At 46.6% G+C, this 288,358-nt stretch overlaps 1 protein-coding gene across 2 annotated transcripts; it reads right to left on the bottom strand.

Moving 5' to 3' along the window:
* Window positions 1-69,729: 69,729 nt before the first annotated feature.
* On the bottom strand, window positions 69,730-257,370 carry LOC147725896 (uncharacterized). 2 transcript variants are annotated; one of them, XM_086962814.1, is made up of 4 exons: window positions 257,145-257,370; window positions 201,209-201,435; window positions 129,488-129,676; window positions 69,730-70,642 (listed from the first exon to the last, which is right to left on the bottom strand). In XM_086962814.1, exons 1-4 carry the CDS (start codon window positions 257,336-257,338, stop codon window positions 70,185-70,187), a joined length of 1,068 nt encoding a protein of 355 aa, XP_086818940.1. In that variant the 5' UTR covers window positions 257,339-257,370; the 3' UTR covers window positions 69,730-70,184. The 2 variants fall into 2 exon arrangements, with proteins under 2 accessions (XP_086818940.1, XP_086818941.1); XM_086962815.1 differs by having other exon boundaries at window positions 69,730-70,639.
* Between the last annotated feature and the right edge of the window lie 30,988 nt (window positions 257,371-288,358).

Raw genomic sequence — 288,358 nt, 5'->3', positions numbered from 1 at the left:
AGTATCCTGTTTTGAGCCACATAATGGCAGCCTATGGGGCTTGTCTGTCCACTTCTTCCTCTCTATCATTCCAGAGGGTTTTGCTGTTAAAGGCAAGGTTTTCTCTGTGGAAAACCCTGGACAGGCTGTGCTGTTTGTGGTTTTTGGTGGAATTTCTAGTTGAAGTATTGGACAGTGTAGCCTGTGGATACAGGCTGCATTATCTGTCTTTAAATTCTCTCTTACGTGTCTGTGCAGGTCTGCATGTTTTGACAACTTAAGAGATTATTTTTGATTGCTCCGGGGGACGCGCACATGGGCGGGACTATTCACTAGATTATGACTATACACAGAGATCCCCTACTACAGAACAGAATAAGCCAAGATTGCTTTCCAGTCAAAGGAGTTACACCTCCAACAAAAATGATACTAGTCATAAAAGTATGAATCAGTATGGTGAGAAACGGAGTCATACACTGTTATGTTTTAGATGCGGAAGTAATTCGCACTTAGCCAATTACAAGAATTGTCCTGGTATGGATAAAGTTTGTAGTAAATGTAATAGAAAAGGGCATTTTACTAAATTTTGTAAATCACCACCGAAGAAAGGTAATTACATGCATTATTCAAGTGATGATGATTGTAGTACGGGTAATGACGAGAATGACATCAACACAGTTATTAATGTATGTTGTGTTGATGGCGTTAACAAATTCCCATCTTGTATCGTCAAAGTAGATGGTATCGAGTTAGACTTCTTTGTTGATTCCTGTGCTTGGTATACTATCATTTCCCGCAAGATCGTTGAGGACAATTTGCCTGGGAGGTGCTTAATGTCACCGAATGCATCTCCTGGTGGTTATACGGGCCATAAAATTGATTTAGTGGGATATTTCTCAGCTGAGTTGGAGTTTGGCAAAAACCATGCACCAAGCAAGGTTTATGTGACAAAAAGTGGGAAGTCACTACTTGGATGGCCACAACAATTTGATTTAGGAGTTAAGCTCGACCCTAGGGCAAATCCGCCCATATTTGCTGTTGAACCATCTACGCAAAATAGTGATGTTTTAGTTGAGAAACTAAGAGGAGAATTTCCTGAAGTATTTAGTGGGAAATTGGGCAAGTATCTTGGGTTTGAGCACACTATCAAGCTACACGAGAATGCTGTTCCCATACGACATAGAGTAAGAAATGTCCCAATTTCTTTTCGTGGTAAATTAAAGGATTTGTTGAAAAATGTATGTAATGATGGCATAATAGAACCTATTAAATCCTCACCGTGGGTTTCTCCGATTGTGATTTTGGTCAAACCCTCTGGTGAGCTCAGATTGTGTGTCGATTTACGCAGTGTGAATCGTTCTATTTGGGTGGATGCCCATCCTTTACCTAATTTACATGAGATGGTTTCTACTTTAGCGGACGCGAAAGTTTTTTCGTGTATTGACTTGACTAGTGCATACCACCAAGTGGTATTGTCAGAAGAATCTAAAAATATGACTGCTTTCATTACCCCTGAGGGTCTCTACAGGTATTGCCGCATGCCTTTTGGTCTTGCGAGTGCAGCCTCTTAATGAAGGATACCTTAGATGGTTTGGATGGTGCCATCGCTTTCCAAGATGACATTTTGGTATATGGGAAATGTGATGAGGATCATGATCGCAATTATACTGTGTTATTGCTGCGTTAGCCAAAAAGGGTCTCACTCTCAGGTTAGATAAATGTAACATCAAGAAGAAGGAAGTTGAGTACCTAGGTCATACTATCAGTGGGGATGGTATTAGACCTAAAGGGAAGCATATTAAAAGCATTGTGAATGCACCCTCTCCATCTTCTAAGGAACAATTAGTGGCGTTTTTGGGCTTAACTGAGTTTTATGCTAAATTTATTCCTAACTACTCAGTCAAGGTTGATCCTTTCAGATGCTTACTTAAGAAGAATGCTGTTTTTAAATGGTCTGGAGAAATGTCTGTTGCATTTAATGCATTAAAGGAGTTTATTGTCAATGCTCCGTGCCTAAAACCTTTCATCCCTGGAAAGAAATGTATTGTGATGGTGGATGCAAGCAATTTAGGACTGGGTGGAGTTCTTTTACAGAGGAATGATCATAATGAATGGATAGTGGCTTATGCATCTAGAGCATTGAGGGAAGCTGAAAAGAATTACTCTGCGATTGAGAGGGAATTACTAGCTTGTGTGTGGGGGGCTGAGCATTTTAGAAGTTTCCTTTGGGGAACTGAGTTCGTAATTAAAACGGACCATAAGCCTCTTGTGTTTCTGATGTCCCCGGGTGGAGGTAGGTCTATGTCGGCGCGGTTGGCAAGACTTTCTTCAAGATTACAATCTTTTCGATTCAGTATTGAGTATGTCCAGGGTAAGGCCAATATCCACGCTGATTGCATGTCCAGGTTGCCCATTGTTGATGGTGTGTTTCAAGAAGATGATTGTGAGGTAGCGTTTACTGCTAGGGATGTGAACCTGATTGGTAGTGATAAGCATGTCTTGAGGGAAGAAATATGGATTTCTGAAATGGAGAAAGATGTTGTGATTAGTGAAGTAAAGAAGTATATTGTTCAGGGTTGTCCTGAGACAAGGAAATTGTCTGGGGAGTTAATGAGCTTCGCTAAAGTTAATGGTGAGTGAGCTATTGAAAATGGCATTGTTCTAAGGGAAGATAAAATAATTCCTCCTTTTAATCTGAGGCGCACCATCGTGGAGATTGGCCACGAGGGACATTTGGGTATTTCTTTAACGCGAAGGCGTATTAAGGAAATGATTTGGTGGCCAGGGAGTGATTCTTCTATTGAACAATTTGTTCGACTTTGTAGTAGTTGTGCAAACAGTGACAAGTCTGCTTTTCCTTTGCGTGCTGAATCTATTCCTGTGGGATTTCCAGATGGGCCATGGAGGAAGTTGGGCATTGATATTGTTGGGCCTTTTCATGTGTTGCCTAAGGAAGAAAGTTTTGGTATTGTTTTGATCGATTACTTTTCTAAATGGCCTGAAATAAAAATGTTAAAAGAAGTTACATCTCAGAGAATTATTGAGTTTTTAGATAGCATTTTTTGCAGAGAGGGCATTCCACAAGTAATCGTCACGGACAATGGTCCGCAATTCATTAGTAAGGACATAGAGTTTTTTTTTTAATAAGTGTGGAATAACTCACAAGAGGATTGCTGTTTTCCATCCTGAAGCTAATGGACAGGTGGAACGCTTTAATCGGGTGGTGAAAGAGGCCATTCAGCTTTCTGTTAAGAGTGGTCTGAATTGGAAGAATGCTTTAGGTTCCATGCTTCTGTCTTACAGGACTTCTCCTAATTCGGTTACTTTAGTCAGCTCGTTTGAACTTTTGAGGGGGAGGAAGCCTAGTACTACTTTGGTTCCATGGTGGTTAAATGGGAAAGTTTCAAGTAGTAAATGGAACAATATTGATTATGATTTGGTAAAGGATAGAGTGTGGAAGTTGAAGAAATTGATGTACATAAACAGCATTTATTTCCCTTCTTCTCCCACTCCTCTCCCTGTGAGCACCGTGAATACCGTAAATTATTGACCGTATCACTCTGCCAGTAAGAGCCCGTACCCATATGCATATGTACAGCCATTCTTGGCACCATGGCCTTCTACCCATTGGAATCCCCGGCTTCCCTCCTGCGCGTATCTCATGCATAGACCATGAAACCCTCTCCCTCTGCGCGGCCCTGCTGCGAAAGGCAACTCTCCTGCTTGACCCGCACAAAACCCCCCCATTCCCTCTTGAAGAGGCATCCTTCGCCTTAGCTGACATAGCCCTCCCCAGCTGCACCTGACTGCCCCCGCTCTCTCATGTACGGGTCATAAGATCTCTCTCTCTCTCTATGTGACTCTGTCCCTGTGTCCACCCTGGCTACCCCTCCCTTCTCCTCACATGGGCAAGCCGTAAACCTTCTTCTTCTGCAAGACCCTGTCCTTGGGGACCACGGCCGCGCCTGACCAACACCTCCTTCCCTTCCATGAATGCCCCTCTGTTGACAAGCCTTCCCTCCGCGCTCGATTGTCCATGCGACATGAATACCACTCCTTTGATGACCCCTTCCCCCGGGTCCGGCTGACCACACATGTCCGAGGCCATCGCCTGAGTCAGGAGATACCATTTACTGCCCTTATTGTATGAAGTCACTCCTCTTCAAAGGACCCACTATTGATCCTGGCCACCCCACCCCCTGGCTATAATCAGGCGCGCACATCCTAAACTGTTGACGGAACACTCAGCTGCGCGATTGCCCTCCCCTCTTATCAGCAGGTCAAGGGTCCCTGTTGAGAACACATGTGGGGTAGGATTGACACGAGGATTATAGGGATGTCTTTTCCTTTGCGTCACACTGTCCTGATTGTACTATCAAGTGTTTTGTAAGGTATAAAAGAAGGAGTCTCAGCTCACTTGTTAGAGCACCTCCTGAAAGACACCGTGTTTCGTGTCGGAAATGACTGGCTCTCCTCATGAGAAATAAACTCTGTTCTTGATTCCTGCTTCCAGCGCCCGTCTCTTTATTTGGTAACTATTCAGCATGGGAACTAAGAGGCGGTTTGCGCCAGCGGCCTGGGCATCGATAGAATTATGGGCTCCTGTTTCACAATTGGCGTCCCAACGCGGGGTCCATCAGTGACATAAGGTCCGGTAAGAGAGATCCAGACGAAGAAGTGAACATCTAAAATGATCGGAGTATACCTGCCTTGAGAGGGCCCTAGCCCGGCTGCCGATCGAAAGAACTTCACCAATTCTGAACGGACCTCTCTTGAGTGACCTATTGTCCTGACTGGAATCCCACAGGAATGCTACATGGAGTAAGAGAACGATCGGGCGCTGGAGGAGGAACACGAAGAACTGTCCGTATGGTCCGGTCCGGGTAAGATTAAGTAGGGTGTTTTTACGCCTGATTGGTAGGGTGGTTCTATCCACCTGATTGATTGATTGATTGTATTGAAATCGGTATTTGTATACTGATATTGTTGGTATTGGTTCATTTAGCTTTGAATGCTACTTGACATATTGGTTCTCTTCTTGAGAACGAGACATTCTCTGTTTGCAAACGGCGGTGAATAGGAACGTTCGTCCCTCTTTGCAGATAGAGAAGGGTAGGTAATGCAGACTTTTGTCCCCGTTGTAATCCGTCATGCCTACCTTTCTCCCCACTGATTGTTTGAGATCGATTAATAATCGATTGTTGCTCTTTGAGATCTTCCCTGTCTACAAACTGAGACGAGTAGAAATATTCTGTCTTCCTTTCTGGATAGCGAAGGGCAGGTAATGCAGACGTTTGTCCCCGTTGTAATCCGCCATGCCTGTTTTTCTCCCCACTGATTGGTTGGTTGCCTGGACATTGTTGTTCCAGGAATTGTTTCGTTTGAGGTATTTTCTGCCTGCAAACAACGTGGAATAGAAATATTCTATCTAGTCTTTGCAAGTAGTAAAGGGTAGGTTATGCCCCTTTGTGAATTCGTCAGTCCTACCCACTCCCCACTGTTTGGTTATTTGGGGGGTAGCTCGCATGGTCCGCCCAGGAGACTACCCTTATGGAGGACATATGCTCCCCGCTCATGGGCCATTTAGTGGAAGTAGACCATCTGGTCCGTCCAGGAGGCTACCCTAGTAAGTGGAAGTACATCGCTCGGTCTGTCCAGGATGATACCCTAATGAAGGAATATATGTTCCCCTTTTGATCGATAATCTCGTTCCACCCCGGACCATTTATTGGAGGGAACTCGTCTGGTCCGTCCAGAAGTACCCCTAGTGAAAAGGACACATAAAAATATGAAGTGATCACCGTTCCCTACTAACAGAAAACTTTAGCTCGAAACACGCTAAGGAAGAGAAAGAAAAATAAAAAGAAATCAGGCTAAGTCAGTAACCCCCTGATGAGCTTTTGACTTCACTAAAAATAAGAAACATTAGAAATAGTTCGTAATAAGAAATATAAAATGGCGAAAAGTTTGACAGCAAAAAATAGCCACGAGGTAGCTAGGCCCTACTGCCTATTCCTGCTCCCAACATGTCTGCCTCATTGCCCGCCACGCCCAAATAACGGTCACATGAAATAGAAACAATTCAATAGGTACCTACCCCCATTCCGGAAGCTCCCGAAGTGCAACAGGTCCGCGGTTACGCCCATCCAGAAGGCGAGGCCTCGAGGCACGAGGGGCTCGCCTGGCCGCGGTCAGTAGGAGATGATGTTGGGCAGGCGGTCCAAAGAATGACAGGGACCTCTCCATCCCTCCTCTTCTGCCGCCCTGCAGGCCACGGGGAGAGAGGGGGCTGTCTTGCCTCGGCCACCGACCACCCCTCTCTCTCACCCGATCCGGCTTTCGTTGAAGGGCGAAGCCAAAGCGAGGATGGCGGCATTTCTTTGTGCTATAATGGCCGCAACTACACCCAACGCCTGACAGTTGCAGGTAGTCCCGCCACATGCCATCGCCTGGATAGTTACAGGTAGTCCCGCCACATGCCGACGTCTGGACAAGCGCAAGTAGCCCCGCCACATGTCCACTCCTGGAGAGTTGGAGGTAGTCCCGCCACCTGTCAAAAAGGAAGGGGGGGGCTGTCTTGCCTCAGCCGCCGACCACCCCCCCCCCATCTTCAATAGCCAGCACGGCCAATATCGAAGCGACGGAGCCGAGGAACGGCGCGGGGTCGCTGGAAGGGGGAGGTGACGCGAACGAGCCTCCCCCACCTCCCTCCAGGTGGAGGCTTCCAGCGACACCCCAATGCTCTTACTTAAAGAGGGTCAACATCGAAAAGCGGTCTTTTGCCCAGGACGGGCACGCACCCCATGCCTTCTCTCCTCAACCTTGAAGATTCTATGAGAGCCGGGGGGCACCCCGATCCCTCCACATGGGCGCCCCCGCCCCCCTCACTGGGAGCCGCGACATCGGTGCAACTCCTGCCGGCGCCAGCCTCGGATTGGAAATGGCTAAAATGCAGCCACGGCACAGACTTGTTCAGTTCCGGTGGAACACCAGAATGACCCGGTAGGAAAATTGTTGCCGCCCTCCCCACTCTTTGACTAATGGTCCATATTGTTAGACTGTTAACCACATAGCACAAACTTTTTGAACTGCCAACGGAAGGTTCTGGTCCAACCATACGAGACTGGAGACATTCTGACTATGCTGGAACCAGCCTGACCTCGCCCAAAATGGCGCCGACACGAAATGAGATTTTTTGAGTAAAGTTTGTTGCATCCTGACCGCCCAGCTTTTTGTCCCGAGATACGTATGCAGTTTCTTGGATAATGAAAGTAGATATGAAGGATATTGAGTATGTGCTTGGACAATGAACTGACTTAGGGTGGGTACTGATTATGATTTGGAAAATGAATTGGTGTAATTTAGGTAATGAATGAACATTGGATAATGAATTTATGAATTTATTAAAGATGAATTACTGACATGCATCATGCTTGCTCTGTAGGGAAGTTTAATACGATTTTATTGCACTGCTGCACTTTATGCAATGAACTGCCACCAACTTCGTTCTTCTTATGTACAGTTTCAATCTGCTTCGTAGCCGGCCCACTGAGTTGTAGGCCTGTATTTGTACCTCAACACTTTTTATTAAAAGTATTTTGAAAGGGAAAGTATGGTTGTAGCAGTTGCATTAATGAGTTTTGGATGTTTTACTACAATGAGCGAAGAATAAGTATGATGAAAGCTGAAGGTTAAAAAGGATCAGATATTTAGCAGCTACATTATGTGTCACAGGCAGCCGGAAAAGTGTTTTAGACGCCCTTAAAACGACACCACAGAAATGCCACCTGACCGTCACCCTTGCACCCGACAAAGACGGTTGCGACCAGGTAACTCATGTAGATACGCAGATCGTCAATGATTATCTATCTGACCACTGGTCCCTTTGGGCTTAAACGCCGAGATGGTAAAGAAATGCAGTACGTGGAGATAGGTCGAGTAAGTGGTAGGTAAAAACATTTTCGGACTACTGCATGCTGATGTGTTTTGAATGCTGCCCCCCCCCACCCCTTCTTTCTCCTCCCTTCTGCAGGTCACGTCAGAATGTCGGCTGAAGTGTGGGAGAGCGATGGTCGGACCACCGACGAAAAGGGAAAGAGGGAATATGTGTGTAGTCGTTATAACGATAAGTTTTTAAAAGACGTAGACTTAAACATGACTGTTCCTCCTTAGAACATAGCGACTGGGAGGATGGACTGACATAGAAACTTGACGGGTACTGTATGACGAAAATTGACTAGAAATAACACGTTAGATAATGTAACTAGACGTTTGACTAGGTAGGGAAAGGACAAAGAAAAGTGTGTGGGTAAGGGTTACCACGGCACCACCCGTCTGGGAAGTTAGAAATGATGCTGATGTTCAAAATGTACTGCCCCCCTTCTCACACTCTCATAGATCTAGCCAAGCTGTCTGACTGTTCTCCCGATCAATACTTGCCGTTGCCTCAGCCTGGAGAACTTCCCACCAAAGGAAGGAACTGAAAAATGGTTTAAGATCCAACCATGGGTAAATAGCGCGACCAGGTTAATTTCAGATCAACTGACCGAGGTGTAAGTATTGGCAATTGAGAACGCTCGCAGAAATAACAAGCGAGAGGGAAAAGGAGGGAAAGGTAAAAAGAACTAAGCACGAAGATAAATAGGATAGTAAAGACATGAAGGATATAAAAAAAAAAAAAAAAGAAAAAATAGATTTTGTTGGCCAACTGTTGTTTTGTGTTTTGTCGTGAATGTCTTATATATATGTAATACATGTACTGTCTTCCTCTGTCTGAGTTCGAGTGTATGTGCTGTAGGGGTTTATGTTCTCCCTTTGTTTGCGTCTCTCCGTTACCTGACCCCCTGCTGTTCTGTGTTGTGAACGCACTAAATGACCTATTTTTGTACACATCTCTCTGTCTTTCTCTATCTCTATCCCACCTTTTTCCTCTCTATATCTCTCTCCCTTTCTCTCTCTCTCTCTCTCTCTCTCTCTCTCTCTCTCTCTCTCTCTCTCTCTACATGTCATACGTGTACCAAATGGCTCGTTTAGATTGCGGACGACTCTCACTCTCTGAGAGTCTCCCTATTTCCTCTTCCTTTTTATGGTAAAACCGTGCCTCACTGGCACCAGCCTGATTGGATACTTATTGAACGCGAAGGTGTTCAGCGAAATTGACCGAAACTAAAATGATTGTATCTCGCCATATTACTACCTCTCCTTTCTGCAAAAATGAATGAACTCGAATTGGCTGAGAAGGAAAGGACAGGTAAGACGACTAAGGTCCCCCAATTTGGCCTTTTATAGGGGAACTGTATGTCAATGGCACCTTATTTTTCTGTTCATCAGAGACGAACACCAACATCTAGATTGACCCCCAATGCCCAGATTGCCCCACCCCCTTTTGCACCCAAGCGCGAGCGCCCGAAGCATCCCCGCCCCATTTGATAGACCCCAGCTGCTGTCCCGGATATAAACATGATGACCATGAGTAACTGTCGTCCCTCGAGAAACCCCTGTTTTACCTGACTCTCGATGATAGCGCCCCCGCCCTGTTTGAAAAGGTTAGCCAGCCTTGAAGGGAAATGTTCCGAAATGTTGAATATGATGAAATGCACAGTTGATGGGAATCTTGTTTGTCCTCACTTGAGTTATAAATAGGACGATGAGTAAACTCGGCATGAACTCAGTAGGAATGCCGACATATGCACTGCTTGGTAATAGACCTCTGACTGTGACCGATGAGCGTATCTCCCAAATGCGTAGGATTAAGGGAGGAACTCACATGCATAAATGTCTTCGTCTGCCAGTTCTCTAAAAGCTTGTTTTGTACCAATTCAAAGATTCACGACCACCGAAGGAGAAGGGTCGGATGTGACGTACAGCCTGGCTGCAGATCTTGAGACACGTGTGACCTCGACCAAAGGTGGAGCTGCAGAGCAACAAGATGCGGGACGAGACAGCAATTTCAAACGTGGAAAATGAAACTTGACGGGCTGCCCTGAAGCCCTCCGTCTGCTAACCCACGTGTGCCTGGAGTCTCCGCCCCCCTTCTTTGGGCCCGATTGATGGGCCTGCCTGCTTGTTATCCTTTGCTCCCTTGGTCTCTTTTGTGTGTCCCAGGAACTCTGACCCAACTCCTCCTCTCTCCTATCGACTGTTTGAACAACACACACCCTCTTTTCCATGTGACTTCACGCCAAAAGGAAGAACGGCATTCAGGTGGGAATAGGGTGTTGCCACGGAAAATATAGGTGCCGAGCATAAGGCGCCACCAAACGGATTGTTTAGGGAACAGGACTGTGGTCTAACAGCAGAGGACTGACCGCACCCTGCAACGCGTAAGGATAGAACCGAGCTGGACCTATAGCTCCACCGCCGGTGCTCAACAGCGCCAACGAAAGTACACGGACTAGAGCCTACCAGTGATGGCTCACTGATAAAAAGACACTGTGACGAAGAGATCTTGTGTATTGAACTGAGTTCCGCTCTCAACTGCTTGGTCAAAACTGTTCATTGGTCACATTTTTAAGTCAGAAACACTTATGCTATGAAGTGTGCTTAATTGTTAGGAACTCAACGAAATGCAATTTCCTATGTGCTGCATTCTGCCCATCACCTCAACTGTCTATGATTGTACGCCAAATGCTAGTATCAACGAATGCTAATTCTTCAACGATGCCTGTCTATCTGTAACCCCATCAATTGCAAAAATGAACGCTGTAATGTAAAAAGGGGCGACTGTGGAAGTTTAAGAAATTGATGTACATAAACAGCATTCATTTCCCTTCTTCTCCCACTCCTCTCCCTGTGAGCACCGTGAATACCGTAAATTATTGACCGTATCACTCTGCCAGTAAGAGCCCGTACCCATATGCATATGTACAGCCATTCTTGGCACCATGGCCTTCTACCCATTGGAATCCCCGGCTTCCCTCCTGCGCGTATCTCATGCATAGACCATGAAACCCTCTCCCTCTGCGCGACCCTGCTGCGAAAGGCAACTCTCCTGCTTGACCCGCACAAAACCCCCCCATTCCCTCTTGAAGAGGCATCCTTCGCCTTAGCTGACATAGCCCTCCCCAGCTGCACCTGACTGCCCCCGCTCTCTCATGTACGGGTCATAAGATCTCTCTCTCTCTCTATGTGACTCTGTCCCTGTGTCCACCCTGGCTACCCCTCCCTTCTCCTCACATGGGCAAGCCGTAAACCTTCTTCTTCTGCAAGACCCTGTCCTTGGGGACCACGGCCGCGCCTGACCAACACCTCCTTCCCTTCCATGAATGCCCCTCTGTTGACAAGCCTTCCCTCCGCGCTCGATTGTCCATGCGACATGAATACCACTCCTTTGATGACCCCTTCCCCCGGGTCCGGCTGACCACACATGTCCGAGGCCATCGCCTGAGTCAGGAGATACCATTTACTGCCCTTATTGTATGAAGTCACTCCTCTTCAAAGGACCCACTATTGATCCTGGCCACCCCACCCCCTGGCTATAATCAGGCGCGCACATCCTAAACTGTTGACGGAACACTCAGCTGCGTGATTGCCCTCCCCTCTTATCAGCAGGTCAAGGGTCCCTGTTGAGAACACATGTGGGGTAGGATTGACACGAGGATTATAGGGATGTCTTTTCCTTTGCGTCACACTGTCCTGATTGTACTATCAAGTGTTTTGTAAGGTATAAAAGAAGGAGTCTCAGCTCACTTGTTAGAGCACCTCCTGAAAGACACTGTGTTTCGTGTCCGAAATGACTGGCTCTCCTCATGAGAAATAAACTCTGTTCTTGATTCCTGCTTCCAGCGCCCGTCTCTTTATTTGGTAACTATTCAGCATGGGAACTAAGAGGCGGTTTGCGCCAGCGGCCTGGGCATCGATAGAATTATGGGCTCCTGTTTCACATAGAGTTGAGAGGTACAAAGGCAAAATGAAAGTGAACATGGATAAGAAAAGAGGTCATCTGAGCAAGCAAAAGGTGGTCATTGGTGATTTTGTTCAAGTCAAATGGAACATCAATGTATCGAAAGGATCTCAATGTTGGTCAGATCCTAAGGAGGTTATTGAGGTCTATAAGAATGCAGTCAGAATAGAAGGTGAATAGAAGGTGGAAGTGTGTGGAATTTCAATAGGATTTCATTGTATAATGGATTTGATTGTTCTGTCAAAACTGCAAAAGAGTCTGAATTGGGGGAAAATGTACGATCTGGTGCTTCTCCTAAGTCTATTCCAAGTTGTTCTACAGAAAGTATGGGAAACCAAAGGGAGAAAAGGGAACATCATGTGCCGGGTGAGTTCAAAGATTTTGTTATGACTATAAAGAAGTAAAAAAAAAAAAAAAAAGAAAGGGGGAAGATGTGTTGCATATATATTGTTATTCATCTATCTTCCACGTGCACACTGTGCTCGTGGAAGATAGTGTTCTCTTTAGGAATTGTTTTGCATGTGGGAGTTGGATCACGGGGAGAATGCGTGTCATAAACTGTTTGCCTCTGACTTGAGAAGTTGAATTAAACCTTCTCTCCTACAAACACATTTCTTGTTATTGTGTTTATTTACGGATCTTGACTTCCCTACAGTGTAACTTTTGGTGTGGAACTACTGTGAGCTCCAGTAGTGTTGTAAACCATGGTTGTCGGGCCCAAGTTGGAGCAACCAGGATCATTGTGAGAGACTGTGTCAACTTGCGGACCAGTAGCGGGAGAGGCAGAAAAGCATAGGCAAATCTGCCTGACGAGTTCATCCATATCGCATTGCCCTTGAACAGTGGGTGTGGATACCTGGAGGCGAAGCTTGGCATTTTCTATTTAAGTGTGTGGCAAACAGACCAATATCTGGATGGCCCCACATTTGAAAAAAGGGATGAAGAACTTTAGGATGAAGTTTCCACTCGAGAATCTGTTGTAGCTGAGGACTGAGCAGATCCGCTAGCTGATTGTGTCCCCCGGGTAAATGCTCTGCTAAGAGGTATATCTTTGAGGAATAGCCCCATCTCCATATGCTTTGTGCTAGCTGTGAAAGCTGTAGGGAGTGCCTCCCCGTTTTTGTATGTAGTACATTGCTGTCATGATGTCAGTCCATACGAGGACAGCTTTGCCTACGAGGTGTACCTTAAATGACTATGGTCAGTAACTCATGATGATTGATGTAAAGGAGTTTCTGTTGAGGGGTCCATATACCCTAAATGGTATGGTTTAAGAGATGAGCTCCCCAGCCCTCTGGAAAGATTTTGTGTGTTCCACCATTGCAGAGAGCGATGTGTGCGGCTGTCCACAGACACCAGATCTGTAAGTTGACCCTGAGCCTGGTTCCACTGATGTGCCAAACATTCCTGTAATGGACAAATTTGGAGTCTTGCGTAAGAGACAATTAAGATGCAAGAGGCCATCATCCCTATGAGCTGCACAAAAACTCAAGCGGGTAGTGATTTTTGTGGTTGAAATTTTGTTATGAGAGCTAGAATACTGGCTATCCTGGCAGGATTGGGGACTGCTAGTGCCTTGGAAGTATTTATTGTTGCACCTAGATAATGTTGGGTGTGGGATGGTTGAAGATGTGACTTGGTAAGGTTCTTGTAAACCCTAAGTCGTGCAGCAGCTAGATTGTCTAGGGTGTTTGTTGTTGACAATCTATGTGTGACTTGGCTTTTATGAGCCAGTCGTCCAGGTAAGGAAACACATTAATGTGTTGTCTTCTTAAGTGGGCTGCTACCACTGCGAGGCATTTTGTGAAAACTCTGGGTGCTGTTGTCAATCTGAATGGAAGGACTTTGAACTGGTAGTGTTGACCGTCCACTACAAACCATAGGTATTTCCTGTGAGCAGGGTGAATAGGAATGTGAAAGTAGGCGCCCTTGAGAGCTAGAATAGCAAGGAAATCGCGTTGTTGGAGCAGTGGAAGAACCTGCTGCAGTGGTCGGATTGTATGTACAGGTTTAAGGGTCTGAGGTCTAATATTGGCCTGAGAGTAACGTCCTTCTTTGGAATGAGAAAGTAAAGGGAATAAACCCCTGTACCTTGATGCTGTGGAGGAACCTGTTCTATTGCATGTTTTTGCAAGAGAGAGAGAACCTCCTGCTTTAGAAGCATAAAATGTTCTGTGGACATTGGCCGTTGTCTGGGTGGTATGTGAGGAGGGGTAGATGTGAGTTTCAGGCAGTAACCATACTGGATAATTTGTCTCACCCACCTGTCTGTGGTGATGTTGTTCCAGACAGGTAGGAACTGTGATAGTCTTCCTCCGACCGGAGTGGAACGGTCTGGTGGAATCGGAGGGAAGTCATTGTTTGGTAGTAGGGGAGGTTCGGTTATTGTTACCTCGCGCCCTCCCCTTGTTATTATCTCCTCCGTACCCACCCCTAAAATATTCCTTGTTTGGGGGATGTTTGTGCAGGATTTTTATAGGAGGAAGTTGTAGCCTCTGTGGTAATGTTTTTTGATCCGCCCCTATAGAATGAGCGACGAATGGACCCCGTGCAGTCTGAAATTGTAATGCTCCCCTAGATTTAGTGTCAGTGTCTTTTTTTCATTTTTTCTAGAGCCAAGTCTACAGCTGGTCCGAAGAGGTGTTCTTGATCAAATGATTGATTTAAAATAATTGTTTGCACTTCCTGCTTGAAACCGGAAATGTGTAACCATGCATGCGGAGTAAGACACTAGTGTTAACAGATCTAGATGCAGTGTCTGCTGCATCAAGGGCACATTTGATGGAGGCATTTGCAATTAACTTGCCCTCCTGGACCTTGGCTTTGTATTGGTCAGGTAAGTATTGTATAAGATTTTCAAGCTCATCGTAGTGAGCCCTGTCATATCTGGTAAGTAGAGCTTGTGCATTGGATATCCTCCAGTGATTAGCTGCTTGGGAAGCAACATGTTTACCTGATGCATCCAGCAGTTTAGACTCTTTATCTGGGGGTGGTGCATCACCAGAGGATTGGAAATTAGTCAGTTTTCTTGCATTGGAGACCATCAAGGAGTCTAATGGGAGTTGTGCCGTGATGTACATGGGATCTTTAGGGGCAGGTCTATATTTTTTCTCAATGCGTGGAATGAGAATCCTGGCCCTGACAGGGTCTTTAAATATGTTGGGTGCATGTTTAATTACACCTTTAAGCATGGGCAATATGTGTATGATTTTTACGGGACTGCGCAAAAGTGCCCATTTAGTAATTTTCCTCCATTGGGTCTGAATGTAGTGGCACCCCATGGTATTGAGCAGCCCTATTAATACGTTGGCTAAATCCTATATAGTCGTCTGGGGGTAATGGCTAAGATGGGTATGCATCTGGATCAGGAATGTCTGGAGGATCTGCAGGATTGTCATAGTCATCCCATGTATCCTGTGGAGGGGTAGTGTTATCATCATTAGGTTCATCTACAGGATCAATACGGTGTTCCTCCCCATCCCCTAAATCATCATCATCATCATCCTGTGGTAATAAGGGTGAGCGTGGAGATAATCTAGGAGATTGTGTAGGAGAGTTTATAGGAGAGAAAGGTTTAGCAGGAAGAATAGGAGAAGAGGGTCTTATGTGTGAAGTTGCAAAGTCTCTCTTCTTAGCAGGGACCTCAGGTGTATGTGAGGTATCAGATTTCCTCTTCTTTGCTGGAATACTGATAATATGGCCTGTTTTAGGGTCCACCTGTAATGTATTTTGCTTTGGGTCAACAGGATCTGGTCGAAACAGTTCATCCTGGTCGTCAGTTTTCAGTGCCGATTTTTTTGGTTCCGAGCGTGGCTTTAGTTTGGTCTCTGGAGCCTTAGGAGGAGTTTTGTGCTCCGTCGGCTTCGAAATTGGTGTAGTCTCAGAACTTTTCTTTGGAGCCGAAGATTTTCTGTCTCTCTCTGGTTCCGAGGCCTTATGGTGCCGAAGGGCTTGGTACCGAGGCCTTTTTTGGAATGAGGTGCATCCCTGATTTCAGCACGGAAGGTGGTTTAAGGATAGTGCTATGCGGCTTGCTCGGTCCAGAGCTGCCAGAAGGCTTTTCTTTTTTCTTCGGAGCCGGGCCCGGAGGCGGGGCTTCTGAAGTTTTCTTCTGGTCTCGACTAGGGCCTGCAGGTGAAGTATTGAGTAGAGCCTTCTGCTTTTCTGGTGGGGAGGAGCAGGGGCTTTTGTACTCAGTCGTTAACCAGGAGTGATGTCATCGGACCTTGAGTCATCCTCTTCGGAGACTATCTCGAGCTCCTTCGAATACTCTGCCTCTAGAACATCGGGCCTTCATCGAAAATGTCTTCTGGCACCGGTGCAGCTTGTTGAGCCATGATGTGTCGTTGAGCCGGGCGATCACGGATGTTCTTCTTCGATCGAAAAGAGGCACATGTTTGGCAATCCTTTTCCTCGTGTTCTGGCGATAGGCAAAGGTTGCAGACCTGGTGATGGTCACTGTGTGTGGTAATTAAGCTCCACACTGGGGGCATTTTTTGAATGGAGTTCTTTCCAGCTGCTGTAGGCCTGAATGGCGTCAATAAGCCCACCGGCCTGCGTCGATAACTGGAGTCGAGAAATTTAAGTTAGCACGTCGAAGGCACGCGAACGAGACCATACCGTTGAATATGATAGGTTGCGAATCGAAAAAGTTGAGAAAACACGGTGCCGAGCCGGTGCGCAGCATGTCCCATCCGAACCTGATGGCAGAAAAAAACAATCTGGAGATGGAGTCAATGCCCATGCTCACTATTAACCAAAGGAAGATTCACCTATCTTTTGACTACAAAAACTTCTACAATAACAAAGTGCAAACATCAGAGCCCAACACCAGATGGTGATCTATGCTAAAATATACAATCTACAGGTCATATGCCTCAAAATTGCTGTTCCACTTCTCACCACTACCATCTACCAAATGGCTGTGCTCAGGAAGAACTAATCAGCAACTATTTGCTAACAAGGTCTTCTTAAAATTCCTTAACACAGCCCTAACTCTGTGCTCCCTCAGATCAGTGCCAGATCTCCAGCCCCAAAATTGCAGTCTACACAGTTCCACAGTCTGGGAAAGCTGGATCACCCTCCATCTTTTGTCATGCTAAACCAGGAGCTGTCCAAAATGGATCTCACTTCTTCTATTACTTCAACTCATACCACGCACAATTGTACAACTAATGTTGTTTTTCTTCGACGGAGTTTTATATAGCGTGAACTTAACTCAGTATCGGGTATCAGAGCGCCTTACATAGCACCAGCTGCTTTACATGAGGACACATTCATGTTTTGTAGTGTAGTTCCTATTTTCCCTATAGGCCCTGCGCATTGGAATAACAAACAGCAGTGTAGACGTAGGACTGAGGTCTTCTAGGTCTCTACTGACTATGTTAGACTTAATTTAGGTTTGCGCCAGCTAGCTCAGAGGTCACTGGAAACTTTTTTGACTGAATAGGAAGTGATCAGCTTCCCTGGCTCAGACAAGAAGGGATTCAGCTTCCGACAACCGCATAAACATGACAACTTTGCTCCCTCAGAATAAGAGTCAATCTCTAGAGTCGTGTGAAACAATAGACAGCTATTTCACTCCGTCAGTTGTGCATATTTAATTTCACCAGGGTGCAGAGAATAGAGAGACGGGCATTTTCAATAAAAGGTATTATTTATTGAGCAGTCTTTCTTCTCATGCAAGAGAAATGAATTGCCACAATTGCAATACAAATTGTGAAGTAAAGTACGTACAGTAAAAGGAATTTTATGAAATAATGCTGTAAAAGCATTGATATGGTTTCTTAGCCATAAGACACTTTAAAATGGATAAAACATATATACATATATACATAGGCTAACGAGCTCAACTGGTGCTTCTAAAATACGCCTACCCCGGTGTACCTGACCTAAGCCTAATACGTGGTAAGGAGTAAGTAAGTAGCAGTTTAAGTTAAGTAGGTTTGTTGCCCAGGATCTGTTCAAGAATTCTCTCTAAGGGTTGAGGTAATATGAATTTTTATGGTCAATTGTGTCCCCTAACGTAGACCCCAACGGCTCCATGTACATGCTTCAAGTACATGTAATTTCCCTCCATGACCAGCTATGAAGACGCAAATACATTTGCGTCCAACGTTAACATGTCCTCTTTCAGATCCACCATGAATGGGTCGAAAATTCAGTTCCTAAGTATGCCGTGCCACCGTCTTTACATGGGGCACTTTCGCGTTTTCCTGGCTCTGGCGAGCTAGGCCCTGATTTCTGCCATTGAGCCCTTTCTGCCTTCTGCCTCTGAAAACTGCAGCCTGGATCTGCATCCATGACCCTTGCCTTACTCCCTGTGCGGCGAGCGGTGCCCGGCTCTGCCTGCTTGCCTGCCAAGACAATTCAGCCTTCAAGTTATCTGCTCCGCTCCTCGAAAATACATTCCTGTCTAGTGATATAGGTAAACATCTCCCCAGCTGCAGAGCAAAGGGCCCGGCTTTTCTGTCTCCGTGCAAGTAATTCATTGCCCCCGTTACCATGGTAGGCCCATGGCCCCTCGCATTACACGCAGACAAGTAGACACATATGCACGCACTAGCAGTCAGTATAGAATAGCCTCTGCCTGAAAGACCTTTCCTTCTAGATAATACAGTTCTTCAACACAAGATATCAGATATGATTTGGGTTTAGGTTGTTCTGACACGCCAGACTTCTGTCTCCCCTTTTGGTGCTAAATGTCAAGTCCCCTTCACCCTCCAGTTCCACGTCAATCACACGTCATGTTGCCTGCGCGCGCATCCAGCCACATATTTCTGCTGACACTGCAAGATTCCTCTATGGATCCACCCACCTGTGACACTCTTATGTGACGTTTCTAGTACACACCTCCGTGTACGCCCTCGTGCACGCCTTCTGTTACGCACATGTGTTCTTATCTTGTTTTTTCCAGCTGTTACGCCTTCTGTATCCATCACCATTTTATGCATTTACTATATATATTGTGCACTGTTAATAAAGTATTGTCTATCCCTTCCTGAACCCTCGTGGTGATGGAACATGATACCATGGTTCGAACCATTCCATTACATGGAATAAAACCCTTATAAACTCAGATGCCACGGACTCTGCCTCTCATTTGATTGAGCTATTTTATTGAACTTATACCGCATAGAAATTCCGCATACGGTAAAATATTTATTTACCACATAATTTGGCGCCCGAACAGTGACCCCTCCCCCACCTTACACGCCGGCGATGCGTCGCAGGACTTGCCGCCTGCCACAGCCGTGACGGACAACTACGCGTATCCGCAGGATTTCCTGTATCTCCCTCAGGCCTACGGAGGTGACGGAGACTGCGATCGACATCCAGACGAGGCGGTGAGGAGTGCGGAGGATCCCGACCAGAGCCCAGCCGAGAGAGCAAGGTCCGAGGTGTCTAGAGGTTCACCAGTTCCGAAGTATCTGCGTCACGTATCGAGTCGAGTCCAGTCCGGTCCAGTCGAGTTTTCCGAGGCCTTCTGTTCTGTGCTTCCCGGTGAGTACCGTTGCTGGGGACGCATCTAGACGGGTGCATTAATTTGTGTCCGGTCAAGACGGGTTTGGGTACGCAGACCCGGTCTGCACTGTTTTAGCAGTGTATCTGTACTGTTTAGCAGTATATCCAGTATCCAGTTATCTAGTATTTGTCCGTTCCGAAATGTTTTCATGGGTTTTAAATGTCGTGGTATGAGTGATTGTTTGATCTTCATTCCTGTGTTTATTGTATTAGTTGTGTCCAGATCCGAGTAAGTATCAAGTATCAAGTATCGAGTTACAGGATGCCTCTATTCTCTAAACTAAGACAGATAGGAACTAGAAAAGGGATACTCGAGGAAGCTGTTCCCATCCCACCCAGGGACACTCCCGGTCATTTTATGTACCACAAGCACAGCTTAGACGCCGTATTATATCTCGACTTGTGGGTGGATTACACTAAGGACTTAGCAGAGAATCAGAGATGGCCCGCTACAGGGACATGGGATGCCGAGTGCATCATGAGAGTAGAGGAAGCGTTATGGAAAAAGAAAGCCAGACAGTCACAGAAAGATGCCATTGAACTATGGCGTAAAGAATCACATAGGCGAACCGAGAAAGCACTCAGAAAAGCAGAGAAAAGTAGAGAGGATTCTGAAAAAGCCAAAGAAAAAGAACTACTAGAAGAAGGAGAACGAGTCAAAATGGAACAATATGACAGACAGAGTAATGCTATTATGACAGGATTGTATACAGTCCTGGCCGAGGGCCTGCCCAAAGCGACCCCGGAAACACCGAAAAATCTGCCTCCTCCATTGGTTCCGACTAAATTACGTCATAAGACCGCAGCAGACATTTTCCTTTCTTCCTATTTAGACGATGTAGCTCCCGCATATACCAATGTGCCCGCTCATGTCCCACCTGCTGACGGTAACCTACCTCATGATCATCAGCCCCCAGGTCCGCAACAACCGACCCTCCCTGCATCGCTTCCTGCACCCGTACCTGTTGGTCCCCCTATTAATCCGCTTAATCCTTTTGGGTCTGGCACGGTCCAGGTTCCAACCCAGTTACAGCAAGTACCGACCCTACAGCCAGATTATGTCCAAGCCTCCGCCTCAGGAGGTGCTACAGGAGGTTACCATACCCCGCCACCTACACAGCTTTTGACAATAAGAGACTTAGCTGCACAGCATACCCCGAAAGGGGGCCCTTTAGAAAAGCTTAAAGAATATCTTACAGACTGTAGATATGATCCCGTTCCAGGCAAGCAAGGGCCCATGATGTTAGCCTCAATACGTTTAAGACGTGCTGCAAATTTTTTAGTTTTATTGCCAGGAATGCCAGATTATCTAGACCGGATATATTGTTTTGTTCAGACTGGGGAGGGTCCTGAATGTATTCACGAGGCCATGGCATATCAGAAAGTAGACACTCAAAGTATGATATTAAGATTCCTCGTAAACTGTTCTACAAGAGAACGAGATCGGCCTCGTGTAAATAAAGAAGAAATGGAGGTACTAACTACATGGAGTCAGAATATAGCAGACGGAAAACATGATAGACAGAAATGTATAGAGGCCATGTACAGAAAGGTCCGTAGAGAAATAGTAGCAATGCATGAAAGAGAGAAGGATGCAAGGGAAGCAGAAACGGACATGAATAAATCCTCAGAGGAGGATGAGCCAGAACATACAGAAACAGTGGCATGTGTGAGTAAGGGTAGACCCTTTAATAAAACGTTACGCCCAGAATGCAAGAGAATATTTCACTCTGCTATGTCAAACCCGAGGACTCCTGAACATCTATTCCAGGCTACCGATAAAGTACTTCAAGAACGAATGGGGTACCATGTACTCAATTCCATGGATGAACAAGAATTAGCCAGGTCAGCAGTACAATGGGCTGACAATTTCGATAGATATAATGATGACTCAGTAGCGCAAACCTTTTTGAATCTTTCCCCAGACGAACAGCGACTAGCTGGTATGTACATGATACAACACCTCCTTACGTTGTATAAGAGCCAACATTCTGATCCAGGTCCCCTACCTGATGTACTAGTAGAATTATTAATGAATAAATGGAGAGGCCTAGGTACCGATTTAATTAAAGTAATTTTAGAACATCGACATAAATATAGTGCTTTCCTGAATCCACAGTTTGTTTCAGCTCCACCCCCAGTAAGGAAAATGTTTTACATAGACAGACAGAATCCTTTACGAGAAGTACATCCAGTCAGGAATGCTGATGATACCCTTACACGTGTGTATGTATACACACCTATAACTAAAAAGGAATTGTTAGAGATGAAGAAAATAGTGCCGAGTCATGATAAAGACCCTGCAGGTTTTCACCGTGAAATAAAAGACATGTTACTCATGGGAGATTATACCTATCCCGACATTATGAAAATATTGAAAGTATTATTGCCTGCCGGTATTTACGAAAAACTCAAAGAAAAAGAATGGGAGGTGGGAGACCAAAAGATCGATTGGGCTGCATTAGAAACTGAAGAGACAGGTCGAACCCCAGGGCTGGGTCTTGGGGATAAGACTAAAGCATTACCAGGATTGTTAGTACAGGTTTTACCACGTTTGTTAGCAACTAAAAAGGAGGACTGGGATGCAATCTCAGCCTGCAAACAGAAACCCGACGAAGACACTAGTGATTTTTATTCCCGATTTGAGAAATGTTTTATTATTAATAGTGGCCTGAAAGCAAGTAGCGAGTCATATCCACACCTTTTTGTATCCAAATTAGTCGAGAATTCATTGCCCCAGGTTAAGAACCGTGTACTGAAAGTCGAGAGCACATGGCAAGCTAATTCGCCTTCACAAATGTTACAAATGTTACAGTATCACCAGAATAGGATCAGGGAAGAACATGACCATGAACAAAGACGTATGAAAGAGACGAAAATGAAAATGCTCGTTGCTCAGTCAGTTCCAGCTGACGGTCAGAAAAAGGGTATGACACCGTCCAATAATTCGGCAGCTCCTGTTAAAGGGATATGCAACTATTGTAAACAGCCTGGTCACTATGTAAACGATTGTACAGTTTTAAAAGAAAACATAGCCACAGGTAAAACTAAAGAGAGACCGCGTCCACCTAGACAGGACCAGGCCCCACAACACGCTCCACAGAATGTTCAGCCTATGCAAACTTCACAACAGACTGTAGCGGTACCACAGCCACAACCCATTGCCGCAACACAACATGCAACCCAACAGATGTACCAATATGCACAATCTGACTATCCCGATTATCAGCGATACACATGAAACAGCCTAGAGAGGGAAGTTGGCTTGCCTCTTATTGAGGTTCCTGTAGATCAAGAGGGTCCTTATGTACATAGTCAGGTATTAGGGAAAGATAGAAAGTTTTTGATTGAAACAGGGGCAAGCAGGACAACAATCAGTCACGACGAGGTTCCAGGGCACCCCTCTCAGGCTCACAGAATGTTTCCCTTGGATTTTCAGGAAAGCCTATTGTTAATGAAGTATCGAAATCAGTCCCCCTTGCAGTTGGTCCGTTGTCCCGCACTACAGATTTGTTTCTAACGAAATCATGTCCAGAAAACTTGTTAGGTATCAAGACACTGAAAGCTCTAGGAGCTGTAATTTGTTGTTCTCCTGAAGGAGTAAGACTGTTTTTGCGTGACTTTAAGGGTCACTATGTGTTGAGAGATATTGATTCCAGATTACAGAATGTTCCTGCCCGTTTATGGGCAAAAGGCCCCACTGATGTAGGTTGTATGCACATCACTCCATATCGTGTCACACTGAAGCCAGGAGTAGTACTACCACGCATGCGACAATACAAGTTACCACCAGATGCTGTAGTGGCTTTACTGAAAATCATTGACGAGCTCATTGCACAAGGAGTGGTTGTAGAAACCGACTCCAATCTATGTAATTCCCCTATCATTCCAATTCTTAAACGTACTGATCCGAATGCACCTCCAGTTTATCGATTAGTTATCGATTTACGAGAATTGAATAAATGTATTGTACCACAATATCCCGTGGTCCCAGATATTTCATCCCTATTGACAGCTATTGATTCCGAAGCGACGTTCTTCACTGTAATTGACCTCAAGAACGCCTTCTTTAGTGTCCCTATAGCCCCGGAAAGCCAATATCTTTTCGGTTTCTGTTTAAATGGCCGAAGTTTCAAATTTGCACGTGCACCTCAAGGATTCACAGAAAGCCCCAGTATCTACAGCCAAGCATTGAAAAGACAACTTGACAGTATCCACATGCCTGACAACACTGCCTTACTCCAGTACGTCGATGATCTATTGATCACCGCCCGAAGTGAACTAGAATGTGAACAAGCGTCACTGACAGTTTTGCATTTCCTGGCGGACAAGGGACACAAGGTGTCTCCTTCGAAGCTGCAATTCTGTGTTCAGCAAGTGGTATACCTTGGGCACTTGCTGACCAAGTGGGGGAAGACAGCTAACGCCTGACCGAATTCAGTTAATTGCACATCTTCCGCAACCCAAGACACAGAAAGAAGTACGAGCCTTTATTGGCCTCACTTCCTATTGCAGACAATGGATTCCACAATATGCATTCCTAGCTAAACCACTCATACAGTTGACAACACAGGAGGCAGCGTCTTCGGCTGTCCTCCCTTGGACTCAGGAACATACACAAGCTTTTGACGAATTAAAGAAAGCCTTATGTCAAGCACCAGTTTTAGCGACACCATGTTACAGTAAACCCTTTACACTTTTTGTCACAGAACGCGAAGGTACTGCATTGTCAGTACTCACCCAGGATCAAGCAGGTTCACACAAACCGTGTGCTTATTTTTCTAGTACATTAGATCCAGTAGCCCAGGCTCTGCCTGCGTGCTTGAAATCTGTAGCAGCAACAGCTCTAGCGATCAGACAGAGTGATTCCATAGTGCTAGGACATCAATTGACAGTACAAGTTCCACATTCCGTGGAAGTCCTTTTGAACAGAACCCAGACTCAGCACTTGACTATAGCTTGACTGACAGGTTATGAATTGACATTCTTTCAGCCACACATAGAAATTAGACGTTGCAATACATTGAATCCTGCTACGCTTTTGCCATTAAGTGAGACAGACCCTTTGGCACATGATTGTGTTGAAGTCATTACCATTACGACGAAACCCAGACAAGATTTGACAGACATCGCATTACCAGATCCAGACCTGACACTTTATGTGGATGGTTCATGTATGAGAACAAGTACAGGAGAGTTAGTGGCCGCATATGCAGTCACGACAGAAACTGAAGTCATAGAAACACATCGCATTGACACCCTGTCAGCCCAAGCAGCAGAGCTCATCGCTCTGACCCAAGCTTGTATTCGAGCAAGGAACAAGAAAGTTAACATATACACAGACTCCCGTTATGCCTTTGGAGTCGTACACGACTTCGGTGTCCTCTGGCAAGAGAGAGGTTTCTTGACCTCTCATGGAGCCAAGATCCAGCACGGTCCCCTCATCCAAGCTCTGTTAGAAGCAATACATTTGCCTACGGCCATATCCATCATGAAGTGCAGAGCACATACGAAAGTTACAGATACCATTTCCCAGGGTAATGACCTGGCAGACCGAACAGCCAAGCATACAGCTCAGACTCATACTCACACAATTGATATGACAAAGACAATAGTCCCGACACCGACGCATTGCATGACAGTTAGGGATCCCGCCCTAAATGTAATTGACATACAGACACATGCTACACCAGATGAAATAAAGAAATGGATTGAACTAGGAGGGATCCAGACAGAACAGGGATGGATGACGAAAGGAAAAGCCACATGGTTTCTCCCCGACTCTATGGTTCAAGTTATCATTAACACAGCACATAGTCCTGCACATTTAGGAGAAAAAGCCATGTTAGACAGTATTCAAAACCTTTGGTTCAATAAGCATTTACGAGCAGCAGCAAAACAGAAAGTGCGTACTTGCATGATCTGTTGTCAGTTCAACCCAGGTAAAGGCATTCCCGTAGAGCAAGGTGGATTTCATCCTCCCGATCACCCTTTTGAAGTCCTCCAGATGGATTATATCCAGATGGAACGCTGTCGAGGATTCAAATATGTCCTCGTAGTTGTATGCGCACTCTCCCGATGGACAGAAGCATATCCAGTCCCAGATTACACTGCTCCGACCACTGCCAAGCAGCTGGTACGTGAATTCTTCCCCCGGTATGGTTTGCCCCGTATCGTGTACTCAGATAATGGTCAGCCATTCTCGTCCGAGCTCATGAAGCAGGTATCACTCCTGCTAGGTTATCAGTGGAAGTTCAACTGTGTCCGACATCCCGAGGCAGCAGGTCTCGTGGAACGACACAATCAGACCCTGAAAATACGTCTTGCCAAGATATGTAGAGAGAAAGGTGTAGACTGGATAGTAGCTTTACCAGTTGCACTCTTTTACATGAGAATGATAGCACATTCTAGGACAGGGCTATCCCTGTACGAGGTGGCAGGCCACCGAATATGTGGGGGACGCCTCTGCCTCGTAAGATCACAGATGTTGACTGTAATATGCTGACAGATTACCTTGCTTCCTTGATGTCTGCACTACAATCATGTCGTTCACAGGTAGCTGCAGCCTTTCCCGACAACACCGAGGTGAAGCCACACGAGATCATCCCTGGAGATCTGGTCTTTGTTCGGAATTTCGACAGGAGGAGTCCGCTGGAGCCCCGCTGGCAGGAGCCGAAGCTTGTTTTATTAACCACAAGGACAGCAGTGAAGGTGGAGGGCCGCAAAGGCTGGCTCCACTCGAGTCATATTAAGAAATACCATGGACTGCCGCCAAAAACAGACTTCCAGCCCTGCCCCGTTCCAGAGACTGATACTAAACTCCCACTGGTAGAGAAAACTCCTCAGCAGGAGTATAAACTGAAATTAAGGTCTAGCAAGTCAGACAGTTTAATTGTTTAAGTCCTCCCCTAGGTGAAGCGGTTAGACAGGTTCCTGACATGTACAAGTTAGACCCCAATAGAGAGAGAGATAGACAGAAACAGATCAAGAAACATGAATATTGTAAATCTCTCCGTAGTCACTGCATTGTGACATTATTGATTATGTTTTGTCTGAGTCTTATAATTATTGCTACAAGTATATTATTACACATGTACTTTCCTATCTCCGTACGTGCACATACTTCCTCAAATGACACTGTCGAGCATACTTTCAGTGAATTGCCCCCTCACGAGTTATCATACCGACTTGCGCTGCGCAACAATACTTTCATCAGTATGTTACATCATTCCCATCAGACCAGCAACGCTACAAATTGTTGGATATGTGGCCGACTCCTTCCCTATCAGAAGTATAAGGGAGTTCTGCCCCTCTTTCCGTATCCATTCACACACAATGGTTCCTGTGGTGCATGGTTTAGTTTAATAAATTCATTAGATTCTGATTCCATAGTTTACCAGGGCAATTGGGTATGGGGAAATCTGAACATAGTCATGCATAAAGTATGTTTCCCTGACAAGGAGGGTCTTCCACAACGGACAGGGACTGATTTAGAGAACGAAGTGTATGGATTAGGTAATTTTACACTCAACCTCATGATTCTGAATGTCCAGTCCGATACAAAACCAGACTTACCCGCTATGTCAGTATTACCAGTCAAAGGTGAATTATGTGTCAGAAAGAATGGTTCAGTACACCTAGGTCATAGTGAATGTACCACTGTGATTGAATTCAGTGATAAAGGCAAGTCTACATTCAAAGCTTCCCGCCATTCCTATTTCATTTGTGGTCATACAGCTTATATACGCTTACCTCTAGATTGGGATAGTACTTGTTACATTGCCTTCCTTCTGCCACCTGTTTTCCTAGCCCCACCTGATTATCATAAGGACTCCCATCTAGTACCCAATAGATCCAAGAGAGATCTCCCGATTGTCGACTACACTGAAACGGCATGGGAGCAGTATACAGATTTCAATAAAGGTTTCTTTCCTTATTTAGGTACTGTCTCGAATAGTAAACTGATATGTAAATTAACCAGAACCCTTGAAGCAGTAGTGAATGAAACTACTTCCGCCCTAGGCAACCTAACAGAGGAACAGTCTGCTATGAGACTTGTTGTTCTTCAGAATCGTCTTGTTCTTGACGTCATCCTGGCCGATAGGGGCGGAGCTTGCAGAGTCATCGGATCGAGCTGCTGTGTTTTCATTCCAGAAAATGCACCATCAGTATATAGAGCCATAACCCGTCTCCACAAGATTGCAAGTCAGATACACCAGAATCCAGGCACCTGGACTTGGTCCGGTTGGCTCTGGAGTGTATTATCAGCCTGTGGATGGAAAGTCCTATCCTTCCTCGGAATAGCCCTTCTCATAGTATTCAGTTGTTGCCTATGTTTACAGTGTGGACCGGCGATTTGCGGCCTGTGTGCCACATCATACATTCCCCATCCAAGTTCACGTTCTAAATCCCGCCAGAAAAAGGAAGAGCAAATGGTGTTATATGAACAAATAGATAGACTAATGAAGATTGATATATCATGAAGGGTCCGTAGGGGACAAGGAGGGAATGAGGTAATATGAATTTTTATGGTCAATTGTGTCCCCTAACGTAGACCCCAACGGCTCCATGTACATGCTTCAAGTACATGTAATTTCCCTCCATGACCAGCTATGAAGACGCAAATACATTTGCGTCCAACGTTAACATGTCCTCTTTCAGATCCACCATGAATGGGTCGAAAATTCAGTTCCTAAGTATGCCGTGCCACCGTCTTTACATGGGGCACTTTCGCGTTTTCCTGGCTCTGGCGAGCTAGGCCCTGATTTCTGCCATTGAGCCCTTTCTGCCTTCTGCCTCTGAAAACTGCAGCCTGGATCTGCATCCATGACCCTTGCCTTACTCCCTGTGCGGCGAGCGGTGCCCGGCTCGGCCTTCTTGCCTGCCAAGACAATTCAGCCTTCAAGTTATCTGCTCCGCTCCTCGAAAATACATTCCTGTCTAGTGATATAGGTAAACATCTCCCCAGCTGCAGAGCAAAGGGCCCGGCTTTTCTGTCTCCGTGCAAGTAATTCATTGCCCCCGTTACCATGGTAGGCCCATGGCCCCTCGCATTACACGTAGACACGTAGACACATATGCACGCACTAGCAGTCAGTATAGAATAGCCTCTGCCTGAAAGACCTTTCCTTCTAGATAATACAGTTCTTCAACACAAGATATCAGATATGATTTGGGTTTAGGTTGTTCTGACACGCCAGACTTCTGTCTCCCCTTTTGGTGCTAAATGTCAAGTCCCCTTCACCCTCCAGTTCCACGTCAATCACACGTCATGTTGCCTGCGCGCGCATCCAGCCACATATTTCTGCTGACACTGCAAGATTCCTCTATGGATCCACCCACCTGTGACACTCTTATGTGACGTTTCTAGTACACACCTCCGTGTACGCCCTCGTGCACGCCTTCTGCTACGCACATGTGTTCTTATCTCGTTTTTTCCAGCTGTTACGCCTTCTGTATCCATCACCATTTTATGCATTTACTATATATATTGTGCACTGTTAATAAAGTATTGTCTATCCCTTCCTGAACCCTCGTGGTGATGGAACATGATACCATGGTTCGAACCATTCCATTACATGGAATAAAACCCTTATAAACTCAGATGCCACGGACTCTGCCTCTCATTTGATTGAGCTATTTTATTGAACTTATACCGCATAGAAATTCCGCATACGGTAAAATATTTATTTACCACAGGGTTTAGTCCGCACTGTACCTTGGGAATAGAATGTAGGAGGTCTGGTATCTCCCTCTCAGGACCCGATATCCCAGTCACCCGCAAGGGTAGGCTGGAAACGCCGGAGCTGGATTTTCTCGGCAGGAGAAAAGACAGCGTCTTTCTCAGCGCGTCAAAAGAGGAGGGGCAGCGTCCGTGGGCTTCTCGCTTCTGCTGGGCTCTCGGAAAGTAGATTAGCTGCTCTGCTCCAGAATCACCACCGTGTGTTTGCTTAAGGCAACGTTGGTATATTTATACCTGAAAGGTGCCGAGTTTGATGTAAGGTTTGGACATAAGACGTCAATAAAGATGTCACTAAGAACTGGCCGTTCTTACAGTGCTCGCAGGAGTTCTATTACAAATCAAAACAAAGCAAGCGGGGCTTTCCCAGGTTGCTGGAGGTTTGGTGTGTCGAAAGAACTCGGTGTGCTCTCTAGGAATCCAAGGAAGTAGCTTTTGCCGAGCCTTGGACTGCAAGGGCGATTTACTGAAATATGGATCCGATTATTATGCCATTATAGGGATATTATTGATTATAGCCGTATAGGGGCATAAAGTCACAATATTGAATTGGGTTCCTAGATAAAACACTTCACCCACTCCGCGGTTTTATGTGCATCAATTACTAAAAACTAAGCAATAAAGATGCATGTGTATTTCAACCCACCCCAAAATACATTTTGCATTCGAAATGTTGTATGCGAAATACACGTAACGTTATAGGTACTGTACGTTTTTAAGCTGTGTAATCATTCAAAAAAATTGCATATATCTTTAGCTGAACGATTTGCGAAAATTACACATGAAATGTCTCTTAATTACAGAAAAGAAGGTCGAGACTATTTCATCACTTATAAATGAAATTGCTTGTGAGTGTGCTAGAGGCTGCGGTAACATATTGTCTCTAGATTTGCTAAAAATAGAAGCTCTGTTCTTTATGAATAGTTCTACTTCAAGCAGAGTACAAGGGCCCAAAAAAAAGTAAATCTTTTGGAATTTGGAAAAAATTATTTCGTTTTCAGGGGAAAAAATAGTTCCAAATGTTTTCAGTAGCTTTTGTTTTTCAAAGCTGAAGGCCGAATTCAGAGTTCATGGGAACGCTGTGTGCCGGTTTGCTTAAAAGTTATTCTTTTGGTTCAGGGGGGAACATGACTTCAGATAGATGCGCACAACAACAGTCTACAGCTTCAGGTGAAAGTTCGACCAAGGATGATAATGCTGTAACCGGGCAGTCGTGAGAATGATTGCTGTCATCGATTTCAGTATCAGCAATGCTCACAGAAGGTCGTACCTGGGTGATGTTGCTCTCATTTTTTGCTTCACTGCCACCACCTAATCGTAGTGCAGAAGTCTCAACGAATGCCGTCATCAGGATTGGTAACCGCTGGGGACAACACGATGCATGAGCCGTTACAGGACTTAGCAAAGTATCGATATCCATTGGTACTGCTGATTGTAGTGTAAGACAGGTGTCTAACACGCATTCTTCTCCGCATAGCATACATCGAAGCACAGGTAAGATGCAGTTCTGCCATATAGGTCTGAATGAAAGAAACCAGGTCATATTCAGATCTCTTAGCCGGGCTAATCTAAGGACTTTAGTTATGCGATCCCGGTAGCGTATTGCTAGGATCGTTTCGTCCATCGTTGCCAGAGTCATGTCTGCGTTTTGGCTTTCCATATTGGAGCAGAAGAGTCAAAAATAAGATTCCTGCTACGAGTCCCAAAAGTAGTGGTAGGCCACCAAAAACCAAATGGACAAAATTGGGAAAGATGCCCAGGACTGCTTCAAAGGGGGTTAACAGTCCCGAAAAAATTGTCTTAAATACATTTGAGATACCACTGGCATCTGACATATTTAGGATTTGGCTTAGCATTTCTACGAAATGCACGGGGCAATTAGTTGATAAAAGTGTATGTATCTCTGCCGTTGTCCTTGCAACTTGAAGATCATACGTTTCTTTTGATGACGTGATGGGCACTGTTGTCTTTAAAAGCACAGACTTCATTCTGCTTAAAGTATCAATTCGTATAGAAGAGATATTCAACGGAGGCCAAATCGTCGTCTCCGAGTCTCCAGGGCCGTTTGGATTCAATGCTTGCATGCAGCAAGTGACCATGGAACTAACACTTACGAGATAGGCTTTCCCTGGCACCATGCCACAACAGCTGTGGTCCGTTATTAGAACGTAACTCCCGTTAAAAAGTTGTCTAAAGAATGGCTCTATCTGTGTTGCAGGTGTGCCGTGCTGGTGGCATGAAAGGTTATTTGAAGTCCCCTCACAGGCCCCATGTAAATTAATACCTTGGCACAGAAGTATACCGCTTAGTGATTGTTTACAATTATTACCACTAAGAAATACATTCTGGTTTTTGTCACTATATCATGTGTGTGTATAAGGTAATTTCCATGATGACTTAATGTACCCTTTACCCAACCTTTAATACTGGCCTGCTGGTATATACTCTTGGCATTTCTTAAATTGGAAAGTTATCGGAATTGTGATAATCCCATGTATTATCCATTCAATGACAGGTCTTTCTGACATTGTCAATGGTAATCTCTCAAGTTTTTCAATGCTCAGAATCGTATAGTCTGCTCCTTTCTGTGCCAAACTGATTTGTTTATCAGTAAGGTTAAAGATAGAGAACAATGACGTTGTGTTGATTAAACGCCAAGGCACATAGCCTGAACGCAGGTTTTGCAACGTCCAGCCTAGCTGTACAATAGAACGTAATTGGGACTGACCATGTTGTAACATTAGCAAGTCCTGATCTATTATATCTATAGCAGATGATACAATACTGTCGCACAAGTTACTACTTGTGTAACGATATATCTGTAAGAGACATTAGTTAGTGATAGATTCCTTACCTTAGAATATCCCCAGGCATCAGACTGGATCCGGAAATTTTTGCGTAGCAATACCCCTGCGCGTCGGTAGGCGTCGTCTGCGGCTCCACGTCCGTCGTCGGCGTCGTTAGCGCCGGAATGACGTCGTCGGAGTACTTAGACGCCGCCCATGCGCGCTGACGTCAGTTCTGATACACAGCTTTTCCGCGCCAGATACGCAGAGCCATGATAGAACCAACACTCGTGCCATGAACTTAGGGCCCTGAAAGGGGATGACCTTAACCCTAGATATCGGTTTGCAGAACGGGGAGGATGGGTGGGTCGGTAATGAATCTATCACTAACTAATGTCTCTTACAGATATATTGTTAGACAAGTAGTAACTTGTGCATCTGAAAGAGACACGTTAGTGATAGATTCCTTACCTTAGAATAGATACCCCAGCAATACCAACCCCGGTGGTGGGTCTGCGAACCAATATCACACCAGAAAGTCCTGGAGGACGGAACGGCCAAAGAAGCTATCCCTCCGGACTTGACTGTCGAGGCAGTAATGTCTTGCGAACGTGTGCAGCGAGGCCCACGTCGCTGCCTGGCAAATGTCCTGTAAGGGGACTCCTCGACCCAGGGCAGTTGTTGTTGCGGTGGCACGAGTGGAATGAGCCCGCAATCCAGCAGGGGGCTCCTTTTTCGCCATGGAGTAACAAGCCTGAATACACAAGATGATCCACCGCGAAATGGTCCTCTTGTGTACTGCCTTTCCCTTCTTCGCGCCCACGTAACCAACGAAGAGTTGGTCATCCACCCGGAATTGGCGTGTGCGATCTAGGTAATAGGAGAGCGCACGTTTTGGATCCAGCCGGTGGAGCCTCTCTTCCTCTTTCGAGGGATGCGGAGGCGGAAAGAAGGTGGGCAAGGTAATGGACTGCCCGATGTGGAAGGCCGTGACAACCTTGGGCAGAAAGGAAGGTCGTGTACGCAACACCACCTTGTCTGGATGAACAGATAGGAAAGGTAGAGTAGAAGAAAGAGCCTGGAGCTCACTCACCCTCCTGGCCGAGGTGATGGCGACCAGGAAAGCAGTCTTCAATGTGAGAAGACGGAGAGGACAGTTATGGAGCGGCTCAAAGGGAGCACACATCAGATAAGTGAGAACAAGATTCAAGTCCCACTGGGGCATCACAAAGGGAACACGAGGGAACATGTGTGTGATGCCCTTCAGAAATCCATTTACAATGGGGGACTTGAATGAAGAAGGCTGATCAGGTAGCCTTAAGAAGGCGGAAAGAGCAGAAAGGTACCCTTTAAGAGTGCCCAGAGCAGAGCCCTGCTGGGCAAGGGAAAGAAGGAAGAGCAGCACTTCAGAAAGGGGTGCAGAGAGAGGATCCACAGCCTTTGCTGTGCACCATGCCACAAATCTGTTCCACCTGCAGGCGTATACCGACTTTGTGGAGGGACGCCTGGCTGCCAGAATGATATCACAGACTTCAGGAGGCAAGTCAAATGGCCTCAACTGTCGCCGCTCAATCTCCAAGCTTGTAGGTGGAAACTGGACAGGTTCGGGTGCAGCACCGTCCCCTGCTGCTGCGACAGAAGGTCCTCCCGAAGAGGCAGACGAATCGGGGGATCGACTGACATGCTGAGTAGCACGGGATACCAGTATCTTCGTGCCCAGTCCGGAGCCACAAGGATAACCTGGGCCCGGTCGCGCCTGATCTTCTTCAGCTCTCTGGGCAGAAGTGGTATAGGCGGAAAGGCGTACAATAGACCGCAACTCCACTCGCGACGAAAAGCGTCTCCGAGCGAGTGCCGCCTTGGAAATTTTAATGCGCAGAACTGATGACATTGCGCGTTCTCTTCTGTGGCGAATAGATCTAACCAAGGCTCTCCCCATTGCTGAAGGAGACCTTGTGCCACGTCCGAGTTCAGACGCCATTCGTGATCCATCATGCACCGACGGCTGAGTTCGTCGGCCCTGGCATTCATAGAGCCTGCCAGGTGTTGAACCACCAGGGTCACGCCCTGATGTTCCAGCCATTGCCATAGGCGCAGAGCCTCCTGGCATAGGGTCCACAACCCCACTCCGCCTTGTTTGTTGCAGTACCACATGGCGGTGGTGTTGTCGGTGAACACTTGCACTACACTCCCCCGAACAGAGGGGAGGAATGCTTTCAGTGCTAGACGAATCACCCGCAGCTCCAACATGTTGATATGGAGCCGGGACTCCGCCGGAGACCAGAGGCCTCTGATCTCCGCCTCTCCCATATGGCCTCCCCAGCCCTGGAGGGACGCGTCCATCACAACCATGTGCTCCGCGTGGGGTAGGGAGAGGGATCTGCCACTGACCCAGTCGCGGTCCGTGAGCCACCACTGCAGTTGTTTCGCAGTGCCCTCCGAGATCAAGACATGATCGGACAGGTTGCCCTGATGCTGGGCCCACTGAAACTTCAGGTCCCACTGCAGAGCCTGCCACCGCCACCTGGCGTGATGCACCAGAAGGATGCAGGAGGCCATCAGCCCCAGAAGCCGCAGCGTCAACCTGACCGAGACTCGGGATAACGGCTGGAAGATGGGAATCAGACCCTGTATATCCCGAACCCGCTGTTGGGGCGGGTAAACCCGAAACTGCGCGAGAACCGCTCCGATGAAGAGGAGCTTCTAAGAGGGACACAGGTGTGACTTCGGCACATTGATGGAGAACCCCAGCTAGTGCAGGAGGTCGGCCGTAGTCTGGAGGTGGTTGACGACTACCTGGGGCGAGCCCGCCTTCAACAACCTGTCGTCGAGGTAGGGGAAGACTGACACCCCTTGCCTGCGCAGATGAGCTGCGACCACCGCCATCATCTTCGTGAACACCCGTGGGGCGCTGGTAAGGCCGAAGGGGAGCACGGTAAACTGAACGTGCTCTTGGCCTACCGTGAACCGCAGGTAATGCCGGTGGGCCGGCAGGACGGGGATGTGGAAATAAGCGTCCTGCAGGTCCAACGCTACCATCCAGTCTTCCGGGTCCAGGGCAGCCAGGACCTGAGCCAAAGTCAGCATCTTGAACTTCTCCTTCCGGAGGAAGCCGTTGACGTTCCAGGTCCAAGATAGGGCGTAGGCCCCCTTTGCCCTTCTTGGGTACCAGGAAGTAGTGGAAGTAACATCCACACCCTACTTCTGGCCCAGGAACGCGCTCGATGGCCCCCTTGGCCAAGAGGGCCGTGACTTCCTCTTGCAGAAGTTGCAAGTGATCCCCCGACACGCGGTGGCATTGCGGTGGCATGGATGGAGGGGATGCCTCGAAGGGGAGGGAGTAGCCCCTTCGGACGATCTGCAGCACCCACCTGTCCGAAGTGACTGAGCGCCAGTGGGAGAGGTGATGGCGAGCCCTGCCTCCCACAGGCGTCACATGGGCCTGAAAACTCGGACTAGGAAGGTTTTGAGGCAGGTGCTGCTGAGGGAGGTGTGGACTAGCCTCGCCGTGGTCCCCGAACGCCGCCACGGCGGTTTCCACGTCTGCCACCGCGCTGTTGAACATTCTGCGGCACGTGGCTGGCAGTACGTGGGGGGGCGCCCCTTCCGTGGCCATGAAAGGAGCAAAAGGCACCCGATTGCTGGCGTGGAGCCGTGAGGCCCAAGGACTTGGCGGTAGCCCTGGAGTCCTTAAAACGTTCCAGCGCATGGTCTGCCTTGTCGCCGAAGAGGCGACGGCCATCAAACGGCATGTCCAGGAGTGTGGCCTGGACATCGGCCGAGAAGTTGGCGGACCTCAACCAGGCGTGGCGTCGAACCGCCACTGTCGTTGCCATCGCCCTGCCCAGTGAGTCCGTTGTATCCAGCCCACACCGGATAGAAAAACGTGCTGCATCTCGGCCTTCCGCAAGGGCTTGGCCGAGTTTAGCCTGGACCTCCTCCGGGCATTGTGGCAGCACCTCCGCAACCGTGTCCCACAGAGTGTGGGTGTAGCGGCCCAAGAGACTGGCGGTATTCACAGACCGCAGCCCTAAGCTAACAGACGAGAAAACCTTCTTCCCGAACTGTTCGTATCTCTTGGATTCCCTGTCGGGCAGGGCCGACGGGAATGCGGTCTGGGAGTTGAGGCCTGGATGACCAGACTCTCGGGGGTGGGGTGGGTGGACAAAAAGCATGGGTCACCCGGGGCCGGGCGGTAGCGTCTGGCCACGTTCCTATCCACAGGCGGACCTGTGGCGGGCTTGGACCAAGTGCCCACAAGAACGTCACACAAGGCCTCATTGAACGGCAGCAGAGGCTCACTGGAGCTTGACTGCGGTTTGAGGACCTCTGTGAGGAGGTTAGTCCTCACGTCCGCGACGGGGAGCTTAAGGTTTAAGGCCTTAGCTGAGAAACAAGAAAGGTGTGTGGAGGGTCGGGGGGACTGTTTAATGACCTGTCTGCTCACTCCCCTATACCTAGATTCAAAACACAAAAGAGCAGATCAAGTCTGGGAGAAGTGTGTGTCTGCAATAGTAACCGCGCGGTACTAAGGGTGCCTACGTGAAACAATGGGTGTCATACATAGAAACTGTTAGTGACTGGAGGCTGAAAGAATTCCCATCAGACCACCCATTTGGTGGAGTTTGCGTCACGTGGGAACTCATGATCATGCCATCCCAAAACCGACCAATTAGTGCCGGTGCTGGAATAGATATTCAAAATAGTATCATTATGTTTATCCTAAAGTGATGTGAATTAAGAGAGTGCAGTGCTCGAAAAGATACATGATAATTAAAATTGGCTATCCAGACTTCCAAGGACATGAAAACTGGAGGTCCGAGTGTCAAAAGTTAAAAACACGCTAGGTAGTGAAAACTACTCAATGGCGCTAGGCAATGTGGTCGACATGTTTCAGCCTTAAGGGCACCTGACCCGGCTTTCTTCAGGACCTTTGATAACAATTATAGCTACTGCAATTACAAATGATATGTCATAGTGAGAGAAATGCACTGACAAACATGTACTTGAGAAGTTACATCAGAAACTTGAAATACTTAAATGTCCACTGGAAGGGAAGTAATAAATCTTCTTCCTATCAAAAGAGAACCAGAAAGACAATATGTCATATAACCCAAAATACCACATAAACACCATAGCACACACACAGAGAGACAATCCAGACACACCTGCATGAATAATTTACATTCTGCATGGAGAGAAGCATACTAGCTTAGTCACATTGAGGCATTTCCTCACGGTGATACTCACCCAGCTTTGTGTGGGTGATGGCCTCACCTCGCCCGGCAACCGCTCGGGAGTATGAGGCCCCGCTCTGTAGTGTAGAAAAAAGCACAGTAAGCACACAACTTTACTCTGCCTAGCCAATTACTCTACACTTATAATACAACAGACGTGTGGTAGTAAACCCTCTGCCTGGATCAACACCGAAAATCATCCAAAGTTACAAGGAAAGTGTGGGAATCGTCCATGGTTGTTGTTAATCATGTTGTGAAACAAAGTCCAGATAATTAAGTACCTCTGGGTAACTCTATTTAGAGTGATATATTAACAACACTGACCTTTTATGCAAACAGGTCGCCTGATTAAATGGTAGCTGCATTAACGTGCACCCTTAGGTACCTGAGACTGTCCCAAATGCTAACAAATAACAGAGAGCAAGGACACCACCCCAACGAGGAGTAGTGGGGGCGAGGGGCCATATTGGCTCTCCTATCTATGGCTGACTAAGTAGCCAAACCTATTAAGCAAAGCGGCAATATACTGGAGTCAGGCCCTGACCGTCTTACCTATCCGTCGGTGCCTCAGAAATGATGGCGAGCGGAAGTGGAGGTAATCTTGAGCCAAGTAACTCCTCCTTAAATAGACTACCCCAGTGAGGAAACGAGTACTCTAGACTGTGCCGCCAAGGCAGGAAAACGCCGAGTTTCGCGGAAAAGACCGCTAGCTAGTAGCGCATGCGCAGAGAGGTGACAGAAACTACTCTCTCGCGCATGCGCAGACAGCAGGTCGCGCAAACCCTCGAGCCACAGCTGAAAAAAGGGGGGGGCTTGCCGTGTAGTATTGCGTATGGAATATCGACTAACCAGTCGACTTCTTTAATAGATCTACAGAGATAATTTAGTGGCTTCCTAAGATTTAAACGTCGCTAAGGCCAGGTATAGTACCGTAGGAGAGATTTTTCGCTGACATGAGTTCACATTGAATCGAGTATCAAAGCCTAATAACAAATCACCAATATTGGTGATTTGTTATTAGGCTTTGATACTCGATTCAATGTGAACTCATGTCAGCGAAAAATCTCTCCTACGGTACTATACCTGGCCTTAGCGACGTTTAAATCTTAGGAAGCCACTAAATTATCTCTGTAGATCTATTAAAGAAGATTTGCGCGACCTGCTGTCAGCGAAAAATCTCTCCTACGGTACTATACCTGGCCTTAGCGACGTTTAAATCTTAGGAAGCCACTAAATTATCTCTGTAGATCTATTAAAGAAGGGTTTGCGCGACCTGCTGTCTGCGCATGCGCGAGAGAGTAGTTTCTGTCACCTCTCTGCGCATGCGCTACTAGCTAGCGGTCTTTTCCGCGAAACTCGGCGTTTTCCTGCCTTGGCGGCACAGTCTAGAGTACTCGTTTCCTCACTGGGGTAGTCTATTTAAGGAGGAGTTACTTGGCTCAAGATTACCTCCACTTCCGCTCGCCATCATTTCTGAGGCACCGACGGATAGGTAAGACGGTCAGGGCCTGACTCCAGTATATTGCCACTTTGCTTAATAGGTTTGGCTACTTAGTCAGCCATAGATAGGAGAGCCAATATGGCCCCTCGCCCCCACTACTCCTCGTTGGGGTGGTGTCCTTGCTCTCTGTTATTTGTTAGCATTTGGGACAGTCTCAGGTACCTAAGGGTGCACGTTAATGCAGCTACCATTTAATCAGGCGACCTGTTTGCATAAAAGGTCAGTGTTGTTAATATATCACTCTAAATAGAGTTACCCAGAGGTACTTAATTATCTGGACTTTGTTTCACAACATGATTAACAACAACCATGGACGATTCCCACACTTTCCTTGTAACTTTGGATGATTTTCGGTGTTGATCCAGGCAGAGGGTTTACTACCACACGTCTGTTGTATTATAAGTGTAGAGTAATTGGCTAGGCAGAGTAAAGTTGTGTGCTTACTGTGCTTTTTTCTACACTACAGAGCGGGGCCTCATACTCCCGAGCGGTTGCCGGGCGAGGTGAGGCCATCACCCACACAAAGCTGGGTGAGTATCACCGTGAGGAAATGCCTCAATGTGACTAAGCTAGTATGCTTCTCTCCATGCAGAATGTAAATTATTCATGCAGGTGTGTCTGGATTGTCTCTCTGTGTGTGTGCTATGGTGTTTATGTGGTATTTTGGGTTATATGACATATTGTCTTTCTGGTTCTCTTTTGATAGGAAGAAGATTTATTACTTCCCTTCCAGTGGACATTTAAGTATTTCAAGTTTCTGATGTAACTTCTCAAGTACATGTTTGTCAGTGCATTTCTCTCACTATGACATATCATTTGTAATTGCAGTAGCTATAATTGTTATCAAAGGTCCTGAAGAAAGCCGGGTCAGGTGCCCTTAAGGCTGAAACATGTCGACCACATTGCCTAGCGCCATTGAGTAGTTTTCACTACCTAGCGTGTTTTTAACTTTTGACACTCGGACCTCCAGTTTTCATGTCCTTGGAAGTCTGGATAGCCAATTTTAATTATCATGTATCTTTTCGAGCACTGCACTCTCTTAATTCACATCACTTTAGGATAAACATAATGATACTATTTTGAATATCTATTCCAGCACCGGCACTAATTGGTCGGTTTTGGGATGGCATGATCATGAGTTCCCACGTGACGCAAACTCCACCAAATGGGTGGTCTGATGGGAATTCTTTCAGCCTCCAGTCACTAACAGTTTCTATGTATGACACCCATTGTTTCACGTAGGCACCCTTAGTACCGCGCGGTTACTATTGCAGACACACACTTCTCCCAGACTTGATCTGCTCTTTTGTGTTTTGAATCTAGGCCTTAGCTGCCTTTGTCAACACTACACTATATGTAGAGCCCGCCTCCAAAGCCACAGTCGGAGGTGAGCTAAATCCAGTGTCTGGCGAAGTGTCAAGACCACTGGCCTCCCCAAGCTCATATGTCCAGTCCTGTTGAGACTGGCAATCTAGTGCCAGAGGGTCCTCGGACCCCTCCCAATCTTCCTCGTCACCTGTGTCCTGTAAACCAGGATTAGTAGACAGGGCCTCCTCGCGGAGATAAAAATCTCCAAAGGCCGACGGAATCGGCGCCCAGCGGCGCCCTTTCGGCACCTGAGTCGGACCGCAGGAAACATTGGGGGCGGCAACCACAGTGGGCGCCGGGGGCGACACCTGTGGGGACGGCGCCGGTGAGATCGTACGGTCGACCGGCGACGCCCCGGATCCGGAGCCGGATCCGGTGAGGTCCTGCGGAGCCGAGACCGAAGTCGCCGGCGGCGTCGGGGCCGAAGCACCCGACCCGTTAGGACCTCCAGACGGAACCGTTGGGCTCGAAGGCGCCACGGGAACCAACTGAGGAGGGAGGGCTCTCATGGCCATGAGGTACCTCTCAACCTCCTCCGGCGTCGCGCCGTGCCGTGCCCAGGGACCCGAAGGTGTGGGGCAGGCGGCGACGCTAGCGACCCCCGCGCAGCCGCGTGGGCGGTGTTGCCCGAGCCCCCGGCCGCATCGTGCGAGCGTCGGGGTGGGTCGGAGGATCGATGACGTCGCTCCGACCTCTCATGCCTCTAACCTGAGGACTTGGAACCTGACGACCGGTGTCCACTCCCGGAGCTTCGATGACTCCGACCTCGCGACCTGTCCCTCGACCTCCTGTGGGACCGGGACCTGGAGCGGCGCTGGCCGACTGCCTCAGCTCGAGTCGCTTGCGGGACCGCTCCCACCTAGCCTTCGACGTCAGGGCCCGGCAGTCGGAGCAGGTTCGATCGTCATGGTCGAGGCCTAAGCACTTCAGGCACCGGCGATGGAGGTCCGTGACCGACATCAGTCGATCGCACTTCGAGCAGGGCTTGAACCCGGGCATCCCTACTGGCACCGATAGAGTCGAAGACTCGACAAAAAAGAGTGATCAAAAAGATCAAAAAGTTCAGTCAAAAATTGACTGGGGGTAGAGCTTCTCCGGATCTGCGTTAGCTGGCGCGGAAAAAAAAAAAACTGACCTCAGCACGCATGGGCGGCGTCTAAGTACTGGCACGACGTCATTCCAGCGCTAACGACGCCGACGACGGAAGCGGAGCCGCAGACAACGCCTACCGACGTGCAGGGGTATTGCTACGCAAAAATTTCCGGATCCAGTCTGACACCTGGGGATATTCTAAGGTAAGGAATCTATCACTAACGTGTCTCTTTCAGATCAGTGAATATATTCGGGAGGACAGAATCATTAACCCGTTGTCCACAACAGAAAGTGATTTTTCCAAATTAATACGATCAATTTCTCATATTTTCTCTGCTGTCTCAATTTGAGTCACTTTCCATGTCTCGTTGTAAGCAGCGCATATACCGGCCGCTATGAAACGTTTTTGACGCTGTTTGCTTGGTCCCTTTATGAAATCGCGCAAGTCAGCACCATCTTTAAGTAAAGACAAGTGTTGCTTAATTTCTGCCAGTGTGGATGTTTGTAGCCCTTCAAGGCATAGTTTCCCTACACTGTATGTTGTTACTATCCCTGGATGTTGTCTCTGGGAGTATATAGGGTCTGGTCTGGTCATTTTTAACCCCTGTGTGTTGTTCAGGAATCTATCTTGACATTTATTTGTGTCTGTTGGCCAGATTAACCACTTTTTCCAATCAGGATGTGTTCTATTTTGATGGAAAATTTTGGATACGTCTATCTCAATATCTGTGGTTGTGTTATCAGGTATTGGCTTTGGAATAGACGGTTTGTTTAAGTCTTTGATTTTGGCTAGGCCAAAACAGGTAGTTTGTTGAATGGTGTCATTCAAGAACATTATTTGTTCTGGGATCATGCAGGCTCGAAATAGTGCTTCTAGGCCTTGTACCTGCCATTCTTTTGTACCCCAGATGGTTTTTGTTTCAATGTTGTTTTCCAGAAATCAAAACCAAATGCAATCATTTTTTCATAAAATGTTTCAGAATAAATCAGTTTGGTATTTGTCAGCAGGTTTTTTGTCCCTGTTTTATCTAACAGTTTATAATAGAATGTTTCTGCATCACTTGTGTTAAACCCTGAGAAGTATTGGAATTTCTCATAGAATGTTTTTGAACTGCTTTTAGGTGGAGTTGCACAATGTTCCCATTGATTATATTTAAAAACATTTCTAGGTTGAGCAGATTTATGCAAATAGTGGTCTGCATAGTGGGTATAGCAATACATCTGTTCATAATTCATTGAACCTTTCATGTTCTGTAAATTTTGCTGATAATACTACATCTGACATCATATTATTTATGCTTTCAAAATCCCAATCATCAGAGAATGTACTTGGTTTTACAAAGTCACCTAATGAAACCTTAAACTGATGAGGAAGAGTTCGACCGGTCCATATATTTCGTAATCTGTTTTGTCCCAAACTACCCTGCCGGGTATTGGAATTGCTGTGACATTAACTGATGACAGTTCTCTTTTCTCGATGTGAGATGACTTGTGTGGCTTCAGAACTAAGTGGATGTTCTGACTTGCTGTGCCCATTGTACTGTAATACATTTTCCTAAAATTAGGCAGAGTAGGAGTACCCTTGATACAATCCAATATTCAATCAACAGTGCATTTAGATATGCTTCTTGTAGTTGATGAAAGAGTACTATTGCTTTGTCTTTAAAAGTCTTTTTCGCTGGCGTTACTTCAGGGTCGCTTTGATTTTCAGAAAAGTTATCGAAATTGATGAAGTAGCCAGATGCAGTTCTGTCAATTGTTGGGATTGTTTTTTCAATTTGCCTTTCATTAGCACATTCTGATGCTACATCACTGTAGACTGGTGTTTCTTGACGAACTGTTTCAATTTGGGTTTCAAGAGGCACAAGTTCCATGGCATTTCTGCATAGTCCTTTTTTATTCACTGCAGGTTTATCAAATGTGATTAGTCTCTCAGTTTGAACCTCTTGGATTGTAGCAAATTTTGGTATTCTGCTATTTCTTGGGAGTCCACTGGGCCTACTACTTATTATTGGCCACATGATTGTGGTTTTACCAGGTCAATTGATACAACTCGGTTCTCCTTTTTCCAGCAAGGGGCGGTAGTACAACTGATCTTGTTCCGTTGATTGCTTAGACAGGTACTGCTTTTCTGTAAGAAGGCCCAAATTCCTTCTTCACCGCTATTTTCTCTCTGACCAGATCCCCAATCTTTGGAATCCAGACAGGTCTTGCTGGGACAGGTGGTGTCTCTTCAGTGGTTGTTGGCTGCGGTTTTAACTTTATGTTGCTCAGGGCTTTTCTTGTTTCATTTAAGTCCTGTAAAACAGCCAAACGATCTTTGATGTCAAAGCATTTTTTCTTATCTTCTACCACTGAAGCATGACTATCTAAGTCCAGAATCTACATTCTAGTTCCGAACAATAGTTCGTATGGGCTGAAACCTTTTAGAGAATTTCTTGGCAGATTATTAAGACTATGTTGGACACTTGTTAAATGGTGGACCCACCCATCACCCAAACCTAATACCTTTGCCGTTATAGATTGCTTTATGTCTCGGTTTTTTCTTTCCACAACCCCGTTTCCCTCAGGATGGAAGGGACAAGAGTACCGCAACCCAATGCCCATGCTGGTCATGGCCTCCCTATAAGCTCGAGAGCTAAAAGCAGGACCCTGGTCAGAATGAAGCATGGCAATTGCGTATGTGCCGATAAAGACTCGCAAACCTTTGTGGCGTCAGCAGAGCGCTGGGGCCACATTCTTAAGTGAATTTAGTCTTAAAAGGAATTAATAGCGCAGAAGCCGCCCGTGGGTGAACGGCCTCGGCCGGTCATAGCCAAAATACTGAACTTCCACGACAGGGACACGATACTGTGGGAAGCGAGGGCCAAGGAGACTCTGCTGTTCGACAATCACAAGATTATGATCTTCCCGGACTATACCAAACAGGTACAGCAGCAACGTCATTCCTTCCTGGCGGCGAAGGCCAAACTGCGTGGACTAAAGATTCAATATTCATTGCGGTATCCGGCCCGCCTTCGAGTAGTTTTTCAGTCCAGAACCCATTTCTTCGATACCCCGGAGGCTGTGTTCAGGTGGACTGATGAGACGGTCAGACTCCGGCCGAACGCCCAACCGGGCCTGGGCTCTGGACCGTCGAATGGATCGTCACAGGAGAGGGGTGACTCTGCGGCCAGGGGTAAACGACACAGGAAATCTCGGTCACGGAAACGCTCCCTTTCCCGCAGTGGCCTACCGGATGAGACGCAGCTTGACACCGTTCAATCGGGGAAAGAGAATTGAGCCCTATAGGAGTCCAGTTCTCCTCATTTAGCGCTTGTCCATTGATGGATTCCACAGAGGGCCCCAAGTGACTGCTTCATCGGCCGAGCAGCGAGCATCTAGTGTTGGGCGACCTGGACCTTGGTTCGGATCATGGGGAACAGCGCTGGTGGTGTCTGGCTGCCTCACTTTACTTGAGCTCAGAAAGTTGTGGTACAATGGGGTTCGGGGTACTGACTTGTAGGGCTGCCTAGTCCCCCCACGGAAGGGGGTGGCCCCGAGGGAGGGTTCTTTTGGTTGGTGGGTGTAGTTGGGATCCATTGGCATGGTTGCCGTTGGGCGCTCTGTTTTGGGCCCGAAGCTCCCCATGCCGCGACAGGTACTTCAGTGTTCCATGAGGTATAGGGGAGGGGGGTGGGGAACGGGTGTTGGGGAGTTGGGGAGGCAGCGTTGGAAGGGAGTGAAGAGGGGTGGGGGTGCTTTGAGGGGGGTGCACGTGATCTCTGCTGCATTAACGTATATAGTGTGGAGTGCCTGGGCTGGGTGCTGGGGTCCTCGAAGATTTTTCCATCGGGACTATGGCTGATATGTCAAGACAGGAACTCGCTGGGGACTCTATGCGTATCTTAAGCTGGAATGTCAGGGGGATGCTGGAAATTAAGCGTGGGGCAGTCCTTGGATGGGGTAAAAGGGACTCAGCTGATGTGATGCTATTACAAGAGACGCACATGATGGGGACAAAGGTGCTTAGCCTGCAGAGATTTGGTTACCAACAAGTATTTCATGCTGGGTTCTCCAGGGGTTCGAGGGGAGTGGCTGTTCTGATCCATCGGAGGTTGTCCTACACCCACGAGCGTCAATGGATGGACCCGCAAGGTCGCTATGTGTTTGTTAAGGGCATGATTGGTACAGAACCGGTGGTGTTTGGTAGTGTGTATGCCCCCCCCCCCCTTACAATGGTCCTTGGCGGAGAGACTATTTGAACTGTGGGCCGAGATCCCGGACTCTTTGGCCGTGATTGGTGATGACTGGAACGATGTTGTGGATGTGTGCCTTGACCGCAGGAGCTACAGAAGACTGTAGCAGCTTCCTCCCCTACACGGCTGAAAGCGATGGTGGACGGATTGGGCTGGGTAGATGCCTGGAGACACTTGCATGCCATGACGCGTGAATTTACGTATGTGTCTGCTGTGCATGGTTCCTTCTCACGACTGGACTGCGTGTTCGTGCTGGGAGCTTTCCTTGATAGGGTAAGACAGGCCACAATTCAACCTAGGGGGCTATCCAACCACTCCCCTGTTGTGGTGCGGATTGACCTGCGCAAGAAACGTCAGCCATTCCGGTGGCGGATGTCCTCGTGGCATCTCCAACAGGTGGACTATACACAGCATATGCGCAGCGCGGTTGCCCACTACTGGCAGGAGAATCTGGTCGAAGGAGCGGATGGGGTGACGGTCTGGGAGGCCATGAAGCTCACTTTGAGGGGCGTAGACATAGCATGGTGTACTGCTGCCCGTCGTCGCCGTCGTGAGGCCATCGTCGCGGCTGCGGCACGGGTGGAGGTGTTGGAACGACAGTGTCAGGGGGGAGGAGAAGAAGGGACGATACGACTGCTCCTGCAGGCACAGCAATCCTTAATGGACGAGGCTAGACAGGCGTGGCTAGCCACACGGAGCAGGATATACCAGTGGGGCGATAAGTCCTGCACCATGCTACATAGGCTATGTCAACACACTTTACAGCCAATCACACTGCCGGGCCTCACTGACGGTGAAGGATTGCCATAACGGACCCGGCGACTCTGGCGGCGAGCTTCGCCCACTACTATGTGGAGCAATATGCTCACCGAGACAGTCTCCCGCCGGACGCGATAGACAAGTTCATTGCTGACCTGCCCCCCGTGCAGTCTCAGACGATGCCGAGAAATCCCTGGATTTCCCCTTGACGGCGGAGGAGCTAGGGGATGCGCTAGGGCAACTCAACACGGGTAAGGCGCCCGGGCCGAGTGGATTCCCCTGTGAATTTTATAAGAAATTCCACCTACAGCTGGGACCGCACTACAGGCGGGCGTTGGAGGCGGCGCGGGAACAAGGTAGCTTGCCGGCGGACTGGCGCCATGCTGAAATTGTAGTTTTTCAGAAGCCGGGTAGGCCTCCTGACCGCCATGAGTCTCATCGCCCCATATCACTGCTCAACTTTGAAGCCAAGCTACTGGCCAAAGCGTTGGCAAACCGCCTTCTCCCATATGTCGCGGACTTGGTTCATCCAGACCAGGCGGGCTTCATGCCGCATAGGGCGACACGACACAACATCAGACGTGCACAGGCGGCGGTAGACACTATGGGGGCTACTGGGGAACGAGTGGCGTTACTGCTAGCAGACATCGACAGGGCATTCGACTCGGTCAGCTGGACGTACCCGTTCGCCCTTTTGCCACACCTCAAGTTGGGCCCAGTGTTTATCTCCTATGTCAAGCTGTTGTACACGGACATCACCGCATCGGTACGTGTGTCTGTGGCGATTTCTGAGAAATTCTCGATTGCCAGGGGAACCCGACAGGGATGCCCCCTATCCCTCTACCTCTTTGCGCTGGCCATGGAACCATTGGTCGCTTGGGTGCGCATCGACGCACAACTTCGTGGCTTTGTGTGAGGGGCAGGACTCTCGGATAGAATCGCACTGTATGCGGACAATGTCCTTTTCTTTTTGACTGATCTTTACCGATCTGGCCCCCGAATACTGGAAATAATGCGCATATTTGGAGAGGTGTCAGGACTCTTTCTCAACCCGCGCAAGTCGACCCTATGGGTGCTGGGCGGGGAGACTGGTGTATACCCCTGGGTTTCGGCCTTGCGGGTGGCGGTCGGGGGTCTGAAATACCTAGGAGTCTTCCTGTCTGAGTCCGCCGCTATCGCATGGGAGCGCAACGTGCTGCCTGTGTGGGATAGAGTCCAATCGGACATCAAAACATGGTCTCGCATGCCTCTCAATATCTACGGTAGGTCTGCTATCTTCAAAATGGTCGCCCTCCCGCGCCTCTTGTATCAACTGCAGAACCATCCACATAAGATCGAACCACAGTGGTTCCGTCGGGTGAACTCGGTGCTGGGCCGCTTTCTGTGGGCGGGGGGTGCCTCCAGGGTGGCGCTGCGGACTTGCTTCTTATCCACGTATTGTGGAGGTCTGGCTACATCAGACCTCCTGTCCTACTACCAGGCCTCCCACCTATTGGTTCTGAACGAGTGGTGGTACGGCAATAGCAATGACCCTGCATATGCACTAGAACGCATGTTGATGGGAGACGCCACGTTACATACGCTGTTGTACTCGGCTGGGCAACGGAGGAGACTACCGCAGGTCACACAGGTGGTTTTCATGATCCGGAGACAAGTACTGCGCCGTATGGGCTGGTGGGGTAGACTGACGGCGGAAACCCCACTATGGAACAATGGACAGCTCCCCGCACTGACTTCGCTGACGGGGTTTGGTGGCTGGGACTCTATCGGAATTTCATCGCTCGGTCATGTTCTTACCGGGGTTACACTCAAGTCCTTCCAAGACCTTAGCACTGAATTTAGTATGCCCAAGACCAAATTCATTAAATACCTACAATTCCGTCATGCGCTTGCACCTAGTCTGGTTGGTTTGGATCAACTTACCGAATTTAGCCCAGTGGAAGCAAGCTCTTCATGGGAGATCTGGGGGATAAGAAGGTCTCCAAAATATACCAAACACTGGTCACCCATTGCTCCTCTACCCTACTGCCGCTGAAAGACTCCTGGGAAACAGACATTGGTCCATTGGACGAGGATGACTGGAGGGAGGCCCTGGAATCCCCTGTGGGGCTGCCATAGCCGTACGACTCCGGTTCATACAATTCAAATACCTACACAGGGCCTATTACACCAGAGAGAGACTGTGGAAGGCTGGCCTCATTGCGACTCTGGAGTGTCTGCGCTGTGGGACAGAGAGGCACACTATTATATACAGTGTGGTTCTGTGTGGGTCTGACCCGATTCTGGAATGGCGTATGGAATTGTCTGTCGGAGGTGCTGGGGTGGGACCTTTCCCGTACGCCCAGGCTGGGTCTTCTGCATATCCTGGAGAATGTGGGTGGGAACATCTACAAGCGTCACCTCCTGTTGTTGGGTCTGGTAGTGGCCAAACGAGATCTGGCGAGGGCATGGAAGAGCGAACGTGCCCCTCCACTGAGCACCTGGAAAGCGGGCCTGGATTATCTCATGGGGTTAGAATTACCAGTGTTTGAAGCCAGGGGATGCCCTCGGAAACATTACAAGATCTGGAAGCGGTGGGTGGACTATAGAGGGTTAACCTTGGCGCCCCCAATTGACTTGGATGATGGACTACCTGCAGATGGGGACCTCTGGGCCTAAGGGGGCGCTCGATAATTGCTGTATTATATTAATGTGTTGCGGTTGAAGGTGATCACGTGCATTGGGTTAGGGTGGGATAAGGGGTGGGTAGTCGGGGCGTTGGGTGGTTGGAGGGGTGAGGGGGTGCGGGAGGGGGGCGATTTGAGCGATTAGGCTATGTATACATTTTGCTATATATGTTTGCCATTTGACAGTGTCCTCCTGATTGTGGAGAACTGTTCCCATGCTATGCCTAATCAGTCAATAAACGCAGTTGTGAAAAAAAAGGAATTAATAGGACGCTGGATTTTATGTATAGATAGCCTTATGCTAACTACAGAAATGGCCATGGCAATACTCCGGTTGGCTTGTTACTGCGGTCTCTGTTGCAGTCTGGACAGCTCTTCGCAAATTTATAATGTTGCAGGCTCATCCCCGGCCACCAGTATTCTGATTGCAATTCTGTCAGAGATTCCTTCATCTGTTTGTGCCTTGGGCCATCACCCATGTGTGCGTCTGCTATTAATAAGACTCTCCGGTTCGTGTTTGGAATCACTCTATCCCCCACTCCAGGGATTCGAGCAAAAGGAACAGAGTTTGCGTCTATTATGTATGTATAATTGAGTGGATAGTTCACGGGTAGTGCTGCACAGTTGCCTTTTGAAGATGTTTTTACCGCCAGCATGGTTTCCCCGTCTATGTATTTTTCTGAACGCTTTTTTGTGGCTACGGAAGCCCGTTGAGGTGCTTCCGCTGTGGCTGTATTAGCCAATGAATTCCCTGCAACGTAAATGCCATCACGTTGATGACTCAGAGTGTGTATCACTTGAGTCTTTTGTAGTTCTTTAAGTAAAAGAACTACCTGTTTCCAAAGCATTTTATTCTTGATTGTGGCACCTGTGTCGTCTTTGTAATCATTTTGAACCCAGTTCTGCAAATCATTATTGTAAGATTTGACACAGAAATGCGAATCGCGCACTATTAGTGTCGGGAATTCACGTTCGGCATTTTCAAGCGCCATCTTTAAAGATCTGATTTCAGCTCGCTGAGCCGAACAGTTTCTCAGTGATTCAGTTTTTGTTATTTTTGGTCTGAATTTACCGCAGAGCCAGCGACCTTTAACAATCGCACAGGCTGCATTGTAGGATTTATCATCTACATTGTAATGCTGTACAAATCTGTCTGTATAGATTATACAAGAGTACTGTTGGAGAGGCAGAATTTCGATTGGCAGAGGATATTCTTTTTCATATTTCAAATCATTCCGTTTTTTCATGTTCGGGACAGAATAGTATGTCACTTTTTCAGTATCAAGAGAATTTTCCCACTGTATCCATTTTGGATCTAGTGCCACTGTTTTTAGATTTACTGGGCTAAATAGCGCCTCGAAGGCTGATTCTGCTGTGAAAACAGTTATTATTCTGCCTTGGGTTAGGGCTCGTTCTCTTGCTACAGCAGTTTGAACTGCCTTTACAGTATTTTCTGTGAGACTGAATGTTTATTCTGCTTTTGTGTACAAATGTGATTTGGAAGCTATTGGTACCGTTTCTCCCTCATTAGAGGTCAGGTACGTGGATCCGCATCTTCCTGGGATGACTCGGATTACAAGGTTGCGTGTATTGTCACGTGTTTCTAATTTTGTTTTAGCTAACGTCTGTTTGCAGTGATCTCAAAATTTCTGTGTGTTTTTGAGTCCAGTTGATTGGTTTAAAATCAGGTTTTATTAATTCGTAGAGAGGTTTAACTCTCTCTGCATAATTTAGAATGTAAGTTCTACAGAAATTCAGGAAGCCTAGAATCGATTGTAAGTTTTTCAGCGTTTTTGGTGCTTGGAGTACAGAGCACTTCTCTAAGAAGTTGTCTGCTAGGCTTTTACCTTCACTTGATAATTCGTATCCTAAAAATAGGACAGTTAGATGGGCAATTCGTGACTTTTTAAAGTTGAATTTGTGACCCTCTGCTGCGAACCCAAGTATTATGGTGTTCACTCTTTTCAAGTGAGTATCCAAGTCATCGTCTGTGAGATAGATGTCATTGACATAAGATAATGCCTCATCATCATACATTTGTAGTAACTCTGTTACTCTGGCTGAGAATAATCCTGGGCTGTTCTTGAATCCCTGTGGGAGTCTACAGAAATGTTTCTATGACCCCATTATTGAGAAAGCGGTCAAGTATCTGCTTTCCGGTGCAATATTTTGACAAAAGAACCCATTAGAGAGGTCTAATGTTGTTTTGTATTCTTTGCAAACTATATTATTCATTAGTGCCGCACTGTGCAAATTTTGTACCGCAAATGTTTTGCAACATGAGTTAAGGTGTATGTAGTCCAAGACTAGACGATACGAATCGTCTGGTTTGGAGACAGGAAACAAAGGATTGTTCATTTGAGAGGTGCATGTTTCAATCACCCCTTGGTATTCAAGTTGATCTAAAATCTCCCTGACTTGCTTTTTTAGCTTCTTGCTTAATTGGGTACTGTCTTTGTGCAGTAGGTTGACATTTTAACTGGATTTTGTGAGGAGGAGAGTCCTCATCCCATCCTACATGATTCTTATACAATGCAGGTGCTTGAGATACTGCCCACTTTCTTGCATATATATATTTTCTGTAAATTGGAATATGATTTGAGAAGGCAGGCATAATCATTTCTTCGCCATGAGGGCACTCCCTGACAAACTCTGGGGGCCAATCTTTCTCAGCTAACAGGATGTCATAGCCTTTTGAGAGGTTATCCCAAAACAGACCCCTTATTTTCCTAGTCTTATCTCCCTCTATACGCAATGTTATTTCGTATATTTTATGAGGTTCGTTAACTCTGGTATCTGCAGTTTCCACTTGAATGTATTCATTCGTGTCCACTGTCTCCAGATGATTCATCAGGATCTTGCGAGCTATGCTGATTTCTGCTGCGCTGTCTAGCATTGTCTGTGCCCACTCTGCGTTTTTCAGCTGTGTCCTCAGTATCCTCAGCATGTTTTATTATTTTAATACTGGCTACCTTCTTTTTTGGAAATTGTAATTTTTTACTTTGAGCAGGTTCCTTGTCTTTGGACTTGGCGTGCTCTTCCCTGTGTTCTGACCGTCCTCTTCTTTCCGATTTCTGCGAAAAAGATTGATAGGGATGTGTATCAATATCTTGATATCTCTCAGGCTTTTTCAAATTATCCCTATTTCTAAGGTTGCATCTTTTTTCAGAGAGCTCCCTTTGGGGAGACTGGTGTTCTCGATTCGGAGTTCTTTCTCTCCGCCGAGGAGACCTTCCTCTGGACTGGAAACCTTTTTCTTTGGGAGTGGATTGTTTATTTCCTTCCCGGCTCTTTTTAGGAGTGTTTAGATTATTTTTAATAAATATCTTTTCAGGATTTTCAAGTAGTGGGGGTTTTACCGGTTTCCCACCCAAACTATCTCTACCTAGTTCTTCAGAGCATTTTTCTATGATTCTGGCAAGCTCAATTGGTTGATCTGTTATATCTGTTTCTTTCAATTTTTGGCAGATCGCCACAGATGCTGCTTCTCCTTTTATGTTGGCTAATAATATAGGCGAGACCTGCTTGAAGTCTTTCAGTAATTTCATACCAAGAGTTAAAGCAGGTTCTGGACTGTATTCATTCTGAATTTGTTTTAGCACATCTGGTATTACCGCCAGAGACGGAACACCATGTGTTTTTGTGTAAATGGAAGCAAAGACTGTGCCCCAAGTGTCACAGTCCTCCACATGTGGTGCGACCCCCATTGGAAGGCAGATAGTCAGAATCCTGTGTTTCTCAATAGGGGTAGTATTCGGGAATACTGCCTCTATTTGAGTTATTTTCTGTGCTAGCCAGAATGGAATTTGTTCCTGCTTTGCGGGTGTTTTTCCCAGACATGATTGTATGTTGTGTGGTGTAATTTTATTTGTGTTCCCCTGATGAGGGGTAAGCTGTGGAATATTAACAGCTGGTTGGACTGTTGTAGTCCGCATTACATATTGGACTGTCTGTGGATTTTAATTAGTAATTTTAGCTGTGCTAAAAGTTCTTCTCTTGACATTTTTTCGATGTCAGGATGTGGTGTGTAGCTGGCTAGAACCGGCCACGTTGCTCCTGGTCTACCTAGTGGACCGAGCCTGGTGATGTGATCATTATGTTTTAGGGCGCCTTTAAACCAGAGCAGGTGCTCTTTGTAATTTAGTGGTATTTCAATATCCTCGAAAGGTGTATATTCTTCCGGTGGTTCCTCTATTCTGTAATAGTGGAATTTGTGTGCTGTAGCGTTTGCCGCTGGAAAGTTTATCCATGAATAGAATACCTCTGTCTGCCGATATTCGTGTGCCTCTATCACGAAAATGACTGTACCACCTTGTGATGTCAGTCCGTGTTCTATAAGTTTTAAAGTTATAGTTATTCTTATGTTGACCGGAATGAGGCTAGCATTCGGTTCATTAAACCCTGTAAAATCGAAACCCCGTTGATTCGCATCTACTGCGGTTTCACCGGTTTCGTTGTTATCGCCATTTTCTGACATTGTTTTAATAAAAGTTTGCAGAGCAGGTTTCCAAGGAAACAAAAGATTAGGTGCACAATATTTTGGAAACTGTTGACTAAACCAGAAACTCTACATAGGAATCTCTTCCTCTACCTCTACCTCTTCCTACTAAGTTCCGGCGGATTTTAACCTGTCACCCACTCCAGACGTCTATTGGAGTATTTACGGGAGAAAGGGTCTGTGTGAAAAAGCACGACTGAGTTACTCTAACGTCTTGCGTTAGTTTTATCGCCTTACCAAACGTTGGCCGCCATGTAGTGTAGCTCCTATTTTCCCTATAGACCCTGCGCATTGGAATAACAAACAACAGTGTAGACGTAGGACTGAGGTCTTCTAGGTCTCTACTGACTATGTTAGACTTAATTTAGGTTTGCGCCAGCTAGCTCAGAGGTCACTGGAAACTTTCTTGACTGAATAGGAAGTGATAAGCTTCCCTGGCTCAGACAAGAAGGGATTCAGCTTCCGACAACCGTATAAACATGACAACTTTGCTCCCTCAGAATAAGAGTCAATCTCTAGAGCCGTGTGAAACAATAGACAGCTATTTCACTCAGTCAGTTGTGCATATTTAATTTCACCAGGGTGCAGATGAATTGCCACAATTGCAATACTTATTGTGAAGTAAAGTACGTACAGTAAAAGGAGTAATATGAAATAATACTGTAAAAGCATTGATATGGTTTCTTAGCCATAAGACACTTTAAAATGGATAAAACATATATACATAGGCTAACGTGCTCAACTGGTGCTTCTAAAATACGCCTACCCCGGTGTACCTGACCTAAGCCTAATACATGGGAAGGAGTAAGTAAGTAGCAGTTTAAGTTAAGTAGGTTTGTTGCCAAGGATCTGTTCAAGAATTCTCTCTAAGGGTTTAGTCAGCACTGTACCTTGGGAATAGAATGTAGAAGGTCTGGTATCTCCCTCTCAGGACCCGATATCCAAGTCACCCGCAAGGGTAGGCTGGAAACGCCGGAGCTGGATTTTCTCGGCAGGAGAAAAGACAGCGTCTTTCTCAGCGCGTCAAAAGAGGAGGGGCAGCGTCCGTGGGCTTCACGCTTCTGCTGGGCTCTCGGAAAGTAGATTAGCTGCTCTGCTCCAGAATCACCACCGTGTGTTTGCTTAAGGCAACGTTGGTATATTTATACCTGAAAGGTGCCGAGTTTGACGTAAGGTTTGGACATAAGACGTCAATAAAGATGTCACTAAGAACTGGCCGTTCTTACAGTGCTCGCAGGAGTTCTATTACAAATCAAAACAAAGCAAGCGGGGCTTTCCCAGGTTGCTGGAGGTTTGGTGTGTCAAAAGAACTCGATGTGCTCTCTAGGAATCCAAGGAAGTAGCTTTTGCCGAGCCTTGGACTGCAAGGGCGATTTACTGAAATATGGATCTGAATATTATGCCATTATAGGGATATTATTGATTATAGCCGTATAGGGGCATAAAGTCACAATATTGAATTGGGTTCCAAGATAAAACACCTCAGTTTGTTAGGCACGGGGAGATTAAGTGATTGCCCAGAATTACAAGAATGTCCTGCGTCATTGCAGAGACTCGAACCCGGATCCCCAGATTCGAGGACGACCGCCCTAGCCGCTAGGCCAACTCCTATGTACATACATGGAACGCAAGTGCGAGGTTTGGAGGTAAACATATAAAAGTGGCAAGTAGACCATTCTCTCCCACCACCATACAAGATTCACCCAAGGCTTGGTCAGTGGTGGTCCTCCTATTATGAAGGCAAACTTTGTGAACCCCTCTAGGTTACAGAAACTGGACTTCACATTGCCATGACAGACCTAGGGCTCTATACACGCTAGATTAATGCGATGCCAGAGCCAAAATAAAATGTCAGGATACCAGTTTCACATACAGCTAGGCACTCAGGGCAGGAGTACACATCCACTTACCATGCAGGGGATATTGCAGCTATCAGAAAGGCACCTCCAGTGCTGGGCCCAATTAAGGCAAGGGTTATACTGAAGGGCTTGTACATGCCAATGGCAAGAGGCACCAACATGATGCACAATACCAAGATCCCAAGCAGTCTCCGTACCAGAAAGGCCAGAACATGTGTTTGCATTCAAAATATCAGGATCAAGAAGGCATATTAGTAGTTTCCCATTAATAATCAGTCATACTCATGACCGTATGTTTGTAGCTCCACTTTTATTTTCAAAGCGTTAAATCGATATCCAATTCTCTTGAGGAACAGTAAACAAGAAACAATTCATAATTATTGATTCTTTATTCAAAGTAGAACCATCACCATTAGTGAATGTCGTGGAAAAAAGTTCAGTGCCAAGTCTACAACAGCACATTAAAGTATTGGGATATGCTGTCCTCCTAAGTCTTGCTTACGACCTGAGTTAGAAGTCAGGCACGTATAGTGCTCAAGAAGCTGCAGCGCGTATTCGTTTACCCAACTGTAAAATTCAGTTCTATGTCTACGAAAGCACATTAGACATTACGCGCCAGTATAGGTCGGGCATCCAAAGATAGTGTAGCGAGTCCGATAACCGTATATAATCGGTTATAGTCAATCCGGTCAAACCACTATATAGTTCAGCATTAGTCCCCAAAAAATATGTCCTACCGGTATGCACTATTATAGGATCAGGATAATAGTCTGAATCTCTGGAGATCAGGGGAGGCTCAAAGGCCTCTGAAATCACTTTTTCTAAGATGGTTCAAAGAAAGACTATCGTAGCAAATGACGATGGTGAGATTTTGGATCATTAAATGAGAAAGAGCCACATGGTGAACAATCATGAAACAGTTGCCTACAGGTAGCAATAGACTAGCTTCTGAAGATGGGCTTATTTCAGCTAGTCATCAAGGTACAGGAATATGAAGATACTCGAAAACAGACATGATGGCACACATTTTAGAAAAGACCTTGAGCATGAGGTTAGATGAGAGGGCAGCAGTCTGAACCCCCAACCACAAATCAAAGGAACCGATTGTGAGACTGCAGAATCGGCATGAGGAAGCAATCACCTTAAAAATCAAGGACACCACAAAGTCTTGGTTATCCAAGGCCAACAGAACCTGGGTCAGGCAGCCTTTTGAACTTCTTTTTGTAGAACAAGTTTAATAGTCTTAGGTCTAAGATCGCCTCCAGTTCCTTTAGAGGCGCTTGGGACCAGGAATTATCAGGAGTAACACCCCATGGCCATTGCCAGGCAGTATGGGGGGGTTTGGCAACCGCCAAAGATGGCGAACAGCTTTCCTTGAGGCTCCTGCCGGGCACACAGAATCATCACTGATACTATACATTACAGCCCATAAGAATGCACCCCAACACCCCGATCTGACCAGGGCGCCTCTGCAGTACCCATTGCCGAGACCTCTTGATGCCTTGCCGACGTGGTGTCTGATAGAGCAGACTGGGCCTACTGATCAGGCTGGTTGCGGCCTTCACGCTGCCAGCAGTGTGGCTGACACAAGTTCTCCTTTGCCCACCACCGGGGTCTGCCTGCTGCTGGTGAGGATCTCTTCCAGTGGCCATGACTATCCTTGGTGGTCTCTGTGCCTCTCGGGGCACAAGTGACGGAAGTGCAGGAATCTACGACAAGTTCGCCAGCTGTAGGCAAGTCGGCATCACTGCCAGCCGCGACAACTGCGAATGAAAGCCCCGTCTGCAATGTAATCTAGTGGTGTCAGGGGGAGGAGACGAAGATCACCCCTCCCTGGGCCGTCTGTGTGATGGCAGGGCTTCCCTTTGAAGCACAGGACAGGGATTCCCTTTGAAGCACAGGACATTAAAACTGACGTAAATGGGCCCTATGGATTTATCCGTGGATCACTAGATGGGGAAATGCTGGTTCTTGGCATTGTAAAAGCACTAAACTCAGACCAAGACTTTTTGCTCCAGCTGCTGTCCTCCATTTTAGCGGAGTGGTCTCATCTCCCTTGGCTGATAAGAACGGCCTTTAATGTAGTATTAGATGTTCGGCCGGATTGCGCTCAACCCCTCTCTGCCACACACAGGAGCCACCAAACATGCTAAAGTCTTGGGGAGTTGGGTGTCAATTCAATTCAATTCAATTCAGTTAATTTATATAGCGCGCTACATACCCAGAGGGTCTCAAGGCGCTTGGGGAAGGGTGGGGAATTACTTGTCGAATATCCAGGTTTTAAGTTGCTTTCTGAATGCTAGGTGGTTCTGAGTGAGGCGAAGGTGAATAGGAAGTGAGTTCCAGGTTTTTGCCGCCAGGTAGGAGAAGGATCTTCCTCCCATGGTGGTTTTGTTGATGCGAGGTACAGCAGCAAGGGCTTGGTGGGAGGATCGTAGCTGGCGTGAGGGGGTGTAGAAGGAAAGTTGTGCGTTGAGGCATTCGGGTCCAAGTTCGTAAAGTGCTTTGTGTGCGTGGGTTAGGAGGCGGAATGTTATCCTCTTATTGACGGGGAGCCAGTGGAGGTTTTTCAGGTGACCAGAAATGTGGTCTTTATGCGGAATGTCAAGTATGAGTCTGGCTGATGCGTTCTGGATGCGTTGGAGTTTTTTCTGAAGTTTTGCTGTGGTACCGGCATATAGGGTGTTTCCGTAGTCCAGGCGGCTTGTCACCAGTGCGTGGGTGACCGTTTTTCTAGTTTCGGTGGGGATCCAGCGAAATGTTTTTTTGAGCATACGAAGAATGTTGAAGCAGGATGATGAAACGGTGTTGACTTGTCTGGCCATCGAGAGTGAGGAGTCCAGAATGACGCCCAGGTTCCGTGCGTGGTCCGTCGGGATGGGTGCTTTTTCAAGGGACTCTGGCCACCACGAGTCGTCCCAGGCGGAGGGGGAGGTGCCTAAGATGAGGACTTCTGTTTTGTCGGAATTCAGTTTCAGACGGCTCTGCTTCATCCACTCGGCTACTTCCCTCATTCCTTTATGTAGGTTGGTTTTGGCGGTGTTAGGGTCTTTGGTGAGTGCGAGGATCAGTTGAGTGTCATCAGCGTAGGAGATGATGTTGAGGTTATGTTGGCGGGCGATGACCGCGAGGGGGCTCATGTATACGTTGAAGAGGGTAGGACTGAGTGAGGATCCCTGTGGCACGCCGCAAATGACTTCAGTGGCCTCAGATTTGAATGGTGGGAGGCGGACTCTCTGGGTTCTTCCGGAAAGGAACGAGGTGATCCATTCCAGTGCTTTTCCTTGGATTCCGATGTTTCTGAGGTGCTGTAGCAGGGTGTTATGACAGACTGTGTCGAAGGCTGCGGAGAGGTCGAGGAGGATGAGGGCGACTGTGTCTCCATTGTCCAGTAGAGTTCGTATGTCGTCTGTTGCTGCGATGAGTGCGGTCTCAGTGCTGTGTTTGGCTCGGAAGCCGGACTGAGAGGAGTCGAGGGATTTGTTGCTTTCGAGGAAGGCGTCGAGCTGGTTGTTGACAGCTTTCTCGAAGACCTTGGCCGGGAATGGAAGGAGCGAGATGGGGCGGTAGTTTTTGAGTTCGGGGGGGTCAGCTGTGTTTTTTTTTAGAAGGGCGCTGAGTTCGGCGTGTTTCCAGCTGTTCGGGAAGGTGGCGGAGTTGAGGGAGCAGTTGATGACATCTCGGAGGTGTGGTGCTATGATGGAGTCTGCTTTGTTGAAGATGTGGTGAGGGCATGGGTCTGTGGGGGATCCTGAGTGGATGGAGTTCATCAGGCGGATGGTGTCCTCAGTGGAGATTGTGTTCCAGTCATTAAGGATGCTCAGAGGGGGGTGACGGTACGGCAGAAGGTTGGGTGGGTTGGCCTCCGGGTTGGTTGTCAAAGCTGTTGTGGATGTCTGCGATTTTGTTGTGGAAGAACGAAGCTAGGGAGTCGCAAAGGGCTTGAGAGGGGGTGATGTCGTTGGAGTTGGCAGTGGGGTTGGTAAACTCTTTGACTATGTTGAATAGTTCTTTGCTGTTATGGGCGTTGTTGTCAAGTCGGTCTTTAAAAGTGGCTTTCTTGGCAGTCCGGATCAGTTGGTGGTGTATGCGGGTGGCGTTTTTGAAGGCGTCCTTGGTGCTGGTGTTTGAGTCTTTTTTCCAGGCCTTCTCAAGGGAGCGACAGAGTTTCTTGGATTTCTTAAGATCCTCGTTGAACCAGGGGGCGTTTTTGCTGCCTATTTTGATTTGACGTTTTTTCAAGGGAGCAAGGTTGTCGACGCTGTTGGTTAGCCACTGAGTGAGGTTAATGGCTGCTTGGTTAGGGTTCGAAGAATGGGCAGGGAGGTTTTGGAGAAGCGATGAGAAGATCTGGTCGATGGTGATTTTGTTCCAGTTTCTTCGCAGAGTAGGTTGAGGATGGTTGTGGGTTGTGGTCTTTTTGTAGATAAAGTGAACGCAGCTGTGGTCCGTCCAATGGAGAGCTGTGGTGTGACTGAAGGAGATATGTTTGCTGGAGGTGAAGATAGGGTCGAGTGTGTGGCCTGCGTGGTGGATGGGGGAGTTGACAAGTTGTTTGAGGCCGAGGTTGGCGAGATTGTCCAAAAGGGCGGCGGTGTTGCGGTCGTTGCTTTTTTCCAGGTGGAAATTGAGGTCTCCCAAAAGAATGTAGTCCTCGGAAGGGAGGGCGTGTGGGGTGATAAAGTCAGTGATGTCTTCACTGAATTGTGCACGGGGTCCTGGTGGCCTGTAGAGAAGGGTGCCTCTGAGTGTGGTCTTGGGGTCGGTGTGGATCTGGAAGTGAAGGTGCTCGGCGCTAGCGAGGTTGGCGTCAGAGCTGGTTGAGATGCGGATGGAGTTCTTATGGACGATGGCGATGCCTCCTCCTGTTTGTTTGGCGCGGTCTTTCCGGATGATCTTGTAGCCTTCCGGGATGGCAATGGTGATGTCTGGGGCTGAGGAGGCGTTCATCCATGTTTCTGTTAGGAAGGCGATGTCCGGAGAGATGGTGTCTAGTAGGTTCCAGAGGTCAATGGCATGTCTGTGGACTGAGCGGGTGTTGAGCAGGATGCATTTAAGGTGGTTGTTGTCATGTTTCTGTTTGGTGTTAGTGGATGGGGAGTTGGTCTTGGAGCTGTCATACTTGCAGGAGTTGCATGTGAAGGGTCCATGGGTGTGGCCAGGAGCGGCTTGGGCGCAGTTGGGGAGTCGGCCGGGGTTAAGGGCTAGGAGGGTGGAGGCGGCATAGGTAATGCGGGTGGGGTGGGTAGTACGGGGGCCAGGGGGTCTGGCGCTGGGCGCGGGCTTGGCGCGGACGGGCGTAGACGGGCTTACCTTTGGCGCACCTTCGGCGCGGATTGGGCGCGATCGCTGCGCGTGAACGCTGCGCGTAGGTCCTACTGACATAAGTTGAGAAGTGGAGGGGGGCGGAGCGTGGGAGGGGGAGCTGGGAGGCGGTAGCGAAGGGGGAGGGACGGGCTGCAGGCACAACAAAATGGTGGGCTCAACAACAACAACAGGACGCTATGCGAGGGCAATGGGAAGTAACAATCAGCAGCGCTGTGCACACAGGTCGGGTGCAAATCTAATCAAACAAATGCGAGGTCTCAAACAGCAGCGCTATGAACACAGGTCAATATTTAATATAATGAAGCCCTGAAAGCAATGGGAATCGAGAGTAAGCAGCGCAATGCACACAGGACCAATGAACAGCAATAAACTACGCAGTGCGGAGCGCTACGCTGGAAACTGGGCGCTGAATCAAAAATGATAAATGGCAGTGGATAGGCAGCGCTACGATACCACAATAGCGCTTGTAGGTCGGGAGGTTGGCAGGAGCAGCCGCTTCACGTGGAGTCCTTTCTCAATATTTGGAGGGAACATAACCAAGGCATGCATGAGTACTCCTTCCCCCTCACACAGCCTCCATACTCGGTTAGACCATATCTTATGCACATAACTCATGGCTGGGAACTTTACGGGGGCAACCTATCAGGGAAAGAACTTCTTGGATCATAATCCATTGCAGATTGTACGGACCTGGGGTAGGGCCCGACCCCTATTCCGACATGGCAAATTAAACACACACTCCTTGACAGCTATAGATGCGTATTTTTCATATAACTAAAGAACAGCCTCCATGCCGCTCATTGGGTGGGAGGCGTTCAGGTTAGTGATACATGGAGTGTCCATAGCTACTACAAAAGGCGTTAGACATAGTGTGCTCCAGAAATTACAAGGTACAGAAAAACTCTGTTAGGGCACATAGAACACAAGGCAGCATGTGACCCAACACAGCCAGGAAACCTCCAGGACCTATAGAATAGCACATGCGGCGCTGCTAGAGAGGTTGAGACTCCTTTGATCATAAATACAGAAGATACACTCTAAAGCTGAAAGAGCAAGAACACTATTGGATCACATGATCGAACCGCCACGGTCTCCCACCCAAGCCTGAAAATTATATCACCTTCTGGGATACACTGAACCACTCAAGTAGACATCAATGCAGCTTTCCGCTCTTACTACACAAAGCTATGAGACCCAACCAGCCCCTCCAGTCTCGGACAGAGACGTTTTCCTGAATAACCTGAGAATTCCCCAGATCACACCGGTTGAGCATGAGGTGGTAGAAGCTCCCCCGACTCCAGGTGAGAATTCCATAATTCCATAAAGGAGATGTCACGTAATAAAAATGCTGAGAATAGGCACCCTGCCCATCAGATTCTACTCTACTTTTGCCACCCGACTGATCCCGAAGCTTGAAAAATTATACAACACATTCCTAGAAATGTGAACATTACCTCCGACCACTACACAAGCCCTGATCCCCTCACTGGTTAAACCTGGCCAGTCCCCTATGGATATGTCATCGAACAGACCACTCTCTCTCCTGACTACTGAATATCAAATTCTTAGCAAATTATTGGTCACCAGACTACTCCATCTGCTTTCGGATTTGGTCCTTATAGACCAATGCAGCTGTGTACGACATTGTAGAGCATCACTTAACATTCAACGCCTATATCATGTAATAGAAATAGCTCATGATCTCCTCCCAGAAGCAGTCTGTCCGTCCTTGGATCTACAGCAGGTCTTTGATTATTTCGACTGGGATCATATGTTTATGGTTCTGCAGATCTTCAATATACCCCTGCCTTTATTAAGTGGGTGAAATAACTATATGCTATACGCTCGGCAAGAACTAAAATGGGTGAGCATATTTCCATTGAGTAGGATAGGTAGATGAACACAGCCCATTTACACTGCTGTGGTTTGTGTTGGCCAAGGAGGCTCTAGCACAAAATCTTTGCCAGGCGGTGAAGGATTGGTGCATTCGGCAGAGCCCCAAGCACATTCAATATCCTTATACACAGACAAAATGCTAGTCTATCTCTGAAACCTAAGTATGGATCTTGCACCAGCTACTGTTCTCCTGCAGTAATTCAAAGCCATGTCTGGCCTCTAGGTCAATCATGCGAAGTCCTAAACCTTTTCTTTTCAAGATACCGTCTCACAAGACACGATAAATATGGGAGAGCAGACCATGCCGGTTGTCAGTCACTCTTTCCGCTACTTAAGCATCCAGGTCTATAGGTCCCCTGCAGACCTATTAGACGGGAGCCTCTTTAAGGCTGTATCAGTGCTCAAAGCACAGGTGAATCTCTGGCTTACCCTATCCCTCTCTGTAAGAGGGCGACTACCCCTTTCAAAAATGTGAATGCTACCCAAATTGCTTTATTATTTTGTTAATCTTCTGGTAATTGTTCCATAGGAAGTTTTGAAAATCCTACTTGACCTTATCTATGGCCCTGGAAAGAGACGTGTTAGCCTCCAAAACTTACAACTAAAGCCAGACAGTGGTCGACTGGGAGCCCCTGATTTTCAGTCCTATTGATTTGCTGCCAAACTAAAGTGGCTCTCTCTTTGGCTTGTGCGAATAAACCTGCAGGGCAAAGATCATACTCACTCTATGGTGCGAGCTGGCCGACTGCATAATCTACTGCTACGAGGGGTCATGCGTCCCCTTGCTCTTCCCCTACTCCTAAGCAATGTCCTACTGTATTGGGCGGCTGTGCTCTGCACAACACCACACCTTATGTGCCGAACGTACCTTTGTGTGGTTTGTCTACTCCACTTGGCAGGCTCACAACGGTGAGAATGAGTCCATCGGTGGGGGTTACCACAGTTAGCGAGCTCTTTGAAGAGGGCATGCCTCTATCCCATCAGTACTGTTCACAACTCAATGGGCTGCCTGGGGCTCTTCATTACGCACACTGATATTATACGCTACATTCATAGAGACTGGACACCGACAGGTTTAGAGCAAATCACACGTTTGGTCAAAGAGTAGACGACATAGGAAGTTGCAAGCATTTAGTCAAATGGCTCTACATGGCCCTGCGCTCTCACTTACAAATTTTACTTACACCATTGATGGGCATGTGGAAAACGGACTTTGCCCGTATACTCCATAACAAAGAATGTAAATTCTTGATGGAATATCCAAGTTTTATACCCCAAAACATGAGGTTCGAGTTCATTCAGTTATCATTTCTCAACAGGGCAAACACAACACCTTCGAAATTCAACAGGAGATTCCCTTCCCTTCCCTTCCATCTGACCACGCTGTCGTAGTCACAGATCTTCTGCACGTTGTGGTCCCGTTTCATGCAGCTCCCTTATTGGAAGGAAATTAGGGAGTCCCTAGTGTCCATAACAGCGCATCCAAACTGCGACATAGTAGAACATTGCATGTTGTGGGTCTACCCTAGACCCAACCATTAAAAATAAAACACAATTGGTGGACTTAGCACTTCTGCTGGACAAACAGCAGATAACACGCTGCTGAAGTCCTTCACCGCGTCCCTGTTGAGTGGTTGGCGTGAGTTCTGGAGATGGGGGGGTCTCAGCTGAGAGCTCCTCAAAGGTCTCCTACTACTTGTCCACCCCACCTCCCCCCCTTTCCTGCATAGTCCAAACAATGTCAGCAAGCAGAGCTCTTTTCTCCGACAGTTTGGCAATGAGACCTTCTCTATTCTTTATTACCGGTAATTGTGACATGCGGAAAGATATGGCAGACATCTGTCATTCTTTTTCTTTTTTTAGGTGGGAGGAATGGGGAGGGGAGGGTTTTGTTCTTAGACCTGTATTACCTCATGTTGCATTGTGATTGTCATCTTGTACATCCGAAGATACTAGATACTCACTTGGTTGAATAACCGATACATTACGTATATGTCAACTATACTTAAGATGTGGATATTGCCTGGTACTATATTATCTGGAACTATATGGAAGTCCTTTACATGTCTTGTTCCTTTTTTTTTCCGACAACTCAATACAATAAGTTTACAAAAAAAAAAGCTGTCAACAGTGGGCAGCTAGGTTAATCTGGAGAGGAGCAGTCAATAAAGGGAGGATGTAACCAAACTTAATCTGAAGGAATCATCTGTCTTAAGTAACTGCACACCAGCTTGAGAGGTAATGTTGAATTCTACCTTCTGCCGGTCACATGTGGTAAAAAGATATAAAGTGGTTTGGTGGCAGGTGAGGACGACTCATGGACCTCTTTGTGGCCTCACTCCACTACCAATGTGAGTGTCACAGGATGCACACCTTTGTAGTAAACCAATCTGTTTTCACAAAATCCTCAAAGGCAACAATGTATGCGTGCAGACTGGCATTGTGCCCTGCCCCAACAGCATGAATGAAATGCTTCAATACATAAGGAGCAACATTATGCTCCATCCAACTGTCGTACAGCCAATTCAAGAAGTATTAAAAAAAACTAAATGTTCATTTAAATACAAAAGGTGTGCATCCTGTCACTCACATTGACATTGAATTAATTTTGCCCCTTCCGACGGTCTGCACCCAGGACGACCAAGAGGACAAAAAGTTGAAAGCAATAAAAATAATATTATATAAAGGGCTGTTCGGCACAATCATGTTCACAAGAGGAAGCTAGTAAGCGTTTTGGGTACCGCTATAAAGTCTATGTAGAAGAAGTCAAGGCTTGTGAACATCGCCTATATTTGGTGTACAACTAACATTCTGTTTTGAATTGATACAGAACATGCACATTTTTGGGGTCTATTTATGGAGGGTGTATGTTTTAAGAAGGCAACTCAATGTTTAATGGACTTGTATTTTTTCAAGAATGGGTGCCTAATTTAGTAATTAGTAAGGTGTAGAGTTCCAATACTCACAGGGGGTTGTAAATAGGTGGGGCTTGTGGGAAACACGAAGCAATAGTTTGGTGTTTGTGCACTCGCATGGTGGTGTAAGAGGGAGGAGATCAGCCGGGTGAACTGCTGGAAATAACACTGAACAGACGCAGGTACAGATAAAAATGATGGGCTAATAAAAATGATGGGGGTGTTATTTGGCATACCTTGGGTGCTAGGAAGTTACACAGGGGGCGATTGTGGTCTAATTAGTTTGCAAAGGTTTTCTATTTTCAATATGGATTAAGATAATGGTTGGTTTGATTAGTTATGGGTATTTTTGTATTATTTTTCACACCTCATCCTTTATGGACTACCGTTTGCAAAATGGGTCTAGAGACTTAAAAATTGTTTTTATTTCTGAATGTCACAAAATTAATAGTGGTTTTAATTTAAATCTATAGCTACCCCTGACTAAGAGTTATCCTGCCCGAAATGCATTGGGTTCAAGTGAATACAGCTGTCCAGGACGAATTGTGTAAGCCCAAGTGCCACAGAAAAAGGCCCAGATAGGCTTATTTGTAGCATTGGAAAACATCGGGAAACATGCAGCGTTTTATGTGAACGGAGAAAGCAATGAAAATTGATGAAAGGAAATAAAATATGGATTTAAACAGATTAAATTGGTTGATCAAACTGAAAATTGAGTTTTTTTAAATACTTCTTTTGAATTGGCTGTGCGACAGGTGAATGGAGCGTAATATCGCTCCTCATCTATAGACTCACTCCACAACATCTGGCATTGGAGCCATGTAAGGACTGGGCTGGCTGTTGGACAGACTGGGAGAGTTGGCTCTGGTGGTAGGCAAGGACCCTCTAATAGCCAGAGAACACTTGACATTGCTTGAGGAGGCCAGGTTATGGTTGAATAAATTAAGTCAACACCTGAGAAGGGCACAACAGTTGGTGGCCCGAAAAAATCAGTAGCTCCCAAAGGCACACCAGAGGGATTCCGAACCATTTTGAAGCGCTGTAGCATGACCTCTGTGAGTGTGCAATTTGCCATGGAGTAAATTATGGCGAAGGGAACTTGGAGTGCAACAGCTGCAGGATCAAAATGGCTCTAAAACAAATATCAAAGCTGGAGTAGGCTCCTTCAAGCATTGACTATGTGGACTCCTCTTTGGATCAGAAGTGGCACACAGGCAAGGAGTAGAATCTGTATTTTATACCTCCGAACGTAGGTATCCTTTAACTTAGCCCTGGACTTGACAGAGAAAGGCAAACGGGAAAGGAACTGGGGAATGAATTACAACACTAACGTGGATGGGACCTGCCCTGTCTTCTTCTGTTCAGCGAGGTAGAGTTTAGCTTCCCACTTCCTGATGGCCACCAGGTGCATAGGGAAATATTAATGGGAGGACTTGGAAGTCATGTCTGGTATATAGGCACCAGAGGCAGACTTTGTGCAGACCCGTTACCACAATTCGCCTGTGGAAAGCACTACATGGTATACACCTTTCCGCTTTAGAGGGTAGACATTCCTACACACTGTCATAGTGAGGGTTTGGAAAATCTCACATAAGAACACAGCCTACAGCTGTCCTTTGTATTGCTCAGTACTTGCACACATTGAGCCTCTTAACTCTTAAAGAGCCTCATAATGAGTGTATGTTCATCAGCAATGGTCCAATCTGGTTACACTTCCTTACATGTGTTACCCGCTACCCCACCCAAGCTACTAGCGTACATGGTGCACAAAGAGTATCAACATTTAGAAGGAGTTGAGTATCGAGTATGAGATACCCTTTGTCTGATCGAAGGCATCGAGCAGCATGGTATTACATCTCTTTAGCTCAACTGCTGGCTGCATTACTTCCTACTTGTATTTCAGAGGTTCTGGACAATCTCGCCAACCTCGGACTCAAACAACTTGTCACTACCCCCACCCACATTGCAGGTCACACACTCGACCCTATCTTCACCTCCAGCAAACATGTCTCCTTCAGTCACACCACAGCTCTCCATTGGACGGACCACAGCTGCGTTCACTTTATCTACAATAAGACCACAACCCACAACCATCCTCAACCTACTCTGCGAAGAAACTGGAACAAAATCACCATCGACCAGATCTCCTCATCGCTTCTTCAAAAACCCCCTGCCCACTCCTCAAACCCCGATCAAGCAGCCATTAACCTCACCCAATGGCTAACCAACAGCGCCGACATCCTAGCACCGGTGAAAAAACGTCAAATCAAACTAGGCAGCAAAAACGCCTCCTGGTTCAACGATGATCTTAAGAAATCTAAGAAACTCTGTCGCTCCCTCGAGAAGGCCTGGAAAATAGACCCAAACACCAGCACCAGGGACGCCTTCAAAAACGCCACCCGCATACACCACCAACTAATCCGGTCTGCCAAGAAAGCCGCATTCAAAGACCGACTAGATAACAACGCCCACAACAGCAAGGAATTATTCAACATCGTCAAAGAATTTACCAACCCCTCAGCCAACTCCAACGACATCACCCCCTCTCAAACCCTTTGCGACTCCCTAGCTTCATTCTTCCACAACAAAATCGCAGACATCCACAACAGCTTCGACAACCAACCCGGAGACCAACCCACCCAACCTTCTGCAGGACCTTCACCCCCCTTGAACATCCTTAATGACTGGAACTCAATCTCCACTGAGGACACCATCCGCCTGATTAACTCCATCCACTCAGGATCCCCCACAGACCCATGCCCTCACCACATCTTCAACAAAGCAGACTCCATCATAGCACCACACCTCCGAGACGTCATCAACTGCTCCCTCAACTCCGCCACCTTCCCGGAAAGCTGGAAACACGCAGAACTCAGCGCCCTTCTGAAAAAACCCACAGCTGACCCCACCGAACTCAAAAACTACCGCCCCATCTCGCTCCTTCCATTCCCGGCCAAAGTAATCGAGAAAGCTGTCAACAACCAGCTCGCCGCCTTCCTCGAAACCAACAAATCTTTCGACTCCTCACAGTCCGGCTTCCGAGCCAAACACAGCACTGAGACCACCCTCATCGCAGCAACAGACGACATTCGAACTCTACTGGACAATGGAGACACAGTCGCCCTCATCCTCCTGGACCTCTCCGCAGCCTTCGACACAGTCTGTCATAGCTCCCTATTACAACGCCTCAGAAACATCGGAATCCAAGGAAAAGCACTGGAATGGATCACCTTGTTCCTCACCGGAAGAACCCAGAGAGTCCGCCTCCCACCATTCAAGTCAGAGGCCACTGGCGTGCCACAAGGATCTTCACTCAGCCCCACCCTCTTCAACGTATACATGAGCCCCCTCGCGGCCATCGCACGCCAACACAACCTCAACATCATCTCCTACGCTGATGACACTCAACTGATCCTATCACTCACCAAAGACCCTAACACTGCCAAAACCAACCTACATGAAGGAATGAAAGAAGTAGCCGAGTGGATGAAGCACAGCAGTCTGAAACTGAACTCAGACAAAACAGAAGTCCTTATCTTAGGTACCTCCGCCTCCGCCTGGGATGACTCTTGGTGGCCAGAGGCCCTTGGAAAAGCACCCATCCCGACGGACCACGCACGGAACCTGGGCGTCATCCTGGACTCCTCACTCTCTATGAACAGACAAGTCAACGCCGTTTCATCATCTTGCTTCAACATTCTTCGCATGCTAAAAAAAAACATTTCGCTGGATCCCCACCGAAACTAGAAAACGGTCACCCACGCACTGATCACGAGCCGCCTGGACTACGGAAACACCCTATACGCCGGTACCACCGCAAAACTCCAGAAAAAACTCCAACGCATCCAGAACGCTTCAGCCAGACTTATACTAGACAGATCTCTGGCCACCTGAAAAACCTCCACTGGCTCCCCGTCAATAAGAGGATTACATTCCGCCTCCTAACCCATGCACACAAAGCACTTTACGAACTTGGACCCGAATGCCTCAACACACGACTTTCCTTCTACACCCCCTCCCGCCAGCTACGATCCTCCAACCAAGCCCTTGCTACTGTACCTCGCATCAACAAAACCACCATGGGAGGAAGATCCTTCTCCTACCTGGCAGCTAAAACCTGGAACTCACTTCCCACTCACCTTCGCCTCACTCAGAACCACCTAGCATTCAGAAAGCAACTTAAAACTTGGATATTCGACAAGTAATTCCCCACCCTTCTTCAAGCGCCTTGAGACCCTCTGGGTATGTAGCGCGCTATATAAATCATTTGACTTGACTTGACTTTTCCATCCCAACTCCACTTTACTATCCTCCAACTTCTCTCCACACTTCTACTTCCTAGATAACCACTGCACACGCCATTTGTGTCCAGATTAGTCTCTCACCATAAATATTACTCAATTCTGATTTACCTAACTTTCCTTTATTCATATTTTCCACTTTTTTTGCAACAGTAATATAGCCTTACTGAGCATTTAAGAACAAAGCACTTTATATATTAAATAAACTTTTGGAACATATATACGCTGGTTTAATTAAATTGTTATTTTATTAAACTTGTATTAAACTACCAAAAACATTTCAATGAAAAAGGAGAGAATGTAACATTTTATTCTCAAATTATTTTCTTTTGCAAATATTACCAGAGGTCTTTAATTTTTAAAAAAACAAAAAAACACTAGTGCTATTATGGTTCAAGACTGTACCTTAGATAAAAAAAAGATAAATACAAAAATAAGTAACTAACTGCCTTAAGAGACATCTGCTCCAATACTCAACTATAAAGTTCAAGGCACTTCAAGACCTCCACCTATTTTAATAGGTTCATAGTTTGAAGGTTATCATACTTCTATGCATAACTAGTATATATGAACTGAATACTCGGATACTTTATAAATTACATGTAGAAACGAGCTGAAGGGCGTCTTTCTCGGTCGCTCCTTCTTGGAACCACGAAGCTGTGGCTACTGGCACGGCGTGATTTACAACTTGGGCTTTTACCCTGCCCTTCTCCTGCCTCAACTGAGCTATTAGATAAGGAAGTGGAGGCAGGGCTGGGCCCTGGCTCCTGCTGATGGGTGCCTAGAGAAGTCTGAGAGAAAGAGTGATCAGAGACTGACTCTGCAAGGCGTTGCTCCTGCTTTGATGAATCTTTTCCAACAAACTTCATGATGAGGTCACTTAAATGATTCATCTGTAGAGAGGACTGCTCCACCACAGTGGCTATGCGCTCCACCACCTTCACCATACTGTCCATGCTGGCCACAAGATTTTCCATCATCTCTGCATGTTCCTGGTGCAGAAGGAGCTGCTCATTTGACTGCTGCAGGTCCTGGGCAGGGCTTGGGTCAGCTGCTGAAAGGAGAAATAGGTGTGAGAAAGAGGAAGGTCAAGCTAAAAAAAAGCTTGACATACCACCAATTCAACCAGCAAGGCCACCAATTGCAAATAAGCATCACCAATTATTAGTAGCTTCATGGCTTAAGTTAATAATGACTATGTCCGTCAAACCTTCAGATATTAGAGTAACAGAAATATTGTACTTCAGCTAAAGTCCGTGGTTACCTCAGCTACTTTGATCTTACCAGAAGGACTCTATTACATCCTTGAGCAAGACGTTCAAGCAACTTGAAGCCTTCACCTTAACTCCAATATATTGCACAGCTTAGGAATTATTCCTGGTCTCATGTTATAACCAAAAATCTAAGATAATCAAGCAATCACTTCCCAGTACGGTACCAATAAACTGATTGAGACTAGAGTACATATACTCACACTATGAAAAATAAACACTTGTAAATAAATTGCAAAAAAGTCCAAATCTGTAGTTCTTATAGCTGCAGGGGAATTTCTCGCTCCTTCTGCGAGTTTCAACCGAAGGGGATAGGGACCGTTGGAGAATACTTTGCAAGGTTATCCTCAGTGCCAAGCAAAAGCCCAGACTTTCTGCATTCTCAGATCAGAATGGAACTCTGGTCCATCATTTTGCCAGTATGCTCGCATTCTGCTCTCAGTCTATATGGAGGGCATGCCCAGCCTTAATCCTCTATCTGGGAGAAATGTAAAACCACTTATCTCTCTTGATGAACTACTCAACTCCTCCCTTTGCACAAGTTGCTATTCCAGGGTATTCTAGAATGCAGGCCCCGTTGTTCCTTTTGTCACAGTTCAAACAAACAAATCTCACCAACTCATAGAGGCCATGAAGTCCACTTAGGCCTAGATATATCATTTCATCAGCATTTGCTGATGCAGGAAGGATTTCCAGTTGTTCAATACACCTTGGGCCTAGAGAAGTTCTAGAAATACAGATTTACTCTTATTCGTACAAGCTGCCAAAACAGCAATAAACTTGACCCAGAGGAACCATAAAGAGTAAATGCAAGGGTTCAATAGAAGTCTACCCAACTAAAAAGTAAACTTCTTGTAGCCTTGATAGTGGGTAGTACAATAGTACATCAAGAGGTCTCTATACAGAGTGGTGACTAACTAGGATCTTTGATGGCCTAGGCACGAAGGTCTCCGAACAGCATACCAGGAAATTTTCTGTGTTCCGTTTTGCTAGAGCACAAATACTTGTTATTCTCATCTGCTTTAAAAGGTAATTATGGACTCAGCATTGAAAAGCTTGGAGCAGAGAGTGGGGTTTAGACAACAAACTCATGAACGGAACTCCGGTTAATTGGGACTTACCTACTGCCTTAGCAAATTAAACATGTACACAGCATGGACTGACCAAATATACTTTGGAGGCACTGGGGCAGTAAGGCCCACCGCTACAAATAAGCTGCAGAGGTTTGTCACAAGCAATGCAGCCCTAGCTAACGAGTGAACTCAACAGCCCTCTCTCAGAAGATCCCTAGGTGAAGCATTCCAGACCAGTTTAGCAGAGACAAAAAGGAATAAGAGTTGCACCTAGCCATGCAGAAGGGTAAGTCACAGCGAGGAAGAAGACAGTGATATGGAGTACCAAACATTTCACCTGGGTGCCATGCGAGCCCATAAATAATTGTTTCAAGGTAGCCATATTGAAAAACATTATTTGGGACAGCATCTCATGTGTTGGTTCTGCATCCCTACCTATAAAAGGGTATATACTAATGGACAGTATTTCACCATTTAGAATATATTGAAAGTCGGGGATATTTGAGGAAGTAAAAAATGTGTCGCACATCAAAAGTGAATGAGTACAAAAGTGAAAATTCAACAGCAAGAGAAAGGGAGTAAGTGCAACAGGAGAACAATATAAGCTCAGCAGATGATTACTCCACAGTGAGCTACTAGTATTTGGAATAAAGAAAGAGAAATATGCTAGGAACCCTAATAGAAAAGTCAGTGGTCTCTGTAACTGCACTATCTTTGAAGTGGGTCTAGCAGCAAAGATCAAGTATAAGGTGGTCAGATATGCTAAAACAATCAACTGTAGGATTATACACCAAAACTCTTAGAGGAGATGAAGGGATAGTCCTTACCTCAAAGGGCGAAGACAAAATAGGGCGGTATAAACCTTTAATTGCTCAAGTTTTTTTTGCATTTTGCTTAATGTTTGTGCACTATGCTCCTAGGAGTACCTAGATGATTGTGAAAACTGCCATTTGTATTTTTTTACGTGAACATGTTTTTATTTGGGCTCGTTTGGTAGACTTTAATAAGTCATATTTTCTAATACTAAAAGCATACTACCAGTACAGTATGCCAGTTACTGGAATCTAAACATTACTGTTAAGCCTCCAATTTGCATAGCAGAAGAAGGTCTTTCACTTGTTACCTGTAAAGTAGTAAGCAAACCATAACAGTACTGGAAAGGCAAACCTTAAATTCAAACATTTTTAAGTGTACAAGGAGGGTCTTTCACTTGTTACCTGTAAAGTAGTAAGCAAATCATAACAGTACTGGGAAGGCAAACAACATTAAATTCAAACATTTTTAAGTGTACAAGGAGCTTACCAACTCTGCTTCAGCATTATCCACTGGTCACCTCCATTATGTAGCTAGGCTTACGTAGAAGTCTTCTATACAAGCATTAACCCCTTCTGTGCTCACGACAGCCCCCGGCCGTCAGGGTGGGCGTGTGCGCACGACGGCCTGGGCCATCTGAATCCCGCCCACGCGTTAATTCTCCTGCTCAGCAGGATAATTAACACCCGGCATGGAAGGGGTTAAGTAAATAACTGGCCAGATACTCCTACGTGAAGAGACTAACAAAAGGCATACATACCTATGAGGCAGGTGGTTATTAGCAGGGTATTTCCAAAGATTTTCTTTACCCTGAAATCCTGTGATGAACAACCAGCAGATCAAGCATAAAAGGGATGGTTATATCTGCTGTGGTAGGTGTAGGAAGGTGGATACCGGACTATGGTTGCCCCCAACTTTTTTCCTGGTGTTTTGCTGGTTTTCCGACTTAGTTGACCTGGGGCCCTGCCAATCAGGACCCCAGGCCTACTGCTCTCTCTCTAAAATGGATTCCATGTACCTTAGGTACATTTCCAATTGGTACTGGGCCACCTTATTAGACCCTGTAACTCAGGGCATAGGTGTACCCAGGGCCTACCAGGGGCTGAAGCATGTATTATGCCACCCCTGGATGGCCATCTAAATCTGACACAACTGGCTGCACGACAGCTGGGGCAAGGTGGTGTAATCACCCTTTGCTTTAGACATAGTATACCTATATCTAAGCCTAAAAATGGACACACAGATTCCTATCAGTCACTCCTATGGCAGGCCTTGACAATCCTGAAGGCAGAGTGCTTGGAATCGTGTGAGATGGTGCTCTGGCATGAGCTGAGCCCGTTTGCAGCTTGCGGAACCAAGTCCTAATAGCTGTTCCATGATAACGCATACCATATACTCTTAAGTGCATTATAATCCTCGCGGTTAAATGCTATCTCTGGTATCGCTTTATCAAAACATGTCGAGTAAGGTGTCATACGAATTGGAATACTAACCCCTCGCCAATTCTGGCAACGGGGTTAGCATTCCACCCTTCTAGAGGGACACGACATGTATGTAACTGTGAACCCCGGTTAAAGTTAACTGAAGCCTCAGCATCACAAAATGGATGCTGCCACCACAGACACGAGTCTGACCCCTGCAGCTGGGAGTCCTTCCAGCGAGGGGAGCTTGGACAAAGGGTTTCCTGTCAGGGGCGGTGCTAGCACCATCCCAGACAGGGTTTTGTGTATCCTGGGTAGGCAGGGCTTTACAGGAAGGTGACTGCAAGTGGCACCCCGGTGCTCACTACGCATCCGCCGGCTAGAACCAGTTCCAGGGGCACACCAGCCCCTGGCCTGGGGAAAGTCCGGCATGGGAGAGGGGTGTAACCACCCCCCTCCCTGGTCCCACCGCTAGGGCAGGACCTAGTCGCGTACCCACCCCTTTCTTTAGGATAAAGGCAGGAGCGGGGACCCTTCCAAATTAGATCATCTTTGAATCAAGAAACCCCGACCCTGAGCAGCTCCAGCACCGAAGTCCAGCCCCCCAGTATCTCCACGATCTGCGTGGGGCCCTCCTGCTTTTTGCTGCTCATCGCGTTGTCTGGCTACTAGCCCGCTGGCTTGTGGCCTTCCTGACGACGATCAACGACGACAACACTGCTGGTCTGGTTGCTCCAGACTGGCCCTTGCTCCCTTCCAAAAGAGGAGCACCCCGGACCCTCCTGGTCCACTCCAGACGCCATTTTAGGTCCACCGCGTGGGCTTGAATTTGCCAAGACTTGTTGCCCCAATCCTGGGTCCAGCGACGTCGACAGCATCAACCATCGTGGGACAGCTCGCACCTCCATCCTGGTCGCCGACAACGCCTCCTGGTCCATGAGACTGCAGAGCCCAGCGTCGCCCACTCACCTGGTCGAGGTGACTACCATCCGGTGCCCTCCTGGTGCCATCTGATCACTGGCTAGTGGTCAAGAACTTGGTCCCCTCTGCTTTCAGGCGTCATCCATCTTCGATCCAGGCTTGGATCACTTCGAACAATCTTCACTGGTCGCCTGCCAGCAACTCTTTCTTCAGGCTCCTGGTTCGTCAACGAGGATTCCCGACGTCTTTTCAGACCTATGCAGCCGCAGCCCCTGGGCTAGGTAACTTCGGCATTTCGGTGCCCCAGCATAGCCTCACTATCCAAGGGTCCAGATCCATTGTCGTTTTTGACCTACCTTATCGGGTTCGCCCGAGAACACTAACTTTTGCTTTTACTAGCTCCCATAGACTTTGTCCCGCATCCCGCGTGAGAGTGCACACTCTGCACCCGAGTCCCCTAGGCCTCCTACTAGTAATCTGAAGGTTCAGTAACATAGTCCTAGCGATTCCAAAGCCTATTAGTCCAGTACTTACCTGCTAGTAATTTCGCATTCCACTTCCATAGTATATGGTTTTCCGTGCCCCTCGGGCATTTGTGTAAATTGTGCAGCTTAAAGTATTTTCGTAAGAGTTTTGTTGTGTGCTTAGTACCCTGTCCTCATAAAGAGTACAGGGCTGTTGTGATCTAAATAAATACACTGTTTATTTTCATAACACTTGTGTGGTGTCCTTTCACTTGGTGTTCAAGGGGTATATGTGATGGTATAACAGCTGGCTTAACACGCCCTCTAGAGTTTAGCCCGAAGACTGCTCGTATCCATGCTACTAGGATAGCTGGTCTATAAGGTTGACTTACAACCAATCACCATAAGGGTTGTTTGGACTGATACATAGTGATCACTAGAATAGTGAACACTGAATATCAGGCCAACTTCTCACATTGGTGGCAGCGGTGGGATTTGAGCTTGCTGTTGTTTTACCACACGTATCCTAAGAATATCTTTGTGAAAGATCACATAAGTTAAGGTACATATAACTTAGCTTAGAATACTCTGAGTTCTACTGAACCAGCTGTTGTAGTTTAACAAGGCTTAGCACACCCTGACTACAACTCTTAGCAAGGGATCAGTAGGCAAACAAATAGTGTAGGTAGGGGCATCACTTACACCACACTAAAAACATGTCTAACCACGGAGAGTCTTCAGAGACCCCTCTTGTGGTTGTGGACCCTCCACAGGTCCCTTCCAGATATGCTGCTCTTAGCTTCCAGGAGATGAGACAAGTGTGTACCTCCAGGAAACTAAAACAGGGTTCAAACCCTACCATTCCTTTTCTGATTGGTCTCTTAGAGACTTATGATGCTAGGAGGGCTGCTAACACAGATCCTTCTCCTCCAGATGGGAATATGCCCCCCTTACAGGGTCCCTTTGATAACCATGACCACCCCCTCCAGGAGGCAGAGGATGCTGAGGAGGAGGATGAAGATGAGTTATCAGGGGAGGAGGCAGACAAGGGACAGGTAGAAGTCAGGAGACTCACCAGGTCCAACTTAAGTAGGCATGAGAATGGATTTGGGGACCCCCAGGGCCACTCTCAGGCAGACTTAACATTGGGAGTGGACGAGTTAGGTCTCTGTCCAGAGGCTCTAACAGATCCATTCGAACCAATGGCTCTCAGACCTCTTCTCATAGAGGGATGTCATCCCCTAAGAGAAGGGAGCATGAAGCTAAGATGAGGGAAGCCAATCTGAGGATTGAAAGGGAAGAACTTGCCCTGGCCAAAGAGAGGCTTGCCTTTGCTAGAGAGCAGAAATTGTGTGGGGCAGACCCCACTGGTGGCAGCATTCTCCCAAGAGAAAAAGACAGGAGTTTAGACACTAGACACCTGAGTAAGATAGTGCCCCCCTTTAAACAAGGGGATGACATCCACAAATGGATGACTGCTTTGGAAAGGGCTTGCACTGTACAGTGTGTCCCCCAGAGTCAGTGGGCAGCTATCTTGTGGCTCTCCTTTGAAGGCAAAGGTAGAGATAAGCTCCTCACTACTAGAGCTGAGGATGCTAACAATTACCAAGTCCTGAAGAATACACTGGTTGATGGGTTTGGTTTAACCACTGAACAGTACAGGTTGATGTTCAGAGATACCCAGAAAACTCAGTCTCAGGATTGGACTGACTTTGTTGATTGTGCCACTAAGGCTTTTGAAGGCTGGCTACTGGGAAGTAAGGTTACTGATTTTAAAGGATTGTACAATCTAATTATGAGAGAGCAAATCTTAAGTAATTGTCAGAACCAGTTATTACACCAACACCTGGTAGACTCTGATCTGACCTCTCCACAAGAATTGGGTAAGAGGGCAGACAAATGGGTCAGAACCAGGGTCAGGCCTAGGAACCAGGGTGGTGACCAAAAGAAGGAATCAACCAAGCCTCAAGAGAAGGGTGGGAATAAATCTTCTGATCAAACCACGGGGCCCCAAAATTCCTCTGAAAAGGGTGGGTCCCAAACTTCTCCCAAAACCCAAAAGAAACCTTATTGTCATACCTGCAAACAGGTAGGCCATTACAAAACTGACAGCAGTTGTCCCAAGGCCAACAACAATAAGGAGAACATACCACCAGGTAATACTCCCAGACCTCCTGTTACCACTAGTGGTAATCCCCCAGGTGGTGGGAGTGCCCCCAAGAATGTGGTGGGCATTACTTTGGGAAACCAGGTGGACTATGGCCTAGCCAGGTCCCCTAACAACACTCTTGTCTGTGAGACTGGCATGGGGTTTGCCAACTTCACTACTGGTTCCCACATTTTGGGAAAGTATAGACAAGAGCCCTTTATCAATGGTCAGAAGGTTGAGGCATACAGAGACACAGGGGCCAGCATCACCATGGTGATTGACCATCTGGTCCCCTCTGCTCAACTGACCCCTGGTTTTACTTATCAGGTGACAGACATTCATGGAGTGAAGAGAAGGCATCCCATGGCAGTAGTCGAGCTCAGTTGGGGTAACGTCACAGGGCCCATGAGAGTGGCAGTGACAGATAACCTACCTGTAGATTGCTTACTGGGGAATGACCTGGAACTCTCAGCATGGGCTGAGGTGGAGCAAGAAACTCACTCCAGGATGATAGGCCTACCCAGAAAGGTTAGTGGGGCAGTAATAGCTACAGCCCCGGTCCCAGCACCATTCCTCCCTGAAAAGGTTGGAAGGGCAGTGGTAGCCACTGCCCAGGCTCAGACAGACTTTCCTGAACAGGATAGGAGGGCTGTGACAGTCACAGCCCAAACACAAACTGAGTGCCCTCCTGAAAAGGTTGGCAAGGTTGAAATGGTCTCAGCCTCTACTCAGACAGATAGTGGGGTTGTGAAGCCTGAAACAATGGATCACTCCACCCAAACTGAGAGCATTGAGGAGGAAGAAAAGTCTTCCCCCTCCCAGACACTAGGTGAGAGCCAGCCTCCTCAGGGAACTGACTCTACCCCTGTTGAAGGAACTGCCCCAGAGGTAGTCAGGCCTAGCCTGCAGAGCCCCTGATGACAGTGGACCCTTCCCAGGTGGGACCCAGTCTGGAGCAGGTAACCTGCACCTCTCTACCCTGCCTCAGTCAGCCCAGGGCTGTAGAGGTCAGGAAGGCCGGTGGTGGACCCCAAAGGGCCCCCTGTCAAAAAATCCCCAATCAGCATATTAGGATCACTGATGCTAGTAGTCCTAGCCAAGTGAAAGTAAAACAAACTCCTGAGGGATCCCCCTTAAACTTAGTTAGGGAACTCCCACAGCTGGACACTGTTGGGCACAGCCAGACCTGGGGCCTAAAAACCCCAAACCTGACCTGTCCCTCCAGTAAGCCAAACAGAGGGACTCAGCCTCCAGCTTTAGGTAGCCAGAGGTTGACCCGGAGAGCTCATAGTGTGGAAATTTGAGAAATTGATGTACATAAACAGCGTTCATTATTCCATTTTTCCCACTCCTCTCCCTGTGAGCACCATGAATACTGTAAATTATTGACCGCATCACTCTGCCAGTAAGAGCCCGTACCCATATGTACATGACAGTCATTCTAGGCACCCTGGCCCTTTTTCCTGCTCATTAGAATTATCGGCTTCCCTTCTGCGCGTATCTGAACCCCCGACCCCTCCCTCTCTCACTTGCATAGACTATGAAACCCTCTCCCTCTGCGCGACCCTGCCCTGAAAGGCAACCCTTCTGCTTGACCCACGCAAACCCCCCATTCCCTCCCGCAGAGGCATCCTTCGCCTTAGCTGACATAGCCCTCCCCAGCTGCACCTGATAGCCCCCGCTCCCTCACGCATGAGTCATGAGACCTCTCTCTCTGTGCGACTGTCCCAGTGCACACCCTGGCTCCCCCTCCCTTCTCCCTCACACGGGCAAGTCATAAACCTTCTTCTTCTGTAAGACCCTGTCCTTGGGAGTCACGGCCGCGCCTGACCAGCACCTCCTTTCCTTTCATGAATAACCCCTCTGTTAGTAAACCCTCCCTCCGCGATTGACTGTCCACACATGTCCGAGGCCATCGCCTAAGCCGGAAGATACTGTTTATTGCCCCTTATGGTATGGAGTCACTCCTCTTCAAAGAACCCACTATTGATCCTGGCTTCCTCACCCCTTGGGATACGATCAGGCGCATATCTCCTAAATAATCAGCAGAACACTCAGCTGCGTCATTTGCCCCCTCCCTTATCTACAGTTCAAGGGTCTCTATTGATAACATATGTGGGGTAGGATTGACACGAGGATTATAGGGATGTCTGTTCTTTGTGTCACAATGTCCTGATTGTAATGCCAAGTGTTTTGTAAGGTATAAAAGTAGATGTCTCAGCTCACTTGTTAGAGCACCTCCCGACAGACACTGTGTTTCGTGTCCGAAATGACAGGCTCTCCTCATGAGTAATAAATTCTGTTCTCTTGATTCCTGCTTCCAGCGCCCGTCTCTTTATTTGGTAACTATTCAGAATGGGAACTAAGAGGCGGCCTGCGCCAGCAGCCCGGGCATCGATAGAAATGCGGGCTCACATTTTACAATTGGCGTCCCAACGCGGGGCCCATCAGTGACATAAGGTCCAGTAAGAGAGATCCAGACGAAGAAGTGAACATCTAAATGATCGGAGTATACCTGCCTTGAGAGGGCCCTCGTCCGGCTGCCGATCGAAAGAACTTCACCGATTCTGAACGGACCTCTCTCGAGTGACCTATTGTCCTGACTGGAATCCCACAGGAATGCTGCATGGAGAAAGAGAACAATCGGGCGCTGGAGGAGGAAGACGAAGAACTATCCGTATGGTCCGGTCCGGGTAAGATTAAGTAGGGCGTTTTTCGCCTGATTGGTAGGATGGTTTCATCCATCTGATTGTTTGATTGATTGTATTGGAATCGGTATTTGAATACTGATATTGTTGTTATTGGTTCATTTAGCTTTGGATGCTACTTGAAATATTGGTTCTCTTCTTGAGAACGAGACATTCTCTGTTTGCAAACGGCGGCGAATAGGAACGTTCGTCCCTCTTTGCAGATAGAGAAGGGTAGGTAATGCAGACTTTTGTCCCCGTTGTAATCCGTCATGCCTACTTTTCTCCCCACTGATTGTTTGAAATCGATTAATAATCGATTGTTGCTCTTTGAGATCTTCCCTGTCCACAAACAGAGACGAATAGGAATATTCTGTTTCCCTTTGCAGATAGCGAAGGGCAGGTAATGCAGACATTTGTCCCCGTTGTAATCCGTCATGCCTGTTTTTCTCCCCACTGATTGATTGGTTGCCTGGACATTGTTGTTCCAGGAATTGTTTCGTTTGAGGTATTTTCTACCTGCAAACAACGTGGAATAGAAATATTCTATCTAGTCTTTGCAAGTAGTAAAGGGTAGGTTATGCCCCTTTGTGAATTTGTCAGTCCTACCCACTCCCCACTGATTGTTTATTTGGGGGGTAGCTCGCATGGTCCGTCCAGGAGGCTACCCTTATGGAGGACATATGCTCCCCACTCACGGACCATTTAGTGGAAGTAGATCATCTGGTCCGTCCAGGAGACTACCCTAGTAAGTGGAAGTACATCCTTTGGTCTGTCCAGGATGATACCCTAATGAAGGAATATATGTTCTCCTTTTGATTGATAATCTAGTTCCACCCGGACCATTTATTGGAGGTAACTCACCTGGTCCGTCCAGGAGTACCCCTAGTGAAAGGACATATAAAAATGAAGTGATCACCGTACCCTACTAACAGAAAACTTTAGCTCGAAACACGCTAAGGAAAAGAAGGAAAAATAAAAAGAAATCGGGCTAAGTCAGTAACCCCCTGATGAGCTTTCGACTTCACTAAAAATAAGAAACATTAGAAACAGTTCGTAATAAGAAATATAAAATGGCGAAAAGTTTGACAGCAAAAATAGCCACGAGGTAGCTAGGCTCCACTGCCTATTCCTGCTCCCAACATGTCTGCCTCATTGCCCACCACGCCCAAAATAACGATCACATGAAATAGAAACAACTCAATAGGTACCTACCCCCATTCCGGAAGCTCCCGAAGTGCAACAGGTCCGCGGTTACGCCCATCCGGAAGGCGAGGCCTCGATGCATGCAGGGCTCGCCTGGCCGCAGTCGGAAGGGGAGGATGTGGGGCGGACGGCCCAAAAATCGTAATGACCTCTCCTTTTCCCCTCTTCTGCGGCCCTGCAGGCCACGGGGGGGGGCTGTCTTGCCTCGGCCACCGACCACCCCCCCCCACTCTCTCTCTCACCTGATCCGGCTTTCGTCGAAGGCCGAAGCCAAAGCGAGGATGGCGGCATTTCTTTGAGCTATAATGGCTGCAACTACACTCAACGCCTGACAGTTGCAGATAGTCCCGCCACATGCCAACGCCCGAGAGTTGCAGATAGTCCCGCCACATGCCAACGCCTGAGAGTTGCAGGTAGTCCCGCCACATGTCAAAAGGGGGGGGGGATGTCTTGCCTTAGCCACCGACCCCCCCCCCCATCTTCATTGCCTGGCACGGCCGTACCGAAGCGCCGCCGGAGAACGGCGCGGGGTCACTGGAAGGGGGAGGTGACGCGAACGAGCCTCCCCCACCTCCCTCCAGGTGGAGGCTTCCAGCGACACCCCAATGCTCTTGCCTAAAGAGGGTCAACATCGAAAAGCGGTCTTTTGCCCAGGACGGGCACACGCCCCATGCCTTCTCTCCTCAACTTTGAAGATTCTATGAGAGCCGGGGGGCACCCCGATCCCTCCGCATGGGCGCCCCCGTCCCCCTCACTGGGAACCGCGACATCGGCGCACTCCTGCCAGCGCCAGCCTCAGTTTGGAAATGGCTAAAATACAGCCAAGGCACAGACTTGTTCAGTTCCGGAGGAACACCAGAATGACCCGGTAGGAAAAATTGTTACCGCCCTCCCCACTCTTTGACTGATGGTCCATATTGCTAAACTGTTAACCCATTGCGAAAAACTTTTGAAACCACCAACGGAAGGTTCTGGTCCTACTACGAGTCAGTGGAGGCAATCTGACTATGCAGGGACTTGCCTGACCTCGCCCAAAATGGCGCCGACACAAAATGAGACTTTTTTAAATAAACCTTGTTGCACCCTGACTGCGCAGCTTTGATGCCCCGAGATATGTATGCAGTTTTTGGACAATGAAAGTAGATAAGAAGGATATTGAGTATGTGCTTGGAAAAGAAAGCGATATAAGATGGATATTGATTATGTGCTGGAACAATGAGCTGATTTAGAGTGGGTACTAATTATGTGTTGGAAGCAATGAATTGGTATGAAATAGGAACTGATTGAGCATTTGGACAATGAATTGGTAAATATTAGATCTTGAGTAATCGTTGGACAGCGAGATAAAGTTATTGAAAAATTGAATTATTGGCATGCATCATACTTGCAGTATAGGAAAGTTCGATATGATTTTATTTCACTGCTGCACTTTACGAAACGAATGACCACCAACTTTATTCTCCGTAGCCGGCCCACTGGTTTGTAGGCCCGCATTTTGTGCGCCAACCTTTTTCATTAAAATCTTTTTGAACACGCAAATATTATCGTAGCGTTTATATTTATGAATGTTGTTGAAATGTATGACTACTGTCATCGGCATAAGCAAAATACATGCAGTATGATTAAGGTTGAAGGTTAAAAAGGCCTGGTATTTAGCAGCTACACTATGTATCGCAGGCAGCCGGAAAGGTGTTTTTTGGCGCCCTTGAGCGATACCACAGAAATACCACCTGACCGCCACCCTTGCACACGACCTATAAGGCCACGATCGTGTGATGCATGCAGATCCGCAGACCATCGATGATTATCTATCTGACACTGCTGGTCCCTCTGGGCCTAAATGCCGAGATGGTAGAGAATGCACCACAGGGAGATAGGTCGAGTATGTGGTAGGTAAAAACATTTTCGGATTTATGCGCGCTGATGTGTTTTGAATGCTGCCCCCACCCCCCTTCTTCTCCTCCCTTCTGCAGGTCCCGTCGGCTGAAGTATGGAAAAGCGACGATCGAGCGACCGACAAAAGGAGAAAAAGGGGATCTGAGCATAGTACTTATGCTAACAAGCTTTGACAGACGTAGACGTAGATATGACTGTTCCTCCGTTAGAACGTAACGACTGGGAGGATGGACTGACATAGAAACCTGACGGGTACTGTATGACGGAAATTGACTCGACATTAGCACGCTAGATAACGCGATTATGACGTTTAATTAGATAGGGAAGGGACTAGGAAAAGTCCTGAGGTAAGGGTACCCAGGCACCACCCGTCTGGGGAGTTAGAAATATTGTTGATGTTCGAAATGTACCACCCCCTTCTCACCCTCTTATAGATATAACCAAGCTGCCTGACTGTTCTCCTGATCAATACCCTCTGTTGCCTCAGCCTGGAGAACATCCAACCAAAGGAAGAAAATCAAAAGTGGTTTAAGATCCACCTATGGGCAATAGCCTGACCAGGTTAAATTCTGACCGGCGGACCGAAGTGTAAGTATTGGCAATTGGGAGCGCTCGCAAAAATAGCCAACGAGGAGAGAAGGAGGAAAGGTAAAAAGAACTCAGCCCATGGATAAATAGGATATTAAAAATGCGCAACATGCGCAAGGAGATTATTGTTTGGCCAACAACTGTTTTATGTTTTGTCGTGAACGCTTTTGTATGTAACACATGTACTGTCTTCCCTTGTCTGAGTTTGTGTATATGTAATGTACAAATTTATGTCTTCCCTCTGTCTGTGTTCGCGTGTTACCTGACCCCTGTTGTTCTGTTTTGTGAGCGCACTAAATGACCTATTACCGTACAAGTCTTTCTCTCTCTCTCTCCCCTCGATCTCTCTCTCTCTCTCTCTCTCTCTCTCTCTACATATCATATGTGTACTGAATAGCTTGTTTAGATTGCGGACGACTCTCGCTCTCTACGAGAGTCTCCCTATTTTCTCTTCCCTTTTATGGAAAAATGGTGCCTTGCTGACACCAGTCTGATTGGATACTTATTGAATACGAAGGTGTTCAGCGAAATTGTCCGAAACTAAAATGATTGTATCTCGCCATATTACTACCTCTCCTTTCTGCAAAATGAATGAACTCGAATTGGCTGAGAAGGAAAGGACAGGTAAGACGACTAAAAAGTCCCCCAATTTGGCCTTTTATAGGGGAACTATATGTCAATGGCACCTTATTTTTCTGTTCATCAGAGACGAACGCCAATTTCTAGATTGACCCCCAATGCCCAGATTGCCCCACCCCCTTTTGCACCCAAGCGCGAGCGCCCGAAGCATCCCCGCCCCATTTGATAGACCCCAGCTGCTGTCCCGGATATAAATATGATGACCATGAGTGACTGTCGTCCCTCGAGAAAAATCTGTTTTGCCCCGACTTTCGATGATAGCGCCCCTGCCCTGTTTGAAAAGGTTAGCCAGCCTTGAAGTGAAATGTTCCGAAATATTGAATGTGATGAAATGCACAGTTGATGGGAATCTTATTTTATCCCCATTTGAGTTATAAATGGGATGATGAATAAACTTGGCATGAACTCAGTAGGAATGCTGACATATGCACTGCTTGGTAATGAACCTCTGACTGTGACCGATGAGCGCATCTCCCAAGTGCGTAGGATTGAGGGAGGAATTCACGTGCATAAATGTCTTCCCCTGACCAGTTCTCTAAAGCTTGTTTTGTACCTATTTCAAAGATATACGATCACCGGAGGAGAAGGGTCGGACGTGACACACAGCCTGGCCGCAGATCATGGGACACATGTGACATCGACCAAAGGTGGAGCCCCAGCACGACAGGAATATGGGACGAGACAGCACTCTCCAATGTGGTAAAACGAAAGGATGAAGGGCTGTCCTGAAGCCTTTTGCCCGCCTACCCACACGTGCCTGAAGCTTCCGTCCCCCTCTTCAAGCCCGGTTGATGGGCTTGCTTGCTTGTTATCATTTGCTCCCTTGGTCCCTTTGGTGTGTCCCAGGAAAATCTGCCCCCACTCCGCCCTCTCACTCCCATCGACTATCGAAACCACACACCCTCTTTTCCACATGACTTCTTGTCGAAAGGAAGGACAGCATCCAGGTGGAAATGGGGTACGCCGCAGGAATATGGGTGCCGAGCATAAGGCGCCACTAAAAGGATTGGTTAGGGAACAGGACTGTGGTCTAACAGCAGAGGACTGACCGCACCCTGCAACGCGTAAGGATGGACCCGAGCTGGACCTATAGCTCCACCGCCGGTGCTCAACAGCGCCAACGAAAGGACACGGACTAGAGCCTACTAGTGATGGCTCACTGCTAAAAAGACTAGAGCCTACCAGTGATGGCTCACTGCTAAAAAGACACTGTGACGAAGAGATCTTGTGTATTGAACTGAATTCCGCCCTCAACTACTTGGTCAAGATGTTCAGTGGTCACATTTTTTAAGTCAGAAACATTTATGCTATGTAGTGCTTTTGAAATGATAGGAACTCGACAAATGCAATTTCCTATGTGCTGCATTCTGCCCATCACATCAACTGTCCATGGTTATATGCCAAATGTTAGTATTGACAAATGCTAATTCTTCAACTACGCCTGTTTACTTGTACCCCTATCAAGTACAAAAATGAACGCTGTAATGTAAAAAGGGGCGACTGTGGAAATTTGAGAAATTGATGTACATAAACAGCGTTCATTATTCCATTTTTCCCACTCCTCTCCCTGTGAGCACCATGAATACTGTAAATTATTGACCGCATCACTCTGCCAGTAAGAGCCCGTACCCATATGTACATGACAGTCATTCTAGGCACCCTGGCCCTTTTTCCTGCTCATTAGAATTATCGGCTTCCCTTCTGCGCGTATCTGAACCCCCCCCCCCTCCCTCTCTCACTTGCATAGACTATGAAACCCTCTCCCTCTGCGCGACCCTGCCCTGAAAGGCAACCCTTCTGCTTGACCCACGCAAACCCCCCATTCCCTCCCGCAGAGGCATCCTTCGCCTTAGCTGACATAGCCCTCCCCAGCTGCACCTGATAGCCCCCGCTCCCTCACGCATGAGTCATGAGACCTCTCTCTCGGTGCGACTCTGTCCCAGTGCACACCCTGGCTCCCCCTCCCTTCTCCCTCAAACGGGCAAGTCATAAACCTTCTTCTTCTGTAAGACCCTGTCCTTGGGAGTCACGGCCGCGCCTGACCAGCACCTCCTTTCCTTTCATGAATAACCCCTCTGTTAGTAAACACTCAGCTGCGTCATTTGCCCCCTCCCTTATCTACAGTTCAAGGGTCTCTATTGATAACATATGTGGGGTAGGATTGACACGAGGATTATAGGGATGTCTGTTCTTTGTGTCACAATGTCCTGATTGTAATGCCAAGTGTTTTGTAAGGTATAAAAGTAGATGTCTCAGCTCACTTGTTAGAGCACCTCCCGACAGACACTGTGTTTCGTGTCCGAAATGACAGGCTCTCCTCATGAGTAATAAATTCTGTTCTCTTGATTCCTGCTTCCAGCGCCAGTCTTTTTATTTGGTAACTATTCAGAATGGGAACTAAGAGGCGGCCTGCGCCAGCAGCCCGGGCCTCGATAGAAATGCGGGCTCACATTTTACAATAGCAACTCAGTACTGGAAAGAAAGGCACATATGGTGGATAGTGATTGGAGGAAGTTGAGCCCAACAGTAGTGGAGTCTCACTTCAGTACTCCATTCCCACACCAGCCTTTTACTTTGCCAAAGCACACCACAGGTAGTGATTCCCTATGGTGGAGACCCTCAGATACCCTTAGGGTGAGGGGTTGCTTGGTGGACCATGATACAGGGGGTAACCATGCCAGTGCATGTACCACCTCATATGGCCACTCAGGCAATATAGGCATACCTGGTCAAGGATAGCCTTATCTCCTTTCTTTTGGGGAAGGAGAGGGTTGTGTAGGAAGGTGGATACCCGACTATGGTTGCCCACAACTTTTTTCCTGGTGTTTTGCTGGTTTTCCGACTTAGTTGACCTGGGGCCCTGCCAATCAGGACCCCAGGCCTACTGCTCTCTCTCTAAAATGGATTCCATGTACCTTAGGTACATTTCCAATTGGTACTGGGCCACCTTATCAGACCCTGTAACTCAGGGCATAGGTGTACCCAGGGCCTACCAGGGGCTGAAGCATGTATTATGCCACCCCTGGATGGCCATCTAAATCTGACACAACTGGCTGCACGACAGCTGGGGCAAGGTGGTGTAATCACCCTTTGCTTTAGATATAGTATACCTATATCTAAGCCTAAAAATGGACACACAGATTCCTATCAGTCACTCCTATGGCAGGCCTTGACAATCCTGAAGGCAGAGTGCTTGGAATCATGTGAGATGGTGCTCTGGCATGAGCCGAGCCCGTTTGCAGCTTGCGGAACCAAGTCCTAATAGCTGTTCCATGATAACGCATACCATATACTCTTAAGTGCATTATAATCCTCGCGGTTAAATGCTATCTCTGGTATGGCTTTATCAAAACATGTCGAGTAAGGTGTCATACAAATTGGAATACTAACCCCTCGCCAATTCTGGCGACGGGGTTAGCATTCCACCCTTCTAGAGGGACACGACATGTATGTAACTGTGAACCCCGGTTAAAGTTAACTGAAGCCTCAGCATCACAAAATGGATGCTGCCACCACAGACACGAGTCTGACCCCCTGCAGCTGGGAGTCCTTCCAGCGAGGGGAGCTTGGACAAAGGGTTTCCTGTCAGGGGCGGTGCTAGCACCATCCCAGACAGGGTTTGGTGTATCCTGGGTAGGCAGGGCTTTACAGGAAGGTGACTGCAAGTGGCACCCCGGTGCTCACTACGCATCTGCCGGCTTGAACCAGTTCCAGGGGCACACCAGCCCCTGGCCTGGGGAAAGTCCGGCATGGGAGAGGGGTGTAACCACCCCCCTCCCTGGTCCCACCCCTAGGGCAGGACCTAGTCGCGTACAGACCCCTTTCTTTAGGATAAAGGCAGGAGCGGGGACCCTTCCAAATTAGATCATCTTTGAATCAAGAAACTACTTTCTACGAAAGGAACTCTCGACTTCTTCTCAAGATTTCTCCCTTGTGGCTAAGGAGTAGTCACCCTGCATCCGCAGGCACCATCCAAGAACTCTGCGGTTTGCTGCACGTCCTTCCTCTGGAATCCGACTGACCAGCTCGACGAGACCCGGCTTCCCTGGCACCTCTGACCTCTACCTACCTCTACAGCTAAGCTGAGAACCGTAGGTGCGACGAGACCTCGAGCGACCGGCCATCATCAGAACTGCACGACTTCTATCCAGCACGACCGGCGCGGGATCCTCTGGTGAGTGCTTTGGGGTCCGAGAAGCCCCGACCCTGAGCAGCTCCAGCACCGAAGTCCAGCCCCCCAGCATCTCCACGATCTGCGTGGGGCCCTCCTGCTTTTTGCTGCTCACCGCGTTGTCTGGCTACTAGCCCGCTGGCTTGTGGCCTTCCCGACGACGATCAACGACGACAACACTGCTGGTCTGGTTGCTCCAGACTGGCCCTTGCTCCCTTCCAAGAGAGGAGCACCCCGGACCCTCCTGGTCCACTCCAGACGCCATTTTAGGTCCACCGCGTGGGCTTGAATTTGCCAAGACTTGTTGCCCCAATCCTGGGTCCAGCGACGTAGACAGCATCAACCATCGTGGGACAGCTCGCACCTCCATCCTGGTCGCCGACAACGCCTCCTGGTCCATGAGACTGCAGAGCCCAGCGTCGCCCACTCACCTTGTCGAGGTGACTACCATCCGGTGCCCTCCTGGTGCCATCTGATCACTGGCTAGTGGTCAAGAACTTGGTCCCCTCTGCTTTCAGGTGTCATCCATCTTCGATCCAGGCTTGGATCACTTCGAATAATCTTGACTGGTCGCCTGCCAGCAACTCTTTCTTCAGGCTCCTGGTTCGTCAACGAGGATTCCAGACGTCTTTTCAGACCTATGCAGCCGCAGCCCCTGGGCTAGGTAACTTCGGCATTTCGGTGCCCCAGCATAGCCTCACTATCCAAGGGTCCAGATCCATTGTCGTTTTCGACCTACCTTATCGGGTTCGCCCGAGAACACTAACTTTTGCTTTTACTAGCTCCCATAGACTTTGTCCCGCATCCCGCGTGAGAGTGCACACTCTGCATCCGAGTCCCCTAGGCCTCCTACTAGTAATCTGAAGGTTCAGTAACGTAGTCCTAGCGATTCCAAAGCCTATTAGTCCAGTACTTACCTGCTAGTAATTTCGCATTCCACTTCCATAGTATATGGTTTTCCGTGCCCCTCGGGCTTTTGTGTAAATTGTGCAGCTTAAAGTATTTTCGTAAGAGTTTTGTTGTGTGCTTAGTACCCTGTCCTCATAAAGAGTACAGGGCTGTTGTGATCTAAATAAATACACTGTTTATTTTCATAACACTTGTGTGGTGTCCTTTCACTTGGTGTTCAAGGGGTATATGTGATGGTATAACAGCTGGCTTAACACGCCCTCTAGAGTTTAGCCCGAAGACTGCTCGTATCCATGCTACTAGGATAGCTGGTCTATAAGGTTGACTTACAACCAATCACCATAAGGGTTGTTTGGACTGATACATAGTGATCACTAGAATAGTGAACACTGAATATCAGGCCAACTTCTCACAGTAGGATCAACTGCTTAGGATGACCACTGGAATAAAGTTGCATACTAAAAGTGCACTGGTGTAGTGATGATATGTGATAGTGCTACATATATTGGAATAAAGGTGCATGCCAAAAATGCACTGGTGTAGTCATATGTGATAGTGCTATATATATTGGAACAAAGGTGCATGCCGAAAGTGCACTGGTGTAGTCATACGTGATAGTGCTATATATATTGGAATAAAGGTGCATGCCAAACGTGCACTGGTGTAGGCATACGGGATAGTGTTCTATACATTGGAATAAAGGTGCAACTAAGAGGCAAGATTTGGCCCTCCCCTTCGGGATTGGATCCTTGATACTGGGGATGAACCACTGTGCCTCTCTTTCATCCTTCTCTTCTCATCTTTCCTACTCTACATCTTTCTTTTTGACAGGGTGACACCTTGCACCCTCCACGTGGAACTGGACAAGTACGAGCTCCTGGTCCCCCCCTCTTTTTTTGGCTTAAGAAATTTGTGGATCCGTGTAGATTCCAGAACTTACTCACACAGAAATGTGAGAAAAAATGTGTTTTTTTCAGAAAAAATGTGAGGTTTGAAGGGGATTCAGGGTAGGAAAACGTTGGGGGACCCACGCAAGCCATACCTTCCTGGACTCCCCTGGGTCTCTAGTTTTCTGAAATGTGTGGCTTTGGTAGGTTTTTCTAGATGGCTGCCGACTCGGGACCAAAAACTCAGATGCCCCCTATGTATCTGAAAATGACCTGGTTTTGCAAGGGGTCAGTTATGCCCCAGACGTGGTTCCCTTGCTCACTGTGCCACTGGATTCAAGCTAGCCTGGCTGAAGAAGGGTGACATACCCTGAAACCGGTCCCAGGATGCTTGTTTCTGGTTCAGGGAGGACCTGGCCTGGCGTGTTCGGTCTGGACTGTTCCCATGGGGCACAGGGTTAAGACTGATTTGTATATGACTGGGTCCAAACTGGGGTGGCGTAGTGGGCAAAAGAACAATGGATTTAACCCAGTTCTTTTGACTGGGGGAGAATTTTTGCATTGTCAGCATTCCGTCCATCATTTGTTTGCTGTAGGATTTAAAATCAATGCAAGTGGCACCTCAGTGGAAATACAATTGATGAAACACCTGCATATGTGTACGTAAGAGTTAAGATAGATGCAAGAGCCACATGTGCATCCCAAAGAGGCGAAAACAAGAAAAGTGAGGGCACTGAATCATGCCTTTACAATGTTAGAAAGAGCCATTCAGGGGCATAATCGCAAACCATTGGTAACAGTAATGAAAATTAAACTTACCTACTCTCTCATACTAATCAGAAATAAAGACATGCGAAGAGGCTAGCTTCCTTGTTAAAATCATGATAAGATCCAACAAACAAGCATTCCACCTACACAGATCGGCACTGCCTGCTCAAGTCAGGATGGAGTTCTCACTGACAAAGCAGACACTCGCCAAGCCTGCACTGTTTATTGAATGCTGCCACAAGCTGCGGTCATCCACTGAGGGTATACTGGTTAATCTAGAATAGCTAGAAATCAATCTCCAAAGAGAGATAGAGAAGTGTGGCTCAGGGGTTAGAGGCGGCAGACCCGGAAGCTGAGATCGGTCCTGGACCAGGGTTCAATTCCCCGCCTCGGCGGGTTTTGGGCTCAAAATTCCACGGACTCGATAATTCTCGTTCCGGTGCCTACTCGACTCATGGGTTCACACTCTGCGACTCTGGGCAATAGCTTGCTTAATCTCCACTACGGCCCCTCGCGGCGGGATGCCTGGCTTTCACCTTGTGGATACCCTGCTGGGGTTATCTCACAGCGGAATACCAGGACGGGTTCCCAAGGCAAGCGCCTTGATGCCTTCGGGTGATACGTGCGCTATATAAATCGCAATACAATACAAAAAAATACCTCAAAGAAATCCTCGAGTTACTCGAGTAGGGAGACCTGTGGGACCTTAGTACATCTAGTCAAGCCTTTAGAAGAGCAGTAAATACATCTATTAAATTGCAAAGCTGGATGAATAATAAAGATAAGATGCCCAAGCGATTGCATGAGTGGTTGGTATTGAAATCTTATGAAGCCTAAAGAGCCGCCCCTCTTGGTGGCCACCTACCTCTTGGATATCAAACAGGCTATTGACACGAAGATCTAGTAATATCCCAACACTAGACTTTCTTCCAAAGTGGAGGGAAGATGGCCAAGTAGGAGACCAAAAATGCCAACTATGTCATCAGGCAGACGAAAATGTAATCTGTATCTGCCCAGCTCTGGCTCTACAGCGACGAGGCTGGTTGAAAAATTACCGCATTCATGATCAAGTCCTGCAGACCAGCCTTAATCGAGTCATTAGATCTTAGGAACACAATGCTGAACATTAGAGAGGTACAGTTACTGGACATTTTTAAGTCACTCGCTGAGTTAGATCTGCGGTCTTTTGTTGGGGCTCATGATGAAGGCCCCTGATAAGAACTGAAATACATTCATGCCGTGGCGGGCAGCTAAGCAACATGAATCCTTTCCATTGCTTATTACGCTAGGGGGTTACCAGTCTGATACACCACTAGATGACCCAATGGTTAAATATTAGCACTTTGCACATGTTCACATAACTTTGCACACTGTATAGGCCAGAGCCAGTTTTGTGTTTCTAACATTAGCGCACTCTGCACTTTTGCATAATTTCTTTCACCATGGAGGCCTCATCAAACTCTGCATTAACGGTAGTGTATAAATTAGAAAGAAGACTTGCACGATTGCACTTTATGATCTACTTTGCACATGCTGGTAATTAGCCAAACTGTTCCCTTCACATAATTCTGTAGAAGCCTTCGCTGCTAGCACCCTCTGGCCACTGACTAAAGGAAACAAGCATTGTTATAGCCAATAGGTCTCGCCTTTAGGACCTTATAGGTACTTAATTATGCAGCACAATATCCTTGGTGTAACATCAAGTGTTGCATGGCTAAACACTTACAATGTTCCAAAGGCGAGACCTATTGGCTATGCCAATGCTTGTTTGAGTTTTGAGCTATCATGTTTTAACATTATGTTTTTTGCATGATTTACATGCCAAAAATTTGCAAGGCTCGGCTCATGCATGAGCTGTTCGAGCCGAGCCAGACACTTGGCTTGGCTGTTGCCCAGCTCTGTGCGTGAATGTGTTGGCTCGCCCACCTCTACATGTCAGTTAGTTATGTTCTCGGTTTAAATGGCCTATGTTGTTATTAAGTATGAAGCAAGATTACTTTATTAACCATATGCATGAGGTTTTTGTAATGCACAGATCTTGAACTGAATTATTTCAATGTGCTCTTAAACTGGTTTCAAGAAATTAACTAAACTAATGTGATGTAAAATAGCTCACAAAATTTGGTCAAGGGGGGAAGCCAGGATTTGAACCCAGGTTTCCCGTTTGTAAATTGTGAAGTTCAACTATTGTAGGATTATAGCCTTCTCTCTTTGTATAACACCAGAGCTTAATGCTTTGTGTTAAATTACTTCATGAATTAGAATTAGCATTTGGAGTTCACTCCATATATATATCACGCTTTAAATAAAACTAGCAATATACACGTATATATTTGCATAGTCCTAGTATTTAAGGGTGCTCTTTTTTTAAATGTTTCCACAGAAACTGAAGATTAAACACAGTGACCCGAACATGTCTGAGGCCATGCTGTACGTTCCCTGTGATGCTGAAATCAAAGTAGTAAACACTGTTGGGCTTCAAGAGCTTTTATTTTGGTAATTATTTGATTGGTTCATCCACTCCTAAAAGTGTTCTATTCAATAGGTCCAGTGAGCCACCAGTGACATGATCATTTTAAGCTAATCTGCTGTCTCCCTTTACACTAAACAAACATTGGCAAAGTCAATAGTTTTCACCTATATGAAAGCTATTGGCTTTGCCAATGTCTTTTAGCCATGATGTACAGCAGTATGGCTGTGCAGCATGGCTAAAAGTAAAGGTTGAAAAAAGCACTATGACTATGACAGAGCGGACTGCATCATAGCGCTCTTTTTTTCTTATGATGGGTGTGAGCAACAGGGGCAACGGGAGGGTGAGAGGCAACAAGGTAGTATAAAAAGTGCTATGATGCAACCAGTGCTGACTGCTTCTAAGCAACTTGTATTTTCTTACGGCGGGGGAAGTTTGGAGGGAAGAAGCAACTGCACTGGGGAGGTGGGAGGAAAGAATTAACACGGACAAACAGTGGAAGGAAGGAGCCTAATCAAAGTAAAAACAAGCATTTGCAATGCAATAGGTCTCGCAGTTGTTAGAGTTTGTGCCATTGGCATTGTAAATGGCACAGACTTTTATTTATGTGTTGGATTTTAAAACGTAAATAAAAGGCATTGCCATTTACAATGCCAATAGCTCAAACTCTCACGATTGCGAGACCTATTGCATTGCAAATGCTTGTTTGTTTCTAGCCATTCACTTAATGTTCACTTTGTTTTTCATCAGCACTTAATTTCTGGCTGCTTACCTTTCTCAATATAGCAAATGCATTAAGTTCTTGCACTCGTTGTTCTGTCATTAAGTGACCCCGCTTTATTTTTGTAAATTGCTCAAGACCAGACACTGGGTAAGTAAGTCCACCATACTGGAGTCCATGGTAAACTACAAACCTATAGAGTTCAGCTTTGGTCACCATGGTGTGAACAAGCATTGGCAAAGCTAATAGGTCTTGCCTATCGGCGAGTTATTGGCATTGGCAATCAGGTGAGGGTGGTGAACTGGAGGGTGGGTGGTTGTGGTGAGCAGGACTTAAAAAAAAAAAGCACATTGAAGCGACCAGCTGGCTGAGTCAGAGCGCTTTTTTTCCCTTTTATCTGATGGGGTAGAAGGAGAAGAAACGGAGACTGGGGTAGGTGGGGGATGGAGAGCAAACATGGACCAGGGGCGGGTGGGAGGCGAAGAAACAACATGGGTGGGGGAAGGTGGGATTGTACGGAAACAAAGAAGAGTAAACAGGGACCAACCGTGTGGAAAAGAAATAAGCAACACAGATGTGTGTAGGATAAGAATAAGGAACACGGGCAGGGTGTGTGGAGAAGGGTAAAATGCAACAAGGACAGCAGTACTGATGGGCATTCCGCTGCTGGCGCTGTGATTGAGGCAGTTGAAGAAGAAATGCATTTTTTGAAGGTACCTCAATTACAGTGACATCAGGTAAAAGACTCTAATTTATATGAAACAATCAGTGCTTGGTCTGTGCTCCAGTGAAAGAAAAGGAAGTGACGCCTGGAATGTCTGCCCAATTAGAGGTAGGAAATGTGCCTGGGGCCCACAAATGGTAAGCGTGGGCGGGCTCCAAGCCCATTACTCAACAGAAAAGTCTCACAAGCTAAAGTCCATGTGCTATTGTATGCTCACGCAGGCAATATCTACAGAAGCACTGATACTCTTGAGAAAAGACAAAGAATACTGACAGGACTAATTACCAGATTGCATGGCATAGTATTTAAACAAAGGCTGAATATTAATTATGCTTACCTTCAAATCAAGAATCTCAGTAGAAACGGGATATCCCTAAATGCATTCAACTTCATTGGTGGTCTACTTTTGAACTGTAGAGATGTCATTGGTTAGATCCTGTCTGTCCCGAACTATAGATCCCGGCTGCATGAAGATGAACTTTTCTGTCTCTTAACATCCACTTTCTGAACCTGCATTTCTCCTGTTTCCATACCAAGGGCTCAAAAGATATTCCTTTTGCATCTTCAGACAAAACAGATTCTGCTTGTGATGGAACAGTGCATACCTTAGTAAATGCATAGTATTTGATTTTCGATTTATCAACCTACTCTTGAGGGTATGGAAAGGTGTGCTGAAAAGCTTCTCGGAACCAATTATGTTTTACACAGTTTCTCTGGCTGAATACAATATCAGTTTGCCTAGTCGCATCCTAAATTGTGTAATTCTTTACAAATACATGTCTTACTTGGAATTTTAGCTAAGATGTGAAGGACCGCAGTTAGCACTGTTATGTTATGTTATGTTATGTTATTAAATCATTTATTGAGCGCATTAACACTGATTAGTTTCTTGGCGCTAAAATTGACAGTAACACAATCGAAGGTAGGAAAGGTGGATTAAAAAGCTTGTCTAAAAAGCCAGGTCTTCAGTGCTTTCCGGAAATGTAAGAGATCTTGGCAGGACCGGATTTCCAGGGGAAAGGTGTTCCATAGGCAGGGGGCCAATATTGCAAATCTACGTCCACCAGAACGTTTCAGTTTAAAGGGAGGGGTCTGGAGAAGGCCAAGGTGAAGTGAACGAAGGTTGCGGGAAGGAACGTATCTGGTGATTAATTGATTAATGAATTTAGGGCTTTTGCCGTGTAGTGACTTAAAGATCATACAACTTGCTTTGAAGGAACAACGTTGATTGACCGGAAGCCAGTGCAGCTTGATGAGAAGAGGAGTCGCCGCCTGCCACCTTGGTTGCTTCAGGATCAACCTAGCAGCATAGTTCTGCACCATCTGGAGACGCTTGAGTAAATAGTTTGGGAGACCCAGGTAGATGGCATTCGCGTAATCCAGATGCGACAGAACAGTGGCGATCACAACCTGGGTAATAGCTTCTAGCGTTAGTAGTCGCCTGACCTTCCTGATTTTTTTTAGCTGGTAAAAGCATTTGGAGACCACTTGTCCCACTTGTGCTTTTAGTGAAAGGTCACTGTCCACAATGACTCCAAGCGTTTTAGCCGATGGTGATGGTTGCGGAGCTTGACCCAGATCTGAAGGCCAATAGTGAGGACCCCAGTACTTAGCACTGTCCCCAGTCAGTACCAGTTCGGTTTTACCTGGATTTAGTTAGCACTGGGATAGCTAGCATCTTTTCTGAGTCAGATGATGGTCTTCATCATTGTAAGATCGTAGCATTACGAAACAAAAAAAAGCTCATGCTTTGTAAACCCTCGCATACAACGTCATAAAAATGCTCTAAATGTTGTCCTTAAAGGAGGCTTAGAACCTTTTTGATGGAAACCAAAATCTTATTTCACCTGTTGCCAGCTTTTTGATTAAGTGGAAACGACTCTGTGCGTGAGATAGCACTGACAAAGGTAGTCAAAAAAGGTGCTTGAAAATCTCAGTGGCCACACAGGCAAATTAATGTTATAGAACATATGTGTCCATCAGTGGTCAAGGAGGGCAGGGGCTATGGCAGGTATTCAGGATGCCCACATTATATGCAGAATTAATTCCAGTTACACTCGTTTATATAGCTTTGTTCTATATTTTATGCTATTTAATAAGGGTACACACGCCCAAGCTTCATGGTGAGAGATAAAAAAAAAACAAGAAACACAGCTTAAAAGAGAAAAGCTTTTTAAAAGTTTCCTAAAGAGAAACAAACATGGGCTCACTGGGGAGCTGTTCAATCAGTAGGCGCGGCCACCGAGAAAGTCCTGTTGCGGACGCCAATATTTGGATTGCCTTGCCGCCTGCCTGTCTCAAAACGGGCCGCCGCGCTGCCCGCGGCGACCCGGAAGCTCTTGGCCGGCCGGCCAATCCGCTCGCGGCCGATCGGAAGTCCCGCCTCCTGAGGTCCGGGAGAATGCGGCCTGCCGGCGCATGGAGCGCCCTGCCGGTCATGGGTAGCCCGGGTCCCCAGGAGGTGGCCCGGGGAGAAGGAGGAGTGTCGCACCTGTTGCGGGGCTCCTCTGACCTGAGGAAGCCCCGATCCAGAAGAGGAGATGCGCCGTGAGGAGCAGAGCGCGAGAGGAGCCCCGCCGGCAGAGAGCAGCCAGTGAGTGGGGCCCAGGGCTGATGTGAAGTTAGAGTCCCCCGTAGGGGACTCCGTGCCTGCCTGTGTGTATGCCTGGGGGGGAGGAGGGGGAGTGTGTGCGCGTGTGCATGTGTGCGCGAGGGAATGTGTGTGCGCATGCGTGACTGTGTGTGATTGAGAGAGAATGCGAGGCAGGGGATGTGCACGGCGACGTGCTCGCTCTCGAGGAGGAATCTGAGACAGCGAAGCACGTGGGCGATCGCTGTCTCACATTCCCCCAGACACGCCAGCAAAAGATGTCTTCGCAGACAAAGCATGCTTCGCATGCTTTTTAGGTCTGCTCGACCTAAAAACGTAGAGCAGTGAGGGAACGCAGTAGGAAGAGCAACAAAGAGTGAGGGGAAAGCAGGACAAAGGGGCCAGAGCAAGAAAACAAACATTGAGTGTAAATGAAAAAGAAAATGTGTTTCCTGATGACAGCCCTGGAAGGACAGAATAAGCTATTTTTTGTTGTTGCAGTTTTTATATAGAGCGAATTCGATATGAACTGTACATGAGCAGCAGTTACATTCCACAGGGACACATTCATTTTTGGTAGGCACGGGGAGAGTAAGCGAATTGCCCAGAATCACACAATGTTGAGCCCACGCGAGACTCGAACCTGGATCCCCAGTTTCACAGTCGGTAGCTGTGGCCGTAGAGACACATCCTCTCCCGTGGTCAATGGGAGATTAGACGTGCAATATATCAGTTTGTTAACTAATGCGCGTTGTTAAAAATAAAAAGATAAAAATGGGGTCCTGGTTGAAAGGCCATTTTAAACATACAGTGCCCTGCATTTTCCAATTCGATTAGGATTACTAAATTTGGAGACTAACTGTAATGGTTCGATAAAATTCTTGGAAAGGCATTTCATAATACAGTTTGTTATATGAAAATAAATGGAAGGTAGACAAAAAAAAGTGCAACGTCAAACGGCAATAGAGTAGAAGATGCGGCACAGAGAAGATGAGTTGGAGAGGCAGGGGAAGGTCGAGAAATAAAGGAAATGTAATCAGGTCTTCAAGCATGCATTCGTTTATTAATTAATAAAACCAATGTAGGGCTTAGAATGAGTTGTAAAAACGTACGTTGGGGTCCTACCTCTGAAATGTCAAAGAAACATTCTTTAACCCCGAACGGCAGTCATTTATTGTACAGTGATAGCTCATGACATTTAGGTTTTACTCTGACACAATCTATAATGCGATACATTATATCATATAAGATCTTGTGGTTTTCAATTCTCCCTCCCAACTCGGGAGTCAGGGGCTTTCAATGCATTAACCTATTACCTTGTTGTGATAGTCTCTGACATTCAGTGACATTTTTTAATGAGATACAAAATGTCATTTGCTTCGTTTGTGTACAGCCTGCAAAGCATCTGATGGTAAAGTAAGCAATTTTATGTACTTTTGACATTGAAGAAGTGCATTAGTGACGGGGAAAATGCATAATGCAAATATTTTTCATAAACGGAATCTTCACAGAAGTATGCACTTCTGAAATTCAGTTCGAAGGGAAACCGAGCTCTGACTTCACCAAAGAATGATGCAACTTCAGGTACTTAGAATTCAGGCACGGGTCTTTTGCACTTAAAACGGCATTTACAAAGGATCTGTAATAATCATTTCTTGCAAAGTATTCTTTCGGCGCCATATTTCTACAGATGGAAAGATGTACTAACAAGGGTGATTAAATCAGAGCTGGATTCACCTGCTGCTCGAAATGCCTGAGACACGCAGCTGCGGAGGGAGCGTCCTACGCTGGCTGGAGCTTTCAGCGGGATGGCTCTGCTGCGGCGGGCTCTCTCCTCATTTCAGGTAACAAGCATTGGCGGCCGCACAAGCATTTGCGGCCGCGAAATGAAATAAATACAAGCAGAAACAAGCGAAGGATAACGACGTGAGCATGCACCTCAGCTGTACGTGAGCATGCACCTCAGTTGTACGGGAGCAAGTCACGCTGTGCGCGTTTCCATGTGCCGTGAGCATGCACATCGGACGTCTAGGGAGCTCGTCATCACCTTCTGCGTCGCCTGCTGTTGCCGAGCCTGAGCCGCTAACCCTGCACACCTGAGGAGGAAAGACCGGCCTCGAGAGCAGTGGGGGACTCCTGAGTCAGCCCGGTGAGTAGGGGGGGGGACGTGTAAATACTGTGTTTTTGGTGCATCAGGCTAGCGAGACAGGAGATGGGCACTTCGTGTGTGTGGATGCGCGTGTGTGACTGTGTGTGTGTGCGCGTGAGCCCGTGAGTAGGTGGGGGGGTGAGGGTGTGTGTATGCAGTGTGTGTGTCTGCGTGTGTGTATGCAGTGTGTGTGTGTATGCAGTGTGTGTGTGTCTGCGTGTGTGTATGCAGTGTGTGTGTGTCTGCGTGTGTGTGTGCCTGTGTGTGTGTATGCAGAGTGTGTGTGTGTGCGCGCAACTGAGAACTGAGAGAGGCATGGCTGACTGAGATCGGAGATGTGCACGGCTCCGGGGGCTGGGCGTGTGCGTCCACGCTGGGATATCGGCGCTCGTCCACCTGTGTAGGTCGCTTCACAGGCAACTCGGCAACAATAGGTCTACGAGACCTAAAAATCATTATTTGGTACATGCGCCAAACAAAAGAACAGTAAGTGAAATTGGCAAACACTGGCCAATTAGAAGGCAGCAAATAGGAGTGACAATGAAGTCAACTAATAGTAAGCAATGGGCGGTGTTCCAAGGCCCTTACAGTGAACACTACCTCTAGCAGCAACATTGCATAAGCTGTCGGCAGATGAAACCTAAAGGTACCATTTTCATGCAGCCTGAATCACTTGAAAGGAATTTTGGAAGAGTGAAATAAAATATAAATATATAACGAGAATAAGGTACAGTGTTTAGAGTCCACAAGCCCCAGAGGTATAACAGAGGTTAAAGCCAGGTGTGACCTTACTCTCTAAAGAGGTAGCTTGGTCGAGCAGTAAAGCAGTACCAGAGGACAGTGTAAAGCATTTGTTGTACACAGTCAGCAAAAGGTTTCACACACTCAAAGACTGAACTCCAGGCCAATTGTTTTTATATCAAAAGATATAGTTGTTTTATTTCTAGAACCAACAGGTATCAAAATATACTGTTCTCAATATGAGAGGTCTCAGATGAGTACTTTGCAGAAAGGCAATAAGCCTTGTAAATACAATAGGTACAGGGGTTGTAGTAGGTAACACAATTCTACACACAATTTAGCATTGAGCTCAATGATTTCCTTATATAAACACAGTTGATTACTTTGTAGATTACTTTGGAAATTCGAGGACTGGCTCCTAGGTTCAGTCCTGGGGTCTAAGCTGAAAACAGTTTAGCAAAAACGTTTTAGGTATTGTGGTGATTTTTCAGGAATAAAAAGCTATTTTAAAAGTTCACAGTTCGAAATTTTTCAACAGAAATCTGGCAATGTTATCCAATGGGAGAAAATTCAGGTTGCAGGTAACGTACGATCTTGTTACTTTTGTAATCCAGTACTGGGCTCCTGGGGCCAGCACTGGGGTCTCAACTTAAAACATATAAGTAATTAAGTTTCAGTATTTCGTATGATTTTTAAAGAATATTTCTAGTTTTCAAAAGTAGACACTTGGAAGAAATTTCATAGAAAAGCAGACAATGGATTCCTATGGAGAAAATACAAGTTAAGCGGTTCAGTACTGGGCAACAGGGTACAGTATTGGCTCCTCTCCTGATCACAGGTGATTATTTCGGAATTTGGATGATTTTAAATGAATATTTTAAGTTTTCAAAAGTAGACACTTAGAAGATTTTTCGAGTCAAACCAGTCAATGTTATTCAAAGGCAGGTAAGTGAGTTTCTGGTTTCCTGGTGGGTACTCGACTGGTGAAGTTGTGGTTCTGGGCATAGACTCAGGGGTCCCCCCAGTGTCAGGTAGGTACAGTAGGTTCACCCTCAGCGTCGCAGGGGCGGCCGGGTGCAGAGGTAATTAGGCCCAATGTTATCCAATGGGGGACAGGGAGCCTCTGGTTGATGACTACTGGCTAGCAGGCCACGCGGCTGTGGGAGCTGGGCTCCTGGTCACTTTCTTAGGACAAAGGGGGAGCAGGATAGGACAAAGGTGGCACAAACAGCGGTACTCAGGCGGCTGGGTGCAGGGAGCTTTTGAGCCGTGGGGCGCTCAATGTTATCCAATGGAAAAGGTCAAAAGGGAACAAATCAATCAATCAATGCATTTATAGAGCGCGCTTCTCACCCGTGAGGGTCTCAAAGTGCTGAGGGGGGTGGGGAGGGGGGGGGGTGATGCCACTGCTCGAATAGCCAGGTCTTGAGGTGTTTCCTGAAGGTGAGGTGGTCCTGGGTCAGTCGTAGGTGTGCAGGGAGGGAGTTCCATATTTTGGCTGTCAGGTAGGAGAATTGATCTTCCTCCGGTGGTGGTTCTGCGAATCCTTGGGACGGTGGCGAGGGCGAGGCTGGCGGAGCGGAGCTGGCGGTGGGAGTGTAGAACGAGAGGCGGTTGTTGAGGTAGTCGGGGCCCATGTAGTGGAGCGCTTTGTGTGTGTGGGTGAGGAGCCTGAACGTGATCCTCTTGCTGACGGGGAGCCAGTGCAGGTTTCTCAGGTGGGCGGATATGTGGCTGTCGCAAGGGATGCCGAGGATGAGTCGTGCGGAGGCGTTCTGTATGCGTCGTAGTTGTTTCTGGAGTTTGGCGGTGGTTCCTGCGTATAGGGCGTTTCCGTAGTCCAGTCGGCTGGTGACGAGGGCCTGGGTGACGGTCTTTCTGGTTTCGGTGGGAATCCACTTGAAGATTTTTCGGAGCATGCGCAGGGTGTTAAAGCAAGAGGACGAGACTGTGTTGACTTGGTCATTGAGAGGGAGGAGTCCAGGATGAATCCCAGGTTGCGAGCGTGGTCCGAGGGTGTCGGCGCGGAGCCCAGCGCCGTGGGCCACCAGGAGTTTTCCCAGGCGGGTGGGGATTGTCAGAGGATGAGGACTTCCATCTTGTCTGTGTTCAGCTTCAGGCGGCTGAGCTTCATCCATTCTGCGACGTCTTTCATTCTTTCCTGGAGGTTGTTTTAGGCGGTGGCTGGGTCTTTGGTGAGAGAGTGTGTCAGCTGGGTGTCCTCGGCGTAGGAGATGATGTTGATGTTGTGTGCGATGGCGGCGAGGGGGGTCATGTAGATATTGAAGAGGGTTGGGCTGAGCGAGGAGCCTTGGGGGACGCCGTAGATGATCTCGGTGGCCGCTGAGCGGAAGGGAGGGAGGCGGACTCTCTGGTTTCTGCCGGAGAGGAACGAGGTGATCCAGGCCAGGGCCTTTACTTGGATCCCAGTGTTGAAGACGTGGGTTATGAGGGTGCGGTGGCATACGGTATCAAAGGCTGCCGAGAGTTCCAGGAGAATGAGAGCGGTTGTTTCTCCGTTGTCCATCATGGTCCTGATGTCGTCGGTGGCTGCGTTGAGGGCTGTCTCTGTGCTGTGGTTGGCTCGAAATCCAAACTGGGACGGGTCGAGCGAGCTGTTTGCCTCGAGGAATGCAGTCAGCTGTTTATTGACGGTCTTCTCGATGACTTTCGCCGGGAGCGGAAGTTTTTTTTGGGTCTGCCGTGGGTTTCTTCAGAAGGGGGTTGATTTCTGTGGGTGCAGGCTCGGGCGGAGACTCTCCAGGGGCGACCAGCACGTCGAGAGGTAAGTTGGGATCTTGGAGCACAGGTAGGCACTCCAAATGGAGGCACAGGGGGCTGTAGGGCGCCGGGTGCAGGGGTGTCTTTGGGTGTCGGAAAAGCTTACCCTCAAGCTGGTCGCGGTTGGGGGGGCCCCTGGTTCTGAGTCTGCAGGCGTCGTCTGGTTCGTCGAGGAGGGTCTTTGGGCACTGGACTTCGGGTCCCAGTCGCTGGGGGGACGTCCTCGTGGTCTTGGATCACTGGGGCACGGGCCTGGCGCAGAGTGGGCTGGTCCGGAGCTTCCTGGCTGGCACCAGGGGTGTTGTTGCAGCAGAGCCTCTGCTTATGGGAGTCACAGGCTTTAAGAGGGTTAAGGCAGGCAGGTCCTCTGGGTGTCCCAAGACTGCTGTCCACAGGAGCCGCCAAGCTTTAGGCAGGAGCAGGTTCCAGGATCGACAGGCCGGTAGGGCTGGGGCCAAGTCAGTTGTTGTCGTCCTGTTATTAGCAGCTGCACGGCGGGTCCTCTTCCTCTTAATCTTCTTCTTTTCTTTTCAGGATCTGCTGAAGGAAGGTTCAGGGAGCCCCTAAATACTGAATTTAGGGGCGTTACAGGTAGGGCGAGGGCAGGGACCAATAGGTCCCTGTCCTGGGGTGGGTACACCCCCTAACCTGCTCCTCTCCAATGGGAGGGGGGGGGGGCAGGAGCCTAGATGTGATTGGGCAGGGCTCCCCATCTTCAAGATGGCCGGAGCCCGGTGTCGTGCTTCACCTCGTCTCCCCCACCTGAGGGGTGAGTTGGCACAGGCTGGCACCCCCCCCTTCCTGACGTAGTTTTTCCCGCCAGTCTTCCCGCCAGAGTGGGGGGTCAGAACTGGTGGGGTCCAGTTGCTGGGTACAGCAAGTGGTCTGGGGAAGCTCACAGAGGCGGCATGCCTTTGAAGCTTTCCCCCTGCCCATCCTGCAGTAGGAGACCTAGCACCTCGCACCGGATGTGCATTGTTGCAGGCCCAGGAGAGCGGGGGCTCTCCACCCAGGGGTCCAGCAACATGTCTGCTGTGTGGCATCCTCTACAGCCACTCAGCCCAGACGTGGATTGTAGTTTAGGTTTTCAGGGGGCATCTCTAAGATTTCCTCTGGTGCATTTTCCATTACATCCCACACTGGCATCAGTGCAGGTTTAATGTGCTGAGAAGTTTGGTACCAAACTTGTCAGTCTTCAGTGTAGCCATTATGGTGCTATGGAGTTCGTAACTACAACCTCCCAGCACCATATACTCTTAATGGCATCACTGCACTTACAGTGCCCAGGAATGGCCCTGGGTACTGTAGGGGCACAGGGCTCATGCACCTGTTCCCATACCCCTGGCATAGGGCACCTAGCTAGAGGGGTGACTGAAGTATGCCAGGGCAGTGGTTCTGTGGGCATGGCACACAGGGATGTGTGCCATGTTGACTCTTTGTTTAGTTTTGTACTTGGACACTCAGCCTGCAAAGGCAGTATGTGGGTGTCAGGGTACAGGGCACCAGAGGGTGGCACAATAAGTGCTGCAGTCCTCAGGGGCCTTCTCTGGTCACCATGCCCTGGGTACTTAGGGTACCATTTACTAGGGGCTGATAGGGGCCAGAGATACCAATTGGGTTTTAGTTTAAACACAGTTTTTAGGGAAGGAACACAGGCCCTGAGTACCTGGTTGGCAGGAACCCAGGGCACAATCAGTCAAAGTACATAAGCAGTTCAGAAAAAAGTGGGGGCATACCAGGGCAAGAAAGATGGCACTTTCTTACATATATATGTCATTTGAGATGTCATCAGTGATGTCACTGACCATGTCATGAATGATGTAATATGTGACATCATCAGCAGTGGATTGCGGGCGCGCGAGATATAGTTAGTACAACTAACTATATCGGAGGAATTTCAATGGTTTTCAATGGTTTTGTACGAGTGAAATGTCCAGCTAACTATAACACCTCTAAAACCTACAGTTTTTTCAGTGAATTTCTAAGGTTTTTTCAAATGCTAATTCCTAACTATATCAGGCCTGAAACCTATGGTTTTATCAGTGAATTTCAGAGGTTTTTTAAATGCTAATTCCTAACTATATCAGACTTGAAACCTATGGTTTATTCAGTGAATTTCAAAGGTTTTTTAAATGCTAATTCCTAACTATATCAGGCCCGAAACCTTTGGTTTTTTCAGTGAATTTCGAAGGTTTTGTAAATGACAATTTTTAGATGTATTAAGTGTTAAAAAAAATTATACTGATTTACTAAATTTTTTTAAGTATTTATTTTTAGATATTTTATTTTTTAAATTACATTGTAATTAAATTATGCATTACAAAATATACTTCCTCAATGAGGTAATATGAATTTTTATAGTCAATTGTGTCCCCTAACTTAGACCCCAACGGCTCCATGTACGTGCTTCAAGTACATGTATGTTCCCTCCACAGCCAGCTATGAAGACGCAAATATATTTGCGTCCAACGTTAACATGTCCTCTTTCAGATCCACCATGAATGGGTCGAATATTCAGTTCCTAAGTATGCCGTGCCACCGTCTTTACATGGTGCACTTTTCACGTTTTTCTGGCTCTGGCGAGTTAGGCCCTGATTCCTGCCATCGAGCCCTTTCTGCCTTCTGTCTCTGAAAGCTGCAGCCTGGATCCGCATTCATGATCCTTACCCTACTCCCTGTGCGGCGAGCGGTGCCTGGCTCGGCCTGCTTGCCTGCCAAGACTGTATTCAGCCTTCAAGTTATCTGCTCCGCTCCTCGAAAATACATTCCTGTCTAGAGATTTAGGTAAACACTTCCCCAGCTGCAGAGCAAAGGGCCCGGCCTTTCTGTCTCCGTGCAAGTAATTCATTGCTCCTGTTACCATGGTAGGCCCATGGCCCCCTCGCATTAACACGTAGACACGTAGTCACATATGCACGCATTAGCAGTCAGTATAGAATAGCCTCTGCCCGAGAGACCTTTCCTTCTAGATAATACAGTTCCTCAAACACAAGATATCAGATATGATTTGGGTTTAGGTTGTTCTGACACGCCAGACTTCTGTCTCCACGTATGGTGCTAAATGTCAAGTCCCCTTCACCCTCCAGTTCCACGTCAATCACACGTCATGCTGCCGCGCGCGCATCCCTGCCATATATTTCTGCTGACACTGCAGGATTCTTCTATGGATCCACCCACCTGTTACACTTTTCTGTGACGTGTCTAGCACACTCCTCCGTGTACGCCCTCGTGCACGCCTTCTGTTACGCACATGTGTTCTTATCTCTCTTCTCTCAGCTGTTACGCCTTCTGTACCCATCACCATTGAAATGCATTTACTATATATATGGTATTCTGTTAATAAAGCATTGTCTATCCCTTCCTGAACCTTCGTGGTGATGGAACATGATACCTGGTTCAAACCAATTCCTTTTTAAGGAATAAAACCCTTACAAACTCAGATGCCACGGACTCTGCCTCTCATTTATTGATTGAGTTATTCTTATTGAACTTTACCGCATAGAAATTCAGCATAGGTAATTTTTATTTACCACATAATTGGCGCCCGAACAGGGACCCCTCCCCCACCTTACGCGCCGGCGGTGCGTTGCAGGCCTGGTCCCCTGCCACAGCCGTGACGGACAACTACGCGTACCCGCAGGATTTCCTGTATCTCCCTCAGGCCAACGGAGGTGACTGAGGCTGCGATCGACACCCAGACGAGGCGGTGAGGAGTGCGGAGGATCCCGACCAGAGCCCAGCCGAGAGAGCAAGGTCCGAGGTGTTCAGAGGCCCACCAGTTCCGAAGTTCCGAAGTACCTAAGTCCAGTATCGAGGTCGAGTCGAGTCCAGTCCGGTCCAGTCCAGTGTCGAGTTTCCGAGGCCTTCCGTTCCGTGCTTCCCGGTGAGTACCGTTGCTGGGGACGCATCTAGACGGGTGCATTAATTTGTGTCCGGTCAAGACGGGTTTGGGTACACAGACCCGGTCTGCACTGTTTAGCAGTGTATCTGTACTGTTTAGCAGTATATCAAGTTATTGCTCGTTTTCCGAAATGTTTTAATGTAATTTTTATGTCGTGGTATGAGTGATTGTTTGATTTTCATTACTGTGTTTATTGTATTCGTTGCGTCCGAATCCGAAGTAAGTATCCAGTATCAAGTATCACGGCTCAAAATGCCGCGGTTTTCTAAATTGAAACAGATAGGAACTAGAAAAGGGATACTCGAGGAAGCTGTTCCCATCCCACCCAGGGACACTCCAGGATATTTTATGTACCACAAACACGGCTTAGACGCTGTATTATATCTCGACTTGTGGGTGGATTACACCAAGGATTTAGCAGAGAATCAGAGATGGCCCGCTACAGGGACATGGGATGCCGAGTGCATCATGAGAGTAGAAGAAGCATTATGGAAAAAGAAAGCCAGACAGTCACAGAAAGATGCCATTGAACTATGGCGTAAAGAATCACACAGACGGACAGAGAAAGCACTCAGAAAAGCAGAGAAAAGTAGAGAGGAATCTGAAAAAGCCAAAGAAAAAGAACTACTAGAAGAGGGGGAACGAGTTAGAATGGAACAATACGATAGACGGAGTAACGCAATTATGACAGGATTGTATCCAGTCCTGGCCGAGGGCCTGCCCAAGGCGACCCCGGAAACACCGAAAAATCTGCCCCCTCCATTGGTTCCGACTAAATTACGTCACACGACCGCAGCAGACATTTTTATTTCATCCTACTTGGATGGTGTAGCTCCCACATATGCTAGTATGCCTGCCCGTGTGCCACCAGCTGACGGTAACCCGCTCCCTGATCTTCAGCCCCCAGGTCCGCAACAGCAAACCCCTCCCGGTCTGCTTCCTCCACCCTTACCTGCACCCCCTATTAATACGCATATTCCGCATAATCCTTTTGGGCCTGGTGCGGTTCAGGCCCCAACTCAGTTACAGCAGGTACCAACCTTACAGCCAGGTTATGGTCAAGCCTCCGCTTCAGGAGGTGCTACCGGAGGTTACCAAACACCCCCACCGTTACACCGAGTGACAATGAGAGATTTAGCCAAGGCCCGGACACCTAAGGGTGCACCAGCAGAACAGCTTAGAAGAGAACTTACAGATTGTAGATATGACCCAGTGCCCGGTACAACCGGACCCATGTTGCTAGCGTCCCTACGTTTGCGACGAGTTACAGATTATCTAATATTACTACCAGGTATGCCAGAACATCTAGATAAATTGTATTATTTTATTAGAACAGGAGAAGGAATGGAGTGTGTTGCCGAAGCCATGTCACGTCAGAAAGTAGAGAACAAAGGTTTAATAATGCGATTTATGGTTAATTGTTTGATAAGAGAACAAGATCAGGCAGGTTTTCCGCTAAATGAAATGGATAGACTGCATAGATGGAGCCAGAATATCGCGGATGGTAAACATGAGAAGGAGAATAGTGTACATATTATGGTTAGAAAGATCCGTAAGGAGATAATAGATATACATGCCCGGCGAGCCCCTGAAGAACATCTTGAATCAGACGGTCCGACTTCCTCACAGGAGGAGGATGATACAGAGAATATAGCAGAAACTTCGTATCAGTCAGGCAAACAGATGATAGCATATGTAGGAAAGGGTAGACCCTTCAATAAACCGATACGTCCAGAAAGCAAGAGACTCTTTCACTCTGCTATGTCAAAACCGAAGACTCCTGAACATCTATTTCAGGCTACCGATAAAGTACTTCAAAAGCGAATGGGGTACCATGTACTCAATTCCATCGATGAACAAGAATTAGCCAGGTCAGCAGTACAATGGGCTGACAATTCCGATAAATATAATGATGACGCATTAGCACAAACATTTTTGAATCTTTCCCCAGACGAACAGCGACTAGCTGGTATGTACATGATACAGCATCTCCTCATTCTGTATAAAGGTCAACATTCTGATCCAGGTCCCTTGTCTGATGTACTAATAGAGTTACTCATGAATAAATGGAGAGGCCTGGGTACCGATTTAATTAAAGTAATTTTAGAACATCGACACAGATATAGTGCCTTCCTGAATCCACAGTTTGTTTCAGCACCACCCCCAGAAAGAAAAATGTTTTACATAGACAGACAGAATCCTTTACGAGAAGTACATCCAGTCAGGAATGATGATAACACCCTTACACGTGTGTATGTATACACGCCCATAACTAAAATGGAATTGTTAGAAATGAAGAAAATAGTGCCCAGCCATGATAAAGACCCTGCAGGTTTCCACCGTGAAATCAAAGACATGTTACTCATGGGAGATTATACCTATCCCGACATTATGAAAATATTGAAAGTGTTATTGCCCGCCGGTATTTACGAGAAACTCAAAGAAAAAGAATGGGAGGTGGGAGACACAAAGATAGATTGGGCTGCATTAGAAACCGAAGAAACAACTCGAACCCCAGGGTTGGGTCTTGGGGACAAAACTAAAGCATTACCAGGATTGTTAGTACAGGTCTTGCCACGATTATTAGCAACTAAAAAGGAGGACTGGGATGCTATCTCAGCCTGCAAACAGAAAACCGATGAAGACACTAGTGATTTTTATTCCCGATTTGAGAAATGTTTTATTATTAATAGTGGCCTGAAAGCAAGTAGCGAATCGTACCCACACCTTTTTGTATCCAAATTAGTCGAGAACTCCCTGCCCCAAGTTAAGAATCGTGTACTGAAAGTCGAGAGCACATGGCAAGCAAACACGCCTTCCCAAATGTTACAAATGTTACAGTACCACCAGAACAGAATTAGAGAAGAACATGATCACGAACAAAGACGTATGAAAGACACGAAAATGAAAATGCTAGTTGCTCAGTCAGTTCCAGCTGACGGTCAGAAAAAGGGCATGACACAGTTCAATAATTCAGCAGCTCCTGTTAAAGGGACATGCAACTATTGTAAACAGCCAGGTCACTATGTAAACGATTGTGCAGTTTTGAAACATAATATAGCTACAGGCAAAACTAAAGAAAGACCACGTCAACCTAGACAAGACCAGGCCCAACAACACGTTCCACAGAATGTACAGCCTATGCATGCCCCACAACAGACAGTACAGACCGTAGCGGTACCACAGCCCCAACCGATTGCCGCAACGCAACATGCAACGCAGCAGATGTACCAGTATGCACAAACTGATTATCCTGATTATCAGCGATATACATGAAACAGCCTAGAGAGGGAGGTTGACTTGCCTCTTATTGAGGTTCCTGTAGATCAAGAGGGTCCTTACGTACATAGTCAAGTATTAGGAAAAGATAGAAAGTTTTTGATTGACACAGGGGCAAGCAGAACAACAAACAGTCACAACGAGGTTCCAGGGGCACCCCTCTCAGGCTCACAGAATGTTTCCCTTGGATTTTCAGGAAAACCTATTGTAAATGAAGTATCGAAACCAGTACCGCTTTTAGTTGGTCCATTGTCTCGCACTACTGATTTATTGCTCACGAAATCATGTCCAGAAAACTTGTTAGGTATCAAAACACTGAAGGCTCTAGGAGCTGTGATTTGCTGTTCTCCGGAAGGAGTAAGATTGTTTTTGCGTGACTTTAAGGGCCACTATGTGTTGAGAGATATTGATCCCAGATTACAGAATGTTCCTGCACATTTATGGGCACAAGGCCCCACTGATGTAGGTTGTATGCACATCACTCCATATCGTGTCACACTCAAGCCAGGAGTAGTACTACCACGAATCCGACAATACAAGTTACCCCCAGATGCTGTAGTGGCTTTACTGAAAATCATTGACGAGCTCATTGCACAAGGAGTGGTTGTTGAAACCGACTCGAATCTATGCAATTCCCCTATCATTCAGATTCTTAAACGTACTGATCCGAATGCACCTCCAGTTTATCGATTAGTGATCGATTTACGAGAATTGAACAAATGCATTATACCACAATATCCAGTGGTCCCAGATATTTCGTCCCTATTGACAGCTATTGATTCAGAGGCAACGTTCTTTACTGTAATTGATCTGAAGAACGCCTTCTTTAGTGTCCCTATTGATCCGGAAAGCCAATATCTTTTCGGATTCTGTTTAAATGGCCGAAGCTTCAAATTTGCACGCGCACCTCAAGGATTCACAGAAAGCCCCAGCATCTATAGCCAAGCATTGAAAAGACAACTTGACAGTATTCATATGCCTGCTAACACTGCCCTACTGCAGTATGTCGATGATCTATTGATCACCGCCCGAAGTGAACCAGAATGTGAACAAGCATCACTGACGGTTTTGCATTTCCTGGCTGACAAGGGACACAAGGTGTCTCCTTCAAAGCTACAATTCTGTGTTCAGCAAGTGGTTTACCTTGGGCACTTGCTGTCCAAAGGGGGGAGACAGCTAACGCCTGACCGTATCCAGTTAATTGTAAACATTTCACAGCCCAAGACACAAAAGGAGGTACGAGCCTTTATAGGCCTCACTTCTTACTGTAGACAATGGATTCCTCAGTATGCATTTCTAGCCAAGCCACTCATACAGTTGACAACTCAGGAGGCAGCGACATCGACTGTCCTCCCTTGGACTCAGGAACACACACAAGCTTTTGATGACTTAAAGAAAGCCTTATGTCAAGCACCTGTTTTAACGACACCATGTTACAGTAAGCCTTTTACGCTTTTTGTCACAGAACGCGAAGGTACTGCATTGTCAGTACTCACTCAAGATCAAGCAGGTTCACACAAACCGTGTGCTTATTTTTCTAGTACATTAGATCCAGTAGCCCAGGCTCTGCCTGCGTGCTTAAAATCAGTCGCAGCAACAGCTCTAGCAATCAGACAAAGTGATTCCATAGTGTTAGGTCACCAATTGACAGTACAAGTTCCACATTCCGTGGAAGTTCTTTTAAACCGAACACAGACCCAGCACTTGACTATAGCAAGATTGACAGGTTACGAATTGACATTGTTTCAGCCACACATAGAAATCAGACGTTGCAATACACTGAACCCTGCTACACTTCTGCCATTAAGTGAGACAGACCCTTTGGCACATGATTGTATTGAAGTCATTACTATCACGACGAAACCAAGACAAGACTTGACAGATACTGCATTACCAGATCCAGACCTGACACTTTATGTGGATGGTTCATGTATGAGAACAAGTACAGGAGAGTTAGTGGCCGCATATGCAGTCACAACAGAAACTGAAGTCATAGAAACGAATTGTATTGACACCCTGTCAGCCCAAGCAGCAGAGCTCATCGCTCTGACTCAAGCCTGTATTCGAGCAAAGAACAAAAGAGTTAACATATACACAGATTCACGTTATGCTTTCGGAGTCGTACACGACTTCGGTGTACTCTGGCGAGAGAGAGGGTTTTTGACCTCTCACGGAGCCAAAATCCAGCACGGTCCCCTCATTCAAGCTCTGTTAGACGCAATACATTTGCCTACAGCCATATCCATCATGAAGTGCAAGGCACATACAAGAGTCACAGATACCATTTCCCAGGGGAACGACCTGGCAGACCGAACAGCCAAGCATACAGCTCAGACTCAGACCCACACAACTGACATGACAAAGACAGTAGTTCCAACACCAACACATTGCATGACAGTTAAGGATCCTGCCCTAGATGTAATTGACATACAGACACATGCTACACCAGACGAAATCAAGAAATGGATTGAACTAGGAGGGATCCAGACAGGACAAGGATGGATGACGAAGGGGAAAGCCACATGGTTTCTCCCTGACTCTATGGTTCAAGTTATCATTAACACAGTACATAGTCCTGCACATTTAGGAGAAAAAGCCATGCTAGACAGTATTCAAAACCTTTGGTTCAATAAACATTTACGAGCAGCAGCCAAACAGAAAGTGCGTACTTGCATGATCTGTTGTCAGTTCAACCCAGGTAAAGGCATTCCCGTAGAGCAAGGTGGATTTCATCCTCCCGATCACCCTTTCGAAGTCCTCCAGATGGATTATATCCAGATGGAATGTTGTCGAGGATTCAAATATGTCCTCGTAGTTGTATGTGCACTTTCCCGTTGGACAGAAGCATATCCAGTCCCAGATTACACTGCTCCGACCACTGCCAAACAGCTGGTACGTGAATTCTTCCCTAGGTATGGTTTGCCTCGTATCGTATACTCAGATAATGGTCAGCCATTCTCGTCCGAGCTTATGAAGCAGGTATCACTCCTGCTAGGTTATCAATGGAAGTTCCACTGTGTCCGACATCCCGAGGCAGCAGGTCTCGTAGGGAGACATAATCAGACCCTGAAAATACGTCTCGCCAAGATCTGTAGAGAGAAAGGCGTTGACTGGATAGTAGCCTTACCAGTTGCACTCTTTTACATGAGAATGATCGCACACTCTCGAACAGGGCTATCCCCGTATGAGGTGGTCTTTGGCAGGCCGCCGAATATGTGGGGGACGCCTCTGCCTCGTAAAATTACTGATGTTGACTGTACTATGCTGACAGATTACCTTGCTTCCTTGATGTCTGCACTACAATCATGTCGTTCACAGGTCGCTGCAGCTTTTCCCGACAACACCGAGGTGAAGCCACACGAGATTGTTCCGGGGGACCTGGTGCTCGTGAGGAACTTTGACAGGAGGAGTCCGCTGGAACCCCGTTGGCAGGCGCCGAAGCTCGTGTTATTAACCACAAGGACAGCGATCAAAGTGGAGGGCCGCAAGGGCTGGCTCCACTCGAGTCATGTTAAGAAACACTATGGACTGCCTCCGAAACTAGACTCCCAGCCCTGCCCCCTTTTCAAGACTGACACTAAACTCCCCCTGGTAGAGAAAACTCCTTCCCAGGAATTCCGCATGAAGTTAAGGTCTAGCAAGTCAGACAGTTTAATTGTTTAAGTCCTCCCCTAGGTGAATCGGTTAGACAAGTTTCTGACATGTACCCGTTAGACCCCAATAGAGAGAGAGATAGACAGAAACAGCTCAAGAAACATGAATATTGTAAATCTCTCCGTAGTCACTGTATTGTGACATTATTGATTATGTTTTTTCTGAGTCTTATGATTATTGCTGCAAGTATACTGCTTCACATGTACTTTCCTATTTTCAAACGTGCACATTTTTCTTCAAATGTCACTGCCGAACATACTTTCAGTGAACTACCCCTGCACGAGTTATCTTACCGACTTGCGCTGCGCAACAATACATTCATCAGTATGTTACATCATTCCCATCAGACCAGCAATGCTACCAATTGTTGGATATGTGGCCGACTCCCTCCCTATCAGAAGTACAAGGGAGTTCTGCCCCTCTTTCCGTACCCGTTCACACACAATGGTTCCTGTGGTGCATGGTTTAGTTTAATGAACTCTTTAGATTCTGATTCCGTAGTTTACCAGGGTAATTGGGTATGGGGAAATCTGAACACAGTTCTGCATAAAGTATGCTTCCCTGACAAGGAGGGTCTTCCTCAAAGGACAGGGACAGATCTAGAAAACGAAGTATATGGATTAGGTAACTTTACACTCAACCTCATGATTCTGAATGTCCAGTCCGAAGCCGGACCAGTCTTGCCCGCAATGTCAGTATTACCAGTCAGAGGTGAATTATGTGTCAGAAAGAATGGTTCAGTACACCTAGGTCATAGTAGATGTACTACTGTGATCAAATTCAGTGATAAAGGCAAGTCTACATTTAAAGCTTCCCGTCATTCTTATTTCATTTGTGGACATACAGCATATATACGTTTACCTCTAGATTGGGATGGTACTTGTTACATTGCATTCCTACTGCCACCTGTTTTCCTAGCCCCTCCTGATTATCATAGGGACTCCCATCTAGTACACAGTAGATTCAAGAGAGATCTCCCGATTGTCGACTATACTGAAACGGCATGGGAACAGTATACAGACTTCAATAAAGGTTTCTTTCCCTATTTAGGTACTGTCTTTAATAGTAAATGGATTCGTAAATTAACCAGAACCCTCGAAGCAGTAGTGAATGAAACTACTTCCGCCCTAGGCAACTTAACAGAGGAACAGTCTGCTATGCGGATTGTTGTCCTTCAAAATCGTCTTGTCCTTGACGTCATCCTGGCCGATAGGGGCGGAGCTTGTAGAGTCATCGGATTGAGTTGCTGTGTTTTCATTCCAGAAAACGCACCATCAGTATATAGAGCCATAACCCGTCTGCATAAAATTGCAAGTCAGATACATCAGGATCCAGGCACCTGGACTTGGTCCGGTTGGTTCTGGAGCGTGCTATCAGCCTGGGGATGGAAAGTCCTATCCTTCCTCGGAATAGCTCTTCTCATAGTGTTCAGTTGTTGCCTATGTTTACAATGTGGGCCAGCGATTTGCGGCTTGTGCGCCACATCATGTATTCCCCATTCAAGTCCACGCTCAAAATCCCGTCAGAAAAAGGAAGAGCAAATGATGTTATATGAACAAATTGATAGACTGATGAAGATCGATATATCATGAAGGGTCCGTAGGGGACAAGGAGGGAATGAGGTAATATGAATTTTTATAGTCAATTGTGTCCCCTAACTTAGACCCCAACGGCTCCATGTACGTGCTTCAAGTACATGTATGTTCCCTCCACAGCCAGCTATGAAGACGCAAATATATTTGCGTCCAACGTTAACATGTCCTCTTTCAGATCCACCATGAATGGGTCGAATATTCAGTTCCTAAGTATGCCGTGCCACCGTCTTTACATGGTGCACTTTTCACGTTTTTCTGGCTCTGGCGAGTTAGGCCCTGATTCCTGCCATCGAGCCCTTTCAGCCTTCTGTCTCTGAAAGCTGCAGCCTGGATCCGCATCCATGATCCTTACCCTACTCCCTGTGCGGCGAGCGGTGCCTGGCTCGGCCTGCTTGCCTGCCAAGACTGTATTCAGCCTTCAAGTTATCTGCTCCGCTCCTCGAAAATACATTCCTGTCTAGAGATTTAGGTAAACACTTCCCCAGCTGCAGAGCAAAGGGCCCGGCCTTTCTGTCTCCGTGCAAGTAATTCATTGCTCCTGTTACCATGGTAGGCCCATGGCCCCCTCGCATTAACACGTAGACACGTAGTCACATATGCACGCATTAGCAGTCAGTATAGAATAGCCTCTGCCCGAGAGACCTTTCCTTCTAGATAATACAGTTCCTCAAACACAAGATATCAGATATGATTTGGGTTTAGGTTGTTCTGACACGCCAGACTTCTGTCTCCACGTATGGTGCTAAATGTCAAGTCCCCTTCACCCTCCAGTTCCACGTCAATCACACGTCATGCTGCCGCGCGCGCATCCCTGCCATATATTTCTGCTGACACTGCAGGATTCTTCTATGGATCCACCCACCTGTTACACTTTTCTGTGACGTGTCTAGCACACTCCTCCGTGTACGCCCTCGTGCACGCCTTCTGTTACGCACATGTGTTCTTATCTCTCTTCTCTCAGCTGTTACGCCTTCTGTACCCATCACCATTGAAATGCATTTACTATATATATGGTATTCTGTTAATAAAGCATTGTCTATCCCTTCCTGAACCTTCGTGGTGATGGAACATGATACCTGGTTCGAACCAATTCCTTTTTAAGGAATAAAACCCTTACAAACTCAGATGCCACGGACTCTGCCTCTCATTTATTGATTGAGTTATTCTTATTGAACTTTACCGCATAGAAATTCAGCATAGGTAATTTTTATTTACCACATCAGAATGAATTACTTTAGTTTAAATGCTTTGCAAATAGGCAATAGACTTAAGTACAGTAGTTACAGTTGTTGCAATGGGCAACACAATGCAACATTGACCTCAATGTGTTTTTCTAGCTAAATGCAATTAGTTACTTTATGGATTACTTTTCTAACCACAGGACTGGATCCTAGATTCAGTCCTTGGACATCTCCTGTAAACGGTTGAGTAAAAGTGTCTTAGTTACAGTAGTGATTTTTAAGGAATATTATTGTATTTTAAAAGTTGACACTTAGAAATTCTTTCACATAGAATCACCAATGTTATCCTATGGGAGGAAATTCACTTCGCAGGTAAGTGGTGTTATCATTACTTTTTCTTACTCAGTGTTGGATCCTGGTTCCATCACTGGTGCATCTCCTGTAAACAGTTGAAAAAATGTGTTTAAGTCATACAGGCGATGTTTTTGGAATATTTTTAGTGTGTGAAAATAGACACAAACTTTTCGGGTGAAAACCAGACAATGCATTCCTATGGAAGGAAATTCAAGTTACTGTAAGTATGGTTAGAATTACATTTCAGGATCAGTAGTGGGCTCAAAGATGCAGCACTGAGGTCTCTCCTGATAACAGGTGAGTAAATCAGAATTCATAGTTCCGCTGATTTTAGAGGAATATTGTGCTCAATAGTGAAGGAAGGGGGCGGGGCCTGAGGTGACATGTGTGCAAATGCGCCCTAATTCGTCTTCAATCCTGAGGTCCCCAGTGAGCCAACTAGCCCACCACGAACCTCCAGTATGCGCCAGGGAGCTGTATTGCAGAGAGGTGTAATGAGGCCACGCCCCTTTTTACAACACTCTGCAAAGCAGCTCAGTGGCGCTTACTGGAGGAACCTGATGAGCTAGTTGGCCCCCAGGGACCCCCCCAGTATTCAAGGGAAATGACATCCCTCTCTGAAAATGTGCCAGGGGGCGCGTTTGCAGAGTGGTGCAGGGAGGGGGCAGGGCTTGAGGTGACTGATTGCACCACTCTGCAAAACGCTCCCCCTGGCACGTTTGCAGAGGGGGAACTAATTCCTCTTGAATACTGGGGGTCCCTGGAGGCCAACTAGCTCATCAGTAACCTCCAGTATGCACCAGGGGGCTGCCTTGGAGAGAGGTGTAAAAAGGGGTGTGGACTCTTTACACATCTCTGCAAGGCAGCCCCCTAGCGCATACTGGAGGTTCCTGGTGGGCTACTTGACCCCAAGGGACCCCCAATATTCAAGGGAATTATTTCCGCCTCTGCAAATGCGCCAGGGGGCGCGTTTGCAGAGTGGTGCCTTAATTTTTTTGCGGGGGAACGGCAGTGTACGCGTATCCCAAATTTAATTTTGGCCTTGTGGGTCCATGTGGGACCCCCTGAGCAGGCCTAGGGGGTCGGGGTGTTTCTACCCTACCCCCCTTTTCTTCGTTTTCACCTTTGTTTCCCTGTTTTCTTGTTACTCGGTTCCACCGAGGCACAAGATGGCTGCCAACACTTCCTGGTTCGGAGTGTTGACAGACAGTTGACAGCCAATCAGCATGCAGCTCGTGCTCGTAATTGTACGCATACGGTAATTCGTCTCTAGATATCACTATGATTTTACTTTTGATTTTCTCAGGAACTACTGAACAGATTTACACCATTTAACAAAAAGCACAATCTGCGAACCAAACTCTACCTTTTTGCCAAATTTGGTGTAATTCAGTTCAGCCGTTCGGGCTGTAGCCCTGGCTAAAGGTCCCTATGGAAAATTGCATGGGGAAAACAGGTTTTGGGACACCCCTTTTTTCTCGGCCCACACTTGACGAATCACCCCCAAACTTTCAGGGAAAGAGCAGAGCAGGCCATTTTCGTGGAGAATTTAGCTAAGATTCGTCCACCGGCGCCAAAGTTATTTCAAATAGAATGTTGTTGATTTCCTATGGAAACTAGATCCTGACTATATCTACCTACTGGCGACCGCCAGTAGGCTATATGTATATATATATATATATATATATATATATATATATATATATATATATATATATATATATATATATATATATATATATATATATATATATATATGTGTATCTATATCTATATCTATATCTATATATATATATATATATATATAGATATATATATATAGATATAGATATATATACACATATATACACACACATATATATATATATATATATATCACACACACACACATACATATATACACACACATATATACATACACATATATACATACATGCATATACACATACACATATATATACTTTTTTTTCCTCTGCAGAGGAGCATGTTGCCGCATTAAACAGCAATGAGCTCAATCTGAGGTTCACTAGTACCATCAGTGATACCTCAGTGAACTATCTGGACCTAGAGGTCTATGTGGTAGGTAATACACTCCACACGAAACTCTACAGAAAGCCCAAGGCAGGCAATGCCGTGCTACACGCGGCAAGCCACCATCCCAAAAGTCAGATTCGAAATATTCCATTTGGAGAATTACTCTGCCTGAAACGCAACTGTTCAGGTAATGAAGAATTTGTGAAGGCTAGGGAGGATGCCACAATGAGATTTAGAGAAAGGGGCTATTCCAAAACAGTACTAGGGAATGCAGTAAGTAGAGTAGACCTGATCGACAGAAAAGACCTACTGTTAGACAAGACCAAAACAGAATCAGAAAGTATAACACGGATGATTACCAATTTCAGTATAAGATCAGGAGAATTGGTACAGGTATTCAATAAAAATTGGCATATTCTGCAGACAGACGCCATTTTGAAAAGAATCATACCTGCACATCCATCCATAACCTATAGGCGCTGTCAATCTCTAAATGACCACATGATACACAGTCACTTCGAGGTCCCACCCAAAAACAACGATGAAGCCCATCAAAGGCTTCTTCCCGTGCCGGCGCTGAAAAGGCCTGTAACACAGCAAAAAAATAACTAAATATAATGGAAAACCCAATGATCCTCGCCCGACGAGAGAAATTGTTAAATTTCTCAATTGCAACTCTGACTTCACGATATACTGCTTGGAATGTCCCTGTTCCAAGAGGTATATCGGAAGTACAATTCACCCCGCAAAAAAACGCGTATTAGAGCATATGCGTGCGATAACAAACCGGGACATAACCAACCCAGTGGCACGCCACTTTGAAACACATCACAACAGTAACATGGACCTACTCACCTTTTTCTGCCTGGATCAAGTGGACAGAAAGGAGAGAGGAGGTGATCGGGTTAAGGCTCTAAGTGTGTGGAGTCCAAATACATTATAGACTTGCAAAGTAAATGGCCAACAGGGCTGAACAATGACGAAGAACTATGGGTACATCTATAAATAAATCGAGGCAGAACGCGAAAGAAGCAGGAGAGGAAAATAGGGAGGAACTATCAATTGAAGTGTGGGACCACACAGAAAAACAATAGAACAGAGTGACAACTATCTCCCTCTAGTCTCTACAACAACATGATCAAAATTATTCAAACAAATCTATTTGCCAATTGCTCTCTCTTTAGTCTAGGGTCTAAATAAAAACGCACAATGGCCCATTCAGGGCTGGAGAACAGTCGAGCAAGCCAATACAGGGCGTGATAAAATAACACATAGGGGAATAATTGAATAATCTGCATATACTCCTAGATGCGGCAGTTACCTATTGATAGGCATAAACAATAATTTCCATATCAATTGGTATGTGGAACATGTTTCAAATCAATTGAACAGCTTTAATAAGACAATATTAGTTTTAAAAGAATGTGAAATACTGCCGGTAAAGAATGAAATGCCATTTCTTTTGTATATTCCCCGTTTTGGTTTGTATAAATCATATATATAATGAAATGTAAAAAGAAACAGTTTTTAACCTTGCACTTGCACTTTTGAAACCATTGTTTTTAAGTCAAAAGGTTCGATGTCCCGCTTTGTAACACATTGAAAGATGGCCACCGCTTTGGGACGTAGAGGTCAAGTCCGCTCTCACTGTCTATTAGAGAGATGTGGGAATGGCGGGGAATATAATAGTTTCCTTTAGTTACACACACTAACACTGATTAAGCCGTGAGGCGAAAGGCGTCTGTTGGAGGGGCAGGGGGTCTGCCAATAAATCACGTTTTTTGAAAATTGGATTTCAATAGTGCTTTCCATTTTCGTCATGCGAGAAGAAGCTGAATTGTTGTGTTAACCCCTCCCCTGCTGGTGACGGAACCACTCCGTCATCAGCCGCGGTCGCGCTATGCTGATGACGGAGCGGTTCCGTCACGGCCCGCTCGGCAAGGATTCCGCGCCTGCGCTAAGCGTTCTATTGAGCAGGCGGGGCCGTGACGGAACCGCTCCGTCATGAGCACAGCGCAACCAACGCTGGTGACTGAGCGGCTCAGTCACCAGCATGCGCCCGCCGCCCTCCCCCTTAGCACTGCGGCGGAATAGCCGCCGCAGTGAAGGGGTCAATATATATATATATATATATATATATATATATATATATATATATATACACATATATATATATACACACACATATATACACATATCTATCTATCTATATCTATCTATCTATCAATCTACATCTATCAATCTACATCTATCAATCTACATCTATCAATCTACATCTATCAATATATATATATATATATATATATATATATATATATATATATATATATATATATATATATATATATATATATATATATATATATATATATATATATATATATATATATCTATCTTTAAGTGGGCCGGGTCTCACCGGTGCTGAGCACCGGCAGTTTTTTGAAGGAGCCCTCGAAACGGGTCTCTATCGGGCTCTGTTTAGTGCCCTGGCACAGGCGTACTGCAGTGACAGCAGGCACCTCGATGTGCGCTGCTCACTTCTCACTAGAGGAGAAGTTAAGACAAGACATCATACCAGGTGAGCCTTGTAGGGGAAGGGAAATCCTTTAAAGAGAGTCATTTTCTCTCTAGATTTCCCTTCTCTTCCTGAAACTCAGGAGCAGCAACATTGTTGCGATGTCGTCAGGGCTTAAAGTGGAAGCTTTTTTAATATTATATACAAGCCAAAGTTGCTGCTTATCTATCTCATACCACTAACAACCACTAACAACCAGTGACAAAGCCAATAGTCCTGACTTGATGTAGGTATGATGTTACCTGTTGTATCATATATCTGGATGCAATGATAGAAACAGCAAAATATAAGTCGGGCGGCACACTATGCTATGCACAGATTCTTTAGTTTGTGTTTTTAAGCCACACCCTTATTTACATTGGCCACACCCCTGTGGGAGACCCTCCAGTTTTTTCATCCCACTTAAAGCTCTCTCTCTCTATATATATATGATTTAGATGTTTCATTTCTATCATGAATTCTTGTCATTTTTCTTAAGTGAATATGTTCTATTATGCCTCACCGTCTATGAGCACTATGCTCTAATTGTTTTGCAACTTTCTAATATTTTGTGAACTTTGTTTATGGACTTACCATCACATGAATTTAATTGCCAGTCAATGTCGTTATTTTACCCTTGCAACCTGTTTCTTTAGGTGTTTGGGCTTTTATTTATAATTTAATCCACCGCCTACTCCTGATGCGTCATGTGACCAAGCCCCGTCCGCGGGGCGAAACGCGTCATGGAGGGCACTTGCTCTGCACTATTCACTGCCTATTAAATGCACTGCTTCAACTAAAACATCGTTGGTTTCTGGCTCATCTATTGTGATCTGATTGAGGAGATTGCTCGAGGTCTGCGCTCGCCTGAACTGCGTCCAAAGCAGTTGTGAGTTTGCTGTTTCATTCATTCACCGGGAGTGGATTGCTTCCGGCTTCGTGGACCCGCCCTTGTTGAGAGGCACGGCGTTTGCAATCCGACTACGCCTTCGGCGTTTGGGACTTATACTGTGTTCAGTATTTCTTGCTGTGCCCCCCGCTACTCAGGAGATTTCGGTATTTATCGGCGCATTTCTGGTGACCGGTCCCGGCGAGGAGCTTCGCAACCTGGGAGGTCGGCTGACTTTCCACGGACTTGGAGGCGGAAGCCGGTAGGGCACCGGTGGTGCGTTCATTTGCCTGTCTTTAAGACTGAATTTTAGCGGGTTGGGGCTTATCCTCCTTTCATTTAAGCCAGCTAGCAGTGAAGCGGTAATTTATTTCAACCGCGGAAAATACTTGGCAGATAACATGTTTTCCACCGAGGCGCTTAGGAGTAGGGAGTCAGCGGCAGAGGCTCTTTATGGTAATTTGCCGACCACTTCTACAGAAACTGCCCAAGAGACTCGTATTGCAAGCACCAACAGCAATACTAAAGAACTTTTGAAAACGCTGGAAAAACTGCTTCGAAGTGAATTATCGAAGTGCTGGGAAAAGAAGTCATTGGAAAAGTATGTTGAGGCTAACCGGGTCCCTCGCGGTTTGAGAATAATGATTGTTCCCACCTATGAAAATCCGGACCCCAAAATGCTTCAGGAGTGGGCAGAAAATAACCTGGAATCATCCAAAAAGATGTTGGAAATTTTAATAAAATATGCCCACACTGACAGAGAAGCGCTACTGAAAGAAATTGACAGAATTAACAACTTGTTGGAAGCTTCTGGTGAAACCGATTTGATAACAACCACCAGGAAGGAAATCGATCTACGTCTGGCAAAATTAGAACAAACCATTCAAGAGCGCAAGATTCACAAGTTTGCTAGAGACAAACAAGACTATGCCACAGGACGCATTTTTACCTTTTCTCGTAAGTACGATTCTTATAAGAGAAAGGCAATGTCTCTTCAGCAAAAATCAAGTGCTGCTACGAGTTCTAATGCGCAAACCACTGCTGCTGCTGGTGTAAATGAGGACAATTTATCAGTGGCCTCCTTCACTGGCTCTGAAGACAGTACATTATCTGATGACACTGGGTCGACTGTTCCAACATCTTTTACAGTAGTTGATGAACTGAATTTTGTGAGCGAGGACCGGAGGTATTCCCTGCGCTCACGGTCCAACCCTCCCCAAGCAGGCAAACCAGCAGCCAAAAACGTCGGCGCAGGAAACGAGCCGCCAAAAACAGGTGGAGGGAGGGGCAGAACGCGCAGGAATTGGAACAAATAATTGAAACACAAGACAATACTGTGATTAATCTGACTGACTTTGTACTGTCCAAAGCGGAAGAGCAACTTCTATCTTTAGGTCTGTCTTATTGCCCAACGAACAACTTTTCCTATGTGCAGGCAAGAATTGATGTATTCAAATTTATAAGGAAAATTAAGCTACAAAAATATTTCCTTTTACATCCTGGGAAGCCTGATGAAGACAGACAACAAATCAATACATCAACAAATGAGGCTCTTTCAGTCAGGAATTTGCAGGGGCTGCAAACCCTCATCTCTTTGGCCCATGAAGATAGCTCACAAAATGAGCCTACAGTCAGTCAGGTTGTCACAGTAAACCGCTCATCATCTACGGAATTCCGGGGAAAGTCTACGTTCATGCCATTAATGCCAAAGGACGCCGTTTATGTCTTCAGCGATAGGGTCATCACTGAGCTGAAAATGTTAAACAAGACAATACTGGGAAAGAAAAAACAGTGTGACTATAACAACTCCCAATACACTAAACTGGTGAAAAAGATCCAAGGCAACAATCAGATAGTTGTGAAAAGTGCGGATAAAGGGGGGAACACAGTTCTCTGGGCAAAGGACGATTATGTGACAGAGGCAACTCGTCAACTGAATGATCCCCTTTGTTATTCCAAATCAACAAAGTTTGTTATGCAGAACAGCCATGCAAAAACAATAAAGGACATTAATACCTGGTCCAGAAATGGTTTACTGACTAAAGAAGAATCGAAATTCTTGAATGTTTTGCACCCTATCACACCTTTATTTTATTTGTTGCCTAAAATCCACAAATGCACTACCCCAGTCCCAGGTCGCCCTATTATTTCAGCACAGGGGAGCATGAACGAGAATATTTCAAAATATGTTGACTTTTTTTTACAGCCCCACATGAGTTCTCTCCCTTCCTTTCTGAAAGACACTACTGATTTTTTGGGGAAGTTAAGTTGTATCACCTGGGGTCCTGAGTTATGTTTCCTGGTGATGGACATAGAAGCACTTTATACTAGTATTAATCATCACCAGGGTTTGGAAGCTGTTCAGTATTTTTTGGATTCCCGTGAGGCAACTATGAGGGATCACAACCAAATGTTACTAGATATGATCCGCATTTGCCTCTTCAACAACTATTTCCAGTTTGGCAAGGAGGTCTACCATCAGGAGCGCGGGGTGGCAATGGGTTCATGCTTCTCCCCCAGTTATTCATGCCTGCATGTTGGCTGGTGGGAGGAGCATGTGCTTGGCGTCACCCACGCTCATTGGCTTCCCCATTTATTGGCCTACTGGCGATTTATAGACGATATTTTTATCGTCTGGAAAGGATCACAAACCCTGGCAGCTGATTTTGTTAAAGAAATCAATGTGAATGCTAGAAATCTTAAATTCACTGCTACAATCACTGATACATCAGCTGAATTTTTGGATGTATTGGTCTACATCGAGAATAACAAAATCCAATCCAAACTGTTCAGGAAGAGCACTGCGGGCAATTCCATCTTGCATGCCCGTAGTGCTCACCCCCGGCATACTATTAACAGTATACCCCTTGGTGAATTTATCAGGATTAAACGCATTTGTAGTGATCCAGTTGTCACCGAACAATGTCTAGCAGAATCTAGAGATAGATTCCTTCGTAGGGGCTACAAAAGAGCAGTATTAGATAAAGCCCTCAATACAGTGTCAACACGTACACGTGAAACACTGCTGACCCCCAAGACAACAATTGATAATGATGTTACCAAGTCTACAACAGCTAGATTCATTACTACTTTTTGTGCCCAAAGTTCTAAGCTTAGCCAGATTATCAGATCTGAATGGCCAATTGTTTTAACTGATGTGATTCTTGCTCCTTTTTTGCCCAAATCTCCTGCAATAACCTTCAGGAGGGCTCCCTCAATGAAAGATTCCCTTGACCGTGCACAACCAGAAAACCAATTGAAAACCACTTGGCTCCACAAACCTGGATTTTTTAGATGCACCTCGTGCCGTGCCTGCACGTTTGCAGTTAATGGCACCGAGTACACATCTGCATTTAGCAATCGGCCTATACCAATCAGGGAACATCTTACATGCCGCAGTGACTTTGTTGTATATAAATTGACCTGCACATGTTCATTGTCGTATATAGGAAGTACAAAGTTGAAAGCATACCAACGCATCTTGCAACACATCCGGGCAATAGTAAATTCGCACATGAATTACCCGGTTGCTCGCCACTTCAAATCTGTCCATGACAAGAAACTAAAAGACCTCACATATACCTTGTTATGTTCAGTGGCTAATCCGGGCAGGGGGGGTGATCGAGAGAGACTTCTCCGTCAAAGAGAGGCTTATTTCATCATCTTGCTCGATACCAGATCCCCTAACGGACTGAATGCTTTTGATGAATTGCACCACTATTTATAATTGCAGTAGTTCTTCCTTTATGTATATACAAAAGTGTATATTTGCTGTTACCTCTGTAGAGTGGGAGTTTTTTCAGTTTTTTCAGATATTCATAAGATGAAATAACAGCTGGGCTCAATATACCCATGAAATCTGAAGTGTTGTTGGCAACTTCCATAAGTCAAAGTCTTTGCCGCCGTTTGATTCTCCATGTATATAACATCTAAAAAATCTTTTTTGGTCTAAATTAGTTGACTTGTATATATTGGCAATTTGTGATGTCCTATTGATTATGGTGAGGGACATTATTTATTTACATATTTTTTAAGAAACATTGCACATATTGCACTTGCACATTGATTTAGATGTTTCATTTCTATCATGAATTCTTGTCATTTTTCTTAAGTGAATATGTTCTATTATGCCTCACCGTCTATGAGCACTATGCTCTAATTGTTTTGCAACTTTCTAATATTTTGTGAACTTTGTTTATGGACTTACCATCACATGAATTTAATTGCCAGTCAATGTCGTTATTTTACCCTTGCAACCTGTTTCTTTAGGTGTTTGGGCTTTTATTTATAATTTAATCCACCGCCTACTCCTGACGCGTCATGTGACCAAGCCCCGTCCGCGGGGCAAAACGCGTCATGGAGGGCACTTGCTCTGCACTATTCACTGCCTATTAAATGCACTGCTTCAACTAAAACATCGTTGGTTTCTGGCTCATCTATTGTGATCTGATTGAGGAGATTGCTCGAGGTCTGCGCTCGCCTGAACTGCGTCCAAAGCAGTTGTGAGTTTGCTGTTTTATATATATATATATATATATATATATATATATATATATATATATATATATATAATATAATATAATATATACACACATATATATATATATACATATATATATATATATAAATATACACACGTTTGTGGGGGGTGCGAAAGGAGGGTGCGGTTTACAGCAATTAAGAGGAAATAGCTCAGCTACTCTAACATCACAAATTGAGGTTTCTCTCAAAAAATCTTTGATTGTCTCTTATGTGTATTTTACACAAAACACGTTCTAGTTCTTTTCTAGGCTGGAAGAGGCACTTTGAGCGACATGGAGCTGCATGACGATTGACGCCAAATGCATGGCCTTGCGAAAGGCGCCGCTTGCTCTCAGATTCCATGCAAATTGTTGTGATTCAAAAGTCAAAAGGGTAATCAGACAAATCACGAGTATGTCAGCGACATCTGCAGTCTCTTTTGGGCCTGTTCTGTATTCAAGGCACTCTGCAACGTCCTGGATATTTATTTAACAGCAGCGTGTTTCACATACACAACAGGTCAACGCCCATTATGGAACCATTCAGAACAAAAGGCTCGAGTATACCAGTACTGCAGCCCAATTGGTCAAAGAAACATACATCGTTATGAGGAAGGAGGAGATTGCACTATTATCTCCCGCATCCATTGTGTTGCTGTGAACAGTAAGCTTTAAAGGCAGCAGAGAACAGAAAAAGGAGCAGAGTCTATCTGGCACGAGTGGGGGCAAACCTAGTGAAAAACGCGGTCACTGCAGAGGTGAGGCTATCCGGGTAATTGTGAGAATGCATGGTGGCTATCGAAACAAAATGACAAGAACCCAAGGTTTTTGTTGTGGGAGCTAGTACGCGTCCTGCAGGCTTAAATCGAAGGTGCATCTTGTCGGCTAATGGCTATCAGATGTAAGGAATCCGCCAATTTGAGAAGGAGTAAGGTGCCGTTAGTCTTCTATTCAACGGTGACGGATTTATCTACACCTAAGATGGCAACCACCACTTGTGAGTTGTATAATGCCGTCTCCAGAAAAATGAGCCACGCGCGGCAGCAGGGGAGGGGGCCGGTGAAATTCCCTTGCGGGAGCGCACAACCATATGGCGCCACGCGCTCCAGTAAGGAAATTGCCAGACGTGCACGCGTTGCCATTGCAAGCAATGCAACGCCTGCACGTCTTTGCAGGGAAAGCAGTGCCAATGGCTACAGGTCTCTCTACTACGCAACGCATGCGCGCTGCGTAGGCAAGACCTAAAAACATCATGATGACTTGCTACTATACATTGTCTTGCACACGCTGACAAAGCTAGAACTACCCAAACTAAAATTATGCATACTGACTGTGTAGGACAGATTGCGTAATTCTAGTTTTTATATATTCATATGCGTAGATAGATAGTTTTAATGTTTATGGTTTTTTTAGAATAATAAATTAATATTTACTTCTACTACTAGAGTACTATTATTTTATTGCAGTGCAAACAGTTTTTAAATTCTTTAGCTTCCGGTTTAAAAAAAGCTAAACATATCAGCATCCCTGCAATGATAAAATGGCATTTCTCCAAGAAACAAATACATAGCACTCTTGCATAAACTCCAGCTGATGCCAACATTTTAAACACTCACATACTATGGTACTAGGAACGCCCCTCGATACCCAGTAATGCACAGATACTAAACTCCCAGTCTGACATTTTTGTGTCTGGACTGTATCTCTTCAGTGCCAACATGACATTGCTACACCATACAATAGTATATGAAATAATATTGCATTCATACAGAAGATCCAGATCAACTCAATAACTACCTTTTTAAGCAACATAAGAAGCAAAGAGTAGACCACATAAGGGTGGAGTAAAATACGACAGCTCAGTTCCAACACACTTGGTACAAACAGATTCTGCTATACCTGCAGGTTGTGCCTGGTTCTGCCTTGATTCCAGATGTTCCTGAATCTGGTTGGCAGCATTGCCTCCCTCTGGTCCGGGAAGGTTGATTCCTTCCATCTCTTCCACCAAACTGCGCTCAATTTCTTCTGGTAAAAGGTCATAGTCGCCCAGTGAAAGGTCCTCCTCTCCAGAGTTTGAAGGTTCAGCATCTGGAATAACAAAGTGTGAACATAGTAGCTCAGTCTCAGTGACTGGCATATGTCAAAGACCACTGACCGTACTAATTCAAAATGCCACTCACAGCAACATGTGAAAAAATGTAATCCTACTGTTGCAACACCCTTTTTTTCCAACAATAGCTGCATTCAAACTTCAATATCTGTTCCCAATTAAAGCAATGCAAACTTGATAGAAATAAGTTACCAGTTGTTGCCTTCAACGTATTAAAAAAAAAAACACAAACAGGCACAAAGGTGAATAAAGTAGTTTTCACCTACTATCTGCAGTATTACCAACAATTGAGATAGCAATGGTTCTTAGTCTCTGACTTATAAGGATAAGTTACTTACCTGCAATCTTAGTTCTCTTCCAGGGGTATACTCATCAAAGTCATAAGCACTGAATAGTCCCACACACGTGCGGGAACCCCGGAGCACATCAATTATACATATATATATATATATATATATATGTTTTCCAACAAAGATGCCCCAGAACTTGAAGACGCCACTCCACGGGGGATGGTTTACAAAACCTTTTTATTCCGAAAAGCTTGTGCAGCCCGTATATTGCAGTCCCTGATGCGTTTCGGTGTAACAAACACCTTAATCATAGGGGGAGGGGGAGCTTGACAAGATCAGGTTGGTACTTCAACCTTTTATTTCCAAAGTGCGTAGTCACTTCCAGGTAAGTGGCATGCTGGGTGTTGAAGTTCATTAAAACCTTCTAGTAGGGTCCGTCTTCCTGCCAAATGTTTATCATCCCCAAATTCTTAAATGTTTTACACAGCCCTCCAGTGGGCTCCTGGGCTGCATTCACTGTTCCATTTCGGTATCCCACGTACTTGCAGGCAATGAGGTTTCACTGGCTTGAGGACCCGTTTTTTTCAGGCGGTACAGCGAAACGCGTCAGGGACTGCAATATATGGGCTGCACGAGCTGTTCGGAATAAAAAGGTTTTGTAAACCATCCCCCGTGGAGTGGCGTCTTCAAGTTCTGGGGCATCTTTGTTGGAATATATATTTGTATGTCTAGCCAAAAGCATGTACGTAGTACCTTCAAACAGATATGTATACGTATGCATATATAAACATGCAGCCTAAAACCATTCAACAGGCTATGATGCTAAAATTCTATTGGATATTTCATTTAAAATAAAAATAAGTTTATATAGCATTTCTGTAAAATAAAACGTACTCCTCTAGTGTTTCAACATAGCCTTTTATTTTCAGAGAAAAAGGCAAGTAATAACAAGCAATTAGCCCATAGGCTGCATAGATAAAACCCCAACAGTGATAAGACTTTCAGACCTCCAAGACCTTCCTGCTCCCATCATGCCCCACAGGTGACAGTCAGGTCTTTTTTACGGTGTAACATGTGTAGGAATCAAGGAGAAGGAAAATGCTACTTCAATTAAAGGTATTCGTCCGGGGAGGTGGGTGGGTTGCTTATTACTAAAAGGAGTATATCCCTGGAAGAGAACTAGGATTACAAGTAACTTATCCTTCTTTTCCAGGGGATACTCCTCAATAGTCATAAGCACTGAATAGAATAGCAAGCCCATTCCCACAATCCTGCGGATGACCATCAGTACAGTTACAGAGATTCTAGGGATACTTTATCCAAACAGGTTCCTTAAAGATGCTTGCCCAAACCGAGCATCTGCCAGAGTGTCAGAGTCTAAACAATTGTGGCGAGCAAATGGGTGTACCGATCGCCATGTGGTAGCTTTACAGATTTCTGCAATTGGAATATGTTTAAGGAGGGCCGTAGTAGATGCCTTTTCGCTGGTGGAATGAGACTTTGGTTTACAAGGGAGTTGTCTATTAGCCAGCTGATGAGACAAGGTAATGCATGAAACTATCCATCTAGAGATGGACTGTTTGGAGGATGAAAAGCCAGTACACATGGATCCATAGTTCACAAATAGTCTGATTTTCATAGATATTTGGTTCTGTCTAGATAGAATTTGAGATCCCCTTTGATGTCTAGAGAAAGTAGAGCTCTTTCAGGAGGACTTGAAGGATTTGGAAAAGGTAGGAAGAGTTATAGATTGGTTAATATGAAAATCCGACACCACTTTAGGTAAAAAAACTAGGAGGAGTTCTAAGAACCACCCTGTTTGCATGAAATATGAGATAAGGTTCTTTACAACACAGAGCTTGAATCTCACTCACTCTGTGAGCAGAGGTTATTGCCACTAAGAAAGCGGTCTTCCATGACATATATTGCAGGGATGCTTTATGAATGGGTTTGAATGGGGGAAACACCAACTCAGAAAGAACCACAATATGCTCCCATCCAGGAGAAGGAGATATAATCAGTGGATAGACTTTTTCAACCCTTCAAGGAAGTGCTTAACCACGTGCATCTGGAAGAAGAGTCCTGTGTGGGAGATTTTCTGTATGCTGTAACAACAGCTAAATGCACCTTTACAGAAGAAAACTGAAGGCCTGGTTTGGTTAAATACAGTTGGTAAGGTAGAATCACCTGCTCCTACCCTAGAATGGGATCATAGCCATTACTGGAGCAACATATGTCGAAACGATTCCATTTGAAAGCGTACGACTTTCTCGTGGATGGTCTCCTAGCCTCTTTTAGGATGAGTCCTGTGTGGGAGATTTTCTGTATGCTGTAACAACAGCTAAATGCACCTTTACAGAAGAAAACTGAAGGCCTGGTTTGGTTAAATACAGTTGGTAAGGTAGAATCACCTGCTCCTACCCTAGAATGGGATCATAGCCATTACTGGAGCAACATATGTCGAAACGATTCCATTTGAAAGCGTACGACTTTCTCGTGGATGGTCTCCTAGCCTCTTTTAGGATGTTCATACAGTCTGAAAATAAGCCTAGATGTCCATACTGGAGGACTTCAGGAGCCATGCCGTCAATCTCAGAGATGGAAGGTTGGGATGAAACACTTTCCCTCAGAGTTTGAATAGTAGGTCTGGACATCACGGTAACCTCCTGTGTGGGGTCTCGAACAGATGAAGAAGGTCCGGGTACCACCACTCGAGAGGCCACTCTGATGCAATCTGGATCACCATGGTCTTGGCAATGTAGAATTAGTTGATCAACAGAGGAATGAGCGGAACTGGTGGAAAAGAGTAATGTAATGTCTTTGACCATTCAATAAAAGGCGCAATCCCTCTGGAGCAAGGTTGATGAAACCTGGATGCAAAGAGGTAGCAATTTCCGTTTGTTACGTCCACAAACAGGTAGATGTCTGGAAATCCCCATAGTTGGAAGATGTCTTCCACAACTTCGTTGTTTAGCATCCAATCATGAGCTTCGACAAAGTTTATGCATGAATGTTGAGAGTGCCTGGTAGGTGAATCGCAGAAATGGTTCAATGTTTGTTCAGATAATACATGGTTGCGGTGTTGTTTGTATGAATCAACAAGGAATTTGTCTGGATGGAAGGGAAGGGAAGAATACCTTGAGTGCAAGATGTAAGGCTCTCAGCTCCAACATATTGATATAATATCCCTTTTCTGCCTCTGACGACAATCACTGTACTTGGAGAAGACCCAAGTGAGCTCCCCAACCATTTAAGAAAGCATCTGTGACTATCATGTGGCTGGGAAGGTCCTGATGGAAGGGCACCCCTTCCAGCAGGTGAGTACGTTTCATCCACCGTTTGAGTGAATCCTTGGCTTTCTGAGGTAGAGCCATTGTGTCTTCCCAGAGGTTCGAGGTCTGTGACCACTGATGCTCCAAAGCCAGCTGGAGAAGGCGCATTTGCCTGATTTGCAGCCTGGCATTGGGGACAATGACTGACTGAAATATTTTTAAAGCGCTCGATTGCCGAGGCGTCTTGGCGCTATAGCAAAGAAGAACAGGATAGAGCAAGTTAGGGCATGGAAAAGAGCCAGGTTTTTAGTGCCCTCCTAAAGCTGAGTTTAGACTGGTCAGATCGCAGCGCAGAAGGCAGCAAGTTCCATAATTTGGAGGCTTGATAGGAGAAGGATTTCCCGCCCCACCGGGCTCTCCGAATTCTGGGCTGGCACACCAGGTCTTGGCTAGCTGATCTTAATGTGCGCTGTGGAGTGTAACAAGGGAAGAGTTTGGAGAGTTCAACTGGTCCTTTCCCGTTCTGGGATTTATGGACCAGGCAGAGGACCTTGAATTGAAATCTACGCCTACCTTGGAGCCAGTGAAGTTCGCGTTTAGCAGAGGAGTCAGAACAGCTGTTATTGTCTCTGGAATCATATGCAGTACATGTGGAGGGCATGGGTCCAAAGGAGACCCTGATTTCACCTGAGTAAGTAAGTTGCTGACCTGTGTCTCCTCTAAGAGTGGAAAGTGAGAGTAATTGGTGGCAGCCGGGGTTATGTGCTCACAGTGAGCAGCAGATATGCCTGCTGCTAAGGTGTGAAGATCGTCATAGACTGCCTGCACCTTTTGCTGAAAAAAAGTAGCTATACTCTCAACAAAGTTTTGGTCAGGTACACAGATTATATCACGGGGACTCTTTGCCAGGTAGGTGATTGTTTTAAATAGTTCCCTGGGGGTGTTAGAGGCTTCTTGGATTTTTTTTAGTACAAAAGGCTGATTTTGCAAGGGCTATCATTGTCTTATATTCATGTAAGACTTTGGTTTATTCTAACCTGTTGTGCTGACTATAGTCCGTGTGCCAGATTCGCTCATAGCGCCGGCATTTGAGTTTTATTAGTTTTACGTCTGCGGTGTACCATTGGGCAGTGGCTGACCGTCTTCTGGGTTTTTTAGATTCCACTGGGGCCAGCTCATCCACTGCATGGCTAATCCAGTTGTGGAACCGAGTCGCCCCAGTTTCACTATTATAGGTTTCGAGTAGTGGAAGATCCCTAGAAAGCGTATTGGCTAATTGATGGGGGTCAAGCTTCTTCCAGGGGTGTGTTTTTTCAGAAAGCGAAATACCTTTTCGACAGCCGATAGGGAGATTTATTTGCAGATTAAAAAAGATGGCTGCATGGTTGGACCAGGGGAGAGGCAGGACCGATATTACTCTTATGTGATCATTATTTGTATAAATCCCATCAAGTGTGTGTCCTGCTACGTGTGTGGATTTCAACACTAATTGGTTTAACCCGAAGCTAAGAAAATTATCAATTAATGTAGTTGCTTCGGAGTCATTATTTTCTTCAAGGTGAAAATTGAAGTCACCCAGTATTGTGTAGGTGATTGAATCTGAGGTAGATTCCAAGTATGTGTGAAGTGCTTTAGTGAAAGAGGCTCTGGGACCAGGGGGCCTGTACACAAGCAGGCCAGAGAACACCAGTTGGTTACTGTCTTTAACAATAAAGCTCATGGCCTCAGCCTCCAGATCCAGTTGAGGGAGAGTAAATACTTTAAAATGAGATTTGTAGATTATCGCAATTCCACCTCCTATTGAGCCTGATCTGTTAACATATGCTACATAGTAACCTTCGGGAACTGCTATATTCCAGTCCGGGCCAGAGGTTTCAGATGCCCAAGTCTCTGTGAGGAACACTAAATCAGCGGCATGGTCTGCGATACGTGCTTTGATCTCATATTTGTGCTTAACCATAGATCTAACATTTATAAGAATGTTTTTTAGGGTTCTTTCCCTACTATCAGGGTTGCTTGACGTACGCGTGTGGTTATTATTGGTCAATGAGTAATTATTTGGGGTGCTGCGCTCGCTCGTATCCACGCGTGAGTCCTGCAGCTTGTGTGGAAAGGTCAAAGGGCTTCTGTGAGTCCGATACCCACAGGAAGCGCAGCTTGGGGTCGTAGAGGTGTCACTATTGTGTAACATAGTAGGATGTTCACAAGTTTTTAGGTCTAATCGAAGTAATTCCTCTCTAGAATATTTTTTTGTGGGAAAATGGGCATAGGTTTGGGAGCGGGCCCGGCGCGGACGGGCGCAGACAAACTTGCTTTCGGCGCGGCGCCGGCGCGCCTGCTGCGCTCGTCCGCTGCGCGTCCGGGAGAGCATAGAGCTATGAAGGCTCGTATCCCGAAGTCGCGAGTGCTAGAGCGCGTCCCTGCAGTCCCACCACTCCTATGATGGCGGCTATGTGGCTAATAGACTTTGGACAGCCCGATTCTCCCTCCGCTTCAAACGGGACTTCCCGCGGCGGAACAGGGATAGGGTGTCAGGTTAGTGGTATTGCAATTATCAATCAATTGTGCAGATAAATCTCTTATTTTCAAGCATGCTAGGCAAACACAATTTTTATATCAATTGTTCTAAAAGTACAGAGTAAAAACGAAGCTTTTAAGCAAAACGTAGTAATCACAATGAAGATGCAGGACGCCATTGAGCCCAGAAGAGAGGACATTTGTCTGGCCGTGAGGAGGTGTGTGCGTAGGAGTGTGGCACTTGTTGGTTATCGAGGATAAACTCCCCTCCGAAGGACACATGCTTGTGTTTACGGTATCCAGTGTCACATGGTCCATTGTCGTCTTCTCTAAGTAAGCATGAGTATGCTGCAGATTGTCCACTGCTTTGCGAACATTACATGACTTTTTTTTGCAAATGCCTTTTTGCAGTTTCACATTAGAATCGATCGCTGTGTTCACTCTCTGCAGGTTCCTGGGATTTAGTCTGAACATTGTGAGCAAAGTCGATAAACAATGCCCCTTCTGGTCAGGCCCTAGCAACTAGACAAAACATACCAATGCAGCTGTTTGAAATAAATTTACTTTGGTCTTATTGGGACACACAAATAGGTGGGACACACAAATAGGTAGGACCCACTTGGAGAAGGACCTTTCTAGGGAGAAGAGCAAGACCACACCTATTATATAGATCTACCATCTGTAGACTGAGGTATGGGGTCTGAAGATAACACCCAGAGATCTTCTAATATATCGTCATTCTGCTTCTATACAAGGGGAGGGAGGATAGGCTACACTGGTTTTTTATAATGACAGTTCCTTTCATAAGTTATGGATTACTTGCTATGCTGACTGTATATTTTATGCATTTTCCTGCTTTTTGTGGCAAGTATACTGCATTATAGAGCACGTTAGTTAAAATAAATATTTTAAACTTGTTCGTGTTTCAGTCGGATCTTAATGTGGACAGTACCAGAGTGCAAGCGAAAGGGTGTCTCTTGCGACTGTGATTCTATGTCAGGACCGGAGGCTTCAGATTATGCTTATCTCTCTTCGCTTTTATTACAATCCAAAAGCCAAGCAGCCAGAAAGGTAGTCAACACATCATCAAACAATCAAAAAACTACAACTCCCTACAACCAGGGAGGAATGTAAGTCCATAGTCCTTCCACCATTTCCAGTGTTCTCGGTACATAGTCCCATGTTGGTCTCTCCATCTCCTCTTTCTTTGCAGCTTCACAGCCAGTTAAGTAGTTTTTCTGTTCTCCTCCTGAATCTATGCCATTGATGTTAAATTGATGTTGAATTATTTATTTTCTGGATTGTGCTTGTGGATCGCTACGCATTTCGCAGTTTTTACTTCCTTGTTTGCAGGTTCCCTTTTCTGCAGCAGGAGCGTTTTTCTCCGCTCCTTAGGCAGCCGGACCCCTGCTGGTGTGGTGCATTTGAAGCCCGCTAGAGGGACTCGGCCCGCTCGTTGCTCTCGCGGCGCCGCCCCTCACAGAGGAGTCGCGCGACGAGAGTGAGGCGTTGATAGCCTTTTCAACTATTACTACTCCCCGGTGGGGGTCCGTATTCTGGGTAGTAACCCGTTTAGGTTGACTCGCTCGAACAAGCGTTTTAGTGCACAGCTTCCCGCTTCAGGTGACTGAGGGCGAACGCGCTTCTCATTCCTCACGCATTCTGAATAATATGCACTGGGAGGCAGGAAGCCCAGTCAGTTTTCTTGCGGGCTGAAGCACGTTTGGGGGTTAGTGCAGCTCCTATTGTGACCGTTGGGGTTACCCATACATATGCAGCCTTTCAGCTTGCCTCTTATTTGTTGGGCTTCCCCCCACATTGAATCTCGGTGCTCAGCACCTATTTTCATACATAAGTGATTCCTGGTCTGTATCCCCACACAGTTACTTATCCCGAAAGCTAACTTGGGTGTTTTGATTGAGGTTGTTTTCCCATTAGCTATGGAAGGTCACACCGAGTATTATAAGGAGGTGATCCAGGGATATATTCCCTGGGATGATTTTTTTGAGGTGGTTGACACCTCAATATACCGAGTTGTTAATGAGGTGGTTGGCCCTATGGAGCAAAGCCTCTCTGAGAGAATTGTTCAGGAGTGTGCGAAATTAACGGCAGCGCGTGCAGAGCCCTCTCGGATTCCAAACAGCAGCCTGGGGAGAATCCTCCACCAACATAGAAGCACCGACCCGAAGGGGTGGATGTAGACGTTTTGCGCGCCATAAGTCCGCTTTTTTGGCTTCAGTGGCGCCTTCTGCTCCCCCCACCTCCACCGGCGGAGACCCCGCAGGAACCCCTTCAGCCCCTGTCCCCTGCGACAGACAATGATGACACGCAGGGGGATACCGACAACGAGGCAGGGTCTTCAGGGCCTTGGCTTCCGTCGGCGGCCCCTTCAACCTCCACCTCTACTGTTCAGGAAGATTCCGACATGCTTAATCCAGACGAAATTATGCACCCTCACTCAGCGGCTTGGGTCCACGGCGATAAGGTGGCCAGGTTTGTGGCGGTCAGGTTCCGGAAGCCCCTTGAAAAGGAGGCTCGATGGTGTCTTCGAGCTGAGTGCCTTAGGCCCTCTTTGGAGGATAAAATGGCTTTCACCCCGGAGCTGGATCCCAAGATGGCCACTTTTATGGCAAAATACATGAAGGATCCCAGGAAAGGCATTGACAGGTCCTGGCAATCCTGTCAAGATAAACTTCTTGACGCCATCGGCCCAATAACAAAAATACTGGACATGGAGGAAGAGGCAATAGTCTTGGGGTCCCCCATTTCCCTTGATGTTCTTTCTAATTGGGCCCAGCGTGCTATTATTTTAATGGGCAACGCTAATTGTGCTCTGTCCATGGAGCGCCGCCGCTCACTTTTGATTAAATGAGATCCTAAGCTAGGTGATTTGGCCTCCTCGGAGGCTGAAGCAGTGGCCTAAGGGGGCCTCTTTGGCGACCCCTTTGTTAAGGAATTAGGGAAGTTTGTCGCAACTTTCACTTCGCTGGACAAGACCCAGTCCAGTATCAAGAAGGTCTTTAATCAGCGGGTTTTCCTTGGGGCCGGGCGAGGCAGGAGCCGCTCGCCCAGTCGCGGATTCCAACAAAACTCCGCAAGGGGACAACGCTCGGGTCGCGGACAGTATAACACCACCGCAAACTATAACAACTTCTATCCGACGCAAGGACAACGCTTCAGAGGACGCGGGGGCTTCAGAGCCTATGCTGGCGGTAATTTCAACGGTAACTGTGCTTCCAGCATCACAGGTTCGCATTGGGGGTCGACTGGCGGCCTTTCAGGGCGCTTGGGCGGACATTACTTCAGACGTATGGGTTCTCCAGACCAATCAAGGTTTTCACAGAGTTTCACGGGGACCCTCGGCAGGAGGCTCCTCCTCTGCAGATTTCTTTCAGCGCCCTCGATGCTCAGCTGATCGATGAAGAGGTCTCCGAGCTGCTCTGCAAGGGAGCCATTTGCCGATCAACGCTACATCCCCACGGTTTCCTCAGCAACATTTTTTTGGTGGACATGGCCGACGGAGGTCGGCGTCCAGTTATCAACCTCAGAGACTTCAACGGCTGGTTAGTTTATCGCCATTTCAAGATGGAAGGAATCCATCTGCTCCGAGACGTCCTCCTGCCGTCCCACTGGATGGTGCGAATGGACATGAAGGATGCCCATCTGGTGGTTCCCATCCATCCGCCACATTGACGGTTTCTGCAGTTCTGCTGGAAGGGTCTGGTGTTCGAGTTCACTGCACTTCCATTCGGTCTTTCTTCACCACCATGGTGCTGCTTCACCAAGGTGCTCCATCCAGCGGCGGAGTTCCTCCGTGCTCAGGGCATTCGCAAGATCGTTTACTTGGACAATCTGCTCCTCATGGCACAGAGCCCTCGGACCCTTGCCACCCAGCTCCAGCAGACGGTATCTCTTTTGCAGGGGCTTGGGTTCATGATCAACGAAGCCAAATCGTATCTTCAACGTTCCCAAAAGGTAACCTTTCTTGGCTTCGTGATAGACTCCGTTCAAGCAACTCTGCGTCTCCCGTCTCGGAAAACAGCGAAGATTCGTCACGAGTTGTGCCAAACGATTTCCAAACCTCACATTTCTTTACAACATCTAGCCCAGGTGGTGAGCCTTCTTTCCTCGTCGATTCAGGCGATCTTTCCAGGGCCTCTACACTATCGGGCGCTCCAACGCCTCCAGGCGTGTCATCTGAGGTAGGGGAAATCTTATGATCATATAGTTCCCCTCTCGGCGGAAGCCAGGGAAGAGATAACGTGGTGGCTGTCCCACATGGAAGCTTGGAACCGGCGAGCGATTTTCGGCTCGGTTCCGGAACTTATCATAGAGTCTGACGCCAGCAGGTCAGGCTCGCGTGCGCTGTGTGGGGACTTTCCCACCGGAGGAGTGACGTCTGGAGACAAGCAGAACCTTTACATCAATTGTCTAGAACTTTTAGCGAGCTCATTTGCAGTCCGATGTTGGACTTAAGACAGAATGCAGTCATGTGTTCTTCTGAAAATGTATACTAATCAAGAGAGAAAGGATCACTTGTCCTGTACAACCTTATGTCTGCAGGAGTTACGGCCGGACATCCCAAAGTAAAAGACCCTCATGCACGTGATGGGTATGATGGTATTCAAGCGGTATATCTTGGTTCTCCGCTGTACATGTCACGTGTGTGCATAATCATTAGGTCGTTGAGTTATGCAGCCTCCACCAGGAGGTTCTTACCCTAGGTTGCAACAGTAGTGAGCCAGTGATAGGGGATCTTAAAAAGGCCCGGAAAACCAGATGGAAATATTTATTAGGTCTGGGTTCGGGTCTGGATAACTCTGTAAAAGTGCATCTTGTGATTTTTTATGAGTCGTAGGTGCACTTAGAGTAGTGTGATCTTTTGGTATTTTGCAGTTCTTTTAGATTCCCTATACCCTGACTTTATCCTTGTTCTTCCAGGAAATGATGGGTCAAAACAGGACCAGTGATGAGTTGGCGTGACTCGCGCGAAGGAGGAGAGAACATGGGACTATGTAAAGAGAATACTGGAAATGGTGGAAGGACTATGGACTTACATTCCTCCCTGGTTGTAGGGTGTTGTAGTTTTTTGATTGTTTGATAATGTGTTGAATATCTTTCTGGCTGCTTGGCTTTTGGATTGTAATAAAAGCGAAGAGAGATATGCATAATCCTCGCCTCTGTGTCCTTAATAGAATTGGAACTTACTCTCACTCTGCTTGGCAAATTCTGATTCCGGAGAGATTCAGAAGTGTTGTGTTCTGGGGAGTCTAATCACTTGTTTCTCATTGAGTGAGTAGGAGAGCAAGTGAGACATTAGAGTTAGTCGGTCCTGGGCTCATGGGTACTAAGGTGGTTGGATGACTCCGTCCCTATGCACCAAGGTGCAAACATCCTACACATAGTTCTAGGTTTGTGCAGAATCCCTGCAACATGGCGCCACCAACGTTTGATCTGGTACTTATTCATGGGACCCCTGAGTAGCGCTGGTGCTTGTCAACAATATCCCCTCACCAGTTCCCGGAGACATCTGTGCTGGAGGGGAGGGGTGGAGGGGGGCTTTGCCATAACAGGTCGCTATTCCAGCACATAGACAGGCGGCGGTTATGGCATACTTGACTAAGCACGAGGGCTATCTTTATTTTCATAGTTGTAGCGGATCCAACATACCGCTTCGAGGCATTTTATTCTTGGGTTACATTTCCCGTGGTTGATTCTAATGAAAAAAAAGTAATTCTTACACTACAGCTGCTGCTCCTCCAGCAGCTTATCATCCTTATGCATTAATTGAAGTTCAATAGATGCCCTGGGAGCATACTATTCGGTTTAATGGCGCCCTTTCTCACCCTGTCTCTTTTGTTCGAATGGGCCCCTTGTGTATTGATGGGGCTACTTGGCCTGTTTTGGCTGTTTTACACCACATCCCAATTACCTCAAAGTTACTATCGTTGAGCTATGTCTGTAATATACACAATTGGTTCATCTTCGTAGACTTGTCATACAATTTATGTCTCGTGCACCACAGGCAGCTCTGGGTGGAACTGCTCCTCAGGCACCAGGTCAGGATGGAGGGCTTGTGTTTAGCCCTGTCATAATTAATAATTAACTCTGTGATGGGAAGACGTCTCCAGAATCGTGAGGACTTACCATTTTGGATAGCACAGAATTATCGAGCAGCCTAAGGCTGTTTTTCCACATACATTTCCTGTTGAAAAACACAGGATCCTTACAATGAGCTTGCAGAGTAGTCCGATAACTTCTTTAGCAGACTGCACCACCTGGGGGAGAGTGTTTGTTTCAGTGTATACACTGTGCTTTGACACCCCCTCCATGAGCGTTCTGCAGTGCATTCTGAAAAAGGAACAGGATAAACACGAGCTGGCCCAAGTTAGTGGGCTTGCTCCCTATGGTCTCCGGTAGGATTCTGGGCAACATAAAAGGTGAAGCAGTTTGCTTGCAAGTGTGCCAATGCCTGGTGGGGGACGTAGATCAGCAGAGACAGTTGCCGATTATTATTGCGGATGTATATACAACCTTTAGGTCGCAATAGTTTAGGAATGCGATCATTTACACAGGAACAAGGTAAACTCGCTCCTGAAAAGGAGGGTTGTCCAGTCTTTCCTAAAAAGACTTGGAATAAAAATGTGCGTCAGCAAAAACAGAAGACTTGTACTCGTGCAGGTTCGCCTCCACCTGACGCTTTAAACGTAGATCTAATTTACATGACCGCTCTAAAATTGAGACACCTGAGAGGTTTCATGTCCCTGATCCTCGTTCTCATTCCATTTAAGAATTGGAACCTGGAAAGCAATGATTACAAAAGTCCCACACAAATTGTAATTCCACTAACGTGGTATACCTAATCAACTGTCCATGCAGGCTTAGGTATGTGGGCATGACGACAAGGAAAATTAAACAGCGGATATGCGAACACCGCAGTAACATCCGGTGTCGCTAACACAGTACACAGCCACGTTATGGCCTATACTCAATAGAATGCCCAAAAGCTTTCCACGTAGGGATGTTTCATTTTATCCAATGACTTCTGTTTCCTCGAATTCTTCCCAGCAACTGGAGGGGGAGATGAAGTCTTCAATTGATATAGTGCCAGTTTTGCCTTCCGCATCTACAACTTTGGAAAACGAGTATGCTTCTCTCCCTGTTGAAGTTACACTTGATATTCCGAAAAGTATAATACATTCAATGATGAACAAACACCATTATTCACCTCAGTTCCAGTGGTTATTTATATGGACCGTGAAAACTTTTCTTCTGATACATCTTCGTTGTCTTCTGCGACAGTGCCTCCTACAAGGATTTGTGTTTTCATCTCCTGGTTAATAAGAACTTACCTCGTCCCACCATGGACCTACATTTGGATTGTGTTTTTGATGGTGTTCCTCTTCATGTGAATTGGATTTGTGACTGTTTTTTCCCTATAGATTAATGGCCATTACTTACCTGAACACTCTGCTGTACACTTGGTTGACTGAGTTCTGGCCCCTCATACTTCATCTCTTAAAATGAAAAGAGATCACGCCCTAGTTAATATTTCAAAAAACACAGTTGATGGACAGAATGTAGAACAATGTCATACATTCACCCCAGTACAAGGATCTGGGCCTAAATCCATCGTTTTTTTGCACTCCACACCACCCTGGGTTAGACACTGGCTATATGCAAATCAGCTCTGACCCTGTGCCCCATGGGAACAGTCCAGTCCGAACTACCAAGCCATGTCTTTCCCAGACCGGAATCAAGCATCCAAGGACCGGTTTCTGGCTATCAGCCTTCATTCAGCCTGGATAGCTTGACTCCAGTGGTGTGGAGAGCCTGGGACTCACGTCTGAGTATACCCAGCACACTCGGGGTGAAAATTGCAAAAAACACAGTTGATGGACAGAATGTAGAACAATGTCATACATTCACCCCAGTACAAGGATCTGGGCCTAAATCCATCGGTTTTTTTGCACTCCACACCACCCTGGGTTAGACACTGGCTATATGCAAATCAGCTCTGACCCTGTGCCCCATGGGAACAGTCCAGTCCGAACTACCAAGCCATGTCTTTCCCAGACCGGAATGTGTTTTTTGCAATTTTCACCCGAGTGTGCTGGGTATACTCAGACGTGAGTCCCAGGCTCTCCACACCACTGGAGTCAAGCTATCCAGGCTGATGAAGGCTGATAGCCAGAAACCGGTCCTTGGATGCTTGATTCCGGTCTGGGAAAGACATGGCTTGGTAGTTCGGACTGGACATGAGGCACAGGGTCATAGCTGATTTGCATATAGTCAGTGTCTAACCCAGGGTGGTGTGGAGTGCAAAAAACGATGGATTTAGGCCCAGATCCTTGTACTGGGGTGAATGTATGACATTGTTCTACATTCTGTCCATCAACTGTGTTTTTTGCAATTTTCACCCCTAGTTAATATTTCAGCATTCCCAATTGTTGATGTTATCTTTTGGGATAAGGTACATTTCGATGTCTATGGTCCTACAGAGACCTTGCGAATTCCATTTGTATTCAGAGTTTCTTTAGGTGATGTTTTACCTGGCATACACTCCGATGACTCGATGTCAACGCTGTTTACTCACTGTTTTCGGATTTAAAATATTATACTGCTTTTGATACTGAAGACATGTATTAAAATTCTGCAAATTATGCAGATTAATTTTGCTACCAACATTATGGTCATCATTTCTTTTTACACAAGACCAATACTCAGAGACCACATTTTATTGATGCACAATGGGCGCATTGCCTGACACCATTACAGGGGAGATCAGTAACACGGAAAAGAAAGTTAGCATATTTTTCTGTTTACAATCTATCAGACTCAGTATCCTATTTTCACAAATTAAATACACCTACCAGCAACAAATACATGCTTACCCACACTAAAGAAGTTTATCCCTCCTTCATAACTGATTTATCCCTAAAAGGTTATGATTGTTGGAAGGATAAGGTTGATTTAAAGTCTCTTTGGGGTCCGAGAGGTTGGCAGGTGAAGCGTACTCAGTTCTTGCATCATGCATGTTTAATACCGTCTCAGCCACTATTTTTAAATCAGACGGTTCAGCAGACTACCTGTTTTGGTTTGGCCACTGCTAAAAATGTAAATACTCCCTCCATTCCGTCTTTGGCTGACTAGGATACATGGCATACACAAACCAACTTCACGATTGAGCACTTAACTTATGTTTCGAAACTTTACTCTAAATTCATCTAGTATTGACTATTTGGGCTTGTTGCTGTAGCCAACAAACACACATGCCTGTCATTAACGCTTTTTGAATGCCACAAAAGGGTTTACTCAAAGTAGACCAGATCCTCGTTTCCCCCAATCTCATACTGTTACCACGTATTCTGTGGGTAAATTGAGTCAACGATGGTTGGAACATTCCACACAGTTGACTGCGAAAAAACATCTTTCCATTTTTGCAGGTGACATTGATCTTGCTGATTTTCCTTTAGGTTCAACATCACCTCACACTAAACGTTTTGTTTATGCAGAATATAACGAGTTTTGAAAGCTGTTGCAAAAGGAAGCATCAGTACGCCTACATCAAATAGATAAAGATAATTTAAAAAAAGTTCCCTGTCGTGGTTGATAACAGTATAAACACTGTCTTCTCGTACTGACACTCTGGATACTATTGTATTAAATGTATCATTTGTAATTGACATTGTTCAAAATGAAAAGTCTGTTTTGTATCATGGTCAAAATCAGCTGCGTTCTCTTATGCATTCTGGTTGGACCTTGCAAACACTTAAAAATGAGAAGCTACCATGGGATTACCCGAATGCTTACGCCCTATTTTTACCATTTGACAGATAAACAAAAACGTATGTCAATGAAGGACACAACATATGTTACACATTGAGAAAGTAGAACAGTTACCATATACTGTGGCAAAAACAGATTCAGCTGTATAGTCAATACATATTTAATGGGTCATTGCCCATCTCACTGTTCCAGTTTACAGCTTGTATGAAACACTATCCTGTAGGTAGATATGAACCCCTTGGGAGTAGGTATATTCATTAATTGTGGTCCTTGCCATTCGAGTTCTAGTGTCAACGACCAGATAAGGAAGTTTTCCTTAAAGAGAGGGATTATGATTCTACAGTAGGACATAACCTGGTCTGTAAACAAGAAAAACTTCACTCTGCCTGCAAAGGTTCGGCCCATGATTTCGTTTGTTTTTCAAAAGGGATCCCGGTCCCAGCTATTATTCCCACACAGACTCTGCTTTCTAACAGCAGTTATCTTATCTTAAATAACCAAAACTGCTGTGGCCTACGGGCAGGCATCCCGTATATAGTAACAGTTTCACAACGTGTTGCAGCAATGTTCTCTTTCCACCCTCACACAGGATTGAAGATAGTTCACAGTGGCCATCCATTCCAACTTTGAGAACAGATTTTAATAAGCTAAGCAGAGTAAAAGTGCTATTGTTTCAACAATAAGTGGCTCTCACATCGGCTTGTGGTGCCTTCGAGTTGCAGATGGCGAGAACAAGTGAGATTCAGTCTATGCTAAGTAGAAATCTTCTTCTACATTTTGGAGGATTAATTCACCAAATATTTAATGCGTCTGATACAGCGGGCCTGGCCCATTTTTTTTTTGAAGTTGTGAGATCTGGCCTTAAAATCTCCTTTCAGACTATTTTTGCAGTAATCCCAGCTTTGCTCCATTTTATTTTTTCAGGCACCTCGGAGGGTTTCTCCATCTTGTTTTCCTTGGAGATCTGTGTGGAGATCTCCCAGCTGTTGTTGTGTGGGGAGTAGGGGGGAAACCAGAAGAAACTCTGGAAGGAGTGTATGTTTCTGAGAAGTTGAATCCTGGACTTCTTCGTGGTACTCTAATGTTTGACTCTCTGCAACCACTGTGGAGACAGATTAAAGTGTTTTTTTCTGGAGCCAGAGAGCCTCCTGGTGTGATGCCTGGAGAAGTTGTTTCTCTTGACATCGACCATCTGGATTTCGACGTTGATCTCCATCTACCCTGTGCCTCTGTTGATGGTGAGGGGAGCCTCGGCGCACTGATGGTCGTTGCCGTCGTAGGATTCTTCCTAGGCAAAATAGCCATTCACTGCTTCTTCAATGCTAATGAGAGGTGTGGAGAAGAAGGCCTCTACGTTGGCCTCTCGAGGCCGAATGGCAACCTGAAGGCGGCGACACAGACGGTTACGCTTTGGATTGACTAGGTCTCATTGGCAGGGTTTTCGAGGTCTACATTCGCTCACCTGACGGCGACGCTCTTGACACCGACTATCTATGCTCCGATGGCAGTAGAGTTCTGGATGCCGACCACTGCAGGATAGTAGCAGAGTGGTGATGAGGCAACTTTCCAGACGTCGGACCAAGTCCGCTTTCGGCACCAACTTGTATTTGCATGTTTTACGTCCTCCAAGTCTGCTACAGCGAGGGGTCTCGACGTCTACTTGCCTTTCGTAGGCAGACGCGCTGATTGCCTCGTCAGCAACTTTCCCTTCAATGTCGATACATGCAGTCTATGTTTCACTGACATTGATCGTGATGCCGAAGGTTAAATCAGGTACTTGCCTCAATGGAAATCCCTTTCTTGTCGATGGGGAGTTAGAGTGTTGTCTCTTCTCTGCTCTACCCCTGTGTTCTTGTTTGTCACGAGATGAGAGCTCTTTGAAAGCATGGCTGCCTCCAAGGCCACTTATTGATCCCTTTCCCCTCTCCTGCAAGGCATGCAGCTTGATCTTCTCTCGGTCTCAAAGTGTCCTCCTGGAAAAATATTGGCAGTAGTAACATTTGTTAGGATTGTGTGAAGATGGTAAACACACAATACAGACAGAATGCAGGTCTGATTTTGCCATTTTCTTCCCACAGGACAGGAAAAGATTTCTAAATTTGTCAGAAAACGGTTAGAAACAGTATCTGGCAGTCAAAGACGTCGAATGAAGAAGAGAAATACTTCAAAGAAAAACAATCTTTGGTAGGAAAGGCTAAAATTGGACTAGCTCAACTCTCCAGGATCCTCACAGGAGCTAGAATAAAGAACTGACCTAACTGTCACCTGTGGGACATGATGGGGGCAGGGAGGTCTTAAAGGTACGGCGCCAGTTTATTACTGTATTGGTTTTATCTATGCATGGTGCATATGGCTGCTTTTACAGTATACAAAAAATTTCCCATACAGATCTCTTTCTTCGAGATGCCCATGGTGAAGCACTTCCTTGAAGGGTTGAAAAAAGTCTATCCACTGATTAGATCTCCTTCTACTCCATGTGAGCTTAATGTGGTTCTTTCTAAATTGATGGGTCCCCCGTTCAGAACCCATTGATAAAGCGTCTGTGCAAAATTTGTCATGGAAGACCACTTTCTTAGAGGCAATTACCTCTGCTTGGAGAGCGAGATTCAAGCTCTGTGATGTAAAGAACCTTATATCATTTCTCATGCAAACAGGATGATTCTTAGAACTCATTCTAGCTTTGAACACAAGGTGGTCTCAGACTTTCATACTAACCAATCTATCACTCTTCCTACTTTTTTTCCCAAACCCTTCAAGCCCTCCTGAAAGGGGTCAACGTTCTCTAGACCTCAAAAGGGTGCTCAAATTCTATCAAGACAGAACAAAATATATAAGAAAATCAGACCATTTGTTTGTGAACTATGGTTCCATGGGTACTGGCTTTTCATCTTCCAAACAGCCCATCTCTAGATGGATAGTTTCATGCGTTACATTGTCTTATCAGCTGGCTAATAGATAACTTCCTGGGAAATCAAAGGTTCATTTCACCAGGGAAAAGGCCTCTACTACGGCCCTCCTTGAACATATTCCAATTGCAGAGATCTGTAAAGCTGCCACAGGGCAATCAGTCCTCACATTTGCTCGCCATGACTGTTTAGACTCGGACACTCCGGCAGATGCTTAGTTAGGACAAGCATCTTTATGGAACCTGTTTGGATAAAGTATCCCTAGAGTGTCTGTAACTGTACTGATGTTCATCCGCAGGATTGCGGGGATGGGCTTGATATTCTATTCAATGCTATGACTATTGAGGAGTATCCCCTGGAAAAGAAGGATACGTTACTTACTTGTAATCCTAGTTCCCTTCCGGGGATATACTCATCTAAGTCATAAGCAACCCACCGCCTCCCCGGACGAATAACGTTTGTTATAGTAGCATGTTCCTTCTTCTGGATTCCTAAACATGATGTTAAACTTTAAAAAAGATCTGACCTAACTGAAAACTGTGGGCCATGAGGGGAGCAAGGAGGTCTTGGAGATCTTAAAGGCACGGCACCAGTTTATTACTGTTGTGGTTTTATCTATACAGCCGATGGCAAATTGCCTGCTATTGCTTGCCTTTTTCTTTGAAAATAAAAGGCTATGTTGGAGCATGCTCTATTTTACATAAATGTTATTTAAACTTATTTTTATCTTAAATGCAAAAAAACCTAGGCAATTTTGACATCTTGACCTTTTGTATGGTTTTAGGCTGCATATTTATGTATGTATATGTATAAACGTGTATATATATGTATGTTTGAAGGTACTACAAACATGTTTTTGGAGATATAGATAGATATATATATATATATTACCTACTGGCGGTCGCCAGTAGGTATATATAGTTAGGATTTTTTCTCTATGGGATTTTTGAAAATTCTATGTCTAATAACTTTGGCGTTTGTGGACGGAATTGGCTGAAATTTTCAGGAAAATGGAACATTTTGTTTCTGAGCAGCCCCTGACAATTTGGGGGGGTTTCATCAAGGGGGGGCCGAGAAAAAAGGGGGGTCCCAAAACGCGTTTTTCCCATGTTAATTTCCATAGGGCGGTTGGCCTCACTTTTAGCTCGAACGGCTGAATGGATTTGCATGAAACTTGGCAAAATTGTAGGGACTGTTAGCCCGATGTGCCTTTGCTATGTCTCAATATATGTGCTCCAGTGGATTTTGAGTAATTTAGGTTCAAAAAAAGATATATATCTGGGCGGAGCCTAACCACACATCTGATCTGATTGGCTGTCAGCACTTCATCCAAGAAGTGTTGGCAGCCATCTTGGGACCAATATACATGATAGCACCTCATTAAAAAGCATTGTAGTTAATAGAGGGTTTTAGGACTTTAGTTACATTATAAATCATTTGTTGATGGTACCATACTCGTTTTAGGAATTGTGGTGGGTTCTAAGGTGATTTTACCATATGAAAAAACCTTCTGCTGTGATATCATGAATATTGTTTGAAAGAAAACTAATATCTCATGATTTTCCCACAGTGGTTTGGAAGGGGATCTATAAGCTAAACTGAAAGCATATTTTCTGTTAATTCACATTATCTTTCTCAGTCATGTGAAAATGAAGTCTGGCATTCTCAGTAAAACATGTACATCCAACAAGGACAGAGACTGTCAGTTGATTCCTTTGTGTTCTACTGCAGCCTCCTAGAGTGTTCTAAAGAACAACTAGAGCGCTAACAGTCCTACCTATTACAAAGGTATAGCACACCTGGAGCCATCGTGATGGGAATAAAGTGGTAACTCTTAAAACATTTAATTTAAAAAGGAACAAAATGAGGGGGTATATTTTGCCATATGAATTATGATTAGTGCTGCAGAAAGAAAAATTAGGGCACATTTTGAGTGACTTCTCAAACCCTCTTCAATTTCATTAAAAAATTCTGACATACAGTCTCCCAAGATGGCCACCAGAGACAAAAGAGCCTAAATGTAGCCCAAATATCACCCAGATGTACCCCAAGTATAGCCCAATGACAGAATGTCCCAGAGTGTTCTAAAGAACAACTAGAGCGCTAACAGTCTTACTTATGACAAAAGTATGGCACACCAGAAGCCATCTTGATTGGAATGAAGTGGTAAGTCTGAAAACACTCAATTTAAAAAGGAACAACATGAGGGGGTTAATTTTGCCATAGAAAGTATGATTAGTGCTTCAGAAAGAAAAATTAGGGATCATTTTGAGTGACTTCTCAAATCCTCTTCTATTTCATTAAAAAAATTCTGACATGCAGACTGAAACATGCACTTTGAATACCAGCAGCAGACGTCCCTGGTGAGCAGTAGCTTTACTACAGTGATCTAATGTGAGACTAGAGTGCTAACATTCAGAAATTATGGCAAATGTGTGACACATCTGAATGCCTTCTTGATGGAACCAAAGTAAACAAGCATTGACAATGCAATAGATCTCGCCCTCGTTTAAGTTAAAGCCATTCTGTTTGTAATGAGGTGGCTTTTTAGCTTTGCTTTTATTAGTGTTTTTTCAACTTTCATGTAAATAACATGCATCTGTATGCATATAAGTATATGTATGCATGCATTTATGTTTGTATTTATATAGATATACAGATGATATATGTTTATATATGTATGTATATATATATATATTCACTGAAAAAACCATAGGCTATAGACCATATATAGTTAGGAATTAGCATTTACAAAACCTTGAACATTCACTGAAAAAACCATAGGTTATAGACCATATATAGTTAGGAATTAGCATTTACAAAACCTTGAAAATTCACTGAAAAAACCATAGGTTATAGACCATATATAGTTAGGAATTCGCATTTACAAAACCTTATTTTACTCACACAAAACCATTGAAATTCCATATATAGTTAGTTGCACTAACTATATATCGCGCACCCGCAATCCACTGCTGATGATGTCACATATTACATCATTCATGACATGGTCAGTGACATCACTGATGACATCACTGATGACATCTCAAATGACATCACTGATGACATCACTGATGACAACATCCAGTGACTGTATGTTTCTGTAAAGTTAAAATATGTCTTACATATTGAAGAATGAGTGGATGTATAAGTGTCTGGATGAAGGATTTAGTAAGTGCATGACTGACTGTATGAGTGAGTGATTAAATGTGTCTCACTGAGTGCATGGGTTAGTGACTAAACTGTCTTAATTTGTGCATCATTATGTCTGTTGTTCTGTAAACTGTTACATGTGTTGATAAGTAGCTATATGAGTAACTATATGGGTTATTGATTGGTTGCCCAAGTATTTGTATGGGAGACTGAGTGTGTGTGTGGGTGGCTGGGAGGTGTATGACTCTGTGCATAGATGTGTGAGCAGTTGATTCACTAGATGTATGGTTTCAAAAGTGCATGTGGGAACAGCTGTATGGGCGGTTGACTGTGTGCATGAGTGTATTGGTGAGTGAATGGATATCTCAGTGCTACATGTCAAAGTAAGTACATATGTAAAACACAGTACATGTGAGAGTTGACATATATAAATAACTGTGCATAAGAGCCAGTGAATGTGTGAGTGGCTGTATGGATCATTGTGAACTTGTATCAGGGATTGTATAAGAGAGTAAATATGTGTTAGTATATGTTTGAATAAGTAAAGTTTGTATAACTGTATAGTTGAGGAAATGGAGGTGTGATTGATTCTTTGCATGACTGACTAGGTGTGTGAGTAACTCCATGGATGAGTGACAGTCTGTGAGTGTCTGTTTACCCTGATTGTATCTAAGGTTATATTAGAGTCTGAAGAGGTTCATCGTATTATCACATGAATGATATCATCATTGATGTGATCAGTAATGTCAAATGAGATGTAATTTGAGATGTCATCAGTGATGTCATCAGTGATGTCACTGACCATGTCATGAATGATGTAATATGTGACATCATCAGCAGTGGATTGCGGGTGCGCGATATATAGTTAGTGCAACTAACTATATATGGAATTTCAATGGTTTTGTGTGAGTAAAATAAGGTTTTGTAAATGCGAATTCCTAACTATATATGGTCTATAACCTATGGTTTTTTCAGTGAATATATATATATATATATATATATATATATATATATATATATATATATATATATACACACACACACTTCAGTAAAGAACGGACCCAACCAGCTTCAGTACGCAGCCAGAAGGTCCGGAAACACCACAGCACAAACAGGGTCCAACACTCGATTTCAGGTAAGATGTTTTTTTATTTTTTCAACACCATCGTGCAGAAAAGGAGGACGGTCAACGCATTTCGGCGATTGCCTTCGACTGGACCATAGAGTCCAGCAGTCCAAACAGTCCATTTAAAGTGAAAAGTGCTTAAAGTCCCTTTTTCATTTCCTTTAAAAACAGACTAGACTGTTAACCCTGCTAATTATTGTTTTTCAGTGGCCATTTTGAACATTCATTTCTATTCACAGTTTTATAAACAGAGAAACATATTGGTAAAGTACCCTATGACAAAAAAGGCAAGTAAGATCTCATTTGAGCAACGTCACTCTCACCTTAACTTCATGATTAAAATACAAGTTTTCAAGAATTACATAAATAGGGGAAATGTGGGTATAAAATGTAATGTATTCACAATATCTCACACAATTTCAATAATTCATAGCAGAACCAGGGAGAGTGAGGGGGAAGGATAGACGAAGTAAAGGAAAATGTGATGATTATCTATTGGGTCGGTCAATCAGCGATAGTACTTATAAGGTGCCAAGTGCATTGTGCAAATCATCATATGTAAACATTTTATGTGCAAATAACATTTCTGTGCAAAAACGCATTTTTATCCTTGACCTATCCCATGTCCTTTCTCAACAAGGTCTATCCTTTCTATCTGCATAATAGAAGAAACGAGGAATTACAAGTTAGCCCACTCTCTGTGTTTTGATCAAGCTAAAGTAGACTTACACAAACCAGCATAGTGAGCAACATATTATCCAGATTTTTTTCTTCTTTTTTTTCTTTTCCAGAAAAGATTTTTTCGGAAATCAAGAAAATGATAAATCGACCTCGTTCAATCATTCAATATGCTTTACCCTAACATTATTTTTTAAAATATATCCACCTGTATAGTACTAATAAAATCATTTTCATTATTTGCTTATTGAATTTTTTGGATCGTTGTGTAAGACTTTTTATCATGAACCATAAGTTTTTTTCTCTCTCCTCCCATTCGATCAACAGTCTCTACATGTGTTATCCAAAAATGTTATTCTTCTACAAATGCACTTATAGTTCTGCGTCCAAGTTATGTCCAAAAGGATTCTCTGTACCCAGCGTCAGGATGAACCTTGATTCAGCTCTTCTTAAGTCTAGGGTTCTATCTCCTCCTCTTACATTTTGCTTTACCAATTTTGCACCAAAAAATTTGAGTTCTTGGTTATTGCTGGAATGTTTTTCTTGAAAGTGTTTGGCCATTGGATAAGCGAGATCCTGATTCTTGATCGCCCCTGAGGTGTTGAAATATGCGTAGTTTCAATTAATTTATTGTGCTTCCTACGTATAGTTTTTGGCATGGACATTGCAGGACATAAACTACAAATTTGGATTCACACGTTATGTGATCAGTGATTTTTTCTATGTTGACGTTTTGTAATTCATATGAGAGAGTGTTTTTGCCGTGCTCACAGGCTTTGCATTTTGAGCATTTCCAGAAGCCAGGTGTTAGCCAGGATTTTTTGCCTTTCTCATTATGTGGATTGATGGTGGATAGATGACTTTGTGTGAGGATATCACCCAGAGAAGCTGTCTTTTTGTAAGTTATTTGTGGAGTCGGTGGAAGTGTCTTTTTCAATGAATCATCTAACATCAGGATTTTCCAATTTTTCTTTATGATTTTCTTAAGACTTCGGTTTTCTGCGTTAAAATCCATGATGATACGAGTTGTGTCTTCATTTTCCACCTTCTCCATTGTTTCCAGTAATGCGGATCGTGGTCTTTCCTTAATTTTTGTTTTCGCCTTTTCAACAATCTCCATAGGGTATCCTCTTGCCAAAAATCTGAAGCCGGTATCTTCAATAGTTTGTTCTAGGTCTTCATCTTCTGAGCAGCTTCTTTTTACGTGGAGCATCTCTCCATACGGGATGCTCCACTTTAAATGATCCGGGTGTCCGCTGCTAGCATGAAGAACACTATTGGTGGCAGTGGGTTTCCTATGTATTTTTGTACAGAACCGTTGATTTTTGATAAAGACTTCCACGTCTAGGTAGAACACTCTGATTTTGCTACAAGATGATGTAAATGTTAGGTTCAAATCGTTGTGGTCTAGATCATCTAAGAATTCTGACAGATGATTTTGGTCTCCTTCCCACAAAACGAAAAAGTCATCAATATACCTTATCCAAGTTTGTATATTGGACTTGTACTTGCCTCGTAGTATATTTTCCTCCCATGCCGCCATAAAAAGGTTTGCGTATGTTGGGGCTACAGATGTACCCATGGCAGTGCCCTGCCTTTGAAGGTAAATTTCCCCATTGAAGAGAAAAACATTGTGAGTTAAGCAATAGTTTAACATGTCCATGAGCATTTCCGAGTGTTCGAGGAAGCTTAATGACCGTAAATACAAGAATTTCCTCACAGTTGACAGTCCATTTTGATGTTGGATGGACACGCACAATGAATTCACGTCTATTGTTACCATGGTAAGATTCTCATTCCAAGTTAGATTTTTCAATTTGTTGAGGAAGGCTGTTGTGTCCTTTAAGTAAGACGGAAGAGATTTCACATACTCCATCAAGAGAACGTCTATAAAATGTGAGGTTTTCTCAAGTAGCGAACCCATAGAGCTGACTATGGGTCTGCCTGGTGGATTGATGAGAGACTTATGTACTTTCGGTAGAAAGTATATCGTTGCTGTTACGGGATTCTCCACCTTCAAGTACATCAATTCCTCAAAATTTATGAGTCCTCTATCTTTCCAATTTAGAAGTAGCAAATGATATTCTTTGGTCCAGCCTTCTGTTGGGTTAATCTCTAGCTTAGTGTAATGTTCTTGGTTGTTTAGTTGGCGGTAGGCCTCTGATATATTGTTCTCGATTTTGCATAACAATATTTCCGCCTTTGTCTGCGGCCTTTATGATGACCGTTTGATTGTCTCTCAGTTCTTTCAAGGCCTTTTGTTCTCCTTTCGTTAGATTCCATGATGGTTTTTCATATCTTTTTTCTTTTTGGTAAGCTGGTTCATTTCCACTACGACGATTTCATGGAATAGATCTATTTTATTGCCAGAGGGTAGTTGTGGGCAGAATTTTGATTGTAATTTAAGCCCACTCTCTCCACCCTTGTTGGTCATAATGCCTTCCCTTCTGCAGATATCGAGATCAGTTTCATTAGTTGTAGACTCTGAGGCATTATTTCCTATGGCGTCAGTATGTAGATTTGACATTATCCTCAAGGCAGGTAATTCCTTCAGTGTCAACAGAGATGTTTCAGTTGGTAACACACGTGAGTTGGTTGTATTTGGCGGTCTCTCTTCATAATGTTTCTTTAGTTTAGCTTTGCGACAGAATTTGTATAGGTTGATACGAAAATTGGGGATGTCCATTTTAGTGTTGGGGCAAAAAGAAAGTCCTTTATTTAGGAGACTAATATGGTCTTTATTCAAGATCATGCTTGACAAATTTATAACCAAGTCTTTATTTTGTGCCATCTTTTTTATTTTTGTTTTTTCTTTTCTTCTCCTCTTTTGGGCCTTGTTCCTTCTTTTGCCACGTCTGGGTGTGGGGTATTTGATCCCCCCCCCCCTCTTCCCCATGTAGTCCCTCGTGCTCTTCCTCGTTGTCGCGTCTCCATTTGGGCTATCCTCATTTCCGCAGGAAAATCCAACTTCGCCAAGTCTGATTCTTCATCTGTTGAACTCGGGTCAGAGCTATCATAGACCCCCTGATTGTCATGACGGATGCATCTGTCCATAGCTGCTCTATTTCTTAATGAGTCATATTTCCTGGCGAAGGTGTATATCCTTAAAGGATTTTTTGCCGGGTGCATAATCTATGCGATCTCGGTTGAATTTATTTGTTTTTTTTATACATCCGCTTCGTGTTTGAGAATCTTTTTCTGCATGGTCTCCAATAATTCTTTTTTCTCCTCATTCTCGGGATGTTTATCCAGCTCTTTTTCAAGTTCTTGAATTTTCTCCAAGACTCCCTCTAGCTTCCGTTCAGCATGTATTATTAATGTCTTCATAAGTTTTAATGAGCATTCATTAGTATCCATCTGCCATTGTTTGATCAAATCCATGTCTAGGTCATTTAGGGTAGGCATAATTAAGATTCTCAAACCTCTTGGAACTCTTTTAAATTCAATATATTTTTCAAGGGTTGTTTTTTCCCCACCACTTACTGACCTCCACGATTTTAGCCTGTTGTAATTCTTTGATGATGCTCTGTATTGATCTCTTTTGATTATCTGAAGATATTGCTGCGCTGGTTGAGCTTTGGGGAGCTGGGGCCACCATGTTGTCATCCAATAATTGATTTGCTCTCTGCGTGCGATTTGTCATTCTTTCGGCCATTTTTATGTGTTTTTCTCTTTTTTTTCTTCCCTTCGTTTTTGTTGTGATATTAGGGTTAGTAAAGTATTCTTAAATGTCTGCACTGCGTGTTGTTTTATCCGTTTATATTTTTGTTTTATATTCCTCTTTCTCGGATTGCCTCTGTTCCCTTGGTTTGCTCGTCTTATAATTGTGAGCAAACCGGTTCCACGTATGCCACTAGTTGTATGCTCAGGGATTGTCTCGCAGGCGCCGCAAAAGTGCTCCGGGTTCCACTCTCCAAATCAACAAGCGGTTACAGACACAGGCGGCTTTCAGGGGCCAACGGGTTAGTACAGGCGAAACAACCCCTCCCCACTACACAAGCAGTGCAGTAGGCGGTCCCACCACGCCTCCCTCCGCAGCCCCGTACTCACCGCCCGGTTATCGCCGCTCGTAAATGCAATCACTGCCGATGTATTCTCGGGTCTCCGGGTCTCGCAACTCTTCTTTTCTAGTTAAAGTTAGCCGGGACCGTGTAACTTTGTTAGTGGCAGAGGCAGCAGCTCCAATTTTCCCTCTTTCGATCCGGGGCTAAAACGAGGGCGTGTCGCTGTATCACCTCAATGCGGAGTGCTCGTGGAGCGCAGGTCAACCGCTGCACCAATATTCTTCAGCAAAGAACGGACCCAAACAACTTCAATACGCAGCCAGAAGGTCCGGAAACACCACAGCACAAACAGGGTCCAACACTCGATTTCAGGTAAGATGTTTTTTTATTTTTTCAACACCATCGTGCAGACAAGGAGGACGGTCAACGCGTTTCGGCAATTGCCTTTGACTGGACCATAGAGTCCCGCAGTCCAAACAGTCCATTTAAAGTGAAAAGTGCTTAAAGTCCCTTTTTCATTTCCTTTAAAAACAGACTAGACTGTTAACCCTGCTAATCGATTGTTTTTCAGTGGCCATTTTGAACATTCATTTCTATTCACAGTTTTATAAACAGAGAAATATATACATGTGTGTGTGTATATATATATATATATCAGAGAAAACTCCAAATACCACTTCCAGGTCAACCAACGTCGGACCGGCGAGGGAACATAGGAGACGGACCACAGAGTGCGCTGCACAGGATCTTTTATTTGCAGAGAAGCCGGTAAGCCAGAGGGCACTACGCGTTTCGGGCTGGAAAAGCCCTTGTTCACATGCAAATGAACCAGTTTCAACTTTTTAATTTTATACTGCTGTGCACACCCAATTGACCCGCCCTGTCACATGATATACCACTGCATAGACATAGAAAACATTTTACTCCCACATCTTGAGGAGAGAGGTACTGCCAAGTCTACAGTTTTCCCTTGTTTTCAAACAAACCACATTTCACTGTTATATATTATATTTATTTGCATACAAATTAATATAGATAAAATGGGATGTCATGTTTTAAAACCAAGATTGTAGGCAGATTTGATGAATACGGTATCACAAAATTAATCACAGGATGAATCCTTATATACATAACCGTTAAAAATGTCTATATACAGTAGTGTAGTGACTGGGGAATTGTAGGATTGCTGAAGGTGCCAATATTTACATTTTAGACTGGTTCCAAGTCTGCGAATGGTGTAGAGTGATAAAGTGCATAGGGAGGAGAGGTAGGTGAGAATAAAGTGCTAAATCCACATGTTGTTAAGTACCTTTTGTCATCATTGCATAAATGCATAAAGTCAGAGATTGGAACATGAACCTATGTAAATCTCATACAAAAGTTTAAAACCATGGATACTTAATAAAATCACCATGTGTAGAATTCATAGTTGCTAAAAATACCCAGTGTAAAATACAGTGATAAAAAGTGTACAAAAATATTTTTTCATTTTTTTGATAAAACACGTGTATCTAAATTATTATATAACAATATTTACAACATTAGAGGAAGGTAAGGAGTTACATTTATCAATGGTAGGTTGACCAACAAGGAACTTGACTGGTCAACTATACAGTTAGTGAATTCGGCACCGTCATAAGTTACTTGGACTTAGAGGATTTGACCCACTAGATAACAGGGAACCTGACTATCTAGTGGAAAAGAAACCAAGGTACTATTTGTTAACGAGCATCTCATAGAAAGTGACGAAGATCCTCAGTAATGTTAAGCCCGTTAGGCCATTTGCTGTCGAATTCGAGGATCATTCGTGATTCCAATTGCCTAAGTTTGAGCTCACGGTTGCCTCCACGTCTTAGCTTGGGAATCGAGGCTATCACATAGTAAGATAGACAATTAATATCTTTACTGTGAGTGCTCAAAAAGTGACGTGCTACTGGGTATGCTGGATCTGAGTGCAAAATTGCTCGTATATGCTGTAGAATTCTGACATGTACGGGTTGTATGGTGCTGCCTACATAATTGAGGCCGCACGTACATGTCAGGACGTATACCGCATATTCTGTTTTACAGGTATGCTGGCCTTTAATTGGGGTCTCTGTATCACTGAAGGGAGTTGTGTAGTGAGTCTTATTTATTCCGAATTTACATGCTCTACAAGTAGAGCATTTCCGGAATCCCTCCTTGACTAGCCAGTTCTGTTTGCACTTGAGTTCAGGGCTACTTTGGTCAAGCACTGCGCCCATACTAAGAGCACGTCGAAAAGTGACCATGGGTTTGTTAGGAAGCATATTTCCTAGTACGTTGTCCGTTAGTACAATAGGCCAGTTATGGTTAATGATCTGTCTTATTTTATTTTGTTGGCTACTGTAATTGGTGATGAACCTGGGACATTCCTGTTTGGTGGTATCTATTGTCTCATCAGGTAAATTGGTAGTTACAGAAGGTGTGCTTAACAGACTTGCCCGGGTTCTGTCTTGTGATTTTGCTAATGCTTGATTAAACATTTTTTCTGTATAACCTCGGGCTTTCATGCGAATGCGTAAGTCATTAACACTGCTCTCAAAATCATTGATACTACTGCAGATTCTTTTCAGCCTAAGTATTTCCCCATAGGGAATACTTTGGATCGTGTGCCTTGGATGTAAACTAGAGGCATGAAGAGTAGTGTTGCCTGCAGTAGCTTTGCGATGGAGAGTAGTTTGCACTCTATCATGTTCATCAATGTATACAGTAACATCCAAAAATTCTGCTTGTTTGTTGCTTATTTTGGATGTAAACTTGAGGTTGTATGGGTTATCATTGATGGCATTTATAAACGCACATGCTTCTGTTTCATCACCTTGCCACACTAAGAAGATATCATCAATGTAGCGAAGGTAACGGACAATTTTTTCACGTACCCACACCTGATGCGTGACACTGAGGACCCGCTCCTCCCACCAGCCAACGTGCAAGCACGCATAGCTAGGGGAGAAGCAGGCCCCCATAGCCACGCCTCTCAGTTGCTTCCAAATCTCTTTGCCAAATAAAAAATAGTTGTTATACAAACACCACTCTATTAAGCCCAGAATCACTTTGTTGTGTTCATAGAAATCTATTGGCCGTTGGCCTAGAAAGTGAGAAACTGCATTTATACCATCTGTATGTGCAATGCTGGTATATAATTGTTCAACATCCAAAGTTATTAGGAGCATATCATTCTGCCATTCTAAATCCTCTATTTTGGCAAGAAAGTCTCCAGTGTCACGTACAAAACTAGGTAGTCCGCTTACCCACTTTTGCAGAAAGAAATCCACGTATTGACCAACTCTTTCACCACAGCTGTTAATTGCCGAGATTATTGGCCTCCCGGGTATCGGTGATTGTCCTTTGTGCACTTTCGGGATCAAGTACATAGTAGGTAGAGTTGGATGTTCATTGAGCATGAATGAATACTCTTCCTCTGAAATAAGGCCCTCTCTTCGATGTTTCTGTAGGAGTTTGTTCAAATTCTCATTAGCCTTAATGTATTCTTTGTTTGTAGATTTTTTATAACAAACTGGATCCGATAACTGTCTTTGAGCCTCTTGAATATATGCTGCCTTTGGCCAAATAACAAGGTTGCCACCTTTATCTGCCGTTTTAACAACAATGTCCGGATTGTCTTTCAATTTTTTCATTAGTGCAGAGTATTGCGCTTGTTTGGCATCAAATTTCTTTCTTTTTTTGTGGATGTTGGTGGTTTTGGTGCAGTTCCTTCATTTCAGTAATGACACAATCTTGAAAAACATCAACTGCATCACGGGTCATAATAGGTACGAAGTCCGATTTACGCTTAAAAGGAGTAATGCCAGCTCCTGATTTAGCGATATTGATTCTTTCTAATCGGATTTGCGTACTCTCCATTTCACTTTCTCCAGTTACTTCCACATTATCATCATTCATTAAGTCATGAATTGCGAGAAGCGCCGGGGCATCCGACACTGCAAAAGGTTGATTTGTGTCAGTAGTATTTGAATTGGCAGAGCTGTTAGTGCCAATCGGAGTTTTAAGTCGTTGTAGAGCAAAAAATTTCTGAAGTTTTAATTTTCGGATGTAACAGTAAACATATATATATATACACACGAAGACTCCAAACACCACTTCCGAGTCAGACCAAAGGTCAAATCGGCGCAGGAACAGAGGAGACGGACCAACGGATGCGCTTCACAGGTTCTTTTATTGCATTATAGTCGGTAGCAAGAGGGCACTACGCGTTTCGGGCTTCACAAGCCCTTGTTCACATGCAAGTGAGCCAGTTAGACTTTTTTGATTTTATAATGCAGTGCACACATAATTGACCCGCCCAGTCACATGATATCAGAGTCTCATAGAAATGAAAGACATACTTTTCCTATATATCGGAGTGTGTTGTTGCATACGGATTTTTTACATTATTGCAAGCAATGTATATATTAAAAAACATTCTTTGAGGCAACATACCATAAAATATAACATGAAGCAATAGTAATACTATATGATTCCACAATCATAGTTGATAGGAATTTCATATATATATATATATATATATATATATATATATATATATATATATATATATATATATATATATACACACACACATGTATATATATATATATGTATGTTTGAAGGTACAACGTACATGTTTTTGGCTAGATACATGTTTTTGGCCTTGAGACCCTCTGGGTATGTAGTGCGCTATATAAATTCTTTGACTTGACTTGACTAGATATACATGTATTTATTTTGAATATGCTCCGGGGTACCCGCCGGTGGGTGGACTATTCAGTGCTTAAGACTAATGATGAGTATCGCCTAGAAGAGAAGCCAAGTACACAGAAAAATAGGATATATTATGCACATAATGCATCGGGTGCCAGCTTCTGTATGCTTACAGTAAGCACTTACAAGAAAGACAATCTTCCTACTCCACATTACGTAATATTTACTCAAAACGCCCAGTAGATTAACCTGGAGCATAACACCCCATCCTATAGTAGGGAAACAAAGTAGTGCCCACACTAATCGAAGTAGGTCTCACCAGAACACCCCAACACAACCCACACACAGAGAAACATTGCTCCCTTCTGGATCAACTAGAACTCAAAGGGATACATTAAACGCATCGTAAATCACCTGCATTAATAGGATATCAGTATTTCTTGCCAATTTCACAGTGTGTCTTTGGGCATATGCTGCACTTTATATCTAAAGTAATTTTAGTGGGGCATCAGCACAACTACTGATCATTGTAGGATTGTATCACTTGTGGTTTACTCAAACGCAACAAATGTAACCTTAAGTATGTGCTCACAAATGGGACTGCACAGCCTTTACTCAGGGCAGGGGATTTCCTCTTTGACAGCACAACTATGGTAACAGTAGAAGGAACCCTACTATGTTGTCGCATAAGTAGTCCATCAATCACAAAGAATTCGTTGCTGAATCCTACATCAAATAAAACATTGAATAAAACGGTCTATAGCTCTCGCATGGTAATTCCTTTCATTGTTACCCCATTTTGTTAAATCTCACACCTTGGTGTATATTCCACTTGTTGATGTTGGCCTCCATAGCTTACTCTTTACAACATCACCACCATTTGACAATGTCCATGTCTATATATGTCCATATACATTATCTTCCTATATTCATTTCAGACAAATGTGCTTCGTCAGGGAGAGTTAATTCTCAATTTCAACAATTCAATGACCGGAAATGAAAATTAGAACAAGCATTGAAAATGCAACAGGTCTCGCCTTTGGTTAAGTTAAAGCCATTTGCTTTGCTAATGGTATTGTATAGCAAAGCAAAAGGCTTTAAGTTAATAAAAGGCGAGACCTATTGCATTTTAATGCTTGTTTTATATAGAGTAAACTTGACCCGAAGCCAGGTATCAGACCGCTTTACCTGAGCACCAGTTGCATTACAGACTGGAACGTTCATTTTTTTTATTTTTTACTTGTCCTGTCAATTTAAAGTTGCTATTGTGAATGATAAATTAGCTGTTGAAAATACAAGCTTTAGCTCACATCTTAAATCCTGTGAGGTTGATCTCTGTTTGGGGCAGAACACTGATGCCCACCTACAGTGCGCTAATTCAAGGCAATTAGACTCCATGTCTATTAGATCCTGAAACAAGACTGTGTTAGCAATATACAGCCATGAACCAAGATTAATGAGCAAGCTGGCGTAATGGCGGTCATTCCTCAGGTTCAGTTAGGTTAAGTTAATTGTGTTGGCCATTTTGTCCTCCCAAGTTGTGCAGTTTTGTTTTAGCTAACTGGCTCCGACAGGTACCCATGCCGCTTTTCATCACTTCTTTTTGCAACTGGTGGCTCTGGTATTCGATCACTTTTTGAATGGGGATGACATTCATTTTAAGGTTTGATCAGCCCGCACTCCGAGCTCACAACGTCATGGGGAAAGAAAAACACAAAAGGGGGAAAGAAGGAAAGAACAAACAGGCAAAGAAAACAACAATTGGCAAAGCCAATAGGTCTTTGGCAGGATGGCAAGATGCTTAAACTATTTTCATTTTTTATGGCAAGGATATGGCACATGGGGGGGGGGGGTTCCAGTTACCAAAAGTTGGGTTATATATGCTTATAATGAAAATTTTAGATGTAAAGAGCATTCACTGATGCAGCTATTTTACTGGGGATTTTTTAAATAACATTTCAGTTGTGACTTACATCTTATTTATGTACGAGACGAGAATAAATCACCACCTAACCAAGCTCTCAAATCGCAGGCAGTTACTAGGTCAAAATGTCACTTAAAACACCAACTTTACCATAAGGGCAGCAACTTATATAGTCAATGTTTAAAGATGATACAAATAAAATAAAATCCACATTTAGAACCAGCTCTGTCACTCAAAAGAAAGCAACTATTTTTAGGTGGATGTGAACGATGTGTGGAAGCAAAATGTGAATGACAATTAAACAGACCAATAGATGAAGCACTGACTAAAAGTCCATCTGTATGCATTTTATTATTATTATTTTTTTTAAAACAATAGTCTGGCAAAAAGCTAAACCTGTCTCAAAGGTCAGACAAACAGCAGAGATGCAAAAGAATCTGAAAGAGTTGGAAAAGGAGGCAGGGACTATCTGGTGGAGCGGAGAATAAAAGAGCTAGGAGTTGAAATCTGGACAACACTGTCTTGGTACTCAGCACCCACAACATTCAATAGGGAGGGCGATGGGTTTCTGAACAAAACTCTGGGCCTGGCACTCGTTCATTAACAAACTAAGCACTGGTTGCTTCTATTGAGTGTGTCAACAAATCTAATGGCATTGTAGCGGTAAATGGTCCTCCGAGGCCCCGAACGAGGACGAAAGGAAACACTCTTGACTGAAACACTAATTGCCCTATTAGGCTAGTTTAAAACACAATCTTTTTTTACACCCAACACCATGAAAGGACATGGCAGTGAAATTAGTGATGCCATCGTCCAGCAGGCTTGGTGATTAGCGACTCTTCTCAGGAGCTCTGAAAACCTGGCAATGGAGTATCAACTGCTGCTGGAACGAAGGCATAATCATTCTCTCCAACAGTGCATCTCTGAGACAAACTCAGATCTGAGCGGACAGAAGGACATTTTCAATTCTTATCCACAATACTATGTGATAATAGAATGGCTATTGCACCCGTCTAAATTCTGCTACCCACTCAGGTATATAAAATATACAAAACATGGTAAATAATGTGACTGTAATGCACCCAACAGAACACTCTGTGCTTCGTTACTAATGTTTCTCATAATTTGCGTCCTTTTCAAAAGGTACTGTCTCAATTTATAAATCCAATGCAAATAAATTAAATGAGAAATCCAAATTTCAATCCCTGGTCTGTTTTCGGGTATTGAAAAAATAAATAAATGTATATTTAATTCCCTTTTTTAACTTAGCTATAAAATGATTAATACTTATCTGTTAATTGAGGTTGGTTATTTTTACTCAAGTGTGTTGGAGAGGTTCTTTGTATTACAAGCATTTGCAATGCAATAGGTCTCGCATTTACGCTAGTTTGAGATATTGACATTGTAAATGAAAATACCTTTTTTTTGTTTTCGTTTTTTAACACATACATAAAAGGCATTGTCATTTATAATACCAATAGCTCAAACTTGTGTAAATGGGACACCTATTGAGTTGCAAATGTTTGTAAATTTTGGATCAATTTCACAGGGGAACAAAAAATAAAGGAAAGGGGGAAAGAGAGGGCGAGAACTATTCAGTGAGGAAGAGCTTGTCATAAAGAGAGGGAATACGCGGAAGAATGAGAGAGGGGCAGCTGCCAGCAGCAGAGCAGAAGTGGACACTGCCCTTGTCTCCTTCTCTGCCCACCACGCCCGTCCTGAACTGCCAAAAACGCCGAGCCTTCTCTGCAAAGATCGAGTCTGGCGGGAGGCTCAAACATTCTGTGATTCTGAGAAAATCACTCAATTTCCCTGTTCCTAAAAATGAATGTCTGTTTGTAATGCAACTGGTGCTCCCGTAAAGCGCTTTGATACCTTTGAGTCAAGTACACGCTATATAAAACTGCAAAAAAGTGTAGTCCGACCTTATTTTCTATTTCTGGTTAGCTCCTGGCACCTGGCTTCCACAAGGCTCGCGGCGCTCCGCCCACACACACTTGGGATTGCGCGCCCTGTCTGTGATTTGTCCTTGCCTGCCCGGGGGGGGCTCTGTGGACACAAGGTTGTCTTAAGTGCCTCACGCTGTGAGAAACGGTTTGCTGCTTGGTTCGTGCACCGCTGAAAGCAGAGGAGCAGCGATCATGGTGAGGGGCACGATGTCTATGCAAATGGAGAGTGAGGGACATGGCCCCCGTGTGCCTGGCTGGAAGGTTTTGCTCCTATTCCCGGCTGTAATAGCACGCTCCCGTGTGTCTGGTTGGCCAGGTCAGGGTGTGGGGAGCATGGTGCATAAGTGGGTCCATGGGTGTAGGGACTGGGGGACTTTTTAAACAAGCATGCCGACAGGCGCCCCATGCCGCTAAATGATAGGAAGTCTCCCGGAGAGGACCACTTAATGTAATTCACGCGCAGCACGTCTTCCGGAGAGGAGCACTCAAATCTAATTAACGCGCACAAGCTGTTCATGGGAAGCGCGTTCACAGACTAGAATCTGCGCGTGCCCCGGTCTGTCTCCCTTGGGAGGCAGCACCTGACAATAAGTCTCGCTGGCGAGACCGAATAATAAAGATATGATCAAACTCTTATCTGGAAGAACAGTTTGCACAGTTAGCGTGGAGAATAAATCACACTGCCGACTACTTGCCTATTCCTGAAGGTAAGATGAAATTTCCTGACGGTGGTCATAGATAGTGCAAACAGAATGTCATTTTCAGTTTCCTGTTGACTGGAACGTTAAAAATCGATAAGGCCAGTTTGGCGGTATCACTTCGTCCAAAACGAGAGGCTGAATGCATCACTTGTCAAATTTGATTGCGCGTTCAATTTATGAGACAAATTGCTGTACTTCAACGTTACATATTGGGCACAACAATGTCAAAACCCCAGGAAATAGAGCAAAGCATCAACGCAACCGCAAGTCAAAATGGGGCCTGCACGTGACACAGAGAGGACACCACTGAAGCTTTCCCTGAATTCCCTACCTCACTTCACTGTGCTTATCCTGCAAACGGTTTGCTTCTCAGTGTATCTTCCCCCCGATGTACCCCTTGTGCCATCTGTTGCCGCTCTATTAAAACAATACTTTTCACAGCTCTGTGAAAGCCGCCTTGAGGCGCTCTCGTGAACCCGCCCGGCTCCTGTCGGGTCCCGATTATTTTTACGCTGTGCTCGGCTGGCGTTCACTTGACGCCGAACCACCCGCAGCGATCTGCGCGAAGTTAAAACATTTCTATAGTCAGCGAAACTATTTATTAAAGTGTAACAGCTTCCACAGCTGTAGCTCGCATTAGCCATCAGGGCTGGGTGGGCGGGCGTCTCGCAGCATGTCGATGCCTTCCTTCTGGAAGCTTCTGGGCAAAGGCGGCAGCGCTGGTGAACTATCCACAGGGGTCCCCAGAGACGGCGAAACAATCCACAGGACGACGTATCTAACAGTGAGCAATGCGAACTAGAAAATGCTGCAATATTCTTTTTATGAAGTGCTCTGTGTAAAGGTCATGTCATGTAGCGTCTATGCAAACTACTCCAACTTAGGGTTGCACGCATTTTTCAAAGTAATACATAGCAGTTATCTGTTCACTTTTTTTTAGGGTTGTCACCTGGCCAGTCATGTTTGTCAACACCTATTATGGCAACTTGAAAATCAGCAAAATCCTGTATTCCCTCTCCACCCACTGAAATGTCAGCTTGCATTACCATACTGAGCCAGAATGACTGCTTAAAACAAGTCGGCCTGGAGCACGCCCTGGAAGAGACGCGGGAGGGCAGGAGCGTGACGCCGTGAGCGTGCACGTTGGCGTTTCCTGCTTCTCGCTCGTTCATAGACCGGAGTCTGCTCGAGCACCAGTCTATCACTTGGGGAGGCAACAGGACGACACTAAGGCTCGCTAGGCGAGCCCTAAAAATGGATAGTCAGAAACTGAAAGAGAAAAGGGAATATTGATATGGCTCTCAATCCCAAAAAAAAACCTCACGTCATCACAAAGGTTTTTATCCTTTACTGAACATGCAATGATTATAGTGAATAAGGTATGAAATATATTATAGTACAATGAGAACTTAATTGAGAATGTTAAAAATGCACAGTTGTTTTCAAGATTTTATTCATAAGAGAACCATTGTAAACAAGTCTGCATTTTGTTAGGGAACACGTTCTCAAGCTTTCGGCAACTATGCGTAGCATCTCACTGCCATAAAAAGAAACATTCCATCACAAAGTAACATCTTGGCCTATTCTAATTTGGAGACTGAAACGTAACTCCCATGTTGATTGAGTCTCTAACGGCTCCCCACAGCCAATCACAAAGCATTGTTATGCACCCACGCTTACCTGAACTAATCACAACAGTGCATGCAGCGTTGTGATTGGTCTGAGCGCATTGGTTCAGCGCTCAACCAGGGAATAGGAACTTGGGCATGTTCTGCATGCAGGCTGTAATGCAGCCTGCATGGAGAACATGCAAAGTGAGAATGACTGTTTGGCCAGCCCAAGAGGGCTGCTCATTCATGCACACTTTACAGAGTACACAACCACTTCTACTTCCTGACGTCAGGGGAGCCAAGCGACTCCCCGTCCTAGCCTGACAATACGAAAGAAAAACAATAACTTCATTTATTATCATTTTATTTTTTCGTTTATACTGCTCCATGAGCAGTGGGATGATGCTCCTCCGCTTTAGTGGAGGAGCCGACGCTGTGACTACTGTTCATGTTGCGTTTACATATAGCTTATTTTAGTACACTTATTCCTCACCTCTCCACAGTGTAGCAGCTCAGAGGGTAAACCTAGCTACCTTTCTTTAGTCACTTCTATTATACTGGCATACAGGAATATGGAATAACTGTTACGGTGGTATAGTTAACTGGTCTGGTGGTATAGTGAAAAGTGCCTTAATCTGTTCAGAAAAAAAGACTCCCGCCCATAGATAATATCCTGCTATCTTATACTGACCAATTCTGTTACTAACCAAAGACCGATATCTGAACAATGCAGCAAGCTCCAGCCAGTGCATCAAGTCCTCTCCCACACTAAGAGCTACCACTGAAAAGCGCCCTCCTATTCACCCCATCCCACTTCTAAAGAAGCAATTTTCTAATATTTACAACCACTAATAAGTGTCCTGGTTGAAATGGGTTGCCGCGTGTTCAACTATGCTGACGACACTCAGCTGTTGTTGAGCATAGATGACACTGCACGGGCCCAGTCACAGGCACAGGAGGTACTCAGATACACAGTCAACTGGATGTCCAGGAACCTCCTGAAGATTAACCCCGAAAAAACCGAGGTGTTAATAGTCTCATCCACCTGTTCCCCCTGGAGAGACCTGTATTGGCCCCAGGAATTAGGTCCCACTCCTAAGCCAGCCGACTCGGTCAAAAGTCTCGGCATTAAGATGGATAGTACCCTCTCAATGGTCAGCCAGATCTCTACGGTAGTGGGAACCTGTAATGATCTCATAAGACAACTGCGCAAATTAGTTCCGCTCCTTTCCCAGTCCATGCTTCGCACTGTAGTTTCTGCCACCATACTGTCGAGGCTGGACTACGGAAATGCGCTCTACCTGGGCTTACCAAAAGTCTTAATCAACAGACTACAGGTTGGCTTGAACGACGAGGCAAGACTCATCTTCAAACTCCCAAGAAGATCACATGCCTCCCCGCTGCTGCAGAGCCTTCACTGTTTGCCAGTGACGCAAAGGTCTGTTTTTAAAAGTCTCTACATAGCCCATAAGTCCATCTATGGGCAAGCCCCTGCCTATATTAAAGAAAGGTTGGAGATCTATCGGCCTGAAAGAAGCCTAAGGTCCTCCGAGCCTCAACTGATCGTGTGCCCCCGGTTCAGATTAGCTACAAAAGGAGAGAGATCTTTCTCAGTCTTGCTGCCTAAGATCTGGAATGAATTGCCTGAGGCTCTTCGCAAAGACGGAAACCTGCTTCGCTTTAGGAAAGCCCTAAAGACCATCTTATTCAGAGCAGCGTTGAGCCCAGTATAGTTTCTACTCGTTCTCCTGTTGCTGACTAGGTTGTTGTGTTTTGCGGTCAAAAGCGCCCTGAGACCTGCCGGTGATTTGGCGCTATATAAACTGACACTAACCATAACAATAACAATAACAATTCTGAAAGGCCCAGGTGTATTCACACTTAGGGCCCCAATGACGATCTGGGGCAGTCTGACCACTGACATCCCTTCAGTCTAGCCACCTCATTACGATGCTGGTGATTGGACCCAAAGCGGTCAGAGGAAAGGTCCCCGCTAGGATCTGAGATCCCGAGGGAGCGGGGTCAGAGTTGCATCCGACAATGACGGCAGTGAACAGGCAGGCACCGCCGTCGAAATTACAATATCCTTTTCAGAACGGTTTTTCATGGCGGAAACAGCTAAGAAAAGGTTGTCAGAAAGGGATATTGGGCCCCAATCAGGGCCCATCTGTCGTCAGCCACCGAAAAGTGGCCCTGGCGGCACATGTAGTGCCCCCACTCACCTCCATGCATGGCATGGTGCACGGCATACGGTGCATGGATGTGAAAGAGGTGCATGCACGGCATCGGCATGTGCTGCAGTTCTTTCCCAGGGTGCAGCATGCCCCTGCCGTGTTTCCAATGCAAGTCCAGGATCACATCCCAATACGGCAGTCAGACGCCCGCGTGCTTGTTGATGGTCCCCTGAATGCTGCAATAGCGGGCGGCGGTCCGACAACCCGGCATCACATTGATGCCCTTAGTTACTTTGTACTAACACATGGAGAGTGAGGGCGGGTCTGGCAACATGGCTGTGAAGACGTGAGCTCCCAAGCTCCCACAATCCTGACTAATCCTGCCAAAAAAACAGTAATCCGAGTGACATAACACAAGGACAGCCCAACAGCAAAAATAGGGACCCAGACTACTTCGGCGTGTAAAACTGTGGGACCGTAAATGAAATTAGGCCTGCAGCTTGCTCTGGAAGCGACACAGGACTAGCAGCCTGTGACCCCAAAGGCTCTCGTACACCAACGGCCGCCGCGTGAGCAGTCACCCAGGAACTCACCTGACTGAGGTGCGCGGAAGAGATGCAGCGTGGAGCACCTGCCACTAATTCGATCCCAGAGAGCAGTGTAGGGAATCAACTCGTCTAAGGCAGGGCGGGTCGGTGGCAGGGAACCAATGCATAGAGGCCGGAGACGGAGTCAGGGCCCGACCATGATCCCAAGCAGGCAGGGAAGAGGATAACCTGGGAGCTCTCTACCCCCGAGTGTGATCAACGGCGGTCTGGTCGGCGGGCAGGGGAGAGGCGGTTGCAGCCAGCAGGAGCCGGTGAGGAGGGGCAGCCATCCCACGGTCTCCTGCGAGACAAGCCAACCAACCCAGGACCACAGAGGAGCAGCGTATCGAGTGCGGCCAGGTGAGTGCCTTCCGTGCAAGCAGGGTTGATATAGTCAGGGAAATAAGAGGAGTTCCCTGCTTTCTCAAACCATCAAAGCTCATCAGAGGTGCTTCCTTAGGCAGCAGGGAGGACGAGGCTGGGAACATTGGAAGACAACTGCCCCCACCCCAAGCAGGGAAGCAAAAAATTAGGAGGAAACTGAGAATAAAACAAAGCAAAAAAAAGAAGAACCCCCCACACTTAAGGCAATAAACAAAGGACTGGAGGACACCCAGAGGGAGACATAAAATAACAAAGGGGAAAAAAAAAAAAAAAGAACAGAAAGAAGTCGGAGCACAGATCCCTGGCAGTGAACCACGGCAAGACGGACCAAAGCACACAGTAGACGGATCAGGGAACGCAGTAAGTACTGCAGCAGGTTATAACCCGCAAACACTTATGTGCACTAGAGAAATACGCCTGAAAAGGGGCAACAAAAAAAGCCGAGCTGATTACATTGTGGTAACACCAAAAAGAGGCAGCACCTAGGCTTGCAATAGCTGGAGGTCTCCCTGCACACTTGCAGTGGTCCCATAATGGGCAAGGACAGAGCAGCTCGTCCCAGGTGGCCAACACTATCACTCAATACACGATCTCCAGGCAGACCTCGCACAGCCTCACTAGGCAGACAGGCCTGATAGAAGGGGTGAAAATAGAGGGGCCATCCAGTACGGATCTCCTTGCAGCCATACATGGGTCCCGCTCAGCACTAGAACGTCAGAAAGTCTCTATTGACGTGAACCTACTGAGGGCTGACCTACGTAAAGTCTCAGACAAGGTCATGACTGTGGAATCGAACATCAAGGCACTTCACGGAGGGGTCATCACACTGAAATGACAGGTAGTCACAATGTCCAGCACAATGGTGGAGCTTAACAGGAGGATGGAGGATGCAGAAGGCCATGCTCAAGGCAGCAATATCAGAGTTGCCCGGAAAGTTTAGAGGGAAGGTCCACCGAACAGTTCCTCGAAGACTGGATCCGAAAGGCCCTGCAACTGAGAGGACTCTGGGATGTTTATTATTGAAAGAGCACACAGAGCCCTGGTCTCCCTGCCACAACCACCCCCCACCATCCCGAGTGCGATTTATATAAAGATCCTTAACTATAGGGACAGGGACTGTATCCTGAGAGTGGCATGAGAACAGGAAACACCAGGGTTCGAGAACTGCAGGACCAGCATCTATCTGGACTACACAAAACTAGCCGAGGAATACCGCAAGTCTTTCCTGGCTTTTAAGCAAAAACTCCAGGGTTTGGGACTCGGATGCATGCTATTGTACCTTGCTAAACTAAAGGTACTGTATAGGGATAAAGCCTCCTTTTTTAAAAAAACCCGGATGAGGTGTGGGAGTGGCTCGAGATAAGACACCCTGGAAGAACTCAGAATTGGGGCCTTCCCAGCCGTGGAGCGTTGGGTGGACACTCTTGGAGACCTCCTGTGACAAAAGCTGTTAGTTCCAGACCTGTGAACGAATCCCTTGGAACACCAGAAAGAAGTCATATTGCAGAGGACAGAACGATGCAACTGTCTAGATTGGCATCTCCTGGGGCAAACGGAGAGGCGGCCTGATTTGACGAAAGTTCACAAGCAAAGGGAAAAAACACGCAAGTGGGAACTCCTGGGGACCCGGGAGGATGAGAGAGAGCACAGTTTGAGGAATATTTTTTATTTTTATTGTTGCCGGTCCAGGTATGACCAGCAGGGAAGTTGTGGTGTAATCTTCGCAGAGCAGTGGGTGTGCTTCCGTACGCTGATGATGTCCGTGGGAGGGAGAGGAACAGTGAGTTCTCAGTTAGTTGGTTATATTTATATGGTTGAGGGGTTTTTCTTGAAGGGAAATACCCGTCTATCTGCCGGGGATTGTGCGAGGACCAAACAACAATCTATACCACATAATGGCGGTCTCTATCAAATACAAACTAACCACTTGGAATGTACCTGGACTAGGCACACCCAAAAAGAGATACAGGGTCTTGTCATTCCTCAAAAGATACAACACCAGTATAGCCTGCTCCATGAAATGCATCTGACAGATGCTAAACAGCAAAACTAGCGAAGAAATGGAGACGACATGTAATAACACGCTGCTTACTCATCCTTCTCTAGGGGGGTGTCGATCTGGGTGGCCCTGGGGGTTCCATTAGAGATGAAATATATGGAAGCCGACGTGGAGGGCAGGTACATACTTATTCAAGGCACACTTTATGGGCGGGAGTTAGTGATCCTGAACTCCTATGGCCCAAATATAGAGGAGGCAAATTTTTATATGGCATTGAGAGACGTAGTGTCCCCTACAGTGGGAATAGACACCTTTTGGATGGGGGACTTTAATTGCGTAAGTGATGGAAGACTGGATCGCCGCCGCCCGTTAGTGCACTAAGCCAAGAATGATAGCAAGCTTGTCAGAAGTGATGTAACAAATGGGGCTTAGAGATATCTGGCGTGCTGCACACTCCAGGAAACAAGAGAACATGTGCTACTCATCCACACATGGAACCTACAGCAGGCTAGACAGGGTCCTGGCACCTTGCCATACGGCTCTGAAGGTGCAGGGGGTTACACACCTGCCAAGATACTTGTCTGACCATGCACCAGTGCGATTTTAAGCGGGGAGGGGGAATAGAAGCCTCTATTCATGGTGGGTCCACTCGGAAATATTGCAGGATCCAGTGGGGAAAGAAGAGCTTGCCAAAACACTGGGGGACTACATTGAATAAAACTGGAATACGGTAGGAATCCACGCACAGAATGGGAAGCGCTTAAAACTGTCCTCAGGGGCCACTGCGCGAGACTCGCATGCGTAGTGCGACACATACTGAAGGAGCCACTCAGAGAAGAAGCGTGACCTAGCAGCCCAACTGGGAGGGACGGGGGACGAGTAGAGACAGGAAACTGAAACCGAATTACTAAAACAGGTTACGGAAGCATGTGACAGATTAGAAAAATACATACTAACAGGACACTGTGAACTAATAAATCGACTGGGGGATAAATCGGGACAGCTACTAGCCAGGATTCTAAAACGAGAGACACCAAGCACAGAGGTGCTCAGAGGTGCTCCATCTTGTGAATCCCAGAGAAGGTGAAGCATGTACCCAGTCGGATATAGTGGAAGTGTTTAGGGGTCATCTCGAACAGGCATACGCAACACCGTAAAATCCTACCCCAGAACAACTAGACTAGTATTTCAGAGATCTCTTGATCTCGCAAATGGGGGCAGAGGTGAGGCAAACCCTAGATGAACCTCTGCTAGTGGAGGGAATACTGATGGCCATTAATTCGCTCCCATCTGGAAAGGCGACAAGTAGCGATGGGTTCAGTAAGGAATTTTATCATACATTCTCGGCAGTAGTGACATCTTGCCTCCAGGAGGTTTAGGCCCACCCCTCCACATTTAGTGAGGGTATTATAGCAATGATTCCAAAGCCAGGTGCAGAACCATCAGATCCGGCCTCCTACCGCCCAATCACAATGATAAACTTAGACATGAAAATTTTGTGCAGGACGCTGGCTCAAAGGATAGGTCCAGAGATGGGTGGACTTGTCAACCCAGACCAATGTGAGTTCATACCTGGTAGAAACATCACGATGAACATCAGGAGGCTCATGCATGTCATTCATCAAGTGGAGGACAGTGATCAATATCTCGCCTTGGTATCTATAGACATAGCTAAGGCATTTGACACAATAAATTGGGGTTATTTCTACGCAGTTCTGGCAAGAATGGGGTTTGGACCCCAATTTCGGACATGGGTAAAGTTACCTTATACTGAACCTTCCGCCAAGATCAGGCTGGGTAGATTAATCTCTACACCCTTTGGGGTGCATAGAGGCACCAAACAGGGGTGCCCATTGTCGCCTCTGCTGTTTGCACTGGCATTGGAACCGCTGGTCATCAGAGTTAGGAAGGAAATTAGTTGCTACGGGATACAAACGGGGGGAAAAGAGCGTCTGATTTCTCTATATGTTGACAATACTTTATTTTTCCCAGCTGCGCTACTACGATGGTAAACATGCCAGTTTAGATACCTGGGTATCACAGTCGCGCACACCACTCAGACACGGAAGCAACGCAATATCGACAAAGGTATTGACCGGGTCGGTCACCTTCTGGAACGCACTCCCTTTGTCCTTATGGGGTGGGTAGCGGTGGTCAAAATGGTGTTTCTTCCCCGTTGCCTTTACGCCCTTCAGCATTCACTGAACACGCTCCCACGGTCAGTGTTTAAAATGCTTCATTCCTTGCTAATAAAGTAGGGGTAGGCGGATGGCAGAAACAAAGTAAGAAGAGAGGTGCTGTAATTGCCACAGGAAGAGAGGGTTGGCGCTTACCAACATGGAACTCTATTACATAGCAACCCAGCTCTAACATGCAAGCAACATGGATCATGCGCCTCCACACCGTAGAACACGGCCAGAACACCGACCAGGAATTACATTACATCCTAGGCAGATAGACTATTCTTCTACACACCGCAGCATCCGCGCTACACTGGGTGCATTCCGTTGGGATCCCCTTTTCAAACTATTGTTGACATAATGGGTCCCCCTCCTGGTTTACCATTTTTGATCTAATGTACTCGTCCCTTTTTCCATGCCCTCATCTGCATTTCCGCCATCTACCACTTTATAACATCTGTTTGACTAAAATTCTGATGTTTTTTTATTTTTTATTAATTACTGTACCACAATTATGTATTTATTTGACACCCAATTTTGAAGCTTTATGCACTTTGATCATTTGATTGTGGAAAAAAAGCTTCTGTAAAAACATATCATGTTTGCCATTTGTTCCATCAAATGTAATATGTTCTAAGCAATGCATCACTGCCACCTAATTATTGTGCGACCATTAGCCGTTGAAGAAGAACACTGTTCGTCCTTGCATTAAGTTGTCTCTCCCAGATTAACTGTACGCTACATGCTCTTCTTAGCACAACGAGTGTATTGCACGGCATAGAGATGCCACTTTCAAATATTGGTCCTATATATTGTTTCATAACTGAATGGCAGGATTTGCGAAACACTAGCAAACCACTCTTTCTGCTTCTTTCCTATCGCACACCTTATCTTGTTTAACCGTCTGTTCTTTCGTTACTACACTTCCGGTGCACACCCTTCGCTTATGGTAGTTAGCGGTCCAGTCTTCGCCCGGCTTTGGTGTCTTAAACCCACTTCTGGCCACAACTCGCTCTCCGATTCACTCCTTCGGCGAGACGAGCAACGGCTGGATACTGCACGTTCAGGTACTGTTTATCAACGACATACATGGTGCGGAGGCCATTTTTTTTTTATAGATTCTGGCATAGTTCTTCACAGATTCCATACACCTATCCCTGTTTTACTCCACAGGCTCTGCACTTTTACAGACGTACCCGCCCGTTTGATCCTATTTACCACCTGACGGCCACACCACGGCTGTCTCAACACCTGCACACCGGGTTGGATTTATCACCGGTCCTGCTGTGAGTTTCCATTCGCATACGGTACTTAATGGTTCCCACAGGTGCTACTGCGTTTTTTTAAACGATGTGCACTATCTTAAGACGAGAACCCTCTTTTCTCACCCCCTCCTTCTCTCTCTCTCTCTTCTTTTTCACCCTTAGATACCGCTTCAACGCAATTTAAGGTAATGCTTCCCTAATGTAGACACAGTCTGTTGTCACCATTACCCAAGCATGTGTCTGCTACCCCGTACTTAGTAGCCACACTTTACTCTACTCTCTAGCCACCTTTCTTTCTTCTCTTCACTTTTACAGTCATTCCTGTACCACTGGAGACATTTATATCAGCATCAGTGGCACTCTATATTTACCTGTTTTGGTGATGCATGCCACATTATGTTGATTTCCCGTTAACGATACTCGGCAACAACAGACAGCCAATTTACAGCAAGCCAACAACATTCAATTTATTAGTTGCTGATTCGGACCTTTGCATAATACCTTAGCATCTTTTTATTTACATTTTCCCAAAAAGTTTTCCACTGTTTCGCACAAATACACTTATTCACGGGAATAATTTGCTTTTCTGAGACCATTTTGTGACCACTCGCCGCATAGTGTGTTGTTTTTATGTATATTTTCGACTCGTTGGTTCCTCTTATTCCTTGAGAGGCACTACCAGATGTATAGTCTCCAAGTGAATCACGCTTTCGATCTCTGTCGAACTGTCAAAACTACAATATTCCTTGAGAACTACTACACTTGTATGCTTTCCAAGCGAATTGTGCCCCTTTTTCTGTTATGTCCTTCCTTTTGACCCTCCCAATTAAGAAGGCCAGGTTCCTTTGGGCCTGGTTTCTGTATGATTTTATCATTATATATTTTTTCTCCCTCCACTATTTCATTTGTTGGTCTCTAATAGGGTTCCCACGCTAAGATTGGTGCTGCAATAGTCACCCCACTTAAGTCACTTCATGTATTACCATTTGAACAAGGATGCGGAATTCCTATAGCCCGACGCCCAGGACATATTTTTTGGGGTCAAGGGCAACAAGTTTTAATGTGTATTTTGTCCTTAGGACACGTAGGCCCAACCCCCTGCAGCACAAACCCTTTGGCTGCCAGTTTGTAGTACCACATTAAGGAGCAGGGAAGGGTACTGCCTGTAGTCAAGTTAATATTTGCGTGCATGTGTTAATGCTGTTCAAATTTGTATTTATGGTTCATTAATTGAAAGCCTTTATTATAATGGTGAGCATTGTAAGTAAATGTATGTTCTGATTGCACTACTGACAGTCGTTCCAGTATGAAAATGTGTACACACGGTTTCAAAGTTTAGCAACATGAGGCTATGTATGATGCTCACAGAATGCTCTCCGATTAGATCCAAATATTTGCAGAACCTTGAAAGCAAGATTAATGTTTCTTTGCTTTCAATATAAAATGTTCCTAAAAAAAGAAAGTAGGGAAAAAAACATTTTGCTAATCTACTGTAAAAGTTCAGGAACCATTTCTTTGCAGCATCATTTAATAAAATGTGTGGGAGGAATGCCAGTATTTCTCAAAAATATTCATATTGGAAAATTGGTGAAACCAGTTTCAATAGGATTATGAGAAACAAAAATAAACAAGCCTTGGCAAAGCCAGTAGGTCTGACATTGGTGGTCATATTTTTAGTTTTGGCAATACGTGACTTGTTTTGGCATGGCTTTTGTAAAACCTTATTGATGTCAGAGCTGTCTGTCCCTCACCATTATAACAAACATTTGCAAACGCCAAAATTGTTTTTGGTCTCAAAAAGCACACAATGCCACATTAGTTACTGGCACTGAACAAAACTATTTTGTGTACTGATATGCTCCTTGTGAAAGAGCTGAATGTTTTCGTTCACAGTGAAGCCAGCCAATTCAGAGAGAGAGAGAGAATTTTAATCAACTCAAAAGGTCATGGTTAACGCCAGACCAATTTAGGGGCCCAATTATTAAAGAAAGTCTCAAAAGTGCACCTTTGGTATATATGGCTTTCGTGAATTCACAAGAATTTTCATTAGTAGGGCAAGAAATTGTACTTCTACAAAATATTTCTGAACTGCATCTTAGCATGAGCAAATATGCATGTGTAGATTTGCTCATGTGAAAACGTGGATGTTTGAAAGTTCATTTTCCCTCCAACTACTTTTTTCCCCAACTCTGAAAGAAGGTTTGCGTCTGCCACTCTCAGGAGTAAATTTCCAACATTTCTCAGTATTGGAAAGATTTGTTGAAAACACTTAAAACATGCAAGTTAGTAGGTTTGCACAGACTCAAAAGGGCATTACAACCCTGGAACTACTGCTTACCACCATCTTCAGTCCCAGTATATAGATCTGAGGAAACGTAGCAACATAAAATGATTACTAGTATTCAAACACTGTTATGGTATTTGCCCGGTCATAATCAGAAAGGCTATATAAGAGCTCCTATATAATGAAATTGCTGCCCTAATTTGTGGCAGCACTACATGGCACCAAAGGGACAAGATGATTTTTTACAGGACAAGTAGATTTATGAAGCAACCTGCCCCATGGACAAGTAGATATTTTAATAAATTCCACACCCCTGATTTGAAGTTGTGCCAAACGACTAGTTGCCTTTAAAAATGTGTGTTTTCTCATATTACATTGTTCCCAGCCCTGAAGAGTCACAGGTATCGACCTGTTGACGAAACACGTGTCGGCTGGCGTTGTTTTCCTCATGAACAACTTCACATAAACAACCCTTAAGAAAACCACCGGTGTCGACTGGATCATATTTCCAACATTGTATCAACTGTTGAATGTAAACGTGTGCCCAGGATATGTTCATGCAGCAGACTGGCTGACTGAGGAGAACAATTAGGAGAAAGAACTCCAGATGGATAACACAAGGGAAAAACCTTGCCCCAGCTATTACCCGAGGGAGGAGTCAGGGAGAGGGGCCCTACTTGATTAAACATGCAGCTGCACTCTGGGAAAGAGCTGTGCGGGTGGTTTTGAGACACGCCCCCTTGATTAGAGAGTTTATGTTTTGGGACCTCGCAGTGTTTCTTCACCTGGCTACAGAGGTGGATGTAACTGGCTGGAAGGAGGGGGGATGCTTGACGTTAGCAGACCTTTTCCCAAATGCCAGGCTGATGATCTTCAAGAAGACACAGGAATGTTTTGGGTTAGGCCTGGGTCAATTCTTTCTCTATGCAAGCATTGTTAATATAGTTCGGGACATCTAGCCTACATGCCCGGCAGCCCCAGAATCCTCAGCTCTGTTCAGGACGCTACTGGAGTTGGGGCGGGGGCGTAGAAGACACTTGATATTCCACTTGTACAATGCTATGAATATGGACACACCCAAACAGCAACCAAGAGCGAGAGTGGCCTGGGAGGAAGACCTGGGTACACCAATGATGGATACAGGGTGGAAAGAAGCCTGCAAACTAGTAAGAAAAGGCTCATGTACCGCACAATTTAAACTAGCGCACTTCAATTTTCTACACCATACGTATGTCACCCTGGTGCTGCTACACCGAATAGACCTCACAAATTCGAATACATGCCCAAGATGCCAAACCGCTCCAGCAACATTTCTACACCTAGCTTGACCATGTCCCGCTGTTTACATTTACTGGGGCTGGGTGGTTGAGACGTTAAAGAAACTGGGGGGAGTGATACTAAGGTCAGAACATACTGCTTGTCTACTGGGTATACTTAAACAAGGCAAGGGAAGGAAAATGCAATGGCGATTGATACTACTGACGCTATTACTAGCAAAAAGACAAGTAGCAATGTCTTGGATGGCCACTGGGGGACCCGACTCCAAAAGATGGGGCAAAGATGTGAAAGAATGGGCTGTGGCAGAAGAGGTCAGGCTAAGAGGGTTTACAGTAGATGAACATGCAGAGGAATATTTGTCAACATGGAGGGACTCCATAGAGGAGTTTAAAGCAGAGCTGAGAGGGCAGGATTCAGGGAATTCAGGCTCTGATTAGGAGGAATGTGCCTTGCCTATGAAAAGTCTTGAGATTGGGAACGAAGGAGCCTCCTATAATGAATGTATACAGCATATGACTTGTAATGCTGGGGGCCTTTAGAAGATGGGAATGGGTGGAATGGCTATACAGTTTGTTGCATGTTTGCACAGGTTGTACAACATAACACTTGCTATGTATTCAACAAATGTAAAACTGGAAAACAACAAACACATTCTATAAAAAAAAAACATGTTCAGTACCTGCCCTATTCACATGGAATCCTTAATATTCAGTGTAGGAAGGTGGATACCGGACTATGGTTACCCCCAACTTTTTTGCCTAGTGTTTAACTGGTTTTCGAATTAGTTGGCATGGGATCCTGCTATTCAGGGCCTTAGGCTATCTGCTCTCTCTGTAAAATGGACTCCATGTACTGTAGGTACATACCAAATTGGATGTTGGGTCACCCTTGTGAGTCCCTGTATAATGTGCCATAGGTACCAAGGGCATAGGTGCACCCAAGGCCTACCAGGGGCTGCAGCATATATTATGCCACCCCTGGCTGGCCGCCTAAATTGACACAACTGCCTGATCACTCAGCTGGGGCAAGGTCGTGTAATCACCCCTTGCTTAGGTATAGTATCCCTATACCTACCTTATATGTAGACACATAGTAACCTATAAGTCACTCCAATTCTGAAGACGGGGGTAGCATTCCACCCTTCTAGAAGGAGAAGACATGTTGTTGCTGACTATCCCGGTTAAAGTTAACCAGAGCCGCAGCGTCACAAAATGGACGCTGCTGCCACCGACACAAGTCTGACCTCCTGCTGCTGGGAGTCCTTTCAGTCACGGAGGTTTGGACGATAGGTTTCCTGCCTGGGGAGTTGCGAGCACCCCCCCAGACAGAACTTTGTGTATTGGGGCAGGGAGGGCTGAATAGAATGAGACACTGCCTGGGGGGCACTAGGCGCTCCATGCATACCCCAGTTCAAGCCGGTTGCTGGGGCACTCCAGCCCCAGCTCTGGCGCGAAACTGGACAAAGGAGAGGGGGTGTAACCACCCCCCTTCCTTGTCCCACCCACAGGAGGGACCTAGTCAGTAATCCAGCCCCTTTTAGTTGTATAAAGGTAGGAGCTAAGTCCTAAGACTTTAGATCCTGATAAACGCGAAACGAAACTCTGGACCTTCGACATTCTGCTGAAGCTGAAGACTGAAGATTCTCCCTTGTGGCCAAGGAGTGACCACCCTGGGCAACAAGGCACCATCCAGCAAATCAACGGCTTGCTTTGTCGACGTTCCCGCCGGAACCCGAGCACAGAGCCTGACAAGACCCAGACTTCCAGACCTCTCCGATCCTCTCTTCACAACTGCAGCATAGCTAAGATCCGTGGAGGCGACGAGACACGTTGGACCGGACATCTTGAAAAGCCTGCAACATGCTACCTGTGCAGCTCCTGAGGCACCCTCGAAGCTGTGCACTGGGGATTGAGAAGCCCCGATCCAGAGCTCCATCTGCGACGAAGATCAGCCCCCCACACTTCACGGGTTCTGTGTGGGGCCCTTCTGCATTTGTTCTGCTCGACGCGTTGTCCCGTTGCTGGCCCGTTGGCTAGTAGCCTCTGTGACGACAATCCTTTTGAACGACCTCACTGGTCTGGTTGCTCCAGACTGGCCCTTGCTTCCCTGCAAAGGTGAAGCACCTCAGACCTTGCTGGTCTGCACCAGAATCTTTGTTGTATCCTGCGTGGGTTGCCTTTGCCAAGGCTTGCCGACTCCAATCCAGAAGTCGACCCCTCCATCTGCGAGAACCTTCGTGGGACAGCCCGTCTCCAGCACCTGGTCGACGTGGCTGCTAAGACAAGCTTCAAGACAGCACCCGATTGCTCCTCGACGTCGTCTGGTTCCTTCCTGGTTCCACCCGGTCACTGGCTAGTGACCCAGACTCTGTCCCCTCCGCTTTCAGGTCCTTTTCATCCTCGATCCACCCTTGGATCCACCCGGACATCTTCCTCCTGGTCGCCTGCAGGATCTTTCTTCAATGCTCCATAAAATTCAACGACGAAACCCGACATCTTCACACCTATGCACCCGCCGTCCGTGGGTGAGGTAACGGGAGTACTTCGGTGCTCCCAAGGGTATTACTATCCAAGTGTCTAGGTTTTTAGTTGTTTCCTCCTAGCTAGACCGGAAGTGTCCTAAATCCTTCCAAATCTAACTTTGAGATTCCCATTTGACTTTGTGTTCACTCCCGTGTGTGTGTAAAGACACCGCACGTGCCGCCTGTGGGCCTCCTACTTCTAAACTAAGGTTCGGATAGTGTAACCCCAGCGATTCCCTATGCCTTTCCTTTCGTGACGTGGTACTTATACCACTTTCTTAATATATGGTTTGCTTCGCCCCTAGGGCCTAACCGTAAATTGTGCAACTTAACGAAAGTTTCTTGTTATGTGCTTTGGCCTCTGACCTCATAAAGAGTTAAGAGGAGTGTGTTAGAAATAAATACATATATATTTTATATATATATCCTGTGTGGTGTCCTTTCATTTGATATTCAAGGGGTTACATATGGTAAAACAGCTGGCTTTACACGCCCTCAAGAGTCTTTTAGCCTAATAATGTTCTGTCCACGCTACCACTAGGATAGCTGGTCTATAAGGTTCACTTACAACCATCACCATAAGGGTTGTTAGAACTGGTGCAAGGTGATCACTAGAATAGTGAACACCATATACCAGGCCAACTTCTCACATTCAGTTCACAAAATAAGATTAAAATGGGGTTCAAATACACATTGAGACTCAGAAATGGGTGGAACAATCTAGAAATACCAAGGGCTGAGGCCCATCACCATGAGGAATAAATAAAACCTCAAAGTTTACCAGCTGCTTCGAGCTTCAATAGTTCTGCCAAGGTTACGCTCCTGCACATATTTCCTCAGAATATTTGTAAAATTTATAGACTGGAAGGTGATGGGTTTCAGTTTTAAAGACACGCAAATCATTTGGGCATGTTTTGTTCCTAATATTTGTCAATCCTCAATGACCTCTTTTCAGACTACAGAAATTGATATATATACACTAATGTCACCAACACATAAGGCTGCTTACATGTTGTTTACCCGCCAGTGACTCTTCAGTGGTATGTAAAATACGGGTAACACTGCTTGGGTTAACCAAAAAAAAAAAGTGCATGCTGGCTACTGCCATTTTTCACCTACAGTTTACATGATACACACAAATATATAATTATATATACACATTATTCACACACACACACACACACACATTCACTAAAAATTAAAATATATAGGTAAATTGACGTTTTTTATAGAGGAAAATGTCAGTTTAAACAAAACCTACTAAACCCTCTAAACCAATTAAATTCACCAATTTTAGTTAACTGAACGATCTATAACTCGCGCCCCCACCATGCTCACTGGTCATCAATTATGTAATTTCAGATGCCATCAGCGATGTTAATAATGAACATATCACTAGTTCTAGTTACTTTTTATTGTTCTAAACAAGGGGTTTGCCAAGAGTAACTTTCTAGTAGTTGTACATTTCAAAATGTGCCCAATTTAAGAGTTTTTGGAACCAAAGTACCGGAGGAAGCTGCCAGAAGAACAGAAAAGATCAGACCAAAGATTCCAATTCTCCACAGGAGTATTGTGAGGAAATTCTTTACAATCCTTGCTGGAAAAAAACACATCATCTACATAAGTTAAATGTGCCAAACAAAACGAAGTCAAAAACGTTGTGGAACATATCTATTGGCAATCACCTAAATGCTTGTCATGAACACCAACTTAAAGCAGAAAAAAGGGACTATGAAGAGGCAGCAGCTACATCACTCCATGGCATTATCACTCCTGGAAACAGATTGCCACAGGACACTCTTCAGCAGAAGGTTGAGTGACACATGTTTTGCCAAACCTGGTTTGGACTCCCCTGTGTCGGGTGATCTCTGCTGGGGAGCAGAGTGCGAAGAAATCAAGATTTGTTTCACCAGCATATGAGCAGAAAATAAATCATTTTTGTTATCCACATCCTATTCCAGTGTTGCAGTTGTAATTTGGTTTTATCCCAAAAAATAAAAATGAAAAAAAAAAAAAACTTTGTTAAAATAAATATTTGTTTTAGAGCCAACTTTTAAGGTGTCAAAAAAGGCAAAAATTACGATGTTTGTTTTGCAAGTCAGTCCGAATGAGAGTTGGCACCGTTGATGTACATGAAAAAGGAAGGGTTTGTAAAACTGTGTTAGACTCCATTAGACCAAGCAATTGAGCTGGAGGGATTGTAATTGCAAGGATTGCCTGAAGGGCCTGGTGTTTAGCCATGTCCTGCACCCAACCCACCACAGGCTGATGTGCACAGCCTATGGCCATGTAAAGCTAGTGCTACTCAGCTAGGGCGTACACCCAAGCCTTCTCAGACGACAAACCCCGCTACGCAGTCTCCTTGCATAACTAGATAGGACTGTAGGGCTTGTTCTCTGGCAAAGGCAAGGCTCTGTGTTCCCACCCTCCATGGCATCTGTTCCACGCAGCACACTACCTTTGGCCGTGGCACTGGGGTAGGCCGCAGAGCCTAGCCTCTTGTCGGGCTCTATAACCTCACTCTCCACAAGCAGACAACCCTCACTGTGCAAGGCCTTTGACTGTGTGCAGTAACCGTATGCCCAGGGTCTGGCCCCACCCTCCACAGGCAGCCAAACCTGCTCCTGCCAACGGCACCCAGTATTCAGCTGGGCACCCCACCCTCCACAAGTATACATCCCCCAGAGTTGCGGGGATTCTGCGCATACGCAGAACTAAGCATAGGAAACAGGACTCAGTAAATAGGTGCTGTATCGACCCATTACATCCATACCCAAAATCACTTACCAACTAGCTATAGTGTCTCACTAGTTCGCCGTCTACAGAGAAACTACCAATGATTAGACAACACAGAACCCTATCTTGGGACTCGCGAGAGCCAGACGCTCTTTCGTTCAGTCACTGATACTTGTCCACAATGCGAGTAATCAGTGATGCAGTATAGTTCAAAATATTTATTTCAACTAGCGCGCTCTATGGTGTAGTACACTGGCCAATACTAGCAGCAGAAATGATAAACACAATATAATCAGCATTGTTACAATTCCATAAAATACAAACAGCAAATATAGTCTGAAATGAAGTCACAAGGCCAGAAAACACATGTTTAAAAAAATGAGCAAGGCCTTGTGTATGTGATGCATTGAAAATAAGATGTATCAACTCCCCAAAATGTTGTGGGAGGTTTTTGTTTAAAAGTGTTTGAATCTCAGAAGCCGCACTCGCCACCTGGAGCGTGAAGGTTTCACGTGCAGAAGTCAATGCAACTTCTTGTTGCGTTAGAAGAGCCTTTAATCTGCGGAATTTAAGGCCACAGTGGACTATACCGCGGCCCTTGCGGGGCAGGGAAAAGCACATTATTGCAACAAATTACGCCCTGGGAAACTGTTACAACGTAAGGAATGCCGCTTGCCAGTCGCAGCTTTTTTGGTTAATTACAATAAGATAGCTACCGTTAGTAAGCAGTGTGAACTTGGGAATAATGGCTGGAGTTGGTTTTCCTTTGAACACGCATGCAAGATTCAGAGCGGAAATTTAACAAGTGCCGTGCAATTGTATATTTTTACAAACTAGCGAATGTCCTACTGTGGAATCACAATTCCACTACAGAAAATGGCAAAGGGTTTATCTTTTCTATGTGTAACAGAGTATAAGTGGCATCTTTCATGGACATAAATTGCTGTTTGCCTGTTAAATTAAATGGGGCAAATAAAGCGCTGGTGTTCAAAAAAGTCCCATGGCACTTTCCCCATTTTTAACATTTGCAAAGTCCAATCAAATTGCATTAGTGAGCGCAACGGATTTTGACCATGATATAACAGTGAAACATTATCTTGTACAATGTCAATAACAGAGGAAACAATATTACCTAATGTGTAAATGCGGGCAGACAGTGTATTAATGCTTTTGTCAACAACAGTCAAAACGTTTTGAAATAGAAAGATTCTGGATTGGATAGGCTGAATTCTGTAAAGTAGGTTAACTTTTTCCTTAATGCTTTCGAGCTGCCCTTTACTGGCGTGGGGCAATGCTCCCACTGAGTGTAATTTACAACAGGGCGTAATGCACTAGTCTTGTGTATAAAGTGATGTACATAATGTTGATAACAGAAAAGGTCAGCATAGTTAGCAGAATTCATACACAAATCTTCAGCATCAAATGCAGCATAATCTTTCAAATACGAAAACAAAGCTTGAATTGCATGCTCGTCCCAATCATCTGAACAAATGTCTTGTGTAACCACATCACCCATAGAGACTCTAAACACGTACGGTACGTTAATCAGCTCTGTAGGACCATGAATTTGGAAACCCACTTTATCCCAAACAATACCATCTGAAACAGGGAATGCTGAAATGTTAACGAGAGTCTGGTCACACTTCATGATGTGCGGAGACAAATGTGGGGCCAGAATTCCATTGACAAAATTTGCAGCAGAGCGTTCCGGCAGGTGATGTCCATTGATGAGTTCAAAAAAATACAGTGAGAAATCCAATGGACATAAAAGAAAAAAGAAAAACAGTCAACCAAATTGTAGCGGGGTCTGAAGGAAAACGAAGAATAGTGCGTCTGGGTAGAGATGGCTTTATTTTCAAATAGTCTCGTCTTTTATGAGAAGCCAGTTTGTTCTCAGTACTTGTGGGTAGATTAGTGTGAAGGAAAAACAAACAAGAAAGAAAACAAGAATATCACAAGGAATCCTCCTCTTCTTGGGGCTGGTTGTTCTGTCCTGCTCGTCTGGTCAAGGCAGGGAAAGTACTCTGTGTATCCAGAAAGTAAAGACAAAGAAAACTAAATCAGTAACTTGTCCCGGTTGTCACAGCACTCTCGGGGAGGGGTGTGAGGATTCACTCTGGTGCACCGGTGAACAAGCAGCGAGGACGCGGGTGTGACAGGAGTGAATGTGAGGGAGGGATATTTACAAAATGTACAAGGGGAGACGGTAGACGGCACAAGATCTTAGCCCTCCGGTTTCTCCCGCCTCCCGACCCAGCCTGAGAATCTGGCCCGTACCTAGGTCAGCCACGCTCCTCCTGGCGCGTGGCTCTGCGATACGTTTTCCAGTTGGCCTCCTGGCTTCAGCCTCCTGGTGGTTCTTCTCCCTCTGGGCTGTATGTCTTCTCCGGTCGTCTCGGGTTCCCTTCGGCTGCACAGTCCCAACGTCCTTCTCCTTCCTCACTCTCCAGACTTCCTACGGTGTCGACGCATCCCACGTTCCGTATTCTCTGGCTCCTTATTGGACGGCAACTCATGACATCAGAGGAGGGGGCGGCATCTTCCCAGTTAAAGGGACCTTCCTCTTCAGTAGATAGCTCCGTATTCAAGCCTGACCATGTTTCTTCCTGGCGATGAGAAAACAAAGGGGTTGACGGTTCCCGGGCTTCCCACCAGTCGCCCCATTGGTCGCTCGTTTCCCTGCTACCCTCGTGACACAAATGTATGTCCAAGGAGGTACCAAATAATTTTAAACCAAGATTTTAAAAAATGGATAATTTTGAAGGGCCACCAGAGGATGTGGAAGATGCATCAAAGGAATATCTGCCACAGTGCAAAAGAGTATAAGGCAGATCATGGATAGAGCCACTAGTGGGATACGTGTATTCATTTATTAATTGTTATAGGCCGAACTGTTGAAGGCTCAATGTCAGCAACCATCTCGAGGACAATGTAATTTGTAATATAAGAAGATGTTATATTCTCTCGAGTTCTAGAAATTGTGGGACAGGAAACAGCAGGAGTCACATTCAGGATCAGCCAGATGTTGTAACTTGACATTGTCTACTGAGATGTATCTGTTGTCTTTGCAACCAGGTAGAGGAGGTAAAAAACTTTGAGTACCATTCAGGCCAAGTGGAGGAACAGGTGCATGATAACAAGAGGGACCAAATTATTTTTGTTCTCCACTTTCTCTAGGCCAAATCTCAAACTTTAGGAAGCCGTGCCGACCACTGGATTCAGTTGCTCTGCGTCAGTTGCTGAATGTTCAGTTGCGTAGCTGTCACGGGTCTCTTGTGGATTCTGTAACATAGCAGAATGATCATCTACGTCAAAGGTTGCGGCAGCAGCCACAACGTCTAGACCAGAGGTCTTCAATCTGTGGGGCGCGACCCCCAGGGGGGTCGTGGAGTCCTTGGAAGGGGGTCGCAGATTTTGTGAGAGTGCAGTTCCTGGCTTGGGCTGATCGAGGGTGCTCACGGCGGAGGCCTAATTCACACCGAGGTGTGAAAAACATCAAAGCCTCATTAACAAGTAAAAGGTCTTCTAAAGACCTGTCAAGTACTTGGGTGTGGCTGTGTGTGTGTGTGTGTGTGTCCCTGAAGCCGTTTCGAGCTGGGGGAGGAGGGGAAGTGGGGGGGGGGGGCAGAGGGGGGCTGGGGGAACAGGCTGTAGTGTAGCCCTTTGAGGTCAATGGACATTGCACGCCTGGAGCTGTGGGCCCCGTGACACGTCCCCCGCCCCCAGCAGGGAGGCACAGAGATGCCCTCCCATGATCGGGAAAGAATAAAGAAGACGCAGATAGATACTGCCCCCCCCCATGAGAGAGGCACAGAAAAGGTGGGTGGATGAATGATGGGTGGATGGATGGATGTAAGGATGATGGATGGATGTGTGAAAAGGTGGGTGGATGAATGATGGATGAAAGGGTGGATGATGGATGGATGAAAGGGTGGATGGATGGATGAAAGGGTGGATGGATGGATGGAAGGATGAAAGGGTAGATGGATGGAAGGATGTATGGATGGATAAAAGGTTGCATGAATGAATGATGGATGGATGGATAGATGTGTGAAACGATGGGTGGATGAATGATGGGTGAATGGATGGATGAAAGGGTGGATGGATGAAGGATGGATGTATGGATGGAAGGATGAAAGCTATACCACCTTGCTGGACCGTCTCTATAACATCGGAGTTTCAGGTGACGCTTTAAGGTGGTTTGACTCCTTTCTGTCTGGGAGGTCGTTTCAGATCTTCGACGGTAAGACAGTGTCCTCCAGGAAACCCCTGAGCTGCGGAGTGCCACAGGGCTCCTCTCTGAGCCCTGTATTGTTCAACGTGTACATGAGGCCGCTGGCGGGTGTTGTCGAACCATATGGCATTAAAATCGTGTCATATGCCGACGACACCCAGCTTGTGGTCTCGCTGGCCACGAAGAACAACACTCACTCCCCAGCTGACCTGCTAAACTGCCTAGAGGACGTCAAGGGATGGATGACCAACTCCTCCCTCAAACTAAACGGAGACAAGACGGAGCTCATGCTCCTAGGCCCAACCTCCCCTGTGTCTTTCACCTCCTTGTGGCCCAGTGCTCTGGGTCCCCCCCCTACTCACAAGGAAAGTGTGAAAAGCCTGGGAGTATGGCTGGACAATAAACTCTCCTTCTCTACCCAGGCCAAAAAGCTGTCCGCCACTTGCTTTGGCCTACTTAGAATCCTGAGGAAAGTGCTCCCGCTACTTCCCTTAGAGGCCAAAAAGGTGGCAGTACAAGGTCTTATCCAATCCCGCCTGGACTCAAACAATGCGCTATACTTGGGGGCCCCGGAGATGACCCTCAGGAAATTGCAAATTGTTCAAAACTGCGCAGCACGCACCCTGCTGAAAATCCCGCGTACCCTGTCGGCCAAACCTGCTCTAAAAAGTCTCCACTGGCTGCCAGTGAGGCAGAGAGTGGCCTTTAAGGCGCTATGCTTAGCGCACCGCGCCTTTTGGAAAACGGGCCCTGCCATAAACATAGACCTGGTCACCCCCTATCACCCTAAGAGGAACCTTCGGTCGACGGAGGCATTCCTCGCCGTTGTCCCCAGAGTGAAGCGAGCCAGGTCTGGAGGTAGGCTGTTCTCCCTGAACACTGCCAGGCTATGGAATGCTCTTCCCATCTCACTCCGCTCCAACCCAGACCTCCTCGCATTCCGGAAAAATCTAAAGACACTGCTGTTTGCTCAATCATATGTACCCTAGCTCCTTCCAGTCACTTCCCTTCAACCTAGCGCTTGGACGCCTGCGGGCAGCAACCGCGCTTAATAAATACTGTTACAATTACAATTACAATTACAATGAAAGGGTGGATGGGTGAAGGATAGATGGATGAAGGATAGATGTATGGATGTAAGGATGAAAAGGTGGACGGATGAAGGATGAATGGATGGATGAAAGGGTGGATGGATGAAAGGGTGGATGAATGGATGAAAGGGTGGATGAATGGATGAAAGGGTGGATGAATGGATGAAAGGGTGGATGAATGGATGAAAGGGTGGATGAATGGATGAAAGGGTGGATGAATGGATGAAAGGGTGGACGGATGTATGGATGGATAAAAGGTTACATGGATGAATGATGCATGGGTGGATGTTTGAAAAGGTGGGGGGATGAATGATGGGTGGATGGATGGATGAAAGGGTGGATGGATGTATGGATGAAAGGGTGGATGGATGGATGAAGGATGGATGTATGGATGGGAGGATGGGAGGATGAAAGGATGGATGGATAAAAGGTTGCATGGATGAATGATGGATGGATGTGTGAAAAGGTGGGTGGATGGGTAAAGGATGGATGTATGGATGGAAAGATGAAAGGGTGGATGGATGAAGGATGGAAGGATGAAAGGATGGATGGATGTGTGAAAGTGTGGGTGGATGAATGATGGATGGATGTGATGAGGTCTAACAGGCGCATTTATGGTTGTCAAAAGATGAGGAGTACCAGTTTCTAGAAACTTTTGTCGGAAGGGGGTCCTTACCCCTAAAAAGGTTTTAAAAGGGGGTCTCGGCATCAAAAAGTTTGAAGACCTCTGGTCTAGACCATCAAGGTTTGGCACAAACATTTTAATGCCAAAGAGCATTTCCTATGGGGTCCGCCCACCCAGAGGTCTTTTAGGAAGATTATTAAGTGCACGTTGGACACCATACAAATGGGTTAGCCAGTTCCTGCCAGTACCCAAGAATCTAGCTGTCAAGGATTGCTTTCAGTTACGGATTATTTGGTCCACAATCTAATTGCCCTCAGGCCTATATGGAGACGAAAATTGCACCAGCACCCCTAAAGACCGCATAGCATCCTTGTACGCCTTAGAGGCGAACGCTGGAACTTAGTCAGAATGAAAGGTGCCACATGCAAAAATCCATACAAAGACACGCAAATCCCTGATGATAATTCAAGCATCAGCACTGCCCTGTGGCCACATCCAAAGAAATCTGGTGCACAAATCCACTGCAACTAAAATATATTTATATGCTTTATCTGAAGAGAAAGGACCGCAGTGATCAAGGTACACACATGCAAAAGGCCGATTAGCTATGTTAAGCGGTCTTTGCAGGGGACATGTAACCACCAATGGCTTAATCTGTTGACAGGTGTCCCAAGAAAGCACATAATTACGGGTTTATTTATATAATCCACGCCACTAGTACCGCTGCTGCAAAATAGAAACTGTAGCAGATGCTCCAGCATGCGCTGAGGATATGCCTTCGTGTGCGGTTTTAATTAAAGTGTGCCTGCGGTCTGCGTTGGAAATCAGCCGATCTCCAACATCTGGTATTCTAGCAAAAGGAACTTGTGCAGGAGTTAACTTATAAGAAAACTTTGAAGGGAAACCCTGCGGGTAATGAAGGCCCTCCTTTGTTGCAGCAATCGCTGCCAAGATGTCATTATCAATCTTAGTCATGGATCTATTAACAGCTGCTACAGAACACGTGGCTACTGTAGATTTGGCTTCTTCGTCAGCCAAACTATTCCCAACAGTGTGTGCCCCGACAAGCTGATGGCCAAGAGTATGTATAACATGTGTGAGTGGGCTAACGTGGTTTAAGATCTGCCACTCGAGCCTAAAGCGTTTTATGCTTAATTGTGCTGCCTTTAGAATCTTGATAATCATTTTGAGACCAGAAGAATAAGTTGTCATTGAAAGACTCAACACAGTATTAAGAATCGCAGAAAATAAGAGTCTAAACTTTTGGATCAGCAAACTCAAGAGCTAGAACTAAAGCTCGTAACTCAGCTAATTGTGCAGTACAGTCTCCCAGTGCCCGAGTGTGCACTATGGAACATTTGAATTCTCCATTCACTATTGTACCAGCAACTATAGCACACGCTGCTGATTAAGCATGTTTAGAAACCATGGCCAGCTGAGCCGAACCATTGGTGTAAATAATACACGCATAGTCTTCCAAATGAAGCAAAAAGACAAGGGAGGAGGAGGATGAACATGTTCATACTGTAAGAATTCCTGTGTCTGAAGAGAAGTGTCAAAGATAAATGTGACATCCGAGGACGTCCAAGAGGTAGCCCGTGGAATCCAACGGGGATGCAAAGCTTTTGAATTTGGCACACGACTTTGTGACTGCCTCTAAAGCAGGATATGGTGTAACCACAAAAATGTGTTTTCCCTGTGCCAAAGAGCGCTCTTTTAGAACCGCCATTTGGACAGCTGTCAAAACTTTCTCAACAGTTGAAAACCTCATTTCGGTCAAAGTGTACAAATGTGACTTGTATGCGATTGGTACTGTCTCTCCTTCATTGTACGTTAAGGAAGTGAAACCCACTGTTCTGGGTACGATTCATATCACCAGGTTAGTGTGGTTGACACGTGTTAACAAGTATTTAGATTCAAGCAAATAAGATTGCAAAGAAAGTAAAATAGCAGAGAGTTCCGGTAACCAGTTGGCTTTTGAAAAAGTAGGTTGTATGAAAGCATAAAGTGGCTTGATACGCTGGGCATAATCGGCCAGGAATTAAAAAAACCCAGCAAAGACTGACGTTTTTTCAGTGTTGTTTGAGATTGCAACTGTGCGCATTTCTCCAGGAAATGAGGAGCCAGGCCTCTACCCTCATTGTTGAGCTTGTAGTCCAAGAAGGGGAGCACATAACATGCGATGTGAGACTTGGCAAAATTAAACTTGTAACCGTAATCTGCGAAATACAGAATTATGCGGTCACCTTGACACAGATGTGGCCAGAATTCATAGTCTGTGAGATAAATATTATCAACATACGAATATGCATCTGGGGCTATGCTAACAAAGTGACAACACGTGTAGCGAATACTCCAGGGCTGTTTTTGTAGCCCATTGGGAGACAGGATTAGTTACTTACCTGTAATCCTAGTTCTCAGCCAAGGGTATACTCAAAGTCATAATCTATGAATAATCCCCGCCTATGTGCGGGATCCCAGAGCATATAGAAAATACATATAAATATATATATATGTATATGTGAAAACATATATATACATGAATTAGCATAAACACAGTAGTACTCTCCCAACCCCCAAGGAAGAAAGAGAGCAGTAAACATTTGCATTAAACAATGCTTTATTGCCATAGGAAAACCTGTAATTGCAGGCATTTGCCAGTAGGCTGCAGTAGAGTATAAAGAAACAAAGAAAGACTGACACCTTGCCTTTAAGGCATTAGAGTAGGGGTACCGTGCCTTTAAGACCTGAAGGCGACCCCCTGGTCCCATGATGCACCACAGGTGGCAGTTGGGTAAGTTCTTTTTGGAGGTGCATGACACCTGAATAGATCCGAAGTAACCTTTCATAACTTTATGATCATGCTCGTCAGGGGAGGTGGGCGGGAGCTTATGACTGAGGAGTATACCCCTGGATGAGAACTAGGATTACAGGTAAGTAACTAATCCTTCTCATCCAGGGGATACTCATCAATAGTCATAATCTATGAATAGATTAGCAAGCTCATACCCAAAGTCTTGCGGACGAGCAAATAAGTATATATAGAGACATGAAAAAAAATTGTACATTTTACATACAACTTACGCAAATACATTTCTCAACGAGGCCTGTCCCACTTGGGCATCGGCCTGTGTATCTGAATCTAGGCAATAATGGCGGGTAAAGATATGCACAGACTGCCATGTAGCCGCCTTGCAAATTTCAGAGATTGGAACATTACGAAGGAGAGCCGTAGTAGAAGCTTTCTGTTACAATGAAGAAAGATCCATAGTCTCCAGGTGTATTTAGGATCATAACTTTATTAGAGATAATCAAGAGACACCACCAGGAGCAGTTCCACTGCTCAGCCCTTCAAGCCAACTGACATCTGCTTACTCAACAACCCACCAACATTCCAATTACATCATCAAGGGCCAAGCAGGACAGCAGGGGGAAAACACAGGGAGGATGTACAAGACATGTACATTACAACACATCCCCCTTTTATCAAAATCAACAAATGTAAAATAAGCAAACATGCAAAACAAATCACAAGAAAGTAAAAGTGCAAAGATGTAAAAGCACGAAGAGAGTGTTAAGAAAATTAAGAAACAAAGAGCCAAATAACACAATGATTCGACATCTAAGTACAAAATCTTCTAACACACCAAACACATTTAAATAAAGACAAGGACTAGATTTTTCAGACTTTACAGACACAACAACGGAGGCAAACCACCCTCACCCCACCTCCTTCCCAAAGGAAAATACAAAAAAATTTGGGGAAACACCTCCCCAAAACCTAGAAACATACTGTAAAGGGTAAATCACCAACCAATTGGGAAAACATACATCCCAAAAACACAGAAAAATAAGATAAAGGGAAAATCACCTCCCTATTGGGAAAAAATACATTTCCCAAAGACACAAAAACCAGTAATATAGGGCAAATAACCACCCTATTGGGGAAAACACCTCCCAAAAACCTAGAAAAACTAATGGGGAGACAGACTTATGTCACCCACTACCAAGAAAACGGCACATAACCTGTGGAGTAACCAACTAAGTTACTCACAACCCAAATGAGAGCACATAAACTCCAGACTCTCAAGCAAAACCCTAAATACCACACCTCATAGGAGGTAAAAACAAAATCCAAAGGGGAAAACCAGAAGAAAATAAGAGAAGCTACAAAAAGAATCAACTTCTCTTGTGCGTACCCGTCACGCACATTCCAACACTAACCACACAACCACATACAGCATACAAAAACTAGACTAGGAAAACCGTGAAGTACCACTTCTGCATACACCACATACCATAAATAAACAAAAAACAGCAGGACAAAGAAAGACCTACAACCACATGCAAGAAAGAGATAAAATTAAGAATTCTGAAACAACACGTAATAAAGCAAATATTTGTGAAACTTCCCAAACAATATTAAACTAGGGCACTTCCGAAATTAAGAAAACATTCTATTTCAGTAATGTTGACCACCCTGGCCCATAAATAGTCTCAAACACCGGAGCTCGATTTATGCTCCCGAGCCATTCCACAAGTGTTGAGAAAGAAGTAAATAGTACCTTTTTAAAAGTTCAAATGAAGAATCTCTCCAGAAGTATGCTGCAGGTAGCCAAATCCAAATCCATAAAAAGTGCAGCAGCAGGCTAAAACTGATGACAAAAACATTGCTGGCAGTGAGCTGCAGATTGTTGAATTCACATGCATAGAATGAGCTATTTCCAAAGAAAGATTATAGCCGCCAAAAACAAAAAAAACAAAACTGAGCTGGTTCCTGTGAAGAAAAATCAAATCGTACCCTACATTTTGGATCGCATGAGAAAGTACAGGGCAAAGGGTTTCAGACACACCAGGAAGGACTTGTGCCTCCGAATCCCAAAAGGCGTGTTGGTATTGTCAGATCGGAGGGCCAAGCTGAAGAGAAGAAAAGACATTTGCAAAAGTTTCCGCTCTCTTAGATTCCCTCCCAAGTGGCGAGGGAGGGGGGGGGAGTGGTAGGAAATGAGTTTGATTAGAGCAGCTGGTAGAAACTTGCACCACTAGGCTTTCTGGCGAGGGGTGCTGCGAAAAAAGCAGGGTTGCCCAGAGCAGGGCAATGGACGCCTGCCAATTAGTCTATTGACTCTGGGGCCAGACGAAGGTTTGGCTAATGCCCTTAATAAAGTATCTGTCCGTGACTCATTAAAGAGAAATAGGGGCTCAGCAGACCTTTTCGCTCGGTTGGAGGACTGCCATTAAGACATTGTTTTAACCTCTACGGTGAGGAGCTGGCGGTCAAGAACTTTGTCCGCCCTCCTCATCACCATTGCGAAGGAAGTGAGCTCTTCTCTGGCAAGTCCAGGAGGAGAAATAAAAAGCCATCTCCATACAGGTATCGAGGACACTAACCTCCTGCAAATCCTCATACTAATTGTCATTTTGTTAGCGCTGAATGAACTCCTCACCCGGGTCAAAAGCATTATCAGAGTCAGTCCTAAAAAGGGAATGCAGTGAAAGTTGTCTAAGCTGCAGCAAGTCTAGTCTAAATGTGGGAAGCAACACCTAGGGAGCAATGCAATACGAGGTCAGACTGGACAATCCGGCCGCGTCTTAAGGCTGCGAAATTAGCATCGGCGTTGACGTGCCCAGAGCTGACATGGGTTGTAAAGTCAGTGCTTTGGAAAGCAGAAAATAAATATTTGCAATAATGAACATAAAGGTGGTGGAGAGTAAAAGGCTTAGTTGTGACTACTTAATCTGAAATGAATAAGAAAATTAGTTTACAACGTGACAGGATTTTCTTGTTCAAACAACAGATGTGGTGCATTCGGAGGGTGCCATGCTCGAGGCCCTCAGGTCCCATCTCCAGCAGCTGTACACGGCAGACCCAGGCGTCTCTGCAGCTTCCTATTCCCCTTACCTGCAGGGCTTGCCCCTGCCATCCCTATCCACAGAGGACCAGGAGGACCTGGATTTGGCACTGACGTTGAGTGAAGTGCGGGCAGCTTTGGCTCGCCTGCCGTATGCAAAATCACCGGGAAGTGATGGATTCCCACCGGAGTTTTATCACGAGTTCAGGGACACGTTGTCACATATCCTTGTACAGGTCTTTGCGGAGGCCTTTGAGAACGGATCGCTCCCACGGAGCATGTCCACTGGGGAGATCTGTATGATCCTTAAACCAGGGGGGACAAACTCGACCCTTCTGCGTATCGCCCGATCACCATGATCAACACGGATGTAAAAATCTTGACTAAAGTATTGGCCATCCGTCTGGCACCTCATATGGCACATTTGGTCCATCCGGACCAATGCGGCTTTATCCCAGGGTGTAACACCGCCATGAATCTGCGGCTCTTAAATCACATCTCACACGAGGTCCGGGGGACGGAAGAGCAGACGGTAATTGTGTCCGTTCACCTCGCCAAGGCGCTCGATGCGGTGGACTGGGGTTACCTGCAGGAGGTCCTCCGAGTGATGGGTCTGGGCCCCAATTTTCGCCGGTGGATCCAAATCCTATATCAGTCCCCCCCCCCCCCCCCCCCCGAGCTAGAGTGCGACTGGGCACTGCGTGTTCGGAGGAGTGGCAACTGGGACGGGGCACACAACACCGCTACTCTTCGCCCTGGCTATTGAGCCTTTGGCCGTTCGGATCCAGTCAGAGATGACGCAATGGGGCATACGAGTGGGAGACACATGTAATATCTCCCTGTATGCAGATGATGCCTTGTTTTACCTGAGGGCCCCGAGGGAGGCGCTCCCAGTGTTGCTTCATCAGCTGGACTGGTTCAGCGATGCGTCAGGACTAAGACTCAATAGACACAAGTCCCTGGTTTATCCGTTGTCGGAGCTGGATGTGGTGCCCCGGGAGGATTGGCCGGAGCTCGGGCTGCATTGGGAAAGAGATAGTTTTCGCTATTTGGGTATGTATGTGGCCTCGACTGAGGCGCAATCACTGGCCTGCAATATTGATAGGGTGATTAAGTCCCTGCAGCGCTCTGTCATTCTGGACCTCCTGCCGTTATCGCTCATGGGTCGGTTGGCCGTCGCTAAGATGGTGATGTTGCCTAGGACCCTTTACATACTTCAGAACACACAGTGTCCTCTTCCCCCTAGAGTCTTCCGGACTCTGAATATGCTCCTTACGTCTCTACTTTGGGCAGACAGGCGTAGTAGAATGGCCCTTCATACAATGGTGCGCTTATACGAGGAAGGAGGCCTAGAGGCCCCACGCTTTGATTTGTATTATTATGCTGCGCAGCTGCTACCGGCTGCTAGATGGTTCGCAGACACGGACGTCCTGGAGACGCAACTATTGGCAGGCAGAGCAACGGTGCTGGAGCTACGGGAGGCTCTGATGCGGGGCAGGGGGGCAAGTGAGACTTTGCCCTACGTCGTGAGGCACACGAAGAGCATTTGGCACCGATTCCTGGAGAGGGTGCTGCGGACAGCACCCTTTACCGATTTGGATCCTGGTGCCCATGGTGATGATGGAACAACATATGTCCTTCCGGGCCTGGCGCGAGGGGGGCTGTGAAACTCTGGCCGACCTGTACCCCACCGAGACCTTCCTGACCTACGAACAGGCGGAGACCACCTTCGGTCTTCGCAGAGGGCAGTACCTGCATTATCAGGGGCTGCACAATGTAGTGCGGTCACTTTGGACTCAATATCCAGAGGCACCCCCAATGACTCACACCTTGAATATCCTACTGTCTTGCGGCAGGGGCCGTAGACTTATTTCCCTACTATATGCTGCTATGCGTCGGGACTCAGCCCCGCCGGTCCCACCGACGTGGGTGGTCTGGGAAGCGGACTTAGGTACGCCACTCGACCAGGGGCAACGTAAGCGAATAGGTGCACTCACTCGGAAGGTATCTTGTAATGCACTCTTTAAATTGATACATTTTTACTTCATGCACCGCACCTAACTCACTCACTCCAATCTTATTGAAGCGCTATTCCCTGGATAGGGAGGATGTTTGTCCCAGATGTGGCATGGGAGGGGCAGGTTTCCTGCACTTGGCTTGGAACTGCCCGCCAATTCAGAGTTTTTGGGCGAGCGTAGTAGAACATATAGTGGCCACAACGGGATTAAGGATTACACCGACGCCTTTGCGCTGCCTGTTGGCACTGGTCCCTAGGACAAAGAAACAAAAGCTGTCCTATTGATTAATGCAATTGATGTTGGTCCTAGCTAGACGCAGGGTGGCTATCACCTGGATGGGTCAGTGGGCCCCGGAGATACCCACGTGGCTCAGAGATGTGAGGGAATGGTCCCTAGCCGAAGAGATACATATGCAGAGCAGCAGGAGGGATGTAAAACTACAGGATGACCTACTGGCCTGGCGGGTTATGTGCGCTGCAGGATTGGGGGGACGGGACACACTTCCCACAGCGATTCTGAAGGAGCGAGCGACAAGCTTTTTTCAACGCAGGGATTGGGTTCGGAGGACGAGGACGAGGGTGTCCCCTAGGGTGTAGCTAGGGTACTGCGTAGTGTGTGGACTGGCTATGTACTCACAGTAATGTCATTCTTGTATGTTATTCTGCTATGCCTTTGGAGAGATCGTGTGGCTCAGTGGAGTCTCTGCCTTAATGAGTCAGACGATGTGAATACGTGCTGTTTTGGTGCATATTAAGGGAGAGCTTGTTTGCTTAGCTAACCAACTGCATGCTCTTTGGTAATGTTGGCGGTGGGGAGAATTAACCTTCCAGACAGAAATAACAGAAGTTGAAAGGTTAGGCGCTGTGCCATGATAGCTTCCACCTGCACTGCTCTAGGTCAGCACATGTCAAGTTCAAGGAGCTAAAGCCTACACTTTCCAAGCACGGGCTATTGCTGTGCGTAATATCAGTCATTTTGTAGTGATCTGTGTGATAATAAATCAATTGCGACCCTTAAAAATAAAGCATTTCAGCCACGGGAAGAGAAAGGACTGCAGAGCTTGAGGCAAAAACAGGTGCTGGGAGCAGTTCCTGTGCACAAGCAAGACTTTAAATGTGTTTCACCTTCAAGTTTTTGAAGCCAAAGACTGAGGCTAAGCAGAGTTGCTAGGAAGAGTTGAAACATTTGGGCATTCTTTCCCAACTTTCTTTCCTATGTCATCAGTAGGCGTGTAAACGTTGCATGCACACATAGTACAACAGCCTGGATACCAATATCCATCCATGCATATTCCCTATAAGAAAACTTTCACTGCTTAATGTGTAGAAAAAAAAGTAGTTATGGAATGATTTTTTGAGTAACTTGCCAGCAGAAACACTCAGAGTAGGATCAGGAAAAGTAGCTATCTAGGATTGTAGTAGGAAAACAACTGCACAGTGGCACGCGCACAAGAATGGCTATATGATTGTAAAACATGATTGCCGTTCGAGGTTGTACTTGTTCAAGGTTATTTTTTGTTGTAAACAAAACAATTTATAAATAAATTAAAAAAAACAACATCTCCAATTTAAAGGCCTGTCTTACAACAAACTTCCACAACACTCTGTCACTAGTCTATTGACTGTGCAAGATACGACTTACCAAGAGTACCATCCTCCAATTCCACTGGGCTGACCAAGCCAGAGCTGTCAGCCTCTCTCTTACAGGGCATCACAGTCGACTGCACTCCAAGCAGGAGCTCCAGCTCATCAAAATATGGGAAGTCAGCTAGGAGGCCTGGCGCTGTGGCATCACTGGTCTCCAGAATCTTCTTCAGCTTCCAGTACTTTAGTTTCAGCTTCTGCCACCGGTCCTTAATCTGTTCAACGCTAAAAAAAAAGTGGGTTCTTATTTCATAGTATGATCAAGACTCCAAATTCCATAACTAATACCATAACAATGACATTTACGAAAAACAGATTTCCGCCGCATTTAATAACAAGACCACATGTTAAATAATTTGAGAACAATGCATGTGTAGGTTACGGTCAGGTCCCCAATTTCATACGAAATCACAAACTTTGACTGTACAATACAACCTCAAATCTGAGGAGTAACATACAAGATTACTCCAAGTAAAAACACTGGAAATATTATAGAATATACTGTGACAATGGTTGCAGAGGCAATAGCGCTCAAGGAAATCGGGCCAATCTTGAAAACCCTCCACAAGTCCCCTGCAGTTAAGAGTTGCGTTAACCGTCTCACAGATACTCTACAATGGACTTGTGTCTCCTGGGCTATGCCATGGGTTTTCAGCAGGAAATGAAAATTAATTTATTCCCTTATTCTTGTAGTTGATAGTAAAACGTGATTCTCAATCCTGAAGGATTTTTTTTTATTGAGTTAAATGTCTTTAATTTTGAACAATGGATAGGCAATGCAGGTTTTCTGGGAAATTTGCATAAATAAAAAGATGCATTTTTTCCACATTGTAGTCCAGTTCCGAGGTCTTGCTATAGACATTCTTCACTTGAGTCAACTACTGCTCAAGATTAGAAGGCATGTCAATCTCAGCTGCCTTGCTCTTAGTGGTGACACACTAAAATGTACACAAAAAGGTTGAGGATGGAATGTTCGAGACTACTCCAAGCATTTTATCCATCATCTTGATATTGCTGCAGTTGACACCCTAAGTGATGGGTATGCCCAGCCCTGGGTCCTGCACCACTGGAGTCAAGCTGTACCTGGCTGATGAGCCCCAATAGGGGTGAAACCAGTCATAGGTTGCTTGAGTTCCAGTTCAGGGAGGACCTGGCGTAGCAGTTCGGGCTGGACTGTTCCCACTAGAGCAGGGCCAAGACTAATTTGCTTAAGTTTGTGTCCAAACTGAGTTGTATGGTGGGGGAAAAACTCTGGACTAGGGTGTGGCCAGAATGATTGCTAGTGGCTGAGATTAATTCAAACATTACATTCAAAACCTTGTTGCCCTTACTGGTGGCTTTTCTGTGTTTGACCCGCACATCGGGCATTTTGGTTTCACAATTTGCAGATTCATCATTCATCTGAGGAGCAGCACTCTGCATATGGAATCACTGTAATAGTGACTGTTCACCGGTTTACATCTATAAACGCCCATGTAGTGTGGTCCCTCTCGAAAAGTCAAAGATCTGAGAAGAGCAAGCAGTGAAGGAGCCAATCTGTCTTGCTCGTAACTGGAGAATTAATTGCTGTATGGGCAGGCGCTAGTCAAAGCTGGCCATTAATGCCATGCAAAGTGGCTTTTGGTCACAATAATAAAGCATAGTGCTTTCTGGTTTAGACTAGAAGTTTTGAAGCTCTGCACATCTAAAAAATGATGACCTCCACGACCCCCCCTCATTTCATGGTATCCTTTTTATCAACCAAAAGGCATTGGACCTTTGCTGGCTGGTTACATTGAAATCTTGGCATCAGGCGCAAAACTCATTGAAGTATCTTTCAATTAAAAATAGTTTTGCGCTGCCCGATACTACCTTCAGGGTCGCATTGTCAGGAAGTATTTAATAACTGGTAATCCGTGGAGTCCAGTTTCAGGGTTACCCTTGTGACAGTGCCATTTTTAGGTCGAGCCTGGTCAGCCCATGCGCTGCTCTGCAAGGCATGCTGTATTTGAATATGGAGTTGCAGCTCCACCCACTCTCCGCCCATATTTATCATTGGCTTGTGTCGGCCTTTGTAAATGCTGGCTTCTGATTCGTTAATAGGCTTGCTAGTCCCTCCTTAGTACAGCCTTATCTTTATTTGCAACCTCCCATGAAGACTGGCCATTTTACTTCTGTCCTTTGTAAATGCTGGCTTCCGATTTGTTAATAGGCTTGTTAAGTCCCTCTTTAATACCGCCTTGTCTTGATTTGTAACCTCCCATGAGGACTGGCCCTTTTGCTTATGGTGGTAAACGGTATGTCTTATTTAGTCTTTAAGCTCTATTTTCTTTAATGAGTTTCTCGTACTGTAGGCATGATATGCTTACTTGCAACATTCACTTCCCAAGCAGCCTAGGACAATGGCGGACGCTTCCTTGAAGTGAAATAGATCTTGTATTTACAAGAGTTTCAGCTATTGGCATAGTAAATGATAATGCCTTTTATTTGTGTGTTAATTAGCAAAACAGATAAATAAAAGGCATGGCAATAGCTTAAACTCTCGCAAATGTGAGACCTATTGCATTGCAAATACTTGCTAATGGTAGCATTCTGCTGGCTTTAAGACCAGCAATACTGACCACTCTTCAAAATAGGAGTTCATTGGGTTACCTCAACTATTTACTTTTCTTTCGGCATCTCATTAGTGGCGTTCATTGTAGAAGGTAAATTTCGGCAGTTTTTGTGGCCTGAAATTGTAAGTGTTGTTCTTTTCACCTAAGCATATCCCCTCTATCTTCTATTCGACTGCCACACAGGTCAACTGATTGAGTGGATTTGTGTAGGGCAAACTAACACTTACATTCTTCAATGAAAGCAACTAATGACGTTGCATAAACAGTAAATAGTACAGACAACCAAACAATTTCATGCAAATATATATGTGTCCTCATGTAATGCCACTGCTGCTATGCAAAGCGCTTGGATAACCGATTCAGGTCAAGTCTGCGCTATATAAAACTGTGACAAAAAAATAGATATGGATCTATATAGATATATATAAATGAGACAATAGCACAGAGGCAGTCAGGAGGGCTAAGAATCTGAGTGTTAGGGACAGCTCATCCCCCAGATTCCAAATGTGCCATCACCTGTAAAGAACTGAGCTGATTTCAGAAAAATAGTGCTGAGGCACTGTATTTATTGAGAGTGAGGAGTACTATCAGAACTGTAAGACTAACCCACAACACCCTTCAAGTAAGTGATATTCAACGTTTGCTTCTTAAGTCACGAAGCTTTATTTTGCTCAATTCATCAACAACAGCATGAAGCGTACATTAGGTTCGGAGGGCGAACAGCAACTGATCCTTGCCATTTGAATTCTTGCCAGTGTCCGCTCATGCACGAGTCCATATTAAAACAAATATAAAACAATAACACCAGCGCACAGGACGTGCGTGTTAAGCATGCACAATGCACTGCTCACATTACAACCCTCCAAGAGCAAACAGGACTATTCGACTTTCTTTTTCTTTGGTTTGGTTTGGTTGTTGGCCACGCTTCCAAAACGCCAGCCCTTTCTCTATTTTTTCTCCTGCTGTAGCCCAACCACTTTCATTAGGTCGTCGTCTGGGTGAACCCCAGAGGCCCGCTTTGACTTGACTGTCCCTGGTCTTAAGCTGCTCCTGTGGTCGGTCATTGTTTGTTGGGGCTCCATTTTTGCACCAGAAAAGGCCTCTGCCCAAGCTCACTATGGCCGAGAACGCCCGGCAGTCAACACACATCTCTTCCACTCAAGGGACAAAGGCAGTGTCAAGGATGGATCCGGTTCTGGTCCCTGCGCACCTTTTCCTTTCTTGTCTGACGTGTTGAATCCTGAAGCATGTGATCTTGTCTTTTAGAGAGATGTCAATAAGTCTGAAGTTGTCTTTGGCACAAGCCTTGTTCTGCTGCTTGTTCTGCTGCTGGCAGCGTTCAGCGTCATGAGTGGGGTAGCATATGTAATTCTGGCGTTGCTCTCAGTCACCATTAGCTTCCGTGTGTACCGATCTGTCATCCAGGCTGTTCAGAAGTCAGAAGAGGACATCCATTCAAACTCTGCTGTTGATGTGGACATCTGTGTCCTCAGAGGCCTTCTATAACTACATGAAGTCTTGTGTATATGAACAAAGCCCTAAAGAAGGTCATCTGCCTCTTTCTGGTTGAAGATCTTGTAGATTATTTGAATTTGGCTATCTTTTGGAAGAGGGCTTAAGACCTGGCTCTTCTCTTGTTAAAATCTAGTTTGCAGCGTAAACATTATCGGCGCCATCTTGTCCCTTTTCCAGGCCCATACGTGTGCGTAAGCAGCAGCCATTTTGAGTACCATGGCCTCTCTGCCGATTGCCAGCGCGTCTCTCTAACCTCGCAAGCATCCCCCGCGCACTGACAGCCCCCACACTCACATGCTCGGGCCATAAACCACCCCTTCAGCGTGGCCCTGCCTCGGAACCACATCCCGTACCAGGCCAACACCTCCCTCCATCCCTTTCATGACCACGGATTCTTTGATAACCCCCTTCCTCTGTGCCAGATTGTCCGAACTGATCCCAGGCCATCACCTAGCCCTGCGGATGTAGTTTATTGCCCCTACTATAAAACTCACTCCTCTTCAAAGGAGCGAAGATTAATCAATGCTTCCACCCCATGAGATCCGATCAATCGCAAACATTCCCGGAACCGGTGGAATGTCCAGCTGCGCGATAGTCATCACCTACTGAGATTGGGGTGGGGACTTCTACTGTAGATATGTGTGGGAGCAGGCCTGAAGCGGGGATTCAGAGGATGTCTTTCCTTACATGAAAGCATTTGCAAGAATGTGCCATATGTAATAAACTGCAATAAAAGCCATAAACTTGTTTATAAGAGGCCAGGCCTCGGAGATGCAGTTAGAGCACCTCGAGACGATACCCAGTTTGTCTGATCTGACGTGTTCTGTTCTGACTGAATTAAACTTGGTTTCCCGCTTCTCCAGTTTCCAGCGCCTGCCTCTTTATTTGTTAAATCCTCGAATGGTATGGGAGGCGACTAACGCCAAGCAGCGCCTAAAGGTTATCTATAAGAACTGCTTTTTCCACAATTGGCGTCCCAAGCGTGGGGCCCATCAGCGACACGTGGATCCAGTGGGAGAGGTCCTGACGACAGAGTGAACGACTGCAACGATCGGGAAGAGCTCCTGCCCGATAGACCCTCGTCGGGCAGCCGATCATCCAAACTTAACCGGTTCCGAGCAGACCTCTCTCGAGTAATCTACGGTCCTGACTGGGAACCATCAGGAGTGCCGCGGCAACAACGGAGAATAGAGGACGATCGGGCGCTGGAAGTGGAAGACGGGAAACTGTCCATATGGTCCGGGTAAGGTCGTGTAACACGGCGAACTGCGAAATGATTGTTTGAAAATACTAGTATTACTCATTGATTGCATCGCTTAACCTCGGTTAACGAGATTGATTGCTTTTTGAGACATTCTCTGCCTGCAAACGGTGAAGAATAGAAATATTCTCTCTCCCTTGGAAGGTAGTGAAGGATAGGTAGCGCGGACTTTTTGTCCATATCGGTAAGGGCTGATAATACGCCGCGCCTATCTTCTCCCCACTGATTGATTGTCTGGATTTTGGTTCTCTTGAGATATTCTCTATTTGCAAATAACGTAGAATAGAGATATTCTGTCTAGTCTTTGCAAGTAGCTAAGGATAGGTAGTGCGGACCTTTGTCCACTATTGTTTGAAATCTTTTTGACCGCTATACGTCATGCCTATCTTCTCCCCACTGATTGGTAGTTGGTTTAGCCCGGACCGTTTATTGGAGGTGGATCATCCAGCTCCACTGGAAGGCACCCCTAATAAGGACATGTTCACGAAATATGGACGAGTCGCCGTAGCCTATAGTAAACTATGGCATAAAAATACCAAGAAAGATCGAGAAAGTCAGTGGCCACTGATAGGATCTTTTGATATAAATAAAATAGAAGCTCTAGAAATAGCCCTTCGTAAACATAAAACCCGCCAACCATGCTTGATAGTCTTGGCATGTGGCGCAAAGAAGCAACGCAACGTAAAAAGAGAGACAAAGCAAAAACAGACAAAGAGCTACGGAAGGCAGCTCACCTAGCTGGTAAAAAACTAGAAGAAGAGATCAAAGAAAGAGAGAGAGTCAAGAAAGAACGAGAGTCCGAAACATCGGGCCAATGTCCTGTTATAACACCCTCCACTCTCTACCCTGAGCTACCCGCAAAGCAAAAAGCAAACTATGATTTATTATTAGGTCCCCCAATCATCTATATGCCCCCTCCATATGCGCCCTCCCATCCTTTAGTACCGCATCCACAACCCCCAAACCCAAATGAATGTAGTGCCAGGGCCTCGGTCTCTACGGCCTCCGCGCCGGCCGAGCCTCTCGTACTAAGCATAGCACCAGCAGAAACGCTAGACGAACCCGAAACTAAAAGAAAAGATTCCACGAGAATGAACCGCTTAAGCAAAAGTGAACGAGCGGGGATTGATAAAGTAGTGAAAACTCTAGTTAAACAGAAAGAACGCGAAGAGTATCTACCGGATATGTATAATTCATATGCCGATAGCCATAAACAACACTTTGTTGTACGATTTTGCTATCACACCCTCACTGCCTATGAGGAGAGATACCAGAATAAAAGCCCCGAACGCCTCGCGGCCTTGTATAGGAAAGTTGATATTGGAGATGAAAGAGAGTGTGATGTGACGGACCTCTTCTCGCATACGCTTGAAGTTTTCCGCCACCTCACCGAACAAAGGCAGGTAGCTAAGACTATGACTTCTGTAATGACTGAACCCCAAACAGAGAAAATTGACACAATGATGCCTATAAAGGAGGCCGCTCCATACTGGGTCCCCCCACGAGGTCAGGGAACACACGCCGACATTAACCATCTTTGTTGACCGTGTCGGAAAGTTGGGCATCCGCCATCATGCCAGAGACCTGCTTGCTTCCTTTCTAGCAGAGAGATCTCAAGCAGTCACCCTTGGACCTTTCCAGTCTGCGCAACTCTCGCTGCCATGCGGGGTTCCCCAAGGCTCATCCCTTAGTCCGACACTATTTAACATATACGTGTCGGACCTTGCCTATGTCATCAGAGCATATGGGATGAGCCTAACTTCTTACGCAGACGATACTCAGCTGGTCCTGGCTATCAAGGGTGACGGAGGACTAGTGGCACAAAACTTTAAAGATGGACTACTGGAAATAGGAGAGTGGATGGCTACAAATTGCCTTAAGCTCAACTCAGAAAAAACTGAGGTAGTCATCTTTGGACCACTCCTCCCAGCATGGTCATCATGCTGGTGGCCAGCAGCTTTTGGCTCACCCCCCATTCCAACAGCTAAAGTCAGAAATCTGGGAGTCATCTTCGATAATGGTCTCACCTTTCTGGACCATGCTAACAAAGTTGCCACCACCGCCCATTATAAACTGAAAATGATCAGGAAGATTCGACCCTTTCTACCTGAGGCAGCAATTAAAACACTGGTTAGTGCATTAGTCTTGTCATCATTAGACTATTGTAACGGGCTGTTCCTTAATGCCCAGGCTAGGGTCACACAAAAGTTACAGTCCATTCAGAACGCGGCAGCACAACTGCTTTCAAGAATTGCCAAGTTCAGTCCCATTTCAGATACGATCAGGCAGTACCACTGGCTACCGATCCACAACAGAATAAAGTTCAAGTCCTTGTGTATAGTCTACAAAACACTCAACAACCAAGGACCGCATGCTCTCAAAGACCAATTAACACCCTACATACCCTGCAGACAGTTACGCTCTTCGACCTTACACCAACTAGTAATTCCTCGAACAAAAACAGTGTCCTGGGGCGACCGCCGCTTTTCAGTGGCCGCACCCAAACTCTGGAATACCCTTCCCCAGTATATCAGGATGAGTCCGTCACTCCACCAATTTCGAAAACTCTTAAAGACATGGCTCTTTAATCAGTGAGGCGGTGACTACACCTAGGAGACAGATGACTTTTAGCGCCGAGACGCCTGTGGGTATTTGCTGCGCTCTATATATGTCAAAAATAAATAAATAAATAAATAAAACCATCAAGATGCAAAGGGAAGGGTAGTGTATAACTGGGTCTATCAACCATGTGATCGACAAGACATCCTGACCTTCCGAAAATCCATGCCAGATTTACGGAAGAACGCCACTGCCTTTTACACAGAACTAGGTACAGTCTTAGGATCGACAATTATGACCCTAGCAGACATCGACTTGTTTTTCGGGCTATGTCTGACAGCTGATGTGTGGAAGCGAATCCGGAAAGTCGACCACCTTGAACTGTTCTGACATACCTGGATACAACTCGATGGCATAGATAAGCAGCGAGACCCGAGACAGAAACCCTTAAAAGCCATTTTAGAACTCCCGGACAAAATTGTCCAGAAATTGAAGACCCTGATCCCAGAAAAGAAGGTGGACTAGTCGATAGTAACGGTTTACCGCCAGAAACCTCAGGAAGATGTCTCCGAGTACTTCTCCCGGTTCGAGACGGTGTTCTCAGATTATAGTGGCCAGGACATGACCACTGCAACCGGACATCATCTGTTCGTCCAAAATTACGTTAAAGGTCTGCTGCAGGAAGTCTCACAGAAACTGCAGACCAGTGAGAGTAGTTGGGCGGCCTCCAAACCGGTGGCTATCCTTCAGATGGCCCGGTACTACGAACATCAAAAGAACGAAAATTATCAGGCATCGGAGAAAAAGAAGAAAGACCTCAAAGAAAGGGTCATGATTGCACAGTTACAAGGGGTGACTATAGGAAAGGAACCCTACAAGGGAAATTATCAATCGAATGCCCCTAGAAACCCACCTCCTAGAGACCGCACGTCCGCTCTCTATACTGGACGGAAGGATTTAGATGAGAACCAGTGTGCGTTCTGTAAGGGATTCGGACACTGGAAGTCTCAATGCCCAATCCTTCTAGAGATGAATAAAAATAAGGAGGCAAGGGATTCTACAAATGGACCGAGGAATCGGGGACAAGGACGAGGGTATGCAAATGACACAAACAACGACAGGCCCAGTAGACCGAACACATTTGACTGTCCCCGACATAACCAGTGCCAACAGTCTGACTGCGATGACGCTCACGACTTCGCATAGGACTGCCAAGGGCAAGGGAGGGGTCCAGTCGAGCTCTATGTGGACCAGCAAGGCCCTTACGTCACTGCTAAGGTCCTAGGCACAACGTCTCCATTTCTGGTAGTCACCGGAGCAACAAGTATTGCGTTATCTAAACGACTGATTCCAAGGGCACCCTTGTCTGGCTCACACGTAACATCAATAGGTTATGATGGAACGCCCTCAACTAATCCCTTATCCACACCGATCTCTTTTGACTTCGAAAATAACACCATTGACATGACATTTCTGCTCTCCTCCAACACCCCCGATGCCATTATGGGTCTTGACTTGTTGAAACATTTCCGAGCCACCATTAGATGCTCACAGGACGGAGTTAGAGTCATTCTGTACGACAACCCCAATCTGCTCAGACCTTGTCCCACACGGCACATGCTCTCTATGACTGACGCGGACATATCCCTGCTTGACACATTACCCCCGTACTTCTGGGCAAAAACCGACTCGGACGTAGGACGCATGATGATTGACCCTGTGCATGTGACTGTACAACAGGACGCTACGCTCCCAAAACTCCCACAGTATCGGATATCACCCGAAGGTGAGAAGGCATTGGTAAAGATCATCCAGTCCCTAGTAGATGCAGGAGTGGTAGAGGAAGTAGTCAGTAATGTTTGTCATAGCCCTATCCTACCCATTGTAAAGAAGCAAGGTGAGGGAGATGAGAAAGCGTACCGCTTCATCATCGACCTACGAGAGGTTAACAAAGTAGTGGTGCCTCAGTACCCCGTAGTCTCTGACATCACCATCATTCTGACCCTGATTCCGTCCACCGCCACCACCTTCACTGTAATTGACCTCAAGAATGCTTTCTTTTCTATCCCCATCCACCCAGACAGCCACTACCTCTTCGGCTTCACCCTAAAATCCCGCTCGTACAGATTCTGTAGAGCACCCCAAGGCTACACTGAAAGTCCCAGCATCTACAGTCAAGCCCTCAAAAGACAGCTAGACGCAGTTCAGCTACCGGATGGAGTGGTGTTGATACAGTACGTAGATGATATCCTCCTAGCAGCCAACACCACTCCACTTGCAGTCACAGCTACCATCTAACTCCTACACTTCCTCGCAGAGAATGGTCACAAGGTCTCCAGAAAGAAATTGCGATTCTGCCAACCCCAAGTAACATACCTAGGCCACCTCTTGTCCAAAGACTGGAGGAAGCTTACACCCGACAGAATTCAGACCATTTTGGAAACCCCGTCCCTAAGAACCAGAAGCAAGTCCGCTCTCTAGTGGGCCTTACCTCACTCTGTCGACAATAGTTGCCAAACTTCAGCCTTATCGTTAAGCCCTTACTTTCCCTTCTGGCCAAAAATGTCCCCTTCCCACTCCCTAGGACCCCCGAATGCCAATCTTCCTTCAAGGAATTACAAGATGCCCTTTGTTCAGCACCAGTTCTAGGAACCCCAGACTACTCCAAGCCCTTCTCCCTCTACACTCACGAAAGGGAGGGATGCGCTTTATCTGTTCTAACTCAATCCATCGGTCCCAAACAACGCCCTTGTGCTTACTTCTCTGCCACTCTTGATCCCTTAGCTAGAGCTTTGCCTGCCTGCTTTCGAGCTGTAGCCGCTGCTGCTGTCTCTATCCGACAGAGTGAAGGAATCGTGCTTTCGAACCCCCTCACGGTGTTAGTACCCCACTCGGTTGACACCCTCCTGAACCAGACTAAGACCCAGCATCTGACTAGCACACGACTGACTGGATACGAGTTGACTCTACTGGCTCCCCACATAACATTGAAAAGATGCACCACCCTGAATCCGGCCACCCTGTTACCCCTACCTGAGAACGATCCCAATGTGACTCCTATACACGACTGTGTGACCCTCACGGACAAACAGACTAGGAGTAGAGTTGACCTCCGAGACACTGCCTTCCCAGAACCAGACAGAGAGCTATGGGTAGATGGCTCATGCATCAAACTCCCCGACGGCACCACCTCAGCTGCCTATGCAGTCACCCCAGCCCGAACCGTAGTGGAGACAGCTCGCATTACACAGCGATCCGCACAGGCGGCAGAACGGATTGCCCTCACACGACCATGTATCTTAGCAGCAGGAGTGACAGCCAACATATACACCGACAGCCAGAATGCCTTCGGGGTGATTCATCATTTTGGGCTTTTATGGAAGGAAAGAGGATTCTTGACCTCATATGGCACACCGATCTTACACGGAGATCTAGTCTCCGCCCTGACTGAAGCAGTCCTTCTCCCCAAACAATTAGCTGTGATCAAGTGCCAGGCACACAAAAAGGTGACAGACATTGTGGGACAGGGGAACGCACTGGCTGACGACACTGCCCGAACCACGGCCGAGAATAGGACGACAACACGCATGTATGTGACCAGGTCACAAGCAGAAAAATGGAAGGACGCTAGGGAGACTATTAGGGACATTCAAACGGCCAGCACACCACACAAATTGACTGAATGGGCACGGGTGGGACTAAAAGACGATGAAGGCTGCTGGCGGACGAAAGACGCAAACAAATGGTTGTTACCCAATTCCTATCTGATCCCCATACTGACCATGACACACTCCCCGGCACCCATAGGATCTGCTCCCATGACTGAACTTGTTTCCAGAATTTGGCAAAACGACAAAATAGCAGACGAAGCAAAACACTTGGTTCAGCAATGCCTGATCTGTCTGCAACACAACCCAGGGAAAGGGACTGTAGTACCTAGGGGAGGGTTTAAGGTCCCTGACCATCCCTTCGAAGTCCTCCAAATGGACTACATTCAGCTAGAAAGATGCCACAGTCTGAAATACGTACTCGTCATTGTGTGTGAGTTCAGCAAATGGGTGGAAGCTTATCCCACGCGGGACAATACCGCCATCACTACTGCAAAGGTGTTATTGAAAGAATTCTTCCCACACTATGGCCTTTGTCGAATTTTGTGGAGCGACAATGGCCCCCACTTCGTAGCCGAAGTTATCCAACTCATCTTGAAAGGGATGGGTGTAAAACAAAAATTTCACGCAGTCTTCCACCCCCAATCGGCAGGCCTAGTAGAACGACATAAATCCACACTGAAACTCAAGCTAGCAAAGATAGTCGCCACCACAGGACTGAAATGGCCAGACGCCCTCCCACTGGCACTGCTATCAATGTGCTCCACTCCTACCAAACACCACCTGACTCCCTATGAGGTTGTCTTTGGCCGACCCATGAATATCTGGGCCGCACCAAAGCTAACATCCATCCAAGTTGTGCTGGACATCCTAATGTCCGACTATCTACATAATTTGACAAAAACAGTAACTGTTATCCACCAACAGGTGCAGCAAGCCATACCAGACGCATCCAGGGGCCCCGGACATGACATCCAGCCTGGAGATTTCGTCTTGATTCGAAATTTCCAAAGGACGAAAAGTCTGGAACCCAGGTGGACGGGCCCCTGGCAAGTCTTGATCACCACCCGAACTGCACTCCGAGTGGAAGGGAAGCGAAATTGGCTGCATGCACATCACTGAAAGAAGATATCACCGACCCTGACAACAAAAGAAGACGTGGACACCCAAGAAGAGCTCCTGAACAAAGACAGACCTTCCCTGAGTTGCTACCCTGACACAGACACTTGAATTGACAGAATTTCCAGACCCCACTGTGCCTTCCAGAGAAGGGTACAACTTACGTCGAAAGGAGAGCGCTTCGGCCAAGCAGACCACTGACTAAGTCAGAAATCTCAGAGCGGTAGCCTAACACTACTAAGGTTATCAGGAGAGAAGCTAGACGAAGTTTGTGGTCTTGCCCGTCACCGAGCCTTTTGAAGATGATGGAAGCTCCCAAAAAGAAGATGATGGAAGCGCCCGACATGAAGGTTATGGAAGCAACCGGACGTCCAAAGACCCATTACAAAGACCCAAAGACTGACAAACTGCATAACTCCAAGACAATTGCCCTTTTCATCGCTCTTCTCTTTTGCCTCCTCCTCATGACCACCTTCTGGATCGTAGAAGAAAGCGCACCCGCCCATGAGACATTGATACCCACTGTGCAACCTACCACCAAGAGAGAACACTATCTCATTTCATTTTCACCCCAGCTCCGAGAAAGACGCAAGGAATTCTGGAACAATTAATTTGTGCAGTTGCTGCACCAGCATAACCTTGCTACCAATGCCACGAACTGCTGGATCTGTGGGCTGCTACCACATGCAACTGAACATTCTATCCCTTTCATTCCCTCGCCTTTTTCCGTTCATGGTCCTGCCTTGCCCTGCTGATACTCTTGCAAGAGAGTTACAAGGACAATGCAACGTCTGGCGAAACCATTTCGCACTTCTACAATGAGTTCTGGCTGAACAAGTCTGGAAAAACTTCTGCTCCCTTTTGCCCTTTGACATCCAACACCACCTTTCAAATGAACATCCCTGCAAAGGAACGAATTGAAATGCATGTGTTCAACAATCCAGCCAGACCTTCCTTCTCATTTCTCCGGATGCGAACTGCCGCCACATTGACTGTGGCCCTATCCGTGGTGAACGTTTCAGGCCTTGTCTGCATTGAAGGACATGGAACAAAACCAGTGGGTCACAGCTCCTGCCACATCACAAAGATCTTGCACACGACTGATCCACCCTCTTTTGTTGCCTCCCCGAATATGTACTTCGTCTGTGGAACCAATGCCTACACCTGGCTCCCAAAGGGCTGGGAAGGCACATGCTACATCGATTTTGTCCTTCCTCGACATATGTGGCACCCGCAATTCATCACCGACAAAAGCGAGCAAAGGACATTGAACAAGCTGACTCCACTGGAACGCAGTTCCTAGACGCAGTAAAGGGACTCGTTCCATTTTGGGGCCCGATGGCAAACAGCCGTGCCATCCGACATTTGACCCAGGCAGTTAAAACGACTATGAACATCACAGCTGGCATCCTCACGAACAACACAACCGAGCTTCAGGAGGTCCGCCTAGTGGCTCTTCAGAACCGCCTTGTCCTAGATGTGGTTCTAGCAGATCGTGGAGGAGCATGCCGCATCATCGGATCTAGCTGCTGCACCTACGTGCCCGACAATTCGCCCTCAGTCTACAAGGCCATTGAACATCTCCACAGACTCTCCTCAGAGGTTCACCAAGAACAAGAAGGATGGTCGTTTGGGAGCTGGTTTTGGAGTACTGTAAAAGACTGGGGGTGGAGGTTGTTTATGATCATATTGATACCAATTATAATAATATGTGGATTCTGCCTGGGTGTTCAATGCTTGCCGCCTCTGTGCTCACTTTTTGCGAACTGTATCTGCCCTAAGACTGTGGGCTTTGAAGCTAAACGAATGAAAGCTTTATAGGAAGTGGAAATCCGTAACATAATGGGGATAGATACAGACTGACAAGCTGGCTTGATATGTTGATAAGGGAGGACTGTTAAAGTCTAGTTTGCAGCGTAAACATTATCGGCGCCATCTTGTCCCTTTTCCAGGCCCATACGTGTGCTTAAGCAGCAGCCATTTTGAGTACCATGGCCTCTCTGCCCATTGCCGATTGCCAGCGCGTCTCTCTGATCTCGCAAGCATCCCCGCGCACTGACAGCCCCTGCACTCACATGCTTGGGCCATAAACCACCCCTTCAGCGCAGCCCTGCCTCGAAACCACATCCCGTACCAGGCCAACAGCTCCCTCCATCCCTTTCATGACCACGGATCCTATGATAACTGCTTCCTCTGTGCCCGATTGTCCGTACTGATCCCAGGCCATCACCTAGCCCTGCGGATGTACTTTATTGCCCCTACTGTAAAACTCACCCCTCTTCAAAGGAGCTAAGATTAATCAATGCTTCCACCCCATGAGATCCGATCAATCGCACACATTCCGGGAACCGGCGGAATGTCCAGCTGCGCGATAGTCATCACCTACTGAGATTGGGGTGGGGACTTCTACTGTAGATATGTGTGGGAGCGGGCCTGAAGCGGGGATTCAGAGGATGTCTTTCCTTACATCAAAGCATTTGCAAGAAAGTGCCATATGTAATAAACTGCAATAAAAGCCATAAACTTGTGTATAAGAGGCCAGGCCTCGGAGATGCAGTTAGAGCACCTCGAGACGATACCCTGTTTGTCTGATCTGACGTGTTCTGTTCCGACGGAATTAAACTTTGTTTCCCGCTTCTCCAGTTTCCAGCGCCTGCCTCTTTATTTGTTAAATCCTCGAAGGGTATGAGAGGCGACTAATGCCAAGCAGCGTCTAAAGGTTATCTATAAGAACTGCTTTTTCCACACTCTCAGTGATTAGCCCTCCGTTTACTCAGTCTGCAGCAGTGGACATGTCTGCGCCGGGAAACCCTGTCTAGGGTAGCTAGGTGCATTACAAATTTAATTTAATAATCATAATAGGGCTGTTGGAAAAGGGGCAGGCTAGGTTTCAACAGTACTTGAATAATTCCTTTGTTAGAAGTGTCCCTTTCCTGGGGGGCAGAGCTAGCTCGTAACCGTGATGGCCGCTTGAGCCCAGAGCTCCGCCGTGTTATCGCACTATCCTAAAATAATCATGCAGCTAAAGCGCCCCTGATACCCCCAAGACAGCACCTTCAACGTCGGAAGGTGTGTGGAAGCGGCCGACACAGCTGGCCCAGAGATTCACAGCTTGAAGAACGAGCCTTTACCGGGGAAGGTTCGGCGGTGACTAGGCCGTGAATCCGCGACCCACAGTTGTGGCTACGCCGGGGGACGTCGCTCGAATTGCGACCAGTGCCCGGCCTGTGGAGTGCACTCGGCTGAATTTAACCGCCTTGGTGCCTGAGAGAGCGGCGATTGCTCTGGCTGCTGGCGGAAGAGCCCCAGAAGCTAGGGGGGCCTGTGTGGGACCCTGTTGAGAATCTGGGAAACGACCTGAGGTGAGCGCGGGAGCGTGGGACGCCGTGAGGCCTGTGCTATGGGCGGTGGCGTCGGACCTCCTGCGGAGCTGCCCAAGCCTTGAATGCAGCTGCAGAGATCGGAGTGCAGGAGCAGTTGACCCCGACTGGACTACACTTACTGCCACCGGAGGATGTGGCCTATTTTAAGTGCACCATACAGACTCGGTATTGTAGCTGTGGACGGGAAGGTAGCCAGGGTCTGTGGACAGATTCAAGGAGGCGCGCATTGACTTTATCACCTCCACCTCGCCTGGGGCTTTGATGTGCAGCTGGTGTGGGGGCCTGCTGCCCACGCCCCCACTTCACAGCATACACGGTCGCAGCACCCGCACACTCGACTCGGGGCCTGTGGGGTCAACACTCTGCAGAGTGGGGTCTAAAGCAAGGGTCCTGTGGCTGGACAAGGGCATCAGAATGATTCCACAACTCTACTGTCCCTCTGCTGGATGTTAGCGGGCGGACCGACTTGTGACCCACTGTGCACTGGGAGCATTGTTGGACACTGTTGAGGCTGGGAAGCTGGGGTCTCAGCCAGCAGTGCTGCAGGACGGAGACAGTCCCTGCAGTGGATTGGGCTTGGCAGTCTAGAACAATATTCCCATACTTACCAGCCTGGGAAACGTGTGTGCCCGTGTGCTACCAGCGGGGGTAGGACCTCCCAGTAATCATGGGCAAGGGAGATAAGACCAAGACAAAACTGGCCTTTGATTAGGAGCGATCCCCCGCCCCGCCCCGGGTGGGGGTGCTAAGATGCCGCCGCCAGTACACGAGGATCCCGAACCGGACATATGCAGCATCCTAAAAGCAATGGAGAAATCTCTGCAGAGTGGCATCACCTCCCTGGGCACAAAAAATGGATGCCCTCACATAAAGAAGGGCCGAACACCTTGACAAGCACACAGAACAACTGGATATGTCTGAAAGGCGCTTAACTGAAGTTGAAGAGGCCCACACTACTCTGGAAACTGATCAAAAGCAGCTAGGAAAGGTTTTATGTGACCTGCAGGACAAGACAGAAGATATTGAAGCGCGTTCCCGGCGCTGTAACCTGCGAATTATTGGCCTTCCGGAAGCAACGGCCACAGGAAATATGGAACAGTTTGTTGAGAAATTGCTGGTGACATTGCTGGGAGACTATGTTTTCTCTGCAAGGTTTGTGGTGGAGAGGGAGCACAGATGTCTGGGACCTAGACCCCCGCCGGGTGCTGCACCGCGTCCGATAATTGCGAAACTACTTAAATACCGTGATCGAGAAGCAGCTCTTCGAGTTGCTAGGGAGAAGAAGATCTTGCAACAGGAGGGCTCTGAGCTATCCTTGTACCCTGACTTCACCGTGCGAGTGCAGGAAGCTTACAGACATTTCGCCCCGCTCAAGAGACAGCTCCAAGATATGAGTGTGGACTACGCCATGCTGTACCCAGCGAAACTCCGGGTAAATAGGCAAAGGAAATCGCACATTTTCACGGGCCCGAAGGTTTTGCAGCAAGCCATCAAGAGCTGGACGAAATAGCTGAGGGGCAGCCCGGAGCGATTGCTGATGGAGGAGGCTGGACGAACAGGACTGAAGAGCTGAATTGAAGGATATCAGGGCGGTGAGATGAACTGGGGTGGAGGGGTGGGGGGGTTTCAGTTCGAGGTGTGAGGCATTGCAGGATAATTAATGCCTATGCCTAGTTATAGAGGGTTTCCTGCTGTACCTCACCTGACTTAACATTGTGTTGCTGTGGCCAAGGGAACACGACCCTAAGTGTAATGCGAATTCCCCTTGACATGACTGGAACCATCACCGCGGGACTGTGGCCTACGATCCCGTCGCCCCCCTTCTGGGGTTGGGCTGTGATTAATAATTGAGGAGAGCGGGGGGAGGAGCCTAGCGACGAACGAAGATGGCCGCATAAGCTCTCGGCTCCGTCGACCTCCGCCTGTCGCTTGAAGATCCTGAAATATATCCTGCTTTCGCGCCTCACCCCCGTGCGGGGTAATCTTTGCTGACACTGGCGGTGTGGTCCCGAGAACTTTCCCACCCTGATTGGCGGAGTTGTGTCCTGTGAAAGATCTTGGCCTAGAGTCGCCTGTAAGCCGGGACCTCGATTAATGACCCAGACGGGTTACAGTGCAACAGCGGCGGCTGGGTGCACCAGACGCGGTCCGGACGATTAACCTGGAGTGTTTCCCAACCCTATATTGGTGAGGTGCCTGCGGTCCTGTACACACTGCGGAGGTGTACGTATCCTGAAGGTGGCTGAGAGGTCGGAGTCCCCTTCCCAGCGGCTGGCCCCCTTGCCGGGTTGGTGCCGCCACCCGAGAGGCCCCGTCACTGCTCGGAAGTGCGCCTCCAATCCCCGCCTGCCCAACCCGCACTTCGGTCCCCGGGAGAATCGGGTGCTCCGAATTCAAATGTCTGGAGCTGACCGTGTGGAGGCGGTGCGGGGTAATAAAGAGCCGTCTTTGAGGACCGTGATGGCCGCCATTAGGGAGCTACGATCCTTCATGGCCTCTACCCTCCAGAAGACGATCGCGGATGTCACCGAAACTGCCCGATCGTGCAAGGACCCTGACCTGCCTGTTGCCCCTAAGCTGGCTGTTTTGTCTACGCTATTCCCGGTACCTACAAATCGAGACTTCCTTCGTGTCGCAGCCTCGCAATTATCACCTGGAACACAATGTGCTAGTGGACCTGTTGTCCCGGAGAGACACCCGACATTATCGGCGCATCCGTCCGCGGACGTGTTTGTGGTTTTCTCTTCTCCTGAGCCTACGGCTAATACGACCCGGCGGATGCTGCGAACATTACTCGATTGTTTTGACTTTGCCCTGAGTTTGAGATCGACATGGTCGTATTTTGGCTGGAAGACGGCAAGTGTCATGGCAGCTGTGGATCGTGACGGACTGAGGTGCTTGATCGGACTCCTTATGCAGGTTCACAGACTGGCTGGGACTTTGATTTTTCCGGGACACGTGCTGGTGCAGTTGGCTGAACTCACTGTGAACATTCGAAGGGGTCAAGGGTGAGACTGCTGTAGATCTCGACTTTAGGGGTGCGTGAAGTTCGGGGATCCGCCACTTTGTTGCTTACGGGTGGTGGGGCGGTGTCGGACGCCTTCCCTGGGTTTTATTTTCAATAACTTGCTTATATAATCGCTAGACTTAGGACTGGGGCTGTGCGTCGCAGGGGGGGTAAGGGGACCAAGGGCAAATGCGATTTTTCTCCTCCTCCGTCTTTTTTCCTTTTCTTATTTTTTCCTTTTTCTATCTTTATATATTTCCCTTTTCTTGCTATATTTCGGGTTTTTGGAAGCTGGGCGATAGGCACGCTGCTAGGGGGGTAGGCCGTAGCCATCTGCAGGGGTGCAGGGTGGGGGGGGATGGGGTATTATTGTTTTTCCGTTTCTTTTTTCTATGGCCTCCTTTTTCTTCATTAGTTTAACTGGATTGTCTGTTCCTTTTCCTTCTTTCTGGGTTCTGGGATCGGTACAGTAAATTACCTGATTTTGAATTCGACGTTGGACCGTTGGTTTCGCTTATTAGTGTTCCTCGTTATGCCTCTCCATGTACGGGCAATAGCCGGGTGTGCTTAGTGTTTGATTGCATGCGTATACTGATTACCCGCCTCAAAGATGCCGATAGATATGTTGGATTTGCTTGCTCACGCGCCCAATTGTTTTCTATGATCTAGATTCTGTGACTGATCCCTCCTCTCTTTCTCGTTTTCTGCTCTTTTTTGTTATTATATTGAAATTCATTCCTTCTTACGGTAAATATCCTGTTTTAAAAATTTTAAATTAACCTCATTCATCCGGTGCAAAGATTTGTGTGTACTGAAACAGTTCTGGTCTCTAATCCTGCTGCCGTGCCTCCGGGATGTTCGGCTGAATAGCTGTGTGTACCCTGTTTATAAATAAAGGTTTTCAAAAATGTTTAAAAAAAAATAATAATTGAGGAGAGCGGCGGGCCTGTTTATTTGCTTGCGGGGGCGGGGGGGGGGGGGGGGGAGAAGTTTTCTTGCATATGCCGACAATATGGTTACGATGACACGTGGTAACACGGGCTGGTTAGAATTGCTGTTAGTACCTCTAGAAGTTAGGCACGCGGAGCTACCTCCGCTCACATGTGCCTGGCACTGTTGTTGCTCTCTAGAGGGGTTTCGGGGGGTATGGGGAGGACGGGTAGTCTGTTTGGAATTCATGCGGCCATGATGGGGGAGGTCTGCTGTGGGCGGGGGGAAAAGGGGGACGTTTATCATGGGGGGGTCGTTCAGGGGGTTGGTTGTTTGTCAAGCATATGGTGCACTACACACTAGCTCACAAAGATACTTGTTCCACAATATGCCTTACCTACAAAGTTAATATCACTTAATACACACGAGGCCCAGGGGCAGGTGGGCGGTATACATGTTATGTCCTGGAATGTTAGGGGATTCCAAGATCACTGCAAACTTAGGAAGGTGCTGAACTATCTAAATAGACAGAATGTAGATTTAGCGCTCCTGCAAGAGACGCACCTACCCCAAATGAGCCCTATGCTGCGGTCTAGAGGACTGGAGGGTAATCTTAACTCGGCAGGGTTCACCTCGCATGCCAGAGGTGTGTTGACCTGGACTAACCCCAGGACATCACTTCAGCTTACGCAGCTCAGAGCGGATGCAGATGGCCGATATGTTGTATCCAAATGCCTGGGTAGGGCTTAGACCTACTCATTATTAATGTATATGGACCCAACTATGACAGTCCTGAGATCTTTGGGGGCATGGCTAGGATTAGCAGCCTTTATGGGGATGCCCAGATCCTGTGGGGAGGGGAATTTAACTTGGTTAGGCACCCGGAGCTAGATCGATCAGCAGGCCCCCCTAGAAACCCTGCGGTGGCTGAGAGAAAGTTGGAGGAAATTATGGTATGTTTGGACGTGTGGCGAACGAGGGGTGTTGGCAGAGAGGGTTATACGCATTATTCAGCGTACTACGACATACACACTCGTATATATTATTGGATGGCATCTACTTCGCTAATGAATCAGGTACGACAATGTATGATCTTGCCATGCACGCTTTCTGACCACTCACCACTTGTGCTGGTCTTAGATGGTCCTAGGAAAAGCTTGCCGCCATTCATGTGGAGATTTCCTCCGTACGCCCTATTGGACCTGTTATTTAAGGAGGAAATGGCAGTCCCAATGGAGACCTTTTTTGCTACTAATATTGGCTCAGTTGATAGTTTCCAGACTGTCTAGGAAAATGTTAAAGTGTACATTAGGGGTATTGCAATGGCTAAGCACTCAGGTGTGCTTAAGGCTATTCGGAAGAGGCGGTCTGATTTAGAATCTAAACTAAAAGACCTAGAGCAGAAACAGCTCGCTGGAGGGAATGAGACTTTAGACAGTGAGATTAAGTCACTTCTTGAGGAATATCAGGACGCTGCCGATAGTGAGGTGAAGCATTTGGGCAAGTACGTTATGGCGCGCTCATATGGAGAGGGAGATAGGCTGGTGTCTGTTTTGGCCCGGCTAATGAAAGCACGGCGGGGTAGGACGCAGGTTTCTGAAATCAGAGCGGCGAGTGGGGTGTTGCTGACGGAAGAGGTAGATGTGGCTGATCGCTTCAGACAGTATTATACTGACTGTGAGAAGGTGGCCCGATATGCAGCGTTCGCTATTCTTGCGACCACTATGTATCGTTCCAACGACCCTTATGGTGATTGGTTGTAAGTCAACCTTAGACCAGCTATCCTAGTAGCGTGGATACGAGCAGTCTTCGGGCTAAACTCTAGAGGGCGTGTTAAGCCAGCTGTAATACCATCACATACCCCTTGAACACCAAGTGAAAGGACACCACACAAGTGTTATGAAAATAAACAGTATATTTATTAAGAATCACAACAGCCCTGGACTCTTTATGAGGACAGGGTACTAAGCACAGAACAAAAGCGCTTAGAAAATACTTCAAGTGCACAATTTAAAACAAGTGCCCGAGGGCACGGAAAGTTTAGTGGTCTCGGGCGGACCCGATAAGGCAAGTCGGAAGCGAGGGACTCGGGACCCTAGAGTAAGGAGGCTATGCAGGCACCGAAATGCCGAAGTTACCTAGCCACGAGGGCTGCGGCTGCACAAGTCTTACAGGCGTCGGGGGTCTTCGCTGACGAGCCAGGAGCCGGAAGAAAAGGAGTTGCTGGCTGGCGACCAGTGATTAATAGTTCGTAGAGATCCAAGCCTGGATCAGTAATCGTTGATACCTGAAAGCAGAGGGGACCAAGTTCGTACTACTAGCCAGTAGTCAGAAGGTACCAGGAAGGCACCGGATGGTCGTCACCTCGACTAGGTGGGTGGGCGACGCTCAGCTCTGCAGTCTCACGGACCAGGAGGCGTTGTCGGCGACCAGGATGGAGGTGCGAGCTGTCCCACGAAGTTTGACGCTGTCGGCGTCGCTGGGCCCAGGATTGGGGCAACAAGCCTTGGCAGATTTCAGGGCCACGTGGTGGGCCTAAAATGGCGTCTTAAGTGGACCAGGAGGGTCCGGGGTGCTCCTCTCGTCAAAGGGATTCAAAAAGGGGGTGGTGATGGACAGAGTATCTGAATTAAGCAAGACACTCCTACCCAGTCAAAAGATCAGGGCTTGATCCAGCACCGTTTTTTTTTAGCTCACTGCACCATCCCAGCTCAGAACCTGGCTACATGCAAATTAGTCTGTCCCTGGCCCAGTGCATCATGGGAACAGGGCAGACCAAACTACCGAGCCAATTCTTTACCAGAAAGGAAACAAGCTTCCGGGGACCGGTTTCTGGCATTACAGCCGTCTTCGGCCCGGCTTGCATGAATCCTGATGGTGCAGTGAGCAAGGGACTCACATCTGAGCATACCCTTCCACACTTAAGGTGGCCAAAACGATTCAAAAAGGGGGTGGTGATGGACAGAGTATCTGAATTAAGCAAGACACTCCTACCCAGTCAAAAGATCAGGGCTTGATCCATCACCGTTTTTTTTAGCTCACTGCACCATCCCAGCTCAGAACCTGGCTACATGCAAATTAGTCTGTCCCTGGCCCAGTGCATCATGGGAACAGGGCAGACCAAACTACCGAGCCAATTCGTTACCAGAAAGGAAACAAGCGTCCGGGGACCGGTTTCTGGCATTACAGCCGTCTTCGGCCCGGCTTGCTTGAATCCTGATGGTGCAGTGAGCAAGGGACTCACATCTGAGCATACCCTTCCACACTTATGGTGGCCAAAACGATTCAAAAAGGGGGTGGTGATGGACAGAGTATCTGAATTAAGCAAGACACTCCTACCCAGTCAAAAGATCAGGGCTTGATCCATCACCGTTTTTTTTAGCTCACTGCACCATCCCAGCTCAGAACCTGGCTACATGCAAATTAGTCTGTCCCTGGCCCAGTGCATCATGGGAACAGGGCAGACCAAACTACCGAGCCAATTCTTTACCAGAAAGGAAACAAGCTTCCGGGGACCGGTTTCTGGCATTACAGCCGTCTTCGGCCCGGCTTGCTTGAATCCTGATGGTGCAGTGAGCAAAGGACTCACATCTGAGCATACCCTTCCACACTTATGGTGGCCAAAACGATTCAAAAAGGGGGTGGTGATGGACAGAGTATCTGAATTAAGCAAGACACTCCTACCCAGTCAAAAGATCAGGGCTTGATCCATCACCGTTTTTTTTAGCTCACTGCACCATCCCAGCTCAGAACCTGGCTACATGCAAATTAGTCTGTCCCTGGCCCAGTGCATCATGGGAACAGGGCAGACCAAACTACCGAGCCAATTCTTTACCAGAAAGGAAACAAGCTTCCGGGGACCGGTTTCTGGCATTACAGCCGTCTTCGGCCCGGCTTGCTTGAATCCTGATGGTGCAGTGAGCAAGGGACTCACATCTGAGCATACCCTTCCACACTTATGGTGGCCAAAACGACTCAAAAAGGGGGTGGTGGTGGAGCAACCAGACCAGCAGCGTTGGTTGTCGGATGTCGTCAAAGAAGGGCACAAGCCAGCGGCTAGTGACCAGACAACGTGCTGAGCAGCGAGCAGAAGGGCCCCATGCAGATCGTGGAGATGCTGGGAGACTGCACTTCGGTGCTGGAGCTACTCAGGGTCGGGGCTTCTCGGACCCCAGAGCACTCACCAGAGAATTGCTTCGATGGTCGTGCTGGTTAAGAAAGCCTGCAGGTTTTGATGATGGCCGGGCCCTCGAGGTCTCGTCGCACCCACAGATCTCAGCTGAGCTGACGACGTGGGTAGAGGTCAGAGGTGCCAGGGAAGCCGGTTCTCGTCGAGCTGGGCCGTCTGATCCTTGAGGAAGGACTTGCAGCAAACCGCAGAGTTCTTAGATGGTGCCTGCGGATGCAGGGTGACTACTCCTTAGCCACAAGGGAGAAATCTTGAGAAGAGTCTCGAAGTCCTTTCGTAGAAAGTATTCTTGATTCAAAGATGGTCTCCTCTGGAAGGGTCCCCGCTCCGGCCTTTATCCTAAAGAAAGGGGTGGGTACATGACTAGGTCCTGCCCTAAGGGTGGGACCAGGAAGGGGGGTAGTTACACCCCTCTCCCCCTGCTGGACTTTCCCCAGTTCAGGGGCTGCGCGCCCCAGGAACTGGTTCTAGCCGGCAGATGCGTAGTGAGCACCGGGGTGCCACTCCGCAGTCACCTTCTTGCAAAGCCCTACCTACCCAGAATACACAAACCCTGTCTGGGACGGTGCGAACACCGCCCTTGACAGGAAACCCTTTGTCCAAGCTCTCCTCGCTGGAAGGACTCCCAGCAGCAGGAGGTCAGACTCGTTTCTGTGGTGGCAGCGTCCATTTTGTGGAGCTGAGGCTTCAGTTAACTTTAACCGGGGTTCACAGTTACGTACATGTCGTGTCCCTCTAGAAGGGCGGAATGCTAACCTCGTCGCCAGGAATGGTGAGAGGGCAGCACCCTGATTCGTATGACACCTTACTCGACATGTCTTGATAACGCGATACCGAAGTTACCGATATGATACGCGTTATCATGGAACAGCCATTGGGTCTTGGTTCCGCAAGCTGCAACCGGGCCCGGCTCGTGCCAGAGCCCAATTCACACGGTTCCATGCACTCTGCCTTCAGGATTGTCAAGGCCTGCCATAGGAGTGACTGATAGGAACTCGGGTGTCCATTTTAAGGTTAGGTATAGGGATACTACACCTACAGCAACGGGGAGTACGCCACGTGGCCCCAGCTGTCGTGCAGCCAGTTGTGTCAGATTTAGATGGCCATCCAGGGGTGGCATAATACATGCTTCAGCCCCTGGTAGGCCCTGGGTGCACCGATGCCCTGAGTTACAGGGTCTGACAGGGTGGCCCAGTACCAATTGGAAATGTACCTAGGGTACATGGAATCCATTTTACAGAGAGAGCAGTAGGCCTGGGGTCCTGATTGGCAGGGCCCCAGGTCGACTATGTCAAAAACCAGCTAAAACACAGGGCAAAAAGTTGGAGGCAACCATAGTCAGGAGGTACCTTCCTACACAGACCTGTACAGGTCCCGGTCTGAAGGGACAGAAGAGCAGATCTCAGCATATACAGCTCCCGTTTCTCCCGGATACACACCGGGAACTCCTAATGCACCCGATAGAGAGGGACGAGATTATTGAGGCTTTGGGTAGTATGAAAGCTAGTAGCGCCCCGGGGACTGATGGCTTACCTGTAGCTTTTTTACAAAATGTTTTTAGAGCAGCTGCTCCATCACCTCGCTGCCCTGTTTGTAGATATGTGTGTTACGGGCACCCTATGAGGTAGGCCCTACTAGTTGCCATCCCTAAACCGGGTAAGGTCCTGGATGAATGCAGTTCGCCCCCTCTCCCTTCTCAATGTGGACACTAAATTGTTCGCTAAAATATTGGCTACTAGACTTGCTCTTATGTCCCACATCCTAGTTGCCCCAGAACAGGCGGGATTTATTCCGTCCAGAAACCTAACTTATAATATACGTACGGTGTTCGGCACGATGCAGCATGCAGGCCCAGACTGGCCGTTGAGGGCACCGGGCAATCCCCCGGTGGGCCGCATGGTTGGGGGCCGGTTTTGGGCCCCTGGGGCCGTTTTTGTTACAGGGCCGTTATGCTGCAAAAACGGCCCTGTAACAAAAACGGCCGAAAACCGGCCCTGTCACACAGCGCGGTCGCACCTCTCCCCCCTCCCTTCTCCTCCCGGAGGGGAAGAGGGGGGCCGGCCGAGCACTTTGCCAGGGCCGGTTCTGGTTCCCAGTCCGGCCCTGGCAGCATGTACGTCAGGAGAACAAAGCGGTAGCTGTTTTTCTAGATATGAAAAAAGCATTTGATTCGGTGGAGTGGGCGTTTCTGCGGCAGGTGCTGACGAGAATGGGGCTCGGTCAGTCTTTTTGCAGCTGTTGGGGACCATTTATTATAGGCCCATGGCCCGAGTGCGCATAGGGGACCTTGTTACAGACCCCTTCCCCATTTCTAGAGGTACCAGGCAGGGCTGCCCTTTATCTCTGCTTCTTTACGCTTTGGTAACGGAACCTTTGGCCTGTGCCCCTGCGGGAGTATCATGGCAATGAGGGTATCGGATTCCCGACGTACAGAATAGTAGTATCAACCTATGCTGATGATATGCTCCTGTATGTACGAGACCCCGAAAACAACTTGGCCTCAATCATTAGGGAGGTAGTCTACTTCGGGGCGCTGTCGGGGCTGAAGGTCAAGTGGGAAAAATCGCTTATGTTTCCACTCACTCCGACCACTACAGAATTTGCTATGGAATAGCCTCTGCAATGGACTGAAGACTCTGTTCGATCTTTAAGCATCAGGCTCCACACTGATGCAGAGATTGTATTCAGGGAAAATTACGGCACGGCCATCGCTAATTTGGAGGATGACGTGGAGCTATGGTGCCGTCTCCCACTGTCCTTAATGGGGGGTATATCTATCATGAAGATGGCAGTTTTGCCTAGCATCCTATTCCTATTTACGAACATACCCTTTGTGCTCCCACGTTCCTTTTTCCAAAGGCTTCGACAGTCCATGTTAAAATTGGCTTGGGCGGGTAAGCAGGCTAGGGTGCAGTGGGGTTACTCACACTTCCATATCACTTGGGCGGTCTGGGCGCGCCGGATTTTGATTTGTACTACAGGGCGGCACAAGGAGCTCAACTCGATGCCTGGATACATGGAGAGGTGGACATCCCCTTCCTACTTATGGAGAGACTGTTCGGGTAGCCGATACCTTTGCCGGCAGTAATTACTGAACCAGCAGACCGCAGGACCGGTATTTTAGACTCCTTAAACACTACTAGACATGCATGGCGCTGGCTCCTGCAAAATCAGGCTGGTGCATTAATGTATTCCCTAACAATGCCAATTGAGTGGATGAGATGGCTGGGACCTTGTACAGAAAGGGCCGTTATTCTGGCGTTGCGTGCATTGAACATGGAGGTTGCAGGGGGTCTCTTTCAGGACGTGACGGTTCGGACCTCAGAGCAAATTATAGGGGCTCCGGAAGGAAGCACACTGCTGAAAAAATTCCAATTTCACAGAGTGCGTGGGGCCCTACGGGCACTGCTTGGTGAAGGTATGGAAGAGCCCCCTGAGGTTATGGAACTAACGGACGTCATTAAGACCACATCTCCCCGCAAGGTGATTCTTTACAAGATTGCCATGTCGCATAGGGCGTTTAAATCCACGCTTGCATGGCAACAGGACTTGAATATACAGCTGGAAGATGCTAAGTGGTCCTATTGTTGTATGAATACTAGGAAAATATCACTCCATGGCAGGCACAGGCTTGTCCACTACAAGTTTCTTAATAGGACATATTATACCCCCGAAAGGCTATGCAGATATGGCTTGCATGAAGATGCCACTCTTCAACAGTTGGTTTTCTACACTTAGCCTGGACGTGCCTGGGAATTTATTCCTACTGGGAGGATATTATCGGGGAGTTGAGAAGGGTGGTTGAAACTGAACTCACACCGGATCCATTGATGGCGGTATTACCACAGGCACTACGTAGGTTGGTCGACATGGGGCTGCTAATGGCCAAGAGTGCTGGATGAGGGGTCCTGTCCCGACGCTACGGCAATGGTCCTGTGACATGATGTATTGTTGTACACAGCCGGAAAGTTATAGTGTGCTGCTTCCGCTTAGGAGCCACCCAAATTTTTGTTGGGGATTATATACTTCATACATGCTTGGTATTTTGTGTGTGAGTGGGGGGGGGGGGGGGGGGGGGGGGAGACATCGAATGTTCGCGACAGGGGTGATGAAGTTGCTGATGAGTCCGCTGGAGATGTCTGATGCCTTGTGTGACTGGTCTACCCACTGCGACGTGTGAAATGATTCAGGTGTATGAGTTACCAGAAGAGCATTTGGAAAGGAGGAGATTCCAGGCATGAGTGACGTTAGGGAAGGTTAATGCCGAGGGGACATAGCTATTGAAGATGTTAAAAGCACTATGACACTGTGGGGTGCACTTCCAAGTCCCAATTGGGAGACTTCTGGCTTAACCCCCATCGTGATACTCTTTGTGGTTTACGGTTCCCGCCTGCCCGGACCGGGATGTTGGCATAACGGCTGTGTAAGAAGTTTGGTGAGCGCACAGAGTGGATTATGTGATGAGGGGGTGGGTGCACTGTACCATGCCATGTATTGGTTTGCTGTTGCAATAAAATGTTCAATTAAAAAAAAAAAAGTATCCCTTTCCTCACATTTGTTTCTCTTTTGAGCTTCTGCTCTGCTCCAGGATTAACCCTAGTCACACCTGTGGGAAAGGACTATAAATTGAGGTTTAGATGTCAACTCAAGTTGCTTGAAGCGGAAGACACAACAACATTTTAATCCTATCCACATGTATGCTGCTACTTGCTGGATGGAGTGCCTTTGCTGCTAGTTTGATTGTATGCTTAAAATAAAGGCGACAGTACCATTGAACCAAAAGGGTTAACGATCAAGGCAACTGCAGACAGTGAACATGTATCTCATGGTTTTGTGAAGTTTTTGGGAGTGTTTTTAATTACTGTGCTTCCGTGCAGTCATGATAAATTCAGACAGACCATCTTTGTGTGTGTATACACCAGCTAACACAATGTAGTGGCTGGTTTCCTTTCACAAAGCACCTAGCCTTTACGTACTACCAGTCTGGCTGTAACGAATACCCGTTGGCAGAGATGTTGCCTAATTAACCTACAGATGTGCCTTAAGTAACCTAATGTGCCCAACTCCTCACGAGTCTACTGTGATGACTTAGCTGGGAAAACAATTTTAAATGTTTGCGAGTGCAAAATATCAGCTTAATGGTTAATGACTTGTAGCACACCGTATATAGGTTTGCTGGCTTTTTAAGATTCACAGAATTACTCCTTTCACGGGTGCACAAAAATTGTTATATTTTTGGGGAGCAAGTAATGAAAGCTTCATTATTTTTGGCTCAGCCCTGTTAGCACAATGTAATGGTACGTTTATAAGTAATAACCACCCTCTGACAAACAGTTGATGAAAGGTGCCGTCCGCTCTCATCTGCCCATCTTGGAAATTAATACTGGCCTTTGCCTTATCGCAATTCTACTTTAGATAGCGTCTCTTTCAAAGTACTGCCCAACACTCTGCCCTCTAGTATTTGAGAAAGTCATATTTTGTTTCCCCCCCCCTTAATTGTAAAATGTTAACATATAGTCTCTAACTGCAGTAAAGATTTTTTTACTTTTTAAAAATATTTGTATTAAACTTTTGTCAGTTGCAGTATACAGTCTAGTCCTATTTCACAGGATCTTACCATGAAATCTAAAAGCCAACCGTTGTTGAGTATTTCTTACAGCATTTCAGACACAAAAATGTTCTCTTTACATCATTAGTACTGCATTACCAATCAGTGTCCAAATATATTGATGCGTCTTCCAAAGCAAACCTTAGTGATTTACGTAAGAGATACTATGCGGATAACCTAGCTCTTCCCATTCTGGATTCCCTCTCTCCCTCTTCACACATTGTCCCCAAGGCATCTATACTCCCCCCAGCGATTCCATATTTTCTCCCATTTCTTTGGACATCCTCTGCTTTCGTAAAAGACTCTTTTGGTTATACAAAACCAATCTAAGTTGGCATTCGAGTGCTCTGTCTTCGGGGGTGGTGGATCACCCCCCTCACTCTGCCTATATTACTTTTGGCTACCATGGCTGCCACCATTATCCAAATCTTCTGATACCTTTGCCAGGTCTGGTCATCTATTCGCAGAGGATGTGACATCTTGTCTCAGTTGGTATCTCCTACCCGATAACATCAGACATAACCCTTATTACCTTGCCCCAGAAGTGTTGTATGACTGGGCAAGCCCTAATAATATGGAAGCATGTGCTTCTCTGCTTGCAACCTCTAACACATAGGTCTGATGGGGCCCGCCCAAGCTTACACATCAACACCCTAGTAGAATAAGATCTGTGCAGAATTCACAGCTGAACCTGCCAGAATCTTGCCCTGATCGCAACTTCTCTAAGGTTTTATATTGCCTCGCTCCAGTCATCATCTTCCAGCAACCCAATATCAGATTCCTATGTTTCATGCGGTGCTCTCCATGGATCAGGGGCGTTATTAATTATCTTTCTGTATATCAAGGATATGGCTTTTTCTAGGATCGGGTCTAACAGGAGCCAATCCTCCAGGGGACTGTATTCTAGGAGTTGCTCTCCTTCCCTTATGTGCCGCCTGAGTGCGTGTCTCCTTCTGTCATTTTTCAAAGGAGATTATTGCGGAGTCTCTCCATACATCAACTAGGTGGACTATGTCTATCAGTTTCCACTTTTGGAATCCCTGCAGTGAACCAACTTCTTGTAACATGTCACTATCCTACAGTGGGATTCTTTGTGCTAGTCTGGTGTCTCACCCTAAAAATGTAGCGACCTTCCGCCAAGCATCAATCACTGCTTGTGTATGCAGGGGCATGCACCCGATCCCAGCTTTACGATATAGTGCTCCTTGGTAGTAACCTCCGTCCCATCCCTAAATGATCTACTCTGTATGCTGAATTGTCCCCGTTTGCATAAATCCAGTTTTAAATTGGCACCAGCTGAGATGCCCAGTAATATTTTTTGAGATCTGTGATGGCGATGTCTCCTTCAAAGACACCTCTCTGAAGTTTGGACAGGGCAATTCTAGCACCTCTCCATTCCCACAGGAGTTTCCTCAGTTCGCTATCTACTTCCCTAAAGAACTTGTCTGGTATTTTATATGGGGTGTTTTGCAGGATATACAACATGCGCGGCAGTGTCAATATTTTAAAGAGCACCGCTCTTGCCATTAGTGAGATTGGCAAATTATCACGATTTGGGTCTTACTGAATTTTTTACATTTACTATTATGGAATCACATAATTCATGCACTTATATTTCTGCTTTGAATAATATGAAAACAAAAATAAAATACTCTCTAAACAGTCCGATTCATGTAAGTGTTTGAGCGCATGGCTTAGCAAGAGTGGCATTTTTATTAATCTACTTAATTGCGTTTAGTTCAAATACATAGGTAGAGCAGGCTGTTACTTGTCAGGGATCGCCAATGTGTCACATCCCTTTTCAGCCGTTCCAGCTGTGGTGCCAAGTTATCCTCCAGGAACTCAGATTCCGATTTCCCTATTGAAATACCTAAATACTTGAACTTATCCTTAGTTTGAAGCTTGACCTCCCCAGTCAGTGATAGCGCTGGTGCCTCTGTGAGCTGGAACATGAGGGACTTGTTCCAATTGATTTGGCACCCTGAATAGCTTCCAAACCATCTAAATATTTGCAATAATCTACTTACAGTAAAGTGAGGCCTGGATGCATATAGCACAATATCATCCACGTACAATGAAATAAGCTCTTCCCAGGACCCATCCGCCGAGATTCCAGTGATTACTGAGTCCCCTCTCATCCAAGCTGATAGCGGATCCAGTGCGAATGCAAACAAAATGGGGGATAGTGGCCATCCTTGCCTCGTCTCCCTATGTAGGGCAAAAGAGCGGGATATTGTTCCGTTTACTTGCACCCTGGCCACCAGCTTCATGTACAGCAATTGATATCAGGATCTATACTTGGGACCAAATCTGAATCTTTCCAGGACTGTAAATAGGTACTGCCACTCTATACAGTCAAACGCCATTCGCGCGTCGAGTGAGAGTAGTACTGCTTCGCCCCTTGGTTGAGAATGGGTCAAGTGTTGTACCACCGAACAAGGGCCTAAGGTTCAGCCTGGAACTCCAGCGTGGCATGAAGCCCGATTGAGCGGAGTGTACAAGAGTCATAACTACACCCAATAAACGGTTCACTGAGACCTTGGCCAGTATTTTAGCCTCTGAGTTCAGCAGGGATTCTGGCCTATATGAACTCTTCCGGAGGTTTGCCCGCCTTAGGGATCACCGCTACTGTGGCCGTTCGCTGGTCCGCTGGCAGGCATCCTTTGTCCCACACTTCTTCAAACATTTTCAACAAGTACAGCGCTACCACCCCGCGGTTCCCTTATACAGTTCGGCTGGGAAGCCGCTGGGCCCTGCCGCCTTTCTGGCCTCTAGGTCGCTTATGGCTCCTTCAATTTCCTGAAATGTAATGTCTCTTTCTACATCTTCCCTATCTTCGTCTGTTAGCCTGGGGATTCAGATGTCCGCCAATAGTTCTTAGCAGTCTAATTTTGTTCTGACTGGATTGGAGGAATATATGTCCTCATAGTAGTCAGCAAAGGCCATCGCTATTCCATCTCCGGTCGTTTGCATGACCCCCGAGGAGTCTCGTAATTCTACCACGCAACTCCTTTCCCTGTCTCTCCTTTCCAGCAACGCAATAATTGTATTAGCTTTGCAACGTCATACAGCCTCCTTTGCACTGCCAGCGCCAATGATCTAGCCGCATCCTCAGCCAAATCATTTATTTCCTGTTGTTTGAGCCTAATTTGATGCAGAACTGGCGAGTCAGCCACTTATCCTGCTAGTGTTTTCGCTTCCAGCTGAATTACTTCCCTCTCTAGGGTATACCATTGAATCCTCTTTCCCTTTTTCTGCTCCCCCCCCCCACCCAAGCAATGCATGTTTATGCCCACGAATAACTGGCTTAAATGCTTCCCAGAGTGCATCTGGAGTCCACAGACCCTTCATTGTTCTGAAAATAAAGCGGTGTTCATTCTCGAATGCGGCCAACTAGTCCTTTGTTCTTAAAAACCCAGGGATCTATTCTGGGAGGCAATACTGTTATTCTTGGTGGACCCTAGAGGATCACCTCCAACGGAGAGTGATTCGAGATACCTCGCTTTTTGATACTTGCATTAGGGAAGAGCCCAGTACTCTCTGCGTGTGTCAAGATGTAGTCTAGGTGGGAACAGCTGCTGTGCACTGCCAAGTAAAAAGAGTATTGCCTTTATCGGCGATTGTGCTGATGCCACAGGTCTGTCAGTCCCATGGCCTCTGCAAACGCCCGTAGTAGTTCCTCCCCTCTTCCACTGGTCGCCTTCAATTCCCTGTCTCTCTCTGGCTCCATGGTCGCATTCATATCCCCGCCCAGTATTTAAGATCCTCGTGGGAGGTCAACCAGTAAGGTACCTATTACTGCTAATGTATAGGCGTGCACGGTCGGTGGCCTGTATATCGAGACTATGTTTAGAACCCTCCCTCCTATGTCTCAGTGAGTGCCACATATCTTCCGAGTGGGTCGAGTTTGATATCTTTTATTGCTAGGGGAGGGTGTTCTTCATCAGTATCCCCACCCCTCTTGACCCTAATGTGTAGCCTGCCTGCGCTACTAATTTGTATCCATACCTATTGAGTGCTTTATAGTAGTTGCCCTTCAGATGTGTTTCTTGTAATAGCACCAAGTGAGGAGAGTGCCAATGTAAGTACTGCTGTACAATGGTACGCTTGATTTGATTGCCCAACCGGTTGACGTTCGAGGTCTGGATTTTCAACTAGGTGTCGCCCTGGCTCCCCATGTGCTTCTGAGGCCCTGGAGCGGGGAGTTTCCCGTATGGGTCGACAACTTCTACTTTGGCCATCTTAATAGCGAAGAACCCACGGCTTGCATTGACCACTGTAAATACTGTGCAACTTGACACTCGTGTACCATACATTAAACAAACACATTGTGGCTAAAACAGTTCTATATTCTCCAACAACGTATCACCCACCTCCCTGCTACCCTACAGGTGGGTTTAAATAAGCACCCACCTCCCAAACTTGCCTTTCGCCCCTTTAACTTAGTTATCTAGAACATGGTAGGCCGGTGCCTACTAAGATAAACCTCCCTGCCTGCCCAACCTCCTCAAACTTTTAGTCTCTCTGATTTTCCTGTTGGTATCAGATAATGTGTGGGCATCTCCCATCCCCCTTCTGCACTGTATATTCCAGTGATTTAACTTTCCCCTTATTTATAAAGGATATAACTGGTGGCAGTATTTCAAACACATCAACTGTAACCCGATCGTCAGTAACAGTTTTGGTTATACTTTACTCCCTGCGTTCCGGATTGCCTTGTAGCATTCATTTTAATCCTCTGTGTGTGCGCTCCCTTCTGTTAGGCTCTGCGTCAGAGCTTTCGGTCTTCCCCGTCGCTGGCCACTCATGAAGCTGAGGCCCACAGTTCGCCAGCCCTCCAGCCACTACCATGCCTGCTCAGTTGTAATGAAGTGCAAGGTCTTTCCCTCCAAGATGACCCTTAGCTATGCTGGGAACAGCATCATGTATTTAATCTCTTTGCAGCGTAGTTCCCTCTTGACCGCTTCAAAAGACCACCCTTGCGTTTGGACCTGCTTAGTGATGTCTGGGAAGAACCGAATGGTTGCGTTTTCATATTGTATATCTCCATGCGTCCTTGCCGCTTGTAGAATAGTGTCTCGGTCTCAGAAATTGAGGATCTGAGCTATTATTGTTCTGGATGGGGCACCTGGCTTTGGCTTGGGGACCGGGGCTCTGTGTGCCCTCTCGATCGTGAAGTAGTTGGAGAGTCTCTTTGGCTTTAGATATTGTAATATTAGGGCTTCCAAGAATAAGTCTTCACTTGTTCCCTCTGCGCCTTCTGGAACCCCCACCACTCTGATATTTCTTCGCACCCTCCCTTCCTGGTCCTCCAACTTCGCGGCCACTATTTCGGGTTGTTTCGTGAGGGTCAGTACCTGTTCCTCGAGGCGTTTCCTACTGATCTGTAGATTTGCTACCTCAGCATCTGCTGCGTTAACTTTTTCCGAGATTTTGTGTAGGTCCGCCCATAGGAGGTTCACGTCTAGGGTTACCGCGTCCAGTTTAGGTTCGAGTGACCCCTTTGAGATCTGCAATTGCTGCCATGATAGCGCTTAGGGAAGGTTCAGTAGTGTCGCCCGTTTGTTGCTCCTGTGCACTCAGTGGTATCTTCGGAAAAGCATATTTGTCCATTTGTTCATTTGGATCCCTGCTTGGCCTTTATTCTGGAGTAGCGCCCTACCGCAGTTGTGCTCACTTTCGTCACAGGTTTCCGGGGGTTAGGTGCACTTTCCTGGGTTCTATCTTTCCTCACTGATTGGCTAGTTAAGCCTCTCGTACCGACTGGCCCAGCCAACCCCCTTTCGCGGACCCAACCGGTCAGTCCATTTAATCAGGGTCCTAGTATTAGTCTTGTGGTAAGCGGAGCCATTTTTCGGCCCCACAATGACCTCAGAGACGCCTGCACGGGAAATTTTGTGCTCAGCTCTCAAGTCTGTTCTTGTACTGCTGTGTCTAGAATTTCCTTCATGAAAGATCGAAGCACCAGACTGTTTTTTTCCTTTATTATTAAATAATTGAGTGTAGAACGAGGACAAAGAAACCTTTTACTAAATAGGCTGTGTGCGTACCTGTATTCTAACTGTTTGTTCATGCAGCAAACAGCTAGAGAAGCAGCATTCTACAGAGCTGCAGCGTTTTTGGCTTCATATAAAATTGCATAAATGGATGTGATATTAATAAAAAACAATACTGTTCGATTCATGATCGCTTGAAATCAATGCATAAAGAGGCGGTACTTGGCCTTACATTGAGCTTGCAGTAGAGCCTGGTGTTGCTTTTCCTGGGGCAGCGAGAAAGTTGGTCACAAGAACTGCACAGCTGCTACTGAATTGTGAGCATTCCAACAAACTGATTGAGGAAGCTCTGAGGCTGCTACGGTCAAACCTTTCTTTACACTATCTGATTTAAAGTAGATAGTGTCTTGTCTTGGTAACAGTGGTAGCATCGCATCGGTCTGTTGGGGATCAGCAATCTGCATCAGCCACAAATTCTACAGAGACTGAAATCCAAAGTTTGCTCCGCAAGCAACAAATGACACAGTTCTTAAACTCCTTAAAAGGCTGCCATCTTTCTCATTCTGACCACCAAGCATTTCCAATTCTTAAACACGCCAAGTATCTGTGCGTGGACGAAATCTGTGTACAAACAGAGGCCAGCCCAAAACACAAAAAATCTCTCCTTCTCACTGAAAAGCAGCAGCTCTGTGGAGATGCAGCCTTTTCCCAATCCTGTATCATCACACACAGGCAAGCTTAACTGTGAGCTGACGTGCTAAGACAGTTTATTTTGTGGAAAATAATCCGTACAATTTCCTTGGTGACAATAACCAGGGTGCAGGCGAGCAAAATAAGAGGAACAGGTGCTGGATGAGGGACTAGTTCCCCAACTATACCTACCTGAATCCCAGAACATGTTATAAATGTCCCTTGTGCTGAAAGTCTCGCCCGTTTGTGTTACAATCGCGCTTGGGGAAAGAACTACATTTCCCAGAAAGACGCGGGTCAGAACTACAACTCCCATGCTCCTCTGCGAATCTCGCGAGACTCTGATCAAGAAAGCATAAGGAGGAAGCCTTTCCCGAGTTCGGCGTCGGGAATTCCTCCTGTCCAGCGCTTCTGGTGGCCTTTGCTGTTCATCTGTGGGTGCGATAAGAGTGCTTGCACCAGGAACTGTGGCCGCCTTTGATTCTACTTGGTTTTGGACGTGTGGGCAAGGTTTGCCTACACGCGTTATTCTGGATCTTCTTGGGGTGACTTATAAGTCAGTTAGGAACTTGACCCGGTCGGTATTGTCGGCCGACGGAGACGTGGATGTTTTGGAGATCCACAAGTATCTCCAGTTATTTTTGTGTTCGTATAACTGTTATCAGGAATTAAGAGAAAGGAACTATTAAACTAAGCTTAAGAATTACTCGAGGAATAAGCCTCTGATTCATTTGCCACGAGTGACGTTAACTACGGGGCAATTCACTCACAGTAACTTTTTTATTTCTTGATGGATATTGTGTTCTGGATATATGGTGTATTAACCCAAACTGTCTCTGGCTCCCTTTATTAACAAGGGTTCTAAATGAGTGGTAGTGGTCTACACTCTATCCCTGTGAAGCGTCAAAGGAGTGAGTTAGGGGTATGTTCATGCATCAGTATAATCTCATGGCTTTATAGTCTGATATGCATCTAATAAGTTGTGGGTAAATGTTTGTGTTGATTTTGTATCACAGCAGCAACATCCTTTATGCCACCATCTACATAATCAACCATCACCTACCTTTCCACTGGAGTGTATTTTGCTTTTCAGGTATTTAGAATGCATAAGGTGCTTAGTGAGGCTAGACAGTATGAACAGTGCAATCAGAATATTAAGGTATTCATGATATACGTTTTCTTTGTGTTTTCCAGATCTCCCTCCCTGCTGTCCCATTCCTTCCCTTCCCCCCAACCACCCTTACTCCCCCACATAATCCTTCCAATGTACAGTGCAATTACGGCAACTCAGACATTGGCTGGATTTAGAGGTGGAACATAATACTTCAAAACGATCCAGCGGACATCAGGCATAACAGAATTCCCGACCCAAGAATATTGTCCTCCCGGTCGGGTTGATTATTATGGCCACTTTAGTTGAGGTTATAGCTGTTTTGGCCAATCTCCAGTTAGAAGTGGTTGCTTCTAGACAAGAGACGGCGGACCTAAGGGCTAGATTAGATGGTCTTCCACGTAATCCGTTTGATGCGGGTGCACCGGCTCCTTCCCCGACGGTGGTGGTAGAGATGCCCGTCTCCATACCGTTAGCATCACCTGAACGCTTTCAGGGGGATGCGGACAAGGTGCAGGTGTTTTTAACCCAGGTGGCGCTTCATTTCTCGTGTAAACCGAAATCGTTCCCTACCAACCAAGCCAGAGTGGCCTTCTTGATCTCTTACTTAATTGGGAATGTCGCATAATATCCGCTGTTGCATGATTGGGAAGCCTTTCGGACGGAATTTCTGAGTGTTCGACAGAAGGGCTCACTCGTATACAGCAGATCGTGATTTGCTAGAGCTACGTCAGGGTAGTAAAGATTTGGTGGTTTATCTGAACACATTTAGGAGGTTAGTGGCAGAGAAAAATTGGCCTGAATGTAAACAAGCTTCTCTGTTTCATCAAGGATTGAGGGAGGAGCTAAAAGATGTCATAGCCAGATAGACCATCAACCGACTACTGTGGAGGATTTGATTCATTTAACGTTGTGTCTTGACCATAGATTGAGCGAAAGGAGAGGCGATATCGTAGGAAGCCCCCAGGCAAACCGGTTGACGTTCCTACAGCCGCTACCCCTGAACCTATGGAAATAGGAGCAGTTAGATCAGCATTAACACCAGCTGAGAGAGAGTCGCGTCGCAAGCAGGGGCTTTGCCTATATTGTGGTAAACAAGGGCATTATGTCAGGGAGTGCCCAGGAAAACCCAAGGTTAATCGCTTTCGTTCCACTCGAGTAGCCTCTGCTAGTGCCGATTTGGGGGTCGGAAAACTGATAGACTCTAAGATACAGGAAGGGGTTTCTTGGAGTCCTTTATACGCCCCTTCGTTATGTGATGGAAAAAAGGTTTCAAAAGGTCATCTATTTATTCCGATTATGGTAATGCTTGCAGGTGAAAAGGTGTTCATGTCTGCTATGGTTGACTCTGGGGCCACTGGGATGTTTATGGACATTCAAGAAGCACAGCGTAAATGTATCGCATTGATACAGAATGAGACCCCTGAGGAAATCTATGCTGTAGTTGGGAGGAGACCGTGTACCGGCCCCATTGAGTACAAAACGGAGGAATTAGAGGTGCTTTATGGGGATTCACATACTGAAATGATAACGTTTAGTGTTATCAGGGCCCCACAGTATGGAGTTATATTTGGCCTTCCTTGGTTGGAGAAACACAACCCTAGCATTGATTGGGACACTAGAACCTTGCTCATGGGGTCTGATTATTGTGTGGAGCACTGTCACGTGACATCTATGAAACCTGCTAGGGCGTGGTCTTGGGGTTCCAGTATTGCTACTACTGCTGAGAAAGGTGTTCCACTCCCTGCTGTATATAGTAAATATGCAAGGGTTTTTAGTGAAGTCCATGCTGAGGTGCTCCCCCCACATAGGCAGTATGACTGCCAGATCGATTTGGTACCTGGGGCAGTGGTTCCCAGTGGCCGTATCTATGCATTGACAGAGCCAGAGACCAAACATCTGAGGGCCTATCTTGACAAGCTGTTGGGATTGAGTTTCATTCGCCCGTCTAAATCACCTGCTGCCTCGCCCCTTTTTTTCATTTCTAAGGCCAACTGAGAATTGAGGGCTTGTGTGGATTTTCGCACTTTGAACGCCATAACAGTAAAGAACAGGTACCCTTGGCCTCTTATCAGTGTTTAACTGGAGCAAGTAAAAGGAGCCACTGTTTTTACTAAGCTTGACTTGAGGGGGGGCCTACCACTTGGTCCGAATGAGAAGTGGGGATGAGTGGAAGACGGCATTTAAGACCAGGTACGGTCTTTTGAATACCTGGTGATGCCGTTCGGGCTGTGTAATGCCCCTGCGACTTTTCAATTCTTTCTTAATGATGTCCTTCGTGAGATACTGGACCATTATGTGATAGTTTACATTGATGATATCCTGGTGTATTCTGAGTCTGAGGAACTTCATTGTCAACATGTGAAATCTGTGCTGGACATTCTGCAGTCGCACAACCTGTTTTGCAAGCGGAGTAAGTGCGATTTCCATGTCCGGTCAGTGGAGTTTCTGGGGGTAATCTTGAGTCCTGATGGCCAGGAAATGGCAGAAAGGAAGTTTCTGCTGTTATGAACTGGCCAGTTCCATGCAACGTTCGTGATGTACAGTGTTTCATTGGATTCGCCAATTTATACAGGTGATTCATTAATCAGTTTTCGAAGCTTCTAGCTCCCATCACGCGATTGTTAAAGAAATCTAGCGTTTTCAAATGGACTGACAAAGTGCAGATGGCTTTCACTGCTCTTAAACTTGCCTTTGTGTCAGCTCCGGTACTGGCTCATCCAGATCCTGACAAGGCATATGTGGTTGAAGCCGATGCTTCGGATGTGGCAATAGGGGCCATATTGTCTCAGAGACATGCAGAGACTGGTCAGCTCCACCCAGTAGCGTTTATGTCGCCGAAACTCAATACTGCTGAAAGAAACTATACTGCTGAAAGAAACCATCATATTTCTGAGAAAGAACTATTGGCTATCCGGGGCTCCTTTCAGGAGTGGAGGCATTTCCTCATGGGTGCCAGACATGTGGTCACTGTTTTCACAGATCACCAGAACCTGCAGTTTATGACTGCGGCCCGTCATCTTACCCTTAGGCAACTGCGGTGGATGATGTTTTTCTCTGGGTTTCATTTTGTCATCACCTACCGGCCTGGGGCTGACAATCGTAAGGCGGTCGCCATTACTCGTCAGTGGTCGGTGTCTCATCCTGATGGGGCTTCAGCCGCCAGCATCATCGACCCGGGAAGGGTTTCGTGTGCTATGCAGCCGGATACATTTCTGAAAGATGTCATGAGAAGAGTTGCATCTTTTTCATGGAGGTCATGGCTTCGGGGACACCCTGCATGGAGAATGCATGGGGGTCTCCCGTTGTTTAATAATCGGTTGTTAATACTCACAGTGCAGCTGAGGAAGCAGGTTTTCGTGTGGTGCCATGAATCCCCCTGTGCGGGTCATTTGGGGGTAGCTAAGACCGTGGACCATGTTCTCAGACATTTCTGGTGGCCATCCCTGCGGACAGTGGGTTTCCGCCTGCGAGCAATGTACCAGGATGAAGTCTGATCATAGCCGTCCACAAGGCCTCCTACAACCTCTTCCCACTCCATCCGATCCTTGGGAAAGGATCTCATTGGATTTCATAGTGGGTCTGCCGAAAGATCAGGGGTGTATGGCGATTCTGGTTGTGGTCGACTATCTGACCAAGATGGGGCATTTTATCGCTTGTGCACAAGTACCCTCAGCAGGTCAACTGGCGGTAATGCTTACGACTAACGTGGTGCACTTACATGGCTTGCCGAGTGTTATTGTATCCAACAGGGGTTCCCAGTTCACTGCCCATTTCTGGAAGAAGTGGTGTTCTGTACTCCACATAAACACCGCCCTTTCCACTAGTTTTCACCCGCAAACGGATGGGTAGACTGAGCGGCTGAATCAGACTCTCAAAACAATATCGGAGGTGTTATGTTGACCAGAGAAGAGACAACTGGGTGGACCATCTATGGTTGGCTGAGGTGGCCACGCATGGCTCCACCAAGGAGACGCCTTTCTATTGCAATTATGGAAGACATCCCAGGTTCCTTCCTTTTGTCTATCCGAGGGCTGATCCTGCTCTGCCTGAGGTTGCACGGAGAGTGGTGCATATTCGTAAGACTTTGTCTAAAGCTCAGGCACATCTTGAATTGGTCAAAATCAAGTACAAGGCTGCTGCTGATAAACACCGGAGGCAGGGTCCGTTGTATTGCAGAGGGGATGCTGTGTGGCTGTCAACTAGGAACCTACATTTCAGGAAGCGCAGCGTGTTTAACCCTCGGTACATTGGACCTTACACCATTGTTAAAAGGGTGAATCCGGTAGCTGTGAAGTTGAAGCTCCCTTTTAATTTGCGTATCCACCCTATCTTCCATGTGTCATTGTTGAAACCTTCACGAGCGTGGGGGCAATCGCGTCCTCCTCAAATATGAGGTCAAGAACCTATTGGATTCGAAGTATCGAGGCCGTAAACTGTGGTATTTGGTTTCCTGGAAGAGGTATGGCCCGGACGAAAACTCATGAAAGCCTGCTGCGGGGATCCGGGTGGTAGCCTTTCATCGGAGCCATCCTACGAAACCCGGGCCTTGATGTTGCCTTCCCTGTGGGGAGGATGTACTGTCACAATCGCGCTTGGGGAAAGAACTACATTTCCCAGCAAGACGCGGGTCGGAACTACAACTCCCATGCTCCTCCGCGAAGCTCACGAGACTCCGATCAAGGAAGCATAAGGAGGAAGCTTTTTCCGAGTTCGGCGTCGGGAATTCCTCCTGTCCAGCGCTTCTGGGGGCCGTTGCTGTTCATCTGTGGGTGCGGTAAGGGTGCTTGCACCAGGAACTGTGGCTGCCTTTGATTCATCTTGGTATTGGATGTGTGGGCACGGTTTGCCTACACGCGTTATTCTGGATCTTCTTGGGGTGACTTATAAGTCAGTTAGGAACTTGACCCGGTCGGTATTGTCGGCCGACGGAGACGTGGATGTTTTGGAAATCCACAAGTATCTCCAGTTATTTTTGTGTTCGTATAACTGTTATCAGGAATTAAGAGCAAGGAACTCTTAAACTAAGCTTCAGAATTACTCGAGGAATCAGCCTCTGATTCATTTGCCACGAGTAACGTTAACTACGGGGCAATTCACTAACAGTAACTTTTTTATTTCTTGATGGATATTGTGTTCTGGATGTATGGTGTATTAACCCAAACGGTCTCTCGCTGCCTTTATTAACAAGGGTTCTAAATGAGTGGTAGTGGTCTACACTCTATCCCTGTGAAGCGTCAAAGGAGTGAGTTAGGGGTATGTTCATGCATCAGTATAATCTTATGGCTTTATAGTCTGATATGCATCTAATAAGATGTGGTTATATGTTTATGTTGATTTTGCATCACAGCAGCAACATCCTTTATGCCACCATCTACATAATCAACCATCACCTACCTATCCACTGGAGTGTATTTTGCTTTTCAGGTATTTAGAATGCATAAGGTGCTTAGTGAGGATAGACAGTAAGAACAGTTCAATTAGAATATTAAGGTATTCATGATATACGTTTTCTTTGTGTTTTCCAGATCTCCCTCCCTGCTATCCCCTTCCTTCCCTTCCCTTCCCTTTTTTCCAACCACCATTACTCCCCCACGTATTCTTTCCAATGTACTGTGCCATTACGACAACTCAGACATTGGCTGGATTTAGAGGTGGAACATAATACTTCAAAACGATCCCGAGGACATCGGGCATAACAGTTTGCCTGTGAAACCTATGCTTCTCCATTGCTTAGTATACACGCATGGCCTTGTACAATCCTTTCCCTCTATGCATTTCCAGTACTGTTTAGGTTGGAGGGAAGAAATCAAACAAATATGAGGTTATTGGTAGACTGCTTTACAAGCAGGCTCTACATGGTTGGTCTACACTCTCACTCTGCATCACTTCAGGTGATCCCCTCGATAATGCTTATAAAGTGCACAACTACTCAAGAGTGTCCCGGCGTCAATACAGAAAATCCGGTATAGGGAGGCGTTCGTTGCTGAAGTGAGTTTTTAACAGTTTCTTGAAGGTAGTCTCATCGAAGTGTCTCTTAGTTGAAATGGCAGCGGATTCCAAATTGAAGTTACTTGAGAAGAGAAAGTAGTCCCCATAACTCTTTTTACTGAACGGCGGAACAACTAGTAAGTGTGCATTCTTTGACAGCAAAAATCGGATAGGACAATCCTCTATAATCCTGGTGTAAAGGTTCTTAGGACCAATACCATGTAAAGTGCAATAGCCGGTAGAGCTTAAAGGTGATGCTTTTGTTAACAGGAAGCCAGTGCAGCCGGTTAAGAAAAACTGTCACTGGAGTGTGTTTTGAAGATTAATTCGGGGTAAAATCTCAGTATCCTGAACTACCTGAAGGGGGTGTGTCAAGTACAATCACTGCTTTCATACATGCTGTGAAAGCCATTTTAGCCACCTCCGTGTTGCCTTTATACAAGAGCAGCAATTGTGTATCCTCTGCATATGAAATAATTTTAATATCGAAAGACTACCAAAAAGGCAATCAGGCACTTGTGTCTATACTTTAAAATTTCGGTTGCTTTGAGCTCTTTCAAGCTCTATGTCATATAAACGGGTGCCCCAATCGCCTAGATGTTCGATGTGTTTGAAATGTCCCTGGAATTTAAGAAGTTTGACATTACTTTCAATTATTCTAGTGTCTAATGAAGCCCGTTTCATAGATGCTCACTTCTTGTTGCCACGGTCACAAGTCACCACACTGCATAAGGGTTCTTGGTGAGGAACAAATAGCGTTCCTAGAAGGTGCACTAGCTTTCCCCTACATTTCTTAAGACAGAGAGCAATTGGTTAGTCAACATACACTGTGTAGTCCTGCATCCCCAAGCGTTGGTGGGTGAGGAGGAAAGACTTACTCTAAAACAGACTAGTAGGCCGAGCACGCACGTTAGTAAACAATAGGTACAACAGTTTGAAAGCAGAAAATGCTTACTCCACCATTAAAACCAACACAGAAGTGTAAATGCAAATGTAGGGCGAAAATCTGTAACCCAAAGTTTTCCGATACCTGTAAACGTTAAACTACCCCTTTAGCTTTTGGGCTCAACTTAGCCAATATACTTTGATAGTAATCATTTTAGAAACAACTATTTAAATGCCCAAAAGATGGTCTAAATATTTGAGGTGCGCAAGGGTTTCAGTTTCTGTAAGTTCAAAACCACACTATAGACAAGCATTTTTTTTAATAAAATCAGACACCGAGGAGTATACAGTAAGATGTGACTTGGATGGAATATACCACTTTTACAATAATTTGTTGTAAGTGACGAACTATGGCACAAAAATCATGGAAAACTGGTACCTTATATCTCTTTATTTACTGCCTTTTAACTTGCAATAGGTGTCAAAGTGCTTTAAGTAGTGTGAGAAAGTGGTGTATCCGCTAGGGTTGATTTTAGTCCACCCATAGTAAATATGCTTGTTGGGTCCAGTAAATGTTTCAGATAATTAAACCCAAGCAGAGTAGAGTAGACTAGACAGGCTTTACTTAAGGGATGTTTAAGTGACTCAACCTTTTGACTTCTGTGGATTCTCATTTAATCACTCCTGGTATCAGGAGTTTTCCAATGAATCAATATTGGAACCCAGGAACCCCAATGAATCTTTATAGGAACCCGGGGACCACCAGTGAGCCATCATTAGAAACCACGACAGGGGGTTAAGCAGTTATGATGATTTGAGTCTCAAAATAATACAGAAACACGCATTCAAACAAATAAACAATGATAAATTATTTAATTCATAAATAAATGCAAAAAAATGAAAATGTTATGGGAAGATTTGGGCTTTTTTAATTTCATCGGAGGCCACCCACATTCCATACTATATTCTCTGCAGTGCATTTGCACTGCTCACATGAAACAATCTGAGGATACCAACCTAATTTTTACACTCAAATTTCAAATTCCTTCACATTTTCTTCTTTATCTATATACACTTTATTGATCGGTTAATAATTTTTATTTTCTAACCGGTCGCATATCCTCCGAGTAGGCATTGCAGTTCCCCAGATAAGTTAAGAACAGCTGGTGTAAATGATTCTGAACTGTCAAAACCATTAACAAAAAATGTCAGACACACAACACAATAAATAAAACACTAACCTATAAAAATAGGTCATATTTTAATGAGTGGGGGGGGAACTGGAGAAATCAATTTTTAAAGTTTTAAATATAAATAGCACCAACCAACGGCATCTGGTTGCACCAGGGCAAAAGCAAGCTTTAAAGCCAACCATGATGAAGCATGGGTCAGATACAGGGACCAAGTTGGTCCGAGTCAAAGAGTACTTCTGACTTAGGAAATTTCTGAGAAAGTAGAATCCTCAGAATGGCATGGTTGAGTCCTCAGAATGGCAAGGCAGAAGGCTGGATTCAAATACAGTGTGACAAAGGACAAGATATGGGTTTAGCAGTGGATGGTGGAAAAAGTCTTACCCAGGAAGCGGTCAATGCTGATCGGATCTTGCTCTGCGCTGTGTCAGTGAAGATTTCTACCTTCGGACTTACTCTTTTCTGGAAGTTTGATTCCTTCAGTGAGGCAAGGCGCATGCTGTAGCCGGAGAGGGTTTGACGTTGTTGGATACCAGTTGGGATCGAACCACTTAATCGGATACGCCGCTATGGAGAAGAAAGTAGCAGGAGCTCCGGCAAAGTCAGATTTACAAGAGATGCACCCTCCACAGATCCGCTTGGCAGGTTGGTTCGGGTTTTCTGTCAGTACTCCAAGCAAAAATCCTTGAAAAATATTCCAGGTTTCAGGTTTCAGGTTTTAGGCCTAGGCAAGATTACACTCTGACCAGCCAAGGGATCCATGACCCAAGGAACAGCACTTGGGGGGCAGGACTCACTCCAAAGAAGCCACCACCAAGGTCCAGTGCAAACTTGTCAGGTGGGCTCCTTCAGGAAAGTAGGCTTCTTGCAGATTGTGTGTCCCTGCAGCTTAACAGATAGACGGTCAGCCAACTGACTCTTGGATTCCACTACTTAGTCTTGTGTACAGGTGAGACCAGGTTCAGCCCTTAGGGTTGTCTTCACAGGTCACAACAGCAGGTGCACTCCTTCTGTCTTCCATAGGTTCACCTAGTGTTCTAAGAAGGGTGCTAAGGGGTACCACGTTTATGCCTGGTTCTAGACTGTGGGTTTGAGGGATTCCAGGCCCCACCTTACCAATAGGGAAAACATTCTCGGGCGAACCGTATTCACGTTTGCAACAGTACTATTCCCCAATTTAAACAATGCGAGTGCCCCTCTCTACCTAAATCCAAGATAGCAGAACCTTTCCTGTGCAGAGCTCCTGAGCCCACCATAGAGGTACGGCTAGGGAAATGGGCAAACCTTACCCTTTAGTAACAGAAAATCTGTTTTGGAGGCAGCTCCTCTCTCATGGGGATTGTGTCTAGATGACTAGAATGACAATTAATGAGGCAGGTCCAGGTGTGAGCAGGCCCCTTTGAAAAGAATTAATTTCCTCAGCATTACCCAGAAAATCATCCTGTCAGAGGAACAGAAGACCTTCCCATGCCCTTTGAATCGCCTGTGGGAGCAAAATAATACCTAATCAAGGAGGTATTCAGCTCTTGGGTGACAGTTGGAAGTTCAGACAAATGGGCTTCTAGAAGCTTTAGGCAGGCTAAAGGTAATTTTTTTAAAGGTGCTTTAGTGAAATATTTCTTACAAACCCAACTTTAACAAACAATTAGATTTGTGTAACAAACATTTTGAAAAGTCCAAGAATTAACTTTTTATCTAGTGCAGAAACAAAGATAACTTACTAACTTTAGTTAAGTAGCCCAGTGATTTCATATGAAACAGCTAACCCTGCTACAGTGAAAACAGCTTTTAGGCCATTGTCACTGTAAGGACATGTTAAACATTAAAGTTTTACATATCCTTCTTTTAAAATTCATGCAGCCTCTCTTAAGGGCATTTAAGTAATACGTTGGGTGACATTAACATTTAAAAGTTGGGTTTAGGCCTCTTAAAAGGAGTTGACAGATGGAATTTGCATTTTAAAACTGCACATCCAAGTTATTTGTAGCAGGCCTGCAGATATGTTTTGCAATTTCACTTTAGAGGTGGCACAATATGAGCTGCAGTCCACTGGTGACATTTAAATTACAGGCCCTGGATACATTTTCTATCATATACTAGGGAATTACAGGTAATTTAAATATGCCAATTAGGAGTAAAGCCAATTGTGACATTATTTAGGAGTCAGAGCTCACGCACTGCGGATTGGTTAGCAGAGTATCAGTGAACAGTCGAAAAACCAGCAGCCTCAGTCAACACCACAAAAAAACAATTGAGGATGATCTGGGAGTAGGAACCTCAGATCAAGATTGAGCTGTGCTTGCTGGTGAAGAGATTAGGCTTCTTCCCCCTTGCCTCAGAGCGAAGTTATCCATTCCAGCAAACAATAAAAGCCTAATATTGCCTGGCAAAACCCCTGCTCTCCTTTCCCTTCTGCAAAAAGAAAATGGAACCCCATTTATGGGCTGCCAAATTGCCCATCAGTCAGTGGTGCTAAAAGAAAATGGAACCCCATTTATGGACAGCCGGATTGTCTTTCAGTCAGTGGTCCTACCGCTGATTCGATCATCATCTCTTATCGAGGCTTGTAGAGTCCAGTGGCTTCCTCCTTGACGTTGACATTGCATGCGCCCTTTGACCCACTGGATGAGATCTTTTGGGTCCCTGGAAATTATCTATGTGGATGCTAATCAGTTAACTGTTGGACTCAATCAGCAGAAACTCTATTCCACCGCCAAGCTAACCTCCTGTCTATTAGGAGTGATGTTACTAAACATCCCCAAGTTCACCAAGAATAAGATTCTTCTGGTTGGAAGCACTATCAAGCGGTGGAACATCTTCCTTTGGCCTTCAGGCCTTGATTAAGCTACCTCACCTGTAAATAAAGTGAACATCCTAGGAGTATGCTGGATAAATGTCTTTCTAGGAAAATCCAGATCAATGTCGTCTCCTCAGCTGGTTTCCATATTTTCACACTTAACAGCTTGGGTGCTATCGACGTTACCTCCTCGTCAACAACATAACCAATCGGGCACATGTAGAAGCACCCAGGGCTCGGAATTGCTCAGGTGCTGGCACTAGAGAGCCCTCAACACCAGCAGTAAAGAAAAAGCTTCCCCTGCAAGCTGAGGCTATTTAATGTTTTAGATCAGCACACCATGCCTGCAGCCATTGACTATGAAAGTGAAAGCATCCTTTGCTTGTAGTTCTAGCTACATTCAATTTAATCTATGCTCCAGGCACAACTCTTGCTCACCCTCCCCACTGAGCACCAATCTGAATGGGAGAAGTGCTGAAAGAAGAGTTACTACCCTACATTCCACTCAAGACGCATCATCCTAGAGATTCCGGGTCTTTCAGAAAAGGCCAAAATTGATAGGATTCAGTGAGTGCGAGCTGGCCCCTCGCCTTCAATACTGAAGCCATCATAGGTGTGATGTTGGCATGGTATTCAGAGTGAGAAAGTGGTGGAATCCCTCTTGGTTTCTGGTTTTCAAAAATGACTGGGCTTCAGTTGTTACCCTGGGTGCATACCAACCCTAGACTCATACATCACAATTACCCACATCTTTAAATTGATTGAAATGTAACAGGAAAAATCTTGATGTTTCCACTTCGCATTGTGGAGCTTTTCTTGTCAATAGGCCCACCCACCCACACACGTGGGGGCACTGTTTTGATTGGGAGAAATGTGTGAACACTGGGTGGTAAGACTATTTTGGATCCCAGGAGATTCTGTAAATTACCCACAGAATAATTTGCAAAATACAGTGATTTCTGCTAAAGTTTGACATATTAAGGGAATTCAGTACCTCAATAGCTGCAAGAAAATCAAACACCACTACATTTCCACGAGTATGCGTTAACTCTAACCCATTGACCTTCCCTAAAACATTTGAAAGTTGCCTCATCCCTGTTGCCATCTGTGTACGTATACTTTGTGACAATCACTTATTAGATACGTGGCACTTTCTACTCCGCCATCGTGGGGTCAATCATGAGCCAGGTTTTTTGATTCTCAGAAAGGAGTTGAGCTCAAACCAATTAAGTGGTTGTTCTACACGAGAGAATGGAAGCTTGTAGAGCCTTCCTCGAACATAAACTCACTTTATGGCAAGCTGAAGTGACTCCTTAATGTCTGTTAAACATTCACCTTGCCATTCAAATCAGGATGGTAAAGAGCTATTTTTTGTGAAAGAGGTTTAAATAATGTTCCATCTTTCTACTTACAAACTAGGGAGTGTTATCGCCTTGGGTGACAGATAGACTGTGTTGGCGTGAAGGTGTCTCCAAGAGCTGCGCAATGAGCCAGACCGTATAGCCAAGTTGGAGACCCAGATTTCTTCAGCAGACTATCAGCGTTCCCTCAAATCAGATGGCGCCTGGAGAAAATGGCTCTCCTAGACAAGCAAACAGAGAATGCCAGAGGCAGATCCAGGTGCAATAATCGGTGCTTGGTGGGAGTTGCGTAAGACATCAAGAGTGTATACTCAGAAGAATTCTTTTTCAACTGGTTTTAAATCCAGAGTCTAAGAAAATGAACTCTCTGCTTGCTTCATGATAGAAAGAGTACACCAGCCCTCACAAAAAAAACTGTTGCTGGGTGCCCCCTCAGCTATATCATGCTACGGCTGTTTATCTAGAGTTTTGATTTTCCTGGACTATACAGCTTTGGTGCAACAATAATCCTTTTACAGAGGTTAAAACTAAGCTCAGAGTAATGCGGATTAAATAATGCTCTTGTACTCGGCTTAACTTTAAACTATCCACAAAGGGAAAATGTTCTTCTTTGAGAATGCCAAGGAAATCTTAACTGGATGGAGTGGAGAAAGCCTGTGCTGCACTGTCAAGGGTCAACTACCAGAGAGAAATGAGCCTCAGCCTGCACCGGGCGTGTCCTCTTCACAGAGAGATACGGAAAACACCGCAATCATTTCAGCACATATTTCACCCCCACCCCGTATTGATGGAGGCTACCTGGTGTCCCTTACCAAACTTCTTGCACAAGTTCTACCAGGTAGAATTATCATCAGTGCAGTCTTTAAAACAGTGATTGACATCAATCTTGATGTATGAAGTACGATAATGATAAACAGGTCAATCTACCTTGCATCTGAGTGGGGCCACTAGGACTATGTGATGTTTGGAAAAAGTGGCATGACAAAGAGCGGCAATTCATCTTTTTCCCCCACTCCTCATTCCCATGTATATACTTTTTTCCATGCCAGCCACAGACATGGCTGAGTTCGAAAAGTGAAGGTTCTCTCTCGAGGTTTTTCAGATCACTTCCTAGTGGAACTGCACCTCTGGTGAGGCTCTGAAAGGCTGCGAGGTGAATGGTGCTTTAATGGCTGGTGGCTGACTGACTACAGTTTGAGGATACACTTGCTCACAAGATTGCCTTGTAGTTCATAGTTAATATTGGCTCGGTAAAGTCAGCTGCAAAAATCTGTGAGGCAGTCACGATGGTCATACGAGGTCTGATCAAGTCTAATCACAGGGGATAAAGGCAGGGAGCGGTTGCAAGTCAAAGCACTGAAGGTGGAAGTTTTATTCCTACAGCAACGTGCCTCTCATTTACGGGACAATGTGATTTTCAGAAGGCTATCTGCAGCCACATTTGTGCTGCGTTAAATGACTTTTGAACAGAGCCAGGCTTTCTCGGGTTGCATCCCAATACAGGATCTATGAGGAGACAAGGCTAGTAAACTGCTATTTTGACAGGTGACTTGCGAGACAAAAAAACCATAATGCCTCACATCCATAACAGTGATGGGAAATTGGTTCCAGAGTCCAGCACAATAGCAGAATCCTTTGCGCCCCACTAGAGCCAACACTGCACTGCAGATCCCTTCAGAGTAGAACTACAACCTGATAGCTCCAGACCTGAACACACATGCGATAGAGAGAGATGAACTGACCTGAACACACATGCGATAGAGAGAGATGAACTGAATGCTTAATTTCAGCTAAAGAGATCAAGGAAGTTATTTCATGCAGACAGATAAAACTCCATTTCCCAATCGGTTCCCCATTGATTTTGCTTTTAAGGATATTCCTCACTGGTCTCCCCAAACGTATTGATGCTTAAAGGAAGCAGGGAGAACAGGGGTGCTGGTGCATTACTTGCAAGGTACCAGGATAGCAATCTTTCACAAACCCACAAGCATCCAAGTAAGCGTTACTCCTAAGGGCCAATTTCACTAATTATTATTGAATCCAAAATCCTCACAAAAACTTTTGCCAAATAGTTTGGTTAGGGGGTGTGTCAATGCTCGTTCACAGGGTTCAGAACAGCTACATGTTGGATTGCAGGTCCTGTCAGTATTTGCAGTTTGTTTACATACAGAGCAAGCAAGTTCTTGGAGGCCTTTGCTTTAATTATTATCAGCTCTAAGAAGGGGTTGAACTCTGTAAAATGGCCTTTCATGTTCCAAATTCTACAAAAGATTAGCTTTGTCCCATTGTTCCTTATATATCCAGAACTTGTACAAAAACTCATGGGCCAAGTAAGGGTTAACAGGGTCATTCACCTTTCCAAGATGCCACTTAGCTCTCCCACGTTTCCTTTACACATTCCAGAACTTTCCATAGACCCTCCCAGCCATCCTATTAACCCCTTCTCTACTGTGGCAATTCCGCCGCAGTGCTAAGGGGGTGGGGGCGCGCAGCGCTCCCATGCTCGTGACGGAACCGCTCCGTCACAAGCCTCGGGTGCGCTGTGCTGATTTTATTTATTTATTTATTTATGCATTTTTATATAGCGCGGACTTTACCCGAAGGCGTCAGAGCGCTTCACATTAGGAACAGAAATGAAACATAATGAGAAACATTACAGAAGAGCAGATTACTAAAACATACGTTACTTACATAAGGTAATAGTGACAATTGTGAGCAAACAAAAAACATAAGGTAGTAAAAATTGTGAGCAACCAAAAATACATGAGGTAGTAAAGGTGATATTGACAATTGTGAGCAAACAAAATACTTGAGGTAGTAAAAATTGTGGGTCAAAAGAGAATGGACACTTGTATCTGCAAAAACCATTAGTTTTTATCGAAGACCCTCATAGACATCCTGGAGTTGTTATAGCGGTATATCTTTTCATCCGCCCCATCAGGAGTCTTGGCATAGTCATCGGATCAACGATTAACGTGCAGCATGCCTGCCTCACCCGAGGCTACTTCTGGTGTATACAGAAGCGTCCAGAAATGAAAAACAAAATATTTAAAAACTTAATGACTTAGCCTAGAGGACTTAGTTTTAATCTGTGTGACAACCAGGGGCAGAGTCAGCACAAGGCCCACAGACTGGTGCCGCATGGAGTAAATCCAGATGCGACTCTGATTCCCTGTTGGATACCATACCTCTGAAAACACCAGATCGGAAATTCCGTTGTGTTACTCTCACCATACACATAAAGGGTGTATGTGTCATATATGTTTAAGTGTTTGTCCTTTGTCCTGACGAAAGCTCCATTGACCCTCTGTGGGCCGGAAGAGCTGAAACATGTCGACTTCTGTTAAACAGTGATATGGTAGTTCAGTAACCCAACTACTGCTATATCCCAATCCTTTTTAAATACTAATGACTAGTCATTTTTCAGATTAAAACTAAGTCCTCTAGGCTAAGTCATTAAGTTTTTAAATATTTTGTTTTTCATTTCTGGACGCTTCTGTATACACCAGAAGTAGCCTCGGGTGAGGCAGGCATGCTGCACGTTAATCGTTGATCCGATGACTATGCCAAGACTCCTGATGGGGCGGATGAAAAGATATACCGCTATAACAACTCCAGGATGTCTATGAGGGTCTTCGATAAAAACTAATGGTTTTTGCAGATACAAGTGTCCATTCTCTTTTGATTAATAGCTATCAGTTAAGGGGAAACGAATGGACTTCCTATCCTCTTCCCTTCCTTCGATTTGATATAAGTAGTAAAAATTGTGAACAACAAAAAATACATGAGGTAGTCAAAAGTGCACAAGAGGAAAAGTGACAAGTGTGCAGTTAAAAGAGAAAACAGAGTATAATTTGAGGTATAATACTGCAATAAGTGCTAGGCACAAGAACAGGCGTTGCGTAGGCAAGGTGGCACTTGTGCAAGTATGGTTCTGTCACGGCCCCGCCCGCTCAACAGAACGTCCAGCGCAGGCGCAGAATCTGAGCCGCGCAGGCGTGCCGAGCGGGCCGTGACAGAACTGCTCCGTCATCAGCACAGTTTGTCCGTGGCTGGTGACGGAGCGGTTCCGTCACCAGCATAGGAGGGGTTAACGGACAAACTCCCTCATTGGGAGATTGCTTTGACAGTGCAAAACCCAGCCACGGGTTTCACTTCCCAAATGCATACAAGTGCCATATGAAGTGGGGTTGGGCATACTGGAAATCAGCTTTTATTATTGGGCTTCCCAGCTCAAGGTCAACGACTGTATCTTTGGTGACCGGAACGACCCAGCATGCAGATTGAAAATCTATCTCCTCCAGAATAAAAAAAGAAAAAAAGTGGCTCTCATACAGTTCTCGTGTCCCCAGGGAGCTGGCCACCACTCCCCACACCTCCCACTCTGTCTGCTGATACCAGTTTGGGGTACATGAAATGTTTCAGGACTATTACAGGAAAGACGCCCCTGGAACTCTCATAGGTAAGGCTTTGAGGCATTTAGGGCATGGGACAGATCAGGATGTGTGGTTGGGCATAAAACACTGACTGTAGATTTTACCTTACACAGGTCCCAATTCTTCCTATACTTGCAGCTTCACCATACATTGCTTAAAACACAAAGATCTACTCTTGGCAGTCCCTTAGTTAACCCCCATTGGGCCCAATATCATGATGGAACCTCTAAAGATATATGGTTTATCATGTAGACATAAAAACTGCTGATTAACATCTCAGATCTGCTAAGGTCCCTGAGGTCCAAATGGAAAAAGAACACAGTTGCCTTCGATGAGGAGGAATGGTCCGAAGTCAAGATGGCCTTGAGATGCTCAACCATCTCTGCCAAACTAATGCGAATACAATTTAAATATTCCTATAGAACAACATTGACCCAACTCATTTTGTACTATGGGGAATGCCATGCGGACTACTTCCATATTTGTTCAGTTTGGATACTAGAGTTTGCTATCTCTGAGATTCGTAAGTATAAGCGGTGATGTAACTTGGGGCAACCCGGTTCCACCCTTGGATACATTTTGGCAGGTCAAAAGTGTTGCAATTTAGGTGATAACTATCACACTTGATCAATACTAAACACAACAGAATCCCATTACCAGCAGTCCAGTTCATTCAATTCGAAGTTTTGAGATAGATGTACATCAAGCGGTGAAACCCACTGATATGTATCAGTGGAAAAAAGGTTTAGCATTAAGAAGAACATGCAGATTTTGGTGAGAAACATGAAACTGTGCATAATATTCCTTACAAATTTGTAATTGGACTGGGAGTATCACACCTGATAAATTTGGACCAAGTGTGATAAAAATCATACCAGTTACTGTGCCATTAGTTATGAAGACCTAGGTGTCAGATTTTATTGGGTGCCATTATTATTAAATCCTTGAGGGTGCAACTGAAAGATAAAGGACACCAATTGTAAAATTGAGACCTGACAGTCACCCTGATCCTCAACTGCGCATATTTTAACGTTTAACTAATTCATTATATGGATCCTCCGTAATTGCAATGTTTCAATGCTCTCAACCCCCCAGCACCACTTAATTTATGGATGTATGAATCCCTCACGTACTCTAAGGACCTCACAGTGACTTGGGGGCTTCCCTACATTTTAAAGTCATTTTAAGTGTGCTCAGTAAAAGGATTGCATTCCTCAACAGAAGGTCCAGCTCTCAGCCCCGCACCCTCCAGGCCCCTACCACTGCAGGTCAGGATCTCTGCCCTCAACCCTCGGAGGCCTCCCCACCACACACCCTTATGGCCACTACCTCTGCAAGTGTGGATCGCTGCTCCCCAAACAGGCCTCTATTAGAGGAGGGGCAACCCTCAACAGTGCACTGCACCCTACAGAACCCACCACTTCAGGCCAGGATCTCTGCCCTCAAGCCCCAGAGGCCTCTACTATAGGGTGTAAACCTCTACCCCTCAGCCTCCACCCCGCAACTTCCAGGCCTCCACCCCGCACCCTCAGGACCCTTCCACTGTAAGTCAGGATCTCAGCCCTCCACCCCTCACCTCAACTCTCCCCCTGCAGGCCTCCCTCCCCCGGGGTGCAGGCCTCCCTCCCCCCGGGGTGCAGGCCTCCCTCCCCCCGGGGTTGTCCACCCTCACCCCGTGCTTCAGCCCCCCACACCCGCCCGTACCTGAAGCGCAGGTTGCAGCGCCGCAGCACGGCCTGCAGCCGCTCGAAGACCTCGCGGTTCTGGAAGCCCCTCCGGTTCAGCATGCCCGCCAGCCCCAGGTCTCGGATGAGGTCGAGCAGGGTGTGCGTCTGCCGCACGGTCCACTTCTTGTCGGGGGCGGCGGCGGGGGAGGCCTGGGCCTGAGCTCCCTCCATGGTCAGTGCGCGGGGGCGGGCCCGGTACCGGCGGCCGGGGGTTCCCTCAGCGGAGGGGACGCTCCAAAGGATTCCCGTCACGGGGCGGGCAGGTGCGGCTTCAGTCCTAGCTCAGGGCGGGCTGGAGAGTTCCCTCGGCGGGAGTCTGAGGCGCGCGGTCGGATGGGCTCCAGGTGATTCCTGTCAGAGCGCGGGCCGCGCGCACTCGGTGAGGCGAGGCTCCGGTGACAGCTGCTCCAGGCCTAGCTCAGGGCGGGCTGCGGTTCCCTCGGCGGGGGCGGGAGTCTGAGGCGCGCGGTCGAATGGGCGGACGCTGCAGGTGATTCCTGTCAGAGGGCGGGCCCCGCACGCACTCGGTGAGGCGAGGCTCCAGGGACAGCTGCTGCTTCAATGTCGCCGTGTACAATGACCTCGCACACCGGGGAGAAGGCCCCAGGCTCCCGCGGACACCAGTACCTCCCGGGTTAGTGAGGCTCTTCGAGGGAGGGCCGCGGAAAGAAGGCAGGCGCGGGGCACCTAAAGTGAGGCGGGCCCGGTGAGGAGAGGGCCTTGTTGTATGTGTTATGGGGTCCCCGGGCTGTCATGCGGGGGAGGCCGGTCACTCAGCGCGGGGACGGCCTGCAGGGTGGCGGTGCGAGGCCAGTCACAGGGCGGGCTCGAAGGGCCCAGTGGGAGGTGAAACCGCGGGCTCTGACAGGGCCGCTGCCCCGGCGGGGACGGAGGCGTCTCACCGGACGGGCCCTGGAGAGAGGGCTAGGTACCCGTAGGCCCTGCTGTCCGAGGCCTCTCACACGAGCTCGGCAGACCCGCGGGCCACGAGGGGATCAGCCCGGACACAGCCCGCCCTGCACTCGAGGCTGGGGCGAGGCTCCGAATAATTATTATTTAAGATGGGATCCAGAATTCACTTATGTGTAACAACTTGATAGTTTGTATAGGTTAGTTTTTTAAATACGTTTCGTTAATCTTTATTTCGGCAGTTTTGCATTTCGGCAGTTTTGCCATAAAAGATAAAACATAACATTTGTACAGACAATAATCAGAGATCGGTGTTTACATCAATAGCGGGGTAGCTCACTAGTACACAAAAAAAAAGAAAATGCCCCAATAGACAACAATCTATACTGTAAAAACATACGTAAGAAACAAAGCTAATTAATTATTTTAGAAGAGTCTGTCATATTACAATTAAAAATATGAACAATTTAACAATATGGCTATAAATTTGCGTAAAATGGCCTGGTATATAAAAATTTGTGCATTAGCTAATGAATGGTCTAAACCAAAGATAGAGTACCCTAAGAATTAAGACGCAATCTCTTGTGCCATGCTGCTTCAAGGAATTTGGCCATTGCAAAGACAGTTACACTTGAGAGGTCAGTCTTAAGAATTCTAAAGGCCTCTGAGCATTTGGCAAACCCGAGATTTTTACAGAGTGGAATTATCCAAAACCTTCTAGCCGCAATGTAGGCAGGACAAAAGAAAACTAAGTGCAATTCATCTTCAAGGCTGCAGCCAGGGCAGTTTTCCAAGGAGTGCTGCTTCCATTTACTTGTAAATGCTCTTAGCGGAAGAGTGCCATACCGCCATTGCAGATATAATTTCCTAGCCAGATTCGGGAAAATGTCATCAAGAACTGTCTCAAACTAGTAGAATTCCTTGACCCTTAGAAAAGTGTAAGCTAGGGAGTCTGAGCGTGTACCCTGTGTGTGGGATGCAAGGTTACATGCATGGAAAGTTGCCACCAGATTTTTGTGGGACAGTCCCTGACAGGCCACTTCAGGATCACTCCAGAGGGACGGGAGACCCAACCGGGCAAACTCGGTTTTTAGGTATTTAAACCATGGAATGTTCTCTATAGTAGGAAGAGCAAGAATTTCCTGCAGTTCCTGCCTATAGTTGGCTAACTCAGGGGGTGGACCATAATCTTCTCCAGAAAGTCAAGGGCTTTACACCCAGTATTTCATCCAGAGGTTTCAGACCCAGATCCAACCTAAGGGGCAAGAGGGGGGCGCTAGCCGGTAACTTTAAGAGTTGTCTAATAAATTTGTTTTCGACAGTGACTAGCTCGCCACCTCCCTGAGCCAGCACCCTCCTGCCAGCTCAGCGAGCCCCAGCCAGGCCGCCGACAACCTCACAAAGTGGATCAGCAACTGCGCGGACGAGCTCGCCCCGCTGAGGACCCCACCCAACAGACCCGGCAGCAAGAAAGCCCCATGGTTCACCGACGAACTCAAGAGCTCCAAGAAGAACTGCCGAGCCCTCGAGAAAGTCTGGAGAGGGGAACCAACACCGGACAACATGACCACCTTCAAGCTTGCCACCCGGAAGCACCACCAGCTGATCCGCGCCGCCAAGAAAACTGCATTCAAGGACCGGCTGGACAACAACGCACACAACTGCAAGGAACTCTTCAACATCGTGAAAGAGCTATCCAACCCCAGCGCAGGAAACAACGACATCACCCCATCGCAAGACCTCTGCGACTCCCTCGCCTCATACTTCCACAACAAGATCGCAGACATACACAACAGCTTCAACAACCAACCACCCCCCACCACCACCCTCCGTGCCTGGACTCCGATCAGCACCGAAGACACCGTCCGCACGATGAACTTCATCCACTCCGGATCTCTGACCGACCCTTGCCCCCACCACGTCTTCAACAAGGCCGACGCTGTCATCGCACCCCACCTGCGAGACATCATCAACTCATCCTTCGACACCGCCACCTTTCCTGAGAGCTGGAAGCACGCCGAACTCAGCGCTCTACTCAAGAAACCCACAGCGGACCCCACCGAACTCAAGAATTACCGCCCCATCTCACTCCTCCCGTTTCCAGCCAAAGTCATCGAGAAGACCGTCAACAAGCAGCTGGCCGCCTTCCTTGAGACAAATGGATCCCTCGACCCCCTCACAGTCTGGCTTCCGAGCCAACCACAGCACCGAGACCGCCCTCATCGCCGCCACCGATGACATCCGAGCCCTGATGGACAACGGAGAAACAGCGACCCTCATCCTCCTGGACCTCTCCGCGGCATTCAACACTGTCTGCCACCGCACCCTAGTTCAGCGCCTCAGCAACGTCGGAATCCAGGAGAAGGCTCTGGAATGGATCATCTCCTTCCTCGACGGAAGAACACAGAGAGTCCGCCTACCACCGTACAAGTCAGAGGCCATCAAAGTCATCTGCGGCGTCCCTCAAGGATCCTCGCTGAGCCCCACCCTCTTCAACGTCTACATGAGCCCCCTCGCGGCCATCGCACGCCAACACAACCTGAACATAATCTCCTACGCCGACGACACCCACCTGATCCTCTCCCTGACCAACGACCCCGCCGCCGCCAGAACCAACCTGCACGAAGGGATGAAAGAGGTAGCCGAGTGGATGACGACCAGCCGCCTGAAATTTAACTCAGACAAGACGGAGGTCCTCATCCTGGGCTCTTCCCCCTCTGCCTGGGACGACTCCTGGTGGCCTCCAGCCCTGGGCACTGCACCCAAACCGACAGACCACGCACGGAACCTGGGCTTCATCCTGGACTCCTCCCTCTCCATGACCAGGCAAGTCAACAACGTCTCCTCGGCATGCTTCAACATCCTACGCATGCTACGAAAGATCTTCTGGTGGATCCCCACCGAGACCAGAAAGACAGTCACCCAGGCCCTCGTCACCAGCCGACTGGACTACGGCAACGCCCTCTACGCCGGTACCACCGCCAAGCTCCAGAAGAGACTCCACCGGATCCAGAACGCCTCAGCCAGACTCATCCTCGACATCCCACGAACCAGCCACATCTCCGGACATCTGAGAGACCTGCATTGGCTCCCCGTCAAGAAAAGAATCACCTTCCGCCTCCTCACCCACGCACACAAAGCCCTACACGACCAAGGCCCGAGCTACCTCAACAACCGAATCAACTTCTACGCTCCCAAACGCCACCTCCGATCAGCCAACCACGCCCTCGCCGCCGTCCCCCGCATCCGAAGAGCGACGGCAGGAGGAAGGTCCTTCTCCTACCTGGCCGCCAAGACCTGGAACTCCCTCCCGACGACCTGCGCCTGACCCAAGACCACCTCTCCTTCAGGAAGAAGCTGAAGACCTGGCTGTTCGAGCAGTAACGGCACCCCCCTCCCCCCAGCGCCTTGAGACCCTACGGGTAAGTAGTGCGCTCTATAAATGTCTTTGATTGATTGATTGACTAGCTCTTTTTTGCACACATGACCCCAGAGTTCACTACCTTAAAGAATCGCACCTCTGGCCTGGAGTCTGTAGATCTCCAGCGGGGGGCCTATTGGTCTAGCAGATGATTTGTTAGAGTTAACTAACCTGATTATTCCCCCTGCTATTTGAGCTAGTCTGAGCTGGGACTTAACTTGATGGTCGCTCCATTCCAACTTATCATTCATGGTCACACCCAGATACTCAAGCGTGTAGACTCTTTCTAACCTGTTCAGGCCTATAGAGGGGTTGGGGCGTGTTTTTTTTTTAAGAGGATTAAAAATCTTGTACTTGGTCTTGAGCGCATTTATTTCGAGACCATGCTCTCCACAAAATGCCTCAAAGCCCTCTAGAATCCGCTGGATCCCCATTGGGGATTTCGACAGCAGCAGGGTGTCGTCCGCGAACATAATTGCGGGCACCCTGCTGCCACCGAGCCTCGGTGCATCTGTGTTGGGGACCTTATTTAAGTGATCCATTACCCTGTTGACAAAGAGGCAAAACAGGGTCGGTGCTAAGACACATCCCTGCCTTACCCCTCTGTCAACGGGGAATCTTTTTGAGAGGCTACCCATCCTCCCGCACCTAACCTGTGCAAAGTTGTGTGTGTAACCTGTGCAAAGTTGTGTGTGTACAGACAGATAATGATGTCTAAAAGAGCAGGTGGGATACTCAGATTGGCGAGTACCGTCCATAGTTTGCTCCGCGGAACCAAATTGAAGGCTGCGCGGAGGTCAACAAAGACAGTATACAACGTACCACCCTCCACCCGCACCGTCTTCCAAAAGAGGAGGGCCAATCGAAAAATGTGGTCCGTAGTTGACACCTTGCTCCTAAACCCCGCCTGGAACGTACTTCGGATCGAATGATCCGTCATCCATTCCTGCAGGCGGTCAAGTATCAGCCTCGCTAAGACTTTTTGAGAAACATCAATGAGGCTGATTGGGCTGTAATTGGCTGGGAGCAGAGGAGAGCCCTTCTTGAAGATAGGTACAATCTCTGCTCCCAGCCAAGTACCAGGGACCGCCATTCCCCCAAGAATTGCATTATACACTTCCAAAAGATAGGGGGCCCAAACCCTGGGTTGGTGCTTGAATAAATCTCCCGGGATTTTATCTAGCCCGGGGGCTTTCCCTGATGGCAACTTTGATATTACATTAATAACCTCCCGTATTGAGAATTGCATTGGCTCAGCGCCCACCATTGTTTTGGATTGCGCGATTGACCCACCAAAAGGTGGGAGGTAATCGATCAATAGGCCATGTTGGGGCTTAGGCGAACCAGGGATGGCCTCTTCGTAGAGGCTGCGAAAGTGGTCCTCCCACACCGCAGCCGCTATGTTGGCCTCCACAGCTGGAGTCGGCTCGGCAGACCCTGTTCTCACTATCTGCCAGAATTTGCGTGCATCTCTGGTCTGGAGAGAGGCCAACATGTTTTCCCAGTTGGAATAGTCCCATTCCACCTTTGCATGGCGGATTACTTCCTTCAGTTCCGCCCTCCTAATCTTAATTAACCCTATATCCCTAGGGTGCTTCAATGCAGCAAGGAGGTCAGCCTTTGCCTTCCTACACGTTGAATTGAACCAGGAAGCTCTTTGCCCCCTGCAGGGCCCTTTCCAGCCAATTGGATTTAGAAATTCCGCAAGAATGTCCACCAATTCCACATGGAGGGTGCCCAACTCGGGAAACAATTCTACTGTAAAGGGTTGAAGAATAAGGGCCCCAACACGTTCAAATGTGGGGAGGATTCGTGTATAGAGCTCAGAGATGCAGGCAGGATTGTCCAAGAGCTTGGCCCACCTCACTCTGGGCCTATCATTGGTTAGGAATAGTTTTGGATCTAAGGATGCCTCTGTCTGCTGGTCACCCGTGGTCCACCGGGCGAAACCAGCGAGAGAATCAGCGCGTTGTGATCACTGTCAGTTCTTTCCACTACCGAAAATTCAGAAACCTTGTTCCAGTCAGATGTCTGAACAAGGATATAGTCCAGATGAGACTCCTGCCCTGTTTTATTAAAAGTAGGTTTTGAAGGGGTGTCGCCCTTAATTCGGCCATTGCAAGCCCTCAGAGAATTGCTGAGGGTGAGTGACAACATTTGGGTTGCTAAAGGTGACCATGGCTTAGGTGGGGGGCCATCTAGTTGCGGAATTCCCCACTGGTCATCCTCCTCCAGAAGTACTCCCTCCAAAACCAGGGTTAGCGGCTCATACTGACAGTTAAAATCTCCCCCCAAAATAATCCTAGCACCCTGGGGTATTGTGGGCAGAAACAGAGAAAGCTCGTCAAAAGTGGGTGAGGGCTTTGTTATTCCCATCGGTCTGGAGTATACGTTTATCAGCGCGAGTTGAGTATGGTTAGGCCATTCCAACAGGACACACTGAACATCCTATGAATTAGTTTTCAGAGCCCTAGCCTTGCATCCCAAATGGGATGCCACCCATATGCAGAGACCCCCCCCCCCCCCGAGGGACGTCCTTTCCCCTCCCACTTGGCTGGAATTGCAAAGGTTGCATAGCCAGATCGCCATTTATCCTCCCTTGCCCATGTCTCCTGGAAGAGACAAACATCCTGAGTGTCGATGAAAGACCCCCACTCGGGGGAGTCTAGTTTCCCCTGGAGTCCAGCTAGATTCCAGGAGAGGATGGACAAACCGGATATATGATCGCCAGGAGAAGTTGCAGGGGAATCAAGCATAGTGGGCACAATAGTGTCCACCAGCTCCGTGAGGGGTTGGGTGAGTTGGAGTTCCACACCGGTAGCACCCTCATCGGAGCGGGAAGGGGGACTATGTGAGATTCCCCGTGTAGATTCAGTTGCCATATTTAACCCCAGGTGCCAGGATAGCATAATTGGTGTTGAAACTACTTTGGGATTCTCATAAACTGGGCCAAAGGTGTTTGATTGGCGAGCCGGGCCCCGTTCAGACTGTAATCTTCAATCACAGTTGTCCATACCTGTAAACACATCAAACCTATTTAGTGTCTCCAGGGGTGTAAAGGGTCTCAGAAGATCCATTCTCCTATTGGTGTTTCTGTTAAACCTCGGAGGTACCATATTCCACCCAAAGGGGTCAACAGCAGGTGGAGGGTGTGGTACTTGTGACTGGTACCTGGTGTTTATAAGGTAGTGAAGGGAGAGTCTGAACAGGAGCCTGACCACTGGTGTAGATGGAAGGGAACACTAAAGATCTAAGGTAGAAGTAGGTCAAGGGACGAGGGACGATAGAATTGCTGTCATTACCTGAGGGCCAATTTAGAATATAGTTAACCGCTCGTGGGTCTCTGAAGTTTACAACAACTAGGTCTCCCTCGCTGTCCTTGACCCTGCTACCCAGCACAATCTCACTGTTGATGTTGTGTGTGAGTGGTCTAAATTGGCTAAGCCAGTGCATAATTTTATTTTTCAGCTGGTGGAACCCTTCCCTCTTGTTATCTGACAATGTAGGGACCCCTGTCACAACAACCACGTAGGGGCACGCTTCAGGGGGTAGTTCTACTTGGGGGGCCTTTGCGGGTAGGTGCCCTGGTATGTCTAGTGGTACCCCAATCCTCCCGTGTGTTTCCTGCAAGAACATTTTGAGGTCCCCTTGGGACTTCACTAGCTGATTTTGAAACTAGATTATTGCCCTGCTTGGGGGGTGGTACCCTCTGCTGCTTGGAGTTTGTTTGATTAGTGGATTGAACTGAGACTTTGGGGGCATTGGGAGTACACGATGTCACCAAGGCTGGAGGTGGGAAAACCCCACTCACCAGTACCTTGGTTGGTCCCTTGTTGTTACTCATTGCAAACTCAATGTCCTCAAGCCTTTTCTCAACCCTCTTCAATCTCTCTATTATGGGTAGGATGAAAGACCTTATAAGGTGTTCCATATTATCCAGTGAGACAGCAATGGGTGCATCCTTAAGGAAGGGGTCAACAGGGCTGTCAGTTTGAACAGTGGAAATCTCAGCCTGTATGACCTGATACCAATGGTGAGGTAGGTGCCGGATTAACGTATTAACAGGAGCGGCCTTTGGGGCCGGGGCAATTCTGGTGCTAAACTTAGGGGGTTTACCAAAGTCGGTATGACTGATCTTAGGCTTTTGCGGGTCCGCCCCCTTCCGTCTTCTTTTACTAGGTGGTGGACCATGGACCTTTGCAGGCAATGGTTTTTTCGACTTAGTTTGGGCGGGTTTGACCCGGGCCGAAGTCCGGGTAGTCGGATCAACATCTATACAAATGGGGCTGGGAAGAGGAGTGTCACTTATAGGCTGGTCGATGAGGACCAGGGGTGTGGAAGTGCAATCACGTAACAGAAGTGGGACACTCTCCAAGGATAGGAAATCATCGTTGCTACCAGTACAAGCTACATTAGGGGAGAGGGCGTGAAGTGAAGGATCTGTGGAAGCCTTGTTCTTCATACATTCGACAGAGCGACGACGCTCAGCCCGACGCTCTGCCAGTAACTTTTCCCTGTCTATGTCAGTGGCAGCCCTAGTGAAATAATTATCAAGTGTGCCAGTGTTCAAACCCCCCGTCTTCTCAGAGAGAGCTTTGTCGGGACTTTGGGCCATGGCGAACCAATACACCTACTATATTGACAGTAAGTGGGGTGGAAGAGCGTAGGCCCAGCCCGGCCTCACTCGGCCGCTGAGGGCCTCAGAGGGCCCGCCCTTTGCCCGGGCTCCATCCCGCGCGCGTCCCGCGAGATGGGCCGGCCTTTTATACACAGTGGAGGAGGAGTCACGGGAAGAGGCAACAGGTGCGCGTGATGTTTCCTGCGCGCTGACCTGTGGGCCTCGCAGTCCCGGACCCCAGAGTAGGCAGTGATTCCACAAACGGGAGCAACGCTGGTCCCAATGGCAGGAGAGGCAATGTAGGTACAACTCCCTCGTTGACGGCGAAAAGAGACTGCGAGCGGCACCCAGTTTCGTCTAGTGCCTAGCTTGTAACATGCACCACTACTCGCAACCCTTCTTGCACCCCCCCTAGTTGCAGGTTTTTACAGGTTTTTCCAGCTTTCTCCTAATTGCTCCGAAGCCGGTGAGAGCTGTCATATGGGGCGAGAGTTCAAGCTAGGTTCAAGTGCAGTGCTGTGCTGTGCGTGGGTGAGTGGGATAGGAAGGAGAAGGCTAATGTAGTCTGATGTGGGCGCTAATGCAGTCGCCTAACTGCCGCCCACTCAGTACCTGCTCCCAGCCGACTCGCCCGTCGAGAAAGCACTCGCAGCTCCGGTCTCCCCCTGCCACCTTCAATCCCGGCAGTCAACTTTCCCACCGCACTGCTTCTCGCCGGGGGCTTGCCACTACCCCTGTGGCAATAACCGGGGGCCAGGGGTAGACCGCGCAAAGCCCAGCCCGAGTCCGGTGCGGGTGTAGATGCAGGACACTCGCAGCTCGCGGCTCTCTCCGTGCTCCGTGTCGCGCGCTCTGTGCTGCTCCGCTCTGCTCAACCCTCTCTGTGCTCGATTCACTGTCCTGCGCTCCGTTCACTGTCCTGCGCTCCGTTCACTGTCCTGCGCTCCTGAGTTTACTTTGCCTCCGTCCCGTCCTTAGTGTAACGCTAAATATATTTTAGCAGCAACATGACCGGTGAGACTGTCCCATAAAAACACCTCAATATCTGAACACTGGGAACCTGGTATAAAATGATTGTGGCCATTGTGAATCTCATTACACAACATGACTCTTAGCTGCCAAGGTTTCAGATTGCTTATGTGTGACATTTTCATAATTTCAATGTAATTATGAGTGACATTCATTGATTATGAGTGACACTTTATTGGGAGCAAAATCAAAGCTATGAAGACGAGGGAAACATAAATATCAGAAATTACAACTATTTGAGATATGAGAAACTATAGGATCATCTTAAAACTGCTTCAAAAAAGCAGCAGGAATGGATGGGAACTGTGAGATGGACTGACCCAAACAGGATGTGAGAGGTCCCAGTGCGCATGATCTCAGCTGCCTGTTAATACATTATCACAATTAGTCTTGGTTTCAATCTGCAGCTGGCTGGTGTTCTGGAGGGCACTGGAATATTCTGCACATTGAACCCTCAATTTTCAAAGAAAAGCTCTTGTGTCCTGATAAAATGCACACCCAGCAGCACTGACTTAATGCACCCCCAGCAGTTTCAGCATCTAGTGCTCTGCTGTCAGCATGAGACTGCCTGCTGCACTATCACATGAGCTAAGCATTTCACGCCTCCTGCTGGTTTGCATCAACAACCTAGTGGCCTGTTCTATTGTCTTGCGATTGCTGAAGTGTGCACATGGACATACTTGGAAGTACTTCAGCAATTACATGACAATAGAACAGGCCACAAGGCTGTTGATACAAACCAGACGTGAACTGCTTGGATAAACTAATATGTAATATCATTCCATCTAAGATTGAGGCCCTCACCTGACCTCGATGGACCGAGTCTTCCGGGCTCAGTTTCCTGTGCCAGCTATTCCACATGGATGTGGTAGGCATCCTGCTCTGAGCACACCCCTTTGAATGGTGGTTGACTTTCTGGCAGCATAGTTGCTGGCCCTTCATATTTTACCAGCATTGTGCGCGTGTGTCCTGAAAACCGTTAGTTTTATTTCCTTTGCAGCATGATAGCAGCACTGGCTGAGGTGGGTTCAAGGGTAGGTAGCCCTTGGTCTCCAGAGTGACTGAGAGACCCACAGCCATAACCAGGAGCCTCCAAGCAGCCTTGTCCCGGGTGAGACACAGCTGGGCATGAGAGGCACAGGTGGCGGTGCGAGCAGTGGGGGCTTCAATTGCTAAAACGAAAGTTACAAACATAAATTCCGCCCGCTTGCACCGACTATTTAATGTCTTAATTTTCTGTCTCGGGCGGGAAATGTACAGTGTTTCAAACGCTGCCGTGGTGCTTCAGCCCCAGTGAGAGCTCAGCTGAGCCAGCCTGGCTGGTCGGCCGGCGCGACCGGAACTGCCTCCTGGCAGATGATAAGATGTACATTATAATTCAACAGCAAAGCATTGCAGTAGCTGCACTGCACTGAGTGACAAGTAACACGATTACTCTGTTCGTCTCGGTTCCCCGCCGGTCTGGCAACGTGAACGTTACACCAGGGGTTTTATTGCGGTGATGCGCACTGTAGATAGTCTGGTCAGCAGTGCACCCGGCAAGGACTCGTCGACTCCGATTGAGTCCCCTGCCACTTCTGCCTCTGACTTCCAACTTCCTCCGGACGTGATGGAACTAGTAGGGTCACATCTGGATTATAATCCCGGACCCCATGGTGTGCCACAGTAGCAACCGTGGCGCGCGCTGTGGAAGGGCATAAATGTGTGACAATGCATTTCAGTGCGGTGGTGCGGAACACCACACTGAAATGCGTGAGCGTCGCACCTGTTGTGTGATACCTGGCAGGCATGACAGCTATGATATTAAAAATCACGAAACGCGTACACCGGATGACCCACAGCGTTTCCTTGGGAGGCTGCATGTTGGGCTGCTACAGCTGTTAAAGATTGTAGGAAATGCTGTTCGCATGAGCTGAAAGACATTTGGTACTTGGCAGCCATCTTAGTTAGCCATGTGCTTTCTCCTACTTCCAAAGCTTTGCACATGCTCAGAAAGGCCTAGCTGTCAGAATGCATCTGCTCTTATGTTATAACTGGCAGGCTATTCTTGCTGATGTAAGGAGAAATGTCTCTCCTCCCACTTTGTTGAGAAAGCACATTTTGTGTACCCATACTAGTCAATAAGCATGCTTGTATGTGCCAGGACCTCCCCTTGGTTTTATGCTTACTATGTAACCTATGTATATATAAGGCCCCTGTTCTCTGTACTCCTTAGACTGGCTCCGACAGTGGCCTGAGGGTACCGCATGACGCAGTCTCCCTCATGTGAGGTTAATAAATGCATCGTTTTTATGAGCTACCTAAGAAACCTAAAACCTTTCCTCGATGCCTCCGACCTTAAAACGGCAACCCAGGCCCTAGAAATTTTCAGACTTGAATATGGATGCTCTACTCTCGCAGAGCTACCCAAAAACTCTCTGGCCCCATTGAAAGCCTGCCTCAACACCGCCGCTAGACTCCTAACGGGCTCAAGAAAATTTGATCACATCTCTCCCCACCTCAAAGCTCTGAACTGGCTTCCCCTAGAGGCCAGAATACAATTTAAACTAGCCTGCATTACTCGCAAATCTCTATACTTGAAGTCCCCTACATTTCTCGCACAAAAACTCCTGATATCCAGAGGAGCCAGAAACTCCTGATCCGCCAAAAACCTGTTTCTGCAACCAGCACGCTTCCGGAAAAAAAATCCTACAATCTGGCCTTCTCTGGGGTCGCACCAAGAATCTGGAACTCTCTTCCTCCCTCTATCAGAAGACTTCCGTCCCTGGCACACTTTAAGAAGGAGACCAAAACCTTCTTAATGGGAAAATAACTCACGTAAAGAAAACTGTTCAATCACCTCATGGACTTGTTCCACCCTCCTCCTCGGCATTATCCACAACCTCCACCGATGACACATTTTTCTGCACTCCGGGACTTCTCCCCATAAGATGAGACAGTGTGTATATTATACCTACCTGCTTTAATTGTTATCTGCTTTAATTTGTTATCCCTCATGTAGATTGGACCTTTGTGGCTTGCACCTCCTGTATATTCTGCTTTAATTTGATCCCACATGTAGCTTGGACTTAAGACTGCGTGCTCCCCCCTTACAATGTATGCTTGGCTCTCCCAATGTGATCCTTACCATCCTCACCACTTGTATTCCTTCCCCTCAAGCCTGTAAAGCACTCTGATACCCTCACGGGTCTGGTTCGCGCTCAATAAAACTATAAAATAAATTACAGCTTCTGTGCCAATTTCTCCTTTGTTGGTTTAAAGGACCAGGTGTATCAGTGAACCCCTTAGAAGGTTTTTATTTCTTCAAATTTCGCCCGAAGTGGACCTCATTGGAGAAGTGGCTATCCAAGGGAGTGGTCTTGATCAGAGACAGGAATCTACTAAGGAGGTACCCTGGGCACGGAGATTCTCTATTTTTGCAGCCCAGTATATTTCTGGTCTCCCTGATCTGATCCTCCAACTGTTTGCCGCTCCCGACTGAGAACTTTTTTCAGCGTGAGTATTCTAAAAATGAGCGTTGGGTCATTCAGAACTTGGCAGTGAGAGGTTGGAGATTTGTGCTTGGAAAGGTTGTTGACATGTGCTTGACTTGCATTGGCCAATAATGTGATTATCGTGATTTGTGGAAATATGTGAATTGCAATTTATGTAGGCAGGTAATGAGGAGATTTTTCTCTAAATTGTGAAAACTTGAACGGCACACTTTAAGTGCTACTTTGTGTATAATATTGTATATGCTGCAATATTCTTGGCATGCCTGTTTCAAACGCACATCGAAGAATGTGCTGCTTTCTTGGAGGTACTAATGTGAATCTTGAATAGAATCAGCCGGGTCCCCTAGAGGGGATACCTAAATATGGTTAGGTATAAAAATGTATTTCTTCCTTGGTGACTAAGTACCCCATGGTACTTCGTCACCAAGGAAGAATATGTACATAAAAAAGATCTTAATCTGCACACTTAGTAACTTTCATAGGTGGTCGTATGCAGAGCGTTTTTTTTTGTGTTCTGCCAGCCAAACCTGGCGAATTTGGTGTATTTTGGCTTATTGAACATGGAACAGTCTTTGGGCTGTTTTTTTGCAGTCTTTTGGGCTATTTTTAAGAGCTTTTCTTGTAAATATAACTTATAATTAATATTTACAAATGGTTTGGTTTCAGTACAGTCTGTGGGCTGTCTCTTGGTTCTGGCCTAAGTGCTGATTTGTGGGTTAATTGTGTGTTTGAATGTCTCTGTGGTTTGACACCGGTGGTACTTGTGTGAGTGAGTAGGGATTGCGCTCTTTATGTAAGAATGGCTAGCCTTAAGCGCGCTGTATTGTGTGTTCTGAATGTATGACACCCTTCTGAAAATGCCTGAAATGAGCTCAATATGGTTTTTTTTGTTTGTCATCATTCTGTTATGCAAAATATCATTGAATAAAATACATTTTAAAATAATCCAGCAATTAATTATGTAACATGCTAAATAGCTACACGCATTATCATTGATAAAGTAAGAAACTATACATGTGTGCTAATTGCCACAATGCTAAAGATAAAATTAGAATTCACATTCATTAGGAATAAAATAGGCCTCATAGAAAGGAAGGGAAAAAACAAAATTGTGTGCTTTGCAATGACTAGGACTAAACTACAAAGGTTTTTTTTTCCTGAGAAAGATGCAGAAATTGACGCCTGCTGGTCAGATCACAGCTGGGTCAATAGCACATGGCTATTCCTGACCGTAAGCCACAGAGGGAAACAGCTGGGTCAACTAGATTTTAAGTTAGTGCAAACCTGGTATAAAGGCGTGCAGTAAAGACTGCTGATTTTAAAAGTTACAAGAGACAGTTTCATTATTTTGGATACCAGAGAAAAGATTGAAAGTAGGGATTTCCTTTCTTAAAGCCTTTTTACATAAGTATATCCGTGGTTCTGATGTTAAATAACTGTCCTTTAAAAAGTAGCAGTAATGTGGGGGGGGGAGTGGGGGAACTGAAATATGAGATGTCACTTCACCCAGGCGTACAAAACTCATTTTATAAGGGTGTACCTTATACATTTCAGATTCCCCATCTCTGGGATATCTAGAGGACACCTTGGGGATCCCTAAAATGGCAAAACATTGTGTTTTTTTATTTATTTTTATAAATCTTTTTATTAAACAGTCTCGACATAAAGGTACAAATCACAGAATCATTTGGGTTTACAGTAGAGTCAGGTAATACACAATATAGCAACACTGGGGCATCAGTATTGTCCCCTTTCAAAAACTAGACTACCCACTCCCATTTCTGAGCATGACACGCTCAGCAATAAAGATACACCAGGCACATTCAAATAGTGTACTTAGAGGTGCACAGGGAAGATCGCCAATAACGAGAACCAGCAGCCAATGGGATCGACCAGACCAATGGTCGAAGGCAGCCACTCGTTCAAATCAAGGTCCAACAAGGAAGCATTGTCTCGTACGATCATCATACGCCCCGAGGAGGACTGACGCTACCCACAAGATGCATTCTGCAGCAAGGGAAATGAAGCAACCTTAGGCCTATGCTCGCGGAACGTTAATGGTTTAACTACAAAAATAGACGATCCGGAGTGTTTGCATTACGTCTCCCTCTTTGACCTAACAATGCTGCAAGAAACCTGGCTCAAGGACCCACAGCACATCGAGGGCTACACATGTTTCGCCATACCAGCTACCAGGACCAGTAGGTTTGGCCATTAGTCTGGAGGCTCGTCTCCACAACAACAATAGCGTCAGTAACCCTCATGGATTCCATGTTAAATGCAGCACTAGCAGTCAAAATCCGCAATGTCCTTGATGGAAAAGAAATGGAGATCTGCATAATCAATTTGTATGTATATCCAAAAAAGAAAGCAAAAGACGCAACCAAAGTCACAAATGAATTGGCCGAGTACGCTACTCAGATGGAAAATCCACTATTCATCCTGACAGGGGACCTAAATCATGATCTTATTGCCTAGCAGAAGGGGAGGAGGTACTGGCTCTAAATAGAATTTAAAACATACTGCCACAAAGTGTCCCACCAGACAGGAAAAAAGGCTGCAACAGCCACTTTCTTGAAGATTTAGAACATCAAAACATTTGTGCAGTGAATGGTAGATTTCCGGCAGATTCTCCTCCAGTTAATTCCTTATACTCCACAACAACAAGCTCCATATTGGATTACATCTTCGCAAGCCTTGCGCTGTTCCCACACATTTCTGGGTTTAGAATGGGTGATATGAGTGACAGCGATCATCGCCCCAAGGAATTTCACATAACAGAAACTATGCCGACCTTAATCAGGCCAGATATATCTATGGCGCTGATCCACTCCTTGAACCAAAAAAGGATCAAAATGCATGATGGCCAACACTAACTATCAGGCTGAAGCTGCAATTCAACTTTTCAATATGCAAGCATCGATCAGAGCTGGCCGTATTACATATTGGGGTCATTTAATCGCTACACTGCTAAAAAGTTTGCAGCTACTCCCCCCTCAAAAGACAACCTTCGGAAAGAGGGTAGCAATAACAACTTAAAGAAAGAACAGAGAATACAGTTAAAAAAACTCGAAAGATCAGTAAATTCGACTCTACACAAGTTAAGATCCCCTGGAAACACTAGCATACGAGTATCTTTGAAACATCAAAGAGCAGCGCCTAAATGACTAAAATGGAATATCGAGAGAGATGGTGAGAACAAACTTTGAGCTAAACTCTTATATGATTCTTACAGTAATAATAGTGCTCGCTTTTGGGAAACAGTTAACGGGATCATGCGTCCGCAAAACAAAGAAATCGGGTCTTACATCCCTGAAGCAACTTGGATAAAATATCTCACCAGCCATTTCAACGACCATACAGAAAATGCAAGAGCCCAAATGGTTACCAGCTGAATTCCAGAGAGACAACGGGAAACAAGCACTTCAGAGAAATGGGAGCAGGTGTATTCAGACATAAATATCAATCTGTCGGAGACAGCGAGGTGCCAGCAGTTAGACTCAATTAAAAAACAGATAGCCAAAGGCAGGAAAGAAGGTGCCCCGGGCCCAAATGGAATCCCACCTTCCCTTTACAAAGCAAAGAGTGGGCGGATATCCTGCAACCTTTATTCTTAGAAATCAGATTGCTAAACAGAATTCCAGAATCCTGGAGGGGCTCTACAATAATGCCAATCTACCAAAAAGAATACCTGGTTGATCCAAACAACTACCGCCTAGTAGCTCTTCTTGACAACGAGGCTAAATATTTTGCTGGCACCATATTAGAGGAGCTTACACTTTGGGCTGAGTCAAACCATGTAATACCGCTGAGTCAGACCGGTTTCCATAAATCAACTGGAACATCAACAAATATTCTCGCTATCTCACTAATAATTGACGCAGCAACAGCATCTAAGACTCCTCTACATCTGTGTTACATCGACTTCAGTGCTGCTTTTGACAACATACAGAGAGGCAGTCTGTGGGGGAAACTGGTGCGATGGGCCATACCACAATCTACCCTAAACATGCTGATGCTCCTACACGTGGACACCTGCCCACTACAAAAGGATTGAAACAGGGTTGTGTGCTTGCGCCAACCTTGTTCAATCTTTTTATGGCGGACCTCCCAAAAGTACTTGATGCCTGCAACTCCCACTCACAAAGGGTAGGTGGGAAAACCTTGACCAATCTTATGTTTGCAGATGACGTAGTGCTACTCAGTCACATTTACATCGGCCCTCAACGACTACTGACTGAAATGCAGAAATACGCCACAGAAAATAACTTAAAAATACATCTTAGCAAGACTCGGACAATGTCAATAAACAAACAAAAAAACTGAAGATTTGGTCTCTTGGCGGCACAAACATTGACCCAACTTGTGAGTACAAATACTTGGGAGTTACATTCGATAAAGAAGGATCCTTTGTGCGTCAGAAACAGGAAATAAGGAGAGGCTTATTGATCGCCATGACTATGAAAAACCTGGCAAATCAACTGACGGGCCCGATTATGACCCTGCTTTTGAAATTAATTCAGGCCAAACTGCTTCCTTCAATCACCTATGTTAGCGAGGTAAAGCGGGGTAGAGACGCTAAAGACCTATATAGTATGCAGGTTAAAGCCTATAGAATCATGTTCTCTCTCCCGTGTTTCACATCTCCAGCTCAAATAAGATTGGAGTTTGGCCTGCAAAAACAAGTCTTAGCCAGGTACGGGGCATGTATCATCTGCTGGCATAACCTAAGAAGCGCCACTACAAACACGCTAAACTAACTGCTGTGGCGCGACATAGAACTCAGGGATGTCTCTGAGGCGAGAAATCATCTTCAGCTAGCCTTGGAAGTAACTAAACTCTCAGATCTTTGGGATGCACAACTTGGTCACAGAAATTTCAAAAAACTAGTTTGGAAGAATGTAAAATCACTCTACTTACTGGAGGAGAGGGTGACTTTTTCAATAAGATCTCACGCATGGATGACTCTAAACTTGTACAAATCATTAACTCCACAAATATACTTCAATCAGGTGTACCCCAAAGCCATAAAATTGAACTTTTTAACCCCTTCCATGCTCATGACGAGCTCAGCAGTAATGTGGGCACAGGTAAAATTAGCAGAGCAACAAGAGCTTCAATTGAAAAATATTCAGACCCAAGGAGATGGAAATGGAAATAAACCTAGGGGAAAGTTTAACCGAGATGAAGCTAAAAAGAAATTTTTATGTCATAGGTGCGGCAAGTTGGGGCATTGGAAGAACGAGTGTAAGGCTGTGCTAAATAATAATAATAATAATTTGAATTCATAGAGGCAGAATAAGGTATCGAAAAAGCAGCAAAAACAGGTAATACAAAATCAGTTATCATTGGCGCCTATGCCAAACCCTGGGAGTCAACCAGCATATAGTGTAGATACTATAAATCGAGAAGGAAGTGGTAAAAAGGACACTGTGACACCCCAATTTCTTTTGAGTGATTGATACTTTGATGAGTGCAGTTTCTGACGGTGCCTGAGGGGAGAGGACGAGGAGTGCGTACTTGGCGCATCCTTGCAGGTAGATCAGTCAGTTCCATACATTGAGGGAAAGGTTGAAGGAAATGATGTTACCTTTCTGTTGGATACTGGCGCTACCCGTTCTACTGTGAGAACAGCAGGCGTTCCAAACCTACCCCTCTCGGGAGAAGCGATCCAAGTAGTGGGTGTTTCTAATAAACAAATTAGTACCCCAGTTACAGAACCCATTGAAGTCAAAATAGGCAATTTTAAAGAAATGCACACATTTGTTGTATGTGACTCCAGTCCTGTAAATCTGTTGGGTAGGGATCTGTTGTGCAAAATGAATTGCACTATTTTTGTACACCAAATGGTGTTGAAATTCAAACTCCAGATGAAGATGGAATTTATAAAATTATGTTAGCAAAACAGGAAACTGAAAAACAAAAATTTACCATAGAAGACTTGCCAAAAGAATTACAACATACAGTAGATCCTAAAGTGTGGAATTTCACAGGAAAGGATGTAGGATTCATGGCAAATGTAGGTGCAGTTTATCGAAATATTCAACAGTACAAAATGAGCCCAGAAATAAAAGCAGGAGTTGCACTAGAAATAAAACGTCTGGTTGAAGCAGGAATTTTGCAAGAGATAATGAGCAGCCCATGTAATTCACCCATAATTTGCATCAAGAAACCAAGCGGAAAGTACAGGGTCGTACAGGACCTCGCAAAATCAATAAAATTGTTGTCCCATGTTGTCCAGTTGTGCCAAACCCTGCTGTGATTCTGTATCAAACATCATGGGCAGCAGGTTGGTTCACTGTGATCAACCTTTGCCATGCATTTTTCTCTGTACCATTACACCCAGATAGTAAATATCTTTTCTCGTTTAAATTTGACGATCATATCTACGTTTGGAATCGCGTCCCTCAGGGGTACACAGAAAATCCATCGATCTCTAATCGGATCTTTAAAAAATGTCTTGGAGGGGCGTGGCCAAGATGGCGACGGAGTAAGACATGCCTGCGAGCCACCATTACACCCAGATAGTAAATATCTTTTCTCGTTTAAATTTGACGATCATATCTACGTTTGGAATCGCGTCCCTCAGGGGTACACAGAAAATCCATCGATCTCTAATCAGATCTTTAAAAAATGTCTTGGAGGGGCGTGGCCAAGATGGCGAAGGAGTAAGACGTGCCTGCGAGCTCCTCCGGCACCCCGAGCCCTTCATAGCCTTGAGTAGCTTTACTGGGGAGATCTCAGCCCCGGAATCGACTCTCTTGGGGTTACTAAGGTGCCCTGAATGCGTTTGAGCCTTTTCCCGACGAGCTACGACCTAGAACGGCGGACTTAGCCGGGGTGTCGAGGCGGTGATGCGCGTGTGCTGGTGCGGCCTACATTACATCGCCTGGAGTGCATCGGCTCATAGCCCGGGGGACCCTGGGTCACAGCGAATTGCAGTGTGGAGCGATCGCACTGCGGGACCCCCGACTGGGGCCATCACGAACTTAATCTGCGCCCCTGTGGTTCATCTGGCTAACGTCGCTCGGACGGAGGTGGCGAGGAGGCGCCGACCTGTCTGGCATCTGCTGGACAGCGCAGAGGACCGAGAGGAGAAGAGGTGCTGATCCGTCCCTACCCCTTATAACCCGGGGGCGGACCAACGGACATTAAGAGTACACGGCGATTGCTATCTTCTGATTGCCCCGGCCTCCCAGTGACGGCAGAGCGGAGATCTCGGAGGGTGCGAGGGAGCGCAGCCTGATATCCCGGGACGCTCCTGGTGACCGCGAAGTGCGCGGGGGCTGGCCGAGGCTCCTCGTCATGACGACAAGGAACCGCATGAATAGGACTGGTAAGGACGGCCCTGGAAAGGGTCCATCCGGATCGCCCCCCGGCTCTAGCAAGTCCCCTGCAAAGGACGACTGGGATGACCCGATCACGGCTTTCCTGCGGGAGCACGGGGTGTCCTACTCCTGGGGTCACCCCTTTCGGCTCATCTTTAGGTGGCAGAACAGGCTGGTGCAAGTGAGATCTTTGGTAGCCGCCAAAGAACTTCTGGGTATGGAGGGGGAGGCTGCGTCGGCTGGCGCCAGCGCTTCCCCGAGAAGACGACGCCGTTCCCGCTCCCCGGGTTGGCAGAGAGTGGGCCGGCATGGTATGGCGGAGGGCCCGACTCCCTTGGCGAGCCAAAGTGAGAGGGGAGAGGTTCTGGCTTCGGTGGCCCTGGTGACTGACTCGAGCCGGATGGACAGCTCTTCGGCAGCCTAGGCTCCCCAACAGCGGCCCGTGGGGCCGGGGGGGCTCTACCACCTCAGGTACATTGAGGGACTGTGCTCCATTGGAGGGTTACCCCGACCCTGAACTCGAGGGGGGCATTACCCGGGTCTTCTACCCCCGACCGTTATGGTCATGTCCGACTTTCATTGTTCTCTTTCTGGTTCTGAAACTGTTTTTTCTGTATGTTGTTTTGAGGCTCCTTTGGACTGGGGGAGGGTTGTTTTGGAACGGGCTCAGTGGTGGCAGCAGGGGACCTGGTATGATTGCGAGTGTGGTCGGTTTGTTTCTGGCACTACGGGGGGCACTATGTGGAGCGGGGTGGGGGAGGGTAACGTCTAAATGATGCCTGTTACGATAGGTTCGTGGAATGTTAAAGGCCTTAATTCCCCTCAAAAGCGTCAGAAGGTGTGGAAATACATTATAGATCATCATTTGGATGTGGTGGGACTGCAGGAAACTCATTTGGCCCGTAGGGACGAAACCAGGCTTAAGAATAGGCAATACCCACTGATTTACAATTCCTCTGCCACTACTAAGCACCGGGGGGTGGCACTCTTGTTCCGTTCTACACTTCAGTTTCAACCCGTGGGGGTACGAAGCGACAAGGAGGGCAGATGGCTGATGGTGAAGGGGATGCTCCTTGGCAAGCTTTGCACATGGGTGGTTCTCTATGCGCCGAACACGGGCCAAAATGGGTTCCTTGAGGCTTTCATGAGGGAGGTGGGGGATTTTGGGGAGGGAGCTTTGATAGTAATGGGGGATTTCAATTTGGTTTGGGACAAGAGCCTTGATTGCTCGCACCAACAGAGGACAGAGGCAGGCCTCTTCTCCCCTGAGTTACGTGACGCTATGGACAGTCTGGGCCTTATTGATAGCTGGCGCGCCCTCCACCCCCACGCTAGGGACTACACGTTCTTTTTCCATGTTCACCACACATATTCGCGTCTCGATCACATCTTTAAATCAGTCGTTATAGGGGGACTTGCTGGAAAGTAGGATATTTCCGCTCTCTGTATCAGATCAGTCTTTTGGCAGTATGCTTGACTTGGGCCCCGGAGGCGTCCCCCCACCGCAAATGGTATTTCCCTACCTCCCTTACACGTGACCAGGAGTCCTGCAAGAAACTCAGGGCGGCCATTGGTGAATACTTTGAGTTTAACAAAGCTGGGGACACCTCGGTTTTCACCCAATGGGACGCCTTTAAGGCGACGACACGGGGCACATGCATCGCGTTGAACTCCGCCCTGAACAAACTTAGGCGCGAAGAAAGGGAGGCGCTGGAGGCGGAGTTGGCGACACTTGAAACTGCGCATAAGCAGAATCCTTCTCGAAGGACGCTTCGTCCACTTGCTGCAGTGCGGGGTAAACTCAGGGCCCACTATAACAATCGGGCGGAGTATACCCTCCTGCGCTTACGGCGCCTTTCTTACGCTCAAGGCAATAAAGTGGGGAAACATCTGGCTCGACAGCTTCGCGATAAGCGTGAGAGGGAGTATGTAGGTGACATCCGGACGCCCTCCGGAGCCGTGGAGCATAAGGACGCGGCCAAGGCGGAGCTCTTCGGCACTTTTTATGCCGCCCTGTACTCGGCGGATAACCTGGAGCCGGAAGAGCAGCGGGAATACCTAGGGGCTCATCCACTTCCGCAGGTTTCCAAGGAGTGGAATGACCTTCTGGAGGCCCCCTTCACTAGGGAGGAGGTGTTGACTGCAATCAAGTCCCTTAAACCGCTTAAGGCGCCTGGCCCAGACGGCTTCACGGCGCCCTTCTATCAGACCTTTGCCTCTGAACTGGGGGACTTTCTGGTGACACTTTTCAATGGCATGAGGGAGGCGGGCCAGACTACGGGCACTATGGCGGAAGCGATGATTTCGATTATCCCCAAAGCCGGGAAGGACCCCTCCAAGTGTGAGTCATACCGGTCCATAGCTCTATTAAATGTAGATGCTAAATTATACTCCTCCATCTTGGCTGCTCGGCTCCAGGACCTTATGCCTGCTCTTATCCATCCCGACCAATTGGGATTCATAAAAGGTCGCCAGACCCACGACAACACCAGAAGGCTGATTCATCTGATCGAGAAGGCTAATCGCTTTAAGATCCCGGCGGTCTTGGTGGGCCTTGAGGCAGAAAAGGCGTTCGATCGGGTGGACTGGAACTTTCTCTTTAGTACATTGAAGGCCTTTGGTTTTTCCCCCAAATTCATCGATATGCTTCGGGCCAACTACCATGGTCTTCGATCGAGGGTCATGGTTAATGGCCATGTTTCACCCTTCTTTGCACACTCCCGGGGTACGCGGCAGGGCTGCCCCCTATCTCCCCTACTCTTTGCGCTCAGCCTTGAGCCTCTGGCCCTTAGGGTGCGGGAGGACCCGGACATTGTTGGTCTCCCCTTTTCGGGAGAGCAACATAAAATTTCCCTTTTTGCTGATGACGTTCTATTGTCACTAGCGGACCCGGGGAACTCCTTCCACGGGTGCAGGAAGTGCTCTCTCAGTTTGAAGCAGTGGCGGGTTTCCGAGTCAACCCCGGCAAGTCATACATCCACCTCCGCAGGTGGTAGCGTGAGGTTGAGGATCGCATCTGATCGCTCACGCCCTTGTCGTGGGCCAGCTCCTCTATACAGTACCTTGGGGTCCGGCTGACCTCATCTGTTACCACCTTGTATGCGGCCAACTTCCCACCTCTGCTGGCCCAGATACAGACCGAGCTTAACCGATGGAAGCCCATGTTCATTTCTTGGCTGGGCCTCGTCCATGCAGTTAAAATGACGCTGCTCCCCAAGCTCCTGTACCTGTTTCAAGCACTTCCTATCACCTTGGAGGGGGGCTTTTTCAGGCGTGTTAAAACCATGATCCTGCGCTATATCTGGCAAGGGGGCCGTGCTAGACTTTCCTTTCTCACGCTGCGTCGGCCCCTAAGGAAAGGTGGGGTCGGCCTCCCAGATATGCACCTCTATTATAAGGCAGCGCAACTCCGTGTGCTGGTCGAGTGGACCCAGATGGAATCGGAGAAGCACTGGTTGCATATGGACAGGAGTGTGGCGGGGAGATAGATATGGGACCTGGTCTGGAAGACGAAGGGGGATCGCCCTCGTAACGCCTATATTAGCACTCCGAGTACCACCCTGAGGGTCTGGGACTTGGTTTCCAGCGATGAGAGGTGGACCTCCTTCCCGTCCCCCTTCACCCCTATCCATTTTAACCCGTGATTTACACAGATTTAACCATTCCATTGACCTCAGGGAGGCCCATATGAAAACAATGCTGGATTGGTATCTTTACCCGGCCCGGTTGAAAAAGATTTTTCCCTCTGCATCGGATAGATATTGGCGAGGATGTGGTCTCCTGGGGGATTTTTGCCATATTTGGTGGGACTGCCCTGTCATTCGCCCCTACTGGGAGGAGATATTGTCCCAGATCAAGGATGTGCTGGGTTACCCGATTCCTGACTCGATAGGCTTCGTGCTCCTGGGTCTCCGTGACCCGCTCCTGGAGCATCAGACTAAGGCGGATAAACAAATCCTTTGGCTCTGCATAGGTGCGGCCAAGTTGACCTTGGCTGCGGCTTGGAAAAAGAAGGAAGCCCCTGCACTTTTCCTCTGGTGTGCTAGATTGTGGAAGCTGCTGAGTATGGAACGTATGGCGGATGTTTTCAGAGGAGATTTCAAGAACTTCATCTTTAGGTGGGGCCCGCTAGTCCGCTTCCTTTCTCGAGGCTTACCATCGGCGGTTTGTCTGCCCACTTTACGTGCACTCCATTTGTTTCAAGTGTGAGAGAATGTTTGGATGTGTGCCTGTTGTTTGGCTGCCACCACTGGGGGGAGGGTGGTTGGTGGGTTGAAGGAATTGGGGGGGGAGTTTTGTTCTGTCTGTCTCTAGGGGGGGTGGGTCTTTATGTTACACCTCGCTGCATTGTTCTTCTTATGGCCGAGACACGAGGAGGCGCAAATTGAACTGGTTGAATAAGCCCCTGGCTTGGATGACTTTTACCCGGTGCCACTGTGAACCGAAGCCTATCTAAGGACTTCCCGTCGGGGACAACGTTGTTGGCTAGCGGACTTTGGAATCATCCTGGCTAGGGTGGCCGCGTTGTACAATCTTCAGCAATGTTACCGCTCCTTGGCCATGTAAAGTGAGCTCCTGCAAGGGCTCTTGTTGCATTAACTGTGTTTCTATCTTTTCTTACTTCTTTTTTCTCTTCTTTCTTGTACTTTCAATAAAAATATCTTTAACAAAAAAAAAAAATTCTTGAATCTTTGATATTGCCCAGACAATCAGTTTTGGTGCAGTATATAGATGACCTATTGGTGGCATCTAAGAATCGAAAAGACTGTTACTGATACAATTGCTCTATTGAATCATGTAGGTAAAGGAGGACACAAAGTATCACCTGAGAAATTGCAGTATTGTACCACATCGGTAAAATATCTGGGGCAGCGGATAGAGTGAGGTGTCAGAAGGGTTACTTCTGAAAGAATCAGAATAATTCAAAACATGAGTCTACCTCAAAAGCAGAAAGAAATCAGAATGTTTCTTGGAGTTGTAGGTTACTGCTGGTAATGAATTGTGGGATTTGCAGTACTAGCAAAACCATTGATACAAATGACAAGAAAAAGCGCAAAAGACCCAGTAGAATGGGATGGCGAAAGCATGTCATCTTTTCTAAAATTACGAGAATGTTTGTGTTCAGCTCCAGCATTAGGGATGCCTGACTATACAAAAGATTTTTGTGTTGTGATGCACAAGACAATTGTGCACTTTCAGTTCTGACTCAGACCCATGGTCTGATGAGACAACCTGTTGCATATTTTTCCTCTACTCTGGATCCAGTGGCAGCAGCTTCGCCAGGATGTCTGCAAGCAGTAGCAGCAACTTGCGCAAATCTGGAGCAAAGTGAGTCCATTATCATTGGACATTCAGTAACAGTGTACGTCCCACATGCAGTTGTGATTTTACTGACAAGGACTAAAACTCAGTACCTAACACCTAGTCGGCTGACTAAGTATGAACGAATTCTTGTAGGTGCAGAAAAGGTGACAATTTCTAGATGTAATATTCTGGACCCAGCAACATTGTTGCCTGAATCGCACTTTGCAGAAGTAAAAAATGAAATTGAACATAATTGAATTGATCTTACGGAATACTGTACCAAACCACGCCAAGACATAAGAGAAGAGCCACTAATAAATTCAGAACATGATCTATTTGTGGATAGTTCATGTATGCGACATGAGGAAGGAGGTTTGAGTGCTGCTTATGCAGTTTGCACTCTAAGGGGTCCAATTGAAGCATCATATTCACCTGAAATAAAATCTGCACAAGTAGTTGAATTAATTGCATTGACAAAAGCTTGTAGATTTGGAAAAAATCTGAAAGTAACTAGTTATACTGATAGCCAATATGGCTATGGAGTTGTGCATGATTTTGGCCAACTCTGGATGCAAAGAGAGTTTCTGACTTCATCAGGTACTCCTATTAATGGAAATTTTGTGAAAGATTTGTTAAAAGCAATCCAATTACAATTACCAGAAACAGAAGCTGTGGTCAAGTGTGCTGCTCACCAATCTGGCAAAAACAAAGTGACAGCAGGTAACCGATATGAAGTACTGCAAAAATACCATAAAGGGCTATACCTACCAATAGCCCCAATACCATTACCAAATAATCAGTCAGTTGGCAGTGACGAAAGTTCAATTGTTTATTAGGCAAAATACTCCATAGAGGAGCTCAGGGGGGGCGTGGCTAAGGCGGCGATCATGGCGGACGTGGCCTAAGCGAGCTCTGTCCCGCCGTTTCACTATCCGCCCATAATCCTTCCTCTCCCCAGCCCTGATATGCCCTAAACCACACTCTCGGCAGTCGGAAGGGACGGGGGTGCCCCGACAGTGATTTGGGCGCCGAGGCAGGTTGCAGAGCGGCGGCTGGAGCTCCGTGGAGGTGCATCCTGCTGCCAAGTACAGAGCCAGGACCTCGAGTTTGGGGACGCCGGACGAGGTGCGGCTGGTGTGACAGAGGTGCTGTGCCCGGCCCCGCGCCTCCGGAGTCTCGGCGGCTGTGGTGTGCTCTGCGGCTCAGCGGGGGACAGGCTCGGAGGCCGTCGGCGGGACTGCAGGGGGCCCAACCCTACGTGCGAGAGAGGTGAGGAGTGCGGCGGGGGTTGATCGGGCCCCGCTCGGCGGTCGAGTCGGACCGGGGGGCCGTGGTAGATCTACGGGGTGGCAACACACCTCCCGCCCTGTGGTTCCCCCCACCTGCACCCTGCTTGAGCAGCACGTCTGCCCCCCGGCACTTACTACAGGGGGAGCGAAGATCCCGGGCCACAGCGGGCTGCCGCGCTCGGAAGGTATTTTGTGTGTGGGATGTTGAGGCCTTCCCCCCCCCCCCCCGCATCAAGGACTCTGTGAGGCAGCTGGGAGGACTTTCCTGGGGCCGGGAGCTGGGCATCTATCAACCGGCCAGGAGGTGGTGACTGCGGGGGGCTCTACGCCGGTACACGGAGGTCGGGGCAGCCGATCCCGGCCATGGATTGCATCTGGTGACCGGTCCCATGACGAGGTGACGTGGTGGTGGCTCCCCAGTGGTGGTGCCTGCGAGGTGGAGTGCTTGCAGCTGCCCCGGCCCGGCTTGATTTGGACGGGGGTGTGGGCCCCCCTGACACGAGGAAGAGACTCTGCGCCGGCGGAGACGACGACTGGACTGAGTGCAGTCGCCCATATCAGGGTCACTACCTCTGTTTTGCCCAGGCCCCGGGGCCTATCTCAGCAGGCGGCCATGACGAGGGGTGGCAACAGTGGTCACAGCTCAAAACAGGGCACTCTTGACAAATTCACGGGACCAGCCGGGGGTGCCGGAGCGGCTGGGGGCCCACCAACATCCGGCCCTGATAATGCCGCCCTCATGGCGATAACTCCATCTAGGGACATGCTTGACGCTAAAATTGGAGCGGTTGGTGCCGACGTTACATTACTGCGCCAGGATTTGCGCAACGCAGTGGCTCGCATCACTGAAGCAGAGACAAGGATCACTGGTGTGGAAGACGACGTTGCGACCTTGAAAAAGAGGGTGGCCAACATGGAGGGGATCCAGAAGGGCCCGGCTCTGAGGGCTTAGGATGCAGAAGGGCGTGCTCGGAGGAACAACCCACGCTTTGTGGAATTTCCGGAGGGCTGTGAGAAGGGCGACATGGAGGCCTTCCTGACCCGCTGGCTGGGGGGGTGGCTCCCTCCGGAATCCCTTTCGCGCTGCTTTATTGTGGAACGGGCGCACAGAGCACTGACCCAGAAGCTGCCGGTTGGGGAACGCCCTAGACCGGTGATAGCCAGGCTACTCAACTACCACGACCGCGACACGATCCTGAGGCAAGCGCGCCTAAAGGAGCCTCTGCTGTACGAAAACCACAAAATCCTAATTTTTCCGGACTACACCAGACTGGTTCAGCGTCAACGTCAATCCTTTACTGAGGCCAAAGCGTGGCTGCAGAGCCTGAATATACAGTATGCTTTGCTCTACCCGGCCCGCCTGCGGGTGGTCTTTCAGTCCAAGACTCAATTTTTCAATACTCCAGAAGAAGTCTTTGCTTAGACGGAAGAGACGGTCCGGATCAGGGTGCATACCCCCCGGGTCGAGACTCAGATGCATCCTCCACAGCTGGGCCCCCTCGGACCCCACGACGGTCACGTAGCAGGAGTAATTGGAGATCTCGCACTAAGAAAAATCCTCCATCAGAGACTGGAGCGGCCGGGGCCACTGGGCCTACTGAATCTCAATCTCCGACACTATAATCTACAAGGGATGAGGCAGACTTTCCGTCAAGATCCAGGGAGGAGATTGCGCTCCTCCAGTGTATGAACGTCATCCACAAGCTGCTGTTTGAGACTCTGGATGTACAAGTAACTTTGTGGTTTTGGGTACCAGCTGGGAGATGTCTTGAAGAGGGCGGACTCGACCCCTCAGTTTAGAAGGGTTTGTTAGTGGGGGTAAGTTGGGACTGAGTGGGTTGTCTTTTGGGGATCCATTGGGATAGTGAATACCGGACCTCCCGTTGGGGGCCGGTGACGATCTATACCGCAACAGGTACTTCAATGTTGCTGAGGTATGAGGTGGGGGAAGAGGGGGTCGGGTGACGGCAGTTGGGAGTGGGGGGGGGGTAGGGGGGGGTGATGTGGGTGCTGTTGGGTGGGGCGGGCGGTGGGAGAAGGAGGAGGGTGGGTGGGGGGGTTGTTATGCTTGACACAGTGTCTGCGCGAGTTCGGCAATTAAAATGTATGTGTGTGTGGCTCGGAGAGCCCAGGCTTTTGATTTTCCTCCCCATTGACAATGGATGTCGTTCAGGGACCAGGCCTTCTGCAGGCGTTGTTACGAGTGGTGAGTTGGAATGTCCGGGGGATGCTGGATAAAATAAAGCGCGGGCGGTGCTGCGGCTGGGGAAAAGGGAACGGGCTGACGTCCTCCTCTTGCAGGAGACGCACCTCCAGGGCACCAAAACCCTCAGCTTACAGTGGTATGGCTATCAACAAGTGTTTCATGCGGGCTTTGTGAGAGGGTCCCGAGGGGTGGCAGTTCTAGTGCATCGTAGACTCCCCTATGTACATGAGACGCAATGGGTTGATGCCCATGGTAGGTTTGTGTTTGTTAAGGGTATGGTTGGGGACGAGCCGATGGTCTTTGGTAGTGTGTATGCCCCACCCCCGTTGCAAGAAGCACTCATTGAGAAGCTGTTTGAGGTGTGGGCTGACATTCCGAATGTGCTGGCGATTGTGGGTGGAGATTGGAATGACGTGATGGATGGACGAGTGGACCGCTATAGGCCCGGAGGGGGGATCCCGGCTGACACTCTGACGAAACTTAGCGGCCTAGCACAGGGAATGGGTTGGGTTGACTCATGGCGATACCAGCATACTCTGAGCCGCGAATACTCCTATGTTTCTGCTGTGCACAAGTCCTTCTCCAGATTAGACTACCTGTTTGTGCCGTCCCCCTGGATAGCGAGAGTTGCTTCCACGTCTGTGCTCCCTCATGGTATCTCAGACCACTCCCCTGTGACGCTAGACCTTTCTCTAGACAAGAGGCGACAGCCCTTCCGATGGCGCCTGTCTACGTGGCACCTGCAACAAGATCACTATCAATCAGACACAAAACATCTCTTGATGGTGCCCAGAGTCAAAAAGGCCCGCACTGGTGGGAGAAGATTTTCATTTAACACGGCAAAGCTCTGGAACTCGCTTCCCCTAAAACTCCGAGCTGAGCCCTGCACACTGCGTTTCCGCAAGGGTCTTAAAACCTTCCTGTTCCCAGCATAACGCCTTGATGCTGTTTCCTTTTACCATCCGATGTTGTCTTGAAGCGCCGGGATGCCCTAGGGTAGCTGCGCGCTATATAAGATTTTAAAATAAATAAATAAATAAAATAAAATTTAAAATAAATCACATATTCGAGAGGCCATATCTAATTACTGGGAGGAGAATGATAGGCCTGAAACAGATGCCGTCGCCCAGTGGGAAGCTCTGAAACCGGTGCTCCGGGGTGTAGTTATCGCTTGGTGTGCAAGGGCCCGCAGGACCCGTAAGAAAGATATAGAGGAGGCAGCGGGGCTGGTTCGGGATTTGGAGGGAGAATGCAGTACAGGCGACACGGTTGAGGCAGTGGGGCAGCTGTTGTTAGCACAGCAATCCTACACATCCCTGTTACTGAACGAGGCCCTCGCGCCAGCTGTGGCTGGCCACACAGAGTAGAATCTACCAGTGGGGGGATAAATCCAGCACCATGCTCTACAGACTCTGCCAGCACACCTTCCAGGCTCAGGCCCTGCCGGGTATTCGGTATGAGCGGGGGGACCCTGTGTCTGCCCCGGAAGACCTAGCGGCCAGCTTCGCACAGTATTACGCGGCCCTGTATGCCCCCCAGGAGGTCCTCCCCGCGGAGGACGTTGACAAATTCTTGGCGGATCTTCCGCCGCGT

The sequence above is a fragment of the Lissotriton vulgaris genome, chromosome 3_1 (genome assembly GCF_964263255.1).
Source record: "Lissotriton vulgaris chromosome 3_1, aLisVul1.2, whole genome shotgun sequence".
Lineage (NCBI taxonomy): Eukaryota > Metazoa > Chordata > Amphibia > Caudata > Salamandridae > Lissotriton > Lissotriton vulgaris.
This window is presented reverse-complemented; position numbering and strand designations above follow the sequence as displayed.

Bases quoted from the DNA above. Each gene is read 5' to 3' on its own strand.
- LOC147725896 (XM_086962814.1), bottom strand. From the start codon at position 257,338: ATGGAGGGAGCTCAGGCCCAGGCCTCCCCCGCCGCCGCCCCCGACAAG. The intron at 201,436-257,144 runs GTACGGGCGGGT...CTTTTTTTTTAG, and splicing joins CGCTGCAACCTGCGCTTCAG to CGTTGAACAGATTAAGGACC. The intron at 129,677-201,208 runs GTAAGTCGTATC...TTGTTATTCCAG, and splicing joins ATTGGAGGATGGTACTCTTG to ATGCTGAACCTTCAAACTCT.